Genomic DNA, 259169 nt, shown 5'->3' with positions numbered 1-259169 from the left:
CGTTATTTACCTACTGCCTCAGACCACTCACAGAACAGTGAAGTGCGTTGTTAGATGCGTTTTTTCCTTACCGAATCACTTAATACACTGAAGATCTCCGCTAAACTGCCGATATAGACCGCTGTTAACTTCACAACAAAGTTGACTACGAATACAAAGTTGCCAGTGTCTGAAATTGTTATACACGTGAAGGATAAAAAATAATCTTAAAATGAAAACCAAGATGACTACCAGGGGTTTATGCATCAGATTGAGCAACAACAAAAAGTATACATTACTATAAAAAAAAAACTGAGCCCCACCCCCACACTCGCTACATACAGGTATGCAAACTAGTCACCTTTCGGCGAAATTCGCCTTTTTTTTATCCAAAATTCGGTGACCTACAGTTGAAGTCGGAAGTTTACATACACTTAGGTTGGAGTCATTTAAACTCGTTTTTTAAACACTCCACACATTTCTTGTTAACAAACTATAGTTTTGCCAAGTCGATTAGGACATCTACTTTGTGCATGATACAAGTAATTTTTCCAACAATTGTTTACAGATTGTTTCACTATAATTCACTGCATCACAATTCCAGTGGGTCAGAAATTTACATACACTAAATTGACTGTGCCTTTAAACAGCTTGGAAAATTCCAAAAATCATGTCATGGCTTTAGAAGCTTCTGATAGTCTAATTGACATAATTTGAGTCAATTGGAGGTGTACCTGTGAATGTATCTCAAGGCCTACTTTCACTCAGTGCCTCTTTGCTTGACATTATGGGGAAATCAAAAGAAATTAGCCAAGACAAAAAATAATTGTTGACCTCCACAAGTCTGGTTCATCCATGGGAGTGCCTGAAGGTACCATGTTCATCTGTACATACAATAGTACGCAAGTATAAACACCATGGGACCACGCAGCTGTCACACCGCTCAGGAAGGAGACTCATTCTGTCTCCTAGAGATTAATGTACTTTGGTGCGAAAAGTGCAAATCAATCCCAGAACAACAGCAAAGGACCTTGTGAAGATGCTGGAGGAAACGGGTACAAAAGTATCTATATCCACAGTAAAACGAGTCCTATATCGACATAACCTGAAAGGCCGCTCAGCAAGGAAAAGGCCACTGCTCCAAAACCGCCATAAAAAAGCCAGACTACGGTTTGCAACTGCACATGGAGACAAAGATCATACTTTTTGGAGAAATGTCCTCTGGTCTGATGAAACACAAATAGAACTGTTAGGCCATAATGACCATCGTTATGTTTGGGGGGAAAAAGGGGGAGGCTTGCAAGCAAAAAAACACCATCCCAACCGTGAAGCACGGGGGTGGCAGCATCATGTTTTGGGGGTGCTTTGCTGCAGGATGGGCTGGTGCAGTTCACAAAATAGGTTGGCATCATGAGGGAGGGAAATGATGTGGATATAATGAAGCAACATCTCAAGACATCAGTCAGGAAGTTAAAGTTGGTCGCAAATGGGTCTTCCAAATGGACAATGACCCCAAGCATACTTCCAAAGTTGTGGCAAAATGGCTTAAGGACAACAAGTCAAGGTATTGGAGTGGCCATCACAAAGCTCTGACCCCCCTCCCATTGAAAAATTGTGGGCATAACTGAAAAAGCGAGGAGGCCTACAAACCTGACAAAGTTACACCAGCTCTGTCTGGAGGAATGGGCCAAAATTCATCCAACTTATTGTGTGAAGCTTGTGGAGGGGCTACCCAAAACTTTTGACCCAAGTTAAACAATTTAAAGGCAATGCTACCAAATACTAATTGAGTGTATGTAAACTTCTGACCCATTGGGAATGTGATGAAAGAAATAAAATCTAAAATAAATCATTCTCTCTACTATTATTCTGACATTTCTCGTTCTTAAAATAAAGTGGTGCTCCTAAGTGACCTAAAACGGAATTTTTACTCGGATTAAATGTCAGGAATCGTGAAAAACAGAGTTTAAATGTATTTGGCTAACGTGTATGTAAACTTCCGACTTCAACTGTATGTGATTCGTGTAGATCCAATGAGAAAAGTTTGGGCCTTTGGATCACTGGCTGTAAGCGAACGAGTGATGCACGTTTGGAGCCAATCATTCACATAACAACAGAATGCAGCATGTTACTGAAGAGATATGAGACAGCCAATGTGCTAGTTACAGTATCAGCGTGCGCTCTGGAAAGACAGAGGAGAGTGGAAAGCCATCAGTTTGCCAGTTAAAGTCCCCTGAATGATATCGAAGAGGTTGGTGAGAAACCTGACCACAGAGACAGGGGTGAGAAGGTGATGATCAAATATTTGAGTTTATTGTGTGAAAATTAGCTGGCTAATAAAGTCAGACAGCACAACATCAGATGAGCTAACGTTAGTAACCTAACCAATTCGCTATAATATTAACGTTAACTGGTATACGACTCCTTGCCGTTCCTCAAGGTATAATGGGTTAGTTGCTTACTGGATCCTGGCAATCTGGATGAAATGTTAACTAGTTAACTAACAAACTAGTTAACTAGCTAATAAACTAACTACTCTCTGTGCACTAATGTTTTCCCTCTACAGTATGTGGTTAATTCCGAATGAGAGAATTAGGTGAAAATTAGGCGTTGCTTGTTAAACACGTGGATTCAGGGATCAAGTGGAGCTGGAGCTGGGCCTGGCTTAAGCTGGATGCCACTATGGTGAAAAGAACACCACACACTATCCCTCTTTCTGACTTTTTCAATACAATGAAAGAGATCAATTATGCCAACAAAGGGTATCATTCTCTGCTGGCACATTGTAGAACAGATGACCACAGGCAGAAAGTGTCAAATGTAATAATGTGCAGTGTAGCCCAAAAATATTGCTTTTGTTGTGTTACTTGACAGTAACACTTGTGTGTGAGTGAGGGGGGATTATTATATTTGTACTCAGTGAATGTTATTTTTGCACACATGTAGCCTTGTACACTTGATCAATATCTACTATAGTGACCTCTATAATAGAGCAAAAATAGAATGTTTGTTTAATTCTATTTCTACTTTAATATGTTTTTTTCCCCAAGTGCAATATTTAGATGTGTGTGGTCACACGCGTTCTGTTATAAAGGCTGTCGAGGCTAACTGCAATATTAGTGTATTGTTTTTTCTCAAGACTTGTGTCATTTGCAGTAAAGTCTAGGCAACACATAACATTGGATTGCTTTCCTTACATTTTCTAGCTGTGAGTTAGGTTCACATTAACCACTTTTTATTTTACACACAGACTGATCATGTAGATCATAGTATTTGTTGTATAATTAAAACCTCCCCCTAGCAGGGACTTGTTGCATGTTTCAGTGCAAAAAAAAGTGTCACCTTTATGGGCCCTCGCCAGTTTGCATCCCTGTATACAACGTAACATTTTTTGGTGAAAAACCATCAGTAGAGTGGGAAAAAAACATTTCACTTGTTTCGGTACATGCAAATTTAAACGTAAAAGGTATTTTATGTGCACTACATCATCACCAACAGCCTTTTATCCGCAACAAGTAAATTTGATGGAAGAAACATCTCTGGAGGGAAATGAGCGTATGCAGATTTTAGAATATTTGCATGAAAATCTGTCGCCAATTGGATGGAAACCTAGCTATAGACCTATATATTTCAATTATATTATATAAATATTTTCACATAAAAGTGTTTCCACCAACATTTCTCGCATAATTCATTTTACTGAAACAAAACAATCCCACCTTGTCTAGTGTATTTTCTTTTGTCAACATTTGGAAAGTTTATTGAAAAATGTTCTGTTTCCATTAGGCCTGTCATTACATTTTTTATTCGTCATGTACTTTACTTGCTTAAAAAGGTTGGATGGAAACCTGGTTAAATTTCATGTTTATTCAATTGCATTTTATTTTGGCTACTGCCTTAATGGCCATGTACTCTTTTAATCTATTTCAATCTTCACCCGGCACAGCCAGAAGAGGACTGGCCACCCCTCAGAGCCTGGTTCCTCTCTCTAAGTTCCTGCCATTCTAGGGATTTATTTTGCTTGCTCTGTGGGGTTTTAGGCTTGGTTTCTGTATAAGCTCTCTGGGACAGCTGCTGTTGTAAAAAGGGCTCTATAAATACATTGTATTGATTGATTGATGATTACGTGGCGCAGTTGGAGAAGAGTCCCTATGGCTGGTTTATCAACCGCACGGTTACATCTTTGCACTCTACATACAGTGCATTCGGAAAGTATTCAGACCCCTTGACTTTTCCACATTTTGTTACGTTACAGCCTTATCAATCTACACACAATAACCCTAAATGACAAAGCAAAAACAGGTTTTTATAACTTTTTTCACATTTCAGCCCCTTTATTCAGTACTTTGTTGAAGCACATTTGGCAGCGATTACAGACTCAAGTCTTCTTGGGTATGACGCTACAAGCTTGGCACACCTGTATTTGTGGAGTTCCTCCCATTCTTCTCTGCAGATCCTCTCAAGCTCTTTCAGGTTGGATGGGGAGTGTCACTGCACAGCTATTTTCAGGTCTCTCCAAATATGTTAGATCGGGTTCAAGTCCGGGCTCTGGCTGGGCCACTCAAGGACATTCAGAGACCTGTCCCAAAGCCACTCATGCGTTGTCTTGGCTGTGTGCTTAGGGTCATTGACCTGTTGGAAGGTGAACCTTTGCCCCAGTCTGAGGTTCGGAGCATTCTGGATCAGGTTTTCATCATTTGGCGCACGTGACAAATAAACTTTAATTTGATCAAGGATCTCTCTTTACTTTGCTCCATTCATCTTTCCCTTGATCCTGACTAGTCTCCCAGTCCCTGCCGCTGAAAAACATCCACACAGCATGGTGCTGCCACCCTCATGCTTCACCGTAGGCATGATGCCAGGTTTCCTTCAGACGTGACGCTTGGCATTCAGGCCAAAGAGTTCAATCTTAGTTTCATTAGACTAGAGAATCTTGTTTCTCGTGGTCTGAGAGTCTTTAGGTGCCTTTTGGCAATCTCCAAGCGGGCTGTTGTGCCTTTTACTGAAGAGTGGCTTCTGTCTGGCCACTCTTACATAAAGGCCTGATTGGCGGAGTGCTGCAGAGATGGTTGTCCTTCTTGAAAGTTCTCTGGAGCTCTGTCAGAGTGACCATTGGGTTCTTGGTCACCTCCCTGACCAAGGCCCTTCTCCCCCAATTGCGATTGCTCAGTTTGGCCGGGCGGCCAGCTCTAGGAAGAGTCTTGATGGTTCAAAACTTCTTCCATTTAAGAATGATGGAGGCCACTGTGTTCTTGGAGACCTTCAATGCTGCAGAACTTTTTTGGTACCCTTCCCCAGATCTGTACCTCGACTCAATCATGTTTATTATGGAGCTCTACAGACAATTCCTTCGACCTCATGGCTTGGTTTATGCTCTGACATGTATTGTCAACTGTAGGACTTATATAGACCGGTTTGTGCCTTTCCAAATCATGTCCAATCAATTGAATTTACCACAGATGGACTCCAATCAAGTTGTAGAAACATCTCAAGGATGATCCATTTTGAGTCTCATAGCAAAGGGTCTGAATGCCCACTATTACATTCTAACTACATAATTAGGATAAACATTATATTTCCAAGATCACAAGTCAAATCACAATTGTAATATTTGGTTAAAAATAAGGACACAATTCTTTTGCCTATATCGTGCAGCACTACGTGGCAGTGTGGAAATGTCAAATGAAACAAACAGAACGGAGAAAGACCCTTTGAAATCACTTAGAATTCATGTGCTGCCACCCTAAATAACATATTATTTTTTGCCATATCACCCAGCCCTAGGACCAATTTCCTTCGACCTTATGGCTTGGTTTTTGCTTTGACCATGCACTGACAACTGTGGGACCTTATATAGACAGGTGTGTGCCTTCCAAATCATGTCCAATCAATTGAATTTACCACAGATGGACTCCAATCAAGTTGTAGAAACATCTCAAGGATGATCCATTTTGAGTCTCATAGCAAAGGGTCTGAATACTTTTATTTTTAATACATTTGCAACATTTTCTAAACTTTTTCTCAGTATGGGGTATTGTGTGTAGGTTAATGAGGGAACGTAACAAAATGTGGAAAAAGTCAAGGGGTCTGAAAACTTTCCAAATGCAATGTATCTAAGAAGATAAAACCCGGTAGCTACTATCTGACAATGGATATCAAGTTACTTGGTCATTCTGTGAAAACTGCATCAGACACAGGTCTGTTCTAGGAGCAAGATCCTTTATAGGATTGACCACTTTGTCCATACTACTCTCATTACAGTTGTTCTAATCTGAGTTTTGAGATTAAAATGGAATATGTTCATCCAACACTTGCATTCAGATTTTCAGCACATTTCATATGAACAAAGTTTAATACATGAACAGTAGTGAGACCTGAGTGACTGTCTTGCAGGTGACTGTCATCTCCATAGGCTGCTGATTCAGACAATAAAGTTATCCCAGGATGGCCCCATAGCTCCTGCAGTCTGTCACTAGTGTCAATATTATCTTCTCCCTGGGCCTCTTGCCTCCAATGTTTGGGCTTCCTCCAGTCATTTGGAATACAGCATAGTATGGGAATTCACATTCATACACAGGGTAATGACCACAGAGCGTCAATCAAGCGACGTTGGGCTTGTTTGATGATTCGGGTAGCTGACAATTCGAGACAACCAGCATGTGGTATTAAATTGGCTCATAAATAATACAAATAACATAGTTGGAAATAGAGACACTTCAAGGTGCAGCTTCCATTTGAATAAACGGAAACCCTTCCATGTAAACTACAATGTAGAAATGTAAGCAGGTGATGTGTACATGTTATTACACCTCTTGAAGAGTAAGTATCAACCAGCGTCATCAATGTGACCCAGGGAATAAGGATGGGAGCTCTGAGAGGATACTGCTGTCTGTAAGTGTGACAGCTGGCCTACATCATATGCTTTTATGCCCATTGTGCTGCTCCATGACTCACCAAGAGTCATAGTGCTCATTACACACTCTGTCTTCATACAATGTGAAAATGACCTGTCTTGGCACTGTAAATCATTCCAGGATCAGGAGATAAAACCATGGCAAAAGACAACTTGGTAATACAGTAACAAATGGTTGTTTGTGAAGGTTGTTTGTGCTTAAAAAAATGTGACAACCTTTCTGTTTCAAAAAAGAATGTCTAACTTGCTAATGCAGTACTACAATACAGACTGCCCCTTCTTTTACGACATAGACGTTGTTGTTGCATTCAACATTTCTATTTCAGATTTATTTTTGTGTTTTTTTTTTCTACTGTCCTTGATAAAGCTTCAACACCAAATTGTCCCCGAGGGTTCTTCAGCTTGCTGTATCAGCCGAATAAGAAATTCAATATAAAGAACATTTAGGAAACACGTTCATTAATGTTTCTGACATTGCATAATAATCTTGTTCTGAAACTAATGCCTTATACTGCCTTAAAAACATGTGACAATTGTACTTTATAATGTCATTTTCTGATTACAACATGTAAGTCCAGTTTTGTATTCAGAGGTAAAGAAACACAATTTGGTATAGAAAATGGACATACAAAGCTGATATTGAAGTGTGAGATCACAAGGCAAGTAAAGGTGTCTCTACAAAGAGGGCTATTATGCCCGCCTTTCTAAATGACCCATAATTGCAGTGTCACACTGTAATGTGTTGAAATAGCTTACATTGTGTTACTTTTTAGGGTGACCAAAATGACAAGTGATTAACTGTAATTTACACATATTAACGGCATTGACTGTATACTTGATATTGTGTTCTACAGAGTTATAACGTGACGGAGATGGGTAATTAGTTCACAGAGTATATTGGGAAACTACTGGTGAGTAGTAGTCAACTTATGATCAGTCAGTCATTATTTAGTTGCAATGAAAATAATGAAGTGTCATGCCACTGACATTCATTCCCAACTATCACGTTCAGCAGTGATGATTCAAGTTTTTTGTGTTTGATCATATACCAAACCAGCTTGATACAAAAATGGGCATGTATGTTCAGAACATTAACCAATTATTACCACAACATAAACTCAGTAAGATGTTATTCATTTTACACCTTTTGTAGTACACATTAGTACATACCTTACATACTGCCCTGTAGCCTAGTGGTTAGAGTGTTGGGACAGTAACCAAGAGGTTGCTAGATCAAATCATCTGAGCTGACAAGGTAAAAATCTGTCATTCTATCCCTGAACAAGGCAGTTAACCCACTGTCCCTAGGCTGTCATTGTAAATAAGAATTTGTTCTTAACTGACTTTCCTAGTTAAATAAATAAAAAAAATAACCATGCCAGAGACAATCAAGTTGTATTCCTTGAAGGGCTTCATTTTCTTGTGTGATTGTGTCTCCAAAGTCAAAGAAAATAAGCATGGCCACTCAGAAATAACACACATTTTTTGTTGTTGTTGCAAACATGAAAGTAACATGTTCATAATATAATACAGAAAATAAAACGCTTGTCAATCTAAGGCAAGGGTATAGGAGATGTGTGCTCTACCTTGATGAACTCAATCTGGGTGCTATCTTTGTTCAATCAATGCAAACTCTGCAGAAGTGTCGCTGCTCTTGGTGCTGGGATTATTGGTGGAAACTTGGTCATTTACAGTGCCTGCAAAAAGTATTCCTACCCCTTGACTTATTCCACATTTTATTGTGTTACAGCCTGAATTCAAAATGGATTCAATATATTTTTTCTCACCCATATAATACCCCATAATGACAAAGTGAAACATTTTTTGCACATTTATTGAAAATGAAATACAGAAATATCTCATTTACATACAGTGGGGCAAAAAAGTATTTAGTCAGCCAGCAATTGTGCAAGTTCTCCCACTTAAAAAGACGAGAGAGGCCTGTAATTTTCATCATAGGTACACTTCAACTATGACAGACAAAATTAGGAAAAACATTTGAAAATCACATTGTAGGATTTTTAATGAATTTATTTGCAAATTATGGTGGCAAATAAGTATTTGGTCAATAACAAAAGTTTATCTCAATACTTTGTTATGTACCCTTTGTTGGCAATGACAGAGGTCAAACGTTTTCTGTAAGTCTTCACACTGTTGCTGGTATTTGGCCCATTCCTCCATGCAGATCTCCTCTAGAGCAGTGATGTTTTGGGGCTGTTGCTGGGCAACATGGACTTTCAACTCCCTCCAAAGATTTTCTACGGGGTTGAGATCTGGAGACTGGCTAGGCCACTCCAGGACCTTGAAATGCTTCTTACGAAGCCACTCCTTCGTTGCCCGGGCGGTGTGTTTGGGATCATTGTCATGCTGAAAGACCCAGCCATGTTTCATCTTCAATGCCCTTGCTGATGGAAGGAGGGTTTCACTCAAAATCTCACAATACATGGCCCCATTCATTCTTTCCTTTACACGGATCAGTCGTCCTGGTCCCTTTGCAGAAAAACAGCCCCAAAGCATGATGTTTCCACCCCCATGCTTCACAGTAGGTATGGTGTCCTTTGGATGCAACTCAGCATTCTTTGTCCTCCAAACACGACCAGTTGAGTTTTTACCAAAAAGTTATATTTTGGTTTCATCTGACCATATGACATTCTCCCAATCTTCTTCTGGATCATCCAAATGCTCTCTAGCAAACTTCAGACGGGCCTGGACATGTACTGGCTTAAGCAGGGGGACACGTCTGGCACTGCAGGATTTGAGTCCCTGGCGGCGTAGTGTGTTACTGATGGTAGGCTTTGTTACTTTGGTCCCAGCTCTCTGCAGGTCATTCACTAGGTCCCCCCGTGTGCTTCTGGGATTTTTGCTCACCGTTCTTGTGATCATTTTGACCCCACGGGGTGAGACCTTGCATGGAGCCCCAGATCGAGGGAGATTATCAGTGGTCTTGTATGTCTTCCAACTCCTAATAATTGCTCCCACAGTTGATTTCTTCAAACCAAGCTGCTTACCTATTGCAGATTCAGTCTTCCCAGCCTGGTGCAGGTCTACAATTTTGTTTCTGGTGTCCTTTGACAGCTCTTTGGTCTTGGCCATAGTGGAGTTTGGAGTGTGACTGTTTGAGGTTGTGGACAGGTGTCTTTTATATTGATTACAAGTTCAAACAGGTGCCATTAATACAGGTAACAAGTGGAGGACAGAGGAGCCTCTTAAATAAGGTCTGTGAGAGCCAGAAATCTTGCTTGTTTGTAGGTGACCAAATACTTATTTTCCACCATAATTTGCAAATAAATTCATTAAAAATCCTACAATGTGATTTTCTGGATTTTTTTTCTCATTTTGTCTGTCATAGTTGAAGTGTACCTATGATGAAAATTACAGGCCTCTCTCATCTTTTTAAGTGGGTGAACTTGCACAATTGGTGGCTGACTAAATACTTTTTTGCCCCACTGTAGGTATTCACACCCCTGAGTCAAAACTTTGCAGAAGCACCTTTTGCAACTGTAGTAACTTGACAAGGAATGCCCGCACATAATTCAATGTTACTTCCCTTTACTTTCAACCAAATAATTCAAAGGTGTACAGCCATGTAGAAACGGTACAAACACAGCAAAGTGATACAGCCCACTCAACCTGTGGTTGAACTGCATTGAACAGGTACAACTCTGGGTGATGATATCATCAAAGGGTAAAAGGTCAAGGCCAATAATAACCACAAACACATGAATAGTAATCATACTATACTGCAGGTAAGTACAATAACATATTCAATGTAATTATTTATATAGTGTCCACACTATAACAGCAATGATTACAGCTTTGAGTATTTCTGGGTAAGTCTCGAAGAGCTTCCACACCTGGACTATGCAACATTTACACATTATTCTTTTCAAACATTTTTAAACTGTCAAATTGGTTGTTGATCATTGCTAGACAACCATTTTCAGGTATTGCCATAGATTTTCAAGTAGATTAAAGTCAACACTGTAACTTGGCCACTCAGAAACATTCACTGGTTTCTTGGTAAGCAACTCCAGTGTAGGTTTGGCCTTAAGGTTATGTAGGTTTAGGTTTGGTGTTTTAGGTTATTGTCCTGCTGAAACCTGAATTCATCTCCCAGTGTCTAGTGGAAAGCAGACTGAAACAGGTTAACCTTTAGGATTTTGCCTGTGCTTAGCTCCATTCCGTTTCTTTTTTTAATCCTGAAGCACTTTCTCCAGTATTGATGCCTCTAAGTTGTCTAAGAGCCCCCCGGAGATGAGTGTATGGATGACGTCTCTCTCGTCTCTCTCGCATGGCTCGTATGGCTTGTCTGGTCTTCACTGAGATGGCAATCTTCGGATTGGTCTCTGCAGCTAGCCTGAGAAGGGATACCACAGAGTCGTGATCTTACTCACTTTCCTGGCAGTGGTAAACTTTGCACAGTTGTGGGTAAGCTTCCCCTCACATAACAACAAGAACTTTCCACTGGGTACAGACGTCAGTCTATTTTTGATTAACGTTTGGTTGAGGTGACAACTAATGTGAATTCATTGTGAAATCAACAGAATGTCACCATGACATTGGATTTATGTTAAAAGTTGGGAGAAAAAAAATACAAAATTCCCTTATGTTGATATTCCCATGTTGATTTAGCATCATCGCATAAACATTTTTGTTGTTGAAATGATGTGGAAACAATGTTGATTCAACCACCTTTTCCCCAGTGGGTTGTGATGCACTAAGGGCTACATATTTCTATTTCACAAATATAAAATCAAGCTGTTTTACATACACTTGCAGTGTGTAATCCTGCTTTGTGTCTGTGATGACTCCCTAAGGTCACCACAGATCTGCTTTTTCTAAATGCTAATGAGATGTGTTATATAGTTTCCAGAAAGACTCATCAATTTCCTCCGGCAGGAGAGCATGCAGGGAATCTGAGAAAATGGCTCCTTAAGGCATTATTACCACACAGTATCCTACTGAGCCCCTGTACTCTCCCAGAACACATTTAGGTCCCCTACTTTGAGGAGTCACTTATATCCCTTCTCTGGCTTTTATGGGGTACAATGGAATGGTAGTTACATCCCATTCCTTTTTTTCCCCCAATCATTAGTATTTGCTGATGTGTCCCGTTTCCTTTGATGGTTCTATCTAAGAAGATAGTTGCTCTAAAGGTACACAGCCTTGATCTCCCAGACTGCTCCCTCTTTCTCCCTCTCAATTAAGCCTGGTCAGGACTTGAAATAGTGAGGTGTGTAGAACCACTACATGCATAAGTTAAAACGACGGTACATCTTTAAAACATGATTGGCTAGTAGTGCATTTTCATCAATTGACCCAGGTACACAATTAGAATATCACACATTACACCTTCCACTCGAGAGCATCGACATCAGTCCATTGAAGGTTTCTGTCAATGTTTCATTGAATTATTTTTTCATCTATATCCATTTAGGGGAGATTCAATGTAGGATACTTGACATGTAAATAGGACTGAAGGATTGTTGCTGTCAAAACAGGCACAGTAAACTTATCACATTATGGTGAGTTAAAGCCAACTATACTATACTGGCGACCCCACAGTGACCCTAGTTAAAGTGATTGCCTTGATTTAAAGTGATTGGTATTTATCAGTCATGCTAAATCAAGGCAATCTCCCAGACAACCTGCTTGCGGTTTCTCTCCAGAATACTTCTCAATTCAGGCGGTGGCAGGTAGACTAGTGGTTAGAGCATTGGGCCGGTAACCAAAATATTGCAAGATCAAATCCCTGAGCTGACCAGGTAAAAATCTGTTGTTCTGCCCTTGAACAAGACAGTTAACCCACTCTTCCTAGGCCTTCATTGTAAATAAGATTTTTTTCTTAACTGACTTGCCTAGTTAAATAAAACATTTCTGCAACACAATATAGGGTTATAGAGAAGTTATTATTTGCCTAGACACATCGCTGTGTTGCAGAAACAGCAAGAAAATATTATATTAGGGTTGTACCTGAGACTTATTCAATCAAATGTATTTATAAAGCCCTTCTTACATCAGCTGTACAGAAACCCAGCCTAAAACACCAAACAGCAAGCAATGCAGGTGTCGAAGCTCGGTGGCTAGGAAAAACTCCCTAGAAAGGCCAGAAGCTAGGAAGAAACCTAGAGAGGAACCAGGCTATGAGGGGTGGCCAGTCCTCTTCTGGCTGTGCCGGGTGGTGATTTTAACAGAACATGGCCAAGATGTTCAAATGTTCATAGATGACCAGCAGGGTCAAATAATAATAATCACAGTGGCTGTCGAGGGTGCAACAGGTCAGCACCACAGGAGTAAATGTCAGTTGGCTTTTCATAGCCGATCATTCAGAGTATAGGTTAGGTTTGATGGATTCTCAAAGTCTTGAGTGTCCTTGGCAGTGGAGAACGTGTGTGTGTGTTCTGAAGGTAAAGATGAGGTCATACTTATTGAGTATGAGAGGTCTAAACATGATATCATGTTGTGAAAGATCAACAGCTCTTGTTGTGTACTGTATTGTAAATGTAATTTAAAAACACCTTAGATATGCTTTTGCCATCAGAGATAGGGTCAATACTCTTGCTTATGCGCTCCTCTCCGATGACATTGCCTTTGCCGATGTCATACCCAAAGCTGAGCTTCTTATGGATCTGACGGTTTATGATTTCTATGAGCCTGGGAATGATGATCTGAAAGACATACTGTATATTCAACAATTATTATGATTCATAACATTGATAAAAGGTAACCTTAGAAAACGTTACTGTAAAGCTATTTCAAATCTATATAAAATATGTCCCATCAAACCATAACATACCACACAAAGAGCCCCGGTATCATGTAAATATTGACAATATATTCTGTGATTCTAAAAATTTCCAACCGCTGTGTCATTGTGAGACACAGAGTAGGTGAAGGGATGATCTCCGCATGTGTGGTTCCCACCATGAAGCATGGAGGAGGAGGTGTGATGGTGTGGGGGTGCTTTGCTGGTGATACTGTCAGTTATGTATTTAGAATTCAAGGCACACTTAACCAGCATGGCTACCACAGCATTCTGCTGCGATACGCCATCCCATCTGGTTTGCGTTTAGTGGGACTATCATTTGTTTTTCAACAGGATAATGACCCAAAACAAACCTCCAGGCTGTGTAAGGGCTATTTGGCGGGTAAGAATGTCGAATTCCCCTGCCATATTTGCTGTTGGTAACACTCAGGGCTCTACACAGTGCAAGCATTTCATAAAAATAGTCAAAAGTCAAGTATGTGCGAGTTGTGATTTATAGCTAAATAAATTCTGCAGTAGCTGTTTTCAAAGTATTTCTACCATTTTGTTTCATATCTGGTAATGCAACAAGAATACGAATCCTAACGTTACAGCAGCCTTTTCAGGACACCTATGTCCAAACAATACAAATAATAATCAGTTTGCTTTCAGTGTACACTGAAAAATTTTTCAGTGTAAACTTAAACGACTAAAACCAGATAGAAAGTATATAGAAAAGATAATGGACCTATATATTTTATAATAAGATAATCTTTGAGAACTAACAATGACTAACAATGACCAAATTATGCATTCAGGAGTATTTTGTTATGAAATTGTTTTGATTTTGTTATAATCTTTGAATCACTTAGATAGCATTATAACCAATGGCAAAATGTGTAGAATTACAGTAAAGTAGCTTTAAAACGGCACTTTCAGCTCCCAGTATTTCATGATATCCTGAACACTCATGAACATAGATAAAGGCAGAAACATATGCATATACACTATGTACAGTTCCTTCGAGAAGTATTCAGACCCCGTAACTTTTTAAACATTGTTATGTTACAGCCTTATTCTAAAATGAATTAAATAAATACAAATCGTCAGCAATCTACACGCAATACCTCATAATGACAAAGCGAAACCAGGTTTTTGGAAAAGAAATTCAAATCGATAAAAAAAAACTGAAATACCTTATCTACATAAGTAATCAGACCCTTTGCTATGAGACTTTAAATTTAGGTCAGGAGCATCCTGTTTCCATTGATTATCTTTGAGATGTTTCTGCAACTTGATTGAAGTCCACCTGTGGTAAATTCAATTGTTGGACATGATTTGGAAGGCACACACCTGTCTATATAAGGTCCCACAGTTGTCAGTGCATGGTCAAAGCAAAAACCAAGCCATAAGGTCGAAGGAAATTGGTCCTAGGGCTGGGTGATATGGCAAAAAATAATATGTTATTTAGGGTGGCAGCACATGAATTCTAAGTGATTTCAAAGGGTCTTTCTCCATTCTGTTTGTTTCATTTGACATTTCCACACTGCCACGTAGTGCTGCACGATATGGGCAAAAGAATTGTGTCCTTATTTTTAACCAAATATTACAATTGTGATTTGACTTGTGATCTTGGAAATATAATGTTTATCCTAATTATGTAGTTAGAATGTAATAGTGGGCACTTCGAATACAGTGTTGTTCCTATATCTTTGAGTGAGTGCAGCGAGAGCAACAACATTTCCTTGTGGTTTGTCATGTTCTCAGCTGTATTAATCAGGGTCCTGGCTGCCTCTCTGTTCAGAAATCCAGCACTGTGCAGCTTCCAGTAGCTTGTCTGGTAGAAAACCAACACCAGTTCCCAGTTTAAATACCATTTATACTGGACTCTTAATTGTTCATCTGTCAACTTCATGCTAAACCTATTACATTCACCAAAGTCAATAGTTCCTTCCCTGTGGGCTAAAAGTTCATCATAATCTAATGCGTCATCCTAAGCCCTAACCACATTGTAGGAGTGTATCGACAAGGCCACAACTAAGTGAAGGAAAACAGAGGTACAGCCTGTGATTAAAGAAACAAAAACAACTTCTAACATAATATCCTATCGAACACAATGATTTCACATATTTGAAAAAAAATGAAAACGTTCATCCTGATAGTCTTTTTAAGTGAGGAATGCTTTCCTTCCACATGTTCTACATTGAACGGGCTGAACGAGAAATCAGGCTCACCACTTTACGTGAGGTCAGGGTGAATATGATGGCATCATGAATATAGTTTTGAGTGTGATCCAGTGAAGTGACCCAGACCTGTGCCTTCAGGATGCGCATGCGAGCCTCCTCCATCAGGTCCTCCTGCTTCTGTGTTGATGGTGGACACAGAATGTTCCTGTCAAAGTGTGGGAACTTGGTCATCCTAGCTGTGGGGGAAAACTCTTCAATGCTAACCTGGAAGGAAGAGCACGGGGGAAGATATATGTTTTATACGGTTGGGCCGGCACGTCACATAGGTCTGGGAACACAGGACACAATGTGAGAGAGACACAACCCCTTTCAGTGCTACTAAGTGCAGTTTAGTTGGCTTTGCATACATTCTGAACAACCTGTGCAATAAGACAACTACTCAACACAGTACTCCTTACCTAGAAGTCTAAGGGCGGCAGGCGGCAGGGTAGCCTAGTGGTTAGAGCGTTGGACTAGTAACCGGAAGGTTGTGAGTTCAAACCCCCGAGCTGACAAGGTACAAATCTGTCGTTCTGCCCCTGAACAGGCAGTTAACCCACTGTTCCCAGGCCGTCATTGAAAATAAGAATTTGTTCTTAACTGACTTGCCTGGTTAAATAAAGGTAAAATAAAAATAAATAAATAAGGAACAAGGGAATTGATGTTGCATTAATAAGACGTGTTAGGACCGCCATTCCAGAAGACGGGACCAAAATCTGTAACAGAGATGATAACTTCAACTGTCAAGATTATGATTATATTAACAGAAGTCATAACATAAGGACACTGCTGTCATCATGGTACCCTGCTAAAGGGGTAGGAAAGTAAAAATAGAAAGTAGTAAATACACAACAAAAAAATCCCTACATTCTCTCTCACTTGCACTTCATCCAAATCATCTGATTGAAAATCTATGAGCTTAAGAAGTAGAAGCTCTATTCAATCTGTATCGCGGAAGTTCGGCGTTACAACATGACTGACATTTAAAGGAAATGTTCATGCGTTAGTGGAGACTGCATTCACGGTAAACGCTGCATATGTCGGCTCATTCTGGAATTACTTTTACATTTCTAGCACATAATCTGTAATACTTCAGCGATAGGTATTGATTAGAGCCCATACACAAAAGGCCCATTTGGTCCCTCCCTAGACACACACTGCTGCCCACCTCCAGCTGAAGCCACAGCCAGTGCGTACCAATAAGGGTGACAGTGCAACTACAGTCACATGTCTGTAATAGAGAAAGAAGAGTCTCAAATAGATACCTCCTCTGGTTCCTTGCCAATGATCACAAGAACAAACTGATACGTAACATAATTATGCGGTAGAAAAACTGGTTAAATGCCTCAATAAAATGCCTCAATAAAAAAGTGATGTGATGTACATAGCAAAGTAGAGCACTATAATGTTGAAGAAATCATTGAGGCCCAAATGTTACCAAATAATACCAATGATGGAGACAATTAAGGTGTTGGCCAAATAGGTCAGCATTTCCCAGGACCTATGGAAAGCTGGGCCATGACTAGCCATTCAGCTAAATGACATGAAATCTGTACTTAAAGTGTGATGCATTTAGCCTCTTGGAACTAGACGTGGCGCTCCGGTACCGCTTACCGTGCACAGTCTATGACTAGGGTGGCTAGACAATTTCTAGGGCCTTCCCCTGACACCGCCTGGTATAGAGGTCCTGGATGGAAGGAAGCTTGGCCCCGGTGATGTACTGGGCCGAGCGCACTACCCTCTGTAGTGCCTTGCGGTCAGAGACCGAGCAGTTGCCATACCAGGCAGAGATGCAACCCGTCAGGATGCTCTCGATGGTGCAGCTGTAAAACCTTTTGAGGATCTGAGGATCCATGCCAAATCTTTTCAGTCTCCTAAGGGGGAATAGGTTTTGTCGTGCCCTCTTTACGACTGTCTTGGTGTGCTTGGACTAGAGGTCGACCGATTATGATTTTTCAACACCGATACCGATTATTGGAGGACCCAAAAAAAGCAGATACTAATTAATCGGACGATTTTTATATATGTATTTGTACAATAATACTGAATTAACACTTTATTTAAACTTAATATAATACATAAATAACCATCTATAGTCTCAAATAAATAATGAAACATTTTCAGATTTGGTTTAAATAATGCAAAAACACAGTGTTGGAGAAGAAAGTAAAAGTGCAATATGTGCCATGTAAAAAAGCTAACATTTAAGTTCCTTGCTCAGAACATGAGAACATATGAAAGCTGGTGGTTCCTTTTTGACATGAGTCTTCAATATTCCCAGTTAAGAAGTTGGAGGTTGTAGTTATTATAGGAATTATAGGACCATTTCTCTCTATACCATTGTATTTCATATACCTTTGACTATTGGATGCTCTTATAGGCACTATAGTATTGCCAGCCTAATCTCGGGAGTTGATAGGCTTGGAGTCATAAACAGCACTGTGCTTCAAGCATTGCGAAGAGCTGCTGGCAAACGCAGGAAAGTGCTGTTTGTATGAATGCTTATGAGCCTGCTGCTGCCTACCACCGCTCAGTCAGACTGCTCTATCAAATATCAAATCAGACATAATTATAATATACACACAGAAATACGAGCCTTAGGTCATTAATATGGTCAAATCCGGAAACTCATTTAAAAAACAAAAAGTTTATTCTTTCAGTAAAATACAGAACCATTCTGTATTTTATCTATCGGGCGGCATCCATAAGTCTAAATATTGCTGTTACGTTGCACAACCTTCAATGTTATGTCATAGTTATGTAAAATTCTGTCAAATTAATTACGGTCTTTGTTAGGAAGAAATGGTCTTCACACAGTTCACAATGAGTCAGACGACCCAAACTGCTGCATATACACTGACTCTGCTTGCACAGAACGCAAGAGAAGTGACACAATTTCCCTAGATATTATTGCCTGCTAACATTAATTTATTTTAACTAAATATGCAGGTTTAAAAATATATACTTGTGTATTGATTTTAAGAAGGCATTGATGTTTATGGTTAGGTACATTGGTGCAACAACAGTGCTTTTTTGCGAATGCGCTTGTTATATCATCACCAGTTTGGCGAAGTAGGCTGTGATTCGATGATAAACTAACAGGCACCGCATTGATTATTTCCAACGCAGGACAAGCTAGTTAAACTAGTAATATCATCAACCATGTGTAGTTAACTAGTGGTTATGTTAAAGATTGATTGTTTTTTTTAAGTGTTCAGTAATTTTGTAATCAATGTTCATAAATTCCAATTATCTTTATCTGTCTGATACCCAGAGGTTGTAAAGTTCTGGTCTCAAATAAAACAGACAGAATTCCCAGCTCACAATTGATCAGATCCAGGTTTATTTGCGTATGCTCTCTCGTGCATACACAAATCCTTTTATACCATTCTAACCTACGCACATACATACACACGAACATAGGGATTTTCTCATGAGTCTCACCACAGTTTATAACCACTCGGCTGACAGTTCCAGTCTCCCCCAGATACTAGAGCTCTGGAGGGGCTCTCCCTGTCCTATCTTATCTCCCCAGATTTACAGCCAGGTAGGCTGTTTCATCGTTGTCGGTGATCAGGCCTACCACTGTTGTGTCATCAGCAAACTTAATGATGGTGTTGGAGTCGTGCCTGGCCGTGCAGTCATGAGTGAACAGGGAGTACAGGAGGGGACTGAGCACGCACCCCTGAGGGGCCCCCGTGTTGAGGATCAGTGTGGCAGATGTGTTGTTACCTACCCTTACCACCTGGGGCGGCCCGTCAGGAAGTCCCGGATCCAGTTGCAGAAAGAGGTGTTTAGTCCCAGGGTCCTTAGCTTTGAGGGCACTATGGTGTTGAACGATGAGCTGTAGTCAATGAATAGCATTCTCACATAGGTGTTCCTTTTGTGAAAGGTGTGAAAGGGCAGTGTGGAGTGCAAGAGAGATTGCATCATCTGTGGATCTGTTGGTGTGGTATGCAAATTGGAGTGGGTCTAGGGTTTTTGGGATTATGTTGATGTGAGCCATGACCAGCCTTTCAAAGCATTTCATGGCTACAGAGGTGAGTGGTACGGGTCGGTAGTCATTTAGGCAGGTTACCTTAATGTTCTTGGGCACAGAGACTATGGTGGTCTGCTTGAAACATGTTGGTATTACAGACTCAGACAGGGAGAGGTTGAAAATGTCAGTGAAGACACTTGCCAGTTGGTCAGCACAGTCCTGGTAATCCGTCTGACCCTGCGGCCTTGTGAATGTTGACCTGTTTAAAGGTCTTACTCACATCGGCTACGGAGAGCGGAACAGCTGATGCTCTCATGTATGCTTCACTGTTACTTGCCTCGAAGCGAGCATAGAAGTAGTTTAGCTCGTCTGGTAGACTCGTGTCACTGGGCAGCTCTCGGCTGTGCTTCCCATTGTAGTCTGTAATAGTTTGCAAGCCCTGGTACATCCGACGAGTGTCGAAGTCAGTGTAGTAGGATTCGATCTTAGTCCTGTATTGACGCTTTGCCTGTTTGATGGTTCGTCGGAGGGCATAGTGGGATTTCTTATAAGCTTCCGGGTTAGAGTCCAGCTCTTTGAAAGCAGCAGCTCTACCCTTTAGCTGAGTGCAAATGTAGCCTGTAATCCATGGCTTCTGGTTGGGGTATGTACAGTCACTGTAGGGACGACGTCCTCTATTCCCTTATTGATAAAGCCAGTGACTGATGTGGTGTACTCCTCAATGCCATCGGAAGAATCCCAGAACATATTCCAGTCTGTGCTAGCAAAACAGTCCTGCAGTTTAGCATCTGCTTCCTCTGACCAGTTTTTTTATAGACCCATTCACGGGTGCTTCCTGCTCTAATTTTAGCTTGTAAGCAGGAATAAGGAGGATATAATTATGGTCATATTTGCTAAATGGGGGGCATGGGAGAGCTTTGTATGCATCTCTGTGTGTGGAGTATAGGTGGTCTAATATTGTTTCCCCTCTGGTTGCACATTTAACATGTTGATAGAAATTTGGTAAAACTGATTTAAGTTTCCCTGCATTAAAGTCCCCGGCCACTAGGAGCGCCACTGGATGAGTGTTTTCCTGTTTGTTTATGGCGGTATACAGCTCATTGAGTGCCAGCATCGGTCTGTGGTGGTATGTAGACAGTTACGAAAAATACAGATGAAAACACTCTAGGTAGATAGTGTGGTCTACAGCTTATCATGAGATAAGCAGTTCCTTAAGGAAACAAAGGGGGATGGAGCATTGCAAATTAAGACCATGTTTAGCCATTGTTCTCTCTCTTATGTCTGGTCTTCACAAGAGAATATCACAGTTGCTTATATGGGTATCTTTCATTTATTTGGCGTGGGCTGCGGCCAAACAGTAGCCTGTGTGGAGTTTAATTAATTAATTAATTTTTAATTTTACCCCCTTTTTCTCCCCAATTTCGTGGTATCCAATTGTTTTAGTAGCTACTATCTTATCTCATCACTACAACTCCCGTATGGGCTCGGGAGAGACGAAAGTTGAAAGTCATGCGTCCTCCAATACACAACCCAACCAAGCCGCACTGCTTCTTAACACAGCGTGCATCCAACCCGGAAGCCAGCCGCACCAATGTGTCGGAGGAAACACCATGCACCTGGCAACCTTGGTTAGCGTGCACTGCGCCAGGCCCACCACAGGAGTCGCTGGTGCGCGATGAGACAAGGACATCCCCACCGGCCAAGCCCTCCCTAACCCGGACGACGCTAGGCCAATTGTGCGTCGCCCCACGGACCTCCCGGTCACGGCCGGTTACAACAGAGCCTGGGCGCAAACCCAGGGTCTCTGGTGGCACAGCTGGCCCTGTTGCGCCCTTAACCACTGCGCCATCCGGGGGCCCATCTGTGTGGAGTTTGAGGTTACGAATTCATGGTTTATTAACCCATCAATTGTCTGGACAATTGTTCCTTTACGATCAGGCCAGGTCATTACAATTTTAAAAAAGAGCTAACGTTAGAAAGCTAGCTCTTCACCTCCAAAGAGACATACTCCAAACACAGTGAGTATGATCCCTGGTTGATTCTGTTGACTGAAAAGGTCCCAGTGCATGTGGATGTTGTCACTGTCTCAGCCATATTTCTGATTCCTGAATGGGATTCGTTGTGTAGATAGGCTGGTAGGGAGAGATAGGGAAAGGGTTATTGACAATGGCCGAGCATTTTCAGCCTGGCAAACTTAAATCTAAAGAAATTAGGCTTCCTATGGATATCTGGTGGTTAGACCGCAACTAACCACCGCAGCTAACAACAGCAGACTAGCAGTTACCTAGGAAAATATTTTTGCCAAAAATGTTATTATAACTACAAGCTATAGCTAGCTTTCTGTGTTTTTAGATAGCTACAACTCCTAACCTTAACCTACTTATCCTAACCTGCTACGAAAAAGTAACTTCCGGTCGTAGCTGTATCAAAGTGGCATGATTTTAGGGAATCTCGCGCTCAATCAACTTTTGTGGGCAAGCTAAGCTAGCTAAAGTTAGCTAGTTAGCTAAAAACACTACTCAATTAAATTTACCTCATGGAATTATTGTTGGCAATTCAGACACATTTTTCTCAAGTTTATCCACATTCTGAGAGAAGAGTACAAACGTTTCCAATAACGTTGCTCAAAGCTAGTTGTTGATAGCTAGGCCAAATATTTTTTCATTGTTCTATATGAGTTACAGGCTGGCCACACGCGAGCGTTGCAAAATACATTTAAAAATCTACGTTATTCAATTATTGCACGGGCTAAAATAGATCGGCTTCAAGTCCTGCATCTTCCATCTCCTCATTGGTTTATTGAAGCAGGTACCCACGTGCCATCTCCTCATTAGTTAATAATGTATGAAAGTTGCCAATTGCAATATAAAGTCAAGAGAAGAAAAGGCCTGGAAGAAAGAGAGATGACTAGAAACGTTTCGGTTAACCGTTTTATGTGTGGATTAATTGACTGAGTGGAGGACCTTGTGCATTTCAGGTAAAATAACAACTAAATTGTTATATTCCAGGACAAATTAGCTAGCAACAGCAAGCTAGCTAAATGGGACAAATTAGCTAGCAAGTGCAAGCTAACTAGCTAAATTGCAATAAATACTTTTCGACCTGTCCCCAAATTAATATAATTGTTTCAGAGTTTGTTTTGATATTTTAACCTGCTTGTTGTGATCACGTTTGGTGTGGGGGGACAAAATAAATGTATGCTCGATGGCGCACGCGCGCAGCCGGTTTGGGTTCCATGATAGACAGCAAAAGAACAAGAACGACGTTTGAGCGTCACGCTCACGTGACGTCATCATATAATGATGACAACTCTTGCACATTGGATGAACAGGTAGTGTGCTCTGTGCGACTCTTCTCACAGCCTCTGTCTCCGAGAAGCGAGACAAGCGCGCTGTCTGTCTACATCGGAAAACATCATTTTACTCACTGTTATAATCTATAATAAGCAGTCTTTCACGTTCAGAATTTGTTTAATTAATTCAGCGCTTGCCAACATTGGAACAATGTCTGATCATTGCAGACGCAGAGGACTTGGGGTCTCAAAAAAAATAATAAGGGTTTGTGTAAATATCTGCAGATAATGTGTTTTCGGCCTACTTGACTTTATAAATCAATTATTTTTCTTAACTTCATCTATGATATTTAATCTTGCAGGAGGTGAGGAGAAAACTGTCAGGCTTCGATTGTCAACTTGCATTGGTTGAAACAATGTTGCCAACGAGATTGTTTGCCAAAAGAATGCATTGTGAACGACGAAGAAAGGCCTCTTCTGAGCAACAGAGCCCATTACCTGCATCGGAAGTTGCACCTTTCGCTATAGCACAGCCATGCAGAGTCCAGCTAAACAGTGACGGCAGATGTGGATGTGTTGCTATTACGAAGGATGGAATTATAGCCCTGTTCCTTCCAGACAAGAGCCCCACCTGTGCAAGAGCAATACCTGGCATCCAAGAGCTAAGCCGACCATGTTGTGATAGGCCTATACAATTAAATACAAGACAAGGACAAGAAATAGAATGCAGGTAGGACTTAACTGGAATAGTTAGTGGTTGTAATGCATCTACTCTTTATTCACAATCAAGGTGTCCAAATAGAGCTGTCCTGTATGGTTGGTATACGATGCTTGTAGACTGTATAAAGGTGTTGAGTCAGGAGTGTTCATAAAAAAATGTATTATCTCTTCAGCAACCTCTCCCTGAAGAAAACTTCAACAAATGGATTGTGTGGTGGTGTGATCAACATGCATGTCATCAATATGAAAGAAGGCAGCCATATATCTTCAGGATTGAGTTCTTCGGATGGAGTTCCTTTCCCATGTCATAATGGATCAGAACATTGCTCAATGTGTGAAGTATGTTACAATGGAGGATTTTCCACACAGACCAATGACAAATGGACACAAGAACTTTTAGATCCACCAGTAGCCCTTGCTGGATCAGACCAGACAGCTGAAGAAGGACAAACCATTTTACAAAGAGCCCAAAGGTTCCTGCCTTTGTTACACGCTGTTGGAATCCCATTTTGCTCTCTCTTGGTTGCTGCTGACCTGTACTTTCATTGGAATGGAAGTTCATGGTGCCCTGGGAGTGGCTTTTCTAGTGTACTCTTTGGTCCAGCCTGTAACTACCATCCTCCTCCAGTATGAATGGAAACTGTCAATGATAGGATCACATTTTCATAGAATTCAGGCTCTTGTTATATCTGATCTGTTAATTCAATAAAGAACTTCATTTAAAGCTCAGAGGGAGTTGTTTTTCTCCTTTTTGTAACCTATCACCATATCTAAAAACACTTTTTTTAAAATCTCCTTTTAGTCGCATTTTAAGGTAACTGTTTCTTGATAAAGGCTACAGAAAAGTTCCAATGCATTGTTACGAAATAGATATCACCCTTCCATTATGGAATTCCTGCTTTTCTGACTATTAAAATGGACCTGTCCACAAACCCATGGAAATGTATCCACTTGTCTTCCTAATTTGTCTTTTATCTCTAGGCTATGTTTGTATGTAATGGTTTTGTCTTTTATCTCTAGGCTATGTTTGTATGTAATGGTTTTGTCTTTTATCTCTAGGCTATGTTTGTATGTAATGGTTTTGTCTTTTATCTCTAGGCTATGTTTGTATGTAATGGTTTTGTCTTTTATCTCTAGGCTATGTTTGTATGTAATGGTTTTGTATTTTTACATTTGAACCATTTTACCAGACATAGAAGCTCTAAAATAAATATTTTAGATTTACTGATCTTATAGCAGTGTTCGTTTTGACATGCATAATAAAATGTTTTCTACAAATGACATCACGTGAGATTCTATTAGTGATAAAATGTATCTGACTTTAAGAACTATTGTCCAACTCAATGTCTCATAAGGTTACAAAAAGAACATGATGATGTTATTGTAATTTCATTGTGACATGACCACTACAGGAGGGGGAAGGTAGTTGTGACGTCTGAATTTCAGGAATAGGATTTTTTTTAGTGGGGGGTGTATTATAAAAGGCCATCAAAATCATTCTCTTCTAAACCAGAAGCACGACAGGGACATTGAAGATCTCTTTGCTGTAATATTGCATTGTATTTTTGCTTATTCTATAAGCATACCTATTTTGAAGAAAGCCTTAAACTTTTAAATTATCTTTTATCTCTTGTACTGTTGAACAAAACTTTAAAGGTAAGCCGCTTTAAGACTTCTTTGGAAATGTTTGTTTTGCGACTTTTAACTTCTAAAATTGAGAGTTTTTCTACAACTAACACCTTTTTAATATCTTGATTTAGATGAAGAAGTCTTTTGGAGTAGTGTGCATATCACTCATTTTATTTGCAGCTCTGTCAGAAACAATTGGATTAGTGATTGCGGTAGGTCAACATTTTATTGTATTTGGCAAAATGTTGTTTTAAATGCTCTTATTTTCTCATTGTTTTAACTACAAGTAGGCTATTGCAAGCAACATTACAATTATATGAACGTTGTTGCCTATTATCTAGACATAACACCATAACAAGCATTGAGATAATTGAGTTATTGCACTATAGTCAAGGTCAAGCAATTCGCATTCAGAAAATAAGATAAATTGTTGAGAAAACTGATGATTGTACAGTGTGTATAATGAATCTGATTTGAGTGTGTGTGTGTGTGTGTGTGTGTGTGTTTGTCTCATAACAGGGTAAAGAGAAGCGAGGGTGGACACTAAACAGTGCTGGCTACCTTTTGGGTCCCCGTAAGTGACTGTTATGTATTAAATACATGTGCTCTTTCACACAACTGTCAAAATGCCACTATCAAGTACTTTTAACTAAACTATCATTTACACACCTGCCCTGTCTCCATTATCATGCTCTTCTCATATTTGTTTATACTTTTATTATACTTTTTCACATTTCACCTGGCTGTGTAATGTGGCATGATGTATTCCAACAAACTTGTTCTGTGTCGTTATTGGACGACACAGAACATTTTCATTTGTTATATCCTTTTAAATGACTATATTTTTGAAAAGCCTACTTGCACAGCAACACATTTATTCCCAAGGTTCATGGATTATTGTCAACACAGAATGAGGATGTATCCCATAACACAGGTCCTTGTTGTAAATTTAGGTCAAATGCCATCATCCCTGTGTTTCAGGTCGTATTGATCACCTAATACAGATAAAGGATAATCCCAGCATAAGGGGGAGAGAAGAACTGCTAAGTCAATGTAAGATAGCTCCTGCAGGACATTGAAGTCAGCAGAGGAATTGCTCTGTGACGCCTTGCTCCTCTGTTTATTATTTGCAGACTTAACTCTTAATGCAACAACCAAGTGTTTATCACAGCCATGGCCACTTTATGTTTATTGGTTTGTTTTCCCACTTGTTTATGAATTATTAAACCATGATACAGGATCTTTTAATCTAAGAGGCACTGTCAGAACAAAGTTGATCATTTCATTTTTGCATGTAATTATACTTGATCCGTGATGACTGTGGGAAACGCATCAAGGGCTAAGGGTTAACGTCAAAATTCAAGGATTACACTTCAGATAATTAGTGCTCTTACATGATTATTCAGTGCACTATTACTAGCCCTGTTGACTCAAACCTTTATTAAAGTTGTTGATGGGGTGAGGTATATTGTAATTTCAACCATTGTATTTCCTGCTCCTTGCCCCTCTCATTATATGTATATATATATATATATATTATATATGCAAAGAAGAAGGGTAAAATAGTAATTTCAGATGGATATTTTAATGAAATTACTATTTTACCCTTCTTCTTTGCATGTGGAGGGATCCTTCCTTAATATATATATATATATATATATATAAAATGTATAAAAACATGTCAGGTTCTGTTTCCGTCAATGATTATGTGCCTTTCTTTCACGCATTTCATTGGTGAATATATGTATTCCAGCCTTTCAATGACTCAAGCCCTGCAGGTTGCTTTTCAGACTCTTGACAGATAAAAGGAAAAACACACCATCATAAAGGATGCCTTATGCCGTCATGTGAGCTTTAGGCAGGGTTGTGGTGTTTGTGTGAGTTGTGAAATGAAGGGGATTTCATCTAGGGAATGGGTCAAAATCAGCTGCGCAAACTATGTTTTTGTTTTGTTGTTCAGACGGCATTGACGGTCACCGCACTCTCAGTGACAAGCATGGCCTTGCTGGAAAGAGAGGCATGCCCCTGGACGATGACTTCAAAACAGGTGAGAAGCTAAAGCCTTGTCAAATCTTATAGCCTACATTTCATTGGCCTATGAAAGGGTAAATCAAATATATTTAGAGTAGATGATGTACTGTACAGTAAGTCTGCTTTACTCAGTGTCGTCTACACCTCATGATGGTCTCTTATTTTGCAGGTGCCTTGAGAATAGCAGATGAGGATGTAATACACACTGTCATTGACTTCTTATCATACCTGAAACTTAAAGGTAAGTTCATGGTGTCTTGTTATTAATGTTTAATTACAACAATTAATTACAGCAAAAACACTGACCGCATTCTCATGATTGTTATTTTTTTAATGAATAAAAATCAGGCGTTTTGACATGTTCCAAAAATAGTAAAAATAATCATGTTTTTCATATGGTCTAGTTATATTTGTATTTCAAATGTATTTACAGATTACATTTCTAGTCAAGATTCCTGGCTATATGTTGCTACAACATTTGGAACACAACAAATACTAGCATAGTCCTAATCAGTTATAACCATCTAACTGTGCTCACTCAAATGTTTCGTCATCTACCTTACAGAAATCGGAGCTCTGGATACCATGCCTTCCTCTCTCACATCAGAAGAGATGGATCAGCCCTAGTTCAACTGATCTCTTCTCTACGCCTTACCTGCCTACAAACAACAGTATCTGTACATTTCCCATTATACTGGTGTCATCATAACAACAATATACTAAACAGATTAATCACGTTCTTATTATAATTTGAAAGAAATGGACTGAATAAAACTTTTGAATGGCAAAACATTGTTATTCCTATATATGTATTATACAGTATATAGTTTGTATTCAAACAGTGAGATTACCTTTAGAAAGTGTAACAACAACCCAAACCACTCAGATGAAACAAAGTCTCCAATTTAAAATGTCAAATCTCCAAGTTCTCTCTCACACCAACTAGATACAAAGGAGTCAGAGATTGCTGAGCAACATAATAGCATGATGTTGCAGTTGTTTGTTCTATTCTGTGATCTCTGCTGTGTTTTGTCCCAGTGAACTGTTGGCAGCACCAGCAGAAAAACTGCACATAACCCATTCCACAAGTTACTGTTTCCAAGTTGAGCTTCACCATTGTAGCTTGTTTCCAGAGTAGTCCAAGAATCCCCCATGATTATTTTCTGTCAGATCAGTGATAACAGACAGCAAAGATGATATGCTCTCCTCCGCACTCAAATCCGCCTGATCCATAAGAGACATGAAAATGCACCATATCAACTGTCAACTCATTGAAATACACAGCCATGTATTTTTATGTATTCTAAAGGACCCAACCATAAAATGCCTCAACCAAGAGTATGGGACACTCACATGTGGGCCACCCATGTCAGTGCGCACCCAGCCAGGGTGAAGAGCCATGCACAGAATCCCTTCAGATTCCAGGTCAGTGGCCAGACACCTTGTCATCATGTTCAAGGCAGCCTGCATATATATAAACAAAATGAGATGGACAGGACATGTAATGAATATGTACACATAAGAACAGTCAGATTAATTATCGCCACACCCAAACATTCTATGCTTAATATTGCAACCAGAGATTGTCTGTAATGTTTATATGGGCTTTGTCGAAACGGCTCATTATGGTTGCTGTTCACCTTTGAGGTTCTGTAGGCATAGCTTTTGAAGGCTGCTCCGGCTCCCCAGTTGACCTTAATGGAGCCGAGTATGGAAGAGATGTTAATCACAGCTGCTCTATGGATCCCCATTCCAGTGCCCCGTGCAGCAGCTGCCTGTAGCAATGGCAGAAATGCCTACAAGAAACAATATTATGTGATCTAGAGATAGTTGCGAGAATACAGGTTTCTTATGAAGTAGGACACTTTTCATAAATGTGTGTGATTTGGGCATGAATAAAAATATCCTCTGTGCTACAAGAAAATTAAGATATTTCTCATACATGCTCTTCTAGAGGTGCAACACATTGATTTACCTTGGTGACAAAAAGAGGGGCAACAGTATTACTCTCAAAAGTCTTCATCATGGCGTCAGGTGTCACTGTCTTCAGATCAGTGGATAGATTGATGGCTGCGTTGTTTATGAGGCAATTCAGCCCATCACTTCCAAGTATAGATGACACCGCTTGCAATGCTGAGTCTATACTTGACTGGCTGACAACATCTGATACAAAAGAGATCATAGACTCATTACCATTCAAAAAGGAACTTCACAGGAAACAAACAGAATTTAGTTTTCGTTTTTCTCCTTGTTTATTTTTTTACAGTATTGGTTTAATTTACTTTTACATTATTGGTTTACTTCAGTTTGGGATTTCATCATGTTCTGTTGAGTCCTACAAACATATAATTGAGCGTGTAATATACGTTTTAGTTACTCCAATGAGTTTGAAGGGAGAAAATCCCTGAGAGGAACACAGGCGGAACTACCAATACAGTGTTTCTTGTGCATTCTGCTTGTATAACAAGTAAGGCATATGGGGCATGTGTCCAAACTATGCAAGGCACATGATGCACATGGGATCATATACCGATTACCCAACAAAATGTGTCAAATCAGCATCACACTGCACCCTAGCTCCTGTGTCCAAGTTTTACAAATGATGTAGGCTATGCAACTCACCAAGCTGTACAATATAAACACCTTTGCAGGACTTGGCAATATTTTGAAGATCCTGAAATGAAGATCAACTTTTATTATGTATCCCTAAGTTTACAGCAAAGGCGAATCCTCAAACGTGTATTTCCATTACGTGGAAATTCACCAAACACCAAACAATTCACCAACATGATGTTCTCCTACCTGTGCTGCGGCTGGATTGCGAACAGTCGCTATTATTGTTTTGGGTCTCTCGGTGCTTCTTGCCAGGTCTTTCACCATTTGTAGACCGAGGCCTCTGCTCGCTCCAGTGATTAGTACAGATTGACATTTTGTGAATTTTAGAGTCATAGTTAGTAGATGTCTGTTAACTTTGTTTAATGAAGAAGTATGATCGGTCTCAGTGTCCAGCCATCATTTTTGTAGCGATACAATCTGAAGGCGTGGTTTAAATTTCATAGCAACTCGAATGGACCAATGCGGATCAATACGCTTGATTTCGTGTCTGAACTGTTTCCGCTCCATTCTCCTTATTTACTACTAGTCCAAAGTGCAACCCCAAAACACCACTCGGCGCATTTGGCGACCCAAATCAAACGTATACTTTTTAAAAGAATCCCCCCTTCGGCGCACTCCGGTGCCGCCCCCGCCATGTCGCCGGTACCTAAATCCGCTACTGATTTTGTATTAGTCTATAAATAAATCTCTCAAAATTCGTAATCTCTCCCATGTCTTATTTGACTAGTATTTTTTAAAGTGTAAGGATAATAATTCAGCCATATTCAGCCATAGTTATTCCCTCTATGTTTAATATAACGCACATACATTAATTATTAATTTCGGTTGCCTATGAAGTTTGTGAAGTTTGTTCTATAGAAAGTATTTGACTCTGATTTGTGTCACAGAAAATATTTCACTCTAGCCACAGAATTAAGGAAATTAGAAGGGAGGGGGGAGGGATTCTGGCAGGGGGCGATTTTCGGAACAACACCGGCAAAATAAAGTGAGGATAGGGGTACACCGTACATGTAAGACATGAGCCTATCACATTAATCAAACTAAATGTCAAGAAAACTGTAGGCTATTACACCACTTTTTCATTTTTTTATTATTATTTTTTTATCATTACAGCATGTCAGAGGTATGAAAATTAGCGAATGGACTCGAAAGTAGGTGGTAGTATACGCCCCAAAATAAAATGTGGTTCGACAAAAACACGGAAATGTTGCCATGGGAAGTCAACATTGATTCAGGAGATCACACAGACAGTGTGCCAGGAGTGATTCCCCATGGTTCAGTTGGAAAGGTCAGGGTACAGCAGAGCAGCTGCATCCAGCAGGATGGACCATCACTGTAACAACTACAGATTCTACCCTCCACCACATGATGCTGAGCCCTCACTCCCTCCATGCCCACATCCAGTTTAGCAAATAACAGCCATTTCAGTTCAATTGGTGGCCAGAGGTCATCCGAGGGTCCAGTCTACTGCAATATGATGTCAGTAAGTGCTAATTGAAACCAACAAGAAGCTTTAAAAATATTTTACCTAATTTCCGTTACAATCCTCAATATATGGGCCAGTTCGTTTTTTCAATGGCTGGCGCTCTGAGTGGGTAGAGATGTAATACAATGGTCTAGAAGGTGTATACCCCGTCCACGGCACATAGCGATGCAAAATGAACTTGCCCAACACACTCCAACACACTCCAGTTGTTTTCTGATACTTTACTGGATATCCCTTCCAATTATTTTAGTGGTACAGTATATTGCTCTAATTAAAGTTGCTGTTAAGTTACGTATACATATTATTTTGTTTTATCCAGGGTGAATTCTATGATGCTGTAGCGAGTATTTGCCCGGACAGCATGGATGACCATGAACCAGAGACTACGGCATAGCTAATGCCTCAGAATCAACAGAGCATCAGACTGTCTGTAAGAGCATTTCAAAATTACTGTTGGAACCACTAGGCTACCTAGCAGTGTACATAGTAGTCTACATACTGTACATGTTTGCAATAACACAGATAAATGCTTGTATAATACTGTTTAATGCAGGACCCTATACAACCTCTATCAGAGAACATAAGTTTGGATTCACATGATCAATGACAACGTTTCAACAGTGGGAAAAACAAAAATGTCTTTCATGACAATTCAAATATGCAGTCTTACATAAGAAGGAGAATAATATGATCTTCTCTGGCCTTGGACATCTGATTTAGTGGTTATGATTAAGTAGGGCTCTCTGAGTCTAAAGATGGCACTGGAGCAGTATTCTAAACATGTGTTCAATGACCTTACAAGAGTCAAATGGTATATAAGTTTGTGATAATAAGTAGTTCCTTTCACAACAACCATGACTCAAGACCATGACTGTGGACTCTCAGTGATATGCATCTTTAGCTGTTAATGTACATTCATGACTCAAAGAAAAATTACAAGCTTGTGATTCTTATCATTAGTTGAATATGTGTTGTGTAGTATTGCCAGTAATCTCAATTCTTCATGTACCACAGCCTCTCAGTCCTACCTGCCCTCTAAGAGCCTGCCGCCCAACCACAGCCTCCTTTCCCCCAACCAGCTGGTCTCCCCTGGTTCCCCTGGCTCTGGATACAGCTACAACCACATGGCTGGATCCTACTCCTCACAGATCAGCAGCATGTCAGTCTCAGCCTCAAGTCTCATGACCTGTATAAGATCAAGTGGGGCTCTAACAATCTAGAAAATGTAGTCCAGTATGTTTTCTATAACTGCTGATAAATAACACCAATCAACCATCAAACTTGAAAAGCTTCATAACAATTGACCATGGAGTTGAAATGTGATATGGATAACGGATGTCCTGCCAGTACCACCAGACCCCCTGATCCCTGTACCCTCACTCTCCGGCTCTGGTCCCTGATGGTCAGTCCTCCGCTTCCAGTGTCGTACGGTAGGATCACACCACAACCATAACCATAGTCTGACTCTTATGTTACGTTATGTTGTCATTCTATAAAGTTATGTTAATTTATGTTATGACACTGCACATATTGTCAAGATATTATAATCATCTGATCATGGTAGTTACTGTGCATCTTCACTTTTCACTCTAATCTAGTCTCAGTGGATCTCTATGGGACTCCAAATCCAAGAAGTCACTCCTGGTCACTGCAACTGCACTAAATCCTATAAGTTGTATCTGTCATTTCTATTTTGGATAAGTAAGATATACAGTAATTTCTTTAATACGCTATTATCTGTTATGTAGAGTTTTGCGTTTTAAGTAATCTCACATCAAGTGAGAAGGTTTGTTACATGTCCAGGCAATGACTCAGCAATCATTGGGGGTTTTGTCATAATTCCTTTCACTCCTTGTGTAATTTTCCATTGTATGCCATCATGACTGCTTCATTGTGGCCTCATCGCTCCCGGGATGGGGGCTGGGATTTAAAAAAATATATATAGGACAAAACACACATCACAACAAGCGAGACACCACAACACTATATAAAGCACAACATGGTAGCAGCACAAAACATGGTACAAATATAATTGGGTACAGGCAACAGCACAAAGAGCAAGAAGGTAGAGACAGCAATACATCACGTGAAGCGGCCACAACTGTCAGTAAGAGTGTCCATGATTGGGTCTTTGAATGAAGAGATGGAGATAAAACGGTCTGGTTTGAGTGTTTTTTGCAGCTTGTTCTAGTCGCTAGCTACAATGAACTGAAAGAGGAGCGACCCAGGGATGTGTGTGCATTGGGGACCTTTAACAGAATGTGACTGGCAGAACGGGTGATGTATGTGGAGGATGAGGGCTGCAGTAAGTATCTCAGATAGGGGGGGATTGAGGCCTAAGAGGGTTTTAAAATAAGCATCAACCAATGGGTCTTGCGACAGGTAAACAGAGATGACTAGTTTACAGAGTAGTATAGAGTGCAGTGATGTGTCCTATAAGGAGCATTGGTGGCAAATCTCATTGCCAAATGATAAAGAACTTCTAGCCACTCGAGAGCCACTCCGTAATCTAGCATGGGTAGGATGGTCATCTGAATCAGGGTTAGTTTGGCTGGTGGGGTGAAAGAGGAGCGATTACGATAGAGGAAACCAAGTCTAGATTTAACCTTAGCCTGCAGCTTTGATATGTGCTGAGAGAAGGACAGGGTACCGTCTAGCCATACTCGCAAGTACTTGTATGAAGTGACTACCTCAAGCTCTAAACCCTCAGAAGTAGCAATCACACCGGTGGGGAGAGGGTGGATCCTTTGATTGGGTGGACATGTCAGTTCATGCAGCAAGAGCTCTGATAGTTTGGAGGACGTCCTCCGGAACTTGTCATAATTACTGTGTAAGTCTATGGAAGGGGGTGAGAAAATTGAGCCTCTTAGGTTTTATATTGAATGAGTGCTGTAGACCTTCATTGCAAAACAGTGTGTTTTAATCAGTTATTTGGTGACTTGATAATATATAGTATAGTTTTATCAAAAAAGGATAACATTTTTTAAACGTTTCACTATTTTTATTTTTATGAAATTCACTGAGGAGGATGGTCCTCCTCTGAGGAGCCTCCACTGGTGTACTTGAGCTTGTGTCCTCAAAAGTGACAACACTTCAGAAATGCATAACTATTTTTACCAGAAAGGTGAGATTTGAACCTTTTTCGGAGTATGCAGCATTGCTAGTTATTGTTTATGGCCCTCCCAAGATAAATAATTACTTTTGGGGATTACGTAGATTTTTGATTACATTTAGTTAAATTGTAAAAATTGTATTATTATTATTTTTTTGGTTGGGGGTGTGTTACAGGCCGCCCAATCAGAAGGCATTCTAAAAAGGTCTCAAAATTGTGTTGTCAAACTGTAATAATTAGCTGATGAAGGAAATACTTTTGTTAGGGGATTTCAATACGGATGTCTGCAAAAAGGATAGTCCAACCCACAATGTATTTATCCACTTCTGTAGATCATTTGCTCTGACACAAATTATAAAAGATCCCCCCAGGGTATGTGAACAGTGCAAAGTACGATTGATTTAATATTGGTGTCTGATAAATCCAAAATATCGCAGAGTGGGTAATAGTACATGGAATCAGTGATTATGTTATTACATTTTGCACAAGGAGGGTTTTTAAACATATATTTAAGTATCACAAAACTGTTAGAATCAGAGGACTCAAAAAATATGTTGTGTTGACATGTTTGGGGAGCAAGTTGGTAAAATTGACTGGTCACCTGTGCTGGAAAGCGTAGGGGTTGTCACACCCTGACCATAGTTGGCTTTGTATGTTTCTATGTTTTGGTTGGTCAGGGTGTGATCTGAGTGGGCATTCTATGTTGGATGTCTTGTTTGTCTATTTCTATGTCTGGCCTGATATGGTTCTCAATCAGAGGCAGGTGTTAGTCATTGTCTCTGATTGGGAACCATATTTAGGTAGCCTGGGTTTCACTGTGTGTTTGTGGGTGATTGTTCCTGTCTCTGTGTTTGCACCAGATAAGACTGTTTTTTTTTTTTGGTTTTCCACGTTTATTGTTTTGTAGTGTTCGTGTTCATGTCTTTATTAAAAACATGAATAACCACCACGCCGCATTTTGGTCCGCCTCTACTTCACCTAAAGAAAACCGTTACAGAATCCCCCACCACAACAGGACCAAGCGGCGTGGTAACGGGCAGCAGCAGGAGCAGCGTAATAAGGACTTCTGGACTTGGGAAGAAATCCTCGACGGGAGAGGACCCTGGGCAAAGCCAGGGGAGTGTCGCCGCCCCAAGGTGCAGCAGGAGAAACGGCAGCAGGAGCAGCGAGAGGAATGGACATGGGAGGACGAATTGGACGGCAAGAGTATGGACTATACTACTTGTGAAGAAATAGACAGGTGGACGGTCGACCCAGGAGGAGTGCCGGAGCCCGCCTGGGATTCGCTGGAGCAGTGCGAAGAGGGGTATCGGAGAATGGAGTTGGAGAGACAAGCACGGCGGCGCGGTAGGAAGCCCGAGAGTCAGCCCCAAAAATGTATATTGGGGGGGCTCACAGGGAGTATGGCGAGGCCAGGTAGGAGACCTACGCCAACTTCCTGTGCTTACCGGGGGGCTAGCGAGACCGGGCAGGCACCGTGCTATGCTGTGGAGCGCACGGTGTCCCCAGTGCGGGTGCATAGCCCGGTGCGGTACATTCCAGCTCTGCGTATCGGCCGGGCTAGACTGAGCATTGAGCCAAGTGCCATGAAGCCGGCTCTACGCAGCTGGTCTCCAGTGCGTCTCCTTGGGCCGGCTTACATGGCACCAGCCTTGCGCATGGTGTCCCCGGTTCGCCTGCATAGCCCAGTGCGGGCTATTCCACCTCGCCGCACTGGCAGGGCGACCGGGAGCATTCAACCAGGTAAGGTTGGGCAGGCTCGGTGCTCAAGAGCTCCAGTGCGCCTGTCCGGTCTACCCAGTACCACCTCCACGCACCAGCCCTCCGGTGGCAGCTCCCCGCACCAGGCTTCCTGTGCGTGTTCTCGGCCCAGTACCACCAGTGCCAGCACCACGCATCAGGCCTACAGTGCGCCTCGCCTGTCCAGCGCTGCCAGAGCCTTCCTCCTCTTCAGCGCTGCCGGAGTCTCCCGCCTATCTAGCGCTGCCAGAGCCTTCCTCCTCTACAGCGCTGCCGGAGTCTCCCGCCTGTTCAGCGCAGTCAGAGCCTTCCTCCTCTACAGCGCTGCCGGAGTCTCCCGCCTGTTTAAAGCTGCCGGAGTCTCCCGCCTCTACAGCGCTGCCGGAGTCTCCCGCCTGTTCAGAGCTGCCAGTCTGCAAGGAGCCGCCAGAGTTGCCAGTCTGCAAGGAGCCGCCAGAGCTGCCAGTCTGCAAGGAGCCGCCAGAGCTGCCAGTCTGCAAGGAGCCGCCAGAGCTGCCAGTCTGCAAGGAGCCGCCAGAGCTGCCAGTCTGCAAGGAGCCGCCAGAGCTGCCAGTCTGCAAGGAGCCGCCAGAGCCCCCAGTCTGCATGGAGCAGCCAGAGCCGCCAGTCAGCATGGAGCAGCCAGAGCCGCCAGTCAGCATGGAGCAGCCAGAGCCGCCAGTCAGCATGGAGCAGCCAGAGCCGCCAGTCAGCATGGAGCAGCCAGAGCCGCCAGTCAGCATGGAGCAGCCAGAGCCGCCAGCCAGCCAGGATCTGCCAGAACTGCCAGCCAGCCAGGATCTGCCAGAGCCCCTCAGCCCAGCGGTTCCCAGAGCCCCTCTGTCCCGAGCAGCTGCCCCTCTGTCCCGAGCAGCTGCCCCTCTGTCCCGAGCAGCAGCCCCTCTGTCCCGAGCTGCCCCTCTGCCCCTCTGTCCCGAGCTGCCCCTCTGCCCCTCTGTCCCGAGCTGCCCCTCAGTCCAGTGTCATTAAGTAGGGTCGCCGTGGTTAGGAGGCCACGGAAGCGGACAAGGTGGGGGACTAAGACTACGGTGAAGTGGGGGCCACGTCCAGCACCAGAGCCGCCACCCAGACCCTCCCCAATAGGTTCAGGTTTTGCGGCCGGAGTCCGCACCTTGTGTGGGGGGGGGGGGGGGGGGTACTGTCACACCCTGACCATAGTTTGCTTTGTATGTTTCTATGTTTTGGTTGTTCAGTGCGTGATCTGAGTGGGCATTCTATGTTGGATGTCTTGTTTGTCTATTTCTATGTCTGGCCTGATATGGTTCTCAATCAGAGGCAGGTGTTAGTCATTGTCTCTGATTGGGAACCATATTTAGGTAGCCTGGGTTTCACTGTGTGTCTCACTGTGTGTGAGACTCTGTGTCTCAGGTAGTAAGTTGGTGGTTGAAGATGATTCTATGAGTTATATTTTTTGTGTTGTGGATGATCTTGGAGGGTACTATGGTGTTGAAGGCTGAGCTATAGTCAATGAACATACTTCTCGTGTCTGAGCAGTTGAATTGTGACTCCATTTTGTCTGTGTACTGATATTTTGCCTGTTTGATTGCCTTATGGAGGGAATAACTACACTGTTTGTATTCAACCATATTCCCAGTCCCCTTGCCATGGTGAAATGCAGTGGTTCGTGCATTCAGTTTTGCGCGAATTATGCTATCTATTCACAGTTTTTGGTTTTAGTAGGTTTTAATAGTCACAGTGGGGAACAACATCCCCTATACACTTCCTAATTAACTAGTCACCGTGTCTGCATATGTCAATATTATTCTCAGAGGTAACCCAGAATATATCCCAGTCTGCGTGATCAAAACAATCTTGAAGCATGGATTCCGAGTCGTCAGAATAGCGCTGAATAGACCTTAGCACGGGTACTTCCTGTTTGAGTTTCTGCCTATAGGAAGGGAGTAGCAGAATGGAGACGTGATCTGATTTGCCGAAGGGAGGGCGGGGGAGGGCCTTTTAGCCATCCTGTAAGGTGGAGTAACAATGGTTGAGAGTTTTTGATGTGCGGGTACTACAGTTGTTGATAGAACTTTGGTAGCGTTTTCTTCAAATTTGCTTGGCTAAAAATCCCAGCTACGATGTACTGAGAACCCAGATGGCTGTATGGAAGGGGACAGTATATCTGGAGAGCCATGATTCCGTGAAATAGAGTATGTTACAGGCCCTGATGTCTCTCTGGAAGGAGATCCTCACCCTGAGCTCGTCTACATTATTGTCCAGGGACTGAACATTAGTGAGTAAAATACTTGGAAGCGGTGGCTGGTGTGCATGCCTCCTGAGTCAAACTAGAAGACTACTCCAAATACCTCTTTTCCGCCGGCGGCATCTTGAAGCAGCCTCTGGGACAAGTAAAATGCCCTGGGGGGTACGAACAAGGGATCCAATTCGGGAAAGTTGTATTTCTGGTCGTAATGCTGGTGAGTTACCGCCACTCTGATATCCAAAAGTTATTTCCAGCTGTATGCAATAACACAAAAAACACTGTGGGCTAATAATTTAAGAAATAATATACAAAAAACAAAATACTGCAAAGTTGCTTAAGAACTACTAGTGGAGCTGCCATGTCTGTTTTTGACCTACACCTATATCTAACCCTTTACCCTTTGTTGTATGGACTTGTTAACAACTACATGCTGTTGTGTCAAAAGAAATTACTGCACAAAAAAAGAAAGATGCCAGTGACACTGTACCACCAACAGAGGGCAGTGTTTAGCCAAATCTTTCATGAACCAGGGGCCAATGTGATTTGATCAGATTAGAAGTTTTTATACAGGCCTCATTTTATGATAATGCTGTGGTTTTGCTTTAGCGTTATATTAACCTATTAGCTTACCTGTAGGCTATTTTGGGCTACAGCGAGCATCCATGTAGATAGCAAGAAATACTCACAGGAGGCATACGAACCCCACACAACGACATACTGTAGTAAATGGCACGAATCTCAGGTTCGATGCCCACTGTCGGTTGTACAGTGTAGAGCTCTACTCTGCATGTAGCCCTACAGTACTGCATTTGGTTATTTAACCACTGCACTAAATTATGAATGCAGGGGAAGATCTTTCCATTGTTTACAGTACAAATACTTAGTGGAAACATTTGCAATGTATTTGCTTACACTATAAAAACCCATCCAAGCATTGATCATGGGTTTGAAGAACAGACCCACAGTAAAACCGATTGCTGCGCATTAAAAGTCATGGGGTAATGGAATGCAGAGTGAACAACAAGCCAGGCTGCTCATTTAACTATTGTGTTTTTCATGGCTGACATCAATCATTAGTTGCTTTTATAGGGATCATTCATCAGTGCTGGTCTGTTTTTTAGGGATGTCTGGTTTCTCTGAGCAAAGAGCAGAGAAGCCCAGCACATCTCATCTGCCATCTCTCTCTCTAGACAGAAGACTCCATGTGGACTTCAGCACAGCTTGGCTTCCCTGGTAAACTGCTTTTGGGGAGTTTTTTGTTGTGATACAACCCACACTCTTCCAAATCATGAGATTAACTTTTTGTGGAACCAAGTTTGTTTTTTTCATTTCCCTCTCCACTCTGCTGAGACAGAATCAAAGTAGTTATTCAGGGATTACGGTATCTGGTTTCATTTCATGTACAAAGCTATCCCTGGTGCAATGAGCCTTGCAAAAGTTCCTCACCCATAAACAGCTCGCCTCGCTAAAGTACCATTATCAAGTCCTTTTCAGTGACATCATTTTTGGGAATTTCGCTTTTTTTAGTCAGGTTTTCAAAGAGAATTGGAAAACGGACCTCACTTTCTGATTTGACAGAGCATTTTGGTGACTCATTGGTAGGTTGACAGCCCCCGATGCAGAGTCCACACTGTGTGCCTGCCTGGTGTAGTGAGAAACTACAGCCAAAGTATTTGCTGTGTTTATGCGTCCAAGTGAAATTGAACAAGTCATGTTGTGGAAACGCAATCTGCACCAATAAGTGAATCCACATGGACCCACAAGCCAGCTAGCACAGCCACCTAACCAGCTCTGACTCTCTGCCATTCACGTTTAACCAAAGGCCTCCTCTGTTGAAGCACGCACCAGCATTGATGTGTTCCTTTACCCTTTTCCAACCATTCACACTATAGCAAAATGAAGAGCGATTTCTACTCACAACATTTACTGTAATATGGAAGCATTCAAACACACACCAATCAATTGAAAAGCATTACAATATTTAATTACTGCTTATTATACAGTGTTAGTATAGTAGCAAAACCTACGATGTTGATACAATTAAAATGAATGCCCATAGCACCAGAATCGTTCATTTTCATACTGTAGGTACATATGATTCTTAAAAACATCTTTGGATAATACATAGCAAACAAGCACCTTGTTCAATTCAATGCCCATGTCGTCGAGACACAGTTTACACTTCAAGTATGAATATAAAAAATACACACATATCATAAGTTACAAATCTTAACTGTTATTTAAAAAAAGAAATAAACAGGATTACCCTTCTACAAAATGTATGGCACATAGTGCATCAAGTATTCTTAACATTTCTGATACAGACCTCATCATAGTACAATTGCCTATCAAACAAGAATGATAGACAAAGGTTTTCTAGCTGCATTATCTGACAAAAGTTATGTTCTGCATCTATGAAACTTTGGTTAAAGCTTAACATCGGAGTACCAGCATGGCAGGGTTGCCAAAACCCAGTTATAGTGGTCACAGTGACATCATTTCACCTAAATGATGATAGGGTTCCTTCAGGCAGGTTTCCTTATGTAGTTCAGCATATATCTGGCAACCCTCCAGCTTGGTCGTCAGCTACATTAATAAGTGGACCATGATATTTTATGCAAAGCATTTTGGGCATTATGCTGTAATAAGTAGTACATTTACATTTACAGGCAAGAAGGCCGAACGTATTCATTCAAAGGGTGTCGAGGTTGTGCTACAGCTAATGTCAGTTCCAATGCCACTATTATGTTCCTTCTCAAGATTAGAGGTAATTTCAGTAGTTATAAAAGCACCATTCAAAGATCCTCTTTCAAGTTGGTGGTTACTTACACACACTACAATCTGCAATACCTTTTCAGCATCAAACAGTAAACCAAACAATGGCTTCTCGGCTATTAGTATTCTAATGTATCATTACATATCATTACAGAATAAATATGGTCAAACGTAAATATTTTGCAATATAATGAAATTCTTCTCATGAGAATCGATTCTTGTGAGAGGTAGGGTCACATGCACCTATAGGACCTAGAAGAGACATGATCTGGAAAACAATATCACAAATGTACTGAGACAAACTAGCTACTGACTGGAGATGAGAGCTTGACCTTGACTTAACACCTCTTACATGATGTAGACAACAGTTGCCACGATATTAATGAATTAAATATATAAAAAAACAGTTTTCCAGGTCACAACGCCAATGATTTAGTGTCTATTGGTTGTCTCTCTATGACCTGCTAGATAAATCATTCTAATTACATGTCAGTCAGACAGTAGTCAGTAAGTCATTGGGCTCTGAAGAGTTTTCAGTAGTATTACACAACAGAACAGTGAGGATGAATCTGTGATGCAGGACTCCTCACCTACGACCTTTGACGTTTGAGATAAGGCAAGCCTGGGTGACCATTAGTAGAAGAATACACAACAACAGTTGGACACAAAGTCTAGCTGACTGATTGGCGAATGATTCTTTCCCGAAAAACCCATGTCTGGCGCAACTTTCGTTTTAGAAGTGGTGGGGACATAATTTTAAAATGTTATTCTGTCGGATAAACACTCCAAACAGCCTACCCAACCACTCGGAGGCGTCTGCATGGTCCTAAAGCACACGATTGCCTCGTTTTGTATCACATTCCAATGATAAAACTGGACAAAATGCAATTTCAGAATGTGGGAGGGACATGTCCCCCCATCCCCAGTGAAAGTTGCGCCCCTGTCTGGACGTATATTCTGATCCGGAGAATTCTCCTTCCTTGATCTTTGTAACATTTTTAAGCTATATAATTTATATCATTTGGGGTTATTACTATTCTAATCACAACAAAAACATAATTTATCAGAAAATTTTTGCAGGAATTCATAATTACCCTTGTTCCATAACACTATAAGTTAATACAATTGAAATATTTATTGAGATGTTCCATTTACCCAACAAAAAGTTGTCTTGCTGACTGTATAAAAACGTAAATAGTTGTACCAGTTCTATAATGACTAATTCATGTTTCCTTTCAGAGTTCCATAAGAACATTTTACCCTTATGAGATGAGTAAGCTCTTACTAGAAACCATGAGAGGATTCTTCCCTTAGCTCTGTACTGTGCATCCATGTTGCTACTTCCCGCCCCAAAATATGATTGTGTCCCTTTATGCGAGACTCTACAATGCTGGAATATGTGAGATTGTCTGACAGTCTGCTTTTGACATTCCAATGCACAGAGGTATTTGGTTACCATTACAATTACAAACACTAGTGAGTTCAGACGTAACAGACGGAGCTCATCTTCAGAGTCATTGGTTCTGCTGAAGGACCCTTTATAGCTATATATATCTATCTTGAAGGAGAGAGAGACTGTTTGCACATGCTTGGATTTAAATCAACGATATTCGAGTGATAGGCTGTTTTAAAACTCTGCAGCTGCAATAATAAAAACAAATCTTTACAATTACAAAATATGATGACTCCCGAAAGCACAATGGTGATATGTAAATTAGATGGGTATTCGGTCCTTATATTACTGTAGAATAGGCTATGCTGCAGAAAATGTAGGCCTACCTATCACAAGAAAAAAAGTTATGATGAGATGATAGGTCTACACGCATTGTGAACTGCACTCCATACTGAGATGGGCTGTTTGTCCCTACCATGAGCATTGATGATTGATCATGCAGAGAGAAGGCCGTAGAGAAACCAGATTTAGACATCGCATATAATTAACAGTTTCATTGATATAAATAATTGATTATAATTTACCGGTTTCTCGCAGTTATTTTTCCAGGGAAAAGGGAGTGGTTTTGGGCAGTAAATCTTGGTAACTAGGTTCCTGTCATTAAACCCTAGTGATGAAGGGAGGAAAGGGATGGCCACCTTCACAAATTAAGTGCATTGGATCCCCAGACGCTCTGGTTTCACTTCCTGGTCTGATGTTGGGAGAATGTTGAGAGCCCACTGGGAGACCCTTGGGAGATGGTTGGGTTGGGGTTTGGTCCCTGACCATCACTGGACATAAACCAGCAGGCCGTTGTGAGGCTGGGGAATGCACTTCCCACAGAACCCACCACAGCGACCATAGATTCTTGCCCCATCCTATAGACAGAGGGAGAAATAAGAATGAAATGGAGTGGGACAGGACAAATAACTTTCCATAAAGTAATAGGATTTTATTAATGCTACTAGAAATTCCTAGACTAGAATCATAACTGGTGACAATTCAGATTACAGGAGGGTTTAGAGTAGTTATTCAGAACACCAGAATCCTTACCTCTGATCTGTGGACTTTGACAGAGACATAGTTGCCCTGTGAGGTCCACTTGGTTGCCTCAGCCACCTTCAGACCAGTCCCTATGAGGTTGATGCTAAACTGGCCCTGTGGAAGAACACCACAGTGATTACAATAGACCTCAAACCAACTTCTCTTGAACAAACTGAAATTGTTTTAAAGTGGACCTGATCAGGATTCAAATACATTCAATTAGTCTGTATCTCATTTCCATTCCAGGGGCTGACAACGAAAGCAGCATCACGGTTCAGTGGACAGATACACTGAGCTACACTGGATGGTTAAGTGTGATTATGTGGTTACTCCACTGGTGGAAACTGGGAACACGTACGGTTTGACTCCAGTGAACAGACTGGACATGTCAGGTCAATAAAACCCATTCAGGAAAGGTTGGCTCAAGGCCCCCATCAAAACATACAGGCATACAGATTAAAGTCAATAAATTACAGACTCAAAAATGGTCTCCGTTTCCTACCTGAGGACACTTGGCAGCACTGTAGCAGTCTCCTGCTGTGGCGAAGGGGACGGGACGACCAAACAGGGTCTGAGAAAACTTCAGGTCTGTGGCTGATACATAACACCGAGACACAGAGCATATGGTTAAATCAATACACGATCAATAGGCAGACACAGAGCATATGGTTAAATCAACACACGATCAATAGGCAGACACAGAGCATATGGTTAAATCAATACACGATCAATAGGCAGACACAGCACATATGGTTAAATCAATACACGATCAATAGGCAGACACAGAGCATATGGTTAAATCAATACACGATCAATAGGCAGACAAAGAGCATATGAAGGTTACAATCAATACCCAGAGTCATGAGTTCCAGTAAGAGACAAGGCGCTCTAAGCAACTGCCCTGGCCTAAAGCACATCAGAGGTTAAACCACATGACATTTAAGATGAGCTTAGTTACTCTGGTATTTCTACTGCATTGTCCCACATGATGACCATGACCAGTGCTCCTCTGTCTTCCTCTGTCTCTCTCTCTCTGTCTCACTCACTTTCTCGCTGTCTCTCTCTTCCTCTCTCTCTTTTTGTCTCTATCTGAAATGGCGGTAAAGTTCATGAGAAACGCATTGCACAGCTAGAGCAGTTCATAATCCTCTCTTCATCTTGAAACCATTATTAAAGTCAAGCCGCCCCAAATCTAAATGAGTTCCATGCAGTGGGAGGGGAGGGCCTTGTGTGCTGGGAACATGTGCTGTCAGGACCAGAGTAGACAGGGGATGGGGTGGGAAGATGACTACATGTGTTCTGGGCTCCCTCCTCCTAGCTGCACACAGATATAAATACCACCAATCCGGACCATGCCACATGTGCACTAATCTAAAACATGTTCAGGGACAACTGGAGAGGTGTGGCTGGATGTCGTAATGGGCAGAGAAATATCGCTGGAGATGTTGCGTGTGTGTGTGTGTGCGAGAGAGCATGAGCGAGGGAGTATGCATGTGTGGGTCAGAGAACACAAGATATTTTGTGTGTTTACAAGCATTTGTGTGTATATGAGTATGCCTGTGTGTTACCATGTGTCTGTGTAAGTGTGTGTCTCAAGGTGCCCATGCGTTGTCAACTCTATGCCAGTGATCTGAACAAGGTCTGTTGAAAGGCATTATCATGATTTCTGTGCTGAGTCTGAGGGTGTGGCGAAAGGCTGTGAAAATTGTATTCGGTGAGCGAATCCGTTTTTTGTGAGGTGGGCGAGAGGATCGAGCTGTGTGCAGGGGTAAAACAACATGGATGTGTGGTCTTTTTGTAGTGGAGTGGTCAGTCAATCACATGGTCATTACTCACTCATTATCCTCAGTGAGATGATGTCCAGACGGACCTTATGGAAGAGAGTGTATCCCGCTGCAGAGTAATCGTTCCTGCAGTCACAGTCCTGCCTTCTGCTGTTGTTGTAGGGGCAATCAAAAGGATTCAGCAACCTAGACATAAAAAATTAGGTTTCAGATAATATACGTCACGCCTACTCCCGCTCCCTCTCTCCAGCACTCGACGTCGCCGGTCTACTAACCACCGGTCCTGGCGACACACATTACGCACACCTGGCAACCATCATTACGCACACCTGCTCCCCATTGTTATGCATACCTGGACTTCATTACCTTGATTACTTCCCCTTTATTTAGCCGTCAGTAGCCTCAGTCTTCAGGAAGTATTGGTTTTGTTCACGTTCAGTATGCTTCTTCTGTTTTGTTTATCTGCTTATTCTCATTATTAAACTCACCTTCTGCATTTGCTTCATGACTCCTAGCATATGCGTTACAGAATACTGCCTCTGAAAAAATGGAAGCAGCAGAAGATAACCCCATCTTCATGATGGTTGAGGAACAGGGTCATCTTCTCCACCAACACCCCGACCAACTGGCTCTACTGGGTACAACCATGAAAGGGATCCTCCCCGTTCTTCAACGCATCAACACCACCAGCGAGGTTCTCCATACCTTTGATGGAGGGCCTCCTACCACGGGTTGTCACAGTGAGCCAGTCCCCTGCCCGACGGTCCCTTCCGGAGAACTATGACGGTACTCCATCGAGATGTCTTGGCTTTCTTCTCCAGTGCTCCCTCTTTTGCGTATCAGACAGGAGCCCCCACCATCGAGAGGACCAAGGTTACCACAGTCATTTCCCTGCTGACCGGACAGGCGTTGCAGTGGGCTACGCCCATCTGGGAGAGAGGGGGAGCTGGATTCCTATGAGAGGTTCATGGCTCTGTTCAGGGCGGATTTCGACCATCCTCCAAAGAGCAGAGAGGGATGTGACTGACTTTTCCAACTCCAGCAGGGTGCCCAGACTGCTGCGGAGTACGCCCTCACCTTTGGACTGTGGCAGCCTCCAGCGGATGGGATGAGCCGGTGGTCCGCACTCTATTCCACAGTGGTCTGTGCGAGGAGGTCCAGACGGAGTTGGCATGTCGGGGTGACAACATATCCTTGGACGCTCTCATCGCGATGGCCATCCGTCTGGATAACCTTCTTCGGGAGCGGTGGTGTCCACCTCGCCTCCCTCCTTTGGCTGTGCTGAGGCACAGCCTGAACCCATGTAGGTAGGGGCCTGCGGCAGAGAGGCGTTGCTGTAGACATCTGGGCCTCTGTCCCTATTGAAGCCAGGAGGGGCACCAGCTTTAGTGGTGTCTGGTGCGTCCCAACCCGGGGTCCACTAGAGCAGATGGGGTGGCCCTGTGACCTTCCATCTCCCAGGGTAGGCATAAGTATTCCATTATCATCTTTTTCCGCCAAACCCTTTCTGGTTCCCATTTCACTGGCTGGCTGACCCTCAAGGTGCCGCTGGGAATTTCATCGACCAGGCCCTTGCCTCCTCCCTGAACTTAACTTCATACCCGCTCTCCTCTCCTTTTCCTGTCCAAGCCCTGGATACGCGACCATTGGGATCCGGACCAATTACACACATCCCAGCACCCCCCCACCCTGACCGTGGGACCCATGCACCAGGAAAGCCTTCTCTTCCTCACCACCACCGCACCTGTACACAAAGTTATCCTTGGCCTCCTGTTGCTCCAACAACATAACCCCACCATTTTCTGTTCGAGGATGAGAATCACTGCCTGGGGACCAGGATGCCAGAGGACCTGCTTTCCTGCACCCTGTGGTTCCACTTTGGTGGAGGGTCCTGTGAGTGACTTCCAGCCTATCAATCTGTCTTCCCGAATCGTTGGCCCCTTGTGTTGGGACGTAGATGTCCGCCAGGCTCTGGAGAGGGAACCCGCTCCTGCTACCTGCCCTCCAGAACGCATCTATGTCTCCACAGGGGTGAGAGATCGGATGTTGACCTGGGCACACACATCGCTCGCCGCTGGACACCCAGGTATCACACACACCATCCAATCCCTCTCTTTGATAAATACTGGTGGCCCACCTTGGTGCAGGACGTCGCCCACTATGTCAACTCATGCACCGTATGTATCAAATCCAAATCTCTCCGGCACGCTCCAGCAGGTAAACTATTTCCCCTTCCTGTGCCTCAGCGGCCTTGGTCAAATCTGTCCATAGACTTTGTAAGTGATATCTTTCTTTCTGATGGGTTTTACCACTGTTAAGCCTTTGTTGACAGATTCTCTACATACTACCATCTTATCCCTCTCTGGTCTACCTACTGCTCTCCAGGTCGCTGAGGCACTAATCCAGCAGGTCTTCCGGGACTATGGCTTTCCAGAGGACAAAGTTTCCGAACGTGGTCCCCAATTCACGTCGCGGGTCTGAAAAGCCTTCATGGATAAGCTGGGTGCCACGGTCAGCCTCACATTCAGGTTCCAGCCTCAGTCCAACGGGCAGATGGGAAGTTTCCGCCAGGACCAGCAGGGGTAGTGGGCCCGGTTCCTTCCCTGGGTAGAATACACCCAGAACTCACTTCGTCACTCACACACACACTCCTCCCCCGTGTTCCATCCTGGTGATCGTGTCTGGCTCTCCACCAGGAACCTCTCATTCCCCCTCTGGTTATGCTCACGTTCAGTACGCTTATTCTGTTTTGTTTATCTGCTTATTATCATTATACAACTCACCTTCTGCACCTGCTTCCTGACTCCTAGCATATATGTTACAATACATTGCTTACATGTAATGACTTTTTGAATTAATGTTCATTTAGAATCATATACAGTATTATAGTGTATTCTGTCCATAAACAGAAAATTAATTAAGCACAATGAGCACACCTGTATCCATAGACCTCCGAGTAGTTGTCTGTCTGACCACTCCGCAGCGTAACATATTCCTTAGGGAAATCAGTCTGCATCTCAGCACAGTAGATCTAGGAAGAAACACATTGAGACAACAATTGCTGAATCCTGGCCTGGAAATTATTAATGATGAAGTGATAGTCAGTAATTCTGACAGAGAGCACACACCTGTAGAATCCTGGACTTGACTTTCAGGTAGTACTCCCCATCCATCCTCACCCCCTGTATCATCTGGACCTCTCTGCAGGATGTCAACAACTGACCTATAATCAGAAATAAGACGGAGCACCTTTAGGGCTGGATTCAATCCGTATCACCAAAGCATCGTAGAAGTTCAGCACTATAGCTCGTTTGAAATCTAAAGGCAATGTTCCTGTATTCGCGGGGACTGCATTCACGGTAAGCACTGCTTATGTCTTCGGCTCAATCGGAAATTACCTTCACATTTTAATTAGGATCTTCTGCGATACTTCTGCAAAAAGGATTGAATCCAGTCCTTAGTGTTACAGTTTTATAGGATGGTACTGGACTGTATGTAGGTTAGTTTCAACATAACAAGACATCGCAAATGGACATGATCTACCATATATTTTTTCAGTAGAAATTTACAGATATTTTAAGATTATTTTAAAGGGGCAGTGCACTCAAAAACATAATTTATATATTTATATATTGTCACATTCGTTATAAAGATGAGACCAAGGCGCAGCGTGAGTAGAGTTCCACATGTTTTTAATAAAACCGAAACTCAGCCAAACAAAACAACCAAGCACAAACGAAACGTGAAGCTATACGAATAGTGCAGACAGGCAACTAAACATTGAACAAGATCCCACAAACACCAAAGGGAAATGGCTACTTAAATAAGATCCCCAATCAGAGACAACGATAAACAGCTGCCTCTGATTGGGAACCATATCAGGCCACCATAGACATACAAATCACCTAGACCTACAAAAACCCTAGACATACAAAAACCTTAGACAACGCAAAACTGGCGTACCCACCCTAGTCACACCCTGACCTAACCAAAATATATCGAAAACAGATATCTCAGGTCAGGGCGTGACAGTACCCCCCCCCCAAATGTGCGGACTCCCGGCCGCAAACCTGAACCTATAGGGGAGGGTCCGGGTGGGCATCTACCCTTGGTGGCAGCTCCGGTTCTGGACGCAGCCCCCCCTCTTTACTCTGATCCCTGCGCCTTTGTAGAACCGGACCGTGGATTTTCGCCGGATGCCCCGGACTGGGAACCGTCGCCGGAGGCCCCGGACTGGGAACTGTAGCCGGAGACCCCGGACTGGGGACCGTCACCGAAGACACCGGACTGAGGTCCGTCGGCGGAGGTTCCGGACTGTGGACCGTCGGCGGAGGTTCCGGACTGTGGACCGTCGGTGGAGGTCCCGGACTGTGGACCGTCGGTGGAGGTTCCGGACTGTGGACCGTCGTTGGAGGTTCCGGACTGTGGCCCGTCGTTGGAGGTTCCGGGCTGTGGACCGTCGGTGGAGATTCCGGTCTGTAGCCCGTCGGTGGAGATTCCGGTCTGTAGACCGTCGGTGGAGGTTCCGGACTGTGGCCCATCGTTGGAGGTTCCGGACTGTGAAACGTTGCCGGAAGCTCTGCACTGGGAACTGTCGCCGGAAGCTCTGGACTGGGAACTGTCACCGGAAGCTCTGGACTGTGGAGGCGCACTGGAGGTCTGATGCGTGGCACCGGTACTGGTGGTACCGGGCTGATGACACGCACCTCAGGGCGAGTGCGGGGAGGAGGCACAGTACGTACTGGATTGTGGAGGCGCACTGGAGACCTGATGCATGGGACCGGTGGCACCGGGCCGATGACACGCACCTCAGGGCGCGTGCGGAGAGGAGGCACAGGACGTACTGGACTGTGGCGGCGCACTGGAGGTCTGGTATGTGGTGCCGGCACTGGTGGTACCGGGCTGGTGACACGCACCTCAGGGCGCACTGGAGATCTGGAGCGTAAGAGCTGGCACGATGCGTAAGAGCTGGCTGGATGCTCACTTGAGTCCGGCAAGTGCGGGGCGCTAGCACAGGACGCACTGGGCTGTACAGACGCACCGGAGACACAGTACGCAGAGCCAGTGCAGGATATCCTGGTCCAAGGAGGTGTACTGGAGACCAGGAGCGCTGAGCCGGTCTCCAGTCGGACGCCAATTCTAGCCTGGCAAATGCGAGGAGCTGGAATAGAGTACACTGGGCTATGAATGCGAACTGGAGACACCGTGCGCATCACTGCGTAACACGGTGTCTGACCAGTCACACGCTCCCCAAGGTAAGCACGAGGAGTTGGCTCAGGTCTCCAACCTGACTCAGCCAACCTCCCCGTGTGCCCCTCCCAACATATTTTGGGGGTTGCCTCTCGTGCTTGCCTCGTTTGTATAACTCCTCATAACGTCGTCGTTCCGCTTTCGCTGCCTCGATTTCTTCCTTCGGACGGCGATACTCCCCCGCCTGCATCCAGGATCTCTTCCCAGGTCTATTCCTCCTGAACACGCTGCTTGGTCAATTGTTGGTGGGATCTTCTGTCACGTTCGTTATAAAGATGAGACCAAGGCGCAGAGTGAGTAGAGTTCCACATGTTTTTAATAAAACCGAAACTCAGCAAAACAAAACAAACAAGCACAAACGAAAAGTGAAGCTATAGGAATAGTGCAGACAGGCAACTAAACATAGGACAAGATCCAACAAACACCAAAGGGAAATGGCTACCTAAATATGATTCCCAATCAGAGACAACGATAAACAGATGCCTCTGATTGGTAACCATATCAGGCCACCATAGACATACAGATCACCTAGACAAATAAAACCCTAGACAATACAAAACTAGCGTACCCACCCTAGTCACACCCTGACCTAACCAGAATATAAAGAAAACAGAGATATCTCAGGTCAGGGCATGACATATATATATATATATATATATATATATATATATATATATATATATATATATATATATATATATATATACACACACTGCTCAAAAAAATAAAGGGAACACTTAAACAACACAATGTAACTCCAAGTCAATCACACTTCTGTGAAATCAAACTGTCCACTTATGAAGCAACACTGATTGACAATACATTTCACATGCTGTTGTGCAAATGGAATAGACAACAGGTGGAAATTATAGGCAATTAGCAAGACACCCCCAATAAAGGAGTGGTTCTGCAGGTGGGGACCACAGACCACTTCTCAGTTCCTATGCTTCCTGGCTGATGTTTTGGTCACTTTTGAATGGTGGCGGTGCTTTCACTCTAGTGGCAGCATGAGACGGAGTCTACAACCCACACATGTGGCTCAGGTAGTGCAGCTCATCCAGGATGGCATCAATGCGAGCTGTGGCAAGAAGGTTTGCTGTGTCTGTCAGCGTAGTGTCCAGAGCATGGAGGCGCTACCAGGAGACAGGCCAGTACATCAGGAGAGGAGGAGGCCGTAGGAGGGCAACAACCCAGCAGCAGGACGGCTACCTCCGCCTTTGTGCAAGGAGGAGCACTGCCAGAGCCGTGCAAAATGACCTCCAGAAGGCCACAAATGTGCATGTGTCTGCTCAAACGGTCAGAAACAGACTCCATGAGGGGGGGGGGTATGAGGGCCCGACGTCCACCGTGCAGGATGTTTGGCATTTGCCAGAGAACACCAAGATTGGCAAATTCGCTACTGGCGCCCTGTGCTCTTCACAGATGAAAGCAGGTTTACACTGAGCACGTGACAGAGCCTGGAGACGATGTGGAGAACGTTCTCCTGTCTATATAAGGTCCCACAGTTGACAGTTGACAGTGCATGTCAGAGCAAAAACCAAGCCATGGGGTCGAAGGAATTGCTCCGAGACAGGATTGTGTCAAGGCACAGATCTGTGGCAGCGATTACAGCCTCAAGTCTTTTTGGGTATGATGCTACAAGATTGGCACACTTGTCATTGTAAAAAATAATTTGTTCTTAACTGACTTGCCTAGTTAAATAAAGGTTCAATCTAAAAATAAATTGGGAGTTTCTTCCATTCTTCTCTGCAGATCCTTTCAATTCTGTCAGGTTGGATGGGGAGCATTGCTGCACAGCTATTTGCAAGTCTCTCCAGAGATAATCGATCGGGTTCAAGTCCTGGCTCTTGCTGAGCAACTCAAGGACATTCAGAGACTTGTCCCAAAGCCACTCCTGTTGTATTATCTGTGTGCTTATGGTCGTTGTCCTGTTGGAAGGTGAACCTTCACCCCAGTCTAAGGTCCTGAGCACTCTGGAGCAGGTTTTCATCAAGGATCTCTCTGACTAGTCTCCCAGTCCCTGCCAAAGAAAAACATCCCCACAGCATGATGCTGCCACCACCATGCTTCAACGTAGGGATGGTGCCAGGTTTCCTCCAGATGTGACGCTTGGCAATCAGGCCAAATAGTTAAATCATGGTTTCATCAGACCAGAGAATCTTGAGAGTCCTTTAGGTGTCTTTGGCAAACTCCAAGCGGGCCGTCATGTGCCTTTTACTGAGGAGTGGCTTCCATCTGGCCACTCTACCATAAAGGCCACATTGGTGGAGTGCTGCAGAGACAGTTGTCCTTCTGGAAGTTTCTCCCATCTCCATAGAGGAACTTTGGAGCTCTGTCAGAGTGACCATCGGGTTCTTTGTCCCCTCCCAGACCAAGGCCCTTTTCCCCCCGATTGCTCAGTTCGGCCGGGCAGCCAGCTCTAGGAAGAGTCTTGGTGGTTCCAAGCTTTTTCCATTTAAGTATTATGGAGTCCACTCTCTACTTGGGGCCCTTCAATGCTGCAGACATTTTTTGGTAGCCTTCCACAGATCTGTGCCTTGACACAATCCTGTCTCTGAGCAATTCCTTCGACCCCATGGCTTGGTTTTTGCTCTGACGTGCACTGTCAACTGTGGGACCTTATATAGACAGGTGTGCGCCTTTCGAAATAATGTCCAAACAATTGAATTTACCACATGTGGACTTCAAACAAGTTGTAGAGACATCTCAAGGATGATCAATGGAAACAGGATGCACCTGAGCTCAGTTTCGAGTCTCATAGCAAAGGTTCTGAATGCTTATGTAAATAAGGTATTTCTTTTCATTTGCAAAAATGTCTAAAAACCTGAATACTTTCCGAATGCACTGTATGTAGTAGTAGTAGTGGTACTGTAGAGACTCACACTCTCTCTCGCGACAGGTGGCCTGTGACTCGGGCCTCTCGGCTGGACGGCAGTGTTTGGACGGTTGGCCTTTAGAGAACAGACACTCTACCCTGCGCTCCATTACCCCCGCTCCACACGTCTGGGAGCACTGGGAGCACATAAAGGACATCAACACAGTGAATTACATGGAAACTACTGACATATTACATACTCAATTTACAAAACATATATGTTGTTTCAATACCATTATCTGATACCATTTACCACCCCTCTCTCTTTCTCTCCATCCCTCTCTTTCTCTCTCTCAAACACACTGAAACACACCTTGCTCCATGGGCCAACTTTCCAGTAGGCAGCTTGTGGGCAGTCCCAAAGGAGGCACTGCCTGGTGCTAGGTGGGGGAGGCTCTGGACAGTGAGGGTGGGACAGGGCGGAGGACTGGGCATCATAAGGGTGCAGGGTGGAGGAGGGCTTCATGGAGCAGGACACTATACGCTGCTGGTAGCCCACGCCACAGCTAGCAGAGCACTGGAAATCAGACACAATTGAAATCACACCTCAGTGGATAAGGATATAGACCAATTTGTGGAATAACACTTCAATATATATATTTATGTTTGACGACCTAGGCTAGTCAAATACTGCCGGTGAATTGTTTTATCAAATGACACAAAGACAGGTGTATTTAAAGGTATGACCAGGCAGAGGGTTCCTAAACCAAGGTTCCTACTGTACCTGTGACCACTCTCCTGTTATCCACATGTGGTAGCAGGGTGCTCTGCTGCAGGGCTGGTGCAGGGCAGGGCAAGACGAGGGGTCACAGAGGGTGTCCTGGACTGGGGTCAGCTCGGCCCCCACACACAGAACCTTCCTGTTCCTCATACCTTCTCCACAGGTGGCGTTACACTGCAGAGAACAGACACAGGCCAATATGAGGATCAGTCATCATGTCAACATCAAAAGACATTAAAAGTAATACAACTGTAACCTTGTCCCCAGTCTCAACCGCATATATGTTTGATACAAAAAGACCCAGCTGGTGGACGAGATTAATACATATGTGTGGATCAAAGAGTAATGTCTTTAGATTGGCATAGGGGGCAGTGTTGGACTGCTAGCAGAGACACCCAATAGAAGTTCCGACAGGCTTGGTTGTTTCCTTAGCTCTCCAGATGTCCATGCTCTACACTTTATCCAGGGGAGGAAAAGTGGGCATGATATGACATCTCACATTGCTTTCAAGGCCAACCCCAGACATAAAAGAAATGGCAAGTCATGGGTGGATGGATACACAAATTGGTTTTGAGTGAATTGGAATGATGGTTTAGAGAGGTAGTCAAAAGTTAAGACCAGAATTACAATGTGAGGAACACTAGGTTTTGAATGGCTAAAGCATATGTCCTATAAAATCAAAAATATATCAGTTTTGTTTATTAGAATATCTCATATTCTAAGCACAGCTATGAATGCTGAAATGGTTTTTGGGCCAGAAATGTCTGTTTTTGAGCCAGGAGGCTGTCAGCGGAATGCATCGCAACAGACAGAATCTGAGTGCGTGCAAAGGTTTCTGGAGGAAGCAGCACAAAGTCCTTACATGGTACTCGTCTTGTGTCCTGAAGTTTGGAGACGGAGTATGGGGGACATGAAAGGAAGAGCGTAAAATACTAAGTTGAAGAGGACTGCTCAGTGCTCATGTCACACAGTGCAGTGCCACTCGACTAGACAAAAGTCATGGATGTGATATGGATCAGTGCTTTGAGGTTTTGATGTGATTTATCATAGAGTGATGGTTATCGTTTAAACCCTCATGTCTGATGCAGGAGTGCTCACAAACACAGCTGGTCTGGTCCGCTAGCTCTGTGTGAGAGCACTGCCAATAACAATCTCCTGTATGATGATCTTATGTCTCTCACACACAAACATCCATGACTGATGTGTGTTCATTAAACACACATGCTAGCAACTGGAATCGGTCTCTACTAACAAATCTATGTGAATACAATCTAATAAATCAACTGATGAAGTAGTATTTGAAAGCACATTGACTCTCCGAAGATCTGTCTAGGACATTTTTTAAAATGTGGTTCTCTTTTCCTTGTGGAATTTTGGAGAAGCAATGCATTCTAAATGGAAGTTCCACTGGGACTTGGTGTTTTGTGCGCTTGTCCAGTCACTCATAAGAACTTAACACATCCCGTGGACAGCTCCACTCCATCACTGTGCCTCACACATGGTGTCTCTGGGTATTCTGGAGGGTTTCGAGAGAGTGTCTGTGGGAAGGTGGAGAGTGAAGAGAGCATGTCTACGTTGGCTACAGTCTAAACCCCTTAACAGGACCCATGGCACAAAGGGGTGAATTTGAAGTTTGACAGGAGAAACCCATAACCTACAATAAGACAGTTATACAGAGAGGAGGTGACGAGTCCTTGTTTGTGTCTGTGATGAAGTGTGTTGAGTAGAGATTCTGTGTCAGAGAGAGAGAGAGAGAGAGAGAGACAGAGAGAGAGCGAGAGACAGAGAGAGAGACAGAGAGAGAGACAGAGAGAGAGACAGAGAGAGACAGAGAGAGAGACAGAGAGAGAGACAGAGAGAGAGAGCGAGAGACAGAGAGAGAGCGAGAGACAGAGAGAGACAGAGAGAGAGACAGAGAGAGAGACAGAGAGAGAGACAGAGAGAGAGACAGAGAGAGAGAGAGAGAGAGAGAGAGAGCGAGAGAGCGAGCGAGGGAGAGAGACAGAGAGAGAGAGAGAGAGAGAGAGAGCGAGCGAGGGAGAGAGACAGAGAGAGAGAGAGAGCGAGAGAGAGAGAGCGAGCGAGGGAGAGAGACAGAGAGAGCGAGAGAGAGAGAGAGAGAGAGAGAGAGAGAGAGACAGAGAGACAGAGAGAGAGAGAGAGAGAGTGAGAGAGAAGAAGAATAATACAGGGTAAGTGAGATAAAAAGAGAGGGATATAGACATAGAGCGAGCTAGATAGTGGTCTATACTTACATCTTGCCACTCTCCAGCTGCCCAGGTGTGATGGAGACACTCAGTAACCTGGCAGGGCTGGGCAGTGGCCGGACGGTTGTGGGAACCACACAGCTCCTCTCTCACCCGCCCTGTACCCTTCAGTCTGCAGTACACATCTCTGTTCTGGACCCCTACTCCACAGGTGGCAGAGCACTACAAACACACACATTAGATTGACTGACACACAAGCTAGTCTGTTCACGATCAGGTTGTTGTCATTGCATTGCCAGCACATATATCCTTATCTGTCTGTCAGCTTGCTACTCTAGCAACCAAGTCTCAAATTCACACAAAAGCATACATTTTCCCATCATGTCCCCTTTCACTCTCTCTGACCTGGACTAATCATCAATCTTTTGTAACATACAGTACATACATTTTTTGTCTGCTGGGTCTGCGTCACAGGCTACGATGCCTCTACACAATGTCCTTGAACAATGCAGACAGAGACATATGTTTTCCTCTGAGCCTACGGTTGTTGTGTCTGTGTGAGCCGTATTGTCAGTTTATCCACAGGTCTATCACCTGGCCCATCTCTTTGATGTCATTGAGAATCCTACCTACATGCTAAGGAAGCTCTCCAGCACTAATAGAACTCCAGGATTTCATTAGAAAGAGGTTTCCCGGACAAAGATGAAGTGTTATCCTGGACTAAGAACCATGTACAATGGAGACCCTCCATTCAAAGTGCTTTTTAGTCCAGGGCTAGGATTAATCTAGGTCCGGAGACCAACCCCCAGGGTTCTAGAAGAAAGCTGTATAAATACTCACTATACAGCCACAATATCTTTAGAAACTGTAAGTTCCCAATTCATGTACAGTATACTGTATCATGTTGTATTAGAACGGTGTGTAGGCCTACATCACCATCTCTAGGGTGTGCCGTTTAAGTGACATTTTTACTCCTTAACATTTTGGAAGGAGAACAAAAGGCATAAAGAGAAATCAGACCTCAGATGAAGGTTTAATCAAAAGAACGAGGCCTCATTTAAAGACTGTATTTTTTTATATCCCAAAGTGGGATGTAATAGAGCCTCCAATTACCGTTTTAACAACTGTTACGGCTTAAGAAATTTGATTCTAATCTCTTTCCAAAATACTTTTGGTTTTCATTGCCGAGGATTACACTTGTCATAGTTAAGCACACTATTTGATGTTGGAGTTGAGTTCTCCAGAAACTGCTGCTCTCTACCCATCTACAGCATGTCGTTTTTGTTCACGAAAATATATTTATTTGTGTTAGAATTCAATTAGAATTGAAATAGAATTTGAGAAGAGCCTAGTAGTAGAACCTGTGATTGTAATTGTATGGGTTTTATAGGAGAGGAGAGTGCAGCCGACCCACAGACATGCTTTTGCACAGTGGTTGACAGAGAGGCAGAACATGCAGCTGTCACAGACCAATCAGTGAGCTTGCCGCCACTCCACTCCTGAGCATGGGCCGCTCCACACCAAGAGCTCCACAGGCGGTCCTTACCCTTTGCTTACGGACCCCCACACCCCCCTCCTCTCTCGTACCCCTTCACCAGACCCCATTCAGAGGCGACTGAGGGGATTGAGGGGCTAGCTGCTGAAAAGCCCAAACGCTGGGTGCTGAGGTTTCCAAAGTTGTCACAGGCATGAATGTTAAGATATAAAACATGTCTTTATGCTCTAGTTGTGGATTTCATGGTTTCTGGTGGTATGTGAAGGGAGAAGATTGCTTCCAGACACCAGGGAGGGAAAGGGAGAGTGAGGCCCACAAAGGCTGGGAAGTGGCAGTGGTCTAATGGAGGTAGACAGTGATGGACTCCCAATGGGGTATTCACAACTACAATTTGGGCGTGAGGAGCATACAGGATATGAGGAGCTCTCTTTGCTCTCCATGTTGTGTCCAACAGAAACATTACTTAAATACTGTACATCTTCAGGGGGCCTGATAGAGTGAGAGAATTACAGCATTACCTCCCAAAATAATTTTCTTCGGGCATTGTCATGGTTGTGTATTTTCCCACCCAAGCAGACACAGGGACGGCTCTCAAGGAACTACACTGGACTTTGTGCAAACTGGAAACCGCATAACCTGAGGCTGCATTTATTGTAGCTGGGGCCTTTAATAAAGGAAATCTGAGGAAAAGGCTATTGAAGTTCTATCAACACATCTCCTATGCTACTCGCACATCGAGCCCTCTTGACCATTGCTACTCTCAGACGGGAACGCAGTGGACTGGGTGAAAAGCTTCAAGTTCCTCAGCTTGCACATCAATGACGAACTGAAATGGTCCATTCAAACAGACACGGTGGTGAAGAACAAGCCACAATTCCTCTTCAACCTCAGGAGGCTGAAGAAATTTGTCTTGGCCCCTAAGACCCTCACAAACTTCTACAGATGCACCATAGAGAGCATGCTGTCGGGCTGTATCACTGCCTGGTATGACAATTGCAATGTCCACAATTGCAAGGCTCTCCAGGGGGTGGTGCAGTCAGCCCAACGCATCACCAGGGGCACACTGCCCACCTGTCAGGACATCTACAGCACCTGGTGTCACAGGAAGGCCTGTTCATCCCACTACCATCTAGAAGGCGGAGACAGTAAAGGTGCATCAAGGCTGGGACAGAGAGACCGATAAACAACTTCTATCTCCAGGCCATCAGACTGTTAAACAGTCACCACTCACGGACAGACAACTACTCCTTCCTCTGCTCTGGACAACCTGTCAGAACAGGACAAAGCTCCCTCCACCACCATCTCCTTTACTCTCTGGTGGCCTTGTGATACATTTGGGCTCAATCAAACTTTAACTGCACTTTAAATAAAGTTTGATTTGATTTAGTCATTTTCTTTCATTTAGATTTTTGGTTGAAATGGAGATGTAAATCCAACATTTTCATTATTAACTTGAAGACTAAATTTGACATCAACCAAAGCGTGAAACACTAGTCTTATATGTATTGTCTATTTTTAGTTGAACCCTGGTTTGAATTGAAACAATAGATGACGATGACTTCGCAAATGTTATATAGGTCTAAATAGTATCATTGATGAAATAGGATTTATAGAGAGAGTATGGCTACATTTAATTTGCTCTGTAAAACCTACCCTTTGTAATGACTTTGATAGCTACAGTGAATCTATTTAGTTAAGAGAGCTCTCAATAATCATTGTCACAATAGCACACTGGCAGTAGTCAGTGACAAATATCAAAGCTGGGCTGGACTTCATTAAATGGGATGGGAGACCAAATGGATAGCTGTAGATAGATCCGCTCTCCAGTAGGAGGTGCTGCCCAGTCTATTGTTTTTTTTCTGATAGTGGATATAACGTTGAAGATCTGACGTTATTTAAAGGTACAAATTCAACATATTTTATACAAGGTTTGTCTATGTTGAAAATGTGTTACCATAATGATATCAGTCTGTGGTTGAAATTTGACTCTCAAAACAAACGTTTACATTGACGACTTTTTGCAAATCCAATGTATTTTTCATATAGATTCCACGTTACAAACAGTTGACAAATTACATTGAAACATTGATTCAACAAGTTTGTGCCCAGTGGGATCTGTCTGTCTGTAGAAAGTAGGTACCTTCTTGTGTCTTTTGTCCAGCATGCTGCTTTGGTGCAGGAAAATGCACTGGGCAACTAGCCACTGCTGTTTTGAAAAGAGTGCAAGAAATGTAAAGGAACTAGCATGATAACTAGTCAAGCCTAGGAGAGAGAGCGAATGCACAGCACAAGCTTCATTGAATTCCCATAACATTTCCTCTCACAAGTATACAAGTATGGTGCATTGCATAAACACTTATGTAAATGTAGCCTGTGGTGTTTAACTCACATCGGAAGGACGTTTGGTACAAGAGTATATAAACTGCTCAGTGATTGGACAGGTGCTCAGTGTGTCCAGTACTTTATATGTTCTACTATCTGGGGACACTGGGAAGCCCTTGACTGTGTTTGCGTTGGCGTCCCAGCTGCTAGAGGTGACTGTTAGCATTAGAGAGGGGCGGGTGGTGTGGTCCCGCCAAGGGGCCTGGGGGTATTTGGAGAGTGTGTGGGGACGGGGTGGTGAATGACACATACCTTGCTCCACCTGTTGGCCTTCCAGCTGGGGCATCCCTGGGCTCGGCAGGCCTTCTGTGTCCGGGGACATGACAGATGACTGCAGTGCTCTTCCTCTATTTGGGTTTGGTTTTGGTAAACACAGGTTATCTCCCGCTGCTTGGTCCCCCGGCCACAGCTCACAGAACACTAGAGAGACAGAAGAGGGGGATAAAACAAAATGGAGACAGTGAGTGCAGAGATTCTAGTGAATGCCTTTTCCAACAACACTTTTTGAAACCATGCTTATACCCGCTGCTCAAGTTCTGCGAAAGTACATGTCAATCAGTTTAGAACTTTATATGAATGAAGAGAGACAAAGTACTTAACCACCCAATGTGCTGTTTTGTGTTGCGCATTGAGAGCCTGCTTGTTATGATTTGATGGTTAATGGTTTCCATGGTCACGGTTAGCCCACTACTTAACTTACTCCTGAGGAGGTTCCCTCTCTACCACATGAAAGAGTAGTGAGCCAAATTAAATAGTCTAAAAGAGTATAAACACCACAAGAATCAATGAAAATGTACTAGAAAAGACGTTATAAAATGTATAAAAGTATCCAACACGGTGCTTTGCTCAATATAGTGTCTTCGGTGTATGAGTTGAGATGAACACACATGATATGTTATTGCATCTCATGGCCAAGTGAACAAGCTATAAACCACTTTTGGATAAACTAATCATGACATGGATCTCTGTAAGCATCCAGTGAACACCCAGGTTTGAATGCACTCCCCTGTTTAACGTGTATACCCTGTACCCTGTACAAACTAGAGAGAGAGACACACACACACAAGCCCAGGAGAGAGAAAACTCACAAAGCTAAAAGACCTGCATGCATACATATGGCTAGACAATCATATGCTTTCAATAAGCTGTACAATGCTTCAGGAAAGCTACAGAGAAAACAAGAACACAACGAATAAAAAGCAGAGCGATCCTGATGAGTCTTCAGAAAGCCCTATGCCTGAGACGAAGGTCGGTCGATGGACAAAAATATTCTAGACTCTTCCGTCTTTATACGTACAAACAGCAGTTAGAGAACTAGCTATTTCTGCTGTACTCTCAGTGAGCGAGTGAGCCCCATTACACAAAGCCACTCTAAAATGGGGTATTGGAATAAAGTACAACAAGACGTGGAGAACTCTTGTTTTGTCTTAGCATATTTTCCAGCCCAGATAATAAACATAATATTGTATTGTCCCTTAATTATGATCTCAGAATGTTGCATAACATCAAAATGGTAAACTTGTGGTGGCCATAGATAGTACACTCTATTGGACTTATTGTGCTGTGATGGAATTATTTAAGGAAGATTTATTTTAGACATATTGTATTGAATTCTAACAAAAGCTGGTCACTTTTTAGGTTTTGACAACAGGGGCTGTGGGCATAGGATGTGAAGAATGACTTCTTTTTCCACTAATGGAGGAGAAGCATTCAAGCACTCAGAGAGACACATTTGTGCAACACTTGGTGAGTTCACTCTGCTAGAGTACCCATTTGAACCATTTAAACAGAGAGGCACCTCCTTCTATCTTCTCTTCTTTACTGTGGTGAGGGCAGTGCTTGAGTTGGCACTGTACACAGATACAGTATATTATACACATTGTAATTACAAAGGCATTTTAAACACAGGGCTCAGCCCAGCTGACTAGGAGACATCAAAGCTGCCCTGCGTTGACTGACTGATCCTAAAACATGGCAGTTTCTTATACCCGCTGCACGCTCACTCAAAAATGATAACACTGCTCCCTCCACTTCAGACAGGAACGGAGACAGGCAGACATGTACAGTAGGGGCGATAGAGGGGGTGTTAGCCCCTCCTTACTGCTGTCATTGAAGAAGAAAAAATAGGAAAATAAAAAAGAGCAGGAGGAAGAAAGGAAACCACAGTCATACAGGCAGTGCTACGGGCAGTGCTACGGGCAGTGCTACGGGCAGTGCTACGGGCAGTGCTACGGGCAGTGCTACGGGCAGTGCTACGGGCAGTGCTACTCAGCTGAACTGTATCTGCTGCCTGTTTAACAGTGGGGAGAAGACATTATTAGGCGGCGTGCTCCTCCCTCTCCACAGCCAGGCAGCCTTATCTGTCAGCCATTAGTTAATCAAGGCTGGTAACGTAGAAGTAGAGCAGAAAACCGGCACAGCGCGTGGGGCCAAAGAACAACCTCCGAGAGCTGAGCTGAGCAGTACAGGAGGAGGGCAAGGACCTGGGAACCGACCAACCCCTCCACTCTAAACTCTACTACCAGGCTAGGCTGCTGCCTCACTCTACTCAACACTGGATCAGGTAAGTCAACTCTCCTCTTACTACGCTTCAACTGCTCATTTGCCTTTACCATGAATAGCTGCTGGTCTGCTAACTAACATACTGAGGGCAAAAGATAGTGATTTTCATTCGGATAATTTAGTAAATGAGTAAATAAATGAGTAAATAAATATGACTAATGAAGGGTTACAAGGCTGGTAATGCATGTTACTACAGTAAATACTACAGTGTGGGATCTCTAACAATATAAATGGGGGGGGGGGAGACTCATTCACATTCACAGAAAATGTATATGTGGATTACAAACACTTAAATGTATCCATTTACTGTACTGTAAGTCACACTGGATACACGTATCTTCTAAGTTGCATATACATGTATTATTACTATTAAAACTTTGTTGAAAAATAAGAAAAATATACAAGCCGCATGAAAAATGACTTTCTCTCGAGACAGATGTGCTCTCCCAAGTTGTAACAGCAATCCATTAATTCTAGTATCAGCCAGTGAGTTTCATCGAGAAATAATATGGATTACTTTAGAAGACGGAATGAAATCGTTGCCTGAAAGCCACCCCAGTAACACGGTTTTGTTTAACAAAGTTTTTCAATCAGAACGGGAGATGTCCTACAGTACACAGACAGAGACAAGCCACGTTTGGCCGGTTACTGCATTGTGCTAACAGCGAAGCAGCTTGTGCCTTTTCTTCTTCTTTCCACTGCATTCCTGCTTTGCTAGTGTTTCAGGGTTCTGGAACACTTCACTTCATTTATTGCCAAACCAAATCCAGCTAATTCATGTTTATTCTCTGGGCTATTAAGACCATACTATAAAACGGCTTGTTGTACTTGTAGGTAAATAGACATGGAGCTGGATTTTTTTTATTTCAATGATCGCATAGATTGATACTTAAATGGACTTTGGTAGTCTATACTGAAATGTGAGATGCATCAAGAATATTGACAGGTTATGTCTTTTTTCTATTTCCACGCTATTCATAAGAGCATGTCTTTGTCTAGGCATGGCAGGCTGCAATTGTATGATGACATCCGCCCATTCCATCACAGAGGACAGGTAAGCTAATGGACACATGGAAGCGTTTAAGCAAAGAGAGACCACGCTATTTGGTCACTTTTGAGACCATGGAATTACCTGTAGTTCAGCCAATGCGACTACGCCACAGCATATGCAACTTGAACAGAAAAAAAACACAGAAATCCCTATAGAACAACTCACTTTCAATTGATAGTTCACTTGGAATGTTTGTCAGATGTTTTCAAACCTTAAAAGGCACTGTCTAATTTCTTTAGTACCGACGTTTCTGGAGCAAGAACAAACTCACGATTGTGTGAAGGTTGTCCAGAATATTACACTCTGTACTGGCAAACTGATACTCAAATACTATGTATAGAAAATGTCAAAAGCTTCAAAAAAAGATGATCGAAGTCATATTGAAGATAATCTAGATTTATGATCCTCCTAACAAGTCAATATGTTCTCATTTTCCAAGGACCAAGTGATATTAGTGAACAAGATACACTGATAGATTGTATTACAGCTTATTCCTCTGATGTTGTTCCACTGATATTAGTTCAGTTCATTACACTGATTATTACACTTATGTTATTACACCTTTATCAGTGTCAATGAGGGGGAAAAAAATGTAAGAAGATGTTTGCAGAGCTCAGAGAGTGAGGGAGGCTAAGACATATGGCCAGAGAGCTATCACAGGATGCTTTTTCTGTTCAAGGTCCTGTTTTGCAAGGAAGTTTCAAAGACAGAAGTCAAAACAACACATGCTGTCGACGTGGGAAAAGCTGGTAAGAGCAGAACATCGTGGGGCGGAGGAATGTCAGAGTCATAGATCTTTCATCCTCAAGGCCAAAATAGCCACACACAGGCCTGATCATCTCCATGCATGGGAAGAAACATTAAGCAACACCTCATACTAGCACTAATACAGTCCAGTCTAACCCTGGCCAACGTGGTCCAAATCTGGCATCCAGACATCAGTGGCCAAAGAGATATCATTAGACAATTACTACACAAGTAAGTAGGCTGTATTAACTGAAATTAATTGGTATTAACTGGCAAATAGGATTTCCTCCCAAAAGAGTTAGCACAAACCAATGTCATAAGTATATTTAGATACCGAAGGTAAAAAAATAAGGACATTTCTTATTGGCGTCACCATGGAGTTTATTGTAAGGGTAATGATGATTGAAAAGGATATTGCAAAGTCTAAATAATTATTGGTCTGTGTTAACAAAGTTGACCAAATGTTCACTACAAGAGCTTTAGGCTGCTTGTGATGGAAAATGAAAGCAGTCGACTAAACTCAACTGTGTAGTTGGTGCCAAACTGTGCCTCTGCCATGGCTAGAAACTCAAATAAACAATCCTAAAAGGGCATATTAAGTTTCCCCAACACTATTCTCTTTTTAAGTCAACACCACTCAGAAAAGATGAACTGAGCAACCATAAGTCAACTTTCGGGAATGACAAAAACAACCCGTTTTTCTACCTGTCCAAACATTCAGCTGGAACCAAGATCCATTTCCATGTCCCACTCCAGAAAAACTCCATTGGTGCTTCATTGAGTACAATGCTGTTGTCTCATAAAGCTATGCCAGACCAGGAAAGTGAACCTGATTTCGGACAGCAGAACTAAAAAGACGGAACAATGCATGAGATTCTAAAGTGACCTTTGGCCCAGGATTTCCAAGAGCTTCCAAGAGTCCCTATTCCATCTTCTTCTTACTCAACACCACTTCACTGTTAAGCTGTCAAGACCCAAACTCTAGTGTCATTTATCCTAGTGACGAGTTCACAACCAAAGCCAAAGACATAGTGTTCTTTTAAAATAAATAAATAAAATCAAATGTTATTTGCCACATGCTTCGTAAACAACAAGTGTAGACTAACAGTGAAATGCTTCCCTACGGGCCCTTCCCATCAACGCAGAGAAAAATGATAGAAAAAAATGATAACACAAGGAATAAATACACAACGAGTAACGATAACTTGGCTATATATATGGGGTACAGCTAATGTTTGTCTTACAGCATTGTTCATCCTGGGTTCCCATAACAGAATTGCATCGTAAGACACCAACGACCTTGACCTTGGCCTTGTGTTCCAACCAAAAAGCTACAGTACAGATATCGGACAAAGGGCAACATTTTCCTCTCTCTAAGAGACACAAGAAAATGTTGCCCAAAATATTGTATGATGGGACGATCACATTGTTGTTAGGTTGTTTGTAATTTAGAGGTGGTTGATGGTCAACATCTGCCCGTGTGTGTCTCATTAACACATTCCTCCAAGCTGAACCCTCTGTTTACACCTCTGTCTTTTTATGGGGCCGTTATGGGGGTGAAATTGTTGTGTGTTGCTGGTGTGTTTCACAAGCCTGATATGCTATCTACCTTTGATTTCACCCCCACTATAGCACTCTTTGAAGATGTGCAACAATGTACAATCTGCAGCTGGGCTCAGTGGACTCCAAAAATGGTGTTAAACCTTGAGAATAACTGTGTCCTTAACAGTAGAAGGAAAACAAGTTAGGTAATAGCATTGACTACAAAGTCAAAGGCAGCTATAATTCCTTGGTTTCTAGCACATCAGATATAATATTTGCCCACCAATGACTGCCTCACGTAGCCACACTGTACATTTTCAGATCCTAGACGGGTGTCAAACATACAGCCCGTGGGCCGGTTCCCTGGGTGGTTTGAGTATATACTATATTTTTTAATAGGATTATATCATTATTCTGTCATTATTCTGAGTGGCGCAGCGGTTTAAGGCCCTGCATTGCAGTGCTAGAGGCGTCACTACAGACCCAGGTTCGATCCGTGATTCGGAGTCCCTTAGGGCGTTGCACAATTGGCCCACTGTCACGAGTCCGACCGAGGGTGGTTTCCCTTCCCGGGCGGGTGGCGCTCGGCGGTAGTCGTCACCGGCCTATTAGCTGCCACTGATTGTCTTTCCTCCCCCTCCTTGTATGTTTATTGGCACCTGTTTATGTATGATTAGTTTGTCTTTATTAGACAGCCGGCCCGCCTGGTTGTTGTGCGGGATTATTCATTGTAACCTTCGGCTCTGTTGTAGAGGTACGTGTTAGTGCCCGGTCGTGCATTTTCAGTTGTACATTTTCATTCCCTGTGTTTGGGGCCGTTACTATTGTGAGCACCCTGTGGTGCGTTGGTGCTATTAAAGAAGCACATCATTGCACTCTCTGTCTCCTGCGTTTGACTCCACACCCACGACACCCGGAGCATTACAGTCGTCCGGGTTTCGGGAGGGTTTGGCCGGGGTATGCCGTCATTGTAAATAAAAATGTGTTCTTAACTGACTTGCCTGGTTAAATATATATATAGTTTTTTAAATTTGATACTTTAAAATGACTAAAAGCAAATCCAAACTGTGTAGAAATGATAGAGTTTCTTGACTGTGTCCAACTCGCTAATAATCACCCAAATGAAAACAAGACAGTCAGAGAGCATAGAAAATTCAAAAATCAATGGATAGATTCCAATTAAAAACATTTGATTGCGAGGAAATATAACCAATATCCAGTGCGGCCCTCCAGACCTCATTGACAAAATGAGTTTGTGCTTGGAATTTACTCTGGCGGATGATATAAGAGGACTGAACATTGTGTGATGTAAACGGCGGTGTCGTTTAATCACAAAAGGATGGGCGGGAGACGTTGGGGCTGAATATGTAACATCGATGAGTACTGTAGGCTCAGACATTGACTTGCTGGAATGTCTTCACCATCTGTGAACCAGCGGCCCTAAAGCTCTGAGAGACAGATGCACAAGTAGAAACAGACCTGCCAGCCAGGTAGCTAATGTGGAACGTGCAGTACAGGACCCACATCAGTAAAGGTAGAGCCTGGAAGTCTTCATATAAAGAGTAATACACTGACGTCTATTGCACTGCTAACTGACGCCACACAAGAAAGCAGCGGTGTAGGGTGTCTTGGTAAGATGTGAGGTAAAAAGTAATAAGCTCTACTTTCTAGGGAGATATCGTATTTTGAGTGGGTTACCACGTTCTTCTAGGGCAACCTCAAACACTTTACCACTGAACCAAGTTTGGAGAGAAAAAAAATGTAGACAAATATGAAGAGTTTGTACAGTCCAACTACCAAGGTACATCAACATGACAGCCACCGACAGGCCCCAACATGAATAATCTCCAGTAGAGACGAGGTGAGAGAAACATGCATTGAAGTCCCATTTCAGAGAGGATTCACCCCATAAGCTTTAGAGATCTTTCTCTCAGATGCGTTGCAATGCCAGTTGAGGACCTGTTCCCGATCATTGGACGAGCCAGGGAAAGCCTAGTTTAAACGCTTCCAGATCTCTACTTATTTTATCCCCCTGCATCCATCCCCAGCTGTAGCGCCAGCGAAACAAAAATCTGCCTAAACTAGTCTCTCAATCTTTTCCCCACTCTCTCTCCACTTGCTCTGCTCTGTATCCAGTTTCTTTGTGGTCGCGAGTCAACTCCTGCTATTTTATGTCATCACCCTCCGTCACTGAGACTGCATTAGTGGCTATGTCTAAACGAGGCTTTAATGTACAGGACTAGGCCACATAGAGCCAAATATATATCAAACTTTGAAGTTTGACATCAACCGTGCTTGATCGCAGATGTCTATATAGGCAGGAGGGTCCACTGGTTTAGATGAAAGACTCTCCATCGCTGACACCTAATATTTATGTTCCATATGTACTATATAAATATCTTGTATAGTTCTCTCTCAGCCAAACGTTAAGAAATGTGTGTGTTTTGTTCGGCAATCTGGGATAAAAACAAATCAATCTTTGTATACAAGCCGTGTCTTTTCTCTGTCATTTGTTTCTATTGAGGCATGGCAGCATTATTTCATTGCTCTCTAAATTGCAAGAAATAAATATTGGACACATCAATGTTGATGGAGAGCATACTAATATTACAGTTGTTTTTTAATCAAATCCTGGGACAAAACCCTCCGAACATGCCAAATCCTACAAGTATACTGACCAATACAACTCATCAATTACCATAATTTGGTTTGGCTTAATGAATAAACCACCACTAACAGGGACCAAATGTAACATTAGCATCCTGCTCTGGTTTCCAACCTATGACAAGAACCATGCTTGAAGAACTGAGACTGAGGGAACCTCCAAGTCTCCAAGTCCTAGCTAGTCCAGTTGATCAGTGCTACACCGGCATATGGGCTGGATCAGAAAACACAAGCTCAATGATGTTACTACCATCTGACCCCAGGGTGACAGGTTTAGGGGATTTGCCTCAGGCCAAAGTCAAATATGTTTATGTTGTTGTCATTTTAAACAAATATGTTTATGTTGTTGTCATTTTAACAAATGTCTTTCGTTCAGGGTCACGTCAACAAAGATCGCTCTCATTGGGACTCCTCCACTAACTGCAGGAAATTGTGTTTATAAGCAACAAATAGGCATAAATTACTAAAATGTGGGAGTGTTCAATTCATCACATTATTGTTGGTTAGTGCTGCTTCACCCCAAAAAGGGTTGCAGCTGTTTATAAAGCAATCATCATTACTTAATGATGTTACCATTGTTGCTATATCTATTTTGTGTGGAACTTTACTGCTCCCAAACTGTGTTTGAATAACAAAATCTGTGCAATAAATTTCAATTATTTTCTGTCTTTGGTGAGTTATTCTCTTTGGAATCAGTTAATGCTTACATTGCTTGATTGTTCTATTGGACAAACCCTGACTGAAGAATGCCACAAGATACCCTAATCATCTCACCAGGTAAGTCCATGACCAGGTAAGTCCAAGATTCAACCCATATAACTGCCACTTGAGAAAGCAAATCACTTTATGAAACATGCCAACATACAGTACAACGCATTAGGAAAGTATTCAGACCCCTTGACGTTTTGCACATTTTGTTACATTACAACCTTATTCTAAAATTGATTTTAAAAAAAATCTTCATCAATCTACACACAATACCCCATAATGACAAAGCGAAATAAGGTTTTTAGAAATTTTAGCAAATTTATTAAAGAAACAGAAATACCTTATTTACATAAGTATTCACTGACTAGGAATCCTTCCCTTTCCTTTCCTTTCCTATTCAGACCCTTTGCTATGAGACTCGAAATTGAGCTCAGGTGCATTTGTTTACATTGATCATCTTTGAGATGTTTCTACAACTTGATTGGAGTCCACCTGTGTTAAATTCAATTCATTGGACATGATTTGGGAAAAGCACACACCTGTCTTTATAAGGTCCCACAGCAAAAACCAAGCCATGAAGTTGAAGGAATTGTCGGTAGAGCTCCGAGACAGGATTGTTTTGAGGCACATATCTGGGGAAGAGTACCAACACATTTCTGCATCATTGAAGGTCCCCAAGAACAGTGGCTTCCATCATTCTTAAATGGAATACGTTTGGAACCACCAAGACTTTTCCTAGAGCTGGCCACCCGGCCAAACTGAGCAACCAGGGGAGAAGGGCCTTGGTCAGGGAGGTGGCCAAGAACACAATGGTCACTCTGACAGAGCTCCAGAGTTCCTCTGTGGAGATAGGAGAACCTTCCAGAAGGACAACCATCTCTGCAGCACTCCACCAATCAGGCCTTTATGGTAGAGTGGCCAGACAGAAGCCACTCCTTAGTAAAAGTCACATGACAGCCTGCTTGTAGTTTGCCAAGAGTCACCTAAAGGACTCTCAGACCATGAGAAAGAAGATTGTCTGGTCTGATGAAACCAAGATTGAACGCTTTGGCCAAGCGTAATTTATGTCGGAAACCTGACACCATCCCTACAGAGAAGCAGGGGATGTTTTTCAGCGGCAGGGACTGGGAGACTAGTCAGGATCGAGGGAAAGATGAACGGAGCAAAGTAAAGAGAGATCCTTGATGAAAACCTGCTCCAGAGCGCACAGGACCACAGACTGGGGCGAAGGTTCACCTTCCAACAGGACAACAACCCTAAGCACACAGCCAAACGCAGGAGTGGCTTCAGGACAAGTCTCTGAATGTCCTTGAGTGGCTCAGCCAGAGCTTGAACCAGACTTGAACCTAATCGAACATCTCTGGAGAGACCTGAAAATAGCTGTGCAGCGACGCTCCCCATCCAACCTGACAGACCTTGAGAGGATCTGCAGAGAAGAATGGGAGAAACTCCCCAAATGCAGGTGTGCCAAGCTTGTTGCTTCAACAAAGTACTGAGTAAAGGGTCTGAATACTTATTTAAATGTTATATTTCAGTTTTTTATTTTTGGTATTGGCTCTGCTTATTTTACTTGTCCTGTTGAAATGATCGTCTCTATTTGAAAGCATGATATAATACAACAGAAAAGAGGCACAAATGAATTCATCAACAGTATTGCATGAACATCATTTTTTGGGGTTTTGATTTGGGACCTCTTAAAATATAACAAACTTGCCAACATTGATTAATTTCCAATTATTCTTGTAATAAAACACAATACTCTGTTGGTTTATAGCCAAAGGCATTACGGAGATAGCCCTATTACTACAATTGTAAACAGATATATGTGCCAGCCTGTGCCAAAATTGGAGTATGTTTTCTCTTGAGTGTTTGCAAAATGAAATGCTAAAAAAAACATCATAACAATATGAAGAAAGCCTGCAGTCTGTTTTACATTAGATTTTGTGTGGTTTTAATTTATGCTGTTTATGCTATTTTATAAAGCACACTTTTATGCTATTCTAAAAAACTCAGATAGCTGGCTTTAGATTAGCTGGATAGAGACATGAGGAGGAACTGCAAAGGTATATATTTTTCTGTATCAACAAATATTGCAGGTATCATATATTGTGTAACACATGCTATAGGGATATAATTAAACCGAAACAGTTATCTTGAAGTTTGTGTCTGAAGTTTGTTTGACTTGTGTACAACTTTTGGGCGACAGTTCAGCATTTGGGATGTGGGCATTTATATCTCAATAACTTTTGCTCAGTGTAGTATATATTTTAGACAGTATTTGGTTTAAACCCCAAAAAATACAGAGCACATATGATGCTATTTCCTGTACTGTGATGAGCATAAAAGTAAATGTTCAACAATATGACTTTGAAGTTATGGGGCAAATGTCATTGCCAAAGAATACAATACTTTCCAAGTATTACAGCATGATGCCACATTGAAAAACAACACACATTTCACAACCTTTGTTTCTTTAATATTTTTTACAGTGGGAAAAGATATTTCAACATGTTTATGTATTTTTGAATGTGAACTAAATAAATAGAAAAAGATGAACAAACATTTGAACAAAAAAACTAAGCAATGCACTGAGCACCTTGGGTAAAAAAAAGTTGGAGACAAAGAGCGACTGGCGAGGCTAAGGAGGAGTCTTGGATGAAGTGAATGTCTTGGGATAGACGGAGACAAAGGAATGTGGAGGAGGAAGAAGACAAGAGAGAGAGAGAGCCCAGAGAGGACCTCACAGGAGAGCTTACGGTCAACACAAACAAAGAGCCATTTTGGTAACACTTCACCTGAACTATGTGTCAGGAAGACTGCACCTTGATGTCACACATGTCATGACACTTTGGGAAACCATGTTTCACATACTAGTGTTTTTCATGCCGTCGAAGGGTATAATATTATATATGTTGACTGGCTGGCTATCCATCAAGCAAGCAGTTAGTAATGAAATGTTTTGAAATGTATGGAGCAGTTATCGGATGGCAGGTCAGGTTGATGACAGCATTACGAAGGTTATGACAGATGATAGTTCATGTATCTAAATTGAAACAAATACAACATTAAAGCTGCAACAATGAATAAACTATTGTAAACAAATAAATAGCTTTTATATGAAAAAATCCTTCAGAAATGTAGAAACTCGCCCAAGAAAAAAGTGAAACAGCAACAAATGACTACAGTATCATAAAAGAGAGGTATTTGTGTGCTTCAGTTGGTACGAGATTAGCGGATGCCAATTCAGTTGGTTTTATCTTCTGAGCAGACTTTCAGATGAAAAGCACATTGGAAGTAAATCTACTGTGAAATGGTAGAGCTTTAAAAGCTGGATTGCATAGTTTCACATTTGTACACCATATTAGACGGATTTATCTTGATATACGGCATGTAACATAAGCTATACAAATACATCAGGTATGACCTGTGAATAAGTTCAATAATACAACTTTATAGTGCCTCTTGTACTTAACAGATTGACTGTGTTTCTATAGAAACCCCACTGTAAACATCATTTTGATGTAAACTTCTCCTGTACTATAGTGCAGTTTTACAGTAGAGACAAAGGGCCCACCATACAAGACAAATACTGAAATCACTTGTGCCACTATGACCAACTAACACACTAACGACAAGACAGAAAAATTATAACACATGTGATGAGGGTGAGAGTATATTGTGAGGTTGAGTGTTTTGCCGAACAGTGATCCCTGTACAATCTTCAGTTCTGTGATACCAGAAGTGTAGAAGGCCTGGCCTTTGTAGCTTCTACTGTACATGACTTTCTGCGCCCGATATTTTCCTTGCATAGGCATTATAGCTTTTTTCCTACAGTAACTGTATGTGTCTAAGCATTTCAAATTGAACCCTAAAATACAGTGTTATATCTAGACTATCTATAGCATTCTATAGTTACTGGTTTTTATTATTTTGTACTTATAATTCATTGTCAGTTATTTAAAACTTTAGAAGCACACCTTGTTACATGAGGGGATGGTAGAACTGTGAAAAGATCTGGAATATAACATTCTAAGAGGGATGGCACATTTTGAAAACTGCATTTAACGTTTCATTTATGAGTCTTAAAAAATATATTTTCATAATTTTAAAAATAGTAACAAAACATACTGTCGTGTTGAAAGTACTTTCCTCTGTACAAACTGTCATTATTCATGAGACGCAAGAGATCCAACCAAAAGCACCAGTAAAATATTAAAAATCATATTCAGTTATGAAACCTAGCCACTAAAAATAAAATCATACTGTACATCGATAGATTCACAAAATACAGTAACAGTAATTGTTGCTGTTTGATAAAGGTAACTCTTATACACAAATTTACACTTGTGTACTTTCGGTTACAGGGTGAGACAGAAATCAGAAAAAACGTTTACTTCACGCTTCACATATGAAATAAATATATTTCGAGTTACTCACTCGCCTCTACAAATATATGGCATTGTTGGACAACATTGCCCTTCTAATTTATAGTTTTCATTTGGAGCCTAAGTTCAGTTTTCATTTGGAGCCTAAGTTTCTGACAATTCCCAATGTGGAGCAGCATTCTGTGTGTGCTCTTTTCCCCTTGTTTCTAATCAGCACCATGCCACTCCATGGCCCAGTGTGGGTGGGCTGGGGCTATCCTAACCTAGCGCTGACACTAGTGCTCCATTGACGCTCCTACAGATAGGCTAAAACAGTTAGCTAGCCGCTAGCCTCTAGCTGCTAGTGGATGGGCCAGAAGTACACTCCCTGTAATTTAAGCAAACCCCCATGTCTACTCACGGCTCATGGTGACACGCCCCAGTGAAGGAGGAAGTTAAGGAGGAGGAGAAGTTATGGGAAGAGGAAGTACTATCGTACCGGCTTCCATGGTCGGCGGTGCCAGGATGTGCTGCCCGGACACAGGTGCAGGCTGCACTGCTCTATGTCAGGAGGCTTGTCCAGGACGTCACAGTTGTGGTCGTTGAGTCTCTGTCCGTTGGGCCGCTGGCACACCACCTGGCGCGTCCTCCTGCCTCCGCCACACGTCTGGGTGCACTGAGAGTGGAAAAGAGAAGAGGGCGTCAACTTAGTATTTAGCAAGACTTTTGAGTTAAAGGCAGGCTACTTGGTACAGTATCTCAATAGTTCTTCTTTCAGTGCGGGAGTAGATGAACAAGAGGTGCAGAGGAAAGGAAGCCACTTTAGACTATTGACACATGTCTAGGAGTCTGAAATGGGTATCTGTAGTTTAGTAGTGGACCATATTGTTGTAGCTTTAACAGAGGCAGATCTGTTTAAGGATGTACATAGTCCCTGTAGTGCCTGTGTACTCACCTCTCGGGAGAGGCTATACAGACACACCTGGTGCCCAAATTGATGACGTATGTCGCACAGCGAGAGTCGAGTGGAGACGAACGGATTCGGTTCAGTCAGTCGTCTCAACTCGTCTCTCAGATGCGCGACGTCATCAATTTGAGCACCAGGCGTGTCTGTATAGCCTCTCCCTCACCTCTCCCCAGATGCCGTAGTTCCACAGAGGGCAGGGTCCTGAGTCGCAGCTCTTGGACTCTGCAGGTTTGACCCTCTGGTCACAGTGGCTGGTGCTGCGACCCTGCGCATCCTGACACACTACCACCCTCCTCTGGGAGCCCCCTGCACACGTACTGGAGCACTACGGAGGGGCACAGAGTGTGTTACAGAGGGAAACACACACACACAACTCTGTACACAGCCTGTACACTACCTTACCAGCTGCAATCTAGTCATATCCTTACTATCTGTCTGAGTGAATACAGTGAGAGATCACTATGTGAGGAACAGCAGATATGCAGTCAGACAATTAGGTGAGGGAGAGAGCAGTGCATGGAGATGGTATCATAGTCCCAGAAGTTTTTCTTGACCACGTGGAACATCATGACCCCCCCGAACCCCCGGCCATATTGCCTACAACTAGGGGTCACTCAGGTGAGTGTACAATCTCTGGTCCCATGGTTCTGTACATACTCCTCCCCAGGGTCCCGTCCTCCACTGGTTGTCTGCCGAGGGGACGTTCCAACTGCCATGGCCCGGGTGGCTGGTGGGGTTGTGGGGGCTGTAGGGCTGGTCATTGGGCCTCTGTCGGTACTCGGAGGGGCAGGGGGTGGCCATACACTCGTGCTCTGTGCTGGGCCTCTCGTACTGGTCGCAGAATGACTCATCCACCTGGTGATGGTAGTTACTGCATTCCACCTGCCTGGTGGCCCGGCCCACACCACACGTCACTGAACACTGGGGAAAGAATAGACACAAGGTCATATCACTGAACACGGCGGGGTAACCTAGTGGGGCGGCAGGGTAGCCTAGTGCTTAGAGCGTTGGACTAGTAACCGGAAGGTTGCAAGTTCAAACCCCCGAGCTGACAAGGTACAAATCTGACGTTCTGCCCCTGAACAGGCAGTTAACATTGTTCCTAGGCCGTCATTGAAAATAAGAATTTGTTCTTAACTGACTTGCCTGGTTAAATAAAGGTAAAACAAAAAAATTAAAACACTGGGGAAACAATAGACACAAGGTCATATCACTGAACACTGGGGAAACAATAGACACAAGGTCATAACACTGAACACTGGGGAAACAATAGACACAAGGTCATATCACTGAACACTGGGGAAACAATAGACACAAGGTCATATCACTGAACACTGGGGAAACAATAGACACAAGGTCATATCACTGAACACTGGGGAAACAATAGACACAAGGTCATATCACTGAACACTGGGGAAACAATAGACACAAGGTCATATCACTGAACACTGGGGAAACAATAGACACAAGGTCATATTACTGAACACTGGGGAAACAATAGACACAAGGTCATATCACTGAACACTGGGGAAACAATAGACACAAGGCCATATCACTGAATACTGGGCAGAGAGCATAGCAAAAAAACTTTAATAAGGCATGCATTATTTTAGTAGTAAAGGCATAATAGCTACTCATACATATTTATACTTATAAAAGTAATGGGGTTAAAAAAACAACAACAACTGTAACATACAGGAGACCACTCCCAGGAGCTCCACTGGCCACACGAGCTGAAGCAGGCTGAGGATTCTGGGGGCCGGGGCAGATGGGCACAGTAGGACTCGTCTGCCACTCCACCCTGGGCGTCCCGACAGCTGACATAGCGGGCACGCTTCCCTTTCCCACAGGAGACAGAGCACTGAGACAGACACACAGAGGAACCCACAAACATTCAAGATTAGAGTTACAGTGTGTCACACTTACACACTTTACATGAAATCTTACTGGCTGATGTGTTTCATTGAAGATGTGTGCATAACAACAGTCTATTTTCAATGAACTGATAAAGGTTACATTTTAAGCCACCAGCTCAGACACTCTGTGACAAATGCATTAAAATGAATCATTTGTACTCTCTGTCTCTATATGTTCTAACCAGACTCCTCCATGAGGTTTTCACCTGGTGATATTCTAGCTGCACCCGGGCAAACTCAACAGGAGGACAGAGTAAACTTTACCAAGGGGTGAATACCTACTGAGATCTAAAGACACCATCTGAAATACACATGTAAATATCACAATCATATCAATTACACCAAATTGCCCATGACTTTACACGAGAGGATGGCAGTATCGCTCCTGAGTGGAATGTATGTGTGTTTTTTCAGAGGGACCACACTTGCGCTAGCCTCCTCTTTGACATGCGAGCTCACAGCCTCTCTGACAGACATACAGACAAACTGAGATTCATGTTTGAAACCAAAGCCTCATGTTTAGACAGAGATCTGTTTTTTCATTTGCACTGGGAAACAATGCAAAACACCAGGGTGAGGGAGTGTGTGTGTGTGAGGCTGAGCAGTGCTGCATTCTACAGACCAGTGAATCAGACATGTACAGTCAGAGGGGTAGTAATGGCGAGGCAGAGAGAGCTACTGTACGTGAGTGTTCATAAGCCTATTAGTGCGTGTGCGCGGTTGCAGTGCTCACTGTGGTCCAGGAGCCATATCTCCACTGTGTGAGGAGCTGACCAGAGGTGTCAGGGCGGACAGTGCTGTGTTGAGGAGAGGCCCAGGGACACGGTGCCATCTCACAGTCCTGGCTGTCCCTGGGTCTGGATGCTGCGTTACACTTCCTGTCATCTACCGTGTCCCCATACAACCCTGACACACACCTCACAGCCCGCATCTGGTAACCATGGCCACACGTCACTGCACACTGCAACAACACACACAGGAGAGACACACACAGGGTCAGATGATGGCCTGAGGCTCCAAAAGGATTGACAGTAAAACCTTGGCAGATCAGTGCTCTACTTCAAGGAAGGATGCAATTTTAACTCAGCTCACATAGACTGCACTTGGCTGGGCTAGACTAACTTAATGTAGTTGAACCCTACTACTTCCCAGACACCCACCCTCTCCCCCAGATCTCTGCTAATGGAGCGGCAGGTAGCCTGGTGGGGCGGCAGGTAGCCTGGTGGGGCGGCAGGTAGCCTAGTGGGGCGGCAGGTAGCCTAGTGGGGCGGCAGGTAGCTAGAGGAGATCTGCATGGAGGAATGGGCCAAAATACCAGCAACAGTGTGTGAAAACCTTGTGAAGACTTACAGAAAACATTTGACCCCTGTCATTGCCAACAAAGGGTATATAACAAAGTATTGAGATAAACTTTTGTTATTGACCAATTACTTATTTTCCACCATAATTTGCAAATAAATTCATTAAAAATCCTACAATATGATTTTCTGGATTTTTTCCCCCTAATTTTGTCTGTCATAGTTGAAGTGTACCTATGATGAAAATTACAGGCCTCTCTCATCTTTTTAAGTGGGAGAACATGCACAATTGGTGTCTGACTAAATACTTTTTTGCCCCACTGTATACTGTATACCAGCTCTGTCAATGGAACTATCATGTTGAGTCAATGAATGGTCAAAGACATTCATTCATCCATTCATTCCTGCCATACTGGCTTGTGCACACCAGACAAGGTGCGTGTATATAGGCTGAGGAAGTATTGGACTAGCAGACTTACAGGGTCTGTGTGTGTACGGCTCTGTCTAAGGCAGTGGGGGGACCTGATAGTGTGGTGAGTTGTGGAGTGGTGTGCTCTGACTTGAGATGTCATTTCCTCCCCTAGCGCTCTCACTCTGCCCTCATATCCTGTCGGAGTAAATCTGACCCCACACACAGATACACACCACAGATACACACTGGGAAGGAAGGGGATGTATGTGCAGAGCACACATGCAGCCAGACACATAAATAACACACACTACAATGTTACACACTTAAACATTCATTCCTGCACATTCATTCCTATTCAATCACAAAGATTAAACCACACGAGAACCTGAATCTGTCAGACACAGGCACGTGCAGAACCATCCATCTGGACTCACCGGTCCCCAGACTCCGACCTGCCAGGAGGCACAATCTGGCATCTCACAGCTCCCCACGGCTAGAGGCTTGGTGTTGGGGTCACAGAAGTGTTCACTCAGATTCTCCTCTCCTACCCCCACACTACAGGATACCTGCCTGTGCCTCATCCCCTTCCCACACGTCACCAAGCACTGGGAGGGGACAGAGGGAGAGATAGGGTCAGGTTGAGGGAGGAAGACTAATAAAGTATATGTGTTATGAAGGGTGTGTGTGGGGGTAGGAACATTGTGTGATTGTGTGTGTAAAATGTTATCCTCAAAGTGTGTGTGCATGTTAGAGCAAATGTGATGCGTTTACATCAATACACATATACTTTATAAAGTGTGTATATATTTATGTGTGTTTATAGAAGCGTTTATTGATGTGAATGTAACAGTGTGTGAATTTGTGTCATGTGTGTGCATGTGTGTGTTTGCACTGTGTGTGTGTGTCCTGTTGTGTGTATGTGTGTGCTTTATTATGTGTTTACATCAATACGCATATACTTTATAAAGTGTGTATATTTGTGTGTTTTATTATGTGTGTACATTAATACGCATATACTTCATAAAGTGTGTATATACAGTGCCTTGCGAATTTATTCGGCCCCCTTGAACTTTGCGACCTTTTGCCACATTTCAGGCTTCAAACATAAAGATATAAAACTGTATTTTTTTTGTGAAGAATCAACAACAAGTGGGACACAATCATGAAGTGGAACGACATTTATTGGATATTTCAAACTTTTTTAACAAATCAAAAACTGAAAAATTGGGCGTGCAAAATTATTCAGCCCCTTTACTTTCAGTGCAGCAAACTCTCTCCAGAAGTTCAGTGAGGATCTCTGAATGATCCAATGTTGACCTAAATGACTAATGATGATAAATACAATCCACCTGTGTGTAATCAAGTCTCCGTATAAATGCACCTGCACTGTGATAGTCTCAGAGGTCCGTTAAAAGCGCAGAGAGCATCATGAAGAACAAGGAACACACCAGGAAGGTCCGGGATACTGTTGTGAAGAAGTTTAAAGCCGGATTTGGATACAAAAAGATTTCCCAAGCTTTAAACATCCCAAGGAGCACTGTGCAAGCGATAATATTTAAATGGAAGGAGTATCAGACCACTGCAAATCTACCAAGACCTGGACGTCCCTCTAAACTTTCAGCTCATACAAGGAGAAGGCTGATTAGAGATGCAGCCAAAAGGCCCATGATCACTCTGGATGAACTGCAGAGATCTACAGCTGAGGTGGGAGACTCTGTCCATAGGACAACAATCAGTCGTATATTGCACAAATCTGGCCTTTATGGAAGAGTGGCAAGAAGAAAGCCATTTCTTAAAGATATCCATAAAAAGTGTCATTTAAAGTTTGCCACAAGCCACCTGGGAGACACACCAAACATGTGGAAGAAGGTGCTCTGGTCAGATGAAACCAAAATTGAACTTTTTGGCAACAATGCAAAACGTTATGTTTGGCGTAAAAGCAACACAGCTGAACACACCATCCCCACTGTCAAACATGGTGGTGGCAGCATCATGGTTTGGGCCTGCTTTTCTTCAGCAGGGACAGGGAAGATGGTTAAAATTGATGGGAAGATGGATGGAGCCAAATACAGGACCATTCTGAAAGAAAAATTTATGGAGTCTGCAAAAGAACTGAGACTGGGACGGAGATTTGTCTTCCAACAAGACAATGATCCAAAACATAAAGCAAAATCTACAATGGAATGGTTCAAAAATAAACATATCCAGGTGTTAGAATGGCCAAGTCAAAGTCCAGACCTGAAACCAATCGAGAATCTGTGGAAAGAACTGAAAACTGCTGTTCACAAATGCTCTCCATCCAACCTCACTGAGCTCGAGCTGTTTTGCAAGGAGGAATGGGAAAAAAATTCAGTCTCTCGATGTGCAAAACTGATAGAGACATACCCCAAGCGACTTACAGCTGTAATCGCAGCAAAAGGTGGCGCTACAAAGTATTAACTTAAGGGGGCTGAATAATTTTGCACGCCCAATTTTTCAGTTTTTGATTTGTTAAAAAAGTTTGAAATATCCAATAAATGTCGTTCCACTTCATGATTGTGTCCCACTTGTTGTTGATTCTTCACAAAAAAATACAGTTTTATATCTTTATGTTTGAAGCCTGAAATGTGGCAAAAGGTCGCAAAGTTCAAGGGGGCCGAATACTTTCGCAAGGCACTGTATTTATGTGTGTTTATTGATGTGAATGTAACAGTGTGAATTTGTGTCATGTGTGTGCATGTGTGTGTTTGCACTGTGTGTGTGTGTGTATTTGTGTGTGTGTACTGTGTGTGTGCGTGTTTGTGTGTGTGAAGTGTGACCCGTACCTCACTCCAGTCGTTGGCTGACCAGTCAGGGCAGGCCTGGTCGTTGCAGCTCTCCGCGATCATCCTCTGGTAGTCACTGCACTCCCTGTCCACCAGTCTCCTCCCCAGATTGTTCATACAGTAAGAGTCCCTGGTACGGGCCCCACGACCACACGTCTTAGAACACTGAATGATGCACACAACACTCAGCATTAGATTCACCATTCAACATGTACTGCACAAAAGCCTAACAAAAACACTGCACCAAACATGTACAAAATACTCTCTACTACTTGTAATCTAAATCACATGTCCACTTATAATAACACCTGTCATGCATGAGAAGACTAAATAAAAAATGGTCAGCTTTTCAAGACAATGTGCAATAGCATCACATCATGAAACAGATATTGTAATGATGTGTGTCTTTGACTATACTTTCTACTGACCTGGGACCAGGCGCTGTACTGCCAGCTCTTGAGCAGACAGTCCCCGTGGCAGGACTCCCTGGCCTGGGGTTTAGGTAGGTCAGAACAGGCCCTCCCTTCCACCCTCTCACTCTGCCTCTTCAGCAAGCTGTACCTCATACACTGCACGTCCATGGTCCGGTAACCAGGGCCACACTTAGCAGAACACTCACTCCTCCCTGCCACATTCCACCTGCAAACAGGCTATATGGGCTAGTGTCTGTTTAACATATATATAGTGACAGTGTGTGTGTGTTAAGTTGTGTGTGTATCTACCTGAGTTCACAGTCAGTGTTACATGGCTCAGTGGCAGCGTTGGGACGGGGTAGAGGCTCACAGCGCTGGTCAGAAACCCCCAGGTGGTCACTCTTCCTCACACATACTGCCCTGCGCCGTCGTTCACCTACACGGACACACAAACACACGCACACATGCAAGTTTTGAATGTTTGAATTAGATCCGATCTGGTTAGGATCGACTGCCAAAGTTCACATTTCCCCCTCCTTTAAATTGTTTAATTAACTCTCTGGGATTGGGTCCCAGTCCAAATGGGATTAGGTGTTCTGGGATGAAACTGCTTCAACTGGATCCTGCTAATGATGCTGAGTGCTGCGAGATACAGGAAGTCTCAGCCCCTGGTCCTAGGAGAAACTTCCGGGAGAGATTTTGTGTGCTCAGAACAGGGGAGAACAACTGCCCCCTCTCATTGGCAGGTTGACTTTTAGTCTGAGTCTTGTCCTGGTGGCAACTCTGATCGATTTGCCCTTAGATACGCCAGCTGCAAAGTCAAAATTGGCTATAATGTAAAACTTCATGAACCAGAAAATAGCTTTTTGGTCTTAATTTAAGGTTAGGGTTATGTTTCAAATCAAATTGTATTACTTTGTGGCTGTGCCAGCTAGTGACCACACTACAGAGCTGCCTCCAGAACAAGATTCATGAAAAGAAACGCTAACCTGCCTCTCATAGAAGTCGTAGAAGTTCAAAGCCGACCGTGGTACTGCAGGTATTGTTTGCAGAAAACAGGATCCCCATTATAATGAATGAAAAAATTGCAATCTTTGTGGTCAGTCTTTGTGTAAACCCCCCCCCCCCCCAAAAAACAACAAAGACAATCATGGTACAAATAATTGCTTTTAATATACCAGATGTATGTCCTTGAACAGATTATTTAAAAATTGCACACAGGAAAAGTTACAAGAATAATTTAGTTGCTAATGGCAGCCTGCAATACCTTGGTCGGCCTTCAACTTGAGTTACTCAATGAGAGGGGGCAGCACTGAGCTAGCTTGCAAAGTTACTTCCTGGAGTAGCTTAAACTGCACAAGTTATGTCTTATGAGACGCGTTGGACTAGTAACGAGCGTTGGACTAGTAACCAAAAGGTTGCAAGATCAAATCCCGAGCTGACCAGGTAAAAATCTATCATTCTACCCCTGAACAACTGCAGATTTTTACCTGGTCAGCTCGGGATTTGATCTTGCAACCTTTTGGTTACTAGTCCAACGCTCGAACCACTAGGCTACCTGCCGCACCATTCATTCCTATGTGAAGATCCAATAGCGCATTGAAGCCAAATTAAGTCAGTTAATATGGCGTCTCATTAGACATAACTTGTTGCAGTTTGAACTACTCCAGGATGTAACGTTGCAGTCTAGCTCAGTGCTGCCCCCTCTCATTGAGTAACCCACTGTACCTAGGCCGTCATTGAAAATAAGAATTTGTTCTTTAAATGACTTGCCTAGTTAATTAATTGGCTCAGTAAGGTTAGAGGGCAGGCTCAGGGCTAAGTGGAGGAAGGTGTACTGGGATGTGATCAACCAGGTCAGAGCAGAGGGGCTGACAGGAGAGGAGGTAGGTTGATTTATAGGAGAGGTGGGTTGGTACTCAGTACTCATGCTGTGTGGGGGTAAAAATAGCATTGGGGGCTGAAGCCTGAAACCTATGAGTAACAGGGTGGACAACTGTGACCTTACCCTGACAAATGGGTAACTGGGTGGATGACCATGACCTGACACATGGGTAACTGGGTGGATGACTATGACTTTACCCTGAGACATGGGCAACTGGGTAGACGGTTAATGATTTTACCCTGACACATGGGTAACTGGGTGGATGACCATGACCTTACACTGACACATGGGTAACTGGGTGGATGACCATGACCTTACACTGACACATGGGTAACTGGGTGGATGAATATGACTTTACCCTCCTGACACATGGGTAACTGGGTGGATGACTATGACTTTACCCTCCTGACACATGGGTAACTGGGTGGATGAATATGACCTTACACTGACACATGGGTAACTGGGTGGATGACTATGACTTTACCCTCCTGACACATGGGTAACTGGGTGGATGACTATGACTTTACCCTCCTGACACATGGGTAACTGGGTGGACGACTATGACTTTACCCTGACACATGGGTAACTGGGTGGATGACTATGACTTTACCCTCCTGACACATGGGTAACTGGGTGGATGACTATCACTTTACCCTGACACATGGGTAACTGGGTGGACGACTATGACTTTACCCTGACACATGGGTAACTGGGTGGATGACTATGACTTTACTCTGATACATGGGTAACTGGGTGGATGACTATGACTTTACCTTGACACATGGGTAACTGGGTGGATGACTATGACTTTACCCTCCTGACACATGGGTAACTGGGTGGATGACTATGACTTTACCCTGACACATGGGTAACTGGGTGGACGACTATGACTTTACCCTGACACATGGGTAACTGGGTGGATGACTATGACTTTACCCTCCTGACACATGGGTAACTGGGTGGATGACTATGACTTTACCCTGACACATGGGTAACTGGGTGGACGACTATGACTTTACCCTGACACATGGGTAACTGGGTGGATGACTATGACTTTACTCTGATACATGGGTAACTGGGTGGATGACTATGACTTTACTCTGATACATGGGTAACTGGGTGGATGACTATGACTTTACTCTGATACATGGGTAACTGGGTGGATGACTATGACTTTACTCTGATACATGGGTAACTGGGTGGATGACTATGACTTTACCTTGACACATGGGTAACTGGGTGGATGACTATGACTTTACCCTCCTGACACATGGGTAACTGGGTGGATGACTATGACTTTACCCTGACACATGGGTAACTGGGTGGACGACTATGACTTTACCCTGACACATGGGTAACTGGGTGGATGACTATGACTTTACTCTGATACATGGGTAACTGGGTGGATGACTATGACTTTACTCTGATACATGGGTAACTGGGTGGATGACTATGACTTTACTCTGATACATGGGTAACTGGGTGGATGACTATGACTTTACCCTCCTGACACATGGGTAACTGGGTGGATGACTATGACTTTACCCTCCTGACACATGGGTAACTGGGTGGATGACTATGACTTTACCCTGACACATGGGTAACTGGGTGGACGACTATGACTTTACCCTGACACATGGGTAACTGGGTGGACGACTATGACTTTACCCTGACACATGGGTAACTGGGTGGATGACTATGACTTTACTCTGATACATGGGTAACTGGGTGGATGACTATGACTTTACTCTGATACATGGGTAACTGGGTGGATGACTATGACTTTACTCTGATACATGGGTAACTGGGTGGACGACTATGACTTTACCTTGACACATGGGTAACTGGGTGGATGACTATGACTTTATCCTCCTGACACATAGGTAACTGGGTGGACGACTATGACTTTACCCTGACACATGGGTAACTGGGTGGATGACTATGACTTTACTCTGATACATGGGTAACTGGGTGGATGACTATGACTTTACCTTGACACATGGGTAACTGGGTGGATGACTATGACTTTACCCTCCTGACACATGGGTAACTGGGTGGATGACTATGACTTTACCCTGACACATGGGTAACTGGGTGGACGACTATGACTTTACCCTGACACATGGGTAACTGGGTGGATGACTATGACTTTACTCTGATACATGGGTAACTGGGTGGATGACTATGACTTTACTCTGATACATGGGTAACTGGGTGGATGACTATGACTTTACTCTGATACATGGGTAACTGGGTGGATGACTATGACTTTACCTTGACACATGGGTAACTGGGTGGATGACTATGACTTTACCCTCCTGACACATGGGTAACTGGGTGGATGACTATGACTTTACCCTGACACATGGGTAACTGGGTGGACGACTATGACTTTACCCTGACACATGGGTAACTGGGTGGATGACTATGACTTTACTCTGATACATGGGTAACTGGGTGGATGACTATGACTTTACTCTGATACATGGGTAACTGGGTGGATGACTATGACTTTACTCTGATACATGGGTAACTGGGTGGATGACTATGACTTTACTCTGATACATGGGTAACTGGGTGGATGACTATGACTTTACTCTGATACATGGGTAACTGGGTGGACGACTATGACTTTATCCTCCTGACACATAGGTAACTGGGTGGACGACTATGACTTTACCCTGACACATGGGTAGCTGGGTGGATGACTATGACTTTACTCTGATACATGGGTAACTGGGTGGATGACTATGACTTTACCTTGACACATGGGTAACTGGGTGGATGACTATGACTTTACCCTCCTGACACATGGGTAACTGGGTGGATGACTATGACTTTACTCTGATACATGGGTAACTGGGTGGATGACTATGACTTTACTCTGAAACATGGGTAACTGGGTGGACGACTATGACTTTACCTTGACACATGGGTAACTGGGTGGATGACTATGACTTTATCCTCCTGACACATAGGTAACTGGGTGGACGACTATGACTTTACCTTGACACATGGGTAACTGGATGGACGACTATGACCTTACCCTGACACATGCGGCTACAATCCAGCCAGGAGCCTGAGGGGTCCCACCCAAACTGTTCCCTGTGCTCCTCGATGGGGATGTTGAAGGAATAGCGCACATCTGGGTTGTACAGGTTCCCCACACACAGGACCTAGGGCAACAATGATATGGGAAATACTTGTAACAATATAGAAGGAGAGTTGGGGGAAAGGTGGAGAGGGGACAGAGTACGATAGAGAGAGAGAAAGGCAGAAACAAACAGAAGAGTGAGTGAGAGAAAGAGACAGAGACATCAGCCTTGCCTGTAGGATGAGTTCCTCCTCGATGCGTTCAGTGCAGTTGATGCGCTCCTCAATGGTGTCTGAGCCGCTGTACTCAATGACGGTTCCCTTGAAGGGGATTTCCCTTTTGAACATGGCCACCACAAAGTTTCCATTCAGGAGAAAGTTAGAATGGCTGTCAGATAAAGCTGAAAGGAAACAAACGAAAAAGTGGAAAAATAAATAATAAAAAGAAAATATTGCCTCAAGACATTGGATAAAAACTGCTTTCTTTACTAAATACTTTTTGAGTTGTGGGTTTCAGGTTTGGAAAATCGTTTGAGGGGGAAAGTAGCTTTGTCATTCCAAGCTGTATGTAAACATTCAATGACTTCAAACCAAAAATGTTCTGCAATGCCATTGTTGCAAGGGGGTATGTTGAAACATTGGTGGCACCAAATTGCAGTCATTTGGAGTTAGACTGCGTGACTCTCTTTACGATTGGCATTACAATGCTAACAAAGTAGCTCCACTGTCTTGAAATACAAACCAGTGCATAAAAACACACAAACGACAAGCTCACACATGCTGAACAAACCCTTGTTTATACACTACCAAGCAAACACCAACTACCCCTTCAACACACACACACACACACACACACACACACACACACACACACACACACACACACACACACACACACACACACACACACACACACACACACACACACACACACACACACACACACACACACACACACACACACACACACACACACGAAGTATGGTTCTGTGAAATATGTAGTAATTACAATGTGAGAGAGAGAGCCCATGTGTGTGATTAGGTCTCTAGGCACAACTTTGTTTACATTCAAGTCTGCACACTACCAGCTGAGGACCCCAGCTAGTCCTCGTTAACCCCTGACTGCCTGTGTGTATGGTGTGTGATGGCCAATGACAAAAACACCTCTTCTGGCAGTCATCACCTGCACCCTCCAGCAGTGAGAAAAATGCATTGGCTAACACACACACACACACACACACACACACACACAAACACAGCCATTGCCCATCTCACCCAGCCCCTATCCACTTTCATCTGGCCTGGCTACACATGGCTCTAATTAACACCTTTTCTACACACATTCAGCTTCCTCTTGTGCTGACACACTGTTTGCTTTCCCAGCTAAAAATGACTTGTGTCATGCACAAAGTAGATGTCCTAACCGACTTGCCAAAACTATAGTTTGTTAACAAGAAATTTGTGAAGTGGTTGAAAAACGAGTTTTAATGACTCCAACCTAAGTGTATGTAAACTTCCGACTTCAACTGTACATTCTGACTGGTATAAATGACTAGTGGTTTGGTATTAGTCCATACTTCCTCACCCCCTTTAACCCCACATCCTAAACAGCCTGTCCCTACAGCTGGGGTCACTGGGTGGGTAACCATGTCCTGACCAATGGCTGCCCTTTGATAGAGGAGCGGGGGAAAACACATTGACCTATGGTATGATGTCCACCATTTAAAGCACCAATAAACATATTTAAAGCCTCTATAGCTAGAAAGAATTTGCCATAAACTGGCTGTGAGTGAATTGGCCTGCTGTGAAGCACCATGGCTAAGCAGTGATAGCATCACTCATGCTCACACACACACACACACACACACACACACACAAACTCACCGAGGTAGTTGTCATCCTCCGACTTCCCAGAGTAGCTGACCTGTTTAATATCAATGTTGGTGGCTCCTGCAGGGATGCTCACCACTGTGTTGTAACCTGGATGGAGAGAGAGAGAGAGAGAGACCCACCCATAAAATTGTATATAATTACTCCCCGGCCCGGCGCTTGCCTTGTAATTTCCCTGGGTCTGTGTTCCATGACAGGCCGACATGGGTAGAGGAAAGAGGAGAGGAAAGACTGAGCGGGAGCGAGGGAAATGGTGAGAGAGAAGACGGAGGAAGAGAGTAGAAACAAAACAGGAGATGAAAGAGAAGAGGTGAGAGGTGGAAAGAGGTGATAGGAGAGGGTAAAACAGAGATATTAGAGTGAGGGGAGAGGAGAGGGTTAAAACAGAGATATTAGAATGAGGGGAGAAGAGAGGGTTAAAACAGAGATATTAGAGTGAGGGGAGAGGAGAGGGTTAAAACAGAGATATTAGAATGAGAGGAATGGGTTAAAACAGAGATATTGGAGTGAGGGGAGAAGAGATGGTTAGAACAGAGATATTAGAATGAGGAGAGAGGAGAAGGTTAAAACAGAGATATTGGAGTGAGGGGAGAGGAGAGGGTTAAAACAGAGATATTGGAGTGAGGGGAGAAGAGATGGTTAAAACATAGATATTGGAGTGAGGGGAGAGGGTTAAAACAGAGCTTTGGAGTGAGGGGAGAGGAGAGGGTTAAAACAGATATATTAGTGTGGGGGGTGAGGAGAGGGTAAAAACAGAGATATTGGTGTGAGTAGTGAGGAGAGGGTTAAAACAGATATATTAGTGTGGGGGGTGAGGAGAGGGTAAAAACAGAGATATTGGAGTGAGTAGTGAGGAGAGGGTTAAAACAGAGATATTGGAGTGAGGGGAGAGGAGAGGGTTAGAACAGAGATATTGGAGTGAGGGGAGAGGATAAGGTTAAAACAGAGATATTGGAGTGAGGGGAGAAGCGATGGTTAGAACAGAGATATTGGAGTGAGGGGTGAGGAGAGGGTTAGAAAAGAGATATGGGATTGAGGATAAATGAGAGGGTTAGAACAGAGATGGATTCCCGAGTGGCGCAGCGGTCTAAGGCACCGCCCCTCAGTGTTAGAGGCGTCACTACAGTCCCTGGTTTGATTCCAGGCTGTATCACATCCGGCTGTGATTGGGAGTCCCATAGGGCGGCACACAATTGGCCCAGCGTCATCCGGGTTTGGCCAGGGTAGGCCGTCATTGTTAAATAAAGGTTACATTATAAAAATATAAAAAATAGATATTGGAGTGAGGGGAGAGGGGAGAGGGTTAGGGTTAGAAGAGAGATATTGGAGTGAGGGGAGAGGGTTAGGGTTAGAAGAGAGATATTGGAGTGAGAGGAGAGGGTTAGGGTTAGAACAGAGATATTGGAGTGAGGGGAGAGGGTTAGGGTTAGAAGAGAGATATTGGAGTGAGAGGAGAGGGTTAGGGTTAGAACAGAGATATTGGAGTGAGGGGAGAGGGTTAGAACAGAGATATTGGAGTGGGGGGAGAGGGTTAGGGTTAGAACAGAGATATTGGAGTGGGGGAGAGGGTTAGGGTTAGAACAGAGATATTGAGTGAGGGGAGAGGGTTAGAACAGAGATATTAGAGTGAGGGGAGAGGGTTAGATCAGAGATATTGGAGTGGGGGAGAGGGTTAGAACAGAGATATTGGAGTAAGGGGAAAGGGTTAGGGTTAGAACAGAGATATTGGAGTGGGGGGAGAGGGTTAGGGTTAGAACAGAGATATTGGAGTGGGGGGAGAGGGTTAGGGTTAGAACAGAGATATTGGAGTGGGGGGAAGAGGGTTAGAACAGAGATATTGGAGTGAGGGGAGAGGGTTAGGGTTAGAACAGAGATATTGGAATGAGGGGAGAGGGTTAGGGTTAGAACAGAGATATTGGAGTGAGGGGAGAGGGTTAGGGTTAGAACAGAGATATTGGAGAGGGGGGAGAGGGTTAGAACAGAGTAATTGGAGTGGGGGGAGAGGGTTAGGGTTAGAACAGAGATATTGGAGTGAGGGGAGAAAGTGGCTGGAGAGAACTGGATTAAAGAGATGGGAGAGAGGAGGAGAAAATAGGGGATGAAAAGAAGGGTGAGAGGGGGAAAGAGAAGAGGGTGAAGGGAGAGAGAAGTGCTTGGGCCACTCGGGGGCAGCACTAGTAAAGGTTATGTCTTGTCACACCGACCGGCCAGCCACACACTTTATCACTCAATCTACGTTCGGTGGTCACTATTGTTGATTGAAGTGCATTTTCTTTGAAGTCAAAGGAATAAGCCCATAACCCTTATATGCTACAGTCACTCTGGTACCACAAGAAAAGGCTGCAGCTTCCAGTCTTACAGCATCAACAACAACAAAAATATACTTTTTGCTCTAAATTTTAAAAGATAAACAACAATTGCTGAAGAATGTCCATAAGAAAACCCCAGTGCTAAAAAACAGCAGCATAAATGTCTCTTCTGTGCTGTTAGGTTTTAAGTAGCATGTTAAATTCCCTCTCTAACCAGTCAAGACAGAATAAGCACATAAGTACAAGGAGTGGGTGAACTGTAAAGACCGCAGACCAGGTCCCCCTTAGAGAAAGCCACAGCTCATCCACAGACCCTCGAAGCCCCCAATGCAACCGTTCACCACACACATAATCTAAACGCAACCACAGGGCGACCGTGGAATGCAAACACAGTTCTCCAGGAGAGACACCCCTGGTGCACCCTGGGAAAGCTGAGGTATACCTCATGACGGGCAGACAGACACACAGCACTCTACCGAGGGAGAAGAAGACTAGGAGACCACTGTTCTAAATGTTTTTTACTGTACATACGCTAATTTAGTTAGTTGCAAAGGGTAAGCCATAGGTTACTTCAACTTTCAATGTGTCCAAGCGTTACAGCTTGGGATCTGGGTAAAGGAGCTAAATGAATAAAACAAATCATTATTGTTATAAAAAGGAAGTGTGCTTTTATCAGGGTCCAGAGTCTCCTCAGCTCTGGGTGAGGTCCTCAACCCCCTGGGTTGGTGGCTCTCCTCTCCTCATTTAGCTGTTTACACTGTTAACTGGCTAAAGAGGGAGATGGACAGGGAGAGGAGGATGGAGAGGGAGAGGAAGGAGTCGAGGGAAAGGGAGAAAGAGAGAGGGAGAGATGAGGGAGGGAGGGAGAAAGAGAGAGGGACAAGTGAGGGAGAAGGAGAGAGAAGAGAGAGAGAGGGAGAAGATGAAGAGAGGGAGAGGAGGGAGAGGAGTGGACCATGCTGGACCAGGGATATCCTGGCTGGGCTGAGTTCTCATTCATGTCATCCTGGTCTAAACTTGGTTTGGCTGCACATGCTTGGCCTGGGACTCCTCAGCAGAGTCACAAGCAGAGGAATGGACAGATAGAGGATGAGATGAAGAGAAGCAAATAGCAAAATAATGTTATTTTGCAGCTCAGACTTGAAGGGGATTTGAAGTAATCAGTGCTTGGCCCGGGAAGAGACATCATACTAATCATGAGTTCAAGGGGGTCACGCTGGGTCGGAGTTAAGTTTGAGAACTTCTAGAGTTTACTGACGTTTTCAGCAGGTTTTGGAGACTTATTCAGAATATCCATTATGCAAAGCATTGTCCCAAAGCGAAAGGAAAATGGTCACTCCCTTCACTAGCATCCAAAAGTTGTGTCATAATTCTGTTGTCATTTGTGCATTGTCCAAGTGTCAATTAGATTAGCAAGTTTAGCATAGCAAACATCTTTATGTCATTTGTATATTGCATTTCAACTGTTCATAGACAGTTGTTGTTGTAAACAGTGTGCAATACCTGCTAACGTACTTTGGAATACAGGGAAACAAGAGAAAGGCAGCCAGGCTTACCATACTCAGCATCGTTGAAGGTCCCAGCAAGGGTTTTGCAGGAGGAGTTGTCCCCTCCACACACTCCACATTTGTCATTTTTCGCCTTGGAGTTCAACACATGATCACAGCCTGCTTGCTGTTGAAACAGACAGAGACACACCAATCAGACAAGGGGTCACACAGAGACAGAGCAATCAGACAGGGGGTCACACCAAGGGCTATGTCAACCATCAGTGGTCACAATCCTGCACTAAAAATAGACGTTTATATACTCAATCCAACACCGCAAAACTAAAGCTTTCTGTTTCTGTGTGTGTGTGTGTGTGTGTGTGTGTGTGTGTGTGTGGGTGTGCAAGTGTGTGTGCATGTGTGTGTGTGTGTGTACATACTCTGATACAGTATGTCACAACATTGTTAGTGATATGCTGATATAGACAGACATCTGAGAGAACATATATCAGTTTGCAAGTTAGATGTGTTTGATACACAGTATGATGTTAGGGAACACAGTTACCCGACAGAGGCCTTGAACACAGATATCGTAGGTGTCTGGGCCACACGGCGTGCCGTCGATGACGCGATCCTTCAGCTGATAGTAGGCCATCGTCCCGGCAACCCGACAGAAGAGCTTGCACCGATCCTTCATTAGAACTACAGAGGAAAAACACACCCATTGGAAGATGACTGTATGGTGAGATATACATCAGTGGAAGCTGCTGGGGGAAGGATACCTCATAATAATGGCTGGAACGGAGCCAATGGAATGGTATTAAACACATGGAAACCATGTGTTTGATGTATTTGATACCATTCCACCTATTCCACTCCAGCCATTACCACGAGCCCGTCCTCCCCAATTAATGTGCCACCAACCTCCTGTGACATATATATACTGACAAAACTATGGATGAATAATTTTACATGACATGATATCATGAATGTCAAATAACAACAAAAATAATAATGGCAACAACAACAACAACAATCTACAGTTAGCAAAGCCCTCACAAAATAGGTCTACAAACTCAAAAATATGTAATTCTCTACAATAGTACATTAGTATAATAGTTAACATTTTTGCAATGGTCAGCAGTTAGCTTTGCTGAAATAACTGCATTTGTATCAGTTGTTTAGAAAACTCCCCATTCTGTTTGACACCATTTTGGACTCTGTGCTTGGTCAGTGTGCTTGCATAACATTGTATTGTGATAGCTCGCGGTTACTTCTTCCAAATCTTAAACCCTGCACTAAAGCCCTGTCTCCTTTGCCAAATGGCAACTCGTTCAGCTGTGCAAGCCATCACTATAATTATTACAATGCGTGAGGTATAGAAGAGGGAAGCTATCCAGGAGCATATCTTTTAGTACTGTTTGCTTCTCAAGTGTTGATTACTCTGTACATTTTTCATGTCTGTTCCTATCATGACTATGCAGAGCATTGAGGGAAAACACACTGACAGAATTTGGCTGTACTGAGCCAAAAGCCAACAGTACAGTTAGTCTACCTACCAGGACACAATGGGGAGTGGGGTAAGGAGACAGAAGAACCAGAGCCATGTTTTATGTAATTTAAAAAAATATTGACACCTTAACCCCACCTAGCCCTCAATTAGGCGTGGTGGACCTTCTGACAGTTGAAGTCCGGTTCTTTGAGCTCTGTGAGGGAGCATAGGTGTAGTGTAGGGTATAGGGTAGTAGAATGCTATAATGTAATGTTATCAACTGTTATCATAGAGGCTTGGTGTTATCATGGTTTAACTGCTAGTACAGTGAGTACTCCCACTAATAATACATGGAGTTTTATACATGGTAGTGCTTTTAAAGGACACAAAGACACTTTCCAATAGAGGGTACTCACTACCGCTGTACTTGGGCACCCAGCGGACGGTGGGAGGTAGACCGTTGATGTTGAAGTGCTTGCCGTCGAACTGAGAGCACTGCTCCTCGCGGAAGTCTCTCCGTCCTCTGGGGCATGGCTCAGTGTTGCAGGACCGGAACTTCATCCTTCGACCCACGCAGAACTTTCCTCCATTCCGGGGCCTGAAGAAACATTACGGCAAAATAACTTGATTAAAACATGACTGACATTCACAGAGGCTTTGACTCTTTGATTGAAATGTGTTTTGCCAAGTATGTCCTCAGGCTTTGTTTGTAATTATTTCTTACTCAGGCATTGTTGACTGTTACTCAGGTGTTGTATTGTTTTGACTGTTACTCAGGTGTTGTATTGTTTTGACTGTTAGTCAGGTGTTGTATTGTTTTGACTGTTAGTCAGGTGTTGTATTGTTTTGACTGTTACTCAGGTGTTGTATTGTTTTGACTGTTAGTCAGGTGTTGTATTGTTTTGACTGTTAGTCAGGTGTTGTATTGTTTTGACTGTTAGTCAGGTGTTGTATTGTTTTGACTGTTACTCAGGTGTTGTATTGTTTCGACTGTTAGTCAGGTGTTGTATTGTTTTGACTGTTAGTCAGGTGTTGTATTGTTTTGACTGTTAGTCAGGTGTTGTATTGTTTTGACTGTTACTCAGGTGTTGTATTGTTTTGACTGTTAGTCAGGTGTTGTATTGTTTTGACTGTTAGTCAGGTGTTGTATTGTTTTGACTGTTAGTCAGGTGTTGTATTGTTTTGACTGTTAGTCAGGTGTTGTATTGTTTTGACTGTTAGTCAGGTGTTGTATTGTTTTGACTGTTACTCAGGTGTTGTATTGTTTTGACTGTTACCCAGGTGTTGTATTGTTTTGACTGTTACTCAGGTGTTGTATTGTTTTGACTGTTAGTCAGGTGTTGTATTGTTTTGACTGTTACCCAGGTGTTGTATTGTTTTGACTGTTAGTCAGGTGTTGTATTGTTTTGACTGTTAGTCAGGTGTTGTATTGTTTTGACTGTTAGTCAGGTGTTGTATTGTTTTGACTGTTACTCAGGTGTTGTATTGTTTTGACTGTTAGTCAGGTGTTGTATTGTTTTGACTGTTACTCAGGTGTTGTATTGTTTTGACTGTTAGTCAGGTGTTGTATTGTTTTGACTGTTACTCAGGTGTTGTATTGTTTTGACTGTTACCCAGGTGTTGTATTGTTTTGACTGTTACTCAGGTGTTGTATTGTTTTGACTGTTAGTCAGGTGTTGTATTGTTTTGACTGTTAGTCAGGTGTTGTATTGTTTTGACTGTTAGTCAGGTGTTGTATTGTTTTGACTGTTACCCAGGTGTTGTATTGTTTTGACTGTTACCCAGGTGTTGTATTGTTTTGACTGTTACCCAGGTGTTGTATTGTTTTGACTGTTAGTCAGGTGTTGTATTGTTTTGACTGTTAGTCAGGTGTTGTATTGTTTTGACTGTTACTCAGGTGTTGTATTGTTTTGACTGTTACTCAGGTGTTGTATTGTTTTGACTGTTAGTCAGGTGTTGTATTGTTTTGACTGTTAGTCAGGTGTTGTATTGTTTTGACTGTTACCCAGGTGTTGTATTGTTTTGACTGTTACCCAGGTGTTGTATTGTTTTGACTGTTAGTCAGGTGTTGTATTGTTTTGACTGTTAGTCAGGTGTTGTATTGTTTTGACTGTTACTCAGGTGTTGTATTGTTTTGACTGTTACTCAGGTGTTGTATTGTTTTGACTGTTAGTCAGGTGTTGTATTGTTTTGACTGTTAGTCAGGTGTTGTATTGTTTTGACTGTTACTCAGGTGTTGTATTGTTTTGACTGTTAGTCAGGTGTTGTATTGTTTTGACTGTTACTCAGGTGTTGTATTGTTTTGACTGTTACTCAGGTGTTGTATTGTTTTGACTGTTACTCAGGTGTTGTATTGTTTTGACTGTTACTCAGGTGTAGCATTGTTTTGACTGTTACTCCTGGTTTGTTTTGACTAATCAGAGCTCTTACTCAAGGTGTGTGTTATTGCTTTGACTGGCTACGCCTGGTGTGTTTTGACTTAATTTGGCGTGTTTTGGCTGATTAGTTAGGTTTGTTGAAGTCTCCTGGTGTTTTGCACTAGTCAGAATCAGAGTCTTACTCAGGGTTGTTGCAGTCTCTGGAGGTACTCCTGGTGCCTCCTCCACAGGTCCTGGAACAGACACTGTAGTGCCCCCAAGGGCCCCACTCCCCATGGACCGGCCGCAGGTCCAGCTCCTTGTTCACACACTTCCCATGTCTGCAGTACTGCACAGAGAGACAGTTTAAGTGGTAATATTTCCAATGTATTCTAACGTATTCACGATGGAAAATAAAACTGAAACTTGAATTTTAAACTTGAAAACACATACACACACAGGGGATCCTCTTAAAGAGTGTGACATCTTCACTCATCACAATCCCAACCAACACACCCCAGTTCAAGAGTGTCAACTCAGCTCCGGTTGGCGGAGTTCCCGATTTAGCGCAAGCAGTGATCACAGCTGGGAGTTTTGTCCCTCCTTCCCTAATCCTCTTTTTAAATGTAAGACTATCTCCTAAAAGTAAACGAGAGGATGCTAATCCTGCTATTATTTACCCCAGAGGAATGCTTCCAAGTTCCCCATGCAGCTGTAGGGATAGGGTCTGTTGGGCCCCAGCCGCGGACCAACGACTAGCCTACTGCATGGGGAGGGGTGAAGGAAGAGGAGGAGAATAGGATGACAGTGCCAGTTAGAGGAACCACAGCCAATATATATTCAAATGCTGGCTGTTTCCTCTCAATGAGCTAAGCTAGATCCTCTCCTGTTGAATTCCTGCTCTGCTGGTGTCACACGTCCCCCTCTTGTGTGGACAGCTAGTTATTCCACCAAACTATGTAAGTGGGCACTCCAAATGGCACCCTATTCCCTAAGAGTTCCCATAGGGCTCTGGTCAATAGTAGTGCACTATGTAGGGAATAGGGTGTCATTTAAGATGCAGCCTGAGTCTGTGATGACTAGGGAATTCTTTCATCAGCAGAGCTGGATCTCGAAATTGACCCTATGGACCAATCTCAGAGGAAAGAGCTGCTTAATGAAAAGCATAGGGGAGGAAGAAACAGTCATCGGGTTTATCACACTACATTGCCATATATATGTTATCCATTCACGCTGATTCATAACCTTTTTCCAATGAGCTAAGTGTGCATGAAGACAGTGTGGTATGAACGGAAGACACTCTGCATGTTACTGCCTAGGTATAGGACTTACCAACCAACCCCTGCCAAGAAGAGGTAGACCTAACAATGCTTTCATAAAGCAGGCATGGCAGCCTATTTAGTTCTGTCTGTGTAACCAAATCTCTGCCTCCATGGAGAAGATAGCAGGAGGGTCCTTTTCAGAGAAAGAATGCGGGACAAGACGGCGTCTGTCTGGGTGCCCAGCGGCAGGCAGGCAGCCCGTCGTCCGGGCACACAGACACGGGAAGCGGTGGCACGGTGGTGATAAAAGAAACCCTAGAGTTGTGATAACAGGATAACACAGCTCATTACTGGCTTGAAATCAGCAGAACGTTCTCCCCATTCAGACAGAAACCATGTGACCAAACCGCAGCACACTGGGCACACTCAGTAAGGAGGCTGTTACGCTGCTTTTATTGTACATGTCTTAACTATCTTCAGTGGTATGTAATATGTATGAATGCAGTTCCATCTCCATTAGCTGTTCCTGTGTTCCACACAAAACATGAAACAAGACATAATACAGAACATTAATCGACAAGAACAGCTCAAGGACAGAACTACATACATTTAAAATGTCACACATAGCCTACATATCAGCACATACTGTACACACAAAATATCTACGTCAAATAGGGGAGAGGCGTTGTGCCGTGAGGTGTTGCTTTATCTGTATTTTAAACCAGGTTTGCTGTTCACCTGAGCAATCAAACGTTTTCTTGAATTGAATTGCTTTCTTGAATTTGGGGATCCCTTTACTAGAGAACATCTGAATCCCTTTACTAGAGAACATCTGAATCCCTTTACTAGAGTAGGTTGACTATGCAAACAATTTGGAATTGAACACAATATTTCTTATAAAAAGAAGAAGTAATGCACTCAGTTTCTCCTCAACTTTTAGCCAAGAGAGACTGCCATGCATAGTATTGATATTAGCCCCCTGCTTATCGTGAAGAGCAAGACGTGCCGCTCTGTTCTGGGCCAGCTGCAGTTTTTCTAGGTCTTTCTTTACAGCACTTGACAATATGACTGGGCAATAATCAATATAAGATAAAACTAGAGCCTGCAGGACTTTGTGTAGTGTGGTGTCAAAAAACAGAGCATCTCTGTCACGACTTCCACCGAAGGTGGCTCCTCTCCCTGTTCGGGCGGCGTTCGGCGGTCGTCGTCGTCGCCGGCCTATTAGCTGCTACCGATCCATTTTTCCTTTTCGTTTGTGTCTGTCTGTTTTTTTTTTTACACCTGTGTCCTATTAGTTCATTTCGGTGGGTTTATTAACCTCTGCTGCCTGCCTATTCTTTGTGAGGGGTTATTTGCTGTTGTTGCTCTGTTAGGGGTGCGTGTTTGAGGGGTTATTTGCTGTTGTTGCTCTGTTAGGGGTGCGTGTTTGTGAGGGGTTATTTGCTGTTGTTGCTCTGTTAGGGGTGCGTGTTTGAGGGGTTATTTGCTGTTGTTGCTCTGTTAGGGGTGCATGTTTGTGAGGGGTTATTTGCTGTTGTTGCTCTGTTAGGGGTGCGTGTTTGTGAGGGGTTATTTGCTGTTGTTGCTCTGTTAGGGGTGCATGTTTGCGCCACAGGTTTTTTTTCCTTGCGGTCGTTGTACCGTTTGGACTGTAATTAGGAGCAGAGGTTTCTCCTCCATGTGTTCCGTTATTTCCCTGTGTGTGGCGACTTCGTTGGGTGTGTTTCCCCACCTGTTGTTGTTGTGTTGGGACTTTCAATAAATGATTGTGCTACTGGGACTTCCTTGCTCTCCTGCTCCTGACTCCTGAACCTAACGCTTCTTAGGAGGCACCTAACAATCTCTTTATAACGAACAGACCTCAGCCCATATTTACAACCATTGAATCAATAGGTTGTGACCATGACATTTTACAATCCAAGGTAACACCAAGTAACTTAGTCTCCTCAACTTGCTCAATAGCCACATTATTCATTATGAGATGCAGCTGAGGTCTAGAACTTAGGGAATGATTGTACAAAATACAATGCTCTCTTATTACTGGCCACCCATTCTAAAACTGACCGCAACTCTTTGTTTAGGGTTGCAGTCATTTCACTAGCTGTGGTTGCAGATGCGTATAGGGTTGAATGATCATAATGCATAGACACACAGGCTTTGTTTAATGCCAGTGGCAGATCATTAGTACAGATCGAAAAGAGTAGAGGGCCAAGAAAGCTGCCCTGCAGTACACCACACTTTACATGTTTAACATTAGAGAAGCTTCCATTAAAGAAAACCCTATGTGTTCTATTATATAGAGAGCTCTGAATCCACAATATGGCAGAAGTTGAAAAGCCATAACACGTATGTTTTTTCAACAACAGGTTATGGTCAATAATATCAAATCATGCACTGAAATCTAACAGAACAGCTCCCACAATCTTCTTATTATCAATGTCTTTCAACCAATCATCAGTAATTTGTGTCAGTGCAGTAAACGTTGAGTGCCCTTCTCTATAAGCATGCTGAAAGTCTGTTGTTCATTTGTTTACAAAGAAATAGCACTGTATCTGGTCAAACACAACTTTTTTCAAAAGTCTGCTAAGAGTCGACAACAAGCTGATTACTGGTTCTAACAGCTGACCAAATGGTGTTTTACTATTCTTGGGTAGCGGAATGACTCTAGCTTCCCTCCAGGTCTGAGGACAAACATTATTCTCCAGACTCAGATTAAAAATATGACAAATTGGAGTGACAATATAGTCACTACCATTCTCAGTAGTTTTCCATCTAAATTGTCAATAAAAGGTGGTATTGACAACACCTCACCCACACCAACTTTACAGAATTCAAAATGACATTGACATAATTAGGTATTTTATGAAATAATATGATGGCTCACAGTTTGTTGTTGGTATTTCATGCCTAAATTTGCCTATGTTGCCAATTAAATAGTGATCGGCAAAATCTAAAGATTTTGTGATAAATGAGCCATCTGATTCAATGAAAGAAGTTGAATTAGTCTTTCTGCCCATCATTTCATTCAAAGCATTCCAAAGCTTTTTTTCCATAATACTTTATGTCATTTATCTTGGTTTCATAATATGATTTCTTATTTTTGTTGTTCAGATTAGTCACATAATTTCTAAATTGACAGTAAATTTGCAGCCAGACTTATTCACCACACCTTTTGCCTCGTCCCTCTCAACCATACAGTCCCTCTCAACCATACAGTCCCTCTCAACCATACAGCTATCAATCCACGGGGCTTTAACAGTTCTAACAGTCCGTGTCTTAATACATTCATGCTTATCAATAACTGAAATAAACAATTTCATAAATGTATCAAGTCCAGCATCTGGATGCTCCTCATTACACATTAGACCAACAAATATGTTTGGTATCTTCAACATACACTTAGTGTACAAACTATTAGGAACGGCTTCCTAATATTGAGTTGCACCCCTTTTGCCCTCAGAACAGCCTCAATTCGCCGGGGCATGTACTCTACAAGGTGTCGAAAGCGTTCCACAGGGTTGCTGGCCCATGGTGACCCCAATGCTTCCTACAGTTGTGTCAAGTTGGTTGATGTCCTTTGGATGATGGACCATTGTTAATACACATGGGAAACTGTTGAGCATGAAAAACCCAGCAACGTTGCAGTTCTTGACACAAACCGGTGCGCCTAGCATCTTCTACCATACCCTGTTCAAAGGCAATTAAATATTTTGTCTTGCTCATTCACCCTCTGAATGGAACACATCTCAATTGTCTCAAGGCTTAAAAATCATTATTTAACCTGTCTTCTCCCCTTCATCTACACTGATTTAACAAGTGACATCAATAAGGGATCATAGATTCACCTGGTCAGTTTATGTCATGATAAGAGCAGGTGTTCCAAATGTTTTGTACACCCAGTGTAGGAATCAGTACAAAACATTTTCAGGACCAGCCTTTAGAACGGGCTTTTCTAGAATGGCCACTATATTATGGTCAGTGCATCCAATCGGTATGGATACAGATTTAAAGCAGAGTTCTGCAGGACTGGTAAAAATGAGATCAACACACATGGATGATATAGTTCCTGTACTGTTTGTAAACTCCCTGGTAGGTTGATTAATAACCTGAACCAGATTACAGGCACTGGTTACAATGAGCATCTTCCTTTTGAGCGGACAGCTTGATGAAAACCAGTTAATATTCAGGTCACCCAGAAAACTGACCTCTCTGTTAAAGCTGCAATAGGTAACTGTTTGGGGCGACCCGACCAATTTCAAATAGAAATGTGAGATATAGATCTGTCATTCTCATTGAAAGCAAGTCTAAGAAGCGGTAGATCTGTTCTATGTGTGTTATTTCCATGATGCATGTCTATTATCCACATAATGAATGTTAGCACTTAGTGGCCTATAAGCACCCCCCAAAAAGGAGGCTTTAGATGAGGCAGGGGAACGTGCAATCACAACACTTCAACAGCATTAGACATGAGATCCTCTCTAAGCTTTACAGGAATATGGCTCTGAACATACTGGAAACAGCAGCACCACTCCCATAGGCATTCCTGTCTCTTTTGTGAATGTTATATCCCTGTATTCCTACTGCTGTATCATCAAAATAAAGTGAGTCTCAGAGATGGCCAATATAATTTTAGCAAGTTATTGATTTCATAAACCTTATAAGGCTACATACAGTGCATTCGGAGAGTGTTCAGGCCCCTTGACTTTTTCAACATCTTGTTACGTTACGGCCTTATTCTAAAATGTATTAAAACATTTGATTTTATTAATCTACACACAATACCCCATAAGGACAAAGAAAAAACGTTTTTTTAGACATTTTTGCTGATTTATAAAACATAAAAAACTGAAATATCACATTTACATAAGTATTCAGACCCTTTACTTAGTACTTTGTTGATGCACTGTTGGCAGAGATTACAGCCTCAAGTCTTCTTGGGTTTGACGTTACAAGCTTGGCAGACCTGTATTTTGGGAGTTTCTCCCATTCTTCTCTGCAGATCCTCTCAAGCTCTGTCAGGTTGGATGGGGAGCATTGCTGAACAGCAATTTTCAGGTCTCTCCAGAGATGTTAGATCGGGTTCAAGTCCAGGCTCTTGCTGGGCCACTCAAGGCATTCAGAGACTTGTCCCGAAGCCACTCCAGTGTTGTCTTGGCTGTGTGCTTAGGGTCGTTATCCTGTTGTAAGGTGAACCTTCGCCACAGTCTGAGCGCTCTGGAGCAGGTTTTCATCAAGGATGTCTTTGTACTTTGCTCCGTTCATCTTTCCCTTGATCCTGACTAGTCTCCCAGTCACTGCGACTGAAAAACATCCCCACGGATGGTGGCAGGTTTCCTCCAGACGTGACACTTGGCATTCAGGCCAAAAACTTCAATCTTGGTTTCATCAGACCAGAGAATCTTGATTATCATGGTCTGAGAGTTCTTCATGTGTCTTTTACTGAGGAGTGACTTACGTCTGGCCACTCTACCATAAAGGCCTGATTGGTGTGTTGCAGAGATGGTTGTCCTTCGGGAAGGTTCTCACATCTCCACAGAGGAACTCTAGACCTCTGTCAGAGTGACCAGCATTTTCTTGGTCACCTCCCTGACTGACCAAAGTCCTTCTCCCATGATTGCTCAGTTTGGCCGGGCGGCCAGCTATAGGAAGAGTCTTGGTTGTTCCAAACTTCTTCCATCTAAGACTGATGGAGGCCACTGTGTTCTTGGGGACTTTCAATGTTGCAGAAATGTCTTGGTACCCTTCCCCAGATCTCTGCCTCGGCACAATCCTGTCTCGGAGCTCTACGGACAGTTCCTTCGACCTCATGGCTTGGTTTTTGCTCTGACATGCACTGTCAACTGTGGGAACTTACATAGACAGGTGTATGCCTTTCCATATCATGTCCAATCAACTGAATTTACTACAGGTGGTCATGGACTCCAATCAGGTTGTAGAAACAGCTCAATGATGATCAATGGAAACAGGATGCACCTGAGCTCAATTTCAAGTCTTATAGCAAATGGTCTGAATACTTATGTAAATTAGGTATTTCTGCTTTTTTTTTTTTTTTAATTACATTTGCAAAAATTTCTAACAACCTTTTTTCCAGATAGAGGATTTTTTTAAATGTAATATATTTTAGAATAAGGCTGTAACATAACAAGAGAACAGGTCTGAACACTTTCTGAATGCACTCTATATTAATATGAGTTATTTTTTAGCTTTGGTAGCTTATCAGAGATAGACATAATATAAAAAATAATATAAAAGCATGACAAGAACATTGTTTGGCTAATAGTCAGTCAATCAGGCACTTGTGAGTGTCAGTTGGTTTATGTGTGTAATGTGGGGCTAAAGCTACTGACCCAGAAGCTAGGCTCTCTCACTCCTCCCAGTCTGGGCAGGAGGGTGGAGGGTGGAGAATGAGCGGGAGGGTGGAGAATGGGCGGGAGAGTGGAGAATGAGCCTATCGTAGTAGATGTAAGCAATGTCCCCATGCTCTATGGCAGCTTTCATGGCTGGGATAAGTTCTTTCCGCTTCTGGCGCATAGCTTCCGAGTAGTCCTTGTTAAGGAAGATGTTGGTTCATCTCAAGTTCTTTGCTCTATCTCGAACAGCTATCTTGTCCCTAAACCATAGGAAGTTAACCACTATCGGCCTGGGTCTGTCATCTAGGCTGGTTCCAGGTTTTCCAGACCTTTGGAAGCGTTCCACCTCAATCTTTGTATGATCCATCAGCAGCTTTTCAGTGATATTTTATTTAAACGTTCTCCTCAGACTCGGCCTGTGAAAACTCTATGCCATCCATAACGATGTTATTCCTCCTGGATTTTGTCCCTCTAGTCAGCTTTCCCAGTCATTGTTAATAATGATTCACAGACAGTGCTGATGTCGTCACGCGTGGACAGTTTGTTGTCATATTGCTGCATGTCTCAAGACATCCACCTCTCCTTGGGAGAACTGCAAACTGTTCTTAAGGTCCTGGACCTCTGGTCAGATCGTCCATTTTTTTGTTAGCTGAGTCCATCATTATTTGGACAAAGCTCTTGAATCTATTTTCTTGTTGTTGTAACAACTGCTTATAGAACCCTTTTTGTTTGTTTAAAATATCCTTCACCTGTGACTGAGAAAAAGGATCCTCTCTGTTACTCCCACCTTCTTTGGTTTTGGATATCATCATGAGATGCTACCATGAGATTGAGGTGAGATTGAGGTGTCCCCGTGTGTGCCTAAGCATTAATGTGCCCTGAGCTAAGCCATGACCTGGGGTGAATATCTGTGGATATCCGTTCCATACCGCAGACACACACGCGCGCGCGCGCACACAGACACACACATCTCTAATCTGGCATGGTTTCCCTGTCCAGGGCTAGTATATACTCTAAAGAGCAATGATGGAGTATAAGGCCTGTACATGATGTCAGGAAGGTGTAAACAGCCCGGGGCCATGAACACACGGTGTTGAGCCAGGCCTTTGGGTTGAGAAAATACTGAACACCAAATACCCCCCCTCACACACACATAGAATATCCCCCTGGTGCCCTCCACCACCCCCCTGTTAGAGGATTGTATGGGACAGGGGACGACTGCTGCGGTGCTGCTGGGCGGTGAGACCTGAGCAAATGTCAAACACAAGGGGTTGGCTGTCAGATAGGACCAAAGCCCCTGTAAGCCTTTAGGCATTCCCCTCACTGCAGGCACTTGATGTTTAATATGTTTTTGTTTTTACTTGAAAAGATTATGTGGGTTTAAAAAAAAACAGAAAGATTAAATCAGCCATGTGTGTGGGGTGTGTGGTGAGTGTGTGTATGTAGGGGGGGGGGGGGGGTTCTCTGCAGCATCTGGGGCCATGCCTAAGGCATTTGAAGGCTTTGTGAGATAAAATTGCCCAACTGTTGCTTCAATTTGTCATTTTCACACCACACACACACATGTTGTTGCTTAAAACTTCTTCAGGATTGGTGGACGGTTGAGCTAATGTAGGCTAATGTAGTAAGAACGATTCCCAGGACATAGACATATCTGATATTGGCAGAAAGCTTAAATTCTTGTTAATCAAACTGTACTGTCCAATTTACAGTAGCTATTATAGTGAAATAATACCAATCTATTGTTTGAGGAGCGTGCACAATTTTGAACATGAAAAGTTATTAATAAACAAATTAGGCACATTTGGGCAGTCTTGATAAAAAAAAATAACAGAAATGCAAAGGTTCATTGGATCAGTCAATTTTTTTTGCACAAACACTGCTGCCATCTAGTAGCCAATATCTAAACAGCTGGAATAATACATTATGACCTTTCTCTTGCATTTTAGAGATCATGGTACAAAAAAATACAAAAAAACAGTTGCTTTTTTCTTTGTATTATCTTTTACCAGATCTAATGAATTATATTCTCCTCCATTCCTTTCACATATTCACAAACGTAAAAGTTTTTCCTTTCAAATGGTACCAATGTACAGAGATGGCCACCTCACATCGCGTTCTTAGGAAACTATGCAGTATTTTTTTTATATATATTATTTCTTACACTGTTATCCTAGGCAATCTTAAGTCTTATTACATACAGCCGGGAGGAACTATTGGATATAAGAGCAACGTCAGCTTACCAACATTGCGACCAGGAATACGACTTTCCCGAAGCGGATCCTCTGTTTGGTCCACCACCCAGGACAATGGATCGGATCCCAGCAGGCGACCCAAAACAACGGCGCCGCAGAAGGGTCAGACGGTGGGGTCTTCTGGTCAGGCTCCGTAGACGGGCAAATCGCACACCGCTCCCGAGTATACTACTAGCCAATGTCCAGTCTTTTGACAACAAAGGTAGACGAAATCCGAGCCCGAGCAAGGGTTGCCTTCCAGAAAGACATCAGAGATTGTAACATTCTCTGTTTCACGGAAACATGGCTCACTCGGGATACGTTATCCGAGTCGATACAGTCAACTGGTATCTTCCCGCATCGCGCCGACAGAAACAAACGTCTCTCTGGTAAGAAGAATGGCGGGGGTGTATGCCTTATGATTAACGAGTCGTGGTGTGATCATAACAACATACAGGAACATACAAGTCCTTTTGTTCACCAGACCTAGAATTCCTTTCAATCAAATGCCGACTGCATTATCTACCAAGAGAATCCTCTTCGATTATAATCACAGTCGTGTACACCCCCCCCCCCCAAGCAGACACCTCGACGGCCCTGAAAGAACTTCATTGGACAATATGTAAACTGGAAACCACATATCCTGAGGCAGCATTTAAAAGGCTCCCTAAATTTGATCAGCATATCTAATGTGCGAAAATTCTGGATCATTGTTACTCTAACTTCTGCGACGCATACAAAGCCCTCCCTCGCCCTCCTTTCGGCAAATCTGACCACGGCTCCATTTTGTTGCTCCCAGCCTATAGACAGAAACTAAAACAGAAAACGCCCATGCTCAGGTCTGTTCAACGCTGGTCCGACCAAACTGATTCCACGCTTCAAGATTGAAGCATTCACGTGGACTGGGATATGTTCCGGATAGCGTCGAACAACAACAATGATGTATACTCTGATTCGGTGAGAGAGTTTATTAGCAAGTGCATCGTGATGTTGTACTCACGGCGACAATTAAGACCTTCCACAACCAGAAACCGTGGATTGATGGCAGCATTCGCGCAAAACTGAAAGCACAAACACCTGCTTTAATCAGGGCAAGGCGACTGGAAATATGACCGAATACAAACAGTGTAGCTATTCCCTCCGCAAGGCAATCAAACAAGCTAAGCGTCAGCATAGAGACAAAGTAGAGTTGCAATTCAACAGCTCAGACACGAGAGGTATGTGGCAGGGTCTAAAGTCAATCACGGACTACAAAAAGAAAACAAGCCCCGTCACGGACCCCGATGTCTTGCTTGTTGACAAACTAAACAACTTCTTTGCTCGCTTTGAGGACAATACAGTGCCACCGACATGGCCCGCTACCAAAACCTGTGGCCTCTCCTTCACTGCAGCCAACGTGAATAAAACATTTAAACGTGTTAACCCTCGCAAGACTGTCGGCCCAGACGGCATCCCTAGCCGCGTACTCAGAGCATGCGCAGACCAGCTGGCTGGCGTGTTTACGGACACATTCAATCCGCCACATGGCCTCAAACTGCACTATTTTGTTTCTCTCTGTAGGCCACGCACTTTCAATTTGACCTTCCCATTGAGTCAATGATGGAGGATAGGTTAATTTCCATTTTTTAAGTATAATTCTTTTTGATGATTGACGAGAAGTATCACCCAACCCATCGGGTATCGCACTGCACCCTCATATGCCATGTCTTGAAATATGCAGACAGACGGATTAAAAGTAAATTTACATTGTAATACTTCTGACAGACATTTTTCTTACTCCGCCCATAACTTTTGGACTTTATAACATTCCCAGAAGGCATGGATTATCGAGTCAGTATTATTTTTAGACCTCAGACATGACTGACTTTGTGCTGTAGAATTTGTGACATCATTTTATGAGCGATGGAACAGCAGCATACTTGTACGGAATAAAAAAAATAATAATCATGATGCGCAACGCTCTCCAGCTCTGCTTCTTCAACAAAACAAAAACAATTACAAGGCCACGGGGCGGACAGTGGCACTGTTTCACCCCATCTTTAAGGTTAGGAGCAAAGGTTGAGTTAGATGGTGTATGCTATAGTGGTTTTATATTTGGGGTATGCATATGGTTTAAAAATCAACTTATTTTCAGTGAAATGTGAAACATCATGGGACACGGTGTTCTTCCTCGTGTTCTAAGAGGTGAGAGAGGGGCTTACAGGGGTGATGCAACCACAAGTTGAGAGCCACCCCCTCAACCCCTCACACGATCCTCTCTACTCAGCAGTGGAAGGTTATCATTAGTTTGAATTAGTGGTTTGGCCGGTAAGCTGTTCCATTCACCTGTACATCAGATACTTTTACCTTTGGTGTTTATTCCTCTCTCATTTCACATAGACAGATTCAATCCTAGGTTAAAGATAACAAAGGTTAAGACAACAGGATTCTAATTGGTTTATTTTCAAAAGCTTCCTCATGGAATTATTAAGATCCTAACCTGGGTATCTTCAACCTTGAGTCAAACTAGGCTACCTCCTCCTCTTTAGGTAGATATCTGCCTCTCCGGATTATTACTTATATTTGCTTTATAATGATCATTGCAGATAGTGATGTTCAGGTATTAAATTGTCTTAATATGTTGATTAAAATCAGAAAGTTAGCTAGGAAGAAATGTTATGATGTATTATAGAGCATGCTTAAAAAACCTCCCATTGTGAAGATCTTAGTATTTTATCGTTCCAATTTGTCACGTAGCAACCTCCTGCTACCTAATCAAAATTAAATCCATCCTGAGTCGCCGAAAGCTACCATCACTATTGTACAATATTACACAGAGAAATTATATGTCAGCGAGAGCTAGCAAAACAATAATCCACTTGTTCAGCCAAAGCAACAGGTCTGTGGTGATGGAAAGTGGAAACATCCCAGAGATTAGCAGAGAGTGACATTGATACGAGTCAGAGATTCCAGAGCCTCAGCTCACAGTCAGCATCGTACGACACTAGTCTGTATCGCTGCAAGGGGCCCAAGCCAACACTCGCCACCTCAGCCAACGTTCACCGTCTCAGCCAACTCATTCTATTCTGCCTCAGCCTGGCTCTGCTTTTCAAGACTTCACTATCTCTCTAATTGGCTGAAACAAGAGGAGAGCAGAATGTAGTTATGAGGAATGTTCTGACTGGAATAATAAAACCAGGACTTCCTCTCTAGCTTTTCACTGACACAAGTCATTCAAAACAACCTTACGAAAATAAGTCAGGAAACTTTATAGTTCAACTAAAATGGAGAACTCTGGAGAATTGATGGTCTTCAAAATGAACGCAATTGATAGTTCCATCCATCACACCACACAGAACAAATCACACAAAAGAAATTTCAACAGAGCTTTCCTTCAACCACACACTCAGACCTAAACACTGGGCAGGGTGCTTAATAATTGGTGGGCAACAACAACAGCACATTTGCTTCATTCAAGTTGGGCCACCCACCAAGCTGTTGTGAAGCTGCCTGCCCTGGTGATAAGAGAAGCAGAGAGGGAGGACAGGCTGTTTTCGTCAAAAAGAGGGCCTGTAGATTCAGGCAGGGCCAGGCTGGAGGCAGGGCTGCCTTTGGGCTGACAGGCCCTGATTGACCGTGTTAGTTGGCCCCAGAGCTACACAGGCAGGGCCCTTTCAAAGAAGATGCGAGTAGGAGGAGGGCGGTGGCAGTATTTATAGACAACAAGTGATGGGATGCCCTCGTTAGCACATGACCCACTGGGCCAGATGACAGAGGCACCGCTGAGGGTCACATGACCGTATTACTGCAGCTCCCCGCAAGAAGAGAGGGTCTGCCGCACACAGAGAGCAGAGTGAGAGAGGAAGGGAGGGGAGGTAGCTATTAAGAGCATAGTGAGAGAGAGAGGGAGGGGGCTATAAAGAGCATAGTGAGAGAGAGAGGGAGGGGAGGTAGCTATAAAGAGCATAGTGAGAGAGAGAGAGAGAGAGAGAGAGGGGAGGTAGCGATAAAGAGCATAGTGCGAGAGAGGGGGAGCAAGAGAGGAAGAGGGAGAAAAAGAGACAGTGTTTGGAAAGAAAGAGAGAGGGAGGAGAGAGAGAGAGAGAGAGAGAGGGAGAGTACAGAAAGAGAGTACAGGATGTATGGTATGAAAGACCAGGAGAGGGTAAGGTGAGAAGGATGAGTCAGTGAAAGAGACACAGAGAGAGAGAGGCCTTAGGACACACCTACTCATCCAGGGGTTTTTCTCTATTTTCTACATTGTAGAATAATAGTGAAGACATAAAACTATGAAATAACACATATGGAATCATGTTGTGACCAAAAAAGTGATATATATATAAGTGTATAATATATATAAGTGAATATATTTTATATTTGAGATTCTTCAAAGAAGCCACCCTTTGTCTTGATGACAGCTTTGCACACTCTTGGCATTCTCTCAACCAGCTTCATGAGATAGTCACCTGGAAACAAAATTTAAGATTGAAGTATTTGGCCTATTTGGCCTGAATGCCAAGCATCACGTCTGGAGAAAACCTGGTACCATCCATACGGTGAAGCATGGTGGTGGCAGCATCATGCTGTGGGGATGTTTTTCAGCAGCAGGGACTGGGAGAACAGTCAGGATCGAGGGAAAGATGAACGAAGCAAAGTAAAGTGAGATCCTTGATGAAAACCTGCTCCAGGGTGCTCAGGACCTCAGACTGGGGTGAAAGTTCACCTTCCAACAGGAAAACGACCCTAAGCACACAGCCAATACAACGCAGGAGTGGCTTTGGGACTAGTCTCTGAATGTCCTTGAGTGGCCAAGCCAGAGCCTGGACTTGAACCCTATCGAACATCTCTGGAGAGACCTAAAAATAGCTGTTCAGCAGTGCTGACAGACCTTGTTGAGAGTATCTGCAGAGAGGAATGGGAGAAACTCTCTAAATACAGGTGTGCCAAGCTTGTAGCGTCATACCCAAGAAGACGAGGCTGTGATCACTGCCAAAGGTGCTTCAAGAAAGTACTGAATTAAGGGTCAGAATACTTATGTAAATGTGATATTTAAAAAAAAAACATGTTTTTATACATTTGCAAAAATGTCTAATAACCTGTTTTTGCTTTGTCATTATGGGGTATTGTGTTGTCATTTGATGAGGGGAAAAAAACGATTTAATACATTTTAGAATAAGGCTGTAATATAACACAATGTGGAAAAAGTCAAGGGGTCTGAATACTGAATAGTGGTCGTCATGGCAAACAATCAGGCATGACCAAACTACAGTGTCCTCTCAAGATGGTCTCCCACAATCCAACACAGTTAATGAGACAGAGGTATTTAGAGTTGCTATCCCACGACAGTTACATTATATTGAAGCTGTTTTCGTTGGATTAAGATGTTAGTCATCCCTAGTTAAATTATCTTTATTGATGTCTAGTAATCCAAGCCTAATCCAAGCAGGATGGAACAGGGAACAAATGCAGAGACATTATGGAACATATTGGGCTTACATGGGCACACACTGGGTTTTTTTTTGTTCTGGAAAGACTCCTGGGGGAGGGTCCCCTACTCCTCACCCCATCACCACCACCACATGCAAACAAATACTCGTAGCCCACCTCTCCCTCCTTTTCCTCCTCCTCCCCCAACTCCTCCTTTTTGGAATCATTGATGTGAGGTCTATTGTGTGAGCTGAGCAGAGCAGAGTGGAGGGAGAGGAAGCGTGGCCCTGCGTGTCTCAGCCTTGGACTCTGTTACGGCCTGACAACTGACCCACTCACCCGCCTTGTAAAGAGGTTTTAGGGTCACAGGTTCACAATAAGGTGACTCAACTGTGAACGACGGACGGCATCTCCTTTCAAAGTCCCGGCCTTCACATCTACTTCTCCCCCTCTCTCCCTCTATCCCCCAGCCCCATCTTATCCCTCTTTCCACTAACCCCATCTAACCCCTCTCTTCTCCCCAGCCCCATTTCACCACTCATTCCTCCAGCCCTGTCTAACCCCTCTCTCTCCCCCAGCCCCATCTCACACCTCTTTCGCTCAGCCACATACTCAGTGCCTGTCACTATGCACCCAACACCTACCCCGCCGCAACAGTGCCAATCAGCATAGCATCCCAAGGAGGTGAGAACATGAGGTTTGATGATGGTTGGGCCTCAGAACATGGCTAACGCTAATGCTCATGCTTCAGGTTATTCACTGGGGATAAAACCTGACCACATTTTCATGAGCAGCTACAATAGGACTAACTGTGGCCAATAAAAGTAATTTATACTGACTGCATAGACATCCAATAATTCACAGAGGGATTCAGACTGCATCAATAATCATTGCTGCATTTTAGCCAGACTGTTATGTGCTAGCTGTCTGTGGTCTATAAATGTGCAATGAGCATACAACTATGCCTTTAAATAAGGAATTGGCAACTCGTTCTCATTCTGAGAAATAAGCATATTCTTATCCAGGTAGGCCACTAGATTTCAAAACCTACACAAAGGGAAAAGGCCATGTTGTTCAAACAGTTGGAGACGGACAGAAGGCTGTATTTATAACAATTCAACTGTTTTACCTTGTAGAAAATAGATCCAAGTTTGCTAGACTTTATATGTAAAGAATAGCTGGCTACTCACGAGCAGGTGGGCTTGTGTTTGAGAGATTGTTTATGAGACCTGTGTTAATTGTCTATATTTCCTGTTACCAGAAGTTGGTCATTATTCCTGGATGTGCATTGTGCATGGTTCTGGTTAAATTTGTAACAAAAATAGCATTTTCATAAAAATACTTGATGGCCAATATGTAGCCCCAAAAAAGCTATATTTAGCCTACTGTAGGTATAATTTTACAAGCCTTGAATTCATTTGATTACTCGCTACTGTTGCAAATGCAGTGCATTGACCTTTATTCTTGCAACAAAGCTTAGTTTGAAAAAATTGCGATATGATTTTTAGGCCATAAAGCCCAGCCCTACAACCCCTGCAAAAATGTTCATTAATTATAATGCACATAATAATTCACATTTCCTGTTGATGAAGGATTGTTTTCTTGCTGTAGCAAGCTGGCACATATTAAGATCCTACATCTGTAGTGAAGAAAGAGGACAAACAGTCCCTACTCAACATGAGAACTACTGTCAGTTCCAGACAAGGAGAATATCATGATCCATTTCATACAGAGTGTAACATTTGGTTTGAAATGTGCTCATTGATAATGGAAAGGCAAAACATCAACAGTGGATTTATTGTAAGAGCATCTACTACAGTAGATAATACACTGTGTTTGTCATTGTACCATCAATTTACACTTCAATGGAAGAAATACAGCATTCTGTCATACCATTCCATGTCCACAGTCTGTCCCATCAGCCAAGGGCATGTGCTGTGTCCGACACCCTTTATGACCCCCCTCAGCACTCGTACACCAAAGCCTCTTGCACTGTTTCTGTGTGGAAAGAGACAGCGAGAGAGGGAAGAAAGAGACATGCGGGAGAGAGGCGGAGAGACAGAGAGAGGAAGGGAGCGTTAAACTCTGTTACAATACAACTTTTACAAAAATCCCACTGCGGGAGAATAATTTAACTGTTTCACCCCAAACTACAAATCCCTAATATTGAAAGGCAGACAGGAGGCTCTATTGTGCTGCTCAGTAGTAAGTACTGTGAGATGTATAACAGGCTTTATGTACAGTTCAGCCTCTAGAACACCAGACAGTAACTTTTACAGCTCCTTGGGCAGCTGTTACTATCACTATAGATTAGCCACACAGTATTCCAGAAGTCTCCAACCAGACCAGAGAGGGCATAAAGTCTTAAAGCATGTTCAACATGAGGACTTATGCTCTGTTCGAAGGGAAAGCAGCTTCCTTCACAGCAGCCTATTAAACCCTGAACAAAGCTAATTGTCTCATAAAACCACAAAAGCTGTGTGTCATACAGACAACTCATTAAAAACAATGACTGGGGAAGGGGGGTATAGTACAGTGTTGTCTATACTGTATAAACATATGACTTCATCATCTCAACACAAGTGCCTTATCATAGACAAGACACATTAGAACCTCAGAAGCATATGACATCATTATCCATAGGGGGTTTGGTTCGAGGACACTTTTTTGGAGATAGTGACTGAGTTTACGTCCCAAATGACACCCTATTCCTTATGTAGTGCACTATATAGGGAATAGGGTGCCAATCGGGACATCCCTTACGAGACACCTGGTTGTGAGGAATGAAACCTGGCTCACCATGTAAGGGCAGACCATGGATCCGGGACCAAACATGAGCTCACACTGTCGGTTGGCATTGTAGATCTGACCAGGGAGGTGGTTAGGTAGCTCGTACGTCCTGCTCACTGGCTCGTCCAACAGGCACTCTCCGTACCCTGTGCTGAAAGGTAACACATACACACATAAATTTGCATGTATGGACACACACACACACACACACACACACACACACACACACAACCAGTAAATAAGCACACATAAAAGCTGCATAACGCAAAGTGCTTCATCAGTCAAGATTCATACAATACAACAGAGTAGTCAGGATAATGTCATCTTTGTTATTCATAATCACAAAATAAACATCTCCGTGTCACCATCCAGGACTGATGATAGTCAAATGTAAACATTTTTTGTCCCATGTGGGTGGTCTGGTCTGATGTTACGTAACAGTGAAATTGACACCACTTCCCCTCACTGAGACCTAATATTAGTTAATGCTGTCACTATGAAACTGGAGCCAGGCATCTTACAGACAGAATAAAGCTGCATTTACATGCAGACACAAAGCTATCCCAACCACATGTTAATTCAAAAGACATTTCTCTGTGCACAAAGCAGAGGATTTTGAAGATGGTGCAGGATTGAGATGGCTGCCGTTTTGCGGGCTCCTAACCAATTGTGCTATTGTGTGTGTTTTTTTTGCGTTATTTGTAACTTATTTTGTACACAATGTTTCTGCCACCGTCTCTTATGACCGAAAAGAGCTTCTGGATATCAGGACAGTGATTACTCACCTCGTACTGGACAAAGATTTTTTTTTCTTTAACGAGTCGGATGTATAGTTTACTTCAGACACCCGACAAGGCCCAAATCTTTGTTATTCGCATGAAGAAAAAACAGAGAAATCTGCAACGTAGGTCTGGGTGCCTTGAAAGGATCCGACGGCGAGTGAGTAATCTCCCTCTACCATCAGTCCTATTAGCCAACGTGCAATCATTGGATAACAAAACGGATTCGTTTTTTTTTCACCTTTATATAACCAGGTAGGTTAAATAAAGTTATCTTTTTTTAAATAAAAACAGAGCTCATCCATTTTGTCATCCAATGATTGCACGTCAAGACTGTATTTTCTACTTTTAAACTCGGACAAAACAGAGATGCTTGTTCTAGGTCCCAAGAAACAAAGAGATCTTCTGTTGAATCTGACAATTAATCTTGATGGTTGTACAGTCGTCTCAAATAAAACTGTGAAGGACCTCGGCGTTACTCTGGACCCTGATCTCTCTTTAGAAGAACATATCAAGACTGTTTCAAGGACAGCTTTTTTCCATCTACGTAGCATTGCAAAAATCAGAAACTTTCTGTCCAGAAATGATGCAGAAAAATTAATCCATGCTTTTGTCACTTCTAGGTTAGACTACTGCAATGCTCTACTTTCCGGCTACCCGGATAAAGCATTAAATAAACTTCAGTTAGTGCTAAATACGGCTGCTAGAATCCCGACTAGAACCCCCAAAAATTATCATATTACTCCAGTGCTAGCCTCCCTACACTGGCTTCCTGTCAAGGCAAGGGCTGATTTCAAGGTTTTACTGCTAACCTACAAAGCATTACATGGGCTTGCTCCTACCTGTCTCTCTGATTTGGTCCTGCCGTACATACCTACACGTACGCTACGGTCACAAGACGCAGGCCTCCTAATTGTCCCTAGAATTTCTAAGCAAACAGCTGGAGGCAGGGCTTTCTCCTATAGAGCTCTATTTTTATGGAATGGTCTGCCTACCCATGTGAGAGACGCAAACTCGGTCTCAACCTTTAAGTCTTTACTGAAGACTCATCTCTTCAGTGGGTCATATGATTGAGTGTAGTCTGGCCCAGGAGTGTGAAGGTGAACGAAAAGGCTCTGGAGCAACGAACCGCCCTTGCTGTCTCTGCCTGGCCGGTTCCCCTCTTTCCACTGGGATTCTCTGCCTCTAACCCTATTACAGGGGCTGATTCACTGGCTTACTAGGGCACTTTCATACCGTACCTAGGAGGGGTGCGTCACTTGAGTGGGTTGAGTTACTGATTTTATCTTCCTGTCTGGGTTGGCGCCCCCCCTTGGGTTGTGCCGTGGCAGAGATCTTTGTGGGCTATACTCGGCCTTGTCTCAGGATAGTAAGTTGGTGGTTGAAGATATCCCTCTAGTGGTGTGGGGGCTGTGCTTTGGCAAAGTGGGTGGGGTTATATCCTTCCTGTTTGGCCCTGTCCGGGGGTGTCATCGGATGGGGCCACAGTGTCTCCTGACCCCTCCTGTCTCAGCCTCCAGTATTTATGCTGCAGTAGTTTATGTGCCGGGGGGCTAGGGTCAGTTTGTTATATCTGGAGTACTTCTCCTGTCCTATGCGGTGTCCTGTGTGAATTTAATTCTCTCTTTCTCTCTTTCTTTCTCTCTCTCGGAGGACCTGAGCCCAAAGGACCATGCCTCAGGACTATCTGACATGATGACTCCTTGTTGTCCCCAGTCCACCTGACCGTGCTGCTGCTCCAGTTTCAACTGTTCTGCCTTATTATTATTATTCGACCATGCTGGTCATTTATGAACATTTGAACATATTGGCCATGTTCTGTTATAATATCCACCCGGCACAGCCAGAAGAGGACTGGTCACCCCACATAGCCTGGTTCCTCTCTAGGTTTCTTCCTAGGTTTTGGCCTTTCTAGGGAGTTTTCCTAGCCACCATGCCTCTACACCTGCATTGCTTGCTGTTTGGGGTTTTAGGCTGGGTTTCTGTACAGCACTTTGAGATATCAGCTGATGTACGAAGGGTTATATAAATACATTTGATTTGATTTGAAGACTATACTACCAATGGGACATTATAAACTGTAATATCTTATGTTTCACCGAGTCGTGGCTGAACGACGACGTGGATAACATACAACTGGTGGAGTTTTCGGTCCATCGGCAAAATAGAACAGCTGCCTTCGATAAAACAAGAGGGGCGGTTTGTGTCTATTTGAAAATAACAGGTTTTGCTCGCCTGAGGTAGAGTATCTCAAGATAAGCTGTAGACCACACTATTTAACAAGAGAGTTTTCGTCTATATTTTTCATAGCTGTCTATTTACCCTCACAAACCGATGTTGGCACTAAGACGGCACTCAACGAGCTGCATAAACAAACAAGAAAATGCTCATCCAGAGGCGGCGCTCCTAGTGGCCAGGGACATTAATGCAAGGAAACTTACATCCGTTTTACCTCATGCTAAATGTGCAACCAGAAGAAAAAAAACTCTGGACCACCTTTACTCCACACACAGAGACGCATACAAAGCTCTTCCTCGCCCTCCATTTGGCAAATCTGACCATAACTCTATCCACCTGATTCCTGCTTACAAGCAAAAACTAAAGCAGGAAGTACCAGTGACTCGCTCAATAAGGTAGTGGTCAGATGACACAGATGCTAAGCCACAGGACTGTTTTGCTAGCACAGACTGGATATGTTCTGGGATTCTTCTGATGGTATTGAGGAGTACACCACATCAGTCACTGGCTTCATCAATAAGTGCATCGATGACGTCGTACCCACAGTGACTGTACGTACATACCCCAACCAGAAGCCATGGATTACAGGCAACATTTGCACTGAGCTAAAGGGTAGAGCTGCCACTTTCAAGGAGCAGGACTCTAACCCGGATGCTTATGAGAAATCCCGCTATGCTCTACGACGAACCATCAAACAAGCAAAGCGTCAATACCGGACTAAGATCAAATCATACTACACCGGCTCCGACGCTCGTCGGATGTGGCAGGGCATGCAAACTATTACAGACTACAAAGGGAAGCACAGCCAAGAGCTGCCCAGTGATATGAGCCCACCAGATGAGCTAATTAACTTCATGCCCGCTTCGAGGCAAGTAACACTGGAACACGCATGAGAGCATCAGCTGTTCCGGATGATTTTGTGATAACGCTCTCCGCAGCTGATTTGAGTAAGACCTTTAACAGGTCAAAATTCACAAGGTCGCAGGGCCAGACGGATTACCAGGATGTGCACTCCGAGCGTGCACTGACCAACTGGCAAGTGTCTTAACTGACATTTTTTCTAACCTCTCCCTGTCTGAATCTGTAATTCCAACATGTTTCAAGCAGACCACCATAGTCCCGGTGCCCAAGAACACTAAGGTAACCTGCCTAAATGACTACCAACCCGTTGCGCTCACGTCTGTAGCCATGAAATGCTTTGAAAGGCTGGTCATGGCTCACATCAACACCATTATCCCAGAAACCCCAGACCCACTCCAATTTGCATACTGCCCCAACAGATCCACAGAAGATGCAATCTCGATTGCACTCCACACTGCCCTTTCACACATGGACAAAAGGAACACCTGTGTGAAAATGCTATTCATTTACTATTGCTCAGTGTCCAACACCATAGCGCCCTCAAAGCTCATCACTAAGCTAAGGACCATGGGACTAAACACCTCCCTCTACAACTAGATCCTGGACTTCCTGACGGGCCGCCCCCAGTTGGTAAGGGTAGGTAACAACACATCCACCATCCATCCTCAACACGGGCCCCCCCAAGGTGCGTGCTCAGTCCCCTCCTGTACTCCCTGTACACTGCACGGCCAGGCAACGACTCCAACACCATCATTAAGTTTGCTGATGACACAACAGTGGTAGGCCTAATCACCGACAACAATGAGACAGCCTATAGGGATGAGGTAAGAGACCTGACCGTGTGGTGCAAGAACAACAACATCTCCCTCAACGTGATCAAGACAAAGGAGATGGTTGTGGACTACAGGAAAAGGAGGATCGAGCACGCCCCCATTCTCATCGACGGCGCTGCAGTGGAACAGGTTGAGAGCGTCAAGTTCCTTGGCGTCAACATCACCAACAGACTAACATGGTCCAAGCACACCAAGACAGTCATGAAGAGGGCACGACAAAACCTATTCCCCCTCAGGAGACTGAAAATATTCTACAGCTGCACCATAGAGAGCATCCTGACGGGTTGCATCACTGCCTGGTATGGCAACTGCTCGGCCTCCGACCGCAAGGCACTACAGAGGGTAGTGCATACGGCCCAGTACATCACCGAGGCCAAGCTTCCTGCCATCCAGGGCCTCTATACCAGGCGGTGTCAGAGGAAGACCATAAAAATGGTCAAAGAATTCAGCCACCCTAGTCATAGACTGCTCTCTCTGCTACCGCAAGGCAAGCGGTACCGGAGCGCCAAGTCCAGATCCAAGAGGCTCCTAAATAGCTTCTACCCCCAAGCCATAAAACTCCTGAACATTTTTTGCTATTTGCATTGCTCCCCCTCTGGAACCATGATGCTACTCTGTTATTATCTATGCATAGTCACTTTAATAACTCTACCTACATGTACATATTACCTCAATTACCTCGACACAGGTACACCTACACATTGACTCTGTACTGGTACCCCCTGTATATAGCCCCGCTATTGTTATTTACTGCTGCTCTTTTAACATTTGTTTTTCTTATCTCTTACTTTTTAAAAGTATTTTCTTAAAACTGCATTGTTGGTTATGGGCTTGTAAGTAAGCATTTCACTGGAAGCATGTGACATGTGGCATGTGAAGCATGTGACAAATACAATTTGATTTGACATAGGCATAACCTTGGGAGCAAAACTGCATTAGAAGGTAACATCACTTTGGAGTCGCCAGGTGCGAACTCCAAACAGGAAGGATGTGTTGATAATGCGTAGAGCTCCCCAACGCACTTAGCCAACACCAAGGCCATGACCAGGGCAGTTTTATAGGAAAGGACCTTCAGGTCCACAGACTCCAGTGGTTCAAACAGATTCTCACAGAGCATCCAGGACCAAAGACAGGTTCTGTTTCGGTGCCATAGGCTTTGACATTGGTCTGAGCTGACGCACACCTTTCAGGAACTGCACCACCAGAGGATGAGGCCCCGGGGTAGAGCCATCAATTCCTACATGAGGCGCAGAGATGGCTGCCACAAACTTTCAATGCAGAAAAAGAAAGGCCCTGCTCAAAAAGCTCATCAAAGAAGATCAAAATGTCCACCAAAGAGCTCGGAACAAGAGAAACTCCTTTAACCTGACACAAACCCTCAAACTAGCGCCACTTTTTTGTATACAACTCTCTCGAAGAGGGTGCATGCAACAACTGTATAGTCGTAATCACATTCATGGGTGCCAACTCTGTGCGACCAGGACAATATATCCCGACTACACAGAACCCTCCACGGGTCCTCGCCCAACAGGCAGATGATCTCTGTGAACCAGGGTTGTCTGGGCCAACGGGGAGCCACCAGAATCAACATACACTCCTGACGGACTCTCAACGATGGCCTGAATCAGGTCCACCGGAGAAAATGCATAGACCACGGTCCAAGGCCACTGAGACGCCAAAGCATCCATTCCCAACAGAGAGCATGCATCCCTCATTGAAAATAACAGATGACAATTAGTGTTTTCTCAGTAAGGATGCGTCTGTTGTGATCACCCTGTGGAATCAAACACCTTTTCTTGTGATTCCCTATGAACCCCAGAGTCTGAATATAGGAAACCAGCGTGGCAGTGTGGAGATCCACCTGTTCTCTCGACTCTCTTGTTACGACCAGCCAATCATCCAGATACGCCAATACTCTGATCCCCTGGCACGGCACCAGTGCCAAAGCCACCTCCACCAACATAGAAAAGGTGTGGAGCGATAGGGAGAGCCCAAAAGGGCAGGACTAGAAACTCATAGAACACACCCTCGAAATGAAACCTCAGAAGCTTTCTGTGGGGAGGATTTGTAGCCACATGAATACATGCATCCTTCAGATCTATGGACATGAACCAAGAACCGTCACTTAATTCAGAAACACCGTGCTCGGATTAGCCCCCTTGTTAGCCTCTTGAGTTAACTCGCCAGCTTTCCATCCATCAGCAGTGTGCAAAAGAGCCCCGCCTCCTCCATACTCTCTACACTCATGAACTCGCCATAACCGGACTGAATGAGGGGAACCACAGGTCGCCTTTAGCTCTTTGGCGAACTCTTTAAATATTTTACCTCCTGTCCCACCGCTGCAGGGACAGGAGGTAAATACCTTCCCCCAAAGTTGGAGGAACTCTGCTAAAGATGGCAATACACCCCAGGTGATCTGCCACCCTACGACACAGCTCCATCAAAAGCGCATTTACCACCAATGGTTCACTTCACACGCCAAATCCAAAGCCTGGGATTTAGGCTTTCCCGGAATGATGCCATCCGATTCACACTCTGAAAACCCTCCAGAGCCAACCAGGGATAGTTTATCAACCCTGCAATCTGAACCCTGAACAATGCCAGAAAAAACAGAAAGAGCCTCACTCAGCTGGGATGACACCCCTATCAACTCTGACCAACACTACTAGTGGTCCGAGCCAAAGTCTCCTGAACCCAGGAAAACAGGACAGCACTGGTGAGTATCTTTAACTTTCATTGTGAAACCACATGCCTTAGGGCAGGGTCGAATGTTCCTTTTTGAACTTACTCCACTGGCCATCTTACTTAAAGAAGCACTGGCTACTGTTACGGTTTTCCTCTGTCGAAAGAGAGGAGGACCAAAATGCAGCGTGGTTATCTTTATACATCTTTAATTAAGATGATAACGAACAATTTCAAAAACAATAAACGTAACGTGAAAAACCGAAACAGCCCTATCTGGTGCAACAAACACAGAGACAGGAACAATCACCCACGAAATACCTAAAGAATATGGCTGCCTAAATATGGTTCCGAATCAGAGACAACGATAAACACCTGCCTCTGATTGAGAACCACTCCAGGCAACCATAGACTTTCCTAGACTACTATACTACACACAACCCCATAAATCTAATAAACCCCTAGACAAGACAAGACACATAAATCACCCATGTCACACCCTGGCCTGACCCTGTCCGGGGGTGTCATCGGATGGGGCCACAGTGTCTCCTGACCCCTCCTGTCTCAGCCTCCAGTATTTATGCTGCAGTAGTTTATGTAGTTTATGTGTCGGGGGCTAGGGTCAGTTTGTTATATCTGGAGTACTTCTCCTGTCCTATTCGGTGTCCTGTGTGAATTTAAGTGTGCTCTCTCTAATTCTCTCTTTCTCTCTTTCTTTCTCTCTCTCGGAGGACCTGAGCCCTAGGTCCATGCCTCAGGACTACCTGACATGATGACTCCTTGCTGTCCCCAGTCCACCTGGCCGTGCTGCTGCTCCAGTTTCAACTGTTCTGCCTTATTATTATTGGACCATGCTGGTCATTTATGAACATTTGAACATCTTGGCCATGTTCTGTTATAATCTCCACCCGGCACAGCCAGAAGAGGACTGGCCACCCCACATAGCCTGGTTCCTCTCTAGGTTTCTTCCTAGGTTTTGGCCTTTCTAGGGAGTTTTTCCTAGCCACCGTGCTTCTACACTTGCATTGCTTGCTGTTTGGGGTTTTAGGCTGGGTTTCTGTACAGCACTTTGAGATATCAGCTGATGTACAAAGGGCTATATAAATAAATTTGAATTTAAAATACTAAGGCCAGGGCGTGACAGCTACACAAGCAGAGCAGAAAGTTAGTTTTTTTTTAGCAAACACAAATCCTTCCCAAGGAAGGAAGCATTAGCTACACAAGCAGAGCAGAAAGTGGTAGCTTTTAGAAAACACAAAAACCGATACCAAGTCCCAAAACTCACAACATCTAGGGGGATGATTACTCTCTCCCTACTGACACCTAAGTCAGAGCCAAATTTCATAGTCTTCGTGCACTTGAAAAGCTAAATTGTGTGACATGTTCTTCCTTCAGGCGAGCTGAAGAGCCCGGGAATTATAGCCAGGAAAGCAGGGCTTCCGAGGTCGCATCGGAATCTATTGGTCCGTTGGGCGTGATTTCAGTTTTCAGGTGAATATGATTGGTCGTTGACTCCCCATAAAATGTTACACCGAGTGACCGACTGAAAGGAAACCCTTTGTTTTGTATCCCAAAAAGTCTACACGTGCTTGGTGGAATGAGTTTGTCTAACATTGGGAAGAGACAAATGATGAAAGCTACGATGAGGTAAGTCAGTTCTTCAGGGAAATGAGAAGAAGAGAGAGGGAGAGATGCCCCATATTGAAGCTATAAGATAGTGGTCTGCTTGTCTGTCAGAGACCAGAAGGAGGAGAAGAGATGATGCCCCATATTGAAGCATCTTTCACCAGGTTGTCATCGTCTAATGAGAAACCCTATGGGCCTATGATTAAAAACAGGATGGATATGGGGGAAAAGAGCAGCAATTTTTTATTAGGCATGCAGTTTTTTTGGCAAAACAGAGGAGCCCGAGACAGGCGATGCGACTCCCCTATGGCACCAACAGGGGTTCTACACCTGGCAACCATTGGGAGGCTTCTTTAAAGTGAGTTTATTTAGCAAATAACTTATAGTTATCTCTCAGTGTTTGTCATAAGAAGCTACTCCATAATGAGTTCCATAAAGGCAGACTGTGTTTCCCGTGAGATGGTAGCTGCTATGAAGTTGCTCATATATCAGATTTTATGACCGACGCAGGGTATTGAATGATATAGCACATCCCTGTTGCACAGTAAACTAAATACAAACAGCACTGTAGTGATGACCCTTTTCATAGGAAGATATACTGCAACCATTACCATTCTAACACAGCAAATAACTAGAAAATAAGTAGTTATAAAAAGTTTATTTTCACAGATAATGCATCTTGAATTAATTGAGGACATAAAGATATATTTTTTTACCAAAACGTAAGAAAAACGTTTTTAAATGGAACTGTTCAGGATAGCAAGACATCTGATGTTTGTGTGGTTAGGATAATTCCCAACGTGGGCACCTGGCATCGGAATGTAAAATTATAGGCTTTGCCGGTACTAATGATTACGTAGTATCAACACAAGTATACACATCAATTAGTGGGTGGCAACACAGAGAGATTTGCATTTTATCTTTATATAGGTTTAATGGCTTAAACCGGTTGGAGGACTGCCAGGAGGAGAATGAATGGTGTCTATATCACGGTCTACACACAAAAACACCAAGAACACCAAAGACATTTTTCACTCAGCTCTCAGGTGTGCAGCCAATGGGAGTTCACCATATTACACAGACACAGAAATGAGAACGAGGGAGGTTGGCTCCAGGAGAGGGGTTGAGAGTTAGTGGGTCCCTCTATATTTAAGTTGACAGGAGAGTGTTGTGCATTAGAGTGCTTTGAAAGAACAATTGGTAATCAAAACAGTGATGTACTTGACCAGGTAAGCTAAGTGGACCAGGTAAGCTAAGTGGACCAGGTAAGCTAAGTGGACAGTGGAGGTGCCGTTTGTTGAAGTCATGCAGACTTCGAAAGCAGTGGGCCTCGCTCTCAGCGGCCTGCCTTTCCCACCTCTGAGACTCCTTCACACTGAACCCTACGCTCCTGTCCACAGCCACACAGAACTGTTTATAAATATTCCCACTGTTAAACAAATCAGCCATCCTCTTCATGCAGCATGGAACGTCTCGCTCACAGCCACTGACATTTACCTTCCACTCACACATCGAGTAACTGAACACTCAGCTTTTCTAACACAGCTGACACATGAGCAGAAATATTCTGCAGTAAAAAATGAATAGGAGTATTATTTTTCTTGTGTTTCTAATTTTCCAACCCAACCACTCAAAGCTGGATGGATGGATTCATCCGCTGGTAGGAAACTGTGTAGTACAGCAGCGGGACAGGCCTGTAACCTTACAGCCTCAATAGGAGGCATTCGCCCGGGAGAGACCGCTTACTTCTCAAGATGCAACTCATCAACAAGGAGGCCTTTTGTGGCTGCTCACAATCAACAAAGCAGGAGGAGAGATCAAAGGGTCATGTCCAGAGAAAATCTAATTATAACTGACATTTCCCATCTTAAATGGAAGCCCTTCAGAAGAGGTTGGTGGCCACCGCTTGGCTGTGGAGCCCGCTGAATGAGCCGCTGCCCCGCGTTACCGTTTTTGCGGAGAAAGCACGCCACTGACTAAATGACTGTTTGTCCAGCATCTCAAGAGCTGGTTCTGCCTGAGTGCAGAGACAGAGGAGCAGGGGAGGATCAATCGCTCAGGTCACTCTAGGAAGACCCCTGCTTCAAACAGGAAATACTGTCTCACACCAGGGAAAAACACAGTGGAGACAGTTTACACAAGCCTGCTCTACATTCTCCCTTTTGGAGAAGGTAGCAGAGTTTGCTTACCAGATTATGTCCCAAGAATACAAACACTTTTTGCTTGTGTTATTTATTTGTCTTGCTTTTTCTATAAAAAGGAAGATATTAGAATGTTGTATTACAGTGATTAATGTATCTCTAAAAAACATGATATATTTATTTGTATAACAATCTGTATGTTTGTGAAAATGTGTACATTAGGACAATTACAGTGTCTGGAAGAGTATTCTTACATTACAGAAAAAGGGACGAGGTACCTACTCCAGAAACTCAGTGATGTACTTGCGGCTGCACTTTGACCATGACCAGGGACTAGTGTCGTAGTTGAGGGTGGGCGCCATGACGTGATACTGGTGCTTTATGCCTGCCTCCCTGCATTTGGGGTTGTCATCATGGGGCATGTTGAACCTGCCGAGGAGGAGAACACACACACAGAGAGCGATTAGGAAAAAGGGGTGATGGCTGCTCAATGGATCAGAAAGCTTAGTGGTTAGAGCATTGGGCCAGTAACCAAAAGGTTGCTGGTTCAAATAACTGAGCTGACAAGGGGAATAATCTGTTGATGTGTCCTTGAGCAAGGCACTTAACCCTAACTTGGTCCAGGGGCACCGTACTACAAGGCTGACCCTGTAAAACACCACATTTTACTCCACCTCTCCGTTGTATGTGACAACTAAACATTGTTTTTTTTAAGCAATGGTCTTCATTGAACATGATCTGGCACTACAATGTAGAGATGGGTGGCCTATGAAGCGTTACATCTCAATTCATTCTAGCAGCTAAATAGTGAATAGACTAATAAAGTTGCTCATCTTTTTGATGTAGGGCTGTGGCGCTCAAGACATTTTGTCACAGTTATTGTCATGCAAAAGACTACCGGTCTCATGGTAATTGACCGTTAATTAACATAAACATGTTTAGCATCTTCAGGGTTCCACACACACAAGTCGCTGATGGGGGCCTTTGGAACATCTACATTTAAAAGTCTAATAAAATAGTCTAATAAATTGAATACACACCATCACAATAAATACGTTATTTATTTTAATCAGGTCTAAAGAAACATTATGATATGAAGAAAATGTATTTCCAATTAACATAATATGAGTTAGCCTACTGTATGTTATCTGGCAATGCTCCATGCAATAGGCTGTAGTGGAGCTGGGCGGGCCTATACGCTCACTACGCAAGGGCCCTGCCTCCGCCTCGTGTCAAAGCGGGTGTCAATGTTTACAACTTGGATGAGAGGATGAAGCGGAACTGTCCTTCTGGTCACGAAAAGAGGAAAAAAAACACCATGTGAGTGAATTGCGGGAACAGCAATCAGGTAAACTTGTGTTCTCTCCTCTCCAAGTTTGATGTCGGAAAATAACAGTAACGTTAAGTTGATGTGCTAGCTTGCAGTTCATCTCTCTCTAGTCTATCTTTCTTGCTAACCTAACAGGGCAGTGCATCTCTTGGTCTGTCTGTGTCTTGCTTGCTTGCAACACACTTCCAGGGCTGTGTTCTGTGACTTTGTGCCTGTCAAAAGTGAGAGTGAAATACAACTATTTATTACGTTTGATAAACGACAACGGGCAACGGTGTTTATAAACTGCAGCTCTGAAAAGATAACCGCATCGCGCGTGACCATGTTGTGGCAGATGGCAGGGAGAGGTGAGGGGGGGTGGTAATTGAGGAGAGATATCTTGCAGGTAGCTGGCTCCACCCCCAAGCTTTATATGGACTTCCTGCCCCAACGAGGCAAGACTAGGATTCGTTAAGCCAGGGATTGCTTGGGGATAAAGGAGGAAGCAGCCTGCACAACAGGGCAGAGAAGGAGCGAACCAAGCAAGGTATGAGGAGTCAGAGCTGCGAGAGTCAGAGCTGCGAGAGTCAGAGCTGCGAGAGCCAGAGCTGCGAGAGCCAGAGCTACCCCCCCTTGTGTACCGGACCGGATTGGGTGAGGACCTGAGTGTGAGGATTACCCCTGGGAAACGGAACGGACAACGAGAACAGCTTGTGGACTGTGGGGTGATTGGTGCATTTCCCCCTCTTCCCCAGTGTATGAAAATCCCTAATAAACTTCCCATGTGCATTCTATTTGTGCTACTGGTGCCTGTTTTGCTATTGAACTTGGTGACGTGGAAACCCCACACCCTTGATCCTGCTACATATGGTGGAGAAAGCAGGCAAACCAAACCAAGTTCAATAACTAAAAAAACACAGAGCACAATGGAAGCATTGGTGAGACAAATGGTGGAGGCAAACATAGCACAGCAGGCTATGCAGCGGGAGCTGCTGGAAGAACGGCGTCAGCAGAACGCTCTCATGTGAGCTGAACTCAGCCAGCTGACAGCCGCCCAGGCCAGTATAGCGGCAGGTGCAACAGTCTCTCGCCCCAAACCCAGTAGGTTTTTCTGAAGCAGACAGAGGCTGACAACTACCTACAGAAGGGACTGCTACAGGAGGTGCAGGCCACAGTCCTCCAGGAGAGGGAGGCCAAGGAGGCACTGAGGTGAGGTGTCACCTCCATCAGCAGAGGAGGCGGTAGATGAGATGAGAGGGGAGGTGACCCTAAATCAGCAGAGAGCTGCAGCGCTACAGCAAAGCCTGGAGGCTGCTCTGAGGGAGCAGGAGGCGAAGAGTTGAGAGGAGGCCACTCTGAAGATGGAGTGTATGAAAATCCCAGTGTATGAAAATCCCTAATAAACTTGCCCTTTGCATTCTATTTGTGCTACTGGTGAAACTCGTGCTTTCCAGCAGCAAACTCTGTGGGGACCAGTCCAGACAATATATGGGCGTGATGGCACTCCTCATAGGCGCACATCATTTTAAAACAAGACAATGGTTATCTAGTCTCTCAGTCACAATTTAGTTACAACTCTGGATTAATGCAAGGTGGAAAGAAATGGATTGCCAATGACTATTGATTTATATATTGCATTAAAAATGTTGATTAGCCTGGAATACGGATGCACATCTCTCAGAAAATAACAACCGTCAAGTATTCAGCCAAGCCATAGTATAAATAGTATTTTATATTTGAAAATATATAAAAGGAAATCTGAGGGAGCCTGATGGGCCTGATGCAGCTGATAAAATTAATAATAGTATCTATAATTTACAGTTTGTCAGTAGAGGAGATGCTGGATCATCAGCCAGTACAAGCACAGACTCAGTTGATCCACATCCAGCCTCAGCCAGTACTAACAGACGCAGTACTGGCAGGTTCAGCAAGTACTAACATAGACCCAGTACAGCTGGCTACAGAAAATAATAACACAGAGTCAGGTGAAGTACAGGCAGCCTCAGCCAGTACCAGCACAACCAGAGGTGTACAGCCAGCATCAGATACAAGCAGCTCAGACTAGAGGTCGACCGATTAATCGGAATGGCCGATTAATTAGGGCCGATTTCAAGTTTTCATAACAATCGGTAATTGGCATTTTTGGACACCGATCACGGCCGATTACATTGCACTCCACGAGGAGACTGCGTGGCAGGCTGACTACCTGTTATGCGGGTGCAGCAAGGAGCCAAGGTAAGGTGCTAGCTAGCATTAAACGTATCTTATAAAAACAATCAATCTTAACATAATCACTAGTTAACTACACATGGTTGATGATATTACTAGTTTATTTAGCTTCTCCTGTATTGCATATAATCGATGCGGTGCCTGTTAATTGATTATTGAATCACAGCCTACTTCACCAAACGGTTATTTAACAAGCGCATTCGAGAAAAAAGCACAGTCGTTGCACCAATGTGTACCTAACCATAAACATCAACGCCTTTCTTAAAATCAATACACAAGTATATATTTTTAAACTGCATATTTAGTTAATATTGCCTGCTAACATGAATTTCTTTTAACTAGGGAAATTGTGTCACAGCTCTTGCGTTCTGTGCAACAGAGTCAGGCTATATGCAGCAGTTTGGGCCTTCTGGCTCGTTGCGAACTGTGTGAAGACCAACTTCGCCAAACGGGAAATCCAGGAAAGCAGGCACTATTAAACTAGGGAAATTGTGTCACTACTCTTGCGTTAATTGCACGCAGAGTCGGGGTATATGCAACAGTTTGGGCTGCCTGGCTTGTTGCAAACTAATTTGCCAGAATTTTACGTAATTATGACATAACATTGAAGGTTGTGCAATGTAACAAGAATATTTAGACTTATGGATGCCACCCATTAGATAAAATATGGAATGGTTCCGTATTTCACTGAAATAATAAATTTTGTTTTCGAAATTATAGTTTCTAGATTTGACCATATTAATGACATATGGCTCGTATTTCTGTGTGTTATTATGTTATAAAGTCTATGATTTGATATTTGATAGAGCAGTCTGACTGAGCGGTGGTGGGCAGCAGCAGGCTCGTAAGCATTCATTCAAACAGCACTTTCGTGCGTCTTCCCTGTGCTTCAAGCATTGAGCTGTTTATGACTTCAAGCCTATCAACTCCCGAGATTAGGCTGGTGTAAACAATGTGAAATGGCTAGCTAGTTAGCAGGGTGCGCGCTAATAGCGTTTCAATCAGTGACGTAACTTGCTCTGAGACCTTGGAGGAGTTGTTCCCCTTGCTCTGCAAGGGCCGCGGCTTTTGTGGAGCGATGGGTAACGATGCTTTGAGGGTGGCTGTTGTCGATGTGTTCCTGGTTCGAGCCCAGGGAGGGGCGAGGATAGGAACGGAAGCTATACTATTACACTGGCAATACTGACACTGACACTGACATCCAATAGTCAAAGGTATATGAAATACAAATGGTATAGAGAGAAATAGTCCTATAATAACTACAACCTAAAACTTCTGTTCTCATGTTCTGAGCAAGGAACTTAAACGTTAGCTTTTTTACATGGCACATATTGCACTTTTACTTTCTTCTCCAAAACTTTGTTTTTGCATTATTTAAACCGAATTGAACATGTTTCATTATTTATTTGAGGCTAAATTGATTTTATTGAAGTATTATACAGTATTAAGTTAAAATAAAAGTGTTAATTCAATATTATTGTAATTGTCATTATTATAAATAAAAAAATAATTAAAAAAATTGGCCGATTAATCGGTATCGGCTATTTGTCCTCCAATAATCGGTATCGGTCGACCTCTAATAATCGGTCGACCTCTAGCTCAGACCTTTATAGCACAGTTGCTTCTCTACCAAATGACCTAGCAGATTGGCCCCCAGTCTTAACAGACCTTATTTGTATTTATTTATTTCACCTTTATTTCACCAGTTAAGCTAGTTGAGGACAAGTACTCATTTACAACTGCGACCGGGTGAAGATAAAGCAACGCAGTGCGACAAACAACACAGAGTTACATGGTATAAACAAGAGTACAGTCAATAACACAAAAAATAAGGTATATATACAGTGTGTGCAAATGGCATGAAGAGGTATGGCAATAAATAGGCCATAGTAGCAAAGTAATTAAAATTTAGCAGATTAACACTGGAGTGATAGATGAGCAGATGATGTTGCGCAGATGATGGTGTGTAAGTAGTGATATTGGTGTGCAAAAGAGCAGCAAAGTAAATAAAAACAATATGGGGATGAGGTAGGAAGATTGGGTGGGCTATTTACAGATGGACTATGTACAGCTGCAGCAATCGGTTAACTGCTCAAATAGCTGATGTTTAAAGTTAGTGAGTGAAATGTAAGTCTCCAGCTTCAGCGATTTTTGCAATTCGTTCCAGTCATTGGCAGCAGAGAACTGGAAGGAAAGGCGGCCAAAGTAGGTGTTAGCTTTGGGGATGATCAGTGAGATATACCTGCCGGAGCGAGTGCTGCTGGTGGGTGTTGTTATCGTGACCAGTGAGCTGAGATAGGGCGGAGCTTTACCTAGCATAGACTTGTAGATGACCTGTAGCCAGTGGGTCTGGCGACGAATATGTAGCGAGGGCCAGCCGAATAGAGCATACAGATCACAGTGGTTGGTGGTATAAGGCTCTTTGGTAACAAAACGGATGGCACTGTGATAGATGCATCCAGTTTGCTGAGTAGAGTGTTGAAAGCCATTTTGTAGATGACATTGCCGAAGTCGAGGATCAGTAGGATAGTCAGTTTTACTAGGGTAAGTTTGGTGGTGTGAGTGAAGGAGGCTTTGTTGCGAAATAGAAAGACGATTCTAGATTTGATTTTGGATTGGAGATATTTTAGAAAGAGAGGGTCCAGATTGTCTAGCCCAGCTGATTTGTACGGGTCCAAGTTTTGCAGCTCTTTCAGAACATCTGCGTTCTGGATTTGGGTGAAGGAGAAGCTGGGGAGGCTCAGACAAGTAGCTGCGAGGGGTGCAGAGCTGTTGGCCGGGGTTGGGGTAGCCAGGAGGAATGCATGGCCAGCCGTAGAGAAATGCTTATTGAAATGTTCGATTTTCATGGATTTATCGGTGGTGACCGTGTCGCCTAGCCTCAGTGCAGTGGGCAGATGGGAGGAGGTGCTCTTGTTCTCCATGGACTTTACAGTGTCCCAAAACCTTTTGGAGTTAGAAATACAGGATACAAATGTCTGTTTGAAAAAATGTGCCTTTGCTTTCCTGACTGACTGTGTGTATTGGTTCCTGACTTCCCTGAACAGTTGCATATCGCGGGGACTATTCGATGCTATTGCAGTCCGCCACAGGATGTTTTTGTGCTGGTCAAGGGCAGTCAGGTCTGGTGTGAACCAAGGGCTATATCTGTTCTTGGTTCTACATTTTTTGAAAGGAGCATGCTAATTTAAGATGGTGAGGGAATTACTTTTAAAGAACGACCAGGCATCCTCGACTGACGGGATGAGGTCAATATCCTTCTAGGATACCTGGGACAGGTCGATTAGAAAGGCGTGCTCGCAGAAGTGTTTTAGGGAGCGTTTGACAGTGATGAGGGGTTTGACCGCGGACCCCATAGCGGTTGCAGGCAATGAGGCAGTGATCGCTGAGATCCTGATTGAAAACATCAGAGGTGTATTTGGAGGAAAAGTTGGTCAGGATAATATCTATGAGGGTGCCCATGTTTATGGATTTAGGGTTGTACCTGGTGGTTTCCTTGATAATTTGTGTGAGATAGAGGGCATCTAGCTTAGATTGTAGGACTGCTGGGGTGTTAAGCATATCCCAGTTTAGGTCACCTAACAGAACGAACTCTGAAGATAGATGGGGGGACAATCAATTCACATATAGTGTCCAGGGCACAGCTGGGAGTTGAGGGGGGTCTATAGCAGACAGCAACAGTGAGAGACTTATTTCTGGAGAGATTCATTTTTAAAATTAGAAGCTCGAACTGTTTGGGCATAGACCTGGAAAGTATGACAGAACTTTGCAAGCTATCACTGCAGTAGATTGCAACTCCTCCCCTTTTGGCAGTTCTATCTTCATGGACAATGTAGTAGTTGGGTATGTACAGTGCCTTGCGAAAGTATTCGGCCCCCTTGAACTTTGCGACCTTTTGCCACATTTCAGGCTTCAAACATAAAGATATAAAACTGTATTTTTTTGTGAAGAATCAACAACAAGTGGGACACAATCATGAAGTGGCACGACATTTATTGAATATTTCAAAAAAATGTAACAAATCAAAAACTGAAAAATTGGGCGTGCAAAATTATTCAGCCCCTTTACTTTCAGTGCAGCAAACTCTCTCCAGAAGTTCAGTGAGGATCTCTGAATGTTCCAATGTTGACCTAAATGACTAATGATGATAAATACAATCCACCTGTGTGTAATCAAGTCTCCGTATAAATGCACCTGCACTGTGATAGTCTCAGAGGTCCGTTAAAAGCGCAGAGAGCATCATGAAGAACAAGGAACACACCAGGCAGGTCCGAGATACTGTTGTGAAGAAGTTTAAAGCCAGATTTGGATACAAAAAGATTTCCCAAGCTTTAAACATCCCAAGGAGCACTGTGCAAGCGATAATATTGAAATGGAAGGAGTATCAGACCACTGCAAATCTACCAAGACCTGGCCGTCCCTCTAAACTTTCAGCTCATACAAGGAGAAGACTGATCAGAGATGCAGCCAAGAGGCCCATGATCACTCTGGATGAACTGCAGAGATCTACAGCTGAGGTGGGAGACTGTGTCCATAGGACAACAATCAGTCGTATATTGCACAAATCTGGCCTTTATGGAAGAGTGGCAAGAAGAAAGCCATTTCTTAAAGATATCCATAAAATGTGTTGTTTAAAGTTTGCCACAAGCCACCTGGGAGACACACCAAACATGTGGAAGAAGGTGCTCTGGTCAGATGAAACCAAAATTGAACTTTTGGCAACAATGCAAAACGTTATGTTTGGCGTAAAAGCAACACAGCTGAACACACCATCCCCACTGTCAAACATGGTGGTGGCAGCATCATGGTTTGGGCCTGCTTTTCTTCAGCAGGGACAGGGAAGATGGTTAAAATTGATGGGAAGATGGATGGAGCCAAATACAGGACCATTCTGGAAGAAAACCTGATGGAGTCTGCAAAAGACCTGAGACTGGGACGGAGATTTGTCTTCCAACAAGACAATGATCCAAAACATAAAGCAAAATCTACAATGGAATGGTTCAATAATAAACATATCCAGTTGTTAGAATGGCCAAGTCAAAGTCCAGACCTGAATCCAATCGAGAATCTGTGGAAAGAACTGAAAACTGCTGTTCACAAATGCTCTCCATCCAACCTCACTGAGCTCGAGCTGTTTTGCAAGGAGAAATGGGAAAAAATTTCAGTCTCTCGATGTGCAAAACTGATAGAGACATACCCCAAGTGACTTACAGCTGTAATCGCAGCAAAAGGTGGCGCTACAAACTATTAACTTAAGGGGGCTGAATAATTTTGCACGCCCAATTTTAAAGTTTTTGATTTGTTAAAAAAGTTTGAAATATCCAATAAATGTCGTTCCACTTCATGATTGTGTCCCACTTGTTGTTGATTCTTCACAAAAAAATACAGTTTTATATCTTTATGTTTGAAGCCTGAAATGTGGCAAAAGGTCGCAAAGTTCAAGGGGGCCGAATACTTTCGCAAGGCACTGTAAATCTCAAAATTTTTGGTGGCCTTCCTAAGCCAGGATTCAAACACGGCAAGGACATCGGGATTGGCGGAGTGTGCTAAAACAGTGAGTAAAAAAACTTAGGGAGGAGGCTTCTGATGCAAACACACATGAAACCAATACTTTTTCGATTACAGAAGTAAACAAATGAGAGTGCTTGGGGACACGCAGGGCCTGGGTTAGCCTCCACATCACCCGAGGAACAGAGGAGGAGTAGGATGAGGGTACGGCTAAAGGCTAGCAAAACTGGTCGTCCAGTGCGTTGGGGACAGAGAATAAAAAGAGCAGATTTCTGGGCGTGGTAGAATAGATTCAGGGCATAATGTGCAGACAGGGGTGCGGGTACAGTGGAGGTAAGCCCAGGTACTGAGTGATGATAAGAGAGGTTGCATCTCTGGACATGCTGGTTATACTGGGTGAGGTCACCGCATGTGTGGGAGGTGGGACAAAGGAGGTATCTAAGGCATGTACAGTGGGACTAGGGGCTCCGCAGTAAACTAAAACCATGATAATTATCCTAAACAACAATATACAAGGCCTATTGATATTTGAGCGAGACATAAAGCGAGGCATAAAGCAATCACAGATGTTGATTGGGAGAGCTAGCTAAGTCAACAACAGCTAATCAGCTAAGTGAACAACAACAGGTAAAATGGCGATGAATGGGCATGGAAGGTCGGTTAACTACACACAGGGCCTGAGTTCGGGGCTAGGGCCGACAGATAAACAAAGGATAACAAAGCGGAGTACCGTGATAAATGAACAGTCCAGCAGGCATCAGCTATGTAGCCAAGTGATCATAGGGTCCAGTGTACAGCAATAGATGAAACAGGGAAACCGCTAGGTAGTCGTTAGTACCCTAGCATGCTGGAGACAGTGTTTAAAGTTAGCAGTCCGGGGTAAGTAGAAGCATCTGCTCCATCGTCCGGCAATGGCCGGTTGAAGGCACAGCTGATGGAATTACGTCTGCGGACCAGTCGTGGTGGTACGGTGGTGCGCCGTGTCGACGAAGGGACCGGGCCAAATGGCGAAAGAGGTTATGTAGTTGTGGGAATTTTGTTTGCTAGCCGCCTGGCTCAGGGCTAGCTTTGGGGCTGGGTCATTCAGCTGTGATGATCAATGGTCCAGAGCTTTACGGCAGGAATCTGGTGTTGTAGTGGAGAAAAACAGTCCGATGCTGGCAGGTATTATCTAGGCTATAAAAACGGCTGGTGCCTGAGCAGAGGGTAAAGGCCGCTAGCAGTGGCTAACAATGACTAAATGGCTAGTAACTTAGCTAATTAGCTAGCTACCTTCTGATGAAAGTTTTGGCTATAGGGTCTAAAAAAAATAGCGGATCCGTGTGTCACGTACGCTGGAATAATTAGCGGATTAAGCTGCAGCGCGATATGGTTTCCACATATTATTTATTAGAAATGCACAAAACAACAAAGAAAGAACGAAAGAAAGAAAGAAAGAACCGTAATCAAGAGGTGTAACATACACTAACTCAAAGCAATATCCCATAAAACACAGGTGGAAAAAATGCTACTTAAATATGATCCCCAATTAGAGACAACGACAGCCAGCTAGCTGCCTCTATTTGGGAATCATACCAAACACCAACACAGAAAAACTAAAATAGAACCCCACATAGAAAATAATAACTACTCTACCATAGAAAATAAGGGTTCTCTACGGTCAGGGCGTGACAGTACCCCCCCCCCCCCCCCCCCCCCCCCGAAAGTGCGGAGTCCGGCCGCAAAACCTGAAACCAAAAGGGAGGGTTAGGGGGGTTGTCTAGTGTCGGTGGTGGCTCTGGTGCAGGGCGAAGTACCCGCTCATCCTGCGGATCCGCCAGCATCGCGGGCGGCTCTGGTGCGGGACGAAGAACCCGCTCAGCTCGCGGATCCACCATCTTTGGTGGCGGCTCTGGTTTGGGCCGAAGAACCCGCTCATCCCGTGGATCCAGCCATGGACCCGGGCTGAACACTGTGCCTGGACTGGACCTCGGGATATCAATGAAGGCTCCTGCCATGGAGCGGGACAGGACACTAGATCTGGACTGGACATCAGTGCAGAGGAAGGCTCCTGCCATGGAGCAGGACCTGCCGCCGTATCTGGACTGAGCACCGGCACAGGAGAAGGCTCCGGACATGGAGCTGGACTGGGCGCCGTGCCTGGACATCGGCGCATGGGAAGGGGACCATGGAGCGGGACTGGGCGCTGTGCCTGGACTGGGCACCAACACAGCAGAAGACTCTGGCATTGGAGCTGGATTGGACGCCGTGCTTAGACTGGGCATCGGCACAGGGGAAGGCTTGGGCCATGGAGCTGGATGTTCCGGACCGTTGACCGTCTCAGGAGGTTCCGGACTGTGAAACGTCGCCGGAGGTTCTGGACTGTGAAACGTCGCCAGAGATTTCGGACCATGAAACGTCGCCGGAGGCTCTGGACTGGGGACCGTCGCCGGAAGCTCTGGACTGGGGACCATAGCCGGAAGCTCTGGACTGGGGACCGTCGCCTGAAGCTCTGGACTGGGGACCATCGCCTGATGCTCTGGACTGGGGATCGTCGCCTGAAGCTCTGGACTGGGGAGGCGCACTGGAGGCCTGATGCATGGGACCGGCACAGGTGGCACCGGACTGGTGACAAGCACCTCAGGGCGAGTGCGAGGAGCAGGCACAGGACGCACCGGACTGGGAAGGCGCACTGGAGGCCTACTGCGTGGAGCCGGGCACAGGTGGCACCAGACTGGTGACACGCACTTCAGGACGAGTGCGGAGAACAGGCACAGAAGGTACAGGACTGGGGACACGCACTTCAGGGAGAGTGCGAGGAGCAGGCACAGGACGTACCGGACTGGGGACACGCACTTCAGGGAGAGTGTGAGAAGGAGACACATGACGTACCGGACTGGAGAGGCGCACTTGAGGCCAGAAGCGTGGAACCGGCACAGGTTGCAACAGACTGCTAACCAGATCCTCTGGTCGGATGTTGAGCAGAACACACTTGCACAACATCTCTCTCATCTCACTCTCTCCCAACTTTGCCATTGCCTCTCTGACAGTCTCTGGCTCTTCCCTCTGCTCAGCCGCCAGCTCCATGTGCCCCCCCCTCAAAAAAAACTTGGGCTTTCTGTAGCCGCGAACCCTGTCGTCGTCGTTATCCTCCATTATCTCCTTCCGTAATCAAGAGGTGTAACATACACTAAGTAAAAACAATATCCCATAAAACACAGGTGGAAAAAATGCTACTTAAATATGATCCCCAATTAGAGACAACAATAGCCAGTTGCCTCTAATTGGGAATCATACCAAACACCAACATAGAAAAACTAAACTAGAACCGCACACAGAAAATAATAACTAGAAACCCCCCCAGTCACGCCCTGACCTACTCTACCATAGAAAATAAGGGCTCTCTATGGTCAGGACATGACACCGTGTCACATTGAGTGAGGCGGGTTACCGGAATGTATATTTAATTTAAAAATGGAAAAAGAGATGAATATTATACAAAAAAGCCGAAAAATACAAAAAGTAAACGAGAGGACAACAAACCACGTCTGCACTGCTACGCCATCTTGGATCACTATGAGGACTGAGTCCATTCAAACCAGGACTGGATTTTTCCAGGACAAGTCTAGAAGAGGTTTCCATTCAGGCTTATTACAGAGACAGCTGTCAAATTGGGAAAAGATTACCAGGAGCTGGCTTTCATACTCAATCAAAAACAATGCTGTGTATTGTTTTCGCTGTAAGCTCATTTCTACAAAAGACTACAAAATAATAAAGGAAGGGGTGAATGACTGGTCAAATATCAACGTCATTCTGAAACACCTAGAGGGTAGTCCTGAACACAAACAATATGATTAAGTGGAGAGAACTTGATCTGCGCCTAAGTGGGGATAGCCTATTGACCAGATACAAATGACCATTTTGGAGGCTGAGAGAAAGAGATGTCGGGATGTCCTTACACTTTTAATAAGTATCACCCAGTCTCTGACTGAAAGAAACCTAGCATTCAGGGATTTATCAGACAAACTTTTCCAACCAGATAACAGAAACTTCCTAAAAGAGGTTGAATTACTGGCAAGATTTGAACCCGTTATGGGGTCTCTGAGGCCCAGACAACAGCCAAAAGCATTTGTGAATAAATTCATGTGGAGGCTGTTCTGAAAGAGAAGAGACTGAAAAACAGCAAGAGGCATTTCAGCTATGAGGCTCCTGATGAACCAGTGACTGATGCATTGAAAAACGTGACGTCAACTACTTAAACATTGTGGTCGACTCTGCTGTGACATCCATGGATGAGATATTTGAAATACTCAACCAGGTGAAAACCAAATATGGAGTGCTGCTGAAAAACCGACAGATTGAGCAAACTGTTTTAAAGGAGGGAGGATTGTATAGTGGGAGCACTGGGGAGTCAGGTGTGACTGTGTGGCAATGGCAAATGGTTTACATGGCTCACGGGTCAGGTAGGAGGGCCCTTTAGTAGAATTTTGCATAGGGCTCCAGGGTGGTCAGGACCGGCTCTGGGCTGGAGGCTTGTTCATTTATCTGACAAGATATGCTTATAAATCATGTGCCATTAGTATATATTATATACTTTTATAGTAAGAAGAAAATCATTTAACTTAGCTGAACTTAGAAAGGATATTTTGCCCATTCCGTAGCGAGTGCGCATATGAAGTGGCTATGTTGAGCATTAATGTGATCATTTGAAACTGGTCCTATACACTAGATTTTGAGTTATTTGGTAATGTTAGTTGTGAATGATACAAACCTTAGAATGTCAAAAAAGTATAACATTTATGGGCTGCATGATGCGACTATAGACTATTGATGATTTGAGAAAGTTTCAAAAAAAAGCTTGCACTCTGTTCTTTGCCTCAGGCTGCACAGCTGTTCTCTCATCAAGTTATCATATTTTCACCCATCAGACTTTTCTCAATTTATTCTTGTCTTCCTGCCGGTACCGTTTTTCAATAATGCCTGGTAGGCTACTTCGTTTTTTTGCTAAGCTGCAAAATAAATGTACACATACATGTTATTCAATCATTGCTATCAATCATTGTTATTCAATCATTGCAATCAAGTGGCCAGGTGCTAAAATATAAATTGTTTCTATTTGTGATGCTCAACACACTGCAAGTCCTGCCTCTCCGATCTCCTCATTGGTTCTTAGGAGCATATACCCACTTGCCATCTCCTCATTGGATTTTAGGAGCATATACCCACATGGGTAATTGAAAGATGAACTGAGGTCCAGACTCTAGTCAGTTGTGGTAATGGTACCTAAAGTTGGTTGCCAACCGCCATATGAAGTCCAAAATAAGAAGAAGCCTGAAGGAAGGAGAGATTACTAGAAACAAATCCGGTTTACCGTTTTATCTGTGGATTAGTTGGCGGAGTAGAGGACCTTCTGCGTTTCAGGTAAAATAACAACCCAATGTTTATATCCCAGCACAAATCTAGCTAAATTGCCATAACTGTTTAAAGCTTTTCAACCTGTCCCCAAATTAATATAATTGTTTCAGAGTTTGTGTCACGCCCTGACCATAGTTTACTTTGTATTTTCTATGTTTTGATTGGTCAGGGTGTGATCTGAGTGGGTATTCTATGTTTCATGTCTTGTTTGTCTATTTCTATGTTCAGCCTGATATGGTTCTCAGTCAGAGGCAGGTGTTCGTCATTGTCTCTGATTGGGAACCATATTTAGGTAGCCTGGGTTTCACTGTGTGTTTGTGGGTGATTGTTCCTGTCCTTTGTGTCCTTAGTGTTAGTTTGCACCAGTTTAGGCTGTTTCGGTTTTCATTACGTTTATTATTTTGCACTGTTTGTATTTAGATTCGTGTTGCTATAGTCAATAAACATGGATCGTAATCTACACGCCGCATTTTGGTCCGACTCTCCTTCTCACGAAGAAAACCGTTACAGTTTGTTGTGATATTTCAACCTACGTGTCCTGATCATGTCTGGTTTGGGTGGAAAAAATCAACTTGGGGTCTGGTCAGCATGTTAGGCTTTGAAACAACATCCACAATGACAATGTCCTACACTTCTTTTTTCAAAATTGATCAATCACAGTGAGGTGAGTTTTAAAAGCACATACTGTCTTGTTAAGTGTTTGATGTGATTTTCAAATTCAATTGCATTGACATCAGAGTGGTTAGAGGGACAATAGAGCCCTGAGTACCAGGCAATTAGCAACCTGATGATTGTTAGCGAGTTGGGAACTACTAACACATGTCCAGAGTGTGTGCATAAGAGGAGATTACCGTTACTCAGTCAAGTGAAATTTTACTGCGGTCATGACTCATGACTGCCGGTGTGGCGGTAATACGGTCACCACAACAGCCGTAGCTGCTGGACTGTGCTGAGCTGAGTGGATGTCCTGTCTGTCCTCAACTGGCTCTGTGTGCTGTGTTAGTGGAGGGATGAGGTCGGCATAAATCTGCACGCACACACAGCTGCGTGGTGTTTACTGCAGGGGCCGGCGGGGGTTGCAGGGGGTAGTGTTTTCTTTTTTTTCTATTGCATTGAGGAAGTTATAAATTACTGTAGAGTGGGGTTTGTAGCGAGCTAGCTCTCTCTGTCCGAGAGGGATATATACCACCTGTGTTCAGTCAGGGAAATGGGATCTCAGGAGGGAGAATTGCTAAGTTGCTAAGTTGATGTCTTAAATGCATCATTATCTTCCCCAGTTGTAGCGTTCAGTTTACTGTCTCTACAGTCAGACTCCTCTCATTGAGTTGAAACAAAACAAGCTGCATCCAAAACAGACGACACCATCATATCCATCCCTCCAAATCATGTTTTTACACCCCATAAATAAGGGTGTATCTTCACAGTGAAGAAAAGGACCTGATTGGGATCCGTATGACTTGGGGGAGAATGTAAATAAGACCTTAGGGACTGTAGCAACAGGCTTTGTCATCACTCTGACAGAGAGAGAAAGATCTTACCAACATCACAGCCCTGTCACAGAGAGTAGAGCGCTGGGAACCATCACGCACACACACACACACACACACACACAGGAGAGGGGCTTGTGAACGCAGCCCAGCAATTAAACGCATCAAGAGGGAAAGCCAACTGCCAGTCCAGCTGTTTGAACTTCAGCATAAACAGATCCACACAAGATAGCTGGTTTCCGCTAGCTAGGCCCAAAGAGCCAGCCTCTCTGGAGGAATGTGTGAGGAGCGGCACTGGGCCTGACTGAGGGGGAAGGAGAATAATTGCCTTTCATAACCCAATGCCTCACACTGGCTCCATTTACTAACAAACAACAACTGTCCAGAGCAGGAGGAACATAAAGCTGCCACTTTCACCATCAGGGAGAGAAAAGAGAGAGAGAGAGAGATACATAATGTATACCCGGTTATGTCATGGTGATTGTTTAGAATATATGGAGGCTTATGAAAGCTTGGGTCATACTGTATGTTGTGACTTGGTCATCTGGCGACAGAGCAGTCATTCATATGGATTCTCTTTCCGTTCACACACGTGGTGACATCTGTGTGTTGTGAAAACAGGCCCAGACAGGGAGCGCTGTTATCATAACAGTGCAATATTATGCAGTATAGTATGGCCGCATTGTGATGAGCTCCGGTCTTTAGGGGTAATGTTTGGAACAGGCTGGGGGATAAGTCAGCTCTGGAAAACTCACATTATTCAGCTTTTGATAATGAATTGTGCTCCGTCCTCACTAAATGACATACATTTGATATGACTTCCCTCCATCTCGAAGTCAAGTTGAAAACAATGGGCGCCGCATGCAGAGGCCCCTGGTCCACCACATCTAAAGCCCAGGCAGTGGTGACTTTCAGCTTAGTCTTATACAGATCCCCCTGGCTGCCTGGCTTCCTCCTCAAAGCTGTAACACCTACAGGGTTAACTCAGGCCGCTACACTAGGGTATTAAGGTTGGCATGTTATTAAATCCCTTTTTTCCTTTATTATGCTTTGCACCTGCGTTTGAAACGAGGATAAGAGGGCTTTTGTTGTGCGGGACCTGGGCAGGCCCCAGGGGGCCTAAGGTAGGACCAGGAGGGGGCCAGGGATGCAGGGGAGAGGGGAGTGTAGAAGGTACTTACACATGGCCCAGCTCGTGAGCGATGGTGAAGGAGGCGCTGAGTCCGTTCTCTTCGCTGATGGAGCAGCTCCGGTAAGGGTCACACATGGTCCCCAGCTCCGCCAGCCCTGGAAGGTCACACAGCTGCTTGAACGGACAGAGGGAAAAAATCCTTCCACCGCTCCACCACTAAAGGCGAGTAAGCCATCAAACGTCTGTTCCGTAAGAGAGATTAGTACTGCCCTCCATCACCCTCTCCTACTAAACACTACACCATTCTGATCAGTCACTTCAGTATATTAGCTGTCAGCTTCTGTTATAAACTCATTACTGTACATTAGATCTCAGTCTCCGAGGGTGTCTCAGGGAGAGTTGGGAAATGTGAAAAAAAAACACATTTACAATTCACACGTGCGTATAATACATTGAAAAAATACAATCACCAACCAAATTATTTATGATTTAGATACTAGCCGATTGTGAAACATTCAAACAGAAATGTTTATCTTAAAGTAAAGCTGTTTGTTTACCCAATGTATCACACTTGTCTTTAGCTCGGCAGATGTCTTCCCTGTGAGAAGACACAAGCACAAACAACACACACCATTATTCATCATCTGTATAAAAGCAGTTGAATGTGTGTTAGGGTAGTAAGATAATGTAGATGGATAAGTAAATACTGTACCTGGTGATCAGGAGTGCAGTGTCATGGTGGGAAGGGTGACTGTCATCCTGGACATTTTGAGTCTGTTGCCAGACACAGAAGTTGTGGAGGGTAGTAGCAGCATTGAAATTTATTGAGGGTCCATCCTGTGAGACATGACATAGAGACAGTGGTGAGGATTTGTACAAGTCTTCCTAGCTAAAAGATGTTTAAAAAAAAATGTAACCAGATGTAAAAAAACAAAAACAAATAATTAACCATGTATCTGTCACAATTGAAAATATTTAGCTATCTACCATTACAAGCCCATGTGCTGTATGCCCTCAGCCCTAGACTAATCAAATCACAGTTGTGGTAGTAGCACATAACAGTAATATATTTTTCTCTGAGGAGATTTCACTTGAGGCTTTCCTCTGACAAGGAGTGCAGTGTCCTTCTGAAGGGCTACAGAGAGAGACAAGGTACACGTGTGGCTAACGCCAGCTGTCTCAGAGTACTCACTCACTGCAGCCCCAGTGTCTGTTCTTACCTGTTCATTGTGGATGACAACCAGCTTGACAATCATGATGTTGATGAGGTTTCCTACACTAGGGTCCCTGTAGACCGCAGCAACCTGTAACAAGATGAACACACAGACAAGAAATGCAAACGTCTACTAATCAGGGGTTGGAACCGGTTCAGGGAGCAGAACTGAAAACCAGAAAATAACACAATTATTCAAGGAACAGAATCAGAACCGGAAATGAAAGTGATCTATACTGTTCCGGAACAGAACAGTTATTTTAAAAGCACGGGAACTGGTTAACAACGTTCTTTTACGTTCTGGGCATTTTTTTCCAGTACTACAAAGTGCTTATGCGAAGCCCTCACTTGAAACTTATTCCAGCATCTACCTGCCAACTGGAAATATTTGCCAGTGTGTGTGTAGGCTACTTGCTTCTCTCCCTTAATGTTACTGAGGCCTACTGATGACGTTACAAGCGGAATTCAGAAATTAGGGAGAGATACTTAATTAGAAGAATGGATTAACTTTTACAATGCTAGTATACTATAGTTATCACGTTTCACATTGGATTTATTAACTGCAAAAAGGTAAGACGTGTTTTTAATTCTAGTGCACCTCTACACACACAAGCTTGTTAGCTAGCTAACTAATGTTCGCTCTGGTCCAACGTTAACCAACTCTCAGAAGTTCAAAGACATTCAAAGTTCCTCCATAGAAGCCACTCATCAGTAGGTATAATTCTGTGGGCCTAATTCAGATAATGCATGTCCATAGCAAGCTGCAAGCTGCAAGCTGCAAGCTGCTCTATCCGCACAAGATGCCCAGTGCTTCAAGCCAAACTTCCTCCACCCTCTCTCGCTCTCTCCCCATCCGCAAAATTTCTGTCGCATCTCATGCCCTTACACTGTCCATAATGACAGGCAGCACAGTGTGTGTGTGTGTGTTTGTCTTTCATTATGATTAAACCATGCTGTTACGGCAAAATACAATTTGCTCTGAATGACTTTCCTTTACAGATTGATAGCAAGCTGCTCTATCCGCACTGATTGGTGAAGTAATTTCACGTTGAGCTAAATGTAAAAATAATGTCTATTTCAGAGGTTTAAAAGGGAACAGAAAGGAGCAATATAAACTGATATTTTTTGGGGGTTCGAACCGGTTCAGAACTTCATTTTGCTGGTCGGAACAGTGGGACAGAACAAAAAAAAGAATGGTTCTGTTCAGAACAAAACTATTGTAAAATGATTTGGGTTCCAACCCCTGCTACTAATGGTACAAAAACAGACAATAGGTCCATTTGAACTAATGCAAATACAAGTATTACTTTGAATGAGAGTAGATCTAGAGACCACATTCTGAAGGCTTGACTGAAATAACAGGACAAGTTGAAGAAAAGCAGGAATGAATGCATATCTTTATTCCTTCAGGGTAAGTTTAATCAACAGTATATTATGATATTATTACACACAATTACAATTCCTCTAAGGTCCCCCTGGTGATGGGGGAGGGGGTGCTTGGCTTGTGTGTATCCCACCACTCCTTGGACAAAAGTTTTTTTGTGCCTTTCTTTTGGTTCAGCCCTATCAGTGTGGGTCACTATCCTCCTGGGGCTATCCTAACAGAGCTCTGACAGGAACTCATTAGCCTTCCATAAACATTTAGCTGGTCAGAGCATAGGGGGCTGCGTGAAGCAGATCCCTCCTCTGGTGGACAGACATATAGACAGGCAGGCAGACAGGAAGGCAGACAGAAAGGCAGGCAGACAGGCAGGCAGGCAGGCAGGCGGACAAACAGATAGACAGGGCACCCAGACTATGATGTAGCCTGGTAAATAGATGGACAGACAATCAAGACTGATACCCTGGAGGAATGTGTCTATGTGGTCAGTGTAAACACTATGACATCATATCAGAGGGCTAGCAGCCCACCCATTAGCCCCCTGCTCCACTAACAGGCACAACGTGCTGTCACCATGACAATGAAGGATCAGTCTTGGCTGATTTCCTTATTCTTGTTTGAAATACAGGGTCTGGTTTCTGTTGGTTTGGCCGGAGAGTGCTAGGTCTTTTGATTGAGAGGCCCTGACAGGTTTTTCTTTGACAGCTGTGTGCAAGTGTGTGTATGTGTGAAAATAAGTGTGTGTACCGTCAAAATATTCTTCCTATTGCCTTTAAAGGGCTAAAGCTGAGGCCCATATGTTTCCAAATAGGTACAGTATTTTACAGTGTTGTATTTTGGTTGAGGTAACACCAGCATAGGGTAACGTTAACCAAACTAAAAGCCAATAAGATCGTAAAGAGCTGAGTCAGCCCAGTGAACCCCTTTATGAGTGACATCTCTAACTATGCAGGACAGGTTGCTATCAGAGTAACATTGGAAAGAGAAAACTGGCTATCAGCATTTCTGTCTTGCAATCTTAGGGATCCAACATACTGTCAGTTGTTTGGCAGGATTCATCAGGTAAAGGCTAACAGGGTGTTGAGTCACATACATTCATAACTGTTGTGTTTCCCAATTTGTTGAATATATATTGTATTACACTGTAATGGTCTGTTTGGATTTTGCTCATTAGTTTTCACCCATGTGGATAGATATTTTACACAAAGGAGATGCATACAGTATTGTTCAATGTCATACAGTATAGAGGGGAAAACTGTTAACCTTAGATACTGAAAATAGGGTACGGTAGAAAGTGAACAGAACTGCCAACCAGATACCAAAATTATTAACAACTTTAACTTATGTTAAAGTGAATGACTTTGTATCACAGAAAAGTTACTGAAACCATAGTAAGTAACCACAGAACAAATCTAGATTCAACCATGTATTTTTCTTTATAATAAAAAAAAACAATATTTTACTTACTACTGACATGATTGTTAGGATGTAGTGCTCGAGGTTGTGTCCGTGGTGGTGCACCATCTTGACGTCAGCAGTCAGCATCAGTTCCACATAGCGGGGGTATGAGAGGAACCTCTTCTGCCTGGACGGTGCTCTGTGACGGGGGTCTGAGGAGTTGGAGGTGGTGGAGAGGCGGTCTATCTCGTAGCCGGTGTGGTGAATGCCCATTCGGTCTCTCAGGGAATCCAGCTCTTCTACCATAGTCCTGTTGCTCTGAAAATTGACAACTGGCCTTTCCGATCCTTCCCCTGTCAGGAAATAGAACATCATTTAACAGAGTGGCATAATCTGGTTAAAGGTAATATGGTAATAGGAATGGACTTGGACCTGAGTGTAAATAGTGGAACACAATACATTTTTGTAAAAGACAAGAAAACCTCACACCTTTTATGTTACATCTACAAGCATTTCCTGCCGCAGTGTGGAACGTCTAAAGCTAAAGAGAAAGGCCTCAGTTTAGCCACATTCCAAAGACCTAACCCCCACATACTGGACTTTCAAGACAACCTTCCATAAATTACTGTGTCATTCCAAGGTTCTGAAGAACAGTTGTAACAATGACACAGGGTCAGTAACAGAGGTTATAGGTTAAGAATTTGAAGGTCAGACAAGCTGCACTCCTGTGCCTCAACTTCAACTTATACAAACACAGAAAACCATCTAATAAGGCTATTATTAACGACAGACTATTCCCACTGCTGCCTCTTCATTTACCAGGGGCTTGCCACAGTGTGTACTCCACATGGGAACATGAATTTAAACCACTTTGTTTAAACCATCGCCCATATATCACAGCAAATGAAAGGGTCTGTCAAGTGTCAGTTGTGCAGAGGTGAGGACGGAGTCAGGTGCAGGACACAGAGCTGAGTAAAACAACGTACTTGACTCTGAAAAATAAATCAGCCAAAATACATCCACGCAGGGATTAACAAACCCTAACACAAAAGACTAACACAAGACCAGGAACAATCACGCACAAAACATAATGAGAACCAGAGGGTTAAATAGGGAAACAATAATAACGTAATGGGACAAGACATAACAAATGGAAAAAGAAACGTGGATTGGTGGCAGCTAGAAAGCCGGTGACGGCGACTGCCGAACTCCGCCCGAACAAGGAGAGGCACCAACTTCGGCGGAAGTCGTGACAGGGTCACTGAGGGAGGAAAAGTTTAACAGAACATTACAGCTGAAATGCAACAGATACCAGATTCCGACTTTCAGGCAAACACAGTTATATTCAGGCCAAAGGAGAAAGCACTTAACAACCTTAAAAGGTAAAAAGGGTACAGAAAGCAGCCATATTCTCTGGCTACACGGAGGCCATTGGCATCACTTCCAATCCTTCCCTCTGTTAGATGGACCTCAGATTAACTGCACGTGTAGCACAGCAGAGCTCAGTCATTGAGAGGTGAGAGATGGATTCCTTTACCATGATGATAAGGATTGGATAAGAGGAACTGAGGGGAGAGAAAGCGAGAAAGTGAACGACAGAGAGGGGGGGGGGGAGTATGAGAGAGAAAGAGGATAAGATGAAGATGGGAAAGCACGCTGAAGCCAACTTGTGGAGGTGAAGGAAGGGAGAGGGATAACTACGTGTGTTTATGTTGTCTGTGCAGAAGGTCATTTCTTTCCTGGGACACTATGCTACTGAAGCACAACAGCACCAGGGAAGAGGAGCCAGGGTCAGGGCTGTGGGACTGGGGTAGGGGGGCTTCCACTTTTTGCTCAGGCAACCTCCTGGCAGCCCATAAGAGCTGCAGAGGGTCTTACACACTCCAACCCTACCCAAACCCTTACCTGGAATAACGGACTTCAACCATCTCTGCCAAAGAGATCATACTACGAAAGTAGTATACAAAAGTAGAGAGATAAAAGAGAGCAAGCCTGACATGCCAGGTCTCAGTTGTAAATGAGAACTTGTTCTCAACTGGCCTACCTGGTTAAATAAAGGTGAAAGAAATAAAACATACATAAAAAATGCTTCAATGTGTTGGTCCAAGATCAACAATGTACAGTGCCTTGCGAAAGTATTCGGCCCCCTTGAACTTTGCGACCTTTTGCCACATTTCAGGCTTCAAACATAAAGATATAAAACTGTATTTTTTTGTGAAGAATCAACAACAAGTGGGACACAATCATGAAGTGGAACGACATTTATTGGATGTTTCAAACTTTTTTAACAAATCAAAAACTGAAAAATTGGACGTGCAAAATTATTCAGCCCCTTTACTTTCAGTGCAGCAAACTCTCTCCAGAAGTTCAGTGAGGATCTCTGAATGATCCAATGTTGACCTAAATGACTAATGATGATAAATACAATCCACCTGTGTGTAATCAAGTCTCCGTATAAATGCACCTGCACTGTGATAGTCTCAGAGGTCCGTTAAAAGCGCAGAGAGCATCATGAAGAACAAGGAACACACCAGGCAGGTCCGAGATACTGTTGTGAAGAAGTTTAAGCCGGATTTGGATACAAAAAAAATTCCCAAGCTTTAAACATCCCAAGGAGCACTGTGCAAGCGATAATATTGAAATGGAAGGAGTATCAGACCACTGCAAATCTACCAAGACCTGGCCGTCCCTCTAAACTTTCAGCTCATACAAGGAGAAGACTGATCAGAGATGCAGCCAAGAGGCCCATGATCACTCTGGATGAACTGCAGAGATCTACAGCTGAAGTGGGAGACTGTGTCCATAGGACAACAATCAGTCGTATATTGCACAAATCTGGCCTTTATGGAAGAGTGGCAAGAAGAAAGCCATTTCTTAAAGATATCCATAAAATGTGTTGTTTAAAGTTTGCCACAAGCCACCTGGGAGACACACCAAACATGTGGAAGAAGGTGCTCTGGTCAGATGAAACAAAAATTGAACTTTTTGGCAACAATGCAAAACGTTATGTTTGGCGTAAAAGCAACACAGCTGAACACACCATCCTCACTGTCAAACATGGTGGTGGCAGCATCATGGTTTGGGCCTGCTTTTCTTCAGCAGGGACAGGGAAGATGGTTAAAATTGATGGGAAGATGGATGGAGCCAAATACAGGACCATTCTGGAAGAAAACCTGATGGAGTCTGCAAAAGACCTGAGACTGGGACGGAGATTTGTCTTCCAACAAGACAATGATCCAAAACATAAAGCAAAATCTACAATGGAATGGTTCAAAAATAAACATATCCAGGTGTTAGAATGGCCAAGTCAAAGTCCAGACCTGAATCCAATCGAGAATCTGTGGAATGAACTGAAAACTGCTGTTCACAAATGCTCTCCATCCAACCTCACTGAGCTCGAGCTGTTTTCAAGGAGGAATGGGAAAAAATGTCAGTCTCTCGATGTGCAAAACTGATAGAGACATACCCCAAGCGACTTACAGCTGTAATCGCAGCAAAAGGTGGCGCTACAAAGTATTAACTTAAGGGGGCTGAATAATTTTGCACGCCCAATTTTTCAGTTTTTGATTTGTTAAAAAAGTTTGAAATATCCAATAAATGTCGTTCCACTTCATGATTGTGTCCCACTTGTTGTTGATTCTTCACAAAAAAATACAGTTTTATATCTTTATGTTTGAAGCCTGAAATGTGGCAAAAGGTCGCAAAGTTCAAGGGGGCCGAATACTTTCGCAAGGCACTGTATCTGGATGGATTAGGTTTGGTCATGGATATGCATGATGAAAAGTACACCATGCATCAGGCTGTCCGGATATGAGCTAATGTATAGCCACATGTGCTGAGCTGTCCGACTCTTAACAGAAAGAAGGCTTGAAATATTTCTGCTGCCTCACAGCTGAGGAAAGATAGATCTCTATGGTCGAACAAACCGTCCTATCAGTAGCTGGTGCTGGGAAGAGAGAGGAAGACTGCAGAAGACTGTGATCCAAGCACCTGCCGGAATTACCAGTTAACCGTCAATGCTAACTCTCTATCATACTGTTTTCCTGCACTGAAGTTACTGAGACTGCATCAAAATAAAGTGTACTTATGTAAAGTGTCTGGAAGGCAGCCATGGCCATAGACAATATACTGCACAACACACATAATTTCCTACCAATTACCAAGTTAATTTATTTCATATATTCTCTTTACCTCTGGGAATTATTTCTTACATTATTAGCCCAGAATTTTTTTGGTGTTATTACCTACAGCCGGGAAGAACTATTGGATATCAGAACGGCGGTAACTCACCAGCACTACCAACATTACGACCAGGAATATAATTCCAGAAGCGGATCCTTTGTTCGCACTCCCCAGGGCAATTGAACTGATTCTAGAGGCCGACCCAAAACAACGCTGGCGGGGGAGAGGTACTCGGAGTGGATTTCTAGTTTGACTTAGGAGGCACACACACCACCCACATCTTCCGAGTATATTACAATGTTCTGGATAATAAAGTTGACAGGCTCAGGGCGACGGTTTCTTTCCAGAAAGACATCAGGGATTGTAACATACTCTGTTTCACCAAAACATGGCTCTCTCGGGATATACTGTAAGAGTTGGTCCAGCCAGTTGGGTTCTCACTTCATCGCGCAGACAGGAACAAAGAAGGGCGGGGGTGTATGTTTCATGATTAATGACTCATGGTGTAATTGTGAAAACATACAGGAACTCAAGTCCTTTTGTTCACCCAACCTAGAATACCTACCAATCAAATGCCGACCGTATTATCTCCCAAGATAATTTTCTTTGGTTATAGTCATGGCCGTGTATAACCCCCCTCAAGCCAATACCACGACTCAAAGAACTTCACTGGACCTTATGCAAACTGGAAACCTGTCAATACAGGATTAAGATTGAATCCTACTACACCGGTTCTGACGCACGTCGGATGTGGCAGGGCTTGAAAACTATGGACTACAAAGGGAAACCCAGACGTGAGTTGCACACATCCAACGCTGTGTGATAGGTCAACATTCACAAAGCCACTGGGCCAGACGGATTACCAGGACATGTACTCAAAGCATGCGCGGCCCAACTGTCAAGTGTCTTCACTGACATTTTCAACCTCTCCCTGACCGAGCCTGTAATACCTACATGTTTCAAGCAGACCAACATAGTCCATGTGCCCAAAGAAGTGAAGGTAACCTTCCTAAATGATTACTGCCCCGTAGCACTCACGTCGGTAGCGATGAAGTGCTTTGAAAGGCTGGTCATGGCTCACATCAACAGCATCCTCCCGGACACCCTAGACCCACTCCAATTTGCATTCCGCCCAAACATATCCACATATGACGCAATCTCAATCGCACTCCACACTGCCCTTTCTCACCTTGACAAAAGGAACACCCATGTGAGAATGGTGTTCATTGACTATAGCTCAGCGTTCAACACCATAGTGCCCACGAAGCTCATCACTAAGCTAAGGACTCTGGCACTAAACACCTCCCTCTGTAACTGGATCCTGGACTTCCTGACGGGCCGCCCCAGGTGGTAAGAGTAGGCAACAACACGTCTGCCACGCTGATCCTTAGCACTGGGACCAGTCAGGGGTGTGTACTTAGTCACCTCCTGTATTCCCATGTTCACCCATGACTGCGTAGCCAAACACGACTCAAACACCATCATTAAGTTTGCTGACGACACAACAGTGGTAGGCCTGATCAGCGACAACGATGAGACGGCCTATAGGGAGGAGGTCAGAGAACTGGCAGTGTGGTGCCAGGACAACAACCTCTCCCTCAGTGTGAGCAAGACAAAGTAGCTGATCGTGGACTACAGGAAAAGGCGGGCCGAACAGGCTGTAGTGGAGGGGGTCGAGAGTTTCAAATTCCTTGGTATCCACATCACCAACGAACTATCATGGTTCAAACATACCAAGACAGTCGTGAAGAGTGGACGCCAAAACCTTTTCCCCCTAAGGAGACTGAAAAGATTTGGCATGGGTCCCCAGATCCACAAAAGGTTCTACAGCTGCACCACTGAGAGCATCCTGACCGGTTGCATCACCGCCTGGTATGGCAACTGCTCGGCATCTGACTGTAAGGCGCTACAGAGGGTAGTGCGAACGGCCCAGTACATCACTGGGGCCAAGCTTTAGTCTACTTGATAAATATTTTTTTTAACTCTTGAGCTGCATTGTTGGTTAAGGTCTTGTAAGTAAGCATTTCACGGTAAAGTCTACACTTGCTGTATTCGGCGTATGTGACAAATAAAGTTTGATTTGATTTGAAGGCGAGGTCAGTACAGGTGCATCAATGCTGGGACCGAGAGACTGAAAAACAGATTCTATCTCAAGACCATCAGAAATATCCGTCACTAGCACATTAGAGGCTGCTGCCTATATACATAGACTTAAAATCACTAGTCACTTTAATAAGGTTTACATATCTTGCATTATTAATCTCATATGCATATACTGTATTCTACACTATTCTACTGTATCTTATTCTATGCCGCTCGGGCATTGCTCGTCCATATATTTATTTTTTCTTAATTCCATTCCTTTACCTAGATGTGTGTGTATTAGGTACTGTATTTGTTGTGAAATTGTTAGATATGACTTGTTAGATATTACTGCACTGTCGGAGCTAGAAACACAAGCATCTCGGTACACCCGCAATAATATCTGCTAAACACGTGTATGTGACCAACAACATTTTATTTGATTTTGGTAACCCTGTCATAGTGAGTGTCCCCTTGTAGTTTGAGCCCCCGGCAATTCTCTATCAAACCAACAAGGACGTAGAGAAGATTTAACAGAGGGAGAGAAAAAGAGAGAGAGAAAAAGAAAAGGAAAGCTCCATTCATTCGAGGGATGGCCCCGGCGCGGCAGGCACACAAGATGGAGCGTGACACCCTGGCACAACGGCACACAACTCCTGCCGCCGTAAGTCCCTGCCCCATGCCAGTGCCAGGCGCCCGTGTCAGCGCCAAGCCCATCAGCTGGTGCCCATTGCCCATCCACACAGCAGCCGAGGTTGCTGGGCCGTGGTGAAGGCTCCTTCATCCAGGAACTAGAGTGAAAGAGACCTCCAGAACACCAACAGACAGATTTCTCACTGCAGAGCAGAGCTTACAATCCCGCATTGAAGAAAAGAAGAAAGGGTAGACTAGAGGTTCTAATGTTTCTATGTAGTGTACAGTCTGAGTGAGAAGTGAATAGTGTGGAAGTGGAGTACAGTAAGTTGAGGAGGAGAAGGAAATATGGCCTTTAAAGCTACACACAACCTTTCCGAAATCGTCTTACAGTCAAACCCCCCCACTGGCCGATGAGCTGCTACTTACACCGTGAGAAGAATAGTTTGGGCTAGCCCTGGCTCGACTGAAAGACATTTCTGACAGACCCAAACATAGGGGAATTTATATCTCAATTAAAACAGTATTAAACATAGATATTTATCAAACATTTTATCAACTAAAACATCCATAAATCCCCTCTTCCAGATAACTACTGTAGCAAATCAAAACATTTTCTGGAACAATGCCTATACAGAGCAGTAAACGGTGAGCGTTATAATCGCAATAACGTTTCATGACTTAAAGGTGCACTATACAGAAATGGCTCTGCCATTTCCTTGTTGCTAAAATTCTACTAGTTCGCCTAATTTCAGTTTATGTGACAAAACAAGCAAGTATAGTGTAGAAAATCATTGTACCATCTAAACCACTGTGAAATATATTTTCCATAACCAAAAATATTGTATTTTCAACTGTTTGAAGCTCAGGTACAAAACCAGAAAGTAAAAAAACGCAAAAACAAAACTTAAGAACAGGAAGCATAGAAATAGTGCACATAGAACTCTACCTCTTCTTAGACTTGCTTTCAATGAGGATGGAAGATCTATAACACACATTTCTATGTGAATTTGGTCGTGTCCTCCAAAAAGTTACATATTTCTTCAATACTATGTATTCTTCCAATAAGACCTTATTACACACTCACACAAACACAAATGCACACAGGGTGTTTGACCACAATAACCACAAAAAATGTACCCATATATATTGTTTTTTGTTTACAATCCAAGAAACATTCAAACAGTAGTATATATTTTTCTACAACAAATGTTTGTTGACATTCAAGCATGATGTCAACAAATATGACGTTGTCCTCCTCTTCAGCTGGATTAAAGTCAATTTATTTCATACTCCAATGCACTACGACCTCTTTTCACTCTCGTTCAGAAGTATCAATGCCAAAAGCCCAACAATAGGGAACACTGCTTTCATTGTTGAGCTAATTAACATTATTTTATAATAACCCACTGAGAGAGAAAGAGCTCTGTCACTTGGGTGCCAATTAGGGAGACAGTGTAGTCCGCAGCATTGTATAGCTGTAGTGTACCTTACAGCAAGCATAGATCATGCCTGGGCCAATCAAGGGTCACGTTGTTATGGTCGTTTAACAGACAGTACAACATCCTCTAGACCCACACAGACCTACAATTAAGAGTAATTAAGTGGCTGCTAGCTAAACAGAGAAAATAGGGAACTAATTGTTGCTGTAGAATGAAAGCTTTTAAACATGGCTGCATGACTCTTGACCATTATAAAGAATGATAGCAGCATTCACACACTGTCTTCCCACAGTGGTGTCGGTGTTACTGTCCAAATCCATGTTAAAAGCTGTAAGGTGGCCAGGGGGTTAAGGGTTAGAGTTCAGGTACCAGACTTTCTCAACAAGGAATCCCATCTCTCTGCTCTGGAGTTCAACAACAATGATGAAAGCTAGGTTGTCCTTCAATGTAACCATCTCTACCTCACGTGATAAGAGCAGTGAAAGCTGCCAGACATTCCTTGTTTCTCTCGTGTTGAGGAGAGAGAGAAGAGATGATGGTCAGTTCATTTCTGTCTGCTTTTTTCGTTGGGGAGAGTGAGCGCCCCTCTGAGATGTACAGTAAAGATGGGCTGCAGAAAACCAAATTGTCATAATACCACGGCACTGAATCAATTACCCCAAAGCATTTGGCACGTACTTTCCCTTCAGTTTTTAATGAGGACATGAGTGGTCTTAAAATGATTGAAATTGCATTGTCCCCCTGTGTCTCAACTGTAAAACTACACTGAACAAAAATAGAAACATAACATGCAACAATTTCAAAGATTTGACTCAGTTACAGTTCATATAAGGAAATCAGTCAATTGAAATAAATAAATGTGGCCCTAATCTATGGACACGGGAAAACAGATATGCAGCTGTTGGTCACCGATACTTAAATACATTTTTATTGGCAGGAACTGGAACACGCTGTCGTTCACGTAAATCCAGAGCATCCCAAACATGCTCATTGGGTGACATGTCTGGTGATTTATGCAGGCCATGGAAGTACTGGGACATTTTCAGCTTCCAGGAATTGTGTACAGATCCTTGTGACATGGAGCTGTGCATTGTCATGCTGAAACATGAGGTGATGGCAGAGGCCATTGAAGGTGAGCATTTCCCACTTAAGTCGGCTACGACGACGAACTGCAGTGAGGTCAAGACCCTGCCATATGGAACATTTCTGGGATTTTTTATTTCAGCTCATGAAACATGGGACCAACACTTTACATGTTGCGTTTATATTTTTGTTCATAGTACTGTAGATCACAGGAGCAACATCTTGGATTCCACACTCCATCTACAGTGTCTTCGTAAAGTATTCAGACCCCTTGACTTTTCCCACATTTTGTTACATTACAGCCTTATTGTATCTACATTAATCTAAACACAATACCCCATAATAACAAAGCAAAAACAGATTTTTAGAAAGTTTTGCTAATTTATCAAATATAAAAAACCTGATATCACATTTACATAAGTATTCAGACCCTTTACGCATTACTTTGTTGAAGCACCTTTGGCAGCGACTTCAGCCTCGAGTCATCTTGCGTATGACGTTACAAGCTTGGCACACCTGTATTTGGGGAGTTTTTCCCCATTCTTCTCTGCAGATCCTCTCAAGCTCTGTCAGGTTAGATGGGGAGCGTTGTTAAACAGCTATTTTCAGGTCTCTCCAGAGATGTTCGATCGGGTTCAAATTCAGGCTCTGGCTGGGCCACTCAAGGACATTCTGAGACTTGTCTCGAAACCACTCCTGCACTGTCTTGGCTGTGTGCTTAGGGTCTTTGTCCTGTTGTAAGGTGAACCTTCATCCCAGTCTGAGGTCCTGAGTGCTCTGGAGCAGGTTTTCATCAGCGATCTCTGAACCTTGCTCCATTCATCTTTCCCTTGATCCGGACTAGTCTCCCAGTCCCTGCCGCTGAAAAACATCCCCACATGATGATGCTGCCACCACCACGCTTGGCATTCAGGCCAAAGAGTTCAATCAGACCAGAGAATCTTGTTTCTCATGGTCTGAGAGTCTTTAGGTGCCTTTTGGCAAACGGGCTGTCATGCGCCTTTTACTAAGGAGATGCTTCCGTCTGGCCACTCTATCATAAAGGCCTGATTGGTGGAGTGCTGCCGAGATGGTTGTCCTTCTGGAAAGTTTTCCCATCTCCACAGACGAACTCTAGGGCTCTGTCAGAGTGACCATCAGGTTATTGGTCACCTCCCTGACCAAGGCCCTTCTCCCCCGATTGCTCCGTTTGGCCGGACGGCCAGCTCTAGGAAGAGTCTTGGTTGTTCCAAACTTCTTCCATTTAAGACTGATGAAGGGCACTGTGTTCTTGGGGACCTTCAATGTTGCAGAATTTTTATGGTACCCTTCCCCAGATCTGTGCATCGACACGATCCTATCTTGGAGTTCTACGGACAATTCCTTTGACCTCATGGCTTGGTTTTTGCTGTGACATGCACTGCCACCTCTGGGACCTTTTAAAGACAGTTATGTGCCTCTCCAAATCATGTCCAATCAATTGAATTGACCATAGGTGGACTCCAAGTTGTAGAAACATCTTGAGGATGATCAATTGAAACAGGATGCATCTGAGCTGAATTTTGAGTCTCATAGCAAAGGGTCTGAATGCTTATGTAAATAAGGTATTTATGTTTTCTATTTGTAAAATTTCTAAAACCCTGTTTTCACTTTGTCATTATGGGGTATTGTGTGTAGATTTTTATTTATTTAATCAATTTTAGAATAAGGCTGTAACGTAACAAAATTAGGAAAAAGTCAAGGTGTCCGAATACTTTTCGAAGGCACTGTATATTTCATTGGTCTCAATTCCTCAGGATCAAATAACCTCCACATACGTTCCATACAGAAGAGTAACATAATCATTTCAACAACTTGGACAGAGGAGCTCCAAGCAATGACACTGCATATCTTTGGACTGCACCTATCCTCCCATCAGGGTCAGCGGTGTCCCAGCCTGCCCATGTCCCTCACCTGTCAGCACCACACATCTGACTGATGCCACTATAACAGAACACTGCTGCCCATCTGTTCAGACAGAATACCCAGACAGACAGACAGTAGACCTCTGCATAAAATAGCCGTTGGAATTTGTCACTGGAACTCTGAGTCAGAGACAACACACTGGGCTGGGTTCACTGGGGCTGTCCTGTCGCTATTGCCACATGACAACTATTAGACTGCTGTCTGTCTGTCTATCTTTCTATATCTGTCGGTCTAGTGTGTATATCTGATCCAACACCCAGTCAATCTGTTTTCGTCCAGTCAGTCAGATGACCATGAGGAAGAATGATGAGCTGCCTATGTCACTCATCAGAGCAGTGAGGGCTCTATTATTTCTGAAGTGCAGAACTGGAGTTCATACTAACTATAAGTTACTTACATTAGGTTCACAATAACTATTGACTAGGTCGGAGAAGCATCATAGCACTTCATACCTCAATCGATTATAGACAAAGGCACAATGTTCACCAAATGTATCATTAACTATGTCTGATTTCTTTCTTCCCTGAGTGCCCCAGTTACTACACAGTCCAACTTCTCCTGTAAATTCATAGTTGGAGTTGAGTTTGAAAACTATAACATGGATTGAGGGTCTACTACAGATAGAGACACATGTGTAGAGGGGAGGGAGACAGAGAGAGCCTGAGAAACGTCCGGGGCCAGTGCCAGGGTTTAAAGCGAGACCGGCACATGCAGCGCAGACCAGGCTAGGCACAGATGAAGACAGAAACTTGCTCCTCTCCTGTCCTCTTCTCGCTCAGCAATTCCAACTTCTCAGAGAGCTGTCTCTTTCACAACATTAGAGACAACAAACACCCAGTCAAAAATATAAACCTAGCAGAGTTCACACACACACACGCACACGCACACACACACACACAGTCTGTACATGCACACACACTTCGCATGTACACGACACAAACAAAGCAAACATTTTAACACACTCACTCCGCCAGATACACATTTCAGGATGAGTAACAATATGGTGTGTTGGGGACCTAAGCCCTATGGAGCCAGATTACATCCCAAAGCCCACACAACTTTGTGAGCCAGATCGTAAAGGTGATAGAGGTTGTCTGACCGATAACCATTCATCCATCGCACCATGCCTACTACTGAGCCCATTCCCAACACGGCATGAGAGACAAAAACAACTTAAACTGAGATTGTAAACAATTTAAATGTAGTTCTGAACACCTCTAGGGAAGAGCCCATAGTCAGATCCCATCCAATGAGTGACCCCAAACAAAAGGTGACACAAGCCAAAGTCACACACAACACACAACACGTGCTTCCATTCACATACATGGGCACGCTAAAGAACAGGGAGCGATTCAAGTCGGCTAGTCCAATACCAAAACACATGGAAGACGGCATGAGAGAGCATTTTCCATGTAAATTAATCTCTTGAGAAAAAAAGCTGAAGCCTGCATTTGGACCCACGTCATTTTTACATTGTGGGCCAGGCGATGGGTGATTCCCATAGAAATATTTGTGTTTAGAGGTCAGGGGCAAAGGGAAATGCTGCGATGCTTTGTGTCGGGGAGGGATAGTCACAGACCCACAGCCAACAAACTCTGTGTACTCCAACAGAAACAACTCAAACCTTCTCTATAATCACACTAATTATTCCATTCACCGCATCCCAGTCCTAGTACCAGGGACCAGTCAGGCCTGCAGTATTATAAGTACATCATGAGAGAGAAACAGACAACTAACTACAACCTCTTATTACCTTCAAAGCTCTCATACATGTCAGCCCTGCAGAGACCTAGTGAGCAGAGTGAGAATAGTCTTCCCCTATCCTGGCCACCCCCATCCTTCTGACTATCTCCATCTCAGGACAACTGACACAGAGATTCACATGCAAGCTTTTGCCCACAGGCAGACAGACAGATAACCCCCAGAATGTTGCATTAAGGGACCGACGCAGTCACAGTGTTGTTGTGATTTCAGTCTGACGAGCTCCTTTGGAGAAGCTTTTAAACCTATCCTGGCATAATGAGGAACATTCACCTTTTAAAACTTAAGAACACTCGCCTCTTAATCACCCACTCAACAGCTCCCAACTTCACAGTTATCAAAAACAGTGGCAAAACCACCCAAGATGGCTTAGTGTGCATATCGAGCTGTAGTCCTAGACATGGCTGCTCGGTGCCTAGTGAACAGTAGTGGGGAAGATGATCTAGGTCATGTTAGTGTCAAGGAAAGTTATCTATCTGAACTTGAATTTACAAAAATATTATGCCTAAATTAAATATTCAGTTTGAGAAATATTTCTCTGTAAATCAAATGGAAAGCATAAGTCATGGAATACTGTAGTGCTCTAACAACAATGCGTGAACACACATAGCAAGGAAAACAGCCAATGACAACTTTACTACTGTGTATTGACTGAGGATGAAACAACATAAGCCATATCTTCCCTAATAGGTCACATTTTAAAATACCTTATTATGACAGTAGCATTTTCAACACTCCCCTGTTGGTGACAGCATATGCGAGGAAAAACTTTTGAGAATTTTGTTGGAAAACCAAATACGACTGCACAATGGTGGACACAAGTAGCTCTTCAACTTGATCTTTGTTCACTTTATCTCAGTGTAAACATACTGTTTTGCTTCTACAGAATCAACACATTTTACCAAGGTGTGCAGAGATAGGACTTCACCAACTACGGAAACCAACAGGACTACACCAACTATGGAAACCAACAGGACTACACCAACTATGGAAACCAACAGGACTTCACCAACTATGGAAACCAACAGGACGTCACCAACTATGGAAACCAACAGGACCTCACCAACTATGGAAACCAACAGGACGTCACCAACTATGGAAACCAACAGGACCTCACCAACTATGGAAACCAATAGGACCTCACTAACTATGGAAACCAACAGGACTACACCAACTATGGAAACCAACAGGACTACACCAACTATGGAAACCAACAGGACTACACCAACTATGGAAACCAACAGGACTACACCAACTAAGGAAACCAACAGCACTACACCAACTACGGAAACCAACAGGACTACACCAACTATGGAAACCAACAGGACCACACCAACTATGGAAACCAACAGGACTTCACCAACTATGGAAACCAACAGGACCTCACCAACTATGGAAACCAACAGGACATCACCAACTATGGAAACCAACAGGACGTCACCAACTATGGAAACCAACAGGACCTCACCAACTATGGAAACCAACAGGACCTCACTAACTATGGAAACCAACAGGACTACACCAACTATGGAAACCAACAGGACTACACCAACTATGGAAACCAACAGGACTACACCAACTATGGAAACCAACAGGACTACACCAACTAAGGAAACCAACAGGACTACACCAACTATGGAAACCAACAGGACTACACCAACCACGGAAACCAACAGGACTACACCAACTATGGAAGCCAACAGGACTACACCAACTACGGAAATCAACAGGACTACATCAACTATGGAAAACAACAGGACCACACCAACTATGGAAACCAACAGGACTACATCAACTATGGAAACCAACAGGACTTAACCAACTATGGAAACCAACAGGACTACACCAACTATGGAAAACAACAGGACTACACCAACTACGGAAACCAACAGGACTACACCAACTATGGAAACCAACAGGACTACACCAACTATGGAAACCAACAGGACTACATCAACTATGGAAACCAACAGGACTACACCAACTATGGAAACCAACAGGACTACACCAACTATGGAAACCAACAGGACTACACCAACTATGGAAACCAACAGGACTACACCAACTATGGAAACCAACAGCACTTCACCAACTATGGAAACAAATAGGACTTAACCAACTATGGAAACCAACAGGACTACACCAACTATGGAAACCAACAGGACTACACCAACTATGGAAAACCAACAGGACTACACCAACTACGGAAACCAACAGGACTACACCAACTATGGAAACCAACAGGACTACACCAACTATGGAAACCAACAGGACTACACCAACTATGGAAACCAACAGGACTACACCAACTATGGAAACCAACAGGACTACACCAACCACGGAAACCAACAGGACTACACCAACTATGGAAGCCAACAGGACTACACCAACTACGGAAATCAACAGGACTACATCAACTATGGAAAACAACAGGACCACACCAACTATGGAAACCAACAGGACTACATCAACTATGGAAACCAACAGGACTTAACCAACTATGGAAACCAACAGGACTACACCAACTATGGAAAACAACAGGACTACACCAACTACGGAAACCAACAGGACTACACCAACTATGGAAACCAACAGGACTACACCAACTATGGAAACCAACAGGACTACATCAACTATGGAAACCAACAGGACTACACCAACTATGGAAACCAACAGGACTACACCAACTATGGAAACCAACAGGACTACACCAACTATGGAAACCAACAGGACTACACCAACTATGGAAACCAACAGCACTTCACCAACTATGGAAACAAATAGGACTTAACCAACTATGGAAACCAACAGGACTACACCAACTATGGAAACCAACAGGACTACACCAACTATGGAAAACCAACAGGACTACACCAACTACGGAAACCAACAGGACTACACCAACTATGGAAAACAAATAGGACTTAACCAACTATGGAAACCAACAGGACTACACCAACTACGGAAACCAACAGGACTACACCAACCACGGAAACCAACAGGACTACACCAACTATGGAAACCAACAGGACTACACCAACTATGGAAACCAACAGGACTACATCAACTATGGAAAACAACAGGACAACACCAAATGTGGAACTTCTTAAACAACTGAAAGTAAACACTTGCAGCATACCATGATAGGCCTATAGTTTTCTTCTACAGCATTCCTGAACTATCATGTGAGTCCCAAATGCAGCAACAAGAGCCAACACAGGCCTATCTGAATGTAAAACTTATCTTTTCGCTGATACACATTTTGTTTGTGTTCTGGAAGACCGCTTGACAAAACAGACAAAACCTTTAATCTTTGTCTGTTTTCAAAAATATGTGTCTCCCTGAAGAGCATAGCAGGAAAGGGAGGGGAAGAAAAAAAATGACTGACTGAATGACAATGTATAGAGTGAAGAACGGCTGGCAGGATGGTCCATTATGAAGCGCCTGGCATTTCCATGTGTGTTCTGTTCTGACCAACCGGGATCGTTGGCAGGTTTTGATCCTCCTTGCAACTCTCCAACCCACCAAAGCCTCAAAAACCTTCAGCCCCCTCAGTAATCAAACTCCGACTAGCAACTTTGATTTAAGACAAGCCTCCTCTTTCACATATACATAAAGTGTGGAGAGAGAGGACCATGAGATCATTGACCCTCACAAAGAGTGCTTTTATACCTCCTCAGAAAGAGGAATAGAGGGATAGCAAGAATGGAATCTGCCCTCTAGTAGCAACGGGTTCTCTTTTCTTTCACTACTGTACAGGTGCAGACTAGGTCTAGAAATCGGCCCTGTCATTTCTAACACACAGGCCCATTTTTTACCTTGAGGCCCTCCACTTAAGGCCCCCACAAGTTTATTCTTGGTTTTGTAGCACAGTATCTTAATCACATCTACCTGCTTGTGCATTTAAAAGGATCTATACCTACTTCATATTGTATACCCAGAAATTTTCCCACATACAGCTGCACTCTGCCTGGTGGTCCTGACTGTGTTGCTCAATGCAATTTGCTCTCAGCAATTACGCTGCAGTAAAGAGCTACATGTTTATGCAGCCTGTGATGGGATGGAGGGGGAGGGACGAGAAATAGAGAGAACATTTGTGAGGAGAGAGCCAGAGATAAAGAAAAATAGGGAGAGAGGGGGGTGGAGTGCACCTAATTTATCAGACCAGTTGTCCATTAACTATATAAGAATGCCAGCCCCAATTTACAGGCAGCGAATAGATTGCTCTTCCACATCATCAAATACAATGATCTAGCAAAGGAAGACAGTGCAGGTGTATCAAAGCCGATTGAAAAAGCTTCGATCTCCAGGCCATCAGACTGTTGAACAGTCATCACTAGCCGGCCACCGCCTGGTACTCTGCCGGCACCTTAGACACTGTCACTAGCCGGATACCGCCTGGTACTCTGCCCTGCACCTTAGAGACTGCTGCCCTATGTACATAGTCATTGAACACTGGTCACTTAACAATGTTAACATACTGTTCTACCCACTTCATGTGTACACTATATATATAAAATCATATGGACACCAATTCAAATTAGTCACTGACAGGTGTAGAAAATCAAGCACACAGCCATGCAATCTCCATAGACAAACATTGACAGTAGAATGGCCTTACTGAAGAGCTCAGTGACTTTCAACGTGGCACTGTCATAGGATGCCACCTGTTTGTCTGTTTGTCAAATGTCTGCCAGGGTAAAGCTGTAAGTGTTATTACTGTGAAGTGTTAACATCTAGGAGCAACAACGGCTCAGTCACAAAGTGGTAGGCCACACAAGCTGACAGAACGCGACCACCGAGTGCTGAAGTGTGTAGCGCATAACTATCGCCTGTCCTCGGTTAAAACACTCACTACCGAGTTCCAAACTGCCTCTGGAAGCAACGTCTGCACAAGAACTGTTGGTCGGGAAGTTCATGAAATGGGTTTCCATGGCCGAGTAGCCGCACACAAGCCTAAGATCACCATGCGCAATGCCAAGTGTCGGCTGGAGTGGTGTAAAGCTAGCCACCATTGGACTCTGGAGCAGTGGAAACAGGTTCTCTGGAATGACGAATGACGCTTCACCATCTGGTAGTTCGACAGACAAATCTGGGTTTGATGGATGCCAGCAGAACGCTACCTGCCCCAATGCATAGTGCAAACTGTAATGTTTGGTGGAGGAGGAATAATGGTCTGGGGCTGTTTTTCATGGTTCAGGCTAGGCACCTTAGTTCCATGGAAGGGAAACCTTAACGCTGCAGCATACAATGACATTCTAGACAATTCTGTGATTCCAACTTTGTGGCAACAGTTTGGGGAAGGCCCTTTCCTGTTTCAGCATGACAATGGACCCATGCACAAAGCGAGGTCCATACAGAAATGGTTTGTCGAGATTGGTGTGGAAGAACTTGACTGGCCTGCACAGAGCCCTGACCTCAACCCCATCCAACACCTTTGGGAGGAATTAGAACGCCGACTGCAAGCCAGGCCTAATCGCCCAACATCAGTGCCCTACCTCACTAATGCTCTCATGGCTGAATGGAGGCAAGTCCCCGCAGCAATGTTCTAACATCTAGTGGAAAGCCTTCCCAGAAGAGTGGAGGCTGTTATAGCAGCAAACGGGGGACCAACTCCATATTAATGCCCATGATTTTGGAATGAGATGTTTGACAAGCAGCTGTCCACATACTTTTGGTCATGTAGTGTATATACTGTATTCTAATCATGGCTCATCCTATATACAGTAACTACTGCTGTACATACCTTTTCTATTAATATACTGTCCATACTGTATATACTATGTATATATATACACATTTATATTCTGGACTCTGTCATTGCTCGTTCTGATATTTCTGATATTTTCTAACCTTTTGGATTAAGTGTGTATTGTTATTGTATTGCTAGATATTACTGCACTGTTGGAGATGGACGTATATATATTTTTTTGGGGGGTAATTTTTACACCTTTTTCTCCCCAATTTCGTGATCTCCAATTGGTAGTTCAGCTGGCGACCAAGGTCTGCATGCATGCGCCCGGCCGCCACAAGGATTCGCTAGAGAGTGATGGGACAAGGACATCCCAGCCGGCCAAACCCTCCCCTAACTCGGACAACGCTGAGCCAATTGTGCACCACCTCGTGGGTCTCCCGGTCGCGGCCGGCCGCGACACAGCCCGGGATTGAACCCGGATCTGTAGTGACGCCTCTAGCACTGCGATGCAGTGTCTTAGACCACTGCGCCTCAGAAACAAAAGCATTTTGCTGCACCTGCGATAACATCTACAAATCTGTGTAAGCAACCAATAAACTTTGATTTGATACCTGTGCTGTGCTTTGAGAGCAGCCAACCAACACAGTGTTTACTCCTGACCTGATAGTAGCAGTCAGTGTGTGCACTGCACTGCACACATTCCCACTAGCAGCCAGCCAGGCAGGCAGGCAGACCTACTGTGGCCTTCAAAGAGAGGCATTTATCAGTGCATCTGGAGAGAAGCCTATCAGATAAGGGTGTGGAACCACAGCCCAGGACACCTCACAGTGCTCCTGTCCTAACCCGGCCCTGTGTCGTCTCTGTCCTTTAATCCTGCCTCATTGTGTGTCTGCTCTGCTGCCCTTTGATGAGGCATTCTATAGGTGTCTTCTCTTTCTCCTGCTATATATCTATGTTATAACAAGAGCCTATTGACTTATTAAAAAGTGAGGAGGAAGAATGTGTTTGCTTGGGTACTTTGAATAGAAAAACCTACTGTATCTAATCTGTGAGGTTTGAAAGATATTACATGGAGACTGGGTGGATAGACCCACAACTTGTGTGAGCTGCTACACCTTCATGTCAAACCAAGGCCTTTCAAGAGGCTCCCGCCTCCCACCCACTGTCTGACAGTGTCTACACAGAGAGAGAGCATATTTTAAAGTCCTCCAGTGCCTGGCTGAGAGTGAGACCCTCCAGATTTTTGCCCCTCTGTGTTTGCCACACACAGACTGAAGGAGTGAAAGGCAAGCATATTAAGGAGGTTTTGGCCTGGCCCCTCAGGTCACTCCAACTACTTTAATTCCAGCCACAGACAATGGCCACAACCAGCACACAATACCCGGGTCCAGACAACAAGCAAATCAAGTGTCCAGCACATAAAAGATTTATTGCATCAGCCAACAAAGGCCGCCCACAAAGCTCCCCATGAGCCATCTTTTAAGGGCCTGAGTCAGGGTGAACTCTGCTGGGTCACTTTGCTTTTTGTGGGCCTCTCCACCACCTAAAGTCTGCAGCTATTAAAATTCTAATGAAATGGAGAACATTTAAAAGCAGCTTATAAAATGCAGTGCTCTCCAGTTTCAAAATTTATCTCCGACAGTGCAGCAAACTAAAAAGCAATTATTTCTTCCTCTGTTCTTCCGCAGTCTTGGGTGTGAACACTCCAGAAAGGAGAGTAAAAACCTCAGGAGGCGATGGCTGGCTAGAACACATTTTAGCTTAATTAAATAAAGAATGTCAATGACACTCAAGACTCAAATCTTCTCACTAAACCCGCAGTCAAGAATCGTAACTAAGTATAATTTGCTGTTAGCGCAGCTATTACGACTGTGGCACAGAGTGAACTACAACACAGAGCAGGTGTGAGGGGAACCCCAGTAACAATTAGACTGTGATTAGTATAGTAAAGTATAGTGTAAAGTAGTGTAGTGAAGTATAGTAAAGTGAAGTATAGTAAAGTGCAGTGTAGTATTGTATAATTCAGGCAAGACTAAATACATGTTGTTCTCTAGTTCTCACAAGAATGTTTCAGATGGACTACATATTTATTCATTGGATGGTTCTCCCATTGATCGGGACACCACCTACAAATATCTGGGCATTTGGATTGACAAAGACTTAATGTTTAAAGTTAAAAAGCTAAGACTCAAATTGGGCTTTGTTTTTAGAAATAGACCTTGCCTTTACCTAAATAGCAGGAAGCAGATGGTACAGTCAACTTTCCTGCCAGTTCTTGATTATGGTGACACCATTTACCAGATTGCAGCAGCCACTACTCTTAAACCTTTGGATGCCGTCTACCGTAGCGCTATTCTTTTATATCTCTCGACAGTGTCAATACTCAGCGCTGCATCCTGTATCAAAAGGTTGGCTGGTCCTTGTTAAAGTCCAGTAGATCAATTCATTATTCCCTTTATGTTTACAAAGCCCTGCTACACAAGCTTCAAACTTACTTAACTTCGTTGCTAGCATATAAAAGAATGAGCTAAAAAACCTGCTTACAGGTTTGGTTAACTCTTGAGGTCCCTCTGGTCTTGACCAATTTAGGTAATTCCTCCTTTAGTTTTAGTGCCCTCCAATGTTGAAATAACCTGCAAAAATTCCTGCCGCTATTGTAGTTTAGTACTCAGGTGTTGAATAAATTCACTGAGGATTGCAGTTTTTTCTATTGATTATAGTGGTTTATTTGCTAAAATTGTGGTGTTGTGGTTGTGCCTTGTGGTTATTTTTATTTGTCTTGTTTTAATTGTAATATAAATTGTTCTTCCTGTTCTGAGTAAATGTTTGTAATCAGGGCACCGTTGGGAACGAGACCCTGGACTCAATTGGGCTCCCCTGAATAAATAAAAGTGAATACAAAAATCGTGTGGTGTAGTGTAGTGTAGCATAGCGTAGTATAAGAGGGTTTCCCAAACTCACCCCGCTGATTCAAATAATCAAAGCTTGATGATGAGTTGGTTATTTGAATCAGCTGTATAGTGTTAGGGAAAGAACCAAAACGTGCACCGGGGGGGGGTTTGGGGGTAGGACCGAGTTTGGAAAACCCTCTAGTATAGTGTAATACAGTATAGTATAGTATAGGAGAGAATTCTGACTATGATTAGTACAGGGGCAGACTGTGGTAGGTAGGTATGTTACCTGAAGCTGAGCAGGGTTGTGTGGGCTCACTGGCAGGACTCTCTCTCCTCTTCCTGTCCTGTCTGTAGACGAGGTGAGGTTTGTTGTGCTCCTCGTCGTACTCCTCCCCCTCATCCGCCTTCATCAGGGGCTCTAAGAAGTATTCACCATGCTGGGTTGTAAAAGTCCCCATCTGGAGGAGAGAGGGTAGATTGTGAGAGAAGAGTTGGTTAGAGGAGGTCTGTGAAGTGTGTATGGCAGCTATACATATGTAGGATCTTCATTAGAGCCAGTTTGCTACAGCAGGAAAATAATCCTGCAGAAACAGGAAATGTGAATTATTATTTGAATTATAATTAATGGATTTTAATACATTTTTCATTGGGAGAAATCAAGTCTGACATTTTAAAGTGGAAATTACAAACTTTTGAAGCCTTTTTCAACATCAAATACACTACAAGTTTGCATTTCCTTAAGATCTTACATCTGTAGCATGATAGGACTGGTGTCTAGAGAACTCCTTTGAGTAGTCCCTACCAGTCAGCAAGTGCATGTCCTGTATTGTCCCAGACATAGATCTAGAGACAACTCAACTCCTAATTATTACATTTGTTCATTCAGGACCATGTATCAGTGATTGATGTGAGTGATGTACCTAGCTGTTATAGCATGTGTGCTGTTTCTCTGAGTAAATGTTGAGTAGTAGTAAAGTACACAGTGTACTATGCATCATTAGTTCCATGATTGGTCCGAAAAACGAATATCTAAAAAGAATATCTAAAAAGTACAGTCTTCTTTAGCTGGTGGAAATGGGAACACCTTGGAAAATAAGCAAACAGAAAAATACTACTTAGAGAGGTCTCTGTCAATCACCATTTATCACACTGGTAATCCCTCTTAGTACAGATGTTTGATCTTAATTTGGCCAGACTTGTAGTCGTAGTAACACGATCTTGCCATGGCAGTATTTGAATGTCTGATCATGTTGCCGCCGTATATGGATAGGCCATCATGTAATATCTATGTTTCTCAGAGTCGTGGCTGAACGAGGACATGGATAATATACTGTACATGTTGCTGTTTTTTCTTTGCATCGGCAGGACAGAACGGCAGCTTCGGATAAGCTAAAGAGGGGATGTGTGTCTCTTTGTTAACAACAGCTAGTGCGTGATCTCTAATATTAAGGAAGACTCAAGGTTCTGCTCGCCTGAGTTAGAATACCTCATGATAAGCTGTAGACCAAACTATTTACCGGTTTACCAACACAAACCGATGCTGGCACTAAGACCACACTCAATGAGCTGTATAGGGCCATAAACAAACAAGAAAATGAAACTGAAATCCGTTTTACCTCATTTCTACCAGCATGTCACCAGTGCAACTAGAGGTGAAAAAACTCTCGATCACATTTACTCCACACACAGAAATGCATACAAAGCTCTCCCTTGCTCTCCGTTTGGCAAATCCGACAATAACTCTATACTCCTGATTCCTGATTACAAGCAAGAAACTCAAACAGTAAGTCCCATAGACGTGCCCAATATGGAAGTGGTCCGATGAAGCAGATGCTAAGCTACAGGACTGTTTTGCTAGCACAGCCTGGAATATGTTACATACGATGGCATTGAGGAGTTTAACACATCAGTCACCAGCACCATTATTAAGTGCATGATTGACGTCGTCCCCACAGTGACCGTATGTACATAAACTATGGATTACAGGAAGCATCCGCACTGAGCTAAAGGCTAGAGCTGCCGCTTTCAAGGAGCGGGATACTAATCCGGACGCTTATAAGAAATACTGCTACGATCTCCGACGAGCCATCAAACAGGCAAAGTGTCAATACAGGACTAAGCTTGGATCCTACTACACCGGCTCTGATGCTAGTCTGATGTGGCAGGGCTTGCAAACTATCATGGATTACAAAGGGAAACCCAGCCGAGAACTGCCCAGATATGCAAGCCTACCAGACCAGCTAAATGCCTTCTACACTCACTTCGAGGTAAGCAGCACTGAACCATGCATGAGAACACCAGCTGTTCTGGACGACTGTGTGATTACGCTCTCCGTAGCCGTTGTGAGTAAGACTTTTAAACAGGTTAACATTCACAAGTCTGCAGGGCCATACGAATTACCAGGACACGTACTCAGAACATGCGCTGACCAGCTGGCAAGTGTCGTCACTGACATTTTCAACCTCTCACTGACCCTGTCTGTAATACCTACATGTATCAAGTAGACCACCATAGTCCCTGTGCCCAAAAACACCAAGGTAACCTGTCTAAATGACTATCGCCCCGTAGCACTCACACCTGTAGCAATAAAATGCTGGCCTACCGAGTGGCTCAGTGGTCTAAGGCTGTGCCACCAGAGATCTGGGTTCGTGTCCAGGCTCTGTCGCAGCCGGCCGCGATTGGGAGACCCATGGGGCGGCGCACAATTGGCCCAGAGTCGTCCGGGTTAGGGGAGGGTTTGGCAGGCAGGGATGTTCTTATCCCATCGCGCACAAGTGACTCCTATGGCGGGCCGGTCACAATGCCCACTGACACGGTCGCCAGGTGTATGGTGCGACTGGCTTCCGGGTTAAGTGGGCGTTGTGTCAAGAAGCAGTGCGGCTTGGCTGGGTTATGTTTCGGAGGACGCGCGGCTCTCGACCTTCACCACTCCCGAGTCCGTACGGGAGCTGCAGCGGTTGGACAAGACTGTAACTACCAGTTGGATACCATGAAAATTGGGGAGAAAAAGGTGTAAAAATAAATAAATAAATAAAACATTTATAAAACATTTAAAAAAGCAAAATGCTTTGAAAGGCTTGTCATGGCTCACATCAACACCATCAGACTCCCTGCACGCATTCCAATATGCATACCGCCCCAACAGATCTACAGATGATGCAATCTCTATTGCACTCCACACTGCCCTTTCCCACTAGGACAAAAGGAACACCTACGAGAGAATGCTATTCATTGACTACAGCTATGTGTTCAACACCTAATTGCCCTCAAAGCTCATCACTAAGCTAAGGACCCTGGGACTGAACACCTCCCTCTGCAATTGGATCCTGAACTTCCTGACGGGCCGCCCCCAGGTGGTGAGGGTAGGCAACAAGACATCCGCTGACCATGAACACAGGAGCCCCTCAGGGGTACTCCCTGTTCACCCATTACTGCATGGCCACGCATTACTCCAATACCATAATTAAGTTTGCTGACGACACGACAGTGGTAGGCCTGATCACCGACGATGATGAGACAGCCTGTAGGGAGGAGGCCAAAGACCTGGCAGTGTGGTGCCAGGACAGCAACCTCTCCCTCAACGTCGGCAAGACAAAGGAACTGATCGTGGACTACAGGAAACGAAGGCCGAGAACATCCCCATTCACATCGACAGGGCTGTAGTGGGACGGGTCGAGAGCTTCAAGTTCCTCTGTGTCCACATCACTAAGGATCTATCATGGTCCACACACACCAACACAGTCGCGAAGAGGACACGACATCGCCTCTTACACCTCAGGATGCTGAAAAGATTTGGCATGGGCCTCAAAACGTTATACTGCTGCAACATTAAGAGCATCTTGACTGGTTTGGTATGGCATCTGCTTGGCATCCGACCGCATAGCGCTACAGTTGGTAGTGCGTACGGCCCAGTACATCACTGGGGCCGAGCTCCCTGCCACCCAGGATCTCTATACCAGGCGGTGTCAGGAAGGACCAAATGTTTTTCAAAGACTCCAGCCACCCAAGTCATAGACTGTTCTCTCTGCTACTGCACAGCAAGTGGTAACGATGCACCAAGTCTGGAACCAACAGGACCATGAACAGCTTCTACCCCCAAGCCCAAGCCACTATTTGGTTAACTATTTAACTATCTACATTGACCCTTTTCGCACAAACTTATTTTTGATTCATAACATATGCTGCTGCAACTGTTTATTGTCTATCTTGTTGCCTAGTCACTTTATTCCTAGCTATATGTACATCTCTACTTAAATTACCTCGTACCCCTGCACATTGACTTGGTACTGGCACCCCATGTATATGACCAAGTTATCATTACTCATTGTGTATGTATTATTACTTTTATTATTACGTGTTATTACTTTTTGATTATTTCTCTATTTTCTTTTTTCTGCATTGTTGGGAACGGTTCGTAAGTAAGCATTTCAATGTTAGTCAACACCTGTTTTTTACGAAGCATGTGGCAAATAAAATTATTTTATTTGAATGCAAATTCCATAATTTGCATTCTGGAATGTCTGAAGAATTATTTAATTCTTTGAGTTAAGGACATTGTGTAATAAAGGGTCAGATGACAGCATCATCCTCATGAAATCTGATGAGAAAAAATGGGCTTGATTGACACATATCTAATAGAGTCATTTCATATGACGGGCCTCCCGAGTGTCACAGCAGTCTAAGGCAATGACTCTAGATGTCACTAGAGTTCCGGGTTCGATCCCGGGCTGTGTCGCAGCCGGCCGTGACCGGGAGACCCATGAGGCGGCGCACAATTGGCCCAGCATTGTTCGGGTTAGGGAAGGGTTTGGCCGGCAGGGATGTCCTTGTCCCATCACCCTCTAGTGACTCATGTGGCGGACCGGGGGCATACATGCTGATACGGTTGCCAGTTGTACGGTGTTTCCTCCGACACATAGTTGCGGCTGGCTTACGGGTTAAGTGAACAGTGTGTCAAGAAGCAGTGCGGCTTGGCAAGGTCGTGTTTCGGAGGACGCAAGGCTCTCGACCTTCACCTCTCCCGAGTCCGTATGGGAGTTGCAGTGATGGGACAAGGCTGTAACTACCAATTGGGGAAGAAAAAGCCTAAAAAATAATGCATTTGTATTTTATTTATTTCATATCACACACCATTAGCATGTCACCTAAATACAGACGGTGGCTTTAAAACTGTTGTTTTATGGGCCTCCCGGGTGGCGCAGTTGTTAAGGGCGCTGTACTCCAACGCCAGCTGTGCCACCAGAGACTCTGGGTACGCGCCCAGGCTCTGTCGTAACCGGCCGCGACCGGGAGGTCTGTGGGGCGACGCACAATTGGCCTAGCGTCGTCCGGGTTTGGCCGGTAGGGAAATCCTTGTCTCATCGCGCACCTGCGACTCCTGTGGCGGGCCGGGCACAGTGCACGCTAACCAAGGTTGCCAGGTGCATGGTGTTTCCTCCAACACATTGGTGCGGTTGGCTTCCGGGTTGGATGGCGCTGTGTTAAGAAGCAGTGCGGCTTGGTTGGGTTGTGTATCGGAGGACGCATGACTTTCAACCTTCGTCTCTCCCGAGCCCATACGGGAGTTGTAGCGATGAGACAAGATAGTAGCTACTAAAAAAACAATTGGATACCATGAAATTGGGGAGAAAAAGGGGTAAAAAAATAAATAATTTAAACTGTTGTTTTATGGTATTTGAGAGTGCAATACTTTAATCGTGACAGGAAGAGGCGGCTGTCAGAGCAATGCAAATATTGATGTGGCAGATGAGGGAGGCCCTCACAAAGCTGCTTAGTTCAACAGCCAGCCACTCGCTGGCTCACTCGGCCGTGAAGACAAAGGTGTTTGTATGGTAATTTCATACGCACACTTTAACAGGATATTGTGCAGTGGAATGTTATCTTTTGGGGGAAATTTCAATGACCATCTCCACAAGTGGTCGGTGTTTGACAACGGGAAAATATCCAGATAGGACATGGAAAATAATATCCATTACAACCATAATAATAATGTACAGTTCCTCTTTTCCGTTCACAATAGATGTTAGAAACACTTGCCCCGTAGCACCCTTGCATCTTGGAAAGCCTACGTGTTGCTGGCCTAGCTCTATGATGAGAGATGAATCTGAGCCCAAGTACAATATAATGACTGGGTTGTAATAACATGACACAAAGCAGAGGAAACAAACTTCTGCAAGTTGGCAGACGCTCTCACTCTCTCTCTCTCTCTCTCTCTCTCTCTCTCCTTGTATACTGTGTGTAAACTAAACTACCTTGAGTGCAGGAAGGCAGCCCCACTCTGCTCCTCTGAAAGCAGTACAGTTGACGAATGAATGTGAATGCACAGGCATTGAGCAGTTACACTGTATCATTACGAGGCATGGTGCTGGCAGTTTGTGCTGGGGGGAAGTGTTTGAGCACAAGGCCATCAAGCAGAAGACATCTTGTAGCAAGCAGCCTATGCCATTCAGCAGAACATTATGTTTACGTCAAAGTGCAGACAGGCACTGTCAGCCTGAAACACTCACTCAGGTACTGTACAGTAATGTCAAGGCTAATGTCAGCCTTTCACTCAGGTACTGTACAGTAATGTCAAGGCTAATGTCAGCCTTTCACTCAGGTACTGTACAGTAATGTCAAGGCTAATGTCAGCCTTTCACTCAGGTACTGTACAGTAATGTCAAGGCTAATGTCAGCCTATGTAACGGTTTTCTTCAGTCTCCTCCTCTGATGAAGAGGTAGAACAAGGATCGGACCAAAATGCAGCGTGTAGATTGCGATCCATGTTTTAATGAACAAACGTAAAACACGAATCAATACAAACACTACAAAATAAAGAACGTGATGAACGTAACGAAAACCTAAACAGCCTATCTGGTGAAAACACATAGACAGGAACAATCACCCACAAACACACAGTGAAACCCAGGCTACCTAAATATGGTTCCCAATCAGAGACAATGACGAACACCTGCCTCTGATTGAGAACCATATCAGGCCGAACATAGAACTAGACAAACTAGACATGTAACATAGAATGCCCACTCAGATCACACCCTGACCAATCAAAACATAGAAAATACAAAGTAAACTATGGTCAGGGCGTGACAGTACCCCCCCCCCAAGGTGCGGACTCCGGCCGCAAAACCTGAACCTATAGGGGAGGGTCTGGGTGGGCATCTGTCCGCGGTGGCGGCTCTGGCGCTGGACGTGGACCCCACTCCATGACAGTTTTAATCCCCCTCCTAAACGTCCCTAAATAGGTTACCCACCACAATGATAACATGGGACAGAGGGACAGCTCGGGACAGAGGTAACTCGGGACAGATGGGTAGCTCAGCACTGAGAGGAAGCTCAGCACTGAGAAGAAGCTCAGCACTGAGAAGAAGCCCAGGCAGGTAGTAGAAACTACCAGAACCTGGCTGGCTGGCGGTTTCAGCAGATCCTGGTCGACTAGCAGATCTGGGAGAATCTGGTCGACTGGCGGATCTGGGAGAATCTGGTCGACTGGCGGATCTGGGAGAATCTGGTCGACTGGCGGATCTGGGAGAATCTGGTCGACTGGCGGATCTGGGAGAATCTGGTCGACTGGCGGATCTGGGAGAATCTGGTCGACTGGCGGATCTGGGAGAATCTGGTCGACTGGCGGATCTGGGAGAATCTGGTCGACTGGCGGATCTGGGAGAATCTGGTCGACTGGCGGATCTGGGAGAATCTGGACGACTGGCGGATCTGGAAGAGTCTGGTCGACTGGCAGATCTGGAAGAGTCTGGTCGACTGGCAGATCTGGAAGAGTCTGGTCGACTGGCAGATCTGGAAGAGTCTGGTCGACTGGCAGATCTGGAAGAGTCTGGTCGACTGGCAGATCTGGAAGAGTCTGGTCGACTGGCAGATCTGGAAGAGTCTGGTCGACTGGCAGATCTGGAAGAGTCTGGACGACTGGCAGATCTGGAAGAGTCTGGACGACTGGCAGATCTGGAAGAGTCTGGACGACTGGCAGATCTGGAAGAGTCTGGACGACTGGCAGATCTGGAGGAGTCTGGTCGACTGGCAGATCTGGAAGAGTCTGGTCGACTGGCAGATCTGGGAGAGTCTGGTCGACTGGCAGCTCTGGCTGCTCCATGCTGACTGGCTGCTCCATGCTGACTGGCAGCTCTGGCTGCTCCATGCTGACTGGCTGCTCCATGCTGACTGGCAGCTCTGGCTGCTCCATGCTGACTGGCTGCTCCATGCTGACTGGCAGCTCTGGCTGCTCCATGCTGACTGGCTGCTCTGGCTGCTCCATGCTGACTGGCTGCTCCATGCTGACTGGCTGCTCCATGCTGACTGGCGGCCCTGGCTGCTCCATGCTGACTGGCGGCCCTGGCTGCTCCATGCTGACTGGCGGCCCTGGCTGCTCCATGCTGACTGGCGGCCCTGGCTGCTCCATGCTGACTGGCTGCTCCATGCTGACTGGCAGCTCTGGCTGCTCCATGCTGACTGGCTGCTCTGGCTGCTCCATGCTGACTGGCTGCTCCATGCTGACTGGCGGCCCTGGCTGCTCCATGCTGACTGGCGGCCCTGGCTGCTCCATGCTGACTGGCGGCCCTGGCTGCTCCATACTGACTGGCGGCCCTGGCTGCTCCATGCTAACTGGCAGCTCTGGCGGCTCCTTGCAGACTGGCAGCTCTGGCGGCTCCTTGCAGACTGGCAGCTCTGGCGGCTCCTTGCAGACTGGCAGCTTTGGCGGCATCCTGCAGAAAGGCAGCTCTGGCGGCTCCTTGCAGACTGGCAGCTCCTTGCAGACTGGCAGCTCTATGCAGACTGGCAGCTCCTTGCAGACTGGCAGCTCCTTGCAGACTGGCAGCTCCTTGCTAACTGGCAGCTCTATGCTAACTGGCAGCTCTTTGCAAACTGGCAGCTCTGAACAGGCGGGAGACTCCGGCAGCGCTGTAGAGAAGGAAGGCTCTAACAGCGCTAAACAGGCGGGAGACTCCGACAACGCTGGAGAGGAGGAGGGCTCCGACAGCGCTGGACAGGCGAGACGCACTGTAGGCCTGATGCGTGGTGCTGGCACTGGTGGTACTGGGCCGAGGACACGCACAGGAAGCCTGGTGCGGGGAGCTACTACCGGAGGGCTGGGGTGTGGAGGTGGTACTGGAAAAACCGGACCGTGCAGGCGCACTGGAGCTCTTGAGCACCGAGCCTGCCCAACCTTACCTGGTTGAATGCTCACGGTTGCCCTGCCAGTGCGGCGAGGTGGAATAGCCCGCACTGGACTATGCAGGCGAACCGGAGACACCGAGCGCAAGGCTGGTGCCATGTAAGCCGGCCCAAGGAGACGCACTGGGGACCAGCTGCGTAGAGCCGGCTTCATGGCATTAGGCTCGACGCTCAATTTAGCCCGGCAGACACGCGGAGCTGGAATATACCGCACCGGGCTATGCACCCGCACTGGAGACACCGTGCGCACCACTGCATAACACGGTGCCTGTCCGGTCTCTCTAGCCCCCCGGTAAGCACAGGGAGTCTGCCCAGGTCTCCTACCTGGCGTAGCCATACTCCCTGTTAGCCCCCCCCCAAGAAATTTTTGGGGTTGCCTCTCAGGCTTCCATCCGCGTCGCCGTGCTGCCTTCTCATACCAGCGCCTCTCTGCTTTCACCGCCTCCATTCTACGGTAACCTTCCTCGCACTGCTCCAGCGAATCCCAGGCAGGCTCCGGCACTCTCCCTGGGTCGGCCGCCCACCTGTCGATCTCCTCCCAAGTAGTATACTCCATACTGTACTCCTCCTTGGGCTGTTCCTGTTGTTTCTTCTCCCGCTGCACCTTAGTGCGGCTACACTCCCCTGGTTTAGCCCAGGGTCCTCTCCCGTCGAGGATTTCCTCCCATGTCCAGAAATCCTTATTGCGCTTCTCCTCGCGCTGCTCCTGCCTGTTGACACGCTGCTTGGTCCTTTTGTGGTGGGTGATTCTGTAACGGTTTTCTTCAGTCTCCTCCTCTGATGAAGAGGTAGAACAAGGATCGGACCAAAATGCAGCGTGTAGATTGCGATCCATGTTTTAATGAACAAACGTAAAACACGAATCAATACAAACACTACAAAATAAAGAACGTGATGAACGTAACGAAAACCTAAACAGCCTATCTGGTGAAAACACATAGACAGGAACAATCACCCACAAACACACAGTGAAACCCAGGCTACCTAAATATGGTTCCCAATCAGAGACAATGACGAACACCTGCCTCTGATTGAGAACCATATCAGGCCGAACATAGAACTAGACAAACTAGACATGTAACATAGAATGCCCACTCAGATCACACCCTGACCAATCAAAACATAGAAAATACAAAGTAAACTATGGTCAGGGCGTGACAGCCTAACCCTAAGGTATTCACTCAGGTACAGTAATGTCAAGGCTAATGTCAGCCTAAGCCTAAGGTATTCACTCAGGTTCTGTACAGTAATGTCAAGGCTAATGTCAGCCTAAGCTTAAGGTATTCACTCAGGTACTGTACAGTAATGTCAAGGCTAATGTCAGCCTAACCCTAAGGTATTCACTCAGGTACAGTAATGTCAAGGCTAATGTCAGCCTAAGCCTAAGGTATTCACTCAGGTACAGTAATGTCAAGGCTAATGTCAGCCTAAGCCTAAGGTATTCACTCAGGTTCTGTACAGTAATGTCAAGGCTAATGTCAGCCTAACCCTAAGGTATTCACTCAGGTACTGTACTGTAATGTCAAGGCTAATGTCAGCCTTTCACTCAGGTACTGTACAGTAATGTCAAGGCTAATGTCAGCCTAAGCCTAAGGTATTCACTCAGGTACTGTACAGTAATGTCAAGGCAAATGTCAGCCTAAGCCTAAGGTATTCACTCAGGTACTGTACAGTAATGCCAAGGACTGAATGATTACTGAGTTGATGAACTAGACAGAGGCTGGGCACTAGGTACTTCCTACATGTGCTGTGTCCAATAGAGCATGGGGTCAAGACAGTAGTGATGCACAGACTGACAACGACCTATGTAACATTGTACATCTCTGTATGACATTTACCAAATTCTATCAGACCAAATGTGAAAATGAGGTAGTAGTACATTATCAGAATGAGGAATAGACTTGATTGATTTAATTTATTGGATAATTAAAATGGTGTCAGGGGTCTAGTGTTAGTTCCTAGTCACTTGGAAATCTGAAAACGAGGTTCAGATGGACAGACAATGGTTGCTGTCAGGAATGGGTGCTGAAATGGGACTTTGGTGGAGGGGACTCCACAGAGAGCTTCAGGTCAAGGCCATGGTGCAGGGGACTCCACAGAGAGCTTCAGGTCAAGGCCATGGTGCAGGGGACTCCACAGAGAGCTTCAGGTCAAGGCCATGGTGCAGGGGACTCCACAGAGAGCTTCAGGTCAAGGCCATGGTGCAGGGGACTCCACAGAGAGCTTCAGGTCAAGGCCATGGTGCAGGGGACTCCACAGAGAGTTTCAGGTCAAGGCCATGGTGCAGGGGACTCCACAGAGAGCTTCAGTAGAGTTTTTTTCTGGATCAAAAAAGAGCTTAGGTTGTGGGTGTGGCAGTGGGGCATATCAATGAGCGTGGTCGGCCTGTAGGCACGGCTAATATTTTTGAGAATATTTTAGAGTTGGTGCAGAGAAATGTTTTAAATGTTAAGCCAATTTGTGCCAATTCTACATATTTCTCCACTGAGCTGAGAGAGAAGCAGTTTAAAAGCACATTTCCTACAATTCTATGCAAATTGCTAAGGCTAGTGCTGTGTTTTGCTCAAACATAATAACAAAATGAATACTGCTAAATTCATTGTTTTTGGAATGGTCTATTTCCCCTCACTGTCTAGTTTTTATTTTGGTGATTGTTAGTTCTCAGAGTTTATATTAATCAAAAATATATAGGTACATTATCTTTTCTACACACTTTATAAATGGTTTTAGTCATTTAACTTTACACTGAAAGCGTTTTTTCCATTCTGAAAATGTATATATATAAAAAAAATTAAGTAACCCCAAAAAGTGCTTAAGCAGCCGGCCCAAGGATTACAATGGCAGAAAAATGTCCTGTTCAGGTTAAGGCCATGGTGGAGGGGACTCCACAGAAAGCTTCAGTTCAAGGCAATGGTGGAGGGAACACCACAAAGTCCAAGGTGAGGAATCTCTGTCTGTTGGCACACAGCTGGCAAAGACCACTGTCATGCACTATAGGCTGACTCATCTAATGTGACGTACAGTGAAGACAGTCCATCGCTCAGGTTAAATAGACCGTTAAAATGTCTAGCATCGGATCTTTACATAGACATCCATCACTTGGCAGCTGACTGTAGAAACAGAGAGAGGGACATATGGGATACATAGGGGGTATTCTGAATGTACCCCCATTATGTTCCTTTAAACAGAGAAAGTCCCAAGGACACACATTTCCCACGGTGTGAGTTGTCCTCTAGATTCCTCTCAGCACCTTCATTAGTAATTATCCACAGCCCAAGATCTTTCTCCTGTTTCCCACAAGTCACAGCACACTGTGAAAAGACACAAGGCCCCTAGCCTCCCCGGAGGGAAGCCATTGGGCACCAGAGACAAGGGAAACTTCCTTCTCAAAATGACTCTTTTGTTTTAGAGGCTTAATCATCCCTTAATGACCTCATCACACCAAAATGTGCTCGTCCAACGAAGCCCCAGCAGCCTCCGCTCTCAGAGACTAGGCCAACACGTTTATGACCTAATAGCCTAGAGCCATGGGTGTACTGATGCTCTCTCTGTGCCTATTGTCCTGTCGTTCTCAATGACTGATGATATGACTAACGATTTGCACATTGTTACAACACTGTATATATACATAAAATTACATTTGAAATGTCTTAATTATTTTGGAACTTCTGTGAGTTTAATGTTTACTGTGCTTCTACACCTGTATTGCTTGCTGTTTGGTGTTTTAGGCTGGGTTTCTGTACAGCACTTTGAGATATCAGCTGATCTAAGAAGGGCTATATAAATACATTTGATTTGATTTACTGTACATTTTTATTGTTTATTTCACTTTTGTATATTATCTACTTCACTTGCTTTGGCAATGTTAACATATGTTTCCCATGTCAATAAAGCGCCTTGAATTTAATTGAATTGACAACATCACAGAGGGTACTAATCAACTTTACAGATGCAAACACATTTGAAAAGGAGCTTGAAGTCATACATTAATGTTTGGAAAATAGCTTGAATTCATGCAGTACATCAAGTTGGCCAGGATGACAATCAAATCTCATAAATATTATATCTTATTTCTTCTTTTTCCAGAAGGTGAGGTACTATCTGTATGTACAGTATATCTGAAGTCATCCACTGAACATTAAAGTACGTAAATAAAAGAGGTAAGAGAAGGGTGTGATTCACTGAAACACAATCAGTTGATGGTGTTTCGTGCTAGTTAAGTTATACAGCCATGCAGAACATCTGATACATGGCCAGTGCCAGTTACCCCAGGCAAAACCCCTTTGAGTTCAAACCCTGCCCCTGTACAGTAATCCTATCTGACCCATAAAGTCATCTATTCAACACAATCTCACAATCTGGACCGCAGAGTGAAGGAAAAGCAGCCAACAAGTGCTCAGCATATGTGGGAACTCTTTCAAGACTGTTGGAAAAGCATTCCAGGTGAAGCTGGTTGAGAGAATACCAAGAGTGTTCAAAGCTGTCATCAAGGCAATGTGTGGCTACTTTGAAGAATCTCAATTATAAAATATATTTAGATTTGTTTAACACTTTTTGGTTACTACATGATTCCATATGTGTTATTTCATAGTTTTGATGTCTTCACTATTATTCTACAATGTAGAAAATAGTAAAAATAAAGAAAAACCCTGGAATGAGTAGGTGTGTCCAAACTTTTGACTGGTACTGTATATTCCAAGAGGCCTAGGCTATGTGTAATTCTGTAATTTGCACAATAAAAACAAACATGTGTCCAAGGTGTTTCATCATTTAAAAAACACATGTATGTCACAGATACCCACTATGTAAACAATATCCAGCAGAGGACAATATGCAAATCGTGTGTAATAGCAGCATCACCCCAGTGGTATTACTGCTGAATAGGCATAAAACGCGATGCTGTCCCTGCTCACACTGTGGTCAATGACACATGTCAAGCCACACATGCTCATGTTACACATATGCACTTCACTAGTGTGTTATGGGGGATATGCTTGGAATCCGTTGAAATGGGAATTACCCGGGAGACTTGTCAGCAATGTCTGTTAAAAAGTATCTAAGTTTAGAGTCATACTCACAAGGCCAGTGCACAGACTGAAGACAGCGGTTGATTCAATCTTGGCGTTGATATGTCCGCGGAAAAAGCAGTGACGCATATCGCTGAGGTCTTGTTGGCGGGACTCGGTTGATTTGCTGTATTCCGCTCCCAAATGTGTCACAGTGTATGTGGGGGCGATAAAACCGGAGTCGGCGGTTAGATTGAGATGAAAGCGTTGTCCGAATGCGTCAATTCTGTAGTGAGCACGTAAACCAGCCGAATAATCTGCATGTATACTTCTCCGTTTCCTTTTGTAGTGCAATGTGTGGGGGAATGATTCTCCGAAATCATTTATCCGCAGCGGGGTGATAATTTCATAGGACGACAACTGTTTGATGAAACTTTCTAAAAGACAAGGGAAACGTGCATTAGAGTTTATAACGGTTTATAATGTAGCCAATAGAGATGTCAATGTAACAGTTTTGAACATTCAACTATTTTATATGAGAACATGTAGGCTACAATGTACTGTTACTCTACTGGAATATTTTCTCAGTGCCATTTAGCCTACTAAACATTTTAAACATACTCTCAGAAACTGCATTTTAACCGGGTGGATCCTACCATAAATCAACAAGATATGTAGGCTACCTTGTTTCGGATGCAATCGGTATTCCAAGGAGTTGCGGACAAGTGCTGACAGATGACACATTAGTCCAACCAGCCAGATTGCAAACTGCATGATTTCCTCAGCGAAGAAACCACCAGCTCTCGTGTCCAATGCAGTACTATCCTTCTCAAGCGCCTCTTCTCTCTCCTCCCGGCTTCAGCAACAGGTCGTGGGATCTGCGGAGGCTCTCTGCAGCACAAGTCTTGCAAAGTGCATTGGCCTCATCGCATTATTAAACATGCATCCACTATCCTCTGCAAACACACACTATTTACGATACATTACAGAGTATTTGATGCCTAACGTAAGCTACGTCTATATGGAAAGGAGGGATCAGTGCCAAGTAAGCTTTTCCTTCGCCATCCATAGAACACCCCTTGCACCCTAAACGCTCGCCAACATCAGAAACAAGACCCGCCCCTAGGCCGGAGAGCCAATGGTGAGTGTGACTCGACCACCATACAATTTGGAGCAGTCTGTAGCCTTATTTTTGTGAGTTGCCTATGCTATGGTAAAAGATAACTGCAATAGTGATAATGCATTTACTAAACCTGCCTGTATGTCTTATTATCATCTCAAAATGAACCAGTCAGTTGGAATTTTGATACTTAGAGAGGCATCACATGCTCCGAATACAACAGTGAAATGCTTACTTACAAGCACTTAACCAACAAGAAGTTTTCAGAAAAAAAGTGTTAAGTAAAAAATTGAAAATAAAAGTAGCAAATAATTAACCAGCAGCAGTAAAATAACAATAGCGAGGCTATATACAGGGTGTACCGGTACAGAGTCAAAGTGGGGGTACACCGGTTAGTAGAGGTGACTATGCATAGATAATAAACAGAGAGTAGCAGCAGCATAAAAGGAGCGTCTGGGTAGCCCTTTGATTAGCTGTTCAGGAGTCTTATGGCTTGGGCGTAGAAGCTGTTAAGAAGTCTTTTGGACCTAGACTTGGCACTCCTGTACCGCTTGCCATGCGGTAGCAGAGAGAACAGTCCATGACTAGGGTGGCTCCAGTCTTTGACAATTTTTAGGGCCTTCCTCTGACTGCCTGGTATAGAGGTTCTGGATGGCAGGAGGCTTGGCCCCAGTGATGTACTGGGTCATACTCATTACGCTCTTTAGTGCCTTGCTGTCGGAGACGGAACAGTTGCCATAGCAGGCAGTGATGCAACCAGTGCTCTCGATGTGCAGCTGTAGAACCTTTTGAGGATCTGATGACCCATGCCAAATCTTTTCAGTCTCCTGAGGGGAATAAGCTTTGTCGTGCCCTCTTCACAACTGTCTTAGTGTGTTTGCACCATGATTGTTTGTTGGTGATGTGGACATCACGGAACTTGAAGCTCTCAACCTACTCCACTGCAGCCCCGTCGATGTGAATAGGGGCGTGCTCGGTCCTCCTTTTCCTGTAGTCCACAATCATCTCCTTTGTCTTGAGGTTGTTGTCCTGGTACCACACGGCCAGGTCTCTGACCTCCTCCCTATAGGCTGTCTCATCGTTGTCGGTGATCAGGCCTACCACTGTTGTGTCATTGGCAAACTTGTTGATGGTGTTGGAGTCATGCCTGGCCATGCAGTCATGAGCCTTATTATATAAGCATTATTATAAATGCTAAAACTTTCTTATATTAAGTTACAAAGCATTATACCTGCAGACTTTAGTTAAACAGTAGGCCTATAAGTAAAGTGTTACCAAATGTTTTGCCGGACTATTACAGAGCCCACTGCAAACCTCTTATCCGATATTGAAAGTAAGTCAATCATCTTGCATGAGTATGTCAATCATCTATTATCATTAATTTACCTATTACATACAGTATTGTGAGTATTTAAAAAGCCCACATAAAAGTAAGAAGGATTTTTTTATTCTAATGAAACCTTGGAGCCGGAGCAATAATACAGTTTGAGACAAAATAAGAATTTCATTATAACACCTATTAACATTACTCATTTCATGTGTTTAGAATACTTTGTGTCTCTAATTCATAAAAGCTCTGGTCAGTTCACTTCCTAGTTAGTCATTTGTGCATGTACTGTCTAGCACACACTTGATGGATATCTGAAAGAGAACACGTTTTTTCATCTTCTTTGGCCACAAATGTCACTTCATTGTGCATGATTATATTCGGAGGGTACCCCGGAATAGTTTTGGGATCTGGTCAGAATCAGAATAATCTTTATTCACCAAGTACATTTACACATAACCCAGAATTTGTCTCAGTGTGAAGGTGCTGCCTGCAACAGAATAAACAAACAGAATAGAGACACAAGTCCACATCATACAGAATATACAATATCGGTACAGTAAACATGAAACTCAGGAGTATAGGCTGATTACAGTAGGAATACACAATTTACAGAGGGGATAAAGCTATATAAGCAGAGGGAGCGATGCTGCCATGGTAAATATATACAGTGCATACAGTTTACAGTGTTATAGTGAGGTCTTTTGCGCTGACTTTAAAATGAAAATAAAAACATTCAAGAAGACTCAACAATATTATCTATTCAGAAACCTCCTCTGTAGTTGCATTGCTTGTTGCATGCTATCCACTGCCATTGGAAAGTTGGACTCAAAGGTGCAGTCCACTCAAAAAAATGTTTTATATATATTTCCACGCTATGAGATTGTAATAATACTGTGAAATTGTGAAAATTAATATAATGCCATTTTAGTTCAAGAACATTTTAGTGCCTGAAATTTTAGCCTGTTTTGGTGGGATGGAGTTTTTGCCTGCCTGTTGACATCACCAGGCGGTAAATTACTTAATAGACCAATAAGAAAGAGAGTTCCAAACCTCTCTGCTAATATCAGCTAGTTTTCAGTTTTCCCCTCCGCCTTCCGGACATTTCTAGCAAAATTCATGCTTGAGAAATTGATATTTGCTAAGCTTTTTTACATTTTATTTTGTACTATTTTGTACTACTAAAAACAATCATCGTAAGGTACTTAATTGTTACCCAGAAATGATTTGATATTGAGATAAAAACGGCTGCATTGGACCTTTAAAGTAATTCAAAGTGAGGCTCACTGCAGGAGCCACAAGATGAGGTAACTAAATAATGCATGTCACTAACTTCACTCTTTTAGGCCTATCATGGTGACAACGAGAGCATTCATCCATTCTGATAGAGTGAAGCCAATTTAACTGAGCACTTGGACGGCCAGTGTCTGTCCAAGCACCACAGTGTCTGTGCAAGCACCTAAGCTGCGTATGAATCTGAGGGGTCCTCCTAAGATGTGGTGATTGTTCAGTTGAAGTAAATCTTTCTACTGTAGCTCCTCAATCTGATGCTTCCCTGATGTGTTATTCATTGATTTCCAAGCCTCCCATGAAGCCATTGATTCCTAAACCGCTCTCAGAGCTCTTTCACAATCAAGATCATACTGTGAATGTAGAAGAATAATTGAATTTGACAAACAGTAACCAGTTACAGTCCAACTGCAGTCCAATTCACACTCAACTGTTCTGTAGAATAACTCTATAACGGTGATGAACCTACCGCTCCAGCTTTCCCCCATAGATACACTATGTTACAGTGAACTTTATGGACATTCTGATTTATTCCAGTGCTTTACAATTAGGGTACATGAGCACACGAAGGTCCAACTCCCTGAAACCAAGAGAACAGGACGAAACCAGAAAGAAGAAACAAAGAAGAGACCACAAACCACATTTATTTGAGGTATACGCAATTAGAAAAAAAGGTGCTATCTAGAACCTAAAAGGCTCCTTTGGCTGTCCTCATAGGATAACCCTTTGAAGAACCCTTTTTGGTTCCAGGTAGAACCCTTTTGGGTTCCATGTAGAACTCAGGGTTCTCCTATGGGGAGAGCCGAATAACCCTTTTGGAACCCTTTTTTCTAAGAGTGTAGGGACATAATCCTCCGCTGTCTTGCCAAACAGGTGCCTATAGCTCCCCTTAGGTCATCACTTTATTAACCCTCGTACCTACCCCCTCATTCCCACCCTCCCCCAAACAAACATCATTCCCATCACCTACGGCACTCAGTGACTACTCCTAAAATGAGCCAAGTGCCTGTATGGGGTTGTCTGTATAAAGAAACACCTTTTAATTAAGCCTCCACAGATGCAATGGTTTGTTAATGAAAAGTGCAGCAGGCTTATTATTATGTTTCTTAGTTATCCCATTACCAGATGTGCTGAGAGTCAGGCATTCTGTCACATGGTCATAACCCCTCCGCTTACTGCATCTGAAGCCCTTGTTTTCTTAACTAAAATGATCTCCACCAATTGTGACTACTTGCCTAAATGTAGCCAATCACATCAATGTCTGCCGTGGAGGCAGAGCTGCCCTCAAAACAAGATTGAAAGAGGAAAACTCGGGCCTCCCGGGTGGCGCAGTGGTTAAGGGCTGTGCCATCAGAGTCCTGGGTTCGCGCCCAGGCTCTGTCGTAACCGGCCGCGACCGGGAGGTCCGTGGGGCGACGCACAATTGGCCTAGCGTCGCCCGGGTTAGGGAGGGCTTGGTCGGTAGGGGTGTCCTTGTCTCATCGCGCACCAGCGACTCCTGTGGCGGGCTGGGCGCAGTGTACGCTAGCCAAGGTGGCCAGGTGCACGGTGTTTCCTCCGGCGCATTGGTGCGGCTGGCTTCCGGGTTGGATGTGCGCTGTGTTAAAGAAGCAGCGGCTTGGTTGGTTGTGTATCGGAGGACGCATGACTTTCAACCTTCGTCTCTCCCGAGCCCGTACGGGAGTTGTAGCGATGAGACAAGATAGTAGCTACTACACAATTGGATACTACGAAATTGGGGAGAAAAAGGGGTAAAATTCAAAAAAAAAAAAAAAAGGGAAAAGGAAAACTCCAATCTGCCTCCTCTTCTGTTGGACATGCATCAGCTACCTCATCATCGGACCATTTGAAGGACTTGTGGAATTATGGGATTTGGAGGATAATCACCTGATCTCGCAGTTGACCATAACTTACTCACATAGTTTAATGTAATATTACAAACAGCACTGAAATTCGCTCACTGTGTGGCCAATGGCTCTAGTTGAGTTCCTGCCTTTCCAGTATTGGCCAGAACAGAAAGCATGCAGGCAGGAGGAAAAAGAGAAAGAGAAGCCATGCCCTTGGCAGCCAATATGCAGCCACTGCATATTGAGGTCATTCCTCCACATATCAGATGACAATGACATTAACAAAGTGCCGTTTAGTGCCTATGAGTTCCACATGATGAGCAGGTTTGTCATCTATTGATGGAACACTCTTGAGTTTCCCCTCTTCTCCTCCTACCAAGTCCCTTGGCCTGGCTTGACCCTGTGAGGTTAGGGGAACAGCGTGGGGGTGGGGTGTATGTGCTCTGAAGGGGTTACTGGATGAAATACAGCAGCAGGGAGTGTGAAGAGGGAATTGTTCCCTGAGACTGCATGCAGTCCATTGTGTTTTGACACAACCCATCAATGGAGCATCATGGAACCAGAGAAATAGATGATTGCTGCTGACTACAGAAGATAGATCAGATAGTATGCTGTTCTAAAACAAAGATACTTCACATCTGGAGAACAAATGTCATAATTCCCTTTATTTATAGAATATCATTGGAATATTTATTTGAATAATGTTTCACATTTTTGTCTTCAAATGATTTCTGTGGTATACTGTATTTTGGAGGGCCTTAATTGGCTTTGAGGAGAAGATATTTCATGCAGTTTAACACATCTTTGTTCAATCTGGACTACTCTGAAAAGGGACATGTGTGCAGAACAATGTGTTGATCTCAAGTGTTTTCGTCCTGTTTGATCTTTTTACTAGGGTTGATCATTTACTCAACTCAATAGTGCAAGTTTTGGCCCAGATTTATGACATGCTAGCTGAGCGATATTGTTGCCATGTTTTCGGAAAGTGGCCTTGTTTTAGATTCATAGCTCAATGAGAATGTGACACCTAGTCATGCATCTTCCGCATTTATCCCAACCCCTTTGAATCAGAGAGGTGGGGGGGGCTGCCTTAATCGACATCCATGTCATCTCCGCCCAGGGAGCAGTTTTTTTTAGGGCCTTCCTCTGACACCGTCTGGTCCTGGATGGCAGGAAGCTTGGCCCCGGTGATGTACTGGGCCGTACGCACTACCCTCTGTAGTACCTTGCGGTCGGAGGCCGAGCAGTTGGCATTCCAGTGACGCAACCTGTCAGAATGCTCTCGATGGTGCAGCTGTAGAACCTTTTGAGGATCTGAGAACCAATGCCAAATCTTTTCAGTCTCCTGAGGGGGGATAGGTTTTGTCGTGCCCTCTTCACGACTGTCTTGGTGCTCCACTACAGCCCCGTCGATGAGAATGGGGGCGTGCTCGATCCACCTTTTCCTGTAGTCCATAATCATCTCCTTTGTTTTGATCACGCACGTTGAGGGAGAGGTTGTTGTCATGGTACCACATGTTCAGGTCTCTGACTTCCTCCCTATAGGCTGTCTCAACGTTGTCGGTGATCATGCTCTTAACCATTAGGCCACCTGACAGGATCAAGTAGCTCATGATTAATCTCATAATTCAAGAAAATGCAGCCTACTTGCCCTTCCAGTTCAGCAATCTGGGCCTCATTAACATTATCCATACAATAGCTGTTGCTATTCGATAAGAAGATGGCTTAAACACTTACATGCAAAGTATATTGTACCAGTGTCCACCTTTGCCAGATGCGATGGCGCAAGGCTCCAAACCAAAACTATGAACCGCTGGTCTTAGTCAGTAACTCCTTCTTAACGCCTTGGCATTACTAAATGCAGCAGTGGCAGCATTTCATCTAGCATCTCAGGTGCTAGCATGTCAGGATGACCCCCCCACCCCCCCCCAAACCTCCCATCACCCCTCCCTCCTCCCTGCCCTGCTCTCCCCCAGCTTGAGCAAAGCTTGGCCTTGAGTGTTCAAACCCCCCCCCCCAAAAACAGCTCTCTCAACCAGTCCTAACCCAACTCTCCCCATGCATTGCATTATCTTCCCCAATGACACATCTTATTCTGGGAGAACGCCAGAAAGGAAAACAAAAAAATAAATAAAATATGTCCATGAACAAAAATGGAACCACAGATCGACAATATAGTGCTTTCACAGTATAGAGTACAGGTTTCATAGTATGTTTTGAAAACAGTAGTATTCTCACATAATTGAATGGCTCTTTTCAGAAATGGTTGTCTTGTATTTTAAAATCCCCACACAGCTTGACAGGACCAATGTTTACTCTTGAGTGAGTCTTGAATGGCGGTGAGAGAAGGCTTTTTGGACCTACTGCATCACATGCAAGCTGTCAGCGAAAACACTCTGCAAAACAGAACTATCATTTCATTAGGATCACTTCATGCCCTAATAGTTGCTTTTTAGTTCTCAAATGCCTTCACACATCCGCAGTTGAACTATGCAAAACAACACACAAAAAAGCAGGTATGGTAATTCTTCATTGAAAAGGCTATTTTTTTTAAAGTGGAACTCTCCAAACCAATGGCAACATGCTACATGTGAGAGGATGTTCTGAACAACATGTACAGGTATTCTCCTGTCCTCTCTCCACTCCGCTGTCTTTTCTAAATATATATATGAGCACAACATGGCTATAAGGCGTTTGACCTGGAAAGAAAAGTTCCATTAATCTTGTTCTCTCTAAATTTGCCTTTTTACAAACCCCTGTCTCCAGGCTTTGATTTCTCCACTGATCCCCTCTCGGGGCAAACCCCTACTTAGCTCTGTTTTCCATAGGCAACCTCCACCACCGCTGTATACATTTGACTATGCTAATGGGGGACCAAGGGGCAAGATGGGTGAGGGAGCACTGGTAATGGGAACGTTCCGGTTGTAGATGGATACATTAATGAAAGGATCACGTGTGATATATTACATAGTTACACGGATTAGCCCACTGCTGATCACGATAGGTTGAGGTGGAGGAAAAAATGGACCACACAGCACATTCAAACCCCTTCAAATGATATCATATTTAATTGAAATGAGTTACGAACAATTAATGAAAGTCCTCCTTTAACAGAAATGGTATGGCATTGGTGTAAAATTTGAGGTGTGAATATAAACCTTATGCAACTCCAGCATAAGACCCAAAACAGGAACCATTGCTGCCTGGGTATATTAGGCCCAGACTTGTCTCTACACCCAAAGTGATGCCTGCTATATGATCCATGTGAATGTCTCGGAGTTATCAGGTTTCATTGAGAAACATATTCCCTGCAACAGCTGTCTGATTTACTGGCAATCATGTTTCTATTTCCCATTCATGGCAGTGAGGCACAGGCCCCTAAACAGTCGCATGAGGAACGGACACCGGCATGCCAGTGTACTCTTGCCCTCCACTCACAACACATACTTGCCAAGAGAAGTTTGTCTGACCTAAATAAACAATTATTGGAAGGGTGTCGGACACGTAATTTGACATCAGTGTGAGTTCTTTGATATTGTATATCTAGCCATCATTAAATGCATATAGTATGCATTACCTACAAACATTAAAACTCATTCCTTTTAGATCAAAGTACGACAAAATATAAAATGCTGTGGGACACATTTGGAGAGCTTTGCATTTTCTAGTGTCACGCAGAGCACTAATCCGCTGGTGATAAGTGCCATGGTCCATGCCAGAGACAGGTGCCCAGTGTTTGGATTATTAACAGCTATGAACTTTTAGCTGCACTGACTCATGAGATTTGATGACAGTCCAATAGGGGTCCTCCATTTTCTTCCGCCTGTTTTTAGCACACAATATCCTGAAAACGGTCCATTGAAGATGACCTCATGGGTAAAGACAGCCCTGAATTCGGTCCTGTTTCTCAGTTCTCTCTGTGAGGTAGTATAGCAGGATATTATGAATATGCTTTAATGGTCCTACATCTAGTGATGGGTTTAGGTATTAGAACCAGGTCCAGTAGTGGTCATGTTTCTTCTCTACCACATCAAAATGTCTCACTTTCTGTCTCACTTCCTCTCCCTCTTTTTTTGCCCCCCCCCCCCCCCCCCCCTCTTACTTTCGTCTGTCAATGTCTCTTTCTCCCATTTCTCATGTCTCTACTTCCACTCCCTCCCCCCGTCTCTCTCAGTAGGTCAGGATCAACAGGAGACGTTTAGATATCCCAGAGAGCAAAGCTCAGGGGAAATGAGCTTGCTGTGTGTACTTCTGAATGCCCGTGACCTGGTGCTTACAGACAACGTTCACCTCTCTCACACACATATCCTTCAATCTCCTCTTCTCTCTTCTCCTGCCCTATTAGATACCCCATCTCCATGAGTACAAGGGTCACTTCTGATGCCCACATAGACAAAGATAAGAGCAGGACCAAGGTTAACTTTGGGAAATGTAAAGACTATCACAGTATGTTGAAATAAGTATATTATTGGCATACACCCATTTGAAAACTAAATGAAACCTCATCTCAGAAAGACCCCATTGCATGGATATGGATAGAGGTGGGAAAGCAGAGGAATGTCTGTTAAGCCCTGATGCCCACCAGCGAGACAACTGCAGCACTATTTGCGAACTGGAAACCAAAATAACAGGGGAGCATATTGGGTGGGAATGGATTTGAGTATCCAGGGAGAGTTTGAGTTCGGGTCCCCAGCAGTCCATTAAGGGGCACTATGGAATGCCAGTTTAGACTGGGTGATTGAATGAATGACCTCTGGGCAATGTTATTATAGTTTTGTGAATTAATATTAGTTTTATTTATATTAGTTTTCGGTTTTTATTTTGAATTTAGTATAGTTTCAGTTAGTCAGACTGAATTTGCTTGTTTTTATTAAGTTATAGTTGTACACAAATATTTATATTTAATTTTTATATGATTTAGTTTCAGTATAAGTTTAAGTGTTAGGGACAGAAAGCATATGTGGCTAGGAGCCATTTGGGGGACAGTAATACATAAGGTGATTGGTCAGGTCATAGATTAGGTTAGCTCCAATACTACAGTGGGGAGAACAAGTATTTTTTGATACACTGCCGATTTTGCAGGTTTTCCTACTTACAAGCATGTAGAGGAATGTCATTTTTATCATAGGTACACTTCATCTGTGAGAGATGGAATCTAAAACAAAAATTAAGAAAATCACATTGTATGATTTTTAAGTAATTAACTAGCATTTTATTGCTTGACATAAGTATTTGATCACCTACCAACCAGTAAGAATTCCGGCTTTCACAGACCTGTTAGTTTCTCTTTAAGGAGCCCTCCTGTTCTCCACTCATTACCTGTATTAACCGCACCTGTTTGAACTTGTTACCTGTATAAAAGACACCTGTCCACCCACTCAATCAAACAGACTCCAACCTCTCCACAATGGCCAAGACCAGGGAGCTGTGTAAGGACATCAGGGATACAATTTGGGCTACAGGACAATAGGCAAGCAGCTTGGTGAGAAGGCAACAACTGTTGGCGCAATTATTAGAAAATGGAAGAAGTTCAAGATGACGGTCAATCACCCTCGGTCTGGGGCTCCATGCAAGATCTCACCTCGTGGGGCATCAATGATCATGAGAAAGGTGAGGGATCAGGCCAAAACTACACGGCAAGGCCTTGTCAATGAGCTGAAGAGAGCTGGTTCCACAGTTTCAAAGAAAACCATTAGTAACACACTACGCCGTCATGGATTAAAATCCTGCAGCACAGGTCCCCCTGCTTAAGCCAGCGCATGTCCAGGTCCGTCTGAAGTTTGCCAATGACCATCTGGATGATCCAGAGGAGGGATGGGAGAAGGTCATGTGGTCTGATGAGACAGAAATAGAGCTTTTTGCTTCCCAACCGTGAAGCATGGAGGTGGAAACATCATTCTTTGGGGATGCTTTTCTGCAAAGGGGACAGGACGACTGCACCGTATTGAGGGGAGCATGGATGGGGCCATGTATTGCGAGATCTTGGCCAACAACCTCCTTCCCTCAGTAAGAGCATTGAAGATGGGTCGTGACTGGGTCTTCCAGCATGACAATGACCCGAAACACACAGCCAGGGCAACTAAGGAGTGGCTCCGTAAGAAGCATCTCAAGGTCCTGGAGTGGCCTAGCCAGTTTCCAGACCTGAACTCAATAGAAAATCTTTGGAGGGAGCTGAAAGTCCGTATTGCCCAGCGACAGCTCCGAAACCTGAAGGATCTGGAGAAGGTCTGTATGGAGGAGTGGGCCAAAATCCCTGCTGCAGTGTGTGCAAACCTGGTCAAGAACTACAGGAAACATATGATCTCTGTAATTGCAAACAAAGGTTTCTGTACCAAATATTAAGTTCTGCTTTTCTGATGTATCAAATACTGATGTCATGCAATAAAATGCAAATTCATTACTTAAAAATCATACAATGTGATTTTCTGGATTTTTGTTTTAGATTCTGTCTCTCACATTTGAAGAGTACCTATGATAAAAAATTACAGACCTCTGCATGCTTTGTAAGTAGGAAAACCTGCAAAATCGGCAGTGTATCAAATACTTTTTCTCCACACTGTACATTGTAGTCATTCCACATCCCTTTTGATTAGTTGTGGGGATTTGGTCATGAAACACTCCATCTAGAAACAATTGATGCTTGATTGCACTCAACTTAATTATTATCCAAAAATAACTTTACAAATACAAAAGATACACTTACTGTTTTACCGAAGATTTGCGTAACACAGCTTTGCACTGACAGGTTTTTTATGTTCCCTCCATTAGCTCAGGAAGTGCAACACAAAACACCTCAGTGGGAATCTGTGTTATAAAGACTCATAGTAAGTGTATCTTTTGTATTTGTAAAATCATTTTGGGGTGATATGAATGTAGAATTTCAGAGATTTCCAAAACCGTATTGCATGCAATAATTCTTAACGTGTAGACAGAGCGTCCGTACAGTTGCACACATCAACCCCGCTGTGATTAAGAGGAGGCAATCAAATAATGATGGAGTTCAGGTGGGTTCAATGAGGTGCAGGTGCACGTAACGAATGGGACAGGTGTGCGTAATGATAGGCAGACTGGCGCCCTCGAGCGCAGTAGAGGGAAAGCGGGAGCAGGCGTGACATTAGCTAATGATAGCCATAGTGATAGGGGATGCACAAGCTACTGTAGGCCTTTTTGAAAAATCCCCTGGCCATATTTACTCACCAGATTCAGTAGCTTGAAAACACTCAAAAAGGTTGAAAACCCCATTAGTTTTTTTTTACATAATTCATTATGTTTTTTTATTTTAGTTTTGGAGTCAAAGATAATAGTTTCAGTATAGTTTTAGTTTTTCAAACGGATTTGTTAATTTTATTTCAGTTTACGAAATAGTTTAGTTTTCATTTTAGTTTCTGTTTTGGTTTACTGTAATAACCTTGCCCCTGGGAACAGTGTCTGAAAGAATATAGAGATCGTACTGCTATTACCCAAATTGGGGAGAGGCTTGCTGGCTCAGAGACTCTCATCCTCTCATAGCAGTCATAGACAGAAACATGGTGGCAAGTGCACTATGCCTCCAGACCGGTGTAGGTGGTCCAAGTTGCTGTGTTTTTCGTAAACATTCTGCAAGGATAATTTCACTGAACATAACATGAAAATGTCACACAGGTATCGTTATGTCCACGTTTACATTGTTTACAAATACTTTGGTTGAATTATTTTAACGTCTGATATCGAAAACAATGCAATGGAACAGATGAGAATGCAAGACAGTCCTGTAACCTCTCAAAACAAAACACACTGACACTTTAGATTAGAACTGACATGAAACAAACAGGTAATTGACAAAATAATTATGCAGACAAATAATGTAAAATATTGTGATTAGTATATCTGCATAATCACATATTGTTGCCCTATTATGTGATCTGAATATACTTAAAAGTGGATATTTATTCAGTAAAAATAGAAACAGGAAGTCCTGCAGCTTGCACAGTCAGCGTATTACAGCTGTGAGTGAGTGTGTTGAAGTATTTTGGAACGCTAATGTGGAGTGTAAATCAAAATGGTATCTTCAATGAAGATAGTTACTACTTGATAGAGTCCTTGCTTTGTTATCCAACAGATCTTGTGTGCTTTCTGTCATCCTTTGAACCCCATTGCAGCTATATTTGTCATTTGAGTTTTGAAAATAACAATCTAAATGTCTGTCAATCTTTGCATGCATACAGTGCCTTGCGAAAGTAATCGGCCCCCTTGAACTTTGCGACCTTTTGCCACATTTCAGGCTTCAAACATAAAGATATAAAACTGTATTTTTTTGTGAAGAATCAACAACAAGTGGGACACAATCATGAAGTTGAACGACATTTATTGGATATTTCAAACTTTTTTAACAAATCAAAAACTGAAAAATTGGGCGTGCAAAATTATTCAGCCCCCTTAAGTTAATACTTTGTGGCGCCACCTTTTGCTGTGATTACAGCTGTAAGTTGCTTGGGGTATGTCTCTATCAGTTTTGCACATCGAGAGACTGAATTTTTTCCCCATTCCTCCTTGCAAAACAGCTCGAGCTCAGTGAGGTTGGATGGAGAGCATTTGTGAACAGCAATTTTCAGTTCTTTCCACAGATTCTCGATTGGATTCAGGTCTGGACTTTGACTTGGCCATTCTAACACCTGGATATGTTTATTTTTGAACCATTCCATTGTAGATTTTGCTTTATGTTTTGGATCATTGTCTTGTTGGAAGACAAATCTCTGTCCCAGTCTCAGGTCTTTTGCAGACTCCATCAGGTTTTCTTCCAGTATGGTCCTGTATTTGGCTCCATCCATCTTCCCATCAATTTTAACCATCTTCCCTGTCCCTGCTGAAGAAAAGCAGGCCCAAACCATGATGCTGCCACCACCATGTTTGACAGTGGGCATGGTGTGTTCAGGGTGATGAGCTGTGTTGCTTTTACGCCAAACGTTACGTTTTGCATTGTTGCCAAAAAAGTTCAATTTTGGTTTCATCTGACCAGAGCACCTTCTTCCACATGTTTGGTGTGTCTCCCAGGTGGCTTGTGGCAAACTTTAAACAACACTTTTTATGGATATCTTTAAGAAATTGCTTTCTTCTTGCCACTCTTCCATAAAGGCCAGATTTGTGCAACATACGACTGATTGTTGTCCTATGGACAGAGTCTCCCACCTCAGCTGTAGATCTCTGCAGTTCATCCAGAGTGATCATGGGCCTCTTGGCTGCATCTCTGATCAGTCTTCTCCTTGTATGAGCTGAAAGTTTAGAGGGACGGCCAGGTATTGGTAGATTTGCAGTGGTCTGATACTCCTTCCATTTCAATATTATCACTTGCACAGTGCTCCTTGGGATGTTTAAAGCTTGGGAAATATTTTTGTATCCAAATCCGGCTTTAAACTTCTTCACAACAGTATCTCGGACCTGCCTGGTGTGTTCCTTGTTCTTCATGATGCTCTCTGCGCTTTTGACGGACCTCTGAGACTATCACAGTGCAGGTGCATTTATACGGAGACTTGATTACACACAGGCGGTTTGTATTTATCATCATTAGTCATTTAGGTCAACATTGGATCATTCAGAGATCCTCACTGAACTTCTGGAGAGAGTTTGCTGCACTGAAAGTAAAGGGGCTGAATAATTTTGCACGCCCAATTTTTCAGTTTTTGATTTGTTAAAAAAGTTTGAAATATCCAATAAATGTCGTTCCACTTCATGATTGTGTCCCACTTGTTGTTGATTCTTCACAAAAAAATACAGTTTTATATCTTTATGTTTGAAGCCTGAAATGTGGCAAAAGGTCGCAAAGTTCAAGGGGGCCGAATACTTTCGCAAGGCACTGTAGCTCTGTCTATGAATTTCACAGTGGAAAATCATAGACAGTGAATTCGAATTCACTGTCTATGAATTTCCAAAGTCCTAAAACTTCTAGGTGGCTAGTATTACAGAGAAACAACAACATGTTTTGTTTGATTTATTAATCAAAAACGAATCAAGAAGATACATAGTTTGATAAAAATCATTTACAAAAATACAGTACCTCCCTGCGCATCAGCTAAAATAAAGTCAAACGCTGTGTGTGTCACTCAATACTCTCTCTCTCCTCCACTGACAATATGGTCAGCACTAACTAGAGTGCCTAGCCATCTCATTGCTCAGTGCACCTTGGAAGGAACCACTTACTAGCGACCACTCCGCAAAATACCGCTGACAGATATTTTTATAAATAATGAGGATAAAACGTGGGGTTCAAAATTAAGTTTAGTAACTAATTTAGTAGCCGTAGGGAAATATAGAAACCAACAGCTTTTTACAGGGTGGACTAATTAGAAAAAGTAAAACGAACTGATGTGTGTGGGCACAAACTCAGCAAAAAAAGAAACGTCCCTTTTTCAGGACCCTGTCTTTCAAAGATAATTCGTAAAAATCCAAATAACTTCACAGATCTTCATTGTAAAGGGTTTAAACACTGTTTCCCATGCTTGTTCAATGAACCATAAACAATTAATGAACATGCACCTGTGGAATGGTCATTAAGACACTAACAGCTTACAGACGGTAGGCAATTAAGGTCACAGTTAGGAAAAAACTTAGGACACGAAAGAGGCCTTTTTACTGACTCTGAAAAACACCAAAAGAAAGATGCCCAGGGTCTCTGCTCATCTGTGTGAACGTGCCTTAGGCATGCTGCAAGGAGGCATGAGGACTGCAGATGTGGCCAGGGCAATAAATTGCAATGTCCGTACTGTGAGACGCCTAAGACAGTGCTACAGGGAGACAGGATGGACAGCTGATCATCCTTGCAGTGGCAGACCACGTGTAACAACACCTGCACAGGATCGGTACATCCGAACATCAAACCTGCGGGACAGGTACAGGATGGCAACAACAACTGAGTTACACCAGGAACACACAATCCCTCCATAAGTGTTCAGACTGTCCGCAATAGGCTGAGAGAGGCTGGACTCAGGGCTTGTAGGCCTGTTGTAAGGCAGGTCCACACCAGACATCATTGGCAACAATGTCGTCAATGGGCACAAGCCCACCGTCGCTGGACCAGACAGGACTGGCAAAACGTGCTCTTCATTGACGAGTTTCAGTTTGGTCTCACCAGGAGTGATTGTCGGATTCATGTTTATCGTCAAACGAATGAGCGATACACCGGTGCCTGTACTCTGGAGCGGGATCAATTTGGAGGTGGAGGGTCCATCATGGTCTGGGGCGGTGTGTCACAGCATCATCGGACTGAGCTTGCTGTCATTGGACTGAGCTTGTTGTCACTCAATGCTGTGCTTTACAGGAAATACATACTTCTCCCTCATGTGGTACCCTTCCTGCAGGCTCATCCTGACATGACCCTCCAGCATGACAATGCCACCAGCCATACTGCTCCTTCTGTGCGTGATTTCCTGCAAGACAGGAATGTCAGTGGTCAGTGTTCTGCATGGCCAGCGAAGAGCATGAATCTCAATCCCATTGAGCACGTCTGGGACCTGTTGGATTGGGGGGTGAGGGCTTGAGCCATTCCCCCCAGAAATGTCTGGGAACTTGCATGTGCCTTGGTGAAAGAGTGGGGTAACACTTCACAGCAAGAACTGGCAAATCTGGTACGGTCCAGGAGGAGGAGATGCACTGCAGTACTTAATGCAGCTGGTGGCCACACACAGATACTGACTGTTACTTTTGATTTGGACCCCCCCCTTTGTTCAGGGACACATTATTCCATTTCTGTTAGTCACATCATGTCTGTAGAACTTGTTCAGTTTATGTCTCAGTTGTTGAATCTTGTTATGTTCAAACAAATATTTACACATGTCAAGTTTGCTGAAAATAAACGCAGTTGACAGTGAGAGGACGTTTCTTTTTTTGCTGAGTTAAGTTAGTCTGATAATGCATTTTTTAATGAGAAAATGAAAAGTCATTGAATCATATCAAGGTCCTAAGACAAAATAAAGTGATGATGAATCAGACTGCTCTGAATTGAGAACAAATCTCAATACATCATATGTCATAAGTATAATATAATAATATATAATATGTTATGGCCATTTTGTCCACTTCTCTTGATGAATCCCTAGTAGCTGCATGTCTCAGTGGATGTTGCAGTTCTCAGAACCTCCAGAAGGATAACTCCCTGCTCCCAACTCCACAGATACTATAGTGCTAAAATTAAGAAGATACAGCTGTTGGAGATTTCACACTGTATTATGGTAGTCACTTTGTTCAATCCCCCAGACCCAGTGTGATATCTCTTTCCTGGATGGCATTTTGAGAGATTATATACTACATACAGTTGAAGTCGGAAGTTTACATACACCTTAGCCAAATACATTTAAACTCAGTTTGTCACAATTCCTGACATTTAATCCAAGTAAAAATTCCCTGTCTTAGGTCATTTAGGAAGACCACTTTATTTTGAGAATGTGAAATATCAGAATAATAGTAGAGAGAATGATTTAGAGAGATTTTATTTCTTTCATCACATTCCCAGTGGGTCAGACGTTTACATACATTCAATTAGTATTTGGTAGCATTGCCTTTAAATTACATGACTTGTGTCAAACGTTTCGGGTAGCCTTCCACAAGCTTCCCGCAATAAGTTGGGTAATTTTGGCCCATTCCTCCTGACAGAGCTGGTGTAACTGAGTCAGGTTTGTAGGCCTCCTTGCTCGCACACGCTTTTTCAGTTCTGCCCACAAAATGTCTATAGGATTGAGGTCAGGGCTTTGTAATGTCCACTCCAATACCTTGACTTTGTTGTCCTTAAGCCATTTTGCCACAACTTTGGAAGTAAGATTGGGGTCATTGTTCATTTGGAAGACCCATTTGCGATCAAGCGTTAACTGATGTCTTGAGATGTTGCTTCAATATATCCACATAATTTTCCTCCCTCATGATGCCATCTATTTTGTGAAGTGCACCAGTCCCTCCTGCAGCAAACCACCCCCACAACATGATGCTGCCACCCTGTGCTTCACGATTGGGATGGTGTTCTTCAGCTTGCAAGCCTCCCCCTTTTTCCTCAAAACATAACGATGGTCATTATGGCCAAACAGTTCTATTTTTATTTCATCAGACCAGAGGAAATTTTTCAAAAAAATTCCAATCTTTGTCCCCATGTGCAGTTGCAAACCGTAGTCTGGCTTTTTTATGGCGGTTTTGGAGCAGTGGCTTCTTCCTTGCTGAGCAGCCTTTCAGGTTATGTCAATATAGGACCTGTTGTTGTTATTCTGGGATTGATTTGCACTTTTCGCACCAATGTACGTTCATCTCTAGGAGACAGAACGCGTCTCCTTCCTGAGCAGTATGACGGCTGCATGGTCCCATGGTGTTTATACTTGCGTACTATTATTTGTACTGATGAACGTGGTACCTTCAGGCGTTTTGAATTTTTTTTCCTGAGGTCTTGGCTGATTTCTTTTGACTTTTTCACAATGTCAAGCAAAGAGGCACTTGAAGTACATCCACAGGTACACCCCAATTGACTCAAATGATGTAAATTAGCCTATCAGAAGCTTCTAAAGCCATCACATCATTTTCTGGAATTTTCCAAGCTGTTTAAAGGCACAGTCAACTTAGTGTATGTAAACTTCTGACCCACTGGAATTGTGACACATTGAATTTAAAGTGAAATAATCTGTCTGTAAACAATTGTTGGAAAAATGATTTGTGTCATGCACAAATCAGATGTCCTATTCGACTTGCCAAAACTATAGTTTGTTAACAAGAAATTTGTGGAGTGGTTGAAAAACAAGTTTTATTGACTCCAACCTAAGTGTATGTAAACTTCCGACTTCAACTATATAAAAGTATATGGACACCCTTTCAAATTAGTGGTTCGGCTATTTCAGCCACACCCGTTGCTGACAGGTATATAAAATTCAGTACACAGCCATGCAATCTCCTTAGACAAACATTGGCAGTAGAATGGCCTATGCTCAGTGACTTTCGACGTGGCACCATCATAGAATGCCACTTTTCCAACAAGTCAGTTCGTCAAATTTCTGCCCTGCCAGAGCTGTCCCGGTCAACTGTTACGGCTCAGCCGCAAAGTGGTAGGCCACACAAGCTCACAGTGCTAAAGCGTGTAGCGTGTGAAAACCATCTGTCCTCGGTTGCAACACTCACTACAGAGTTCCAAACTGCCTCTAGAAGCAACGTCGGCACAAGAACTGTTCATCTGGAGCTTCATGAAATGGGTTTCAATGGCTTAGCAGCTGCACACAAGTACATGATCACCATGTGCAATGCCAAGCGTCGCCTGGAGTGATGTAAAGCTCACCGCCATTGGCCTCTGGAGAAGTGGAAACACGTTCTCTGGAGTGATGAATCACGCTTCACCATCTGGCAGTCCGATGGACAAATCTGGGTTTGGCGAATGCAAGGGGAATGCTACCTGCCCGAATGTATAGTGCCAACTGTAATGTTTGGTGGAGGAGGAATAATGGTCTGGGGGCTGTTTTCATGGTCCGGGCTAGGCCCAGCATACAGCATACAATTACATTCTAGACCATTCTGTGCTTCCAACTTTGTGGCAACAGTTTGGGGAAGTCCATTTTCTGTTTCAGCATGACAACGCTCCCAGGTACAAAGTGAAGTCCACACAGATATTGTTTCTCAAGATTGGTGTGGAAGAACTTGACTGGCCTGCACAGAGCCCTGACCTCAACCCCATCCAACACCTTTGGGATGAATTGGAATGCCGATTGTGAGCCAGGCCTAATCACCCAACATCAGTGCCCAACTTAACTAATGCTTTTGTGGCTGAATGGAAGCAAGTCCCCGCAGCAATGTTCCAACATCTAGTGGAATCCCTTCCCAGAAGACTGGATGCTGTTATAGCAGCAAAGGGGGGACCACCTCCATATTAATGCCCATGATTTTGGAATGAGATGTTCGACGAGCAGGTGTCCACATACTTTTGATCATGTAGTGTATTACCTGTGTTACATTATTGAACAACATCCAGGCTTTTCATTCTACAGTACCAGAACCACAGCAAAACGTATCGATACACTGTACTCTTTGAATCAAGATCATTTGCAGGACTTTGGGGCTTTTTTTCCCGGTACCTGCGGCCAGAGAATATTGGTGCCACACCTGTTAATGTTAATATGCTGCCCAGTTTTATCATATCTACACACATGGGTGGACAACCAGTCTCCGTGGACTATTTGATCACATTATCTTGCTCTGTCCGTGTGTGTCTGTGTGTGTATGTATGTGTGTGTATGTGTGTTTATGTGTGTGTGTGTGTGTGTGTGTGTGTCACAGATGTTTATCATTTAAGTTTGGCGTAACAAAGTAAAACAGATATTATTATTATTATCATCAAGCCACTTCTACTGCTCAAAAAAGATATCAGCAAATCTGATCTGCATGAATTGCCGTCTATTGCCATAATGCGTCATATTCTCATGATCTTTGGATAACTATTGGCACAAGCATTCGAAACAGCTGACTTGTAGATGGAACATGGCGCAAATTTTAGAGAAGAAACAAAAATGTTATAATGTGTGGGGCCAGGAGCTTTTCCTGACCACTTGACTTTCCCAGGGAAAACTCCTAGCCATAATAATGAGCACCTATTCCCACATGCAGGGTCTTAATCCACATACAATATGTTAAAATGTTCATATACAGTATGTTCAAATTCAAAGCTACCCCCCTACCAACATGTACTGAACATCAAAACCAGTTAGAGAGTATTGATAGTAACCCTGCCTACAATATATTGATTAATACATCAGCCAGTATATCCTCCTTAGGAGCTCATGGGCTCAACTGACTGTATACATGAACTATGGCGTAACCCAGGTCCATGACATCAGAGCCTGTGCGCGGTGCGCCTCTTTCCCTTTTCTGCACTTCTACCATTCCAGTGTTTAATTGCTATATTTTAATTACTTCGCCACCATGGCCTATTTATTTGCACACACTGTATATAGACTTGTTCTACTGTATTATTGACTGTATGTTTGTTTATTCCATGTGTAACTCTGTGTTGTTGTATGTGTCACACTGCTTTGCTTTATCTTGGCCAGGTCGCAGTTGTAAATGAGAACTTGTTCTCAACTAGCCTAGCTGGTTAAATAAAGGTGAAATTAAAATAAAAGAAAAAACAAAACCATTCCTAGGACTTTCAAATCCCAAACTGTGTAAATCCAATGAGTCCATGGGGCGTCTTAGGGTATGGTGTCGAGGGGATTAGCTCCGGTCCAGGTGGTCTTCATTTAGACACCCCCTTCCTCCCTCCCCATCTGGAGGAAGGGTGCATGGCTGCATGCTGCAGCATCACAGATCCCCCCTGCCTGCACTGCCCCTGTCCTGTACTCAGTGCAGTACACCCAGTACAATCTTGGCTTTATTGCCCTATTCACCACAGCGTTCTCCACCAGAGCACTGAGACTCATAAAAACGTGTTGAATCTCTATTACGTTTGATAAGGCCTGTGATGGATTACTCCTCCTTTTCAGCGTATAGTCTCTGTCCTGAGATCTCAGTTGCACTATCGCCGGACTACAGGCTAAAACAGCTAAGTCAGCGTGGAGAATGACAAACAGGCAATACCCTGGAGAGTGTGGAGTACAGTGTGCCATCTGTGAATTGATGCCCGACTGTACAGTATAGCATCTTCTAATCATTAGCCTATTTCAGGGACTGATACTGACATGCATATGATGCTGATGATGAAGATGATTTTAAACTTGAAATGCCTTTAGGGTCTTAGCATCTTTAAATTCACTGCAAATAAAATGAACTTTACCACATGCAATCCATCTTTTCCCTCTTCCTTTTCACACCCTTTTTAGTTGGGGGAATCTATGTATTGACATCCTACTTGTGAAGAGTGCAGTTGTGTACACACCTCTAAATGGCAGAGGAGCTGAAGAAGATCTGAGGCCGAGGGTGATCAAAGCCTACAGCCGGTGTCAGGGTCTTTGTAGGTGTGTGTGTGCGTGCGTGTGTGTGTGTGTGTGTGTGTTCTGCAGTGGGATGATGACAGACATGGATCTCTGCTGTTTTGCACCTTCCAGGGGCCCGCTGCATCCCCACCCCCAGCGTTTCCACAACATAAACCCAGGGAGCAGGCAGGGAGACAGGTCCCACCTGGAAGACTAGCCTGCATGGTGGGGATCTCCGTCAGAGTCAGGAGACCAGACCACCATGACGGAGGTCATGATAGAGTCAGAGAAGCTAATCATTATTTTTGTTTTACCACTATACTATTTATTACTATTATACATCAATAACCGTTTTTCTTGACAGATCTGAACAAACATAAAGAGACTCACTAGGATAACTGTTCTGCTCAGAGAGAGAGAGATAGGAGTGACTTTGAAAATTGGACAACAAAGAGCAAAAACAAAGTAAAAGGTTTTTCAGGAAATCTAGAACTAATCTGAACTTTCAACAGATTATTGTCTTTGGTGACATTGCATGAGCAAGAGAGAGTTCCTATGGATGTGCCACTGAAATGCAGCAGTCCATTCCTAACATCCAGAGACCACCCAATAGTCCTTTCTGATATAATGCCTATTCAGGCTTCATGCCTATTCACAGACCTGTCTGTCTCTCAGCTCTGCTCTGTTCTGGGCGGTAGGGTGGAGGGCCTTGTGTTGTGCTGAGGGGATCTTGGCTGGGGAAAGAGGAGAGCTGGACTGGCTATCCGCTGCGGGCTGCCTCAGCAGGCTTGAGTCAGGGCAGGGGGGGGGGTGACTGTGGGTTGAGTGAGTACAGATAGTTTACTGAGTAACTGTTGGGTTTAACTGTGTGAAGACAATGGGACAAATGCATTTCTAAAAATGTTTCAGAGTGTGGGTGAACACATGATAGGGGTGAGTGAGTTTATTTTTGACTATTAATTTAGTGCATTCATATTTACGACATTACAGCCGGTGTCATTGAGGCCCTAGCAGATGGGAGCAGGGGCCACCTGAGTAGAGCTTCACATTTCTGCTCCCAATGGCTGGCATTAGGGGCATTAGGGGAACCCATGCAGCAGCTAGATCGGAAATTGATTCAGATGGTGTGCATCGAGAACGATGACCTAATTACCTTCCAATGCATCTGTGAAATCATTCTCCACCAACCCCCTAACCCCACCCCAATGTCCCATCAAAACATTTGAATTTCCTCCCTCAGATTTCCTTCCTGCAGTACCTGACATCAAGCCACGGAGTTACAGAATCCTGTATGGTGGGTTCATGTTTCAGTGCAACTTCAACTCAAGGTGAAGCAGAACAGACCAGCAGTCAATCATAGAAGCCACAGTAACTCTAATGATCAATATTCCTCCAGAAACAGACCTTGTGTAAATGAAGTGATCATGGAGTTAACTGTCAGTTTAAGAGGACATGGCATTAGTAGAGGAGGGATAAAGATTGATTCCAGATGCAACAATGGTAGCTCTGTTCAGGATGGAAGAGGAAACTTGGAAACTGTCAGTATGAGTAGCTTGGAACCACTTCAACATAGCCTGTAATTTAGTCTTACAGATAGATTTTACTGGCTGTTCTTAATCGCTCTCCACTCCATTGCATGCATCCATACCAGAGAGACAGTGAAACATCTTGAACTACCTGTATGGACTGGAGAATGCAGTATACAAGTGCATGTTCACTGAGTAGTTATTGTTTTGTAGCTTGTTATGTTGATCATTTTCAATGTAGTGATGGATATACTGTATGCTGTATCATTGTTCTGTGTGGAAGACTGAATTAAGAAAGGGCTCGCCTTTCCTTCCGTGTGGACCGACCAAGGGTGAAGTGGGTGACCAAGATCTTATCTGGAATAACCGGAAGGCGGAACGAACAAAGCCTTGCCTATAGTTTTCACATTTAGCATCAGCTTAAATACACACACAGACACAAACGTAGCCACACACCTAGACACACACCTAGCAACACACCTAGCCACACACCTAGACATACACTTAGCCACACACCTAGCCACATACCTAGATACACACAAGCAGGCAGGAAAGGACGCATGCACACAAGCACACACACAGACGCACACATAGATTGCATACTGATTAGTGCTCTGTCTGGTGGGAAAGCTGATGTCTACAAATATTTTATGTTGAAGCAGTACTGCAACAGCTAGTTTATTGTGAAGAGATATCAGGGCTTCATTCAGTGTGGGGTTCAGTGAGTGCATGTGCATTTGGTCCTGTGTGGCATCTCCAAGCCATGCAACGTCACCCAAGAAATACATTCTTTAAAAAGGCCCATCTCTCAGTCCCACCCCAGGAGAGAGACCCCCCCCAACACAGCCAGCAGCCCTCTCCTTGAGTAACTAGCCCCAGAATGCTGATCAGTTCACCATTCAACCCCAGTTGGTTCATATTTATGTGGAGGGTCCATTGACTCTCCTTTTCAGGCTAACTTTAATCCTTGCGTCTGTGTCCGTGGTGGTTCTCCACAGAAGGCCTATTATTCCGGGCCTTATTACTGCGCCCCTCACGGCTTATCTCCTTCCTAGTGACAGTCTTTTCAAGCCCTTTCCCTAATGACCAGGGGAAGCTCACATGCTCAACTTCCCAGGGATGCGGGGGCCCCGGTGATGTCAGAGGGGGCGGCCCATGTGCAGGGGCTCCTGGGGGAAGAAAGGAGAGAGGCACGGAGGAGTCCCGCAGCCTCACAGTCACACATTCCACCTCTCTCTCTCTCTCTCTCTCTCTCTCTCTCTCTCTCTCTCTCTCTCTCTCTCTCTCTCTCTCTCTCTCTCTCTCTCTCTCTCTCTCTCTCTCTCTCTCTCTCTCTCTCTCTCTCTCTCTCTCTCTCTCTCTCTCTCTCTCTCTCTCTCTCTCTCTCTCTCTCTCTCTCTCTCTCTCTCTCTCTCTCTCTCTCTCTCTCTCTCTCTCTCTCTCTCTCTCTCTCTCTCTCTCTCTCTCTCTCTCTCTCTCTCTCTCTCTCTCTCTCTCTCTACACAGGCAGGCAGAGGGAGCGGTGCTGCCGAGACGAGGAACGAACAGGAGGCCGGGAGGACTCCTCGACCAAGGCTCAGGGAAACAGGTCACATTATGAGATGTACAGTATTACCATGGTTTGGAGTCCAGTATAGTAATTAGCCATTAATTAGTTAGTTACCACTAGTAACTTTTGACTGTTATTCAACATTTCTCATATTGTCCTTGTTTGTCCCTGCTTTATATTGAAATTCAGGAGCAGTCCAAGTTCTGTGATGCACATAGTAACTTTATGTCTTGATCATGTCTCAGTCAAGGGATCTGTCTTAGTCAAGGGAAAAAAAAGATTTAATTACATCTGTATGAGTGAATGCTATTCATTCTGCTTACATGGAATTCTGTGTTCCAGTAAATGAAAGGAACAGATCCTCCCCAGCAAGACCTCCTCTACTATTCATTCTACAGAAAAGTAGATTACTCCCTTGAATAACTTAGTATTACTAATATCCTCTACTTAAAATCGTTCGAAATTACTAGCACAGTTCCAACTGTCTTTATCCATGTGAGCTCATCAGTGAACAGGAATAAAGGGGATTCAATGGTGATTGTGAGTTAACAGGAGTTCCAACTGGTGCTTGCTGTGCACTTACTCATTATCATCACCATCTCCCAGTCAGCTACCCCACTGCCAGGGGCTAGATAGGGTTTGGGTTGAGCAGAGCTCCTCTATTATCCACTCATTCTATATGAGCTGGGCCCCTGGAGGGCATACTGACAGATTGGACCTGTGTTAAGACTGTCCTTATCACGACTCAGGATATGACCCAGATGCAGACACAGCAGGCGGATAGTTCGATACTCAGAATATTTATTATACAAAGGGGCAGGCAAAGGGCAAGAGGGGTGGCCCTGGAAACAGGAGACAAAGGGCTGTGAGACAGATGTTTAATCCTAGACACATGGAAAGTGGGATGTATACGGAGGGTGTGGGGCAACAGAAGATGAACAGCAGTGGGGCTAAGGACTTTAGAGATGGGGAAAGGGCCGATAAAGCGGGGGGGAAGTTTACGGGACTCCAGCCGGAGGGGCAGATCCCGAGTGGAGAGCCATACCCTCTGCCCAAGACGATAGTAGGGAACTGGGGTTCTGGCTCTCTTCCAGGTACACCGACAGCGACGGACGAACATCTGAGCCAAGGGTATGTTGACCTCTTCCACTTGCTCAGTGAAGAGTGGGGGCTAATAACCCACAGAGCACTCGAAGGGCGAGAGACCAGTGGCCGAGCAGGGAAGGGTGTTCTGGGCATACCCCACCCACATGAGTTGCTGGCTCCAGGTGGTGGAGTTGGCAGAGACGAGGCACCGAAGAGTCGTCTCCAGGTCCTGATTGACAGGCTCCAACTGGTCGATAGATTGAGGATGGAACCCGGAGGATAGGCTGGCCGACAACCCAATGAGGGTGCAGAACGCCTTCCAGAATCGGGATGAGAACTGAGGACCAAGTACGGAGACTATGTTGACCGGAAGTCCATGGATTTGGAAGACATGTTGTACCATGAGTTGGGACATCTCCTTGGCTGAGGGTAACTTGGGAAGGGGGATGATATGGGTGGCTTTGGAAAACCGATCCACCACCGTAAGGATGGTGTTGCCATCATACGGAGGGATACCAGTGACAAAGTCCAGGGATATATGGGACCAGGGGCGATGAGGAACAAGGGGTGGTTGAAGGAGGCCGGCTGGAGCTTGCTGCGGAGTCTAATTCTGAGCACACACCATGCATGCGGCGGCGAATGCGGAGAAGTCAGAAACCATAGTGGGCCACCAAAAATGTTGTCGGAGGAACGCCAGGATGGTAGGTTGGATTGGAGGAATGAGCCCATTCCAGGACCAGGGACTGGGCAGAATCCGTGACAAACAACAGCTGCGCCTGGCTGGAGCAGGCCCTCGATACCCCAGATGAGTGTCGCTGCTAGACAGGAGGTAGGGAGGATGGTCTCTGGGTCAGACAGAGTAGCAGCGGAGCTTTACAAGTGAGAGAGGGCGTCAGAATTCACATTTGTGTACCCAGGGCGGTAGGAGATGGTGAAATTGAAAAGAGTGAACTTCAGAGTCCAAAGAGCCTGCCTTGAGTTGAGACGCTTGGCAGTGTGGAGATATTCCAGATTTTTATGGTCGGTCCACAATAGGAATGGAAGTTCCGCCCCTTCTAGCCAGTGTCTCCATTCCTCCAGTGCTATCTTGACCGCAAGAAGTTCCCAGTTACCAACATCATAGTTCCCCTCCGCAGGATTAAGACGATGGAAAAGGAAAGCACAGGGATGCAGCTTTTGGTCCTGGGCAGAACGCTGGGCAGAACGCTGGGCAGAATGCTGGGCAGAACACTGGGTAGAATGCTGGGCCCCCACTCCAACATCTGAGGCGGCGTCCTCCACCACGAACTGGTGGGACAGGTCCGGATAGATTAAGATGGGGGCTGTAGTGAACCGATGCTTGAGATCCGAAAATGCCCGGTCAGCAGCTGGGGACCACGTGAGCGGAACCTTGGGTGAGGTGAGTGCTGAGAGGGTGGACGCCAGGGTGCTGTAGCCCCGAATGAAGCGGCGGTAGAAATGAGCAAATCTCAGGAAACATTGCAGCTGCACTCTGGATGTGGGTTGGAACCAATCCACCACCACTCTCACCTTGTCAGGATCCATCTGAATGTTCCCTGCAGCAATGACATATCCCAGAAAGGTGATAGTGGAACGATGGAACTCACATTTCTTTGCTTTAACAAACAGCTGGTTCTCCAGGAGGTGCTGGAGGACTTGTCATACGTGGAGAACATGCTACTGAACCGAATAGGAAAATACAAGGATGCCATCAAGGTATACAAACACGAACCGGTTCAACATGTCACAGAGCACATCATTGACCAGAGCCTGGAACACTGCGGGAGCGTTGGTCAGTCCAAATGGCATAACCAGATACTTAGTAGTGCCCGCTAGCTGTGTTAAAGGCTGTCTTCCATTCGTCTCCTTCCATTTGTCTCCTTCCATTCGTCTCCTTCCATTCGTCTCCTTCCCGTATCCGAACCAGATGGTAGGCATTCCGAAACTTCGAGAATATGGTCTTGGTCTCCAGACCAGACAGGGAATAAAGCTGCCCACGAGGCAGTGTAGTGCCAGAGAGGAGGTCAATGGCATAGTTATAGGGTCTATGCGGAGGAAGAAATATGGTGCGGGCCTTGTTGAAAACCTCTCAGAGGTCCTGATACTCCGCTCTGGGGCTCTACCCAACCCCGCAGGAAGACATCCAGGGGCGGGCTGCATTTCCTTAAGGCAATGCGCATTGCAGAACAGGCTCCAACCCAGGATAGAACCCATAGCCCCGTCGATCAGGGGGTTGTGCCTCTGGAGCCACGGCAATTCCAAAACCACGGGTGAATTAAGAAATTCAATGAGCAGCAACCACATGGACTCACTGTGATTCCCTGACACTCGCAGGTTAATTGGAATCGTACTGTGAGTGACCCTGCCAATAGAGTGTCCGTCCCATGCTCTGGCGTCCATGGGAATGGAGAGGAGTTGTGTGGAGATACCCAGCTCTGACACCAGGGTAGTGTCCATAAAGCTCTCGTCGGCCCAAGAGTCCACAAGCACCCAGAGAGATTTCGACCGGTCGCCACACAACACGGGCTCCACTCTAGTTTCATGGGCTCCACTCTAGTTCCCTGCAGCTAACCTGGGCATATGGTCACAAGATATGGCTTGAGCTGAAAAATGAGTTGAAGACTGCATTGCATAGACAAGAATGTGTTTTACTAGAGATGGCTTAGGAGTAGAACAATCCCTCATTGTCTCAAAATCATCCTTGCATCTGGGAAACTACGCCAGGGTGGGGTTAAGACAACAACCCACGTGCAGATAACAGGATGAACCCAGAGTGGCTTATGATGCTCCTTGTTCTGCATGAGGGGGGTTGAACTAACCATGACTGAGCATTGTTAGTGTCAGCTATATGGAGTACTCTGCCTTTGTGTAAAGGTTAGGTTACTCGGTCCAACACTCAAGGGTGAGAGGACGACCAGCCTCAATATTGCAATAATTAATCAATATTAAATAAAGATGATTGTTTGAAGAAATGACCAAGTCTCTCTCAGTACTGAATTTCCGCGACACAAGACGAACTGGCAACAAACAAACAGAAAACGCAGGTATAAATACACAGAGGATAATGGGGAAAAATAGGAGACAGCTGGTGGGGGGTGTGGAGACAAGCACAAGACAAGTGAAACAGGTCAGGGTGTGACAGTCCTGGGCCTGGCCACCGCTAGCTGCTCCTCCACAGGAACCATGGGGAATATGGCACAGGAACTCCATTGTTCCTCTCTCTCTCCCTTTCTCTTTCTCTCTATCGCAGATGTCACACAGGCCCTGTGCTGCGTGATTGTTTCTTTAAAATGTAAACTACTTAAGATCTTGTGAAAACATGCTGAATTGGTCCAGCAAGTAATGACTTTAGTGAAGCTATTTACAGCATAGAGTGAGAGAGACATAATATAACACTGTACAGCCATAATATACCATTTGAAATGTCTCTATCCTTTTGAAACTTTTGTGAGTGTAATGTTTATTGTTAATTTCTGATTGTTTATTTCAATTTTGTTTATTATCTATTTCACTTGCTTTGGCAATGTAAACATATGTTTCCCATGCCAATAAACCCTTTACATTGAATTGAGAGGGGGCAGGAAACATTCAAGGCAAGTCCTGGAGGAAGACTGGGCATCACGACAGCTCTGCCAGCCTACTCTCTCTCCATCTGGTTAGTCTTTAGAGCTGTGAGACACACTGTATGTACCGTAGAGTTACTCTACTGTACTGTAAAAACTCACAGGGGGTGTATACAGGACGATAGCAAATATTTATTTATCAAAATCTTAGCTGACAAAAGCGAAGGATATTTAATTTAGTTCCATTTGAAAGGAAGTTTTTGTTAAATAGCTTTTCCATAGCTAGGGGACAGACAGTAAGGAGTGGTTTAGGAAGTGATGACATTGCTGGAGGATACCAAGACATGAGCCTGTAAGTAGATATGTGCAGCTTTATTCATTATTTTTCAAGTTCCGTCCAGGTGCGATCTTCATTCAAAAAGGTGGTGGTCATTGTTTTGAGGTTCTGTCATAAACACAAAGCAACAACCACCATCATCGTCTCCCACCCTTACAACTATCATATCACACGCTACATTGCCTTCCATCTGCAGAAAATCTCTCAGTGTTGGAATCAGCAAAGCCTCTTGGAGCGGACCCATCAATGACCTTTAAGCTTTAACTCTGAGTTGGTGCTTTTATACCAACCTAAACCCACTTGACCTCTACATCAGCAAGCGTGCCGGAAGTACAAAAGAATGCACCGCCGCAAAAGTGAGGAAACGAGATAATGTTACAGGCAAGATGTGATGGTGAATAGAACTAGCCCGTAATTTCACACCCAATCAATGGTTGCTCAAACCACAAACCCAAGACCTTAACAATACACCTCAACATTTGTGAAAGGAGAAGGATTATGCTTAAAAAGCACTAACAGGTTATTTTAATTGTGACACTCCATTACTGGTGGGAATCACTGGGACCTTGTACAATCTAAGTAGCTTCTCTTAGAATTGGTAAGTGCTACATGAATAAGTGCTATTAGTTATGTGCATCACTAGCTGCATTTACAAGAGACACAAGACAGTTAAAGTCTTAAATGTTTAATTAGCTCTCTGAAAACTGAAGGGATTTTCCACAATTTAGAGTGATAGTTACATAAATAAAGACTAAACATTGCATCATATTTACTATAAGAAACAATGTTCTCATTACATAAATACAACATAACTCCTCATAAATGACGGCATAGGGCCAGATGTACTTTTTGTTTGTTTGTTTTTCGTATCACAGACTCTCTGCATTGTATTTTTAAGAACCTCGAGAGCACAATCGCTCTACATACCACTCAGTAATTCACAACTCATTTCTTGGCACATTTAACCAACATGGAAAATAAAAACAAACAACATCTCTGAAACACTTAATTATGCATTAAACCTTAAAATATTCAGTTACAGGAATATTGCCAAGTAAGCAATCTATCCTGAGATCAGAGGCATATCCCTTGGGATGGACGTAACGGCTGTGGTTATGAATCTTGACAAGTGAGCTGAGCTAACAAAGGCCTTGGGAGTGTGTTCCTGCACTGGAGTAAACGGCATCAAAGAAAGGGGTGTGACAATAATGGAAATTGTTTTGACATCCAGGATTAAGTAATTATTGGATTTAAATAAGAGGGGAATCCCATCCGATGTAAGGTAAAACAAATAAAACCGGGGAATGCATTTTATTCCACAGGCAGAAGTCCCCCCCCCTCTAGCCTCTAGCCAGGGATGTTAAATGTTACGATTACATCATGTACAGTATGCCATCAAATGACAAACGATGGAAACTTGCATTTACATCCTTTTAGTCTATCTGAAAGGTCAGCAATGGGAGACAAGACAAGCTCTCAGATATGTCCTACATGAGGGAAAAATACATTTCTAATAGGAAATGGTAACTTTACAACAGCAGGTCTAGTTTGGACCAGCAGCTATGAGAAGTTTGTGTGTAAACAAGACACTGTATTTCTTTGGACCACCTGTGGCACCATTCCGTTCCCTGCAGTACGGTATTTTTGAAATGCAACCAACTCTGACTAATCTTTTTCCATATTCTCTACGATGTGTTCTTTAATTAAGAATCTTAGATCTAAAATGTAAAACAGCAACGAGTAATCATCGACCTGTGAACCATTTGTCTATTTTTCTATAACTTTCACAAGCAGGTGGAGACAAATATAAAATAAACTCTGACTACACACACACACATACAAACATACAAACACACACACACACCGAACTACAGAGCCTTGCTTGCCATTGAAATACACCTAATCTAAATCAGAGCCATACATTTATCTACAGTGCATTCGGGAAGAATTCAGACCCTTCTACTTTTTCCACATTTTGTTAGGTTACAGCATAATTCTAAAATGGATTAAATTAATATTTTTCCTCCTCAATCTACACACAATAGCCCATAATGACAAAGTGAAAACAGATGTTTTGAATTTTTTGCTAATTTATTAAAGTATAAAACAGAAATAACTTATTTACATAATTATTCAGACCCTTTGCTATGAGACTTGAAATTGAGCTCATGTACATCCTGTTTCCACTGATCACAGTTGACATGTTTCTACAACTTGATTAGAGTCCACCTGTGTTAGATTCAATTGATTAAACATGATTTGGAAAGGCACACACCTGTCTATATAAGGTCCCCGAGACCCCGAGGATTGTGTCGACGCACAGATCTGGGGAAGGACATCAAAAACATTCTGCAGCATTGAAGGTCCCCAAGAACACAGTGGCCTTCATCATTCTTAAATGGAATAAGTTTGGAACCGCCAAGACTCTTCCTAGAGCTGGCCGCTCGGCCAAACTGAGCCATCGGGGGAGAAGGGCCTTGGTCAGGGAGGTGACCAAGAACCTGATTGTCTCCAGACGGAATCCACTCCTCAGTAAAAGGCACATGACAGCCCGCTTGGAGTTTGCCAAAATGCACGTAAGGACTTGCAGACCATGAGAAACAAGATTCTCTGGTCTGATGAAACCAATATTGAACTCTTTGGCCTGAATGCCAAGCGTCACATCTGGAGGAAATCTGGAACCATCCCTAAGGTGAAGCATGGTGGTGGCAGCATCTTGCTGTGGGGATGTTTTTCAGCGGCAGGGGCTGGGAGACTAGTCAGGATCAAGGGAAAGATGAACGGAGCAAAGTAAAGAGAGATCCTTGATAAAAACTTGCTCCAAAGCGCACAGGACCACAGACTGGGGCAAGGGTTCACCTTCCAGCAGGACAACGACCCTAAGCACACAGCCAAGACAATGCAGGAGTGGCTTCAGGACAAGTCTCTGAATGTCCTTAAGTGGCCCAGCCAGAGCCTGGACTTGAACTCGATCGAACATCTCTGGAGAGACCTGAAAATAGCTGTGCAGCAACGCTCCCCATCCAACCTGACAGAGCTTGAGAGGATATGCAGAGAAGAATGGGAGAAACTCCCTAAATCCAAGTGTACCAAGCTTGTAGCGTCATACCCAAGAAGACTCGAGGCTGTAATCGCTGCCAAAGGTGCTTCAACAAAGTACTGAGTAAAGGGCCTGAATACTTATGGACGTGATATTTCAGCTCTTTATTTTTATTAACTTTTCAAAAATGTCTAAAAACCTGTTTTTGCTTTGTCATTATGGGGTATTGTGTGTAGATTGATGAGGGGAAAACATCATTTAATCCATTATAGAATAAGGGTGTAACATAACATTTTTGGGAAAAAGTCAAGAGGTCTGAATACTTATGACACCGATCTAGCCTATGTATAAAAAACAAACAAAATTATGATAGTCATAATTAATCCTGTAAAAAATGTGTTCTTGTAATCTTGACACCAGACATTAACATCAGATGTTGCTGTTTGTTTCTTCTCAGAGTTCACTGCGGTCTAAACGATGTAAATAAGGTTATAAGGAACAAGCAACTTCAAACAACAAGAATAACCAAAGTGTCAGGAAACTTCAAAGTCATATGATAGTCATAATCAGTCATGTAAAGGATTTTGATGTCTTGTAGAAATATACTTAAGCTATCTAACCTGGCCTGTTTGTTTTTTCTCCGAGTTCACGTAGGTCTGCATTGATTCAGTTCCAGTTTTGGAACACATCCTCAAACAGAAAGGGCATATGTGACCCGGTGCTTTGGCAGAGAGGTCAGGGTGACCCAAACAAAGATATGAGCAAGCTAGTAAACAAACCCATGCAGGAAGCAGACTGCAACAGTCCCACATTTATTTGCTTTGTTGCTGAAACACATCCATGATAAAAGTTACTGGCCTGTAAATTTAGATAAAGCCCAAATGTCTTGAACAAACGGCCAACGACAGAACTGTTAGTCCTCAAGAATAAGTGGAATGTAATCACTGAGAGGTCTGGGTTTCGATGTTCTCTGCTCTCTCTCTTTCCGATATCATGTGTGCTGTCATCCTCAGTACTGTCATAAAAAATATTTTGGACAATTTGAATGGAAATCTATTACATTAAGGTACTTCATTGTTACCCAGAAATTGTTTCATTTTGATATAAAAATGGCTGCATTGGGCCTTTAAAGCACAGCTGATACAGCTGATATGACTAGTCTGACCGGAGGAAGAAATACGTTTAGGCTACAGTTGTCGTGAGAGACGTTGAACATCTGAGGATGAGGATGACACATCCTTGCAGTCCAAGCTCTTCTCTGTCCTGGCACCTCATGAAGTTAGGACAGCAGAGTCCCTACCCATCTTCCAAAAGCACCTGAAACACCTCTTCAAAGAGTATCTTAAATAGTCACCTTCCTCACCTCAACAACCCCCCCCCCAAAAAAAAAAATATTTCCTGAACCAGCACTTGCACTTGACCCCCCCCCCCCCTCCTTCTAGCTTCAACTTTGCTGATAGCTACTGTGTTGAGGAAAGGTGTAGTTACTATGCCTGTGATATGGAATGGTCCCACCTAGCTATCTTAAGATGGATGCACTAACCATAAGCCGCTCTGGATAAGAGCGTCCGCTAAACGCCAAAAATGTAAATCTAAAAATGGTTGAAGGTTCACTGGTTCGAATCCCTGAGCCAACTAGGGGAATCATTGGTTGATGTGCCCTTAAGCAAAGCACCTAAACATAATTGCCCCTGTAAGTGGCTCTGGATAACAGCATCTGTTAATTTACTAATATGTACAAAACATTAGGAACACCTGCTCTTTACATGACATAGACTATCCAGATAAAGCTATGATCCCTTATTGATGTCACCTGCTAAATCCACTTTAATCCGTGTAGATAAAGGGGAGGAGACAGGTTAAAGAAGGATTTTTAAGCCTTGAGACAATTGAGACATGGATTGTGTATGTGTACAATTCAGAGAGAGGGTGAATGGGTAAGTCAAAAGATTTATGTGCCTTTGAACTGGATATGGTAGTAGGTGCCAGGCGCACTGGTTTGAGTGTGTCAAGATCTGCAATGCTGCTGGGTTTTTCACGATCAAAGGTTTCTCATGTGTATCAAGAATGGTCCACCACCCAAAGAACATCCAGCATTGGTGTCAAAATGGGCCAGCATCCCTGTGGAACGCTTTCGACACTTTGTAGAGTCCATGCCTCGACAAATTGAGGCTGTTCCGAGGGCAAAAGGTGGTGGAACTCAATATTAGGAAGGTGTTCCTAATGTACATTTCTGCTCGTGGTCCAGAGTCCTGGTTATAGCGTTTTAACATTCTCTGTTATCTTGGGGCTCAGATCTGGAGCCCTCCCCTGTCTCTAACAACCAGGAAATGAGAGGCGTCCATTTCAATTAGGAGCAGCTAATAAATAAACCCCTGTCCTGTCCAGCAGCGTGGCTAAAAGACATTCCTGATACTGATAGGATCTGTACAGTGCCGGCTCTAGCCTTTTGCAGCCAAACCTCAACAGCACGTGCCACCAGGCAAGATCTACCTGTATGCTTTGATTGAAACAAAATACAAGAAAGGTTAATAGTTTGTTAACACCATCTGCACTAATTCGCTCATTCGCTCAGATCTAAATGCAAATTCCAATAAAATTGATTGAGATCAAATTATTGGCATGCAGATGCCATTTGGACAGGGAAGCAGGGGTGTGTAATGATGGTGGCAGGAGTGCGTAGTGCTGGGCAACCAGGCACCCTCAAGCGACAGGGAGGGAGAGCAGGAGCAGGCGTGACCAACTTGGCACTTGACGGTATGAACATAACATGTTCTTGAGACAATATGTGTGGGCGTTTCAATTGGAGGATGCATTTTATGCATACTTTATAATTATATTCAATAGGCTACATCTGTCAGTACAAACTTTGATTGATGATGACATTGTAAAACATTTTGGGGAGCTACCGTTCCTAAAAAAATCTAAAATCTAAAAATCTAAAAATTGTTAGCTGACATGGATAATTGAGTGACTGTAAGTGACTGACATAAGAGAAAATGCATGATGCACTACCAAACTTGCACCTTGTGTATTCTACTATTCTAACTCTCAACAATAAGTTTCTAAAAAACATATATATTTGTTTTGGGGGGGATCTGGGGCCTAAAGCGACAGCGTTTATGCCCAGAGCTAGCTATGGATCTGCACACTCTCACAGCCAGGAGCAATGACAGACAGGGTGTGTCCACTGCCTCAGACAGAGCAGAAGAGCTAAGGGGCTGAAAGACTGACTGGAGGGCCTAGAGCAGGACAGGCCATCCAATGCGATTCATCTCCAGTCTACTCTCTGAGGAAATTGGCCCACCGACCATAACTTACACTAACCCACACTTTGAAGTGGTTGTGAATGGCACCATTTACATTCTTGTGACCACGTGTGTAACAACCTCTCAACTTCTGGGAAATGGTAAAACACAGACCATGGTAGTTATGTTGTCTAAACATCACATGATGAGCATAAAAGATAATGGAGGTGAATCTCCGGTTGACTGCTTCTTTATGGGAATGACAGGAACTGAGACACACAGACCTAGCACAGATTAACTCTAATGAATAGGATTTTTTGAAGACATTCTGACTCACCTATGACAACTTTAACCTATCTTTAGTCCTCCCAGAGGTTTCTCATAACACATCTACAGATTGGCCAGGTTAGAGGAGGATTTGCACCTCATTCAGCTACAGTAATGATATTCTAAGGCCGATTATCTCCTGAACACAGGCATGTTCCCAGCAGTCCTACAGAGCTGTCTGTCTCTATACTGGCCTGGCTGACACTTCTGGTACCACTGCTGGCTGTGCTTTTGATCTACTCGTCAATTACAGCACTTCCATGACAAATATGTTTATTGAAGTTACAGTGCCTTGCGAAAGTATTCGGCCCCCTTGAACTTTGCGACCTTTTGCCACATTTCAGGCTTCAAACATAAAGATATAAAACTGTATTTTTTTGTGAAGAATCAACAACAAGTGGGACACAATCATGAAGTGGAACGACATTTATTGGATATTTCAAACTTTTTTAACAAATCAAAAACTGAAAAATTGGGCGTGCAAAATTATTCAGCCCCTTTACTTTCAGTGCAGCAAACTCTCTCCAGAAGTTCAGTGAGGATCTCTGAATGATCCAATGTTGACCTAAATGACTAATGATGATAAATACAATCCACCTGTGTGTAATCAAGTCTCCGTATAAATGCACCTGCACTGTGATAGTCTCAGAGGTCCGTTAAAAGCGCAGAGAGCATCATGAAGAACAAGGAACACACCAGGCAGGTCTGAGATACTGTTGTGAAGAAGTTTAAAGCCGGATTTGGATACAAAAATATTTCCCAAGCTTTAAACATCCCAAGGAGCACTGTGCAAGCGATAATATTGAAATGGAAGGAGTATCAGACCACTGCAAATCTACCAAGACCTGGCCGTCCCTCTAAACTTTCAGCTCATACAAGGAGAAGACTGATCAGAGATGCAGCCAAGAGGCCCATGATCACTCTGGATGAACTGCAGAGATCTACAGCTGAGGTGGGAGACTCTGTCCATAGGACAACAATCAGTTGTATATTGCACAAATCTGGCCTTTATGGAAGAGTGGCAAGAAGAAAGCCATTTCTTAAAGATATCCATAAAAAGTGTCGTTTAAAGTTTGCCACAAGCCACCTGGGAGACACACCAAACATGTGGAAGAAGGTGCTCTGGTCAGATGAAACCAAAATTGAACTTTTTGGCAACAATGCAAGACGTTATGTTTGGCGTAAAAGCAACACAGCTCATCGCCCTGAACACATCATCCCCACTGTCAAACATGGTGGTGGCAGCATCATGGTTTGGGATTGCTTTTCTTCAGCAGGGACAGGGAAGATGGTTAAAATTGATGGGAAGATGGATGGAGCCAAATACAGGACCATTCTGGAAGAAAACCTGATGGAGTCTGCAAAAGACCTGAGACTGGGACGGAGATTTGTCTTCCAACAAGACAAAGATCCAAAACATAAAGCAAAATCTACAATGGAATGGTTCAAAAATAAACATATCCAGGTGTTAGAATGGCCAAGTCAAAGTCCAGACCTGAATCCAATCGAGAATCTGTGGAAAGAACTGAAAACTGCTGTTCACAAATGCTCTCCATCCAACCTCACTGAGCTCGAGCTGTTTTGCAAGGAGGAATGGGAAAAAAAAATTCAGTCTCTCGATGTGCAAAACTGATAGAGACATACCCCAAGCGACTTACAGCTGTAATCGCAGCAAAAGGTGGCGCTACAAAGTATTAACTTAAGGGGGCTGAATAATTTTGCACGCCCAATTTTTCAGTTTTTGATTTGTTAAAAAAGTTTGAAATATCCAATAAATGTCGTACCTCTTCATGATTGTGTCCCACTTGTTGTTGATTCTTCACAAAAAAATACAGTTTTATATCTTTATGTTTGAAGCCTGAAATGTGGCAAAAGGTCACAAAGTTCAAGGGGGCCGATTACTTTCGCAAGGCACTGTAAAAGCATCCACACTGATAATTTAGCAGCATGCTCTGGGTATTTTAAACATCCTGCTTGCAAAGTATTGGGTTTCGGTTCATTTCTCTACTATAAGAGGAATTATACAACAACTTTACAGAATGGATAAATGGGCAGAAGAACAGTTCAAAGCAGCACCACAGCAGTCAAAAACACCTTGCTCCAAAACACCTCTGGCTTTGAGACGACAGCCAGGCTGTGGAAAATGGGTCCCTTGGTTTGCTCAACTACAAGCCTTTCTTTATGTGCTATGTTTTCCAAAGATGCAAATGTGAACATCTGATTGACTGTTGGCCTATTGAAAGACATTACCCTTTCTCTGGATACAGCATGGGGTTCAGGTACAGGAAAGCATGGCTGGATTAGAAATCTAAACGTTTTTGAAGATTGTGCAAGGGTGATTTTACATATCAAACTGTGAAGAATCCCCCCATGTCAGACAACAAAAGTCTCCTCCTATGAACAAATTGGGGGTGAAGAAGCACATAAGGGCCTCGTTTTCCAGGACCCTGATTAAGCCTATAGGGTTAGGGTTATGCTCAATGGAGAATCCCCGTTGGACATGAATAGGATTCATCTGGGTCCAGGAAACCCGAAACCCAACAAGATTAATGTGCATACTGTACTGTACTACCACATGGACCATAACCATGCTGGCCACCATTGTTGTGTGGATTAATCCATAGACATAGAGGTGTGTTAAATCCTCCATATCATCAGAAGACCACCATTATATTCCAGTCTATACTGATTTCCCCTCCACCACAAATGTGCCCATTAAGAGAGTGTTTTGTATGGAGAAGGATCAGTGTTGGGTGGGATTAGGTCGACTCAGCAACGGGGTGCTGACGAGACTTGGGCGGCCGGCGTTAACGATAAGCGTTAACGATACGCAAGAGAAGGCTTTGGTGTTTGGAATCAGCTAGGATGTAAACACTTGGACACGGCTGGCAACCTCCTAGCGTCATAATCTCTTCCGTGGTACATAGAAACTCAAGAGCCATGCCCCATGGTGTGGTCGAGTTTCAGGCTCACGTCACTTCTCTACATCTGTGTCAAGTATCTTTTAAACCTGAATAATACACAAGACAAGGCCATTTGACAGAGAAATTATACAGTATGTGTGCTGTATGGTGATTATACTGTATGTGTGCAGTATGTGTGCTGTATAGTAAGGTACAGTAAACAGATGTGTTCCTAAATCCTTTCCCTCCTACCTACATTAGTGCACCAGATGGACACAACACAACTCTATGACGAACTCTATGAACTCAATGATGTTTCAACACAATATTTTATGTTGGTTCAGAAAACTCAGTTATGGATGATTGGAATCATTTTTTTGAAAAATACAAAGCATATCCATGGGAAAAACCATGGGATATTGTTCAACCAATTCATTCTACCTTCATTCTCAAGGTGTGGAAAGAGACCATTAGCTAAACTAAATCCATTTTACAGGTTCTGACAGGTTTCCAAGGGAAAGTGAGGAAGAACCAATAATACGGTACATTGTTTTATTGTTTGAAGAATAAACCACCTGTGTCTCTCTTTTGTAATATGTGAGCCCATCATGTTCCTAAGACTGAGGGGCTTGAACCTGCAGCTTTGAAGTCTCAGTCAGAGCCCTATAAGCTAATGGAGGGTAACCAGTCTAATTCTCCCTGGGATATTTACTCAAGGAAAGATAAGTACCCATCTCCTTTCAAAATGCTACAATTGAGGTGACAATGAAAAGAACAAAAACCGCAGGAACAATAGCTGAAAGGGTAATGCCAACAAAAGAGTAAGATAAAAAATTATGGAGAGCAATTTAGCTAGACGTTTAGAATGCAAGAAAACAAGTTATTGTAAGGGAGGGAGGTTGACTTTTGAGATGGGAAGGTAGGTTTCCAAGCCCACCTAGAGAAGAAAGCATCTACATAACCTGAGTCAAAATATTAATAACCTCACTAAATATTCTCTTAAAACTATTGCTTATTCTATTTCTGTTCAAGACTGCTAGAGAAACAGTGAACAACCGAACAACATTAAGTCCTAAATCTGAAGTGTATTTCTCTTCCCCTCAAAAAAACTACAATTGAAAGAGGCACCCGGACACTTTGTCTAGGCTTGGGCCAAAACTACAGCACATTATATCTTGAGCTTCATTTCAACTCTCATGGCTCAATGTGCAACAGGGAGATGGAGAAACCAACTCAGATGTTACCGACTGGACCCTTGACCTCTAACAGGGCTTGGGCACCCAACCAGAGCGGGTTTAGTTTTCGTGAATTAGAAAAACAAATATCTCTGTATCTTTTCTCTGCTTAACCAAACAGTCAGCAACTTAACAATTGGGTTTTGGAGTGTCCCCATTGTGAGAGTGTGTGTGTTTGTGTGTGTGTGTGTTTGTGTGTGTGTGCATGCGTGTGTTTGTGACTATGTGTGTGGTGGGGGATATTTGCGTGTGGGTGTGCGTGCATTCATTTTTGTTTACTCTCTTGCTAACTCATCATCTCTATGGTGGGGGAATGTTGTGTAGGGTAAATGTGTCCCGGGTCTTTGTAACTGGGGAGACCAGGATTAGTATTGACGAGCCCCTGGATTACATGGTCCCTGCTGGGATGTCAAAGAGCCACGCAGGCTCCTTTCACCTCCCCCTCTGAGGAGAAAAGCACCACTGCCAGGGGTCACGCACCATCAAGGACTTGCCTAAGAAAATCAGAAGAGCCTTTGAATGATCTGGGTCACTGTTGACCTGCCACCCCTAGATTCCCATAGATTACCCTGGCCGAGTCTATATCCTGTCAGGTCCTCCTAATCACTAACTACGAGCCCCACAAAAGGACCCCAAACAAATCTGTCCCTCACAATGGGGGTTATAAATTCAAGCTCCACGAACTACAAAGCACTTTTCTGGAGTTGACCCTCAGGAAGTGGAGCATTGTGGTGGAACAAAGGGATCTGGCAACTGTCATTAAAAAATATTTGTAGAACAAGCTATTGTTGTATCACTTCTTGTCTGTAGTTGTTAATATCGTCTCTCTAGACCCTTTTTACGTGGTTGACATGATATACTAAAAGGCCTTGTGTGTGTATGACCTTCAAGATGTTTTAACCAATTTGCCCGGCCTTCTCTATGGCTAACGTGTGCCCTCAGAGTAGTGAGGGTGGCAGCCAGGGAGGGAGGGTGACTCGCTTCAATGGACAGATCATTTGGGATCTGAGCCAGAGGTTTAGTGGGAAATATGAGAGGCCAACCTCCTGCAATCATGCAGTGTCGGTGACTACTGGACTGCGACGCACCAGAGAGCTGCCTCTCAATCCGCGGCAACTGTGTCAGAAAGCTTTGGCTGCTTTCTCTGTATTTATCTTTGGTGATTATGAGTTGTAGATGATCTAAATGCTTTGTACTTTTTGGTCAGTCAGTGTTACAATACAGGTAGAATGTATGCAGGCCACTACTGCCCTCTATGTCTACCCTTGACAACTACAATAAGTCATATAAAGCTCTGCTAACAAGAACAAGGCGTGTGTTACTAAAGGGTCTGTACAGTGTGACAACAATAAACATTTGATAGCACACTAATAAAACACATTTTAAAACAAAAACATATAAAATACATCAGTACCTAAGATAATGCAATGTAAAGTTTTCCTAACAGACTTCTAAGTGCCTTTGCATTAAGGTACTGCTTGTACAGTATGTAGCATGACAGCGTAGTAAAGCCATTATCAAAACAAGACAACAGAATGGTTTTCAGATTATTATGATAAATAAGAGAGAGAGAGAGAGAGAGAGAGAGAGAGAGAGAGAGAGAGAGAGAGAGAGAGAGAGAGAGAGAAAGAGAAAAAGAGAGAAAGAGAGAGAGAGAGAGAGAGAGACCAGGAAACATAGTTGAGGACCTTAAATGTCTGTCAGTGGTATTTTGCCAAGCCCTTCATATAGACAGACAGTCTTCATACAGACTCCTCTATGGTTCTGACATGGTGTCCTATCCCCTGTTGCTCACTCTCTGTACAAATGAGTCTTTCCATTCAGTTGGCTCATTTACATTCTCAGATAAAGGAATTCTGATCCAGCCTATTGACCTGTTACATCGCCTGACATGACTTGATTTCCCTAGATACATAGCCAACGTATACAGTATGTTAAAGCTGTTAGATGTCTGGTAAATGTATCTTTAAATCACATGTGCTTGAAAGCAACACAAGTGTGCGTACAACACCTGATTTCATACCCTAACAAACCAGCATGGTCATAGAGCAAGGTAAGGTCAAAGAGTCAAATTCTGTATCTCTATACATGAGAGTAGAGTATCATGGTCCTTCATTATCTTGCTCTATGTACTCTGCATGCTCTGTTCAAATGGAGTGAGAGGTGCCAGAAAATGACTGATATCACAAGGGCCGTGTACGAATACCCATACTTGCGTACTACATACTTAAACTGCACACCATTTACTCATTGTTGCATTCTATTTAGCAAGTACTGCATAGTAAAAATAATGCAGTACTCCTAGGCCGCAACACAGTAGCGGCTCCTGGCTGCCTGAGTAGGTGGGGCGGGGTCGAATGCAGGTGGATTTTTCCAAATTAAACAGACATGCATCACATTAACCAGCCTGGTCATTGCTCGTTTCCAATCTTTGAAAAGACTCATGCTGGTTATAGGCAGACTATCACATTTAGCCTACACCGTAGTAGAGCATATAGCTCATCTAAAAAGGACTGAAGACAGAAACGGATAATTTGGTTCCATACACGGAATGTACAAAACATTAGGAACACAGCTCTTTCCATGACATACAGTAGACTGACCAGGTGAATCCAGGTGAAAGCTATGATCCCTTATTGATGTCACTTGTTAAATCCACTTCAATTAATGTAGATGAAGGGGAGGAGACGGGTTAAAGAAGGATTTTAAAGCCTTGAGAAAATTGAGACATGTATTGTGTATGTGTGCCATTCAGAGGGTGATTGGGCAAGACAAAATATTTAAGTGCCTTTGAACGGGGTATGGTAGTAGGTGCCAGGTGCACCGGTTTGAGTGTGTCAAGAACTGCAACGCTGCTGGGTTTCCCTTTGCTTCCATGTTGCTTTCGACACCTTGTAGTCCATGTTGCTTTCGACACCTTGTAGTCCACGTTGCTTTCGACACCTTGTAGTCCACGTTGCTTTCGACACCTTGTAGTCCATGTTGCTTTCGACACCTTGTAGTCCACGTTGCTTTCGACACCTTGTAGTCCATGTTGCTTTCGACACCTTGTAGTCCATGTTGCTTTCGACACCTTGTAGTCCACGTTGCTTTCGACACCTTGTAGTCCACGTTGCTTTCGACACCTTGTAGTCCACGTTGCTTTCGACACCTTGTAGTCCACGTTGCTTTCGACACCTTGTAGTCCACGTTGCTTTCGACACCTTGTAGTCCATGCCCAGTCGTTCTGAGGGCTAAAGGGGCTGCAACTCAATATTAGGAAGGTGTTTCTAATATTTTGTACACTCAGTGTATTTATTAGTGAAACCACACACCAACATTTTTCAACTCTTCAAGTCAAAAGGTTATTGCACAGAAAAACGTGTCTGGTGCGTTGCAATTCAGAACCGCTGGACAGCACCATAATAAACTAAAGCAATGATCATTGGGAACGACATCAGAATGACTGCTAAGGCTTGATACACACAGTTGAAGTCAGAAGTTAACATACACTTCGGTTGGAGTCAATAAAACTATTTTTTCAACCACTCCAAAAATTCCTTGTTAACAAACTATAGTTTTGGCAAGTTGGTTAGGACATGTACTTTGTACACGACACATGTCATTTTTTCAACAATTGTTTACTGACAGATTATTGCACTGTATCACAATTACAGTGGGTCAGAAGTTTACATACACTAAGTTGCCTTTAAACAGCTTGGAAAATTCCAGAAAATGATGTCATGGCTTTAGAAGCTTCTGATAGGCTATTGACATAATCTGAGTCAATTGGAGGTGTAACTGTGTATTTTAAGGCCTACCTTCAAACTCAGTGCCTCTTTTCTTGACATCATGGGAAAATCCAAATAAATCAGCCAAGACCTCAGAAAAAATTGTGGACCTCCACAAGTCTGGTTCATCCTTAGGAGCAATTTCCAAATGCCTGAAGGTACCACGTTCATCTGTACAAACAATAGTACGCAAGTATAAACACCATGGGACCACGCAGCCGTCATATCGCTCAGGAAGGAGACGGGTTCTGTCTCCTAGAGATTAATGTACTTTGGTGCGAAAAGTGCAAATCAATCCCAGAACAACAGCAAAGAACCTTGTGAAGATGCTGGAGGAAACAGGTACAAAAGTATCTATATCCACAGTAAAACGAGTCCTATATCGACATAACCTGAAAGGCTACTCAGCAAGGAAGAAGCCACTGCTCAAAAACCACCATAAAAAAGCCAGACTATGGTTTGCAACTGCACATGGGGACAAAGATTGTACTTTTTGGAGAAATCTCCTCTGGTCTGATGAAACAAAAATAGAACTGTTTGGCCATAATGACCATCGTTATGTTTGGAGGAAAGCGGGGGAGGCTTCCAAGCCGAAGAACACCATCCCAACTGTGAAGCACTGGGGTGGCAGCATCATGTTGTGGGGGTGCTTTGCTGCGGGGAGGGACTGGTGCGTTTCACAAAAAAGGTGGCATCATGAGGATGGAAAATTATGTGGATATATTGAAGCAATATCTCAAGACATCAGTCAGGAAGTTAAAAGCTTGGATGCAAATGGGTCTTTCAAATGGACAGTTACACCAGCTCTGTCAGGAGGAAAGGGCCAAAATTCACCTTCCAGCTTGTGGAAGGCTACCCGAAACTTTTGACCCAAGTTAAACAATTTGAAGGCAATGCTACCAAATACTAATTGAGTGTATGTAAACTTCTGACCAAATGGGAATGTGATGAAAGATATAAAAGCTGAAATAAATAATTCTCTCTACTATTATTCTGACATTTCACATAAAGTGGTGATCCTATTGGTTAGAGCCTTTCATTGTAAGCCTTTCATTGTAACCTGAATAAGATATTCAGCGCACGTGACAAATAAACTTTATTTGATAACTGACCTAAAACAGGGGATATTTACTAGGATTAAATGTCAGGAATTGTGAAAAACTAAGTTTAAATGTATTTGGCTAAGGTGTATGTAATCATCCGAATTCAAAGACCCCCGCCACCCCAGTCATAGACTGTTCTCTCTACTACCGCATGGCAAGCGGTACCGGAGTGCCAAGTCTAGGACAAAAAGGCTTCTTAACAGTTTTTTCCCCCAAGCCATAAGACTCCTGAACAAGTAACCAAATGGCTACCCGGACTATTTGCATTGTGTGCCCCCCTCCTCCCCCAAATACTACCTCAATTGGTCCGACCAACCAGTGTTCCCGCACATATGCTAACCGGGCTATCTGCATTGTGTCCCACCACCCACCACCCGCCAACCCCTCTTCTATGCTACTGCTACTCTCTGTTCATCATATATGTATAGTCACTTTAACCATATCTACATGTACATAGTACCTCAATCAGCCTGACTAACCTTTGTCTGTATGTAGCCTCACAACTTTTATAGCCTCTCTACTGTATATAGCCTGTCTTTTTACTGTTGTTTTATTCCTTTACTTACCTATTGTTCTCCTAACACCTTTTTTACACTATTGGTTAGAGCCTGTAAGTAAACAATTCACTGTAAGATCTACACCTGTTGTATTCGGCGCACGTGACAAATAAACTTTGATTTGATTTGAACTCTAAGTTAAATAATTATATACGTAGCCTAGCATACAAAACTAAAACAATCCATATGTTCCAGAGTCCCAGGCGCCGACAGATTCAGAAATCAAAAGATAGTTTATTATTTAGTTTAAAAGCTCTGACGAAGGCCAAGAGAACAGGAAACACTTTTCAGTGAGAAAACAGAAATCCACTTTGGATAAAAATAAATAAAAAATACTTATGTTTTCAAAGATGTAGCCTATGATGCAATACTTGTGATCATTCTAAGGAGAACAAAATATACTTAGCCTACATTAAAACACCACCGTACAAGCTTCGGGCATATTTAAGCAATAAGATATACCACTGGCTGTTTTGCACGACACAACGCAGAGTGCCTGGATACAGCCCTTAGTCATGGTATATTGGCCATAAAACACAAACCCGCGAGGTGCCTTATTGCTATTATAAACTGGTTACCAATGTAATTAGACCAGTAAAAAAATTTTTTGTCATACCCATGGTATACAGTCTGATATATCATGGCTTTCTGCCAATCAGCTTTCAGGGCTCAAACCACCCATTTTATAATTAAGAAATAAGACCCGAGGGTTGTGTAGTATATGGTCAATATACAGTACCAGGGCTAAGGCCCGTTCTTAGGCACGACACAATTTGGAGAGCCATGTACCACAAACCCTGAGGTGCCTTATAGCTATTATAAACTGGTTACCAACATAATTAGAACAGTAAAAATAAATGTTTTGTCACACCTGTGGTATACAGTCATAAATACCACAGCTTTTAGCCAATTAGCATTCAGGGCTCGAACCACCCAGTTTATAATCCCAATTAAGAAGCCTAGTTTTGGCGTTGGCTACTTGAAGAGAACTAGGGCCTATCACTCGCAGCCCACCTTTTCCAATGCATTGTGGAAAAAAGAGCCAAAATTAGCATTACATCCTGGCATTTAAATCATACTTGATTTTAGAAATGTCACACAATATTAGACATTATATTTTTGCATACTGAGAATGTGTCATGCATGATTTCATTGTTTCCTGCTGTTCATTGATTTCGGTAGCACATCCCCATATCTAATTGATCAGCTGTTGTCAAAGCCGAAATTAGTTTGACATCTGGGAATTTAAAGTATACTAGATTTTTGAAATGCCGCACACTATTAAACGTAATTTATTCCATACTCAAACGCCTACTATTTAGGACACAAGTATGGGTATTCGGACACAACCAAGGTCTGGGTATGTGACAAACCGTAACCTAGCAACCCTTCACTGCCCCAGCACCGCCACAACACACCTTTTTTTCACTCACGGAGGTCCTTCCATCACATGACTTAGTATGACCACATCGTACTATAATATATCCTGCGTTGGCACTTCTCTCTTCTGCCCTTGTTCCTAATCAGTAGGGGGTTCCCCTTGTCTCCCTTCAGTTCAATTCGAAGGGGCTTTATTGGTATGGGAAACGTGTTTACATTGCTAAAGCAAGTGAGATAAACAATAAACAAAAGTGAGAAGACACAAAACAACATCAACAAAAATGAGAAAGAGATAGACATTTCAAGTGTTATGTTATCAGCTATGTACAGGGTTTTATCAATGTGCAAATAGTTGTAGTATGAATAATAGGGGAAGATAAATAAAGAGATAAATATTGGTGGTATTTACAATGTTGTTTGTGCTGCACTTGTTGCCCTTTTCTTATGGCAACGGGCCCCAAATCTTGCTGCTATGATTGCACAGCTGCAATATTTCACCTAACAGAATTGGGAGTTTATCAATGTTTGATTTGTTTTCAAATTCTTTGTTGGTCTGTGTGATCTGTGGGAAATACAGTATGTATCTCTAATGTGGTCATACATTTGGCAGAGGGTCAGGCTTTTGGTCACTGTGAATTAGAACCCTGCTCTAGACCCAGATTGAGTCCCACTACTCACTCTCTCTCTCTCTCTCTCTCTCTCTCTCTCTCTCTCTCTCTCTCTCTCTCTCTCTCTCTCTCTCTGTTGTTTTTCTCTTCCTCTCTTCCTCTTTCCCCATTTCTCCCTCTTCCTTTGTCTCTCTCTCTCTCCCTGTTTCCCTCTCTCACTCTGCTCCAAGAATTAACACAAAGAAGAAACCAGAGCTGGCCTTACTCCCTGCATCTGGGACTTTGCGTGTGAACGGTAGTGAGATCCTTGGGGAAAAACACAGGAGACAGTTAGGGACTTCAAAGGGGTCCTGTGTGCAGGTGTGAGGGCCGTCTGACACAGAGCTCTACTCTGAGGGCCCTGTGTGCAGGTGTGAGGGCCGTCTAACTCAGAGCACTAATCTGAGGGCTGCTTGTCAGTTGCACACCCCTGTCAAACATGGAACTCCTTTGAAGGTCTCTCAGGCATAATGCAATATCTTTACATTCCAAACAACACACCTAGTTGGTTGCACCCTCCAGCTTGTACACACACGCACGCACGCATGCACGCACACACACACACACACACACACACTCACACACACACACACACACACACACACATGCACACATACACACGCACACACACACACACACACACGCACAGCAAACACACACACGCTCTTGAATATATAGCACACAGCAAACAAACCCAGAACAATGAACTCATAAACATGTTGTATTTTGTCAAGGAAGGCCTCTATGAGAGACCCACATTTTCGGCCTCCGCCATTCTGTTAATGGTTTAAATGATGTTGTTTCATAGAAAATAAAAATAAATAAAAACAATTTTACACATGGATGGTTTGCATTGTTAATTCAGTCCTCATATGAGTTATTGTTGGTAGATGTAGTCAGTAGTAGTCTCTCTGAGGTGTCGTAGAAATAATTATGGCCCCTGTGGGAACAGATACAAATACAGTGTTGACAACGGAGAGTGTCACTTGGTCCCTTATGCAGGCTTAGTAAATAGAGTAGAGCATGTCAGTACTTCTCTGTCCTATCAGTATGGGTAAAGTACATACATCTGTATTTATAGGTGGCCATGGGTGGCCCTGTGGCCTCAGGGTCACAGTCAAGTTATGATTGTACTTCCACATATCAAATCAACCACAAGGTTCATAACCAGACACTGAGGCTATGAGTCACATGCACAGCACAACATCTCATCTATTCCATCTACAGAGTGGACCCTGGGCCTCTCCTTCACTCTCAACCACCCAGTCAGCCATCCAACCTACCAGCCAGACCTACCCATCCACAACTCCAGTCATCCATCAAGCCAGCCAGCCACCCTGCCAGGCTACCAGAACCCAGCATCAGCATGTGTAACTGATCATAAATCCTCAACCAACACACTCAGAGCAAAAAGCAACTAGCAGGCCATAAACAGATCAGGTACTGCTTATAAAGAGAGAGATAATTAGTCTCACTAACTTCCAATTAACAATCAAAGAGCAAACATGCACAGCATTCTGTCATGGTTATTTCATCATAATTGTTGATGTGTAAGTATGCGCCAGACCTCTGGACCTAATCACAACAGCATCTTGACTTGCATGCTTCCAACATTAATATCAGATACAGGAATGGAAAGTCTGTCTTCTATACTATACTGGTGGAGAATAGTGGAACTTTAAAATCCCTGCAGATATTGCAAGATTGCCCACAAGAGGGCACTGATGTTAACCTACATGCTACAGTAATGACGAATGTGAAACCATGTCACATGGTGAGCCTATAATGTTACACTTTCGGGATATTGCTCTTTTTTTAAAGAGTACCTCAATGAACAAGGAAATAAATTATTTTGATTTCTACTCCATGAGTTTGCAAAATTGTAACATGACATTGTAACGCTTGCCTTTGAAGTGAACCTTCTCATGTAAAAAGGAACTGTCCAACCAACATGTGTGATCATTATTTTCCAGGATGAAGAATACAACAAAGTCAGCTACATTTATTCCGAACCTCCACTATGGGGTTCAACGAAAATTCTCCGACTTCTTGGACCCTCAAGAGAGCTGGAAAGACGTTCTTGTTTCTATACACAAACCCACAGGGCAGCCGAAGTACTCTCAGGTACTCGCATTTAAGGTCATGTGCTGGTCATCTACTGTACTTCACTGATAGGAGTGACACGAAAGTTGTCATCTTTCATGACAAAATTGTTACCTTCTGTCAAAGCTGGCTGTTACATTGCAACATTAGCACTGTAATCATCAGATGCTGGTTTTTGGTTGTTCCGGTCATGGTCTACTCTATTCTTGAACCTACCTTCAAATGACAGGAGATTTGAAGCTGGTGGACATCTAACAGCACTGTGGGAGAGGTGGCATCTTGATGAGCCACAGGTTAATGGCTGCAGCCAGTATTCTGCTACAGGGTATGCTACGGTCAACGTGTGTGTTTCATCACAGAGCTTGTATTGACTGTCTATTCCACTCGCTGGTTTTGATCGTCTTGTATAGATTTCTTATCTATGATTTCACCCAAACATAAAAAACCTCCGCTCAACCATCCCCCAGCCACATCCCAGCCACCTGTGTCTCCAGGGGGAAAAGAGACAGTAAACAACACTGAAACCAGAACCTTGGGAAGGACAGAGGAACAGCCACTTCCAGACAGCACCTCAGAGCAGCAGAAGGTCGAGGAACCCAATGACACTTCAGGTTTGGACTAATGTTGTATGACTTGCATATGCATGTGTTATAACCACTTGAGGTGTTATGAGCGCCCAAAACATAGTGATACATGGGGTTATATAGATTATAGGTTATTTTACTGGTGGTTTAATTACATAGATGTGGTGACAAGAAGCTATTATAGATTGTGTTGAGTGAAATTTGACTGATCGTTTGATCCTGTTCAGAAATGTGTCGCAATGCACACAATATCCAGTAGATGGCAGCATTTGTGCAGTGCTCAAAAAACGATGGTAGAATACCAAGACTGTCCCTTATGAACAGGTTAATAATCCATTGATTCTCAGGTTTTCTAAGGCTTTCTTTCCACTCACTGGCCTTGGTGAGGGCAGCTTTGGAACGGTCTACAAAGGCCTCATCAATGGTAAACCTGTGGCAGTGAAGAAACTACTCTCAGTAGGTGCCAATATTATCTGTGGCAATAACGCTATTCATATTGTACACAGAGTATACAAAACATTAAGAACACCTGCTCTTTCCGTGACATAGACTGACCAGGTGAATCCAGGTGAAAGCTATGATCCCTTATTGATGTCACTTGTTAAATCCACTTCAATCAGTGTAGATGAAGGGGAGGAGACAAGTTAAAGAAGGATTTTTAAGCCTTGAGACAATTGAGACATGGATTGTGTATGCATGCCATTCAGAGGTTGAATGGGCAAGACAAAATATTTAAGTGCCTTTGATAAAGGTGTTCTTAATGTTAGGGTTAATGTTTGGTGTATTCAGTGTGTGTATGAGTTCTCCACATTTAATTAAAAAGCACATTCTAAAAGGATACTAAAACTTCCGTTTCTTACTCTTTTAGATGGAAGACATCTCACTAGAGGAGCTGCAAAAATCTCTGAAGCTGGAGACTCATATCTCCCTCACTAGCTTTAAGCACCAGCTGTCAGAGCAGCTCACAGATCACTGCACCTGTACATAGCCCATCTGTAAACAGCCCATATATTTACCTACCTCATCCCCATACAGTATTTATTTATTTATCTTGCTCCTTTGCACCCCAGTATCTCTACTTGCACATTCATCGTCTGCACATCTACCATGCCAGTGTTTAAATTGCTATATTGTAATTACTTCTCCACCATGGCCAATTTATTGCCTTAACTCCCTTATCTTACCTCATTTGCACTCACTGTACATAGACTTTTGTTTTCTTTTGTTCTGCTGTATTTTTGACTATGTTTTGTTTATTCCATGTGTAACTCTGTGTTGTTGTATGTGTAGAATTTCTATGCTTTATCTTGGCCAGGTCGCAGTTGCAAATGAGAACTTGTTCTCAACTAGCCTATCTGGTTAAATAAAGGTGAAATATATATATATATATATTTTTTTTTTAATTCAGTTCATTCAAGAGGTCCAAATTCTTATGGCATAAGTGTCTATTTTCTCTTCTATTGTCCTATTGTAGGGAGTCCTTATAAACTAGCTGACCTACTGTGTGACCACTTCATAACCATTGCAGCTCTATTTCTTTAACAGAAGCAATAGCTAGTGTGTGCTCAATATCTCAATAATGCAACTTAATGGCTCTCTACTGTAATAAAATCAACAGAGAAATGTCCTGCGAGAATGGCTTTTACTTAGGAGCTGTCCAGATATCGTTTTTTACATTGAATGGATATTACTAGATCTGATTTAGCTTGAATTGTCTTTATGGTTTGAAGAAAAGACTACTGTTTATTTGATGATAGGCTTCTTGTTCCACAGGTTGAAACATGAAAACCTGGTAGACATAATCACCCTTGTTTTGTGTATGCTTACATGTCTAATGGGTCGTTGCCAGACCGGCTGGCTTGCTTGGTAAGCATACACACTGTACAATATCGACATATATTTTTAATTGTAGCTACCTTCATTTGTACATAATCAATTAAATAAAATTGATTTTGGAAGAGAGATGTTTTACAGGTGCTTTCTCTTTAGGATGAATATGTTTGTGTGGTTGTAGGACAGTAGTCCTCCTATGTTCTGGTACAGGAGATGTCTGACAGCCTTGGGAACAGCCAGAGGCTTGGATTATCTGCACAGCAGCAACCATGTCCACGAAGATGACAAGAGGTAACTGGAAGTTTTTAATAAATGCCTTTCTTATGCCACTTGATCAAATATTTGACATTTTAATCATAGTCAGACATGAAAATGAGTCTCCGCACACTCAGGATCAATGCACAATTTTCAATTTATTTAGGCTGAGTTTTCGGTCATCAGACCTTCATCAGAGCATGACAAAATACATTTTAAATTGTGTATTAATCCTGAGTGTGCGGAGACCTTTTTATTTCAGCATTACTCTTTATCCCCTGCACCTCAGCTACGGTCGGATGTGCGACAGATCCTCTCAAAAACCATAGACAGACAACCTTGTCATATCAGTCTCAATAGTAGTTATTCATGAGTTCTAAACATAAGTGTCTGGCTGCAGAAATATTTTTCTGAATAAAGCACTTGTGCCGAAAATCTCTGACTTTGGGCTGACACGGGCCTCGGCCATGCGGTCGTCTTCGACAGTGATGACCGAAAAAAATCTAATCAAACAGTTTTTGGGTGGTACGTTGTACTTTACACCAACACACATCTATGGAACTAAGACAATATGAAGACATTATACAATGTTGTGTGAAAATCCACACCAGCACTGATTTGAATATCACCTGAGTGACACTACATGACTGTCACGCCCTGACCTTAGTTATCTTTGTTTTCTTTATTATTTTGGTTAGGTCAGGGTGTGACGAGGGTGGTTTGTTTAGTTTTGTATTGTCTAGGGGGTTTTGTATGTCTATGGTTTTTTTGTAAGTCTAGGTGTTTATATGTCTATGGTTGCCTAGATTGGTTCTCAATCAGAGGCAGCTGTTTATCGTTGTCTGATTGGGGACCATATTTAGGTATCCATATTCCTTGGGTAGTTTGTGGGTTCTTATTCTATGTTTAGTTGCCTGTCTGTACTAGCCATATTAGCGTCACGGTTCATTTTGTATAGTTTGTTCATTGTTCTTTCTTTCATTAAAGAAGTATGTACGCTTACCACGCTGCGCCTTGGTCTCCTCCATATGACGACAATGACAAGCAATTGAGACAGCACCTCATGTGGCTACACCCCTAAACATTATGCTAAACAGGTCAAGCCTTTCACACTATCACTTTAAATACCTAAATATAACCCAGAAGATACAGTGACAACAATATTGAATTGATGATGAAACTGCAACGTAAGTCAAACTCATAAAACTGAATTGCCAGTTCAGCGGTTTACCTCAGTGCCAGACTCCAAAACCTACTGACACACAATTGTTGGACCCTTAAGTGAGAATTGTTTTATTTTTTATTTAACTATCCAAGTCAGTTAAGAACTACCCCGGCCAAACCCTCCCCTAACCCGTATGACGCTGGGCCAATTGTGCGCCGCCCTATGGGACTCCCGATCACGTCCAGTTGTGACACGCCTCTAGCACTGCAATAGTGCCTTAGACCACTGTGTCAATCGGGAGAACTGCACTGAAACATGCACCTGTGCCCGTCTACCAGCCAATTAATTTCAAATGAAATACCAACAAATGAGGTTACTGCCCCTCAATGATAAATAAATAAAACATGTTGGTAAATGTTGATGGAGGCTTATAATGGCAAGTGTGGGAACAGTACTGTATGACATAAATGATGTACTCTACTGTCAGCAGTCCAATATGAGGTCAGGTCTTCTGTGTGTTGAACTGATTGAACCTCATCATAAACCAACAGCTACTGTCAGTGTTCAGCCTGAACCCTGGGAACAGTAGTGTACAGTATCTTAGACATAGCCTGCTATATTATTAATGAAGAGTAATAGAGGGCTGTTGTTGGCTAGAGCCGGAGCCAGCCAGGTGGTTAATCTAAGGTCTCTGTCATCCACAGGTGTTGCTAGAAATATTGTCTGGAGTCCTGCCAGTTGATGAAAATTGTGACTATGTTCCTGGTGAGCAAGCAGAACAATGGAAGCTTTCTCTTTAGTACTCGTCTGTCTTCATCATACAGTGGGATGAATGCATATGATCTGAAGAAAGAAATATTTCACTTTTTGTATTTACTATGCAGTGTCAATCTAAAAGCTAATTACGCAGCATTACTTAGTTTCTACTCTTCGCTCCCTGTTGAGCATAAGGCCACATTTGTACAGTATACAGTAGATGGCAGACAGAGTTGTATATCTCATGTCAGTGTAGTTACCACAATAAGCAGTAGCTGAAGGATGTGTTGCTGCTGTTGATTGGTATTATTTGTTATGACTGACACAGATGAACATGAAGGATGAGATAGATGAGGAAGAAATGGCCCTGGAGGACAAGAGGATGCTGTCTTAATGACAGAAAGAACAAACAGCCACTGACGAAAGAGGTGTGTGATGCCAGTACAGTTGCTAGCACTTTAGTTGACAGTACTGTCTCCACTGGTATATCAATGGGTACTTTGTGCTTCTTAGTTATAGTTGGGAGCCAACGCTTACTACTATGTGCTTAATTGTCTTTATCGCATTGAAATAATGTAAATATCTTAATAGGTCCTGACGGAGCTTGAAGATGTTGTCAAAAGCATTTCACTAGAACAGCTGGGGCCTGAGAGGGAAGCAGACAACATGGGAGACGACCCCTTACCTCACACTTTTTCCTTAAACAAGGTTACTTTGCTCTAGAGCAGTGACCAACATTTTTACAAAGTCTTCTGTATTTTTTTTTTGCTTTAGGAATAAACAGCATTTATTTTATATATATATGGAAAAATAGAGCATACTGTATGTTTGATGTAAATATTTTTATTTTCCTTTTTAAAAAGCAGCTGTTTTAAGAAAAATAAACAACTTAAGACCAAACAAGACAGTTCTCATGAGAGTGTATTCCCTTGTCCGAAGATGAGGTGTTAAACTAGTGATTTGCCATACAATAAATCAGTAGACAATTGACTGTGGCAGAAAGAAATTCCATTTGGAATCACTGTCTCTGGGACTCCCACCTTGCATTCACACCATAGGAGCTGGCACAGTAGCATACTTAGCTTCCTCGAATCTAATCAGAGCTATGAAATAGTGGAAGCCCCTGTTCTCTCCGTTACGTGACCCTCATTGACACTATAGATAGACAGATCAGTACAGACAATACCTTTTCATCACAGACAGAGCAGAACACCTACAACATGTACAGCACTTGCATAGAAAAATACGTTTCTCAGCAGATGTGTTTTATGTAAACCACAGTTATCAAAAAAGAAATGTTCCAATATTTTTTTAAAAATAAGAAAAATGACAGGAGCAAATATTACATCTTTAAGTGGGGTTTGGACCTCTTCATAGCTGTGCCCACATATTGATGGAGACATTTTATCAACTTTAGGTACAGGAAACACATAACAAATTGGCATTGATCTAAGAGGAATGCAAGGAATGATTGCAAGCATGTGAACTCAACTCATGGAGGATTCGTCACATTGGCACAATTCACATTAGTCACACTAACATATTTTTTTTATTCTCGGCAACAGTGTAAAAACCTTTCTTACTTAACTTGTTCTAACCTCTGAATAGCTCTGTAAAATACTTTGAATGAATCGCAGGCTACAAATGGACATTCTCAAGTGTGTTTCAGCTCAGTTGTCCATTGGCGTGCATAGTTCAGTCTCTGGGTGAGCTTCGAGGGTTTAGAAGTTTTTCTATTTTATTTTATTTTTATTTAATTTATTTTTTACAAGAGGTTGTTTCAAATAATCTTTCCCTCCATCTCTTGGAATGTTCCATTATGGAGCGTGTGGGTGTGTGTGTGTGTGTGGGGGGGGGGGTTCTGTTTAGTCATCCTCTTCTCCATCTCCGGGCGGTCTGGTGATGCGGCGTCCTCCCTTCTTCCCAGCGGGGCCCTTGGGCTTGGCAAAGGCCTGCTTGTGTGCGTGCTGCTTGGGATGAACTTCCTCATACAGGAAGTCACCAGTCAGCTCTTCCCCACTTTCAATCTCGAGCTATGAACAGTCACACACACAAATAGTGAGGCGTTGGACTGTTAACCAAACCAGGGTTGGAGTCAATTCCATATAAATTCAGTAAATTTAGGAAGTAAACGCATTGAGAAATAAATGTAATAATAGTGTCAGTTTACATCCTGAATTGAAACTAAATTAACCTGAACCAAACCTACTGACTTTTTTTATGAACCTTAAGACACATGGAACACTTGTATTGGTGTTAACACCAATTGTTTGATCTTTCGGTCCTTACCTTCTTCAAAATGTCAATTTGCATGTTGTTCTCCACCATGTCCACCAGGGGATTTTTGCAACTGGAATAGAGCATCCTCTCTTTGATGCTGCACTTGTACCCCGGCATGGAATAAATGAACACTGCAAAAGGCAAAATAACAATGGAGGATGTCTCATCACAATCACAGATATACAATGCAGTAAATAGGAAAGATGTATTTTGTATATAGGTATGATGACAGCTGTGCTTGGTGTCTTCAGTTGGTTCTCTTCTATTGTTCTTTGTGAAAACAGTGAATGTAAATATATTCACCTGTGGACTCCAGGTAGTCTCCCTCGTGGGAATGATTGTAGCGGAAGAAGTGATAGCGAGCAGATTCTGTGGGGATCCTCTTGGGCAGGTCTTTCACCTCGGTTGGTTCAGTGTTAGACAACCTAATGAGTTCTTTGGCAAAGTCTATTTCCTATCGAGAGTAGATATGAAACCGTACTATGAATTAACCAGATATGACAGTTGGACAATTACGCTCTAATAAAATGTCATTTCATCTTTGTGTGATTTATTGAATAGCTCTTTTGATAACATGCACATTATGAGAAAAAGGCAGAGCCGGTTCGACGTGTCACAATTATGCCTTTGTCCCCAAATGTGATCTTGTGACACAAGCCCTTGAATTTCAATGAGAACTGACACAATGACACTTTGGTAAACAAAGAAGAACCACATCGTACTGTTCTAAATAGAACTCCTGACTCCAAAATTCCTTTGACAGTCTACAGAGAAGCCTGAGGATAAAAGAGGAACAGAACTTGTTCTCAACTGACTCACCTGGAAAAGCGACAGAGGAAGAGAAGTACTTACAAGTTGTACGTAGTTGACTTGCTTGTCTCTGAATCGTTTGAGCGCCTCGAACGCGTCTCCATGCATGGGGAACGCCACCCCCTGCAGTGTCTGCTGCTTGGTGTCTACACTGATGTCAGTCTGCACCTGAACACAACACAGACAAAACAACGTAAGACAACTTAACCTTTACCATAGTCAGCACACAGCTCTCTAGTGGTAGTGCTAGTGATTCCATCAATATTTGATTTAACCAGGAAGTCCCTTTGAGGAGAACTGGCCACCTTAAATTAATATGAAGTAGATATGAGGCAAACAAATCCAAAACATGTACTTCCTTACTTCCTCCTGTTCAGATTCTCCACATTGGGGATAATGACTGATGTGGCTGATGTTTCTATTTCTGGACAGGAGAGACAGGAGTGATGATAAAATCACCTTAAAGACTGGAAATAGAAGGGGATGATACTGATGGATTGCACCTATTTTTAGAGCCCTGCTGGTTCCCTCGGAATTAGAGGCTCTGTCGTGTACACTTGATTGAGCAGCAGTGCACCCACCTCATGGACCAGAAGGATTGTGGGGTTTATCCATCAATTTAGTCAAGGCAGTCTCTCTCTCTCTCCAGGAAAATAAATGATAAATACAGTTGAAGTCGGAAGTTTACATACACCTTAGCCAAATACATTTAAAAACTCAGTTGTTCACAATTCCTGACATTTAATCAGAGTAAAAAATCCCTGTTTTAGGTCAGTTAGGATCACCACTTTATTTTAAGAATGTGAAATGTCAGAATAATAGTAGAGAGAATTATTTATTTCAGCTTGTATATTTCTTTCATCACATTCCCAGTGGGTCAGAAGTTTACATAGCCTGAATTAGTATTTGGTAGCATTGCCTTTAAATTGTTTGACTTGGGTCAAACGTTTTGGGTAGCCTTCCACAAGCTTCCCACAATAAGTTGGGTGAATTTTGGCCCATTCCTCCTGACAGAGCTGGTGTAACGGAGTCAGGTTTGTAGACCTCCTTGCTCTCACACGCTTTTTCAGTTCTGCCAGGTTTGTAGGCCTCGGTGCTCTCACACGCTTTTTCAGTTCTGCCCACAAATTTTCTATAGGATTGAGGTCAGGGCTTTGTGATGGCCACTCCAATACCTTGACTTTGTTGTCCTTAAGCCATTTTGCCACAACTTTGGAAGTATGCTTGGGGTCATTGTCCATTTGAAAGACCCATTTGCGACCAAGCTTTAATTTCCTGACTGATGTCTTGAGATGTTGCTTCAATATATCCACATAATTTTCCAACCGCATGATCTATTTTGTGAAACGCACCAGTCCCTCCCGCAGTAAAGCACCCCCACAACATGATGCTGCCAACCCCGTGCTTCACAGATGGGATGGTGTTCTTCGGCTTGCAAGCCTCCCCCTTTCTCCTCCAAACATAACGATGGTCATTATGGCCAAACAGTTCTATTTTTGTTTCATCAGACCAGAGGACATTTCTCCAAATAGTACAATCTTTGTCCCCATGTGCAGTTGCAAACCATAGTCTGGTTTTTTTATGGCGGTTTTGGAGCAGTGGCTTCTTCCTTGCTGAGCAGCCTTTCAGGATATGTCAATATAAGACTCGTTTTACTGTGGATATAAATACTTTGTACCCGTTTCCTCCAGCATCTTCACAAGGTCCTTTGCTGTTGTTCTGGGATTGATTTGCACTTTTTGCACCAAAGTACGTTCATCTCTAGGAGACAGAACGCGTCTCCTTCCTGAACGGTATGACGGCTGCGTGGTCCCATGGTGTTTATACTTGCGTACTATTGTTTGTATAGATGAACGTGGTACCTTCAGGTGTTTGGAAATTGCTCCCAAGGATGAACCAGACTTGTGGAGGTCTACAATTTATTTTCCTGAGGTCTTGGCTGATTTCTTTTGATTTTCCCATGATGTCAAGCAAAGAGGCACTGAGTTTGAAGGTAGGCCTTGAAATACATTCACAGGTACACCTCCAATTGACTCAAATTATGTCAATTAGCCTATCAGAAGCTTCTAAAGCCATAAAACCATTTTCTGGAATTTTCCAAGCTATTTAAAGGCACAGTCAACTTAGTGTATGTAAACTTCTGACCCACTATAATTGTGATACAGTGAATTAGAAGTGAAATAATCTGTCTGTAAACAATTGTTGGAAAAATTACTTGTGTCATGCACAAAGTAGATGCCCTAATCGACTTGCCAAAACTATAATTTGTTAAGAAATTTATGGGAGAAATGCTAGCCTGTTTTCGCCTGTCTAGCTTTTTATAGGTTGTATTTAGGAGTGTGACTGAATGCTTCTCAGACCACTTCCTTATACAGAGTTGGAGACATTGTTCATGTCAGACAGTCACAGCAACTAGGTTGTTTCCTCTTTAAGAAGGCTGACTTTGGTTTGGTTGGAATCATGAGCCACTGTGTGTTACTTTCTCTTTGGTTTAATCACATCTCACAACTACCAAGAGAAAAGCAAACTTGACAAGCTTCATTGTTAGTAGCAAGTCAAGCACTGGCTATCACATAACAGTTTACCCTGATCTTATCAGTGGAGCCAAGCCCAGGCAGTGGTGTGACCTTGTCCAAGTGCTTTCCTGGACAGAATTATTGCAAAGTATCAATGCAAATGAATGATCATTCATCAACTTTCAAAGGTGGCCCCTCGTGTAGGCTGACTATACAGAACATTTTAGTTCAAGACCAGTGTATTTAGTGGGAGATCTCAACAACAACATCCTATTGCTTACATTGCATTGTGACTTATTTTTTTTTTACACACGAAAAAAACCTATTTATATAGCCATGAGTCTCGACCCATACAGGGGAAATAGAGAAAGGGGATACCCAGTCAGTTGTACAACTGAATGCATTCAACTAAAATGTGTCTACCGCATTTAAACCAACCCCTCTGAATCAAAGAGGTGCGGGGGCAGCCTTAATCGATGTCCGCGTCATCGGAGCCCAGGGAATCGTTTCGGTTGGAGGTTAACTGCCTTGCTCGAGGGCAGACGGGCATTCGAACCAGCAACCTTTCGGTTAATGGCCTAACACTCTTAACCCCTAGGCTACGTGCTGCGGTTAGTTGTCCATCTGCCAACTTCCTGTAGTTCTAATGAATCACAGCACCTATCCAGTGACTCTTAGTGCCAGTTCGGCATTTTGCACAGCTGTATTGCTGACCTTGTAGTCTTATGGGGGTTAGGTATCACCAGCCGTCATTAATATTCAAGACTGTCTTTTGGATTGAACACAATTCAAAGCATATGCTATGAGTTCACCGTACATGTTGCTATGAGTTTACCGTACATGTTGCTATGAGTTTACCGTACATGTTGCTATGAGTTTACCGTACATGTTGCTATGAGTTTACCGTACATGTTGCTATGAGTTTACCGTACATGTTGCTATGAGTTGCTCAGAATCACTCCCACTATTAAGATACATTTGTCTAGATGTATTGGTTTCAAAGCTTAAAGGTTTGAATCGACACCCATTTAACAATGACACTTTCAACCAACAGAATTACTTTTGCACAGAATCACTTTTAAACATCACAGGAAGTGTGAATACTGTTCTCTCTCTCTGTGTGTGTACCTCACTGAGTTTGATCTGTCTCAGTTCCTCCTCAGCAGCAGTGAGTGGTAGTGGTGCCGCCTTGGTCACCAGGTACTTCTTGTAGCCACTCAGAGACACATCCTCCTGGGGGAGTGGGGATAATCAGGAGGGGAGAGAGGATCACTAACCAGTTAGCCTTTTATAAACACTATTATAAACGGGGTGGTTCGAGTCCTGAATGCTTATTGGCCGACAGCCATGGTATATCAGACCGTATACCATGGGTATGACAAAACGTTTAGTTTTACTGCTCTAATTACGTTAGTAACCAGTTTATAACAGCAATAAGGCACCTCAGGGGTTTGTGATCTAAAATAATTTCCATATTTCCATTACAACAACCTGAATGACAAAACGGACAGAAAATCTGATCTTCAAAGTTCATTTCAGAAAGGCATAAGAGGATTTCACAACACAATCTAGGCTAATACAGATAATCTAACCAACCTTTGTAGTGCCAAAGAGCTCATCTTTGATAAGCCCCCCACCAAATTCCTTCTTTAGTGTGGCCCTGGTAGCAGCGTATAACATCTTATGTCGCACCTGTTTGAAATAGAATGTATTAGTGAATACACAAAGGGTACTGGAAAAGCAGTCTGTTTACATTTAACTATACCATCCACTTTCTATAACTCAATGACATTCAGTGATTTTAGTAATGTTTTTTATTGATTTCTGATTCTTATCTTGCTGCCGCAACATAAGTCCCCATTCTTTTTCCCCTTAGGAGAGTAAACTGTGCCTGGATAAACACTAAATAAATGCATCCCATTTGGATGTTTCAGTGAGTACTTTTACATGCACACTAATCATTTCTATATTAAACTGATTATGGCAGTAGGCAGATTATGCAATAGTAATGTAAACCGTATCTCAAATTGGAGTAAGGTCAAAATCGAAGTAAGCATACGCCGATTAAAATACCTGGTGTTCTGTGAAACCTTTTGAATTATTAGGACATGTGAACACCTTAATTCACATTCCAGCGATGTATTTGATCTGCGCATGTGTGAGCAACAGCCGAGCGAGCCTCCCTCTTTAGCGCGAGTGCAGTGAGTTCGGAACAACTGAACGTATGCATCTTAGAAGTAGTTCACACAAACGTTATATGTCCGAACTCAGAATAAAATTTGCTTCACAAAAATAGTATGGTCGCTGTGTTATAACGTTTATTTTGATTGCCAATTTTCTGCATCAAGTGGCCTGATTTCAGATGTGTCCGTGTAAACAGGACTATTAGGGAAATCATTATTCTTGAAAAGCATGTAAACGTTTTAATGAAAGTATTATATTAATCTGACTATCCACAATAAATCGGGAGTATTGTTTCCGTTATGAAAAGGTGGCACCAGACAATTGAGAAATTTCCCAGACCCATATGCATTGGGTGTATACCCTGATTAGGGTGTCCACCCACGGTGTTCAGAATGACAGAAATCACCTTTACATTATGGTAATTATTTGTAACACAACATGCAAATCGAGGATGCAATGACGTGTCCTTACCGCCCACTTTGAAGATGTTAGAATAACTGTCCACATTCACTTTTCCTCAGCCAACAAGACGAGTAGCGGAGAGTAAAATCACTAGCCTATGCATAGGCGGCGGGTGAGTTTCTAGTTTGAGGAAGCAAATTTGCAGATCCTCTCAAGCTCTGTCAGGTTGGATGGGGATCGTTGCTGCACAGCTATTTTTAGGTCTCTCCAGAGATTTTAGATCGGGTTCAAGTACGGGCTCTGGCTGGGCCACTCAAGGACATTCAGAGACTTGTCCCAAAACCACTCCGGCGTTGTCTTGGCTGTGTGCTTAGGGCCGTTGTCCTGTTGGAAGGTGGACATTCACCCCAGTCTGATGTCCTGAGAGCTCTGGAGAAGGTTTTAATCAAGGATCTCTCTGTATTTAGCTCTGTTCATCTTTCCGTCGATCCTGACTAGTCTCCCAGTCCCTGCCGCAGAAAAACATCCCCACAGCATGCTGCTGCCACCACCATGCTTCACCGTAGGGGTGGTGCCAGATGTGACGCTTGGCATTCAGGCCAAATAGTTCAATCTTGGTTTCATCAGACCAGAGAATCTTGTTTCTCATGGTCAAAGTCCTATAGGTGATTTTTGGCAAACTCCAAGCGTGCAGTCATGTGCCTTTAACTGAGGAGTGGCTTCCGTGTGGCCACTCTACCATAAAGGCCTGATTGGTGGAGTGCTACAGAGATGGGAAAACATTCTAGAAGAACAACCATCTCCACAGAGGAACTCTGGAGCTCTGTCAGAGTTACCATCGGGTTCTTGGTCACCTTCCTGACCAAGGCCCTTCTCCCCCAATTGATCAGTTTGGCCGGGCGGCCAGCTCTAGGTAGTTCCAAACTTTTTCCATTGAAGAATTATGGAGGCCACTGTGTTCTTGCGGACCTTCAATGCTGCAGACATTTTTTGGTACCTTTCCCCATATCTGTGCCTCGACACAATCCTGTCTCAGAGCTCTACAGACAATTCCTTCGACCTCATAGCTTGGGTTTTGCTCTGACATGCACTGTAAACTGTGGGAACTTATATAGACAGGCGTGTATCTTTCCAAATCATGTCCAATTGAATTTACCACAGGTGGACTCCCATCAAGTTGTAGAAACATCTCAATGGATGTTCAATGGAAACAGGATGCACCTGAGCTCATTTTTGAGTCGCATAGCAAAGGGTCTGAATACCTATGTAAATAAGGTATTTCTGTTTTTGTTTTTTTCACGAATTTGCACACTTTTAATTTGAATCGCTTTGTCATTATGGGGTATTGTGTGTAGTTTGGATTAAATAGAAGTTTCCTCATCATTTCAGAATAAGGCTGTAACATAACAACATGTGGAAAAAGTCAATGGGTCTGAATACCTTCCGAATGCACTGTAAATATAACTAAATCACTGTTTGCAAAAAAGACAGTTTTTTGCATGGCTGAGCACTTATAGCGTAGAAGCCTGGGCTATAGGCTATATCAGATACATTTCTTATTTCTTTGCATGGGAATTACACATTTCATGCAATGCTACTACACTTTATATGAACGGAGACATTAGCAGAATCTTAATTTCTTAAAACAACAAATTATAGGGTAGCCTACTCTGCTGACACTGACAAACAGACCAATAAAAACGCCGTTGTCCATATAATAGGCCTACGAAAAGGGGAGACACGAATAGAATATGACGTCCATCTAAACTGGAGGAATTTTTTGTCCAAAAACAGACTTTTAAGTGCCACTGACTCAACGATAAAGAGTGAATATGTGAACTGCGTACTCACCGGAGGTATGGCCGATGCTCTCCGCTGGTGCCAATAAGATAGGCTATAGGCCTACTGTTGTTCGCTCAATTAAGTTACAATTGTGATAACTAAAAGACAGATTATAGTATTTTCATTGTCTTCTCTTGTTTTCCCGCAATGTTTTCCCGCAATTTAATTTAGAAATATTGCGATACCTGGTTGGGTCTCTACTTTTCACTGACAGTCGCAACTCAGCAATCATCTATTTGGTATTTACCGCACACGCTGCCCAAATTGAGCATGCTACCTTTCCTTCCGACTTTAGGCAATGCGATTTAAAACAACTTATTAATGTTTTAAGGCTAGGGGAAGGTAATGATCCACTGTATCCTAATCATGCTTCAGTAGTATGGTTTGAATTATTTTATTTAGCTCTGTATAGACATGAGTAGGCTAATTAGGCTATATAATTTTGGCAATTTAATTCAATTTACTTGGGGAAAGCTCAGTTTCCCCTAGCCTTATGGACATGCTATACGTTTCCAAAGTGGTGTGTGACGCGATGATGAAGCCTGCCTTCCGTTGCTTATGCATTTGAAAAGGCAAGTAAATGGGAAGCATGCTTCAATTATCAGTTGGGAAATAAAAATAGTAGCTATTTTTAATCTTTGCCCAAAAACTATTTTTAACACAGGATTGCATTTAGAATTGTTGCACAATGATTGGGCTTATAAAAGCGCTGACTGACAGATTTTCTGCTCAAAGGCTTTGATTCTGTATGCTGTGCATGTGTGATGAGATATTTACATTTATATATATTTTTATTTAACCTTTATTTAACTAGGCAAGTCAGTAACCAAGATATAATGAATATACACGCACCAATTCAATTCCACTAAATTATGCAAATTAACCCACAGACCGGAATGCATGACCAGTCAAATGTTTTTACATAAACTGCTATTTCCATCAATGAATAGACTAAAGAGTATTATTATTTCGCAATGGGACTTTATTTCTTCTCCCAGACAATTGGCCAGTGCCAATATTATTTATCAGCTTTTCAAAAAAATAAAAATGATTCCAAAAGCCAGCTATTGGAAACTCTGGTGTATATGTAACTGTACTCAGTCTTAGAACATGTGCAAGTGATTTGAAACCTCTGCAGCTTTCCAGACAAGCCTGGACCTGTGGCACTCAGCCTACAGATAGTGGGTAGGAATGTCGAGCCCTGTCTGCTAGAGTAGGATGCAGTCAGTACTCCCTCGGTCTCTAGTCTCTGCCCCATGTTATTCAGCCTGGTACAGCCAGTGTAGGCCAGGGCACATTTCTCTCCTTTTCTGTGCATCATTCATTTATCTGTCTTAATTGTGCCAACTCATTCAATCTGGTAATGCTAAATTCCTTTCAGTCTCTGCCATTACATCAATTTGCAACAGTTGTGATGTTATCTGTATCAGAGGTGGTCAAAAGCTAAATGTCACATTTGCACTTTACAAACTACATATAACCAACAACAATCAGTAATAAACACAAAACATGTTTGCTAAGGGTCTGTTGTGAGTCGTGAGCATGAAGAGACTTGTCATTGACATGAACGTGCAACATAATTAGCAAACGGAAGATGACATCTGTGTGTGAGAGGAGTTGCTTACAGGAGAGTGGTCAGGTGACCAGGCCATGAAGATCCACTCATAGCCCTGGTTGTTGGAGGAGTCCAGTCGGTACAGGATATAAGATGGCAGGTCGTCCTGTAGTAGAGGCAGGACTAACGAGTCATACTCTTGGTCCCATGTCTTTGATGCTTGCCTGGTCTCGCCCAAAGCTAGCTGCTCTGTAACACAAATATTATCAGAATTTAGTGGCTGAAGATTCAAAGTGAAAACATAATTTTGGTGAATAGAATCTCTCTGTGCTTTCCAACATTTCAGAAACTGTTTTAATTCTAAAAAAAGATCTGTAATATATCCTTGAGAGACAGCCTTGGTGACAAACATTAGATATGTTTATGGTCAGATCAGTAAAACAAACACTTCTTACCATCCTCAATCACAATCTTTAAGAGTCGATATTGGTCTCCACACCTCGCACTGGCAAAGATGTCCTTCACGTCGTTACCAGCTAGAAAAACAGTGGGGGAGTGAGTTTGGTATCGGCACAAACATGCAATGTGTTCTAATATGGATGTTTCATAGTAGAAGCCTCATCACTGAAATTGGGCTTAAAGAAATTTTTCAAGCTGTTAAACCCATGTTAAAACCTTCCAAAGAACAAACCATGTAATTATCTTCAGCCTTATCTATTTAAAACAATCTTTGCCACAGAAGTTTGGTCAACATATACAGTTGAAGTCGGAGGTTTACATACACCTTCGCCAAATATATTTAAACTCGGTTTTTCACAATTCCTGACATTTAATCCTGTCTTTGGTCAGTTAGGATCACCACTTTATTTTAAGAATGTGAAATGCCAGAATAATAGTAGAGAGAATGATTTATTTCAGCTTTTATATTTCTTTCATCACATTCCCGGTGGGTCAGAAGTTTAAATACACTCAATTAATATTTGGTAGCATTGCCTTTAAATGATTTAACTTGGGTCAAACATTTTGGGTAGCTTTCCACAAGCTCCCCACAATAAGTTAGGTGCATTTTGGCCCATTCCTCCTGACAGAGCTGGTGTAACTGAGTCAGGTTTGTAGGCCTCCTTGCTCGCACACACTTTTTCAGTTCTGCCCACAAATGTTCTATAGGATTGAGGCCAGGGCTTTGTGATGGCCACTCCAATACTTTGACTTTGTTGTCTGTATGCCATTTGTTGTCTAAATTGAAACTTTGGAAGTTTTGGAAGACCCATTTGCGACCAAGCTTTAACTTCCTAACTGATGTCTTGAAATGTTGCTTCAATATATCCACCTAATTTTCCACCCTCATGATGCCATCTATTTTGTGAAGTGCACCAGTCCCTACTGCAGCAAAGCACCCGATATAGGACTCGTTTTACTGTGGATATAGATACTCAGTGATCTGAGTAGAGATTTCCTCCAGCATCTCCACAAGGTCCTTTGCTGTTGTTCTGGGATTGATTTGCACTTTTCGCACCAAAGTACGTTAATCTCTAGGAGACAGAACGTGTCTCCTTCATGAGCGGAATGACGGCTGTGTGGTCCCATGGTGTTTATACTTGCGTACTATTGTTTGTACAGATGAACGTGGTACCTTCAGGCGTTTGGAAATTGCTCATAAGGGGCCACAGTGGCTCGTGGGTCTGTGTACCAACATCCATACCCCCCTTCCCCTCGTGATACATACATTTAGTTTTAACGTTAATTTCCTGCAATTTTATAACTAATTTAATGCAATTCTACTAATGTTGCCATGGGGTGGAAAGAAATGTGCATTTTCACAGCTAATTTCCTGCAATTCTATACATTTTTGCCATAGGATGGAAGCAAATGTTTGCAGTTTTTAATATACCAACTGATGGTCAATGGGCTACTCCCTGGTTGGTAATTAGACCATGCTTATTACAAGTTCAGATAGCTGGCCGTTAGACTAATTTACCAATCTAAAAATATTTTGCTAACATGGGCTAATTGAGTGACTGCTGATGGACAATCACATTTCTAAATTGCAGCTTGTATATTCTATTATTTTAACTCTCAACAGTATATCACAACCCCGACTGAGTTGCCCATCCCTGGCCTATGCCTATCTCTCACATAAGTCCATACTGAGCAAATAGTAGGATGAACGCATGCGACCCACAGCAATCTCCTTCCCACTCATAGATTTGAACAATGTGGCACACCACTATTTTACATGCATGTCCATCAAGTTCACCGTATTAACCTTTTAACCCAAGTCGTGTGCGTGTTGCTTGGTGAGTAGGATCCTCACTCATCCATGTTGTCAAACCCCCCCCCCCCACACACACACACACACACACACACACACACACACACACACACACACACACACACACACACACACACTTCAGTATCACTTGCATAAATATTTCAATAATTGTGCAAATGAAAAATACAATATTGGTATCTGTCATTGGGTTGAAAGCAGATACTTTGGTTTAGGCTATTTGTCAGCTCATTTTTTTCATGTAAATGTCTGTTACATTTGAGTGCCAGATGTTTCAATGAAGGCGTTGCCCAAGCCAAAATGTTGTTTTTGTACTCGAGTAGAAGCAGAGACAAACACACACGGTTATTTTAGGACACCTAGCTACATAACTACCGTTGCTGCTTCTTAGCAGAGCATCAAATCAATTATGACAGATAGTTGCTAGCTAGCTACCGTCGCTAGCTAGTACTTAACGTTACTGTACTACAGTACATAAATAGTAAAACATTGCACATCGATTAAAAACAGATTTTTCAATTAAGATGTATACAGTTCAATCATGCTAAGATAGCGACAATATAACTTAAATGAAATAGCTACCTTGTATGCCCGTTTGGTGGGACATTTTGTATTTTTATCGCAAGAAAGGTTGATGAAGCAGAGAACCAAGCCAGGATAAGGAAGTAGGAAGCGGACTAGGCTAAATTCATGTGTCGTCATCATCATCATCATCATCATCATCAGCAAGGTCACGTGGTTCAACGGTGCGGGGTGACGACGAGGAATACAACAAATCGTATTATTAAATTCCTGCGTTAATTAAATGGTAAACAACAAATGCGCTTTGACCTCGGGAAGTCTATTGACATTCTACACATACACGCTGGACTGGAGGAGCTAGCTATTTTATAGGCTACTACCAATGACTGTATATATGTAGTCTAACGTTACTACTCTGTCTAGCATGAGGGGATGCCACATTTGTTCCATTGTTTCCACTCCAGTCTAGACTGAAATGCAATGTTACATTTACAATGTTACATTTGTAACTTTTGTAATGTAGCCTATTCTTTGTGATGCAATGCTACCAGGGGCAGACTGGGACAAAAATTCAGCCCAGGCATTTCAGCCACACCAGCCCACATCACACTTCTACATTCATGTGGATGCTAACATGATTATGGATAATCCTGAATGAATTGTGAATAATGAATTACAGACATACAAATTATATATGATATTTATGCCTCTATAACTTTCTCAATCATCAATATTTATGATTTTTTCAGAATTATACATAATCAGGGTAGCATCCACATTAATGCATAAGTGTTTAGAAACATATTATATTCTTATTTACGATAAAAGTGACACATGACACAATAGATTATTTACCATTCATTTCTATTGGGCACAAAATTATTTGAAACAACCAAAACAAACAGCAAATGCATCCAACAAATTTGTAGTCACAAGCTTCATGTAATTATTGTGTGCTTGGAATATGGGACCAAACACAAAACTTTTGACTACTTTAATACACAAATAAGTGATTTTTTCCCAATACTTTTGGTTCCCTAAACTGGGAGGACTTAGTAGTAACCTCATAGTAACCTCATTGTATCATTTCAAATCCAAAGTGCTGGAGTACGGGGCCAAAACAACAACAAAATATGTCACTGCAAAAAAATGTGGCAAAGAAATTTACTTTTTGTCCTGAATACAAAGCGTTATCTTTGGAGCAAATCCAACACCACACATCACCGAGTACCACTCTTCATATTTTCAAACATGGTGGTGGCTGCATCATGTTATGCATATGCTTGACATCGCAAGGACTATGGAGTTTTTTGGGATAAAAAGAAAAGGAATACAGCAGGGAAAATCCAATAGGAAAACCTTGTTCAGTGTGCTTTCCAACAGACAGAGGGAGACAAATTCACGTTTCAGCAATAACAGGACAATAACCTAAATCACAAGAGTTGCTAACCAAGATAACATATTCAATGTTCAGTTCCCGAGTGGCCTAATTACAGTTTTGACTTGAATTGGCTTGAAAATCTATGGCAAGACTTGAAAATGGCTGTCTAGCAATGATAAATTAAATCAAATTGTATTTTTCGTACAGTGAAATGCTTACTTACAACCCTTTAACCAATGATGTAGTCTTAAGAAACTACCTAAACAAATTAAAATTAGGAAAAAGTTAAGAAATAAGAAAAACAAATCATTAAAGAGCAGCAGTGAATAACAATAGCGGGGCTATATACATGGGGAATTTGTACAGAATCAGTGTGTCAATGTTCGGGGGCACAGGTGTCGAGGTAATTGAGCTAATTCTGTACATGCAGGTAGGGTTGTTAAAGTGGCTATGCATAGATAATAACATAGAGTAGCAGCAGCATGGGGGGTGGGGTAGCAAATAGTCTGGGTAGCCATTTGATTAGCTGTTCAGTAGTCTTATGGCTTGGGGGTAGAAGCTGTTTAGAAGCCTCTTGGACTAATACTTGGCGCTCCGGTACCTCTTGCCGTATGGTAGCAAAGAGAACAGTCTATGACTAGGGTGGCTGGAGTCTTTGACGATTTTTAGGTCCTTTCTCTGACACCGCCTGGTATAGAGGTCCTGGATGGCAGGAAGCTTGGCCCCAGTGATGTACTGGGCCGTTCACACTACCCTCTGTTGTGCCTTGCAGTCGGAAGCCGAGCAGTTGCCATACCAGGCAGTGATGCAACCCGTCAGGATGCTCTTGATGGTGCAGCTGTAGAACCTTTTGAGGATCTGAGGACCCATGCCAAATCTTTTCAGTCTCCTGAGGGGGAATAGGTTTTGTCGTGCCCTCTTCATGACTGTCTTGGTGTGCTTGGACCATGTTAGTCTGTCGTTGATGTGTACGCCAAGGAACTTGCAGCTCTCAACCTGCTCCACTACAGCCACGTCGATGAGAATGGGGGCGTGCTCGGTCCTCTTTTTCCTGTAGTCCACAATCATCTCCTTTGTCTTGATCACGTTGAGGGAGAGGTTGTTGTCCTGGCACCACACGGCTTGGTCTCTGACCTCCTCCATATAGGCTGTCTCATTGTTGTCAGTGATCACGCCTACCACTGTTGTGTCATCATTGTTGTGGTCTCATTGTCCTGAGACCACATTTTTTTCAGTTGATACTGGCAAATTGGGACACCTTGGTTGGCAAAGAGGTACACTTAATTCTTTATTGTAAAGAAGGATAATTCAGAGAGTATATTAGTCATTTTAATATTTTAATGATAAACTTGAATTATAAATACAAATGAAATGTATTAAAACATTCTTTAAATCAAATCAAATCAAATGTTGTTGGTCACGTACACGTGAATAGCAGATGTTAGTGCGGGTGTAGCGAAATGCTTGTGTTTCTAGAGCCAACAGTGCAGTAATATCGAACAAGTGGTATCTAACAATTTCACAACATTACAAACAATACACACAAACCTAAAGTAAAGGAATGGAATTAAGAATATATAAATATTTGGACGAGTAATGTCAGAGCGGCATAGACTAAGATACAGTAGAATATAATATAAAACAGTATACATATGAGATGAGTAATGCAAAATATGTAAACACTATTAAAGTGACTAGTATTCCGTTATTAAAGTGGCCAGTGATTTCAAGTCTATGTATATATGGCAGCAACCTCTTAGGTGCTACTTGTGGCTATTTAACAGTCTGATGGCCTTGATATAGAAGCTGTTTTTCAGTCTCAGTCCCAGCTTTGATGCACCTGTACTGACCTCGCCTTCCCCCTTCTAACGGGGTGAACAGGCAGTGGCTCAGGTGGTTGTTGTCCTTAATGATATTTTTGGCATTCTTGTGACATTGGGTGCTGTAGGTGTCAAGGAGGGCAGGTGGTTTTCCCCCGGTGATGCGTTGGGCAGACCGTACCACCCTCTGGTGAGCCCTGCGGTTGCGGGCAGTGGAGTTTCCGTACCAGGCGGTCAGCCCAACAGGATGCTCTCAATTGTGTATCTGTAAAAGTTTGTAAGGGTTTTAGGTGCCAAGCCAAATTTCTTCAGCCTCCTGAGGTTGAAGATGTTCTGTTGCACCTTCTTCACCACACTGTCTGTGTGGGTTGACCATTTCAGTTTGTCAGTGATGTGTACGCCGAGGAACTTGAAACTTTCCACCTTCTCCACTGCAGTCCCATCAAAGTGGATAGGGGGGTGCTCCCTCTGCTGTTTCCTGAAGTCCACGATCAGCTCCTTTGTTTTGGTGACATTGAGTGAGAGGTTATTTTCCTGGCACCACACTCCCAGGGCCCTCACCTCCTCCCTGTAGGCTGTCTCATCATTGTTGGTAATCAGGCCTACTACTGTTGTGTCATCTGCAAACTTGATGATTGAGTTGAAGGTGTGCGTGGCCACGCAGTCATGGGTGAACGGAGAGTACAGGAGGGGGCTGAGAACGCACCCTTGTGGGGTCATAATGTTGATGATCAGCGAAGTGGAGGTGTGGTTTCCTACCTTCACCACCTGGGGGTGGCCCATCAGGATGTCCAGGACCCAGTTGCACAGGGCGGGGTTCAGACCCAGGGCCACAAGCTTAATGATGAGCTTGGAGTGTACTATGGTGTTGAATGCTGAGCTAGTGTCAATGAACAGCATTCTTACAGTACATAGGCATTCCTCTTGTCCAGATGGGATAGGGCAGTGTGCAGAGCGATGGCAATGGCGATTGTATCGTCTGTGGATCTATTGGGGCAGTAAGCAAATTGAAGTGGGTCTAGGGTGTCAAGGTAAGGTAGAGGTGATATAACCTTCACTAGTCTCTCAAAGCACTTCATAATGACATAAGCGAGTGTTACGGGGCGATAGTCATTTAGTTCAGTTTCTTTTGGTTTTTGGGGTATTGAAACAATAGTGGACATCTTGAAGCATGTGGAGACAGCAGACTGGGATAGGGAGAGATTGAATATGTCCGTAAACACTCCAGCCAGCTGTTCTGTGCATGCTCTGAGAATGCGGCTAGGGATACCGTCTGGGCCGGCAGCCTTGCGAGAGTTAACACACTTAAATGTCTTACTTACGTCAGACACGGAGAGGAGAGCCCACAGTCCTTGGTAGCAGGCCATGTCGAAATACGGACTCCACTTTGTCTCTATACTGACGTTTTGTCTATTTGATTGCCTCACAGAAGGAATAACTGCACTATTCGTATTCGGCATATTCCCAGTCACCTTAAATGCAGTGGTTTGCACGTTCAGTTTTGCGCAAATGCTGCCATCTATCCACAGTTTTGGTTAGGGTAGGTTTTAATAGTCACTGTGGGTACGTTCGGTGACTATACACTTCCTGATGAACTTGGTCACCGTATCAGTGTATTCATTAATGTTATTTATAGCTTCCCTGAACATATCCCAGTCCGCATGATCAAACAATATTGAAGCGTGGATTCCGATTGGTCAGACCAGCGTTGAATAGTCCTTAGCGCTGGTACTTCCTGTTTGAGTTTCTGCCTATACAAAGGGAGGAGGAAAGTGTAGTCGTGACCAGATTTGCCGAAGGGAGGGCAGGGGAGGGCCTGTTCGGTATCCCAGAAGTTGGAGTAGCAGTGGTCAAGTGCGCGAGTACTACAGTCAATGTGTTGATAGAACTTCGGTAGCATTTTTCTCAAATTTGCTTTGTTAAAATCCCCAGCTACAATAAATGTGGTTTCCAGTTTGCATAATGTCCAGTGAAGTTCTTTGAAGTCTGTCGTGGTATGTGAGGGTGAATATGTGACTATAACCGAAGAGAATTCTCTTGGGAGTTAATACGGTCGGAATTTGATTGTGAGGTATTCTAGGTCGGGTAAACAAGGACTTGAGTTCCTGTATGTTATCACAATCACACCCTAAGTAGTTAATCATGAAACATACACCCCCGCCCTTCTTCCCGGAGAGATATCTATTCCTGTCTGCGCGATGAACTGAGAACCCAACTGGCTGTACGGACTCAGACAGTATATCCCGAGAGAACCATGTTTCCGGGTAACAAAGTATGTTACAATCCTTGATGTCTCTCTGGAAGGAAATCATCGGCTTGAGCTCGTCAACTTTATTATCCAGAGACTGAACATTAGCGAGTAATATACTCGGAAGCGGAGGGTGGTGTGCACGCCTTCTGAGTCGGACTACAAGTCCACTCTGAATACTTATTTTCCAGCTGTGTTTTAGATCAGCTTCTGGAATCAGTTCAATTGCCCTCAGGGTTACGAACAAAGGATCCGATTCGGGAAAGTCGTATTCCTGGTTGTAATGCTGGTAAGTTGCCGTCGCTCTGATATCCAAAAGTTCTTCTTATGTATGTTGCTGTATGTAATAACAACCAAAATTCTGGGCTAATAATGTAAGAAATAATACATTAAAAAAACGAAATACTCCAAAGTTGCTAGAAGCACTAGAAGCACGGCTGCCCTATCTGCCTGTGGCATTTTTTTGTGTAAATTGTTTGTGGACCATTACAAATTATAATGTACTATTATTATTATCATTGTTATTATTAGTATTATACTTGATTATAATTATGATGTAGCCTATATGTAATTATATATCCTATAAATAAAACAAAATGGGCTTCATCTAGGCCTATCAGCTCAACATTCTCAGCACTACACTGTAGAGGACATTTTTTGTTGTTGAATGAAACCAGAAAGACCTCATCCCTCAAAAATGACAATTCATATTTTCAAGACGGTCAAATACAGCAAAATAAACTTTTTTAGTCATCATATACCTGTATGGTTATGAATATTGTCAGCTAGGATTTTTATTGTTAGTGAGGTAATATCTTTCTAAGTAAAATGCAGCTATGCTACTGTAGATTTTGCTAGCAAGCTAGCTGATAGCAGATTAGAGGAAAATGACATTTAGCATTTGATCCTTTTTATAAAATGTATTTCATAATCCCCCTAAATATTTTTTCTGCATTAAAATGGCCTAGAGGAGTGTCCCAGTTTGACAGTAATAGGTTGTCCCAGTTTGACAGTAGTACTGGGACACTGTCAAAATGTCAATATTCTAAAAAGGTGAGAGTAGTAAGAAAACCATTTACAGTCATTTTGATTTACAATTAC

At 43.4% G+C, this 259169-nt stretch overlaps 4 protein-coding genes, 1 long non-coding RNA gene and 1 pseudogene across 8 annotated transcripts; 3 read left to right on the top strand and 3 right to left on the bottom strand.

The window, feature by feature from the left end:
- The first annotated feature begins 25359 nt into the window (after window positions 1-25359).
- LOC110509244 (galanin peptides) lies at window positions 25360-28303 on the top strand. The gene is made up of 6 exons (XM_021590202.3): window positions 25360-25509; window positions 25614-25694; window positions 26002-26056; window positions 27443-27529; window positions 27683-27754; window positions 28079-28303. The coding sequence occupies exons 2-6, from the start codon at window positions 25614-25616 to the stop codon at window positions 28138-28140; spliced, it is 357 nt and encodes a 118-aa protein (XP_021445877.1). The 5' UTR covers window positions 25360-25509; the 3' UTR covers window positions 28141-28303.
- On the bottom strand, window positions 27827-30801 carry zgc:110339 (SDR family oxidoreductase). Of its 2 annotated transcripts, none has more exons than XM_021590070.3 (6): window positions 30316-30801; window positions 30136-30187; window positions 29489-29676; window positions 29154-29309; window positions 28867-28977; window positions 27827-28737 (listed from the first exon to the last, which is right to left on the bottom strand). In XM_021590070.3, the coding sequence occupies exons 1-6, from the start codon at window positions 30460-30462 to the stop codon at window positions 28624-28626; spliced, it is 768 nt and encodes a 255-aa protein (XP_021445745.1). In that variant the 5' UTR covers window positions 30463-30801; the 3' UTR covers window positions 27827-28623. The 2 variants fall into 2 exon arrangements, with proteins under 2 accessions (XP_021445745.1, XP_021445819.1); XM_021590144.3 differs by having other exon boundaries at window positions 29154-29207; window positions 30316-30556.
- A 9854-nt stretch (window positions 30802-40655) lies between these two features.
- On the bottom strand, window positions 40656-183883 carry LOC110532091 (A disintegrin and metalloproteinase with thrombospondin motifs 20). The gene is made up of 38 exons (XM_036970373.2): window positions 183456-183883; window positions 182845-183209; window positions 168873-169044; window positions 146940-147223; window positions 144099-144182; window positions 143591-143715; window positions 143436-143476; window positions 142928-143033; window positions 126102-126248; window positions 114669-114810; window positions 113763-113867; window positions 96821-96966; window positions 94677-94858; window positions 93334-93470; window positions 92838-92955; window positions 88967-89062; window positions 87317-87483; window positions 87036-87165; window positions 82414-82540; window positions 82120-82330; window positions 81692-81856; window positions 79322-79492; window positions 77911-78138; window positions 76958-77122; window positions 75919-76182; window positions 75425-75586; window positions 74794-74970; window positions 60909-61076; window positions 56828-57001; window positions 54576-54746; window positions 54165-54368; window positions 53859-53988; window positions 48855-48949; window positions 48663-48757; window positions 45779-45912; window positions 44445-44536; window positions 43952-44056; window positions 40656-43776 (listed from the first exon to the last, which is right to left on the bottom strand). Exons 1-38 carry the CDS (start codon window positions 183544-183546, stop codon window positions 43687-43689), a joined length of 5766 nt encoding a protein of 1921 aa, XP_036826268.2. The 5' UTR covers window positions 183547-183883; the 3' UTR covers window positions 40656-43686.
- LOC110508988 (uncharacterized) lies at window positions 62583-69890 on the top strand. Of its 3 annotated transcripts, none has more exons than XR_016488408.1 (4): window positions 62786-63219; window positions 64218-64272; window positions 64949-65018; window positions 69599-69890. It is a non-coding gene; the product is annotated as an uncharacterized LOC110508988 (long non-coding RNA). The 3 variants fall into 3 exon arrangements; XR_016488389.1 differs by having other exon boundaries at window positions 62819-63219; window positions 64201-64272; XR_002471392.3 differs by lacking the exon at window positions 69599-69890 and having other exon boundaries at window positions 62583-63219; window positions 64949-66156.
- Window positions 183884-211008: 27125 nt separating the features above from the next.
- LOC118966627 (interleukin-1 receptor-associated kinase 4-like) lies at window positions 211009-236872 on the top strand (annotated as a pseudogene).
- Window positions 236873-239045: 2173 nt separating this feature from the next.
- Window positions 239046-252834, bottom strand: LOC110508905 (twinfilin-1). The gene is made up of 9 exons (XM_021589846.3): window positions 252680-252834; window positions 250263-250343; window positions 249878-250056; window positions 245421-245516; window positions 244953-245057; window positions 241351-241476; window positions 240802-240952; window positions 240508-240629; window positions 239046-240251 (listed from the first exon to the last, which is right to left on the bottom strand). Exons 1-9 carry the CDS (start codon window positions 252702-252704, stop codon window positions 240084-240086), a joined length of 1053 nt encoding a protein of 350 aa, XP_021445521.1. The 5' UTR covers window positions 252705-252834; the 3' UTR covers window positions 239046-240083.
- Between the last annotated feature and the right edge of the window lie 6335 nt (window positions 252835-259169).

The sequence above is a fragment of the Oncorhynchus mykiss genome, chromosome 1 (assembly GCF_057628025.1).
Source record: "Oncorhynchus mykiss isolate SJ-2025 chromosome 1, ASM5762802v1, whole genome shotgun sequence".
Taxonomy (NCBI): domain Eukaryota; kingdom Metazoa; phylum Chordata; class Actinopteri; order Salmoniformes; family Salmonidae; genus Oncorhynchus; species Oncorhynchus mykiss.
This window is presented reverse-complemented; position numbering and strand designations above follow the sequence as displayed.

Excerpts from the sequence above, each read along its gene's own strand:
- LOC110509244 (XM_021590202.3), top strand. The coding sequence starts at position 25,614 with ATGAAGAAGTCTTTTGGAGTAGTGTGCATATCACTCATTTTATTTGCA. Across the intron at positions 25,695-26,001 it reads CAATTGGATTAGTGATTGCG|GGTAAAGAGAAGCGAGGGTG; the intron begins GTAGGTCAACAT and ends GTCTCATAACAG. Across the intron at positions 27,530-27,682 it reads GGACGATGACTTCAAAACAG|GTGCCTTGAGAATAGCAGAT; the intron begins GTGAGAAGCTAA and ends CTTATTTTGCAG.
- zgc:110339 (XM_021590070.3), bottom strand. The coding sequence starts at position 30,462 with ATGACTCTAAAATTCACAAAATGTCAATCTGTACTAATCACTGGAGCG. Across the intron at positions 30,188-30,315 it reads GCAATCCAGCCGCAGCACAG|GATCTTCAAAATATTGCCAA; the intron begins GTAGGAGAACAT and ends TCTTCATTTCAG. Across the intron at positions 28,738-28,866 it reads CTGACATGGGTGGCCCACAT|GCGGATTTGAGTGCGGAGGA; the intron begins GTGAGTGTCCCA and ends CTTATGGATCAG.
- LOC110532091 (XM_036970373.2), bottom strand. The coding sequence starts at position 183,546 with ATGCAGTTTGCAATCTGGCTGGTTGGACTAATGTGTCATCTGTCAGCA. Across the intron at positions 57,002-60,908 it reads AGGCCAACAGGTGGAGCAAG|TGCTCTGCCACCTGTGGAGT; the intron begins GTATGTGTCATT and ends GTGTGTTTGTAG. Across the intron at positions 48,758-48,854 it reads TCAAGTCCAGGATTCTACAG|ATCTACTGTGCTGAGATGCA; the intron begins GTGTGTGCTCTC and ends GTTTCTTCCTAG.
- LOC110508905 (XM_021589846.3), bottom strand. The coding sequence starts at position 252,704 with ATGTCCCACCAAACGGGCATACAAG. Across the intron at positions 245,058-245,420 it reads AGCTCTTTGGCACTACAAAG|GAGGATGTGTCTCTGAGTGG; the intron begins GTTGGTTAGATT and ends CCACTCCCCCAG. Across the intron at positions 240,630-240,801 it reads AGACTACCTGGAGTCCACAG|TGTTCATTTATTCCATGCCG; the intron begins GTGAATATATTT and ends TGCCTTTTGCAG.